General features: G+C 46.7%; 4 protein-coding genes and 1 long non-coding RNA gene across 22 annotated transcripts; 2 read left to right on the top strand and 3 right to left on the bottom strand.

The window, feature by feature from the left end:
• The first annotated feature begins 19076 nt into the window (after nucleotides 1–19076).
• On the top strand, nucleotides 19077–53249 carry STK26 (serine/threonine kinase 26). The gene is made up of 12 exons (XM_075106828.1): nucleotides 19077–19215; nucleotides 19322–19440; nucleotides 34758–34988; nucleotides 43689–43745; nucleotides 45399–45507; nucleotides 45601–45758; nucleotides 48308–48493; nucleotides 49118–49266; nucleotides 49927–50020; nucleotides 50506–50568; nucleotides 50661–50797; nucleotides 51330–53249. The coding sequence occupies exons 2-12, from the start codon at nucleotides 19399–19401 to the stop codon at nucleotides 51352–51354; spliced, it is 1251 nt and encodes a 416-aa protein (XP_074962929.1). The 5' UTR covers nucleotides 19077–19215; nucleotides 19322–19398; the 3' UTR covers nucleotides 51355–53249.
• Nucleotides 53250–57686: 4437 nt separating this feature from the next.
• On the bottom strand, nucleotides 57687–69024 carry FRMD7 (FERM domain containing 7). 2 transcript variants are annotated; one of them, XM_075106489.1, is made up of 12 exons: nucleotides 68953–69024; nucleotides 64373–64477; nucleotides 63948–63990; nucleotides 62545–62578; nucleotides 61713–61810; nucleotides 61453–61567; nucleotides 61106–61253; nucleotides 59840–59935; nucleotides 59394–59557; nucleotides 59092–59160; nucleotides 58923–58998; nucleotides 57687–58727 (listed from the first exon to the last, which is right to left on the bottom strand). In XM_075106489.1, the coding sequence occupies exons 1-12, from the start codon at nucleotides 69007–69009 to the stop codon at nucleotides 57687–57689; spliced, it is 2046 nt and encodes a 681-aa protein (XP_074962590.1). In that variant the 5' UTR covers nucleotides 69010–69024. The 2 variants fall into 2 exon arrangements, with proteins under 2 accessions (XP_074962590.1, XP_074962591.1); XM_075106490.1 differs by having other exon boundaries at nucleotides 62545–62623; nucleotides 68953–69009.
• A 10982-nt stretch (nucleotides 69025–80006) lies between these two features.
• Nucleotides 80007–90099, bottom strand: RAP2C (RAP2C, member of RAS oncogene family). The gene is made up of 3 exons (XM_075106827.1): nucleotides 89581–90099; nucleotides 87459–87778; nucleotides 80007–82501 (listed from the first exon to the last, which is right to left on the bottom strand). The coding sequence occupies exons 1-2, from the start codon at nucleotides 89851–89853 to the stop codon at nucleotides 87500–87502; spliced, it is 552 nt and encodes a 183-aa protein (XP_074962928.1). The 5' UTR covers nucleotides 89854–90099; the 3' UTR covers nucleotides 80007–82501; nucleotides 87459–87499.
• Nucleotides 90100–90122: 23 nt separating this feature from the next.
• On the top strand, nucleotides 90123–91354 carry LOC142063276 (uncharacterized). The gene is made up of 2 exons (XR_012662720.1): nucleotides 90123–90527; nucleotides 90883–91354. It is a non-coding gene; the product is annotated as an uncharacterized LOC142063276 (long non-coding RNA).
• A 17411-nt stretch (nucleotides 91355–108765) lies between these two features.
• Nucleotides 108766–201873, bottom strand: MBNL3 (muscleblind like splicing regulator 3). Of its 17 annotated transcripts, none has more exons than XM_075106814.1 (10): nucleotides 201737–201873; nucleotides 167171–168158; nucleotides 139336–139500; nucleotides 130809–131009; nucleotides 129114–129350; nucleotides 120590–120740; nucleotides 118252–118287; nucleotides 116062–116156; nucleotides 114544–114617; nucleotides 108766–111999 (listed from the first exon to the last, which is right to left on the bottom strand). In XM_075106814.1, exons 2-9 carry the CDS (start codon nucleotides 167342–167344, stop codon nucleotides 114561–114563), a joined length of 1116 nt encoding a protein of 371 aa, XP_074962915.1. In that variant the 5' UTR covers nucleotides 167345–168158; nucleotides 201737–201873; the 3' UTR covers nucleotides 108766–111999; nucleotides 114544–114560. The 17 variants fall into 17 exon arrangements, 12 of the variants coding, with proteins under 12 accessions (XP_074962915.1, XP_074962916.1, XP_074962917.1 ...); XM_075106815.1 differs by lacking the exon at nucleotides 201737–201873 and adding an exon at nucleotides 201463–201597; XM_075106816.1 differs by lacking the exon at nucleotides 201737–201873 and adding an exon at nucleotides 200407–200502.
• Between the last annotated feature and the right edge of the window lie 7402 nt (nucleotides 201874–209275).

Here is a 209275-nt window from a genome sequence, read left to right as displayed (position 1 = left end):
ATCCCGGAACCAAACAAACGAACAAACAAAAAAAAACAGGAAAAACAACAAAACAAAAAACCAAACCAACTGAATATGTGCTTCGTGCTAGGAACAAATTGGTGTGTGCAGTGGGCATCCTTTCCTGTCGATCTAATGAAAGATCGATTAGATCCCATGCTATCAGCAGTTGCTGCCTCGGAGCTCTCTGCACATGTACAGTGGAATACAGTAAAGTCTGAAACACCAGAAATGAGGCATTTGTTAAGGCGCTTAGCTATGCCGTTTCCACTTCTCCTGAACATGTTTTAATGTAGCAAGTTGAAACAAAATCCATTGTTTCTTTGGTGTTTTTTTTTGACAATGGCAGTGACAGCACCAAAATTAGTGTGCGTCTGTCTGGTTTGCCTGTTGGAGCCTTTCTCCCTCCTGCACTTCAAAGCCTCTTAGCAGCACTAGTTTCCTTCCTTCACACAAAATGTCAATGTAGAAACTTCAGAAATGCCAGGTAGGTACTCTTAAAAGGTATGAAACTGCTCAGTCCTTCAAATGTCAAAGTCAGCTACACAGAAAGTTGTTCAGGGTATGGCTAGTTTTAACTTCACGTGCCATCATATTCTAGGCGAATACTCAACTGTAGCTAACCCTGACTAGATCGGCAGGTACTAAGGCAGAACCATTAGCTGACATTTTTCCACAGCTGATTTTCACAGAACTTTTATTGCCTACAAGACTTTGTCTCACGTTTTCCTAGGGGGAATAAAAGGTAGAAAGCTGGTAACACACCAGTCAGAGAGAAGGGTATCTGCCTTTCTGTATGCAGGACCTTAAGGGCTCTCTGAAGTTGGCTTGGAACAAAAATCCTGCAGCCTTGGAAACACTGGGCCATTTTTACTAGGTATGTAACAATTTTTTTGTTGTTTCTGGGATATATGTAAAATGGAATTGATCATTTGTTTATTAAAGCTTGGGTAGGGCTGGAAGAGTTGTCAGGGTGCCATCTGCCCTGTGCTCTTCTGCTGAGCAGTGCTAGGACAGAGCGCTCTCGGTGGAAGTTTGTCCAACTTGTAAAAAAAAAAAAAAAACCCTCTAGTGAAAGAGTCTCCCAAATGCTCCAGCCCACTGCTGTATGCTGCTTAATTAGAAAGCTCACCCAGCAACTGACCTAAATTGATTTTGCTACAAATTAAGTTGCCTTCTCGTCCTTCCTCCCCTCACCAAGGACCACAGTTGTTTCGCATCTGGTTTGAACTCTGATCATGCTACCTTGAGTTCTGTCTCTGCTCTTTTCTGCTTTGGAAAAAGAAAGCCTGAATCTTTCAACCTCATCTCCTAAGTTATGTTTTCCAAATCATTCATTGTTCCTGTTGGTCTTCACTAGAGCCGAGTGCGTTGCTAAGCCAGACTGCATCATCCCCAAACCAGCAGAACAATTACCTTATTTGTCTCTCAGTCCTCTTTCCCCAAGTTCATCCAGAATGAGTAGCTGCTTCTTTCTGTCACAACAGATTGTTGTATAGCTGCTCCTCAGTTGGTGGCTTCCTACAATTTCTGAGCTCTTCAGCAATGCTGCTGCCCTGTCAGTCACTCCTTACTGCAAAATCGATTCCTCCTGCTTAAGAGGAATGCTTTTAACGATTATATTGGATTGCATTTTTGTCGCTGGTGTTGCTGTGCCATTTAGAACACTGCTGTAATTTTTTAATACTCTGATTGTGTCCCTGAACATCTTTCTAACCATTCTTCCTTTGATATAATCCATGGAGTGCCTTCTTTCACATGATCAAATTGTTTAAAATGCAAATAAAGCTGCTAACCTTACAGATTCCTGCAAAATAGCAGCATTTCCTGTCCTGCTGGGCAGTCAAGTGCTCTTTAAGAGGGTTTTTTTCGGCCAGCTGCATATCCATCTCAGTGATTAACCATTGTATTTCCTCAAGCTGATTACAAGGATGTTGCCTCATATGTTAGGCCTATCAAAAAGGGAAAGCAGATTGGTTTGGCACCAACTGTTCTTGATGGTGGTAAACAATGCAAAGAAGGGATAAAAAAAATTGTTTACTTTGTTGCAGAATTATTCTAGGGATAAAAGTTGGACAAATGGACCAATAATTTCCTGGATGCTTCCTTTCTGAAGACAAACGTGTTTGTCTTTCAGTTTTTAAAGACTTCTCTTTTTCTATAGGCCTCAAAGAAAACTGCCTGCATTACAAGTTGCATCAGCGTTCAGACTGTTACATGCTGCATGTTTAATAAGGCCCTGCCCACCCGCAGATACCCACTTTATCTGAATGTTCTCCAGCTCGTTCATCTGGATGTATGTTTATTTGCTTGTTAAAGTTCATTTGCTCTGGTTATAGATAATTCTTTTTGTAAAGACTAAAACAAAAAATTGCACCAAGCTTCACCGCAGCTCATTCTGATCTTTCCCATCAGGTCATGAGCCTGCACTTTACCTTCCTTTAGCTTGTAGGGTATCCAAAGGCTCTTTCCTCATCTGTTTTGGCCCCTGGTAATCAGGACTCGTTTTAGCCTGTTGCTTTCATGCCCTCAGTGATGCTGGAGGCTGTGGTTCAGAGCCCCGTCCTCAGTGGGGCGAGGGCTGGAGGGCAGAGGAAGGCCATGCTCAGCGCAAATGAAAGGCATCAGTGCTCACTGAGACAGTGACCACAAATTACAGCATATACAAAACAGGCTTTATTGTCAGCTGCTTGCCAAGCCAGGCTTTTCCTTCTGGTCTTCCGTCCTCATTACTCTACCAAATATGGTACAAGTGCCTGGTGGGAATGCGGGGAGGCAGAGCCCTGCCAGCATGCATGTCAACCGGTTCTGACATGGAGCTTTCCCCTGCTCAGAGTGCTCTCAAAGGTGCTTCGATGTCACTCCTAAATAGTTCACTGGCTTGTTTTCTTAACATGCCATGTATTTTGGCACGCATGTTAATGGTAATTTTAAAAAGGTTTGAAAAAATATTTGAAAGTGCACGTAATGCACATTTTTTGCTCTGTTGCTGTGCTAGTGAAGTAAGACAAAAATGGGAAGTGTGCGCAAAAAAAACCCAGCATCCAGAGGGGTCAGGGCTCTATTGTGCTCATAAAAGATGCACTGTAAGTAGTAAGAGATTTTCAACTTGCCAGGGCCCACCTTCATGACACTGGTGTTAAAATGGTCTTATTTACACCTGCAACCTTGTATCTGTACGTGTATCTGTAAGCTGTATAGCAACATCTTCTTAATGCACACGGGTTTTGCAGGGTTCACTTTATTTACCCAGACTTCCAGAGCCACGAATTTACCATTACAAAGGGGTGGTCCATGCAGATTTGTAGATGTTAGTAATGCTGGGATTAGAGTGGATGTCTCTCCCTGAGTGATGGAGGTGTAGTTTACACAACCCAGAGCTGATTCAGCTGTTGTACAGCATTGCTTCCTCTTGAGGAAATGTAACACCCTGCCTGGGATTGGGAAACGTTATTTTTTAATTTTTTTTTTTTTTAAGTAACTAGGAAGAGGAAGGAGCCAGGAGCTTTGTTGCTGGTGCAGAACAGACCTTTGCTGAGCTATTTTGCCTTCCGCAAGTACGGGTAGGCAGCCCAGGAAGGGGCATGATGCTGGCCGGTTCAGAGCAGAAGGAGCTATGGTGTTCCCAGTCCCTTCCGCTGAGAAGTGGCCGGGGAGCCAGCACGCATCCTGCTCCGCTCAGCCTGCGGCGGGGGCCAGCCAGGGCGGGGAGCCGGAGACAGCTGGTCTCTGCTTGCTGCAGCCCTGCAATAACTCCCCAGGCGTCTCCCGGGGTGCTCTCCCCTGGGCACGGCTGCTTCCAGCCTTTTGGCTTTTCCTCCCAGCTGTACTGACCCGACTCTTGAACAGCAGTGTGCAAGGGAGAACCTTTCCACCTGTAATGGGCACAAAGTGTCTTTCTGGATGATCTGGAATATGACCATGATTCTTCATATTTAAATATAAACAGGCATGACAAAGCAAAAGCATTTTCTGAATTATTTTATAAATGTGCTTCTGCTTAAATTGTCCTTCTATTACATTTATCTCCTGACTTGTCGATTGCATTTCCACTTTTATTCCTTGCTAGGTCAGATAAGTGAAATAAGCTTGCAGAAGAAGCATTTTCTTCAGCATGCATAGCTCATGTTACAAGGATAGACTGGTGAGTAGATCGTCCTACCACAGCCCCTGCTGCTATTATAAATTAGTTGTGTGCGGCCTCTACAGGAATTGGTACACAATTAATGCTTTTATTATACTGCTTAACTGTTATGAGATGCCTCCGAATGAGTGATAGAGAAACAATTAAGGAAACTCACTGCTGTGTGTATACTGAAACAATACATTTTAATTTTGTAGTCCTGTTTTGAATCCTGAGTAGCTGGAGTAAACCTTCCACTTTGCCCGGGGGGTGTGTGTGTGTTTAAAACAAAAGGCTCTATTTTTAAAGACAAATCCGGATAAAATTGAAAACTTTAGCATGTTGTGTCTCCAGAAGCACAGAATCCAAGCTGATCAGGACTGATGCAACATAGATACAGATTGGACACATCATACTGATGCCGTGCACACACCCCCACACGCCCCCCCCGACTTATTTGCTTTTTTTTGGTGCAATCAAGTCAGTTTCTGGCTCTCCCTTAATAATAAGGAAGGTAAAAGCTTTGCTTTCGAGGTGGAAGCTGTAACCATTTGTCTCCAGGATGTGGAGCTCTGGGAAAACGTCAAACACTGTGAGATTCATGGCAGCTGTGGTATTACTTGCACCTCGTTTACAGATACTCTGAGGCAATGCTATTGCCAGATGCAACTTGGACATGTCTGTCTGTAGTTATTAATGCTGGAGGATAACTAGCTCCTCGGGAGAGCTTAGGCCCCTGTTACAGTTTATATTCATAGCTCAGAGGGTGGATGGAGGGAAAGGTGTCATACTTTCCATGCCAAAAAAAAAGGCTGTGAGCACTGAAGCAACTGAAGCCTTGACTCCCACAGGTTCATTCTGTGCATTCCCTGGCAGGTATATGTGCTGTCATCCCTTGCCTGGGATGCGTTCCCAGGGCTCATCCCTCTCCTGTCTTCACAAGCTGGTAGGAGCAGATCCATGGGGAAGCCCTTTCAGCCTTTAACAAAGTCAGCTGAAAGTAGCCAGGAGGTGCAAAAGTTACTCTGGAAAGAAGGGGGAGTACTCAGGCCCTCCCCAGCACCCTGAAAACTTAGGTTTACACAAGAAGTGGAAATGTAAAATTTGAGTGCAAAGGTGACTAAGAGTGGCAGAACAGGCCAGGAGGTGCCGCTGTCACCAGCCGTGGGACCAGAAGGCACGGCCAGCATGGGGAGATGGAGCTAATGTCATCCAAGGGGAGCTTGTCCCTGTCATGCACGGGTTCGGGATGCTTCTATGGCTGTGGGGTTGGCGTTTGAGGTTTTTTGGGGTGGGGGTGTTTATTTTGTTTTGGGGTTTGTTTTTTTTTTGTGGGGTTTGTTGGTTTTGGGTTTTTTTTTTTGCGGGGGTGGGCTTCTTGGAGGTTTGTTTTGTGGTGGTGGTGGGGGGGGTGGTGGGTGGTTTTTGGTTTTGTCTTCGTTTTGTTAAACCGATGTTTAAGAAGACGCGTGGCCGCGCAGCCAGCGCCAGCCCGGCGGGAGCCGAGGGCGGCCGGGGCTGGCCCCGGGAGCGCGGCGCTGTCTGGAGCCGGCACTGGGGGGCAGGAGTCTCCCGCCAACGGGGCCTCCCTGGGCGGCCCCGGCCCTTCCCGGCCCCTCACCGGCGGCACAGGCCGCGCTGCGCGCCCGGCCGCCCCCGACGTGCCCACGCCGCCTCCCCCGGGCGTGCCCAAGCGCGCCCTGTGCATGTCCGGGACCCCCCCGCACACCAGCCCGGCCACCCTTGTGCGTGCCAGGACCCCCCATGGGCGTGCGAGAGCACTGAGGTGTGCTCCATGCGGATTCCAGGACATGGCCAGCAGTGTGGCCGCCACTGGGCGCCTGGCGTGGTGGGTGAGCAGAAGGAGAGCATCCTTCCAGAGTTTGAATAAACTGGGGGATGTCTGGCCGTGAGGGATTAACAGCTCCAAGAACTTCTCAGGGCAGAGGGACCTTCCATCCAGGAATGTCCCAGGTCTTATAGTCTCCTGCTACCCCCTTGCTCATGTGTGAGTCCTCCTGCTCTTCCCGCGTCACTCACCCGAGGCCCTTGTCCCAGGCACTGAGCAGGGCCCAGAGAGACTAGAAGGGGCTTTGGTTGAGGTGCAAAATACAGCCCAAAGGTGAGAGGGGAGCAGATGGGTGGATGGGGCCCTCATGGTGTGCCCCTGCCAGGAGCGGCAGATGGATCTGTATCCATCTGAAATTTAATCTTTTTAATAAGTGAGTAACAGTGGGTAAGAGCTGCCCATGGCTGCATTACCCAAGAGTTACCCAGTATCAGCAGCAGGTTCCTCATGTTCCCTTTTTCAGAGAGGGCTCTTGCAGCTGCCTTTGACCCCCTACATGATGCTTCAACAAAATCTGTTTTCTTTGCTTTAACTGATCCGTGCTTTCTAACAAGCAGGACCGAGCAGCCTGTGACCTGTGACCAGCCACTCCTGGATGTTTGACAATGTGCTAAGCCCTGCTTTAGGGCTCCCAGTAGCAGAGGATAGGTGCTGTGGTCATGCAGCATGTGGCACTGATGAAGCCACCTCTGCCTCTACACACCCCTTGGCAGTTGGCAGATTGCCTCTGCACCACATGCTTCCCGCGGGATTGTGAATGTCCAGCACTGGCACCTGGAGGAACATCTGTCAACACAATACAAACATGGTTTCCGCTCCTGCCAGATCAAGAGAAATTGGTGCAATGGGACAAATAAATTGGAAAGGACTGGGGGCTGCTCCGCCAGGATGGCCTGAAGTAGTAAAGTACGCTTAGGAAGTCCCTCGGGCAGAGGGCAGAGCAGGGTGCCCAGGCCCAGCTCGAAAGGCTGAGATGAGAGATGATGGGAAGGGTGACATTTTATTAATAAGCCACTAATGACCATCTCTTTGGCATTTCCTGAAAACTTTGGCTGTTGGCTTTGCCTTGTTCTCTGTTGAGGAGCGCTCTGATGTCAGCAGCCAGAAATCCTGTTGAACCGGCCTGACTTGCAAATGAATGAAAGTCAGCTAATCTGCTGTTTTATCTCTCCTCCCTCCCAAATCGCCATCCACTTCAGGCATCAGAGGGAAGCTAATTGACTATTGAGCTTCCTTTTCGTCCTCAGACACCTCGGGTGACTTAGTTATTTTCTCTCATTTTTGTTTCCTAAACAAATCGGCTTCAAAGGTGGTGCTGGTGCAGGTGTCAGTGTTATGTGATAAATATCTGCCAAATAACTGGGGAGAGGCCTTACTTCACCAGGTGTTCGCTGCCTTTTCAAGACATCTGGTTGCAGTTTTGCTGCCTCTCCCAGCTAACCAGGGTGAGAGTTAACACTGGGGAAGGACATCGGTTGCTGCTTGCCTTCCCTCTTTTCCCTTATCACCCAGAGCAGAGGAAAGTGGGGACTGTTGGGTGGAAAGTACTGCAGTGTGGAGCGACTTTCCAGGGAGTGGAGCCTTTGCAGGGACACAGCACCATTCCTCAGAGTGGCTTTTGTAACGAGAAGGGCAGATGTCTGTGGGAATGGTCCCCTGGTTGGGGGCTGGCCTGGAGGGCTCAGGCTCCCATCTCCACCTCACCTGACCCAGTAAGGTATGACTGACCCTTGTCCTCCTCCACCCTGCAGAGTGCTGGGCCAGGCATGCTGCCAGCCTGTGTTTTCCTTTCCCAGGCTGGAGACACAGTAGAAACTTGGAGGGAGGTTGCAGCTCTTGCCCTGACATCAACTGGGGCAAACTACTCCCCCATCCCTGCCATCTTGCTGGCATGAGAAAATAGGAGCAGGGTGCAGAGAGCTCCTCACAAGGGTTCTCCTGTCCTTAATGCCCAGGGAGCTTCCGGGAGCACTGCGGGGAAGGAAGCCATAGCCCTCCCCGTTGGAATGCACCAGGGGCATGCACCAAGCTTCACCGCTGTCCCCGGCAGGGAGAGGTGCACCCAGGTCTGCACCAGCCGCCTGTGGAGGCAGGTCTCAAAAGCCAGCCCAGGACAAAGGGTCATCTATGTTGGACCCCAGGGAACCACATGGAGTCTTTCTGTGCCATGGCCCACTCTTCAGGTCCCATCCTGGGAGCAAAGTCAAGGCTGGGGGAATACCTGGGACAAAACCAAAAATGCTGAGGAAGCTGCGCTGTAGGATGCATCAGGGTTTTATTGTGGTGATGGAAAACAGGGACTGCAGGCCATGCATACAAATATTTGCATACCTGTGTGTGAGCTTTGGTGTTTCATTTTGACAGAGTACCAGCAGTGACGTCCAGCTGGCATGAATTGCTACAAAATGCAGACACTTGTATGCCACAGGAGTATCAGCATGGGCACGCTGCGGGTGGAGGGAGGCAAGGTGCTAGGGCTGATAGCAGAAACATGTTAATCTAAGTGGGTTAAATGGAATCCACCTATACAGGCACCTCTGGAGCACAGCAAAGCATCGACAGAAACCACCGTGCAGAGTGCTGGGGAAATCCAGGGGAAGCGCTGCAGCCGCAGGTGAGGTTCAGCACAGTCCCTGCTGCGGTGTGGCAGCACTGGATGGTCAGGGCTGTGCAGAGCCATGGTGGGGACAGGGAGGTGCGTGGGAAGCAGGGTATGCTGCCAGGCCCTTACCTGCCCTGGTTGGGGGCTGGCCTGGAGCTGGAGGCTCCCATCTCCAACTTACCTGACCCAATCGTGACTAAATTGTGCCACACCAGATGGGGAAGCACCAGGAGGGGCTTCAGTCTACCCCAGCTGTAATTATCTCAGCAGTGAATGCAACCATGCAGGCAAGGCTGCAGGAGCATCACGGCTGTCTAGCTTGGACATGACAAGTTCTTGGTGATGCTGCCTGCGCCAGGAGCAGAAGGGACACAGGCACGGCGCCACTGGGACTTGGCATGAGGAATCTAGTGTTCTGGTGAGTGCAAACCCACAGCTCCTGCAGTACTGCATCCTGGTGTGCGTCTATGCCAGAGGTGATCCACTAGTGCTGGCCACGTCCCTGCTACCTCTGCAAACCCTTTCAAGAGGCTGGCTCATTCCTCTTGTCTGTAAGTTGATGTTTACCCAAGTCAAGCATTATTTTGTTATAATCTTTCTGCATCAGCACTGTTACCCTTGAGCCTTCCCTCTTCTCCTCCCCTGATGTTTTCAGTCTGTCAGCATCTTCCTTGACTTGCCCTGCCATGACCACAGGCTTTTCAAGGTGATGCTGTGCTTCGCGTCTGTCCTGTTTGGCTTGCACAAACTCCCAGACCATCTCTGGTCTTCTGTCCACATTGTGGTATGGGCAGAAAGTGGAAGGTTCTGCTAGAGAAGGCTTCTGTACATTTTCCATGTGATCCATAAGTTTCCACTGAAACTGTAGAACAGTACACTCTTGCTTTCCTTTGAGTGCAAAGAGGAGAGGACAGTGCAGGAGAAGGGGAATGGAAAGAGAAGAGATGCCCTGTTGTGCTGCAGGGGAACAATCAGACCGACACAGCACAAAAGTACAGCAAGTCAAATTTTCTTTCTTTAAACTGCAAAAAGAACAGTTCTTTTTGCAAGAACACACAGCTCTGCTGGGTTCGTTTCCTCCCTGGGGTTACAAAACCTGCTCCCAGGCTCCCGCACGACAGTCTCAGCTGAAAAGGCAAAGCCTTGCTCTTGTGGGCCACTCTCATGGCAGGGGAGCTTTCAGGGAGTGCGCTATAACCTTATGAAGGAAGGATGAGCCCACCTTTTCACAGCTTTGTTGTGCGTTTTGCCCTGCATGCCATAAATACAATTTTGGTCCATAAAATCGGGGTGTGAAATAAGGTTAGTCACAGGACTTCCTGGCAAAGCAGCTCATAAACAAGCTTTCCTCACTTCCCTCTTATGAAAGTTCAGCTCTTCTCTGCAGCACTGACTTCTTTGCTTCCCTCTTCTCCCACCTATCCCCTGACTCCCATTAGTACGTGAGTCAGTCTAGTAAACATTTTGCCCCGTGGCAGCCTCTCCAAACATAGCAGGAAGATCAGGCTCTGGAGTGCACTCTTGACACATCTCCCAGGGATCATTTTGCTGCCGTTCCTCATTCACACATTGAGAAAGGGGGAACCAATGGCCCATGTATTCAGCAGCTTGTTAGCAGTGAATGGTAATAGGGTCTGTGATGCTTCCTCTTGCCTTCTTCCCTTTCTCACTCATATCCTCCCAGTACTTTAACCTTTGTAGTGGCAGTTTCCTGGACTGAGTGTGCTGTTCAACATCTGCTGGTAGAAGGTGGTACTTAACTAGGTCTCACCATTATTTATGTTTTACTGAAAAATATGCCCGCTTTCCTGGATGCAAAGGTGGTCAAGCACTAGCACACACGAAGGACACACCAACCACTGGGATTTTTATAGATGCAGCCTTCTAGCACACAGGTCACACTGTCACTGCCACAGCATTTACAGTCTCACCAGTAGCCTTGCTGGCCTTGATCCATGCATTTATGTGTGACTTCCTCATCAGCACAAGGGATAAGTGTACATAGCAGTTGGACCAGAGAGAGGAGCGCTCCCAAAGCTGCCAGGAGAGATGTGTACTTATGAGTCATCTGCTCTTTGGTTGCTCCTAGTTGGCATAAAAATGACTCCATACGCACAGGGTTGTACTGGAAATTTCCCTTCCTTGCTGCAGCCTCTGTCACTGAGCCCACTCAGACCCACACAGCTCACAATGCTAGTGCCTTGGCCTTACCCATTCACCCAGAGAGACCCTGGCCCTTGCGTGGAGTTATGTTTTACCTGCCAGGCTCTGTACACTCATCTGCCTGTACCAGTCTGATTGCAGAACTGGGGCTGCGAATTGTCAACCCTGTTGTCACCCCATTTGTCCCCCAGCTAGTCGCAGCGGTGCTGGTAGCTGGGTTGGATTGCAGCATTGCTTGAGGGCTCATTTCCTGGAAACAAGACTCATGAAGGCAGGAAATTTTCCAGATCACCCTATTTACATATTCAAATGGAGGTGAAAACCTAGCAGGATTTTCTGGTAGCCTTGTGCTTCCTTTTCATTTCTGTTATCCTTTTACTCTGTCTTGCTGTAAAACTAGCAAAACTCCAAACTGTCCTCACCTCAGCTTCTCAGTGCCCTCCCTTTCCCTTTTACTGTCCTTTTTGACGTCTTGAGCATCTTCTGATTTTCTCTACACAGGAGCCACCATCTGTGATGTCTAGCAGTGCACCCAAAGCTGGGCGCGTACTGTTCTTGTCAAGTGACAGCCCAACTGGGACACAGATGTTGAGCCTCATTTCCCGCAATCCAGTGGATTTTGGACATTTTTCCAAGAGATTTGTTCCATTCTCTCCTCTTGCTCAAGTTCCCTTTTAACAACCAACTCAACTTAGTATGTCTTTTATGCAAGCAGGAATTTTCTTTTGAAGTTCTCAGTGAAGGCTATGTTTGTCAGTGCTCTGGGAGGAATTTGGGTAAATTGGCCCAGAGACAAAAATATCTCTGTTCCCTCTCCCGGGAAGGTATCAGACTCCTGCACTTCATGAGCTTTTCTGCTCTGAGAAGGAGCTCAGTAACAGTGGTGTTATCAGGCTGTCCCTTCACATTGGTTCCCGGCTCAACCACATCCAATTCACTCATTAAAAAGACTTGTTGCCATTGTTCCTGAGCTAGAGGCTCAGGTGGGTGTCCATGAGCCGAGCTGTAGTCCTCCCCCTACTAGGGCATTGTTGATAGCAGAGGGTATACGTGACAAGTACAGCGCTTGGGTCTACTGCCTGTGACAGTAATACTGTCCTGACAGTTAGAGCCCACTGCCCTGTTTGGACAGACTCAACGTTTTGTCACAGTGCTGCCTCTGCAGGGATATGGGAATGCAAAGCTAGAAACGGAGCCAAGAGGTTTGCATTTAATGTCCCGGTTTGGCCTTGCAGAAGCTGTAGGCAGAGGCAAAGACAACAGGTTTCTGCCTACCCTGACCATTCCTCAGGTAATTCCCTGTTAACTGAGAGCTGCCAAACACACGTCTCCTTGCATGGGCTTCAGGGGCAAGTGCTTTTCCACAGCTGCGTCCTACTGCTTTCTTCCTCTGCCTGCATTAGGGCAACTGGGAAGAAACTGTCCATGGGCTGGGTGATGAGCACATGACCCACCCGCATGGAAGGAGCTGCGGTGCCACTGTCTCTTCCTATCTGCCAGCATCGCTGCAGGGGTGGTAGATTTCTAAGCTGTATTCCTCCAAGGGAACTATGAAGTTATTTCTAGCTTTGACCAAAGTTTTCTCTTCTTAGCGTCCCCGTCTGCGCTCCCCACCGTGCCATGACCGCTCCGCCAGCCTGTTTTCAGCAGGTACTGATAGCTGTGATGTGCCAGGAGCCCTTGGAGGGTTGCCCGTGCATTTTGTGAGCCCTGTTGCCATGATACTGAACGCAGAGCAGATGTTTATTTCAACAGAGATGGCTTTGATTCCTTTTCAACTTTTCTCTCAAGCTGCCATCGTGTGTGAATACTTCTTCCCAGGAGCCAAGCGCTGTCAGGGCCCAACAGGCAGGCGTTGTATCTGCAGCCAGCACGGAGGGGAACAGGGTTGAGAGGCATGTGGCAGAGTGGCACAAAGCAAGCTGATGGCCCTGGCCTCTCAGGAGGGATGGTTGAGGCTCTGGGGAGACCGGCTGAAAATGAATGTGCGTGTGCCTGCGTGTGGCTATGCACACGCACGTGTGTGCGTGCATGGACATGTGTTTGTGTAGCTTCGTTTATGGTGCTGAAAGCCTGGAAAGACTGGGGAAAAGCTGTCTCCTGCTCACAGCAAGTGCTCCCAACATTTAATTTTTCTGTTTCTTCCCAGTTGCCTTCATCAAATCATCACTGCCTTGCTGCAGACTTGGACCAGCGTGGCTGGGGGCTGAGCTGATGAGACCATCCTCTTCCTCAGAGTGTGAGAAGCCAGGCACCAAAAAATACTGAAGCAGTAGCAGAAAAGGTAAGAAGATCCCTTACTTTAGGACAGTAATTCCAGGTGAGAACTACTGAGAAGAGTTACTTCTTCCTTGATTTATTTCTTCCCTTTTCCTTTCTCATTTCCTTTCATTTCCTCCCTAGTTTTCCTGTTGAAATCTTATCAAAATTATCTTTCTTTTCTCTTTCCTCTCTCCTTTAACCCATCTTGTCCCTTTCTTTCTCCCCACCCTTTTCTTGGTGCTGCCAGAAGAGGGTGCTAGGAGAAGTCTGCCCCTACAAGCACCCTGCGCAGACCCACCTGCTTCATGCCCCTTTGGAGTGGGTGCTTTGTTAGTATAGGAATTCCACCAGAACCAGCTTCTTGTTGATGTTCCCTTATATAGAAATGTTTTAAATTCCATAAATACTGTATGTATTTTACCAAAAAACCCCAAACAGTTAGACTGGCTATGCAAAGACACTGTGCTGATGGGGCTGGCATTTTGTCTGCCCACTGGCAGGGCCTCTCACTCACTTCCTTCACCCCTTACACTGTTGTGGCCAAACTATTTTTGGTATTCCAGGAGCACAAGCTTTGCTGAAATTCTGGTTTCCTGCTAAGGGGGAAATCAGAGCAAGGAAGAGTTACTTAAAAGAATAAAATATATTTGCAAGCAGGGAAGAGAATATCTGAGAACATTAATTTGAGAAGATAAATGTTCTGTGATGTTAAACTACTGAATTGGATATAATTACCTATAAATATATGTGTGTGTATGGTTTATTTTACAGATGGAAGTGTAAGTAGAGTATATTTTTAATAAAGAGGTCAGAAACAAAACGCTAACCCCATCTCACTTACATTGCAATCTTGGAAGCACAGGACTACTCTGCAGAAGACTGGCTTCTTTAAGCCAAATACTACATTGAAACAAAAAGTTCACCAGTACAAGGATCTTTTTGAGACAAAGGTGGAAAATTTGCCCTTGAACTTGTGAACAGTCCATTCAATGTACTGTAATCCTTAGTCACGTAGTGACTCACCAGTCACCACACCGGTACAATACACATTCACTGTTAGCTTAGTACCTGCGTAAAGACAACTTACTGATTCCCCCCCGTTATGGAAACATAAAGATTATGTCAACAGAGAACTCCCAGGAAAAAAAATGAAACAGTGCTACAGACTCACCTAGTACCATGGGCACCACATCTACTTGTTCTGTTAGCAAGTAGCTTTGCCTACCGATCACAGGACAGTCCCTCCTGTCTCAGCTGGGTACTGTTTGGCCAAACTTTAACCTGCCAGGTTGAAACTTCAACATGGGAACAGGCCGATTTTGCCAGAACAAAGCCCATCTGCCATAGCAGCTCATGTCTGGCTAGAGCCAGCGGCAGGGCTTAGGGAAGTGCATGAGAAGGGAGTGAGCAGGGGCAATGCTTGCACTCACCTGCAGGGCTTTGCAGCTCACGTACTTCCTCAACCAGAGGTGCTAGTTTTATGAACAGTATTTCCCAATGTGTTTTTTTTTTTTCTTCCATTAAATTGTCCAGTCACTTTTGGCCTGTAGCAAGGAGTTTGCCAGCTTAAATATACCCTGTGTGAAGAAGTGCCTGCTTTTGTTTGTTTTGAACTTGGCACCTGCTTGTTTGATTTAATGATCCTTAGTCCTTGCATCGAAGGAGATGGTGAACCAGCATCCCTCACCCACCTTTTCCATCCTAGGTATTTAGCTCAGCCTGATTATTTTCCTTAAAAGTACAGGAAGCATCAATTAAAAAATAGTTCAGCCATTTCTAAGAAGAAGATTGCAGGAAGATGTATCATTTTGCCCTGCTAGGAAATATCATTTTGACCCCTTGCTTTTAAGGAAGGACGTGGAATGTGGTAAAGCCATCATCCTTGTGTCAAGGATGTGTCATTGTTGTCTCCTGGAGAAAATGCACAAGTTGGCCATATTATGTGAAAATTTCAATTTATGAACACTTAGTGGACACTGGCAGACTTTGGTAGCTGAATTCTCTAAATAATTCATTTGTGCGGAAGGAGCAACTTGCACCCACTGTCCCGCAGAATGACTGAGCTGTCTTCTCTGGGGAACCAAGAGCTGGAGAAGGCTTTTGCCAGCCAGTTCTCCTGGTGGTGTGGGGCTGCTGTCACTGTGCTGGGAACAAGGGGAACCTCTGCTTTATGTCCTGGCACTCACCCTCGTGCATGCAGGCTGCAGAATGCTGGAAACAGCTGTGCCAGGTCACAGAGACAACAGGGAAGGTCATGCTGCAGGAGCTGGAGAGTGAGGGGAGGCAAAGAGGATGGATACAGGGTGTGAGAAGAAAAGCAGTGGGTAGAAGTGGATGTACTATGGTACTGTTTCTAGTCCAGCTGTAAGGCTTTATAATTTTAAATTATTAACTTGATACAGAAATATCAAGGTTGTAATATAGGATTGAAGAGAGCTACATCTGCCACATTAGTATCAGCAGTTTCTAGCAGCAGTGCTGGAAACTCTGCAGCTGCTGAATAACTTGCCTCTAAGACAAAGTGATTTCTCTAACGCCCCTGAATCAGAGACTGATCTATGTTGAAGAACAGAGGAATTACATCCTTGAAAAACATTTTCATTCTTTCTTTTACATCTCTGGTGTTCTCATTAATAAAATAAATATGCAGCCCTTTTTTTTCTAATCCCAGTCAACTATTAACCTCCATAACATCTTTGGCAGGGTGTTTCAAAGGCAAAAACATGAAAGGCATTGAATTTTACCAGTTTGGGATGCCATATTCCATTTTTATGTGATGACCCATTAGCTATGCTGCTTGATTGAGAGGAAGGCATGAGGAAGATGCATCATATGGGGTCATCAGCACAGTCTGGGTCAGCGCTGCACTGGCCAGCTGAACTTTGCAAAGGCACTAAAGGGTTTCAAATACCCAAATCCACCCTGACACAGAGAAACTGGGCATCACATTTCCTAGACAGATGTGCAAGTCTGATGGGGTCTTTCCTAATGGTGAGTTTGCATTAGCTTTGCAAACTCTGTCCCTCTCCCCAGCAAACCACTGTGAGGAGTCCCTGGAGTCCACAGCTGTAAGATGCAGCATTTTTTCTATTTAGCAGTGTAAGTAATTTCATTGTGTTCATTTACATTTGGAAGTTTGAGAGACATTTCTACCACTTTTTGTGGTCGGTCTAAACCAGCTAACATTGTGCAGGTACTCTCAAAGAGCCCAGTGTTTTTACTAGCTCCCTGCAGTCTTCTGATGTAAAAATAATTATATTTTCACACCAACAACACAAAAATAGTAGTTAACCACACCAACAGTAGACAGTCTGACTTGGGTCACATTGCTACTGCAAGGCCCTGTGAGCTGTCCTAAGTGAATTACAGACACATTTTAAGTCTTGGAAAACAGCAGCAACAGGTATTTACAGGGCTGGCTGGGAGGGCGCAGGAAGGTCTTTCATGCAGCAATATCAGCAACTGACCATCTGACTTTCTTAATGCATAAATTAGAACTTGTTAATTACAGAGTGGCATACAACATTAAAGCCCTTTTCTTAGATGTTATGGTGCCAGCCTACCTCACTTCACAGCCTGGCTCGATGATTCAGTCATTACGTGACCAGCTGATTACTTAAGATTCCCTGACAGATTTTCCTCCCTGGCTTCACTCACTGTATCATCCCAGGGCTTTCTGAGCAAGTATGGCATAAACAAGTGTTGCTGTTTCGCTGAGCATTTTGCTTTGTGTTGTCACTGCAGTTCTCTTGGCCAATCTGCCATGGCTGGGAGATAACCACAGATACAATCAATTACTGGAGAGAATGCCTTATCACATGCATAGCAATTGTCCTGCTCGTGCTCTATTAAATACATTTGTTACAGTCCCTTTCATGTTATATTAAGCTGCATGCAAGTCAGAAATGCATAAAAGGCCAAAAATCGCAGCATATGGCCCCAAAACAGGAAGCGTGGATTGGCAATTACCATTCTCTCTAATACAAAGTAAACAGGTGCCTCCTTCAAGAGGAAATATGTGAGGGAGAGGACAAAATCCAGACAAGGCTGAGAATAACTAGTTAGCAGGATTCTATGGAGAAAAATCAAGGTAACGAATGGATAGGAAAAAAAAAGTGGAGCCTCATAGCCAGAAGAGGAACAAAGGGATGATAATGCATTAGCAGTGTGAAACAAAAATCCTCATACTTCATTTGTCAGGATTTTTTCAGGGGTCATGTTCTAAACATCATTAAAAGGTAAGAGGAGAAGTGATTTAAGTAAGTTTGAACCCGGCAGGATTCAGAAGTTCCAGGGGTGGATAGTAATTCTTTTACTTACTGAACCACTGTACATAATTAAGAAAGCTTTTTCAGTAGGAATCCCCCTTTCTTCCCAAAGGTTTTTTTAATAAAAAATATTTTTAAATTTAAGTATACGGTATAAACTTGCAGAAAATACTTACCTTTTCTACCCATTAAAATGAACTTCTTATAGGCTTCTAGGTAACTTACATGTATAACTTTCACATAGAAGCCTTTTAAAGCCATGTTATATTTGTAAAAGGTGCAGAAGAGAGTAAATATCTTAAGAACGGTAAAGGCTTAACAAACTGCAAGTTGGAAAAAAAAATATTGCAGCCTGAGCTACCAGCCTGTCCTTAACTAACATCACTGTGAGTTTGTTTTTTGGTTCAAACCACAGCGAGTTAAGGATGGAAAGACTGCCTAACTTTGAAATTCTTGGCTTTAGCCTGTTTTAACACAACCTTACCTTAAACAGAGGTGTTTTGTGTTCCTTGCCACAGTGCGATATTTCTCCAAGTCGTAAGGGAGGGAGGTTGCCTCCCGTCACATCCTTTCTGAAGGGTCCCACCCTCTGAACAGGGTAGCTCCAGTATGGCCAACAATCCAACATCTCCAGCTTACCTTACATTTTCTTGGCTTTGCAACCCACAAACCTGTGACTGTGGGGGATGTTGTCGCATTCCCACAAGTATATTTGTTGCCAGCCCATATGATTTCTATATTCTTGCTCAGAGGAGTGAGGGGAAGACCAGTGTCATAAAATATGTCATTTTTAGCTTTGCTTGAGTAACTGGCAAAACTTTCATGTATAGGAATGTGAATCACACACACGAATAGGTGACTCATGTATGGATGGGGAAAATGTCACCCGAAAACACTGTTATTTTACCTCCTTGCCAGGCCCTGACAGAACGCGGGGGGCAGCCGGGGAAGAAGGCGGCGGTGACGGGCACAAGGGTTCTGCAGCAGCAGCGGCAGGGCTGGCCCAGAGCCGGCCTGGGCGGGCGGGAAATCCTCCTGGGGAGGCAAGGACACCGACCACCCCAAACTGGGACCGGGACCTCCACAGCTGCAGCGGGCTTGCCCACCCTGCCTTCGCCGTGGCTGGCTGCCCGGAGCAGCCCCGAGGCCAGACCACACCGACTCTTTGTGCCACAAAAGCAAGTAAGATCCATAAAATATCCGGATACTCAATCATCTATTTGTACCTGTATGCCTCTGGGGCGCGGGAGCCAGGGGCACAGGCGCAGTGGTGACAGGGTGTTTGGGGGGTGGAAGGGGCTGAGGCCCTGTGTCCGCGGCTCCAGGGGCTGTGACAGCGTTTGTGTCAGGACAGGACCCTGCGACAGCACCTGCGGGGTCCAGGCCGGTGCGACAGTGCCCGAGGGGCCCAGTGCAACGGGCGGCCCCGTCCCCGAGCCGGGCCCGGGCCAGCGCGGCGGGTAGCCGGAGTTGACGAGGTGCCGGAGCTGAGGTAGGGTCGGTGCCGGTGCTACCGCCCGTCCCTCCCTCAGCGCGGCCGCCGGTCCCTGCCCGCCCGGCGCGGGCGGCCCGAGGCGGTCGGGGAGGCGGGGGCAGCTGACGCGGGGGCCCGTGTGGCGGCGGCGGCGGCGGCTCCGCCCCGCGAGGCTGGAGCTGAGACGGAAGAAGCCGCCGCCGCCGCACAGCAGCCGCCGCCGCTTCTTGCCGGAGGCCGACATGGCGTCCTGAGCCCAGCCTGGGCCGTGCTGAGAGCCGCCACCCCGCACGCCTCTCCGGGAGGCCCCGAGCAGCCGCCCCCGCGCCGGGACCGGGGAGGGGGGCATGGGCAGGGCGAGCGGCGCCAGCCGGCAGGGCCGCTGCTAGGAGCCCGGCGGGCATGGGAGAGCGGCGCTAGGGACCCCCTTCCCGCCCGCGTCGCGCAGCTCGGCCCCAGCCTCGCGGCCGCTAGGTGAGCCGGCGGCAGGCGGGGGCTGCCGGGCAGGGCGGGCCGCGGGGAGGGAAGGAGGGAGCGCGGCCCGCGCTAAAGCCGCCTCCCCGCCGCTTTGTCCTTCCAGGCCCCGCCGCCGCCGCCCAGGAGCAGGGAGGCCGAGAGAGGGGAGCAGCGGGCGGCGCCCGGCCGCCGCAGCCCGCCATGGCCCACTCGCCCGTGGCGGTGCAAGTGCCCGGCATGCAGGTGAGCTCCGCGCCGCGCCGGCCCCAAAATGGAGGCGACGGGCCCGGGCTCGGCCCCGGCTCCGGAAGCGGCGCTTGCGGCCCCACCGGGTGGAGGCCGCGGCTGGGGCGGCGGGTGGGCGAAGCGGGGCCGGCCTGGGCGCGGAGGGGTCGCGGGAAGGCCTGCCTGGGCCTCGGGGGAGCGCGGGCCGGACCTCGGGCCGAGGGAGCGAGCGGGGGGGGGGGTGTGCTCTGAGGTAACGGCGGGCGCCGGGGGGGCCCCGCTCCGCCCGGGGCCGCGTACCTGCAGCCAGCCCCGCGGGGGCGAGGGGCTCCCCCTCCCTCCCTTCCCCCTTTGTTCGGTGCTGCATCCAGGAGCACGCATAAGAGCTTCTAAAACTGATTAAAGGCGAAATGAAGTTAATCGCAGGGCGTGTGAGTGTGCAGTAAATGACATATCGGGCTCGCTGGCGAGCGCACCTCCTGCAGGACTTCCCCACCGACGTGCGCTTGGCGCTGGGCCTGCAGCGCAGCGTCTCCGAGGACCCTGCAGTTAATGGGGGGGTGTAACGGCGAGGGAGCCGTCGTCTGTCGGGAGCTTATCCCTCTCTCCGCCTAGCAAGGGGACCTGGTGCCGTTTCTCTGTGCTTCTGATACCCGCTTAGAAAGCAAACACGCTCCTGTGTAACTCATTTTTCATAGGAAAGGTGGGATAGCTCTGACTCTTTGTTCCGCTCTGGTGAGCGATCTAACTTGTGTTTGGTCAGAGATCTTTATCAAACGTAAAGGAGCTGAGGACCAAACTCGTTTCAGTGCTGACTTTTGCTTGTCAGGCACCCGCAGCCAGGTCAGTGTTTTGAACATTCTCTTCACTTGTGGGGTAGTCGTGCCTATACAATACTGGTTTTCAGTTCAAATAACAGAAGTCTTTATGATACGACTCTGAGTATGTGAGAGATACAGTTGAAAGTTCAGGAGGTTTCAGAACAGAAAGTTAAAATTTCTCTTACTCAAATATCCTCATCCATTTTTAGAAAGTGTAGAATTGATGTAAAAACAGTATTTACATATTACTTTAGGTCTGTTACAATACCAAGGTCTGGTTTACCTTTCTGATTTCTAACAATCTGCTGGCTTTCTGAAGTCAGTTAAATTTGGGTCATCCACTGACTTTCTGTTCATTGCAGAGCATGTAAACCACCTCAGCCTCCCTGTTCCGTTGATGTGTCGAGGTTACTGTTGTATTGGGACATCCTTAACAATAGGAACCTAAAGAAAATTTTGATAAAGATTTAGAGGCTTTAGCCTGAGCTGCTTTATTGATATCCTCTGTCATTTTTAGTGTGTTTGTATTTGAGAGACTTCTATTTCAGAATCAGAGTTTATCAATTCCTCATTTTTATATCTGCTTAATGTATTGCTGTCCTATTTTCCATAGCTGCCTTGTCATCACAAAAAGACCTTGAAATTATTTAACTATTTTCCATTGTTAAACGAATAAACTTTATGTAATAGCACACTGAGTTCCACTAGTATTGTTAGTTTAACCCAGACCCCTTAACGTATATCTGTAGGTTTAAAACATTTAACTCTAAGATATTTACAGCTGCATAGAATTAAAATATATTTTTCCCTTGGTGACTTTTTTTTATGAAGGCTATTACACAAGTCCTGAAGGTCTTAGAATACAAAGAAATACAATTTGGTGCAAAATTATTCTATTCACCTGCTCATTTTTCTTTTAGAATAAGAGTCATCATAAAGTTGGCTTGGGTTTTTGGTTTTTTTTTTTTAGTGTTCTAGACAGGGCGAGGTAGTCTGAGGTGTAAGAGTTGCTTCGTTTGTGTTTTTAACCTATTTGAAATCTTCAGTCAGGATCATCCCAGCGATGATATAAGGCTCCCTGCTTCTGTTCAGTGTTAAAGTAAATGTGTGGTGTTTGACTGAAGAAGGAATAAAGTTTCTTCTCTAATGGAAGAAGGTCTAATAGTTAAAACTATCACTGTGGGAAAGTGCTTGTAATGTCAAACCCCTTGTTTTGTAGCCTGTGTTGAGAGAAGCATTTTATTGAATGTAACAGTTGGAAACTGAATTTGCCAGAGAATGTGTTACAGGTTTGAAGTTTTCAACCTAACGGTAATCTTATACTTTCAATCCCATCTCATTATACAAAAAGACAGTATCAATAAAATTCCAGAAATAATTTATTATGTAATACCCATACTCAGAAGACTTTGACAGTTTATCGCCAAAGTATAGCAGAAGCTCTTCAGACTGTTTTAAGATCTTTCATCTTATGAAGAGTCAGGTTCCCTTTAAAATAATAATCCAAGCATGGCAAATGACAGAAAGTCACAGTTATTTTTGTGAACTCAGAGTCTGACTTTCTGTACCCTGGCAACAATGGAAGACCCACAGGTAGTATTATCTGTTGCCCTTATGAGTAGTTACAGAACCTTTTGTTTATGTAGCAGTTGCGTTCTGTTTAACCTGTCTTGTGTCCCTAACAAAACCAAATTTTATGCCTAACAATTCCTGCCTGTGCAAACAACTTCCTAAACACGTTCATTTTCCTTGCTCCTTTGGAAGGGCTCCATTTGATCCGATTGTATGATGTTAACTTACCACTGCCAAACTTCTAAGCCCATTCAATAAAATCAGAGTACTCGGTGAATGTATAAAATAAGTGCTCTGAAGCTGAGTATGATACCCCAAATTATTGCATTTTATACAGAATCCAAGACAAGAGGGAAAAATGAAAGATTGATGGAACTATATGAACACAATTAAGGTGTCCTGGTTACATGAAGCACAGTCTGCAGTGAGTTTGAATGTCAGGTTGGAGCTTTTATTCAGTAATGTCACTGTAACTTTGTTCCTTGGGATAAAGATATTCAAACTAGTTCTTAGTCTGGAATGCTTTGAGATCTCACAGTGAGAAACTTGTCCACTGGCACTATCTTCAAGGAATCCAGTTGAACTCATACAGAGCATCTCTGGATATGGCTTGCAAGAGAGATGTTAGAGCCTACATGTGTCTCTTACCAATCCAGGGCCTGTTCTGAAAACGGAGCTGGAGTGGAGGTGTTGGACCCCTTTACGAGTAGTCATACACTACTGGTTTTCTCTTGCTTAGCAGGCAGGATGGATGTTCAGAGGGTTATGTTCACTTCAGATGACCAGGAAGTTTAGATTACGTCAGTCATTTCAGAATGATGCATTTCTGATGAACTTACATTATTGGCAGCATCTCTTACAGTGCTCCAATCCTGAATGCTTCCCAGCCTCTCTTACTTGTAAGTTTGCAAATGAGCAGCAATTAACGTTTCTAAGGTGGACGGTGAGGAAATCTTGCTCTCTGTTAACTCCCTAATTTTCCAAAATAGTCAGTAAACTTCAGCAATGGAACATCACTCAAGTAATAAATGCCTTTTTTACCTGGTAGAATTTTTATCTATAAACTTTCCCTTTTCTTATTGTAATTTGTAGTGGAAAATTTTAAGTCTGTAAAATATTTGTTCATTAACTGATGGAAATGTTGATTCTTTTCATTTGCATTTCTTCTTGTCAGTATGTGCATCTTTGGAACCTGGTTTGGGTCTTTATTTCCCTTTATGTCTGCTATCCTACTCATCTAAATGCTCTTTATTTCCTTTCTCATGGCTTTGTTGATATCTCCTGATCCTGTATGGCAGTAGTCCTGAGTGCAGCCAGAAAGGTTGTTTAGACCTGATCTCCATCTGTTTTTATTGGCGTTCAGACTATCTTGCAATAAAGAACCTAACTTCCTCTAAAAGCAGAGCAGCCAGAAGCATGTGACCCGTCAGCCAGTGTACTCTGATTCACAATTGAAGGATTGCTTGATTAAATACAAAGTTGGATGTAAAGGTGAGCTTTGCTCTCTGTGCTGCCAGTTAATAGACTGGCTGTAGGGCGCTGCTCACTGAATAACCTGAGCCTGGCAGCTGGAGAGTTTCTCCCTGCAGGATGCTCAGAGGCAGATTGGTTAACATCTAGTTATTGGGTGGGTATAGAAAGATGAAAGGAGAGGTAGCACTTAATTTTGGAGGTGGTCTTTTTCATAGACCAAAGAAAAAAATATATTTTCTCTTAAATTAGTGCACCTGTAGAAATGGGCTCTTTGTGTGGTGCTGAAAGGTAGTCTGGAAATGTGTCACATTTCTGGTAAACCTTATGCATTTGTAGTTACAAGCATATGACTTCTGTTAAGAGCAAGCAGTCTGTTACTGTCAAGTGCTTAAATGTTTAGAGGGTGGTCATTAGAGGAACTTAAACCTTTGAGGAAATATCCATTGAAGGATCTGTTAATTTATTCCTCTCCTAGGAACTGAGATATATCCAGATGCTTCTACAGTGACTTTGAAAAGGCTTTACATTTTTCTTATTTAGAGACATGACTGACTTAAAGGAAACTGGGAAGTCTAGCACTTGCAGGATGCCAGAAGAATTCCACAGTGCCTCGAAAACAGGGATTTCTTGTGATTAAGCTATGATCCAGTGGTTTGGTGATGAATACATTGTCCAATTTCAGTTCTGTGATTTGTACTTTGAGCCACAGTGCAGGCAGAGTGCAGGAAGATAGTATTTTAAGACCTGTGGAGAACGTGCCTGTTTGCTACTTGAGGGAGATATGCATTAAAATATTTGTGGAATTCAACACTGCAGTTGTTCCTTTCCTGGTTGTGCTTGATATACAAGCTGTATCATAGCTAACAGTAGTCTGCTAACTCAGCTCAGGCTTTATTAGCTGAACTTGGTTATTCCATCTTGTGCATTGTGATAAGTTATTCTGATGACAAGGAAAAGTAGAGCTCAGTCATGCTGTCTTACTGTTATCAAAGGAGGAGGAGAGCGTGAGCTCTGGAAAGCATTTGATACATGGGAGCTGTGTAGGTATATAATCAGCTGGAATTCAGCAGATGCTTTCATAAGGCTTAGAAGAAAAAATCCACAGCAGTCTTTTACTAGTATTTTTTGTGCAGATTTTACAGTTTTATACATGTGTTAAGTGCACTGACCCTGGAATTCAGAGGCAAGTCTGCGGAAGCTGCAGAGAGCATGTAAAACAAACTCAACTCGTCTCGCCTTAATCTCTCTGCTGTTCTGTACCGTCATATACTCTCAGTTTTGGGCAGAGGATCATTTCCCCCAAAAGGTAAAAACACTACATCTGAAACCAGACTTTTAACTTTTAAAACTATATAATCGTTACTTCAGTGTTTTTTTTTCTGTTGAAAAGATTCACACTGGCTGTTTTTGAACATCAGTGTTTTATTGTCATGCTTTACAAATCCTGATGAAAGTTTTCTTTTTCTTTTTATGCTCTTCTTTTCCTCAAAAAGGAGAATTTGTAGCAAGTAGTAGCTCAGTAATATATTTCAATATGTTGTTAAACAAAAAAAAGAGAGAAACAAAATTCTTTAGATGCTTATTTTGAGGGGAGGGTTGTTTATATATAGTAACTTTGTGGCACACCATGAAGCATATATATGACTGAAAGTGGCTCTGCAGCAGTATTTGTGATGAGACCTATGAAACATCTCAGTAAAGATAGGCAAGTGTATTATCCTCAGTGTTCATTGTTTTCAGTCAACTCCAAAAGTGAAAGGATGAATTTTAAGCCTGTTAGTAAAAGTACTATTCGTTTGCTCTTTGGTGATTACCTTCAGACTTAAGAAAGAGTCACCAACTCTGAGAAGTGATAACGGTCTATTGTTTTGTCTTTCATTTATTCTTAGGGACTGAGTTTAATAATTGACAGACACTTGAAGAGTTCAGGGATGGGGTTGGGGATGAACAGTACAAAGTTGGTTTTGAAATTCTTCTGTAACAAGTAATTTTCTGACATGCTGTAATTAGTGGCTACATGTATGTTGTCTTTGCAGACATAAAGATTGGTGAGGAACTACTGTTCCAAATCCTGCTATTTCGTTCTAACTTACAATAAATGAAAATCAAATTCCTTTCTAATACTGCCTCACCAGTTTTTACTCTTATTTAAAGAATTGACATTTGTTCTTTAAATTTAAACTTCTAACAGTTCTTCTAGAATGAGTCTGTTCTGCTCATTAGATGAGGATCACTGAGGACACTCCTTAGCTCTGAAGGAGAGACTTAAATCTCATAGGAAGGGTGCCCATCTAGTGATATTCACTGAAATCCATCCTGCCAGAGGGATTGCTAGCCAAGTAAATCTGGCAAAAAGAGCTCAGTCAGAGAAACAATTAATAAAGAGACCAACAAGGTAGCAGTAGCTCGCCAGTCTCATTCTTCCTCAAATCTTGTGCGTGTGGTTTTGCAGAGAGAGGCTATATTGATTAGGTCCATAGCTTGGGAGAGAGCATGCCTTCGGCTTAGGTCTTTATGAAGAAAGCTTTGAAGAACTGCATACTTGACTCTTAGAAGTGTGAAACCAAGTTTGTCTTGCCAAAATCTGTATTTGAATGGTCTTGATTGAGGCAGTGTATCTGGAAATGTTTTGTGGTGTGATCTGTCCTGGATCTGCATGAATTCTGTATGCATTGATGAAGGAGAAGAAGGAATGAGAAGTGTTACTTGAGCTGTGTGTTGGAAGGGGGAGTCTGAGAGCCCAGGGTGGCTTCACTGTTTTCATGAACCAGAATTCAAGAACCATCTGTTCAGTCTTGAAGAATGTGGGTTTTTTCAGTTTTTTTCCCCTGCTCCCCGATTTTTTGCAGGCTTTCCTTTCAGCTGGGTACTGTTGTATGTTCTGAATATTTGAATAATATTGACTGGGGGGGGGAATCAGAGGGTGTCTATGCTCTGCATTGAAATATAACTTGACATCTAGCAGGTTTCTGTGTTGGGAGCTGAATGCAGAATAATAAGAACACTGTACAGCTTGAAATGGCCATGAGTGTTGTAAAGCACCTAAATGTAAAACACCGAATGAAAAAGATTGAATTTATACTGACATAAATCAATTAAAAGCATATAGAGAATTACAAGTGGAGCAAGATGAGCTTGCTGTTGATCTCTCACCTAGGAAGGTGTCATCTGGCAACCGGTCATAGCAAGAACATTTTTACATTCCTGCACAGCTTTATTCCAGCCTAGTTGGCAAGAAGAATCTGAATTTTTTTTCAGGGTGTTTCTTTTCCTCCCCTCCCCCTTCCCCATGCCTTTTATGTAATGAGATGCTTTGCCGTGCCATGAATGAGCTGCAAAGTAATTGAAAAAGGAGTTTCCTGAAACGGGCAGGTTGGTTCTGGCAGGGTAGGTTTCTTGCTTCCTTTGTAGCACATTTTGGAGTTGTATTTCTGGTTTTTCATTGTGTGCTTCTTGTAGCTTCAGGTCCAGTATGATTGATATGATCAAGGACCAGTATTCAAAAGGAGACTACCGCTTTCAAGCTTGTGGTCATCTAGCCTTGGGGAGAGGACAGAAACCTAGGATGTTAGTGTTTGCCTCCCTTTCTCAAAATGGTCCCTAGCAAAGCTAAAGGAATGGTGTGATATCCTCTAACCATGGGTTCCCACTTGGGGTTCATTGCAGGCAGTGATTATGCCTGGAGAGTTATCTGTGGTAAATAAAGTTGTGGCCTGCTCTTTAACCCACGCTGTGTTTTGGAGCCATCCTTTTCAACCAGTGTTTTTCTTCCTTGCTTTAATTTTGTTTAGCCTGGAAATAAGTAATGGCTACTTCAGTAGAGAGATTTAACAAAGATACGTGTGTGTTAAACTTGAGGTCTAGTTGCTGCGTTCTAGTTTATGAACTGGCAAGTTACAAAGCTGGATTTTGTTATTTTTGTTCTCTCCGGATTGTAGTACAAGTTTAATCTTATTTACAGGAGGAAAATCTGTGTATCAAGTTCTGACTTGCACAGAAAAAATGCTAAAATGGTTTCTAAGATAGAGCCATGAGGAGGCCAGTAAAATTTATGTAGCCCTTGCCATTTAGGTGTAGATACTGAACCTCTAAATATTAGGAAAATGGCCCAAATGCTGTAATGATATAGTTTATTGCTGGCAGAGTTTTGACGTAGTTGTTCCTTCAAATGGGTGTGGCAAAAATAAAAAAAAAAAACAACCCCAACTGTTTACTGATAAGCGGGCCGCTTGCTGAAAGGGAAGGCATACTGCTGAAAGTAGGCTGCAGCCCATAAATGGTTATTTTTTCCATGTTCCAATTAGACATGGCTTTTGTAATCTCTTTGCAGATTAGGTTTTTCACAGCGGTTTGTAAAATGGACCAATCACGAATGCTCTTCAGCAATGACAAATGGCAGGATTTCTCTATCTTCTGATTTCTAGTTCAGGTGTACAGGCAGTTAGTTCGTTGAGGTGGGTTAATTACCCATCCAGTGGTCACTTGTTCTGCACTGTTCAGCAAAGGAGATTATATTTGTTTTGAAAGATCAGCTTGTTGAACTCTAATAAATGCAGAACGGAAGTTCGACACTTTGGGACACCACAACCTGTTGATTTCTTGAACTGACTTCTGTCTCCATCTAAGGATGTCCACCCTTCCTAGCTGTAGAGCATTCAGTCACTTAGTCTTTTTCAAATCATAGTAAAGACCTAGCCACATAGTGGTGCCCCCTCCCTCTCTAATTCCTCTGACTCATTTGGTAGGCCCTGCTCCTCAGAGATGTGAGCAGACTGAAGGATATGCAGCTGTATGCAGTAGTTTGATTATTTTTTTTTTTTAAAGATGCTAGGTGATTAAAAGGAATTGATACATAGAATGGAAGCTAAGTGGGACTCCATATGAAATGTAAGGATATTCAATTACAGAGAAGCTCACTGGCATGAGAAATTTCTCTTTGTTTCCTCAGTGCAGAATACTCTTCATAAATAATTGGTGTAAATTTTTTTAATTGCCTGTGTCAAAGAGCTAATCTTTGGGAGATGTGGTGTTGTTCTTTCTTTTTGCTTATTTATGCTGTTTCCTAAGCTGCTTCATGTTGTGTTACCAAAGTGAAAGAATAGCTAAGAATAGAGGAAGTGAGTTCAGTGGTTTCCATTTTCAGCACAACGTACGATTGACAGCTTGCATCTGTCACAGGTCAGAGACAGTTTGAAGACAAAGGTGATTCCTTAAAAATCTGAGAATGGGTGGGTCTGAATGCTGATTTTATAGTTTTGATAGTCACAGAAATTTTCAAGCAGCTCGCCTCACGGCTGGCTTGATGAAACCAAAGCCACCTGGGGGTTTTGCTTGCTTATTTTTGCTCCTGTTTTATATTGAAGTTCTCCAGGTTCTCACTAGAAGTTGCAATGAGTCTTCACCTTGTCAGATACAGGAGATATTTCATAAAGGGTGTAAGAGAGGTCAGGGTCCCATTTAAAGACAACAAAGCTCAGATCTAGTTTTGCTACCTACTGTGTAGAAAAGCTCAATAATGTAGAAGTTTGATACTTCACAAAATCAAATTGTTTTGTTGTTAAAATAATTTTCTTCTTCAGTATGTATCATACAGTTCCAGTAAATATAATGAATTATCTACTATACTGATGTTTGAGTCTTGGACAGGGCTGCAGGGTAGCATCAGAGTTCAGTTACATGCGGAAGTCTTTAAGGAGCAAGAGTGTGTGTGCAAGATGGAGAAAAAAGGTATCTACAGGTTTTGCCCTTGTTTTGAATGGTTCATTGTTTTCTGATTCTTTAAAAGTAATAATGGATCTGTGTCTTCATTAACTTCAAACTATTTAAATTCATATATATATATATAAGTACATGCACATGCCTATGGCACCGTTGGTTTGGGTAACTTTAACTGTAATAGGATTTTAAAATAAAGGGGGGGGGGAGGTGGGGAGGAGCTCCAGGAGTTAAAAATCTGTCACTACCTGCGGTGGCTTTATTTTAAAGAAATAGGACATTCCTTATGCAGGTAAAATATGGAAATATATAGAATATATGTGAATATGTATTGTTACATAACAGACTATGTATGGTGTATAATGTATGTATAAAATACCTGAAACTACATGCAGATAGTATATGGAAAGAAATTTAATTAAGGTGAATGTATCTGTTGATCAAGATATTACTCTAAGAAGTTCCATAGCATGTCAGGTTTACTGATCTTATTCCTTCTTAATTTCAATTTTTTGGGGGGTCTGAACAGAAAAAAAACTTAGAGGTGCTTTATTATCTGAGACTAGATAAATGTCTATGAATGGACTGATTACCTATGATGTCCATGTGCTCAACCCAGATGCAGCGTTTTGTAAGAGTCAGGTAAATGCTGAGTCTAGATTAAATGTCTTAACTTTTAATCTGTTTTTCTTATATTGACTTTCAAGTGTCTTTTTTACTCCTGTATTTCAGGTATTCATTCTTAAGACAATAAAAGGTATCTTTTAGATTTTACAGATAATAAACTAGGCCTCATAATTGCTATTTCATTTTATTGTTAGCCATAATTCAGACAGTGCAGGCAGTGGGACTTAAGAGAAGTGGTGCAGTGCATGCTGGCTTCAGCAACAAAGTTGGTGTACATTTCTGATCTGGCATTTTAAAAATGTAGCTGTGAGGCTGCACAACAAATTAATTACTGGGGTGGTTTCTTGATGGTGGGTTGATTTTGGATTGGTTTGGTTTTAAATATTTTGCCGTAACATAATCACCTCTTTGTCTTCAACCTTTCTATAAGATAGCTCTTTTTCTTATAGTTTACCTTTGACTTCACCCTGGCTGTGAAGATCAGGGTCTTATTTTAGTGAGCAGTTGCTAAAAATGGCAGTCTTTTAAACACACAGGTAATTCTAATGGCTTTCAAAGATACCAGTTTGAGTTAGGATGCCATAGTAGCGGATACTTGAAAAACATACGAGTAGACACTCTAGTCTTCTCTTACCAAACTTTTATTAAATCTTTTGAGGCAATTATTGTCTCTTTATCTAATGTGTATTTGAGTTATGTCTCCCAATGTAGGTGAGCTATTCTGTAGTATTGCTGCAATGTCTGGAACAGAAGTTCCCTTGAAAAAGCCTGGGAGATGTTTGAAAATTGACATAGTATAACAGCACTCTTGGGTCCAGTTTTAGAAATACTGTTAAGACAACAGGATGTATGTTTTCACATTGACAGACTACTTATAAGAAATCTCACAAGACTATGTTAAATTATTTGCTTTGGGAGACCTAGAGGATCCTGGTTTTGATTTCATTAGATGAAGGCATTAGCTCAGTCTCTGTCCAGGATTCTTTGAAGCTTTGGTTTTTTTCATCCAGTTGTACTCAGTACCCTGTAACGAAATTCATTAATGAACCTTCTTAGAAGACCTGTTTCTGTAAAAGAGCTGTCCTGCACTGACAGATCTTGACGCAGTCTAACATAGATACTGTTTCTTCTAATTTTGTGTATGTCAGTAGGTGTCTGTATAACCTTGGAAGTTAGATATTCAGTGTGCTTTAACTGTGTTTCAAAGGAAGAACACAGAATTTGGAGAACAGGTACATGAAAGGGTCAGCGGTGGGAAGGTGAGTCAGCCAGTCATTCTTGTAGCAGAATGCAGCCAAGACATTGCTGCATAGCTGTGTTTATTGGAATAAAAATAAAATGCTTATATAAGCTGTATTGGCAGAATACTGGATGCAGCTAATGCAGGTGTCCTGGCAAAAGTTATGCTATAGTGGTTTTTATTTGGGGCTTCTGAGCAGGCAGTTGGACTAGCTGACCTCCTGAGGTCCCTTCCAAGCTGAATTACACCATGATCCTGTGACTCTGTATGTGTTTATAAACATATGTATATGTTTATAAACATATACAGTAATGGCACGTGGCTGGGTAAGAGGAGGAGAGATTTTGCTGAACACTCTTGCAGGCCTTTTGGTTGTGCCAGACTGGTGAAATGGTGGACTTCCTAAGCTGTGCAGAGGGCTTGTATTGTCACGCTTGTGCTGGCGGGATTGAGGTTGGCATGCAAATGGGCCTGTGCTTGTCATACTTGTTGCTGCTTTTGTTGGTGGAAACCGGCTTAGCGGAGGGGGAGAGCCATAGATTCTCTTCCTGATTTGCCCAATTATAGGTGTTACCCCTGCAGAGGTGACGATGGAGTCCCTACACTGTCTATGGCAGTGTTACCATCTGCTGCCCAACAGACATGACTCCCCATAGAAACTGGTATTTATTTAAAAAAAAACAAACCCAACAATTATTCGTGCAGTCACCTTTCAAAACTTCTAAACCTTTTTCCTGTTCAATGAAAGATGTCTGAAAGAACAGGGAATAACATTTGGCTCAGGAGTGTTAATAGTGTGAGAGATCTTAAGTTCTACCATATTAGAAGCTTAGCTGGCAGTTGTACTGCAAAAATATATTGGTATATGTTTGGGGGGTGTATACACACATACACACTTCTATTTATATAAAATATATCTCCATCCTTTTCTATACTAAGAGAAGGAGGATAGGCATTACTGCACTATATAAATTTACATTTGTTTAAAGAGTAGTCTTTTAAAGTTTTGATGTTTTGGGGCTTTTTTTATTTGTTGTAGAAAAACCTTCCTGTAGAACATAGTCTTGAAAGATAAGGAAATTAGGAAAGGTAAAAGCAAATCTGTTTCAAGATGCGGTCTTTGTTCAAAGGCCATATTTTAAGTTATGTAGTGTTCTAAGTTTGAAGCCTTTCCAAAGGACATTATCTCAATATTAGCCATAGTTGGTCAGAAATATTTGCCCTTATCCTGGAGTGTCCTACAGTTCCTTGTCAGCCTTGGTGAATAACAGAAGCTGTAAAGCTGACTTGGCTTGCTGTGAAAGGATCCTCTCAGAATAGGATGTGACTTTCTCCTCTAGTAGCCCCACACAGTTTGTTCTCCTCTGATGCCCGTCTGTTGCACCTCTCCCTCCCATGGGATTCTACTATGTCAGGAAGTCCAGCCATGCCCATCTCTCCCTTCACACCAGCACTCCCACTTAATGGGGTGAGGAGTTGTAGGAAGTTAAAATAGCCTTTAGAGCTCTGATTCAGCTGAAGTAGCTTGGGGAGAGAGTTTGGAGGCCGGGTTTGTTGATGACCATTAAGTGGGTGTTTAGGATGGAGTGATGTGCATTTCCACTGAGGAGCCTAGAGGAATTTTCTGTGTAAGGTTTCTCCACAAGCAAAACCCAAGTGTCACCCTTCGACTTCATCAAACATTTGTGAAAGGTTGAATTAGCTGACTGTATCTGTGATTGAATTGTTCTTTTATCTGTTTGGAAGTGTTCAACAGGTTTCATCTCAAATCAACAACAGCTATTAGTTAGCCTGAATGATTCATGGTATCCCAGGCTCCAAGCGTGTCTCAAAATGAGAATGAAGGTATTTTTTCTGGAGATTAGTACTTTAATGGCAAGTTCTGCCAATCTTCTCTCTTAACTCTTTTGTTTCTTGGAGGGGATGTGTGTGTGTTTACTGCAAACAGAGAACTATCAGTTACTAATTCCTTATTGCAACTAATGTTGTAGTTTAGGAACACATTAGGTTGCTAGCTAAGTTACAGTTCTGCAGCTTTTCTAGCAGCAGGGAAAGGCTGAGTAGAAGTTGCTGCTACTTTTGCCACATGTGTCCCTACAATATTTTTTGAAACACATATGAAGATAGATTTAAATGTCTCTGAAGGTGGTGTGGGTATTTTTTTTTAATGGAGCAGAGTAACAGTGAGCTCATTGTAGACAAAGGGGAAATATCTCTTCTTGCTTTAATGTGCTGCTCAGGAACAGCAGTGTGTCTTGTATATTTGCAAAATCTAAAAATCTGACTCCACAGATCAGCATGAATCTGCCATGCTATTTCATGTTCCCTTCTCTTGTGATAGCACAAATGACAGCTTGGTATAGATGAGCAGTGAACTGATTCCTCTGAAAATAAACCTGACAGAGTTAATCTCAGCTAAATCTGTTTCCTGATTCATCTCACCATATTGTGGAATAAATTCTGGTTCTGGTAGAAGGGAAGAAATGACAATAAGGGCCCAGTAAGGAAATGAGATTGTTCATTTTGTACTAGGTTAAAGTAGTAATGTACCTTTTTCCCAGTAAAGATTTTCACATCAATTTTCAAGAACACCAGTGTAAAGATGTTTTCTGGAGTTTCATGTTGATATTTGAGTATTTTGTTGTGTAGGGTAATCTGTACCTTGGGTTGAATGTCTGCTTTTGCCAAAACTGTCACTTGTTTTGCTGGTTCTGAGTTCTGGAGTGCAAGAAACATCTAAAGCAAAGCATCTCTCTCATATTTTCAAACGCTGCTATTGAATCAGAGGGCTTTTTTTGGCAGATATTTCTTGTTCAAAGATCTGTGCAATGACTTGCCCAGTTCTGATAGTATTTAATTCTGTTTTTCTGCAAAGTGTGGGCTGTTCTGTTAATATGTCTGTCTTGCCTCCTGAAAACACCTTTCTGCAAACTTTCTTACTGTGATCTAAAGATTTGTGTTCTTAAACTGTGGAGCAAGTCAACCATATCTTTCAGAATTCACTGCTGTGGGTTTTGGATACACAGAGTTCTCTAAGCAGCCATGTAGCTTGCTTTATCTTGAAGGGAAAATGAGAATTTGCTTCCTTTTTGTTTTCTTCTGGACCTGAGAAATTTAAAATCTTTGTGTGATAATCAGTCTGCTGAACTTAAAGTAGTGAGTAAACAGAGACTTTAAGCCAAGTCCCCTCACCCAGGGGTATGGTGCCTGGTGCTCTGCTCCCCTTTTTAAGGCATGCTTGGGTGATACCCACCAGTTCTGATCAGTACCCCAGTTTCAGTACTCTGCTCCAGCCTTCTTATTCCTTCTTTGAACATCTCTCAGTCCCTTTTGCTCTACTTTCTGTCAGTAGTTTTAGCTGCCCTGGAGATGCCTGATCTTATCAGATCTTGGAATCTATCAGTGAACACCGGGTAGTTCAGTCCCCTCACAACTAGCTCCACACTGTATTACTTGGTAGGATGCTTTGTCTGCCCAAGGCTGTTGGCCAGGTAGAAAGCCCAGCCTTTTCTGCCTGGGTGATGATGTTAGTGCTTCTGTGCCAGTAATTCCCCAGCCTTCAGAATTACTGCACAAGTAGGATTAATGTTAAGAACGGCTCTATTCTTACATTTTAAAGGGTTGTTTTGTGGGGAAGTGAAATGAGGTTTGTACCTGACTCCCTTTTTGGTGAAGCTCATTTAACTTTGACATAATTGCATAATGTATGTTCTGTAACTAATAGTTGAATTAGAAGTTAGTGTGCAGGATATAAATTTATCTGATGTGAGCCTTCTAGTGATGATAAATCTGGATGGTGTCCTTCTTGGGAAGTAATGAGGGCTGGTAACTTGGAAGTAAATTAAGTAACTTGTGGGTTTTTTTCTTTTTTTCGTTCTTTTTTCTAGAACCACAGAGCAGACCCAGAAGAACTATTCACAAAACTGGAACGCATTGGGAAAGGCTCCTTTGGTGAAGTCTTTAAAGGAATTGATAATCGGACACAGCAAGTAGTTGCTATAAAAATCATAGACCTTGAGGAAGCAGAAGACGAAATAGAAGATATACAGCAAGAGATAACTGTTTTAAGTCAGTGTGATAGTCCTTATGTAACAAAATACTACGGATCGTATTTAAAGGTAATGTATAGCACAGCTAGATTTGCTAGCACCCAGTTGTTTTGAATGCTGCTAGGAAAAAATTGTAAAATTGAGGAAGAGTTATCATGCCAGCTTGACCTTTTTTTGATAGGTTTTTTTCTTTGAACAGAGCTTTTCACTTTGTTTCCCTCCTTTTGTGGCTCTCTCTTTGAGGCTGGAATTTTTACAAAACAGCTAGAGAATGAACAGAGTTGATAGAGGATTGCTGTTGTCTTGCTGTTGCTATTGCTTTTGGACCTTGATTTTTTTCTCCTCCCTCCACAATCCCTAGCAAAATTTTGTGGCCTTTCTGGAGAATTAAAAAAAAAAAACCTTTGTAGCTATATAAACAAGAACCTTTCTCTGATATGGAAAGAAACCTTGCACCATGTAAAGAAGTGTTGGTAATTATGCAGCAGAGTAGGCCTGAGACAAAGCAAACTGACATCAGCAGTTACGTAACCAGGGAGTGAAGTGTTATCTAAGGCATAACTTACAAACAAACAAAAAAGAAAACCTACAGAAATCCAAAATGTTGAGTCAGTCTTCTCAACTTGGAGAACTGTCTAGATATAATCACCTAAAATGTTGCTTAAATGATGTGCCGTATATACATGTTTTAGATGATTAAAAAAATAAAACTAAATCCATTTAATAAAAGCTGAAGAGTTAACTATAGTTAGAGCTATCTTAAATGTCTGGGTTTTTTTGCTTGCGGGTTTTCTTGTTGTTGGGTTTTGTTTGTTTTGGTCTGTTTGCTTGGGTTTGGTGGGTTTTTTGTTGTTTTGGCAGGTTTGACTCTTTGTGGGATTGGTTGGTTGTTTTTTCTGGCTCCTTGACGTATAGTGGCTTTTTGACATTATTCTGAAAATGGATCTCTAAGAAATGTTCCTGTGTCACATTTGTGTTGTGACTTTCAGTGATACTATAAAAATATTTGCAGTATTTATTTAGTAGTGTTCTTTGTAGATTTGTAGAAATTGCCAAAGTATTCAATTTTTAAGATTTTAATGCTAAGTGGGTGGTTTAATTTGCTGTACTCCAAATACTAAATTCTCATTTTGGCCAAGATAAGACAGCTAACGGTGGCTTTGTTGTTTACTTAGTTACTCAGTATTCTGTGAGTTCTTCATGATGAAGTAAACATACAAGTTGTCACTGGTTTCCCATCTTTCCTTCTCTTTACTGGACTTAATAAGTGGGATTTTTGTTTTGTTTCTTATTAAGTGGTAGAGCTCTGAGATGTAGTAGAATTTACTTCCCTGCATCATAGTATATTAGAACAAGCTGGTTCTTCTCAAGATAACTTTGAATTCAGCTAGCAGTGTTCCCCTGGAGCACTGCACAAACGGTACTGCAGATCCAGACATGGTCAGTCATTTTTTTTATAGTCCTTTGTTTTCTGTGATGAGTCCTAAACATTATCATCCTGGGTATCCATCATTTTAACTTCGTGTTGTAAAAGCGCAGTTGTTTGCCCTGCAGTACAAACGGGTCAAGGCACATCTTGGAAAGTGTTTTTGCTTGGAAAAGTGTGTGTTAAATTTCAGAATTAAACAGCAATTTCAGCAGCTGTAAATGGGGAAATGAAACCTTGATTTGGTGGGGGTTTGTTTTTTGGTTTTTGTTTGTTTGGAGGGTGGTGAGTGGAAAACGCTGTGTTAAGTCATGGATTAAATAGAGAAAGAAAACAGTCTTTTCATTATTTATGGCAACGTAAGTACTGAAAGCAAAAAGGGTATTGCAAATCTGCCCAAGTACCTGTGCATCACAGCAGTTGTCTTTGGCCTTGTTATGCAGGTCTTTCAGTTTTTACCCCTTTTCTTAGATAGAATAGCTATACTTACTTATCAGTGCTATAAAACTTTCATTTCTGGGTAGGGTTTCTTACTTTTTAAAAATTCCTGGCAGATATAGAATCATGTTAATGCTGCAGTACTTTCCCTGCCACTGTTTGAATTCTTTTTTTCCATTTCTATTCTAAATGGATAAATTCTGAAAGATTAATGCTGATCTCCTGGTTACTTGTCACACTTCTAATATTTTTGGGAAAGGAAAATTTCTGTATGTAGAGCTTGGAGTTGTTTGTGGAATTTTGGTTATTTTCACATTCCTTTAAGAAATTTCTCTTTAAAAAAAGCAAAATGCAACAACAACAAAAACACAAACTAAAAAAATGGTTCACAGGAGTGTTTTTCATCCCAGACTAGCGTGATAGGTAATTCTACTTCGTGCTATTCCTCAAGTAAAGGAATAAAAATGTCCACAAATGGATGAGTACTTTTAGGTCTCAAACAATCATTTCATTTATTTCTCTTTAATTAAAGTAGCATCTTGGCTCTAAATTTTTCTTTGGCTAGATTTATTCTTCTTTACTAATACTAGATCTTTCAGCTTGAGATTTCTCAGGGGAAAGAGTGTATTAGCTTTAAATGTGCAAAGAATCTTTTATGCTGCCTTTTTATTGTAGTAACAACAGGTATTTTAAGAGTTGTAGTACCCTCTTTTTTGTTTTATTTAATTTCTGTAGCTTTTAACTTTCTCTTAGCTATTACTCTGAGAATGGCTGCCAGGCTAAGTGTTTAATTTCTCTATATCCTGTAGACATATCTTGGAAATGGTGAAATAGGTATAGTTGTGTACCAAATGAATTCATAATTAAAGGTTAAAGAACATTGAGGCTAAATTCTGAAAATTAATACATCTTATTTATTACAAAGTGAAATCCTAGGCTGCAGAGATTAATAGTGGTTTACTATGGATATGACTAGTATGAAGATCACATTCAAAGTGGCTCCATAGGTTTGTTGGTGAATACCTTATATAAGATCACTGAAAATATTCCTCGAAATACCTTTTAAAGTAGTGGTTAAAAAGAGCATAAACATAGAGTAAATAGAAGGTATTTCAAAATTTAAGAGTTTGTTTTCCCATAAATAAAGACGAAAAGGGAAAAAAGAAAAACAGTTGAGCCAGTGCGCCCTCTTTCAGATCATGCTTATGGAATAGAAATAGTTTACTAAAATGTATTAATCATACATGTAGCTTTCTCTGAAGCTCTAGGAATGGCATTAGAAATGTTTTTAAGTTTTGCACTGCTTAAATCAGAGATATAGTATTTTCCTGACTATACCAAAACAAACCCTCAGTGCAAAGGCACTCAAGCTGCCTACAACACGTATTGATATTTTAGTTGAGTAACCTAGATCTGGCAGGGATCTTCTTCTAGAAATACAGCAAAAAAAGAAAGTATATGGGCAGTGGAAGCAAGGTCAGGCAACGTGGTAGGACTACAGAGATGCTGGTCACCACTGCAGGGAGGAAATTCGTGTGGCCAAAGCTCAACTGGAGTTGAAGCTGGCCAGTACTGTAAGAGACAATAAAAAGGGCACTTTTTTTTTAATATGTTAATGGCAAAAGGTGGGCCAGAAATAACACTGGCCTGTTACTTGATGAGCATGGTCACCTCACAAACAGGGACACAGACAGAGCAGAAACATTTAATGTTTTCTTTACCTCGGTCTTTAACACTGATGATGGGCTCTGGGACCCCTGGAGCCCTGGGCTAGAGAACCATGACCGTGGGAATGATAAACTCCCAATCAACCCCCAACTAGTGCGGGACTTGCTGCTCCAGGTGGATCCATATAAGTTAATAGGACCTGATGAGATTCATCCAAGGGTACTTAAAGAGCTGGCTGATGTCATAGCGAGACCTCTCTCAATGATTTCCCAGTGCTCTTGGGAATCTGGAGAGGGCCCAGTTGACTGGAAGCTGGCAAACGTTGTCCCAATCTCCAAGAAGGGCAACAGGGATGACCCTGCTAACTACAGGCCCATCAGTCTCACTTCTGTGCCTGGCAAAACTATGGAGGAGGTTATTCTGGGAGTTACTGACAAACATCTGAAAGACAGCGCAGCCAGCATGGGTTCAGGAGGGGCAAGTCCTGCTTAACAAACTTAAATTTCTTTCTATGAAAAGGTTACCCACCTAGTTGACCAAGGGGAAGACAGCTGATGTAATCTTTTTGGATTAAGCTCATGGTATCCTCCTGGACAAAATGCCCAGCACACACCTGGATAAACACATAATACAGTGGGTGAGCAATTGGCTGAGGGGTCGGGCTCAAAGGGTCACAGTAAATGGGGTTACATCGGGCTGGTGGCCAGTCACTAGCAGGTTTCCGCAGGGATCCATCTTGGGGCCAGTGCTCTGTAATGCCTTCATAAATTACTTGGGTGCAGGACTGGAAGGAAAACTAAGTTTTCTGACAACACCAAATTGGGAGGAGCTGTTGACACTCTCAAGGGCAGAGAGGCCCCGCAGAGAGATCTAGACAAATCAGAGAGCTGGGCAATCACCAACCATATGAAGTTGAACAAGGGCAAGTGCCAGATCTTGCCCCGGGGCTCGGCAAGCCTGGATGTACAGACAGGCTGGGGAACGAGAGGCTGGGGAGCAGCTCTGCAGGGAGGGACCCGGGGGTTCTGGTCGACAGCAAGTTGAACATGAGCCAACAGTGTGCCCTGGCAGCCGAGAGGGCCAACCGTGCCCTGGGGGGCATCAAGCCCTGCATCGCAGCTGGGCGAGGGAGGGGATTGTCCCGCTCCGCTCCGCGCTGGGACGGCCTCACCTCGAGTGCTGGGGGCAGGTTTGGGCCCCACAGTACATTAAGGATATAAAGCTACTAGAGAGGAGGGTCGCAAAGTTGGGGAAGGGTTTAGAGGGGAAAACGTACAAGGAGCAGCTAAAGTCACTTGGTTTGTTCAGCCTGGAGCGGAGGAGGCTGAGGGCAGCCCTCATCATGGTCTGCAGCTTCCTCACAAGGGGAGGCGGAGGGGCAGGCGCTGATCTCTTCTCTCTGGTGACCAACGCCAGGACCCGAGGGAATGGCAGGGAGATGTGCCAGGGGAGGGTTAGGCTGGGCATTAGGAGAAGGTTCTTCCCCCAGAGGGTGGTGGAGCACTGGAACAGGCTCCCCAGGGAGACAGTCATGGCACTAAGCCTGAAAATATTCAAGAAGTGTTTGGACAAGGCCCTCAGGCACATGATGTGAATTTTGGGGTTGTCCCATGCAGGGACGGGAGTTGAACTTGATGATCCTTGCGGGTCCCTTCTCACTCAGGACATTCTATGAACTTATTCTTGGGTGTTTTAGACAATTTTAAGTAAGCTTTGAATAAGCAGATCATTCTTGGCATCAATTTATAGCCAGTTTCAGTTTTTTCTCTGGTAAGAGTGCATATCTGATAATTAAAAATTGTTCATGACTGAAACATGGAAAAAGACATGTTAACTATGAGGGTTTTCTAATTGCAAGCATTTCAGGTGAGAGATTTTATTTTTGTACTGTCCGTTCTATGTATTCTGCAGCTTTACTGTTTCCTCGCATGCTAGGGTCAGTCAGTGTTGTGGCTGACTGTGGCAAGGTGGCCCAGGCTTAGGGAGCCTGGGGCTTACCACTGCATGCAGGCTCTGCCAGATGCTTCTGCTGCTGACGGGGAAGGGAAAGGTGTCTTTATTTCAATTGACTTACTAATTTGTAACTTAGCTCAGCTGATGCCATGTAAGATACCTCTTAGGTTGTGCAGCCTAGCTGCTCGTTACCTGCAGCTTGTACATCTGACTTGTAAATGTGATTTTAAAAATGTGGACAGTCTCTTAATATTTTTACCTAACAGTGCAGTGTTATTTGTCTGTTATCAGTTATTTTACTCTTTAAAAACCTTATCATTGGTACAAGATGGCAGGGTCTACTTCCTTGAGGTTGTTGGGATAAAGCTGACTCTGGTTTTCAGTTACTGTGACACAAAAAGGTGCAAACCCCCCATATCTTTGTAATTTGGGGTACCAGTGTATCTTCAATTTTGGAGTTTGAATGGGAGTTTCCCATTTAATTAATCTTAGAGCTAGGTATTAGTAATTTTTTTCTTAAATCTTCATTGGGTATCTGGCAAGATCAGTAGTAATTTTAACCATACTGGTAGGTGATGTACAAGCATGTAGTTAAAGAATGCACTGTAATAAACACATTTGTGTAGGGTAGTAAAATGTTATACCCTTATATCATGTCTTTCACAAATGCATGTAAAATTGTACAAGCTTACAGTTGTATTAATGCAGTTTTGTAGCTGTAAGATAACTTAAATCCTGGTGTAGGTGTCTGTAGATGTTCATATATGTGGCAGGTCAGGATCTAAATTTGTCTTCTCATCTCATTGCACTTTGATTGCAATTAACATCACATCTCAATAAATAAAACATTGGTTATAGGGGGTACCCTTGAAAGTGATAGTGCAGTGCAAATTAAGTTAGATAGCTAAAACGAGTGTTTTCCTCAAGCCTAATGCCTCATCAAAATGTGTTACTAGCTTATCAGTTAATCAGAAAAAGATGAAAGGTATTAAAGTTACCCTAGTTCTGGCATGTTTTGGCTACAGAAATTTGTGAAGCTTGATAAAATACTTTCCATCTGATACCGTAGAGAGAGATCTTCTCTTGATCCCTGAAATGTCAGTATTGTTTTCCCTATTTGTGCCATCTAGCTGAGGGGTTTCAATATCTATCCTTGTAACTGTTACAGCCACCTGGGCTTGCTCTTTTCTTTTGCAATTAAAGCAAGCCTGAAGTTATCAGATTTTCAGCTTTGAATATGGGGAACTCCCTTAGTAGCATCCAGAGACTTCCATGAAAATTGTACAGCGCCTTGTGCAGCAAACCTTTGAGACAATCTAAAGATACTGTTTGTTCTACATTGTCTATTTATACTTGGTTGACCTAAAATAGCTAGGAAAAAGGTTGTTCATGCCTGGCTAGAAAATTTCCACACCCTGTTACAGTGGATAGTAGCAATTTCTTTGAGACATTATTTCAGAAACACAGTACTTATTCATTTCTCACCCTATACTGTTTTTAAGTAAGAGTCAAATCCTCCAAACATGTCTGGTAACCACAATGTTTGCCTTAAACCGGAGTTCCTTGCAGGTCTTCTCAGCTGACAAAGTTGCGCTTTATGAAAACTGCTAAAATTAGCCAGCCCTTCCCTGCTGATCTCATAATATTGGAATAGACTCTCATAAATGGTGTGGTTTTTAAATTCAGTATAAATCTAATAGAGCACACTTTGTTAAGATAATTGGATGTGGTACTTTCAGAAACTGCACCTTTATTTGCTTGTTGAGTTTTCTTTAGATTTCTGTCACTATTCAGGCAACAGGGTGGGAAAACATAGTGTAGAATGCAAGAGGCTCTAAAAAGTACTTCTCCTTTAAGCCTGTGCTCTGTTATAAGAAACTAGCACTAGTAAACATTTGCTGGAGGCTTAACCAGCATGCATGGTACTTCGCCAGGTCTGGTTCAGTTGAGTGTTTTTAATAACTGGTTTTTATTTTGAATAAAGAAATGTTTTTATTTGCAGAATTTCTTAGAGTAGTAGCCCATAGATTAGTATTTGGGTTTCTTCTGAAATGTGAGGAGACTCTGGCAAGCAAATAGCAGAAGATCCCAGTTTTGAAATATACAACCTGTAGATCTGATACCAAATCTTTCCGGTTTTGTTTATATGAACCAGCCACCTTTTGTAGCTACATACCAAGGGCAGAGTCAGCATCTAGAAATCAGTGTTAGAAGAATTTGTCGGTTCTAGTATTCTAGTAGTTGAGACATAGCCACAAAGAAAGTGCAAACACTCATGTATTCACAGGGGTAGAGATTCAAATAGCATATAGTGAAGGAGTACATGAACTTTGCAATATTGCTAGAAATATTTAAGAAAAAAAATATCCCTAAGTCATACTTTTTGTTGAACTATATTGCTGTTATCTTTGACCTTTTAATGGCTGATTTCGAACCTCTGATCCAAAAACTTCAGAAACCTGAATGTTTTTGTGAGGTTCCAGGTCTGGCAATCAGTTTCTCCTGGCTAGTGATTGTAGTGCTGTATCTCAAAATTGGAGCTGCCTCTATGGTAGTAGGCATGTTTTGTGGTAAGGTGTAAATCCTTAGGTACAAGCATATTCAAGGGATGTCAGTTCTCACTTCTTGCTGGATCTGACAACTTAAGTTGGAGCTTGTGGGCATGTTAGATACACACGTGCAGTTACCACGTAGGTGAAGAGGCACCTAGCAGCTTACCTGTGTTAGGCTTTAAATCTCTGTTGTCTTTGAAGTGTGCTTATGCTCACTCTCCTGCTCAAAAGCGATTTTAAGTTCTGAGTATTTTCCTCAGGTGAGAGGTGTGGTGATGTTACGAGAAAGTTTTCTATTAAAACTTTAATGCATCTATATCACAAATGGCTGGAGTTAATAATTGTAATGCAAAGACTGTGTTTTCCAAGTATGGCATTCTTACATTAAAACACTTAGTTTAAACTTAAACCACTACCAAATAAGTTTTTTCTCTAAGTTCCATTCCTTTAGATGGAATCATTTTAGATACCAGTTAGCGGAAAATGTTTGGGGGGAGGGAGGCAGGGGTGGGGGTGGTTTGTTGCTTTTTTTAAATACGGAAGTCAAACTTTAATATCTAGACATCTTGCACAGGAGCTGTGTGATCATTCTACAAGAAGTAATTCATATAACTTGGTGATTAATTGGACTCTGCATTTGCATTCCTCTAACAGTATGCTGGTAGTCTTTGGTCTGGGTTTTTTTTTTTAAGTCAGCCTTGGACCTCTAACAACTCATGCCTTCTTTTACAGGGCACAAAACTATGGATAATAATGGAATACTTGGGTGGAGGATCAGCTTTGGATCTTGTAAGTGTATGATTTTTGCATTATAAGTACCAGTGAACCTTACTTCATTGTGCTTTCATACCTCTTGACAAAATATAGTACATCACTGTGACATTGAAACGCTCAAAAAAGTGTGAATTTGAATGGTAGTTCTGTTGCATTGCGTTGATGTTGATTTTTTTGTGTTTTGGTTTTTTTTCTGTTTGTCTCTAAGCATTAGGAAGCATCCATTTGTTATCAGTCAAATACGAGATAATATTTTTTTCAGTATGAGAAGTACTGTTCTTGCCATATGTGGTGGGTTTTTGTGTCATCTCTCCCAGTGTCACCCCCCCACAAATGAAATACTCACTACACTTGAACAAAAAATGTTTCCTTTGGGATTGGGTCTCGGGAATGAACAAAGTGTGTGCCTACAGAGCACAGTTAACTTCAACTGGTTAAAAGGTGTTGGGTTTCCCATTTTCAGTTAAGCATGAAAGTGCCTTTTACTTAAGATAGAGTAGCATTCATGAAGGATGTAGCTTAGAGAATACAAGAGCACAGTCCTGTATGTGGATGTGGTTTCCCCGTACTTTCAGTACAGCTCTGTCTCAGCTGTAAAGTTTAGACCCACCCTTTCCTGTAAGATAATATAACTCAGTCTTTGTTCGTGTGATTCTGAAGGAAAAATGTCATGTCTTCAGTGTTACAGGATGGTGTTAATTATATATTTGCCAATGGTGGTCCTGTCTGCAAGAGTTGAAGCGTGTGCTTAACTTCACAAATCGGTTTAAACTTCTTTATGAAATTACATCAACTCAGCTACAGGAATGCAAAAGCATAGTAATTATGTGTAGCATGTAGTAGTTTGTGGCTCTGGAACTTAGTCTTTTTGAGGAAGGGTCTGTGAGAAACTTAATTTTTAAGACTTTTGAGTAATTTATAGTCTTCTGTAGAGTGTCAGAAATAACTAAATAGCTTTCACTAGTGACAATTGAAACCACTGAACCACTTAGAAGAATAAAACTTTTAAGTTCTGCCTCATTTGTCTCACTTTGCCATACCGTAATTTCATGGTGTTCTCTGTTTCAGTGCTGTGTTGTTGGTATTTTTTATAGCAGAATCCCCCACATTAATTGCTTCTGCTTTATTTACGTAGCTTTCTAATGTACAGAGTTTACATTTATTCCATACTAGCAGCTTTATAATAGTGTGTTATATTCCTCATGCTAAAGCAAGCATGGAATCAAAAATGCTGGAACAAGAAAAAAAAATGCATAATTCAATTTAAAAACCACAGTCAATAGACTAATTTATTTTGAAATAAACTGAATTTCTTAATTTACTTAACCTAAAATGCAAAATTCAGCCCGCTGTGTTTGCGGTCTATAGGAAACTATAACTTTGTGGAAAATTAGTTCTAGCTTTTCACGTGCACTGCGTGCTGAGGGGAGTGCATACTGTATAAGAAAAGTAACAGCATTTGCAATGTATTATCAGTAGAAGAGATGTGAAGATGATCATTCCCATGGGACCTATTTCTGATAGAATGTTGATGTGCTTCATTGAATGTTTATGAATTCTGTTAGTTCTTTACTTTAAAGTCTTCCAAGTTTAAGATCTAATTATATCAATAACAAGGCAGAAATTAAACCAAGACTAAAGTTATTTTAATGTGTCTTTTCTCTAAAGCTGCGTGCTGGCCCATTTGATGAATTCCAGATTGCTACCATGCTAAAGGAAATTTTGAAAGGTCTTGACTACCTACATTCAGAGAAGAAAATTCACAGAGATATAAAAGGTGCATAACATTTTACGTGTTACTTTGTTAAAGCCCTTAAAAATCAGAAGATCAGTATTCTAAATCAGGTATTATATTATTTCCCCTTGACAGCTGCCAATGTCTTGTTATCAGAACAAGGCGATGTCAAGCTTGCTGATTTTGGAGTTGCTGGGCAGCTGACAGACACGCAAATTAAGAGGAATACCTTTGTTGGAACTCCGTTTTGGATGGCCCCTGAAGTTATTCAGCAGTCAGCATATGATTCAAAAGTAAGTATGAGAGTAGAACACCTTTTCTTTGTATGTGCAGATCCAACAGAAATTACTTTGTTTTTTTGTCTTTTTAGCTCTGTCAGTATGGAGAAGAAAAAAATTTGCAAATTACAGGGTTTCAATAGTAAAGTTGAAAATACAGTTACATTGTTTTTGTACAGGAGTTGCGTGTCACTGTACTCACATGCAAGACCCATGCAAACTCACTGAGTAAACTGATACTTCATGTTAAAGTTCTTTCATGAAAGTTCTTTCAGAGAAACTGCCTCAATGCTTTCAGTGTGTTAGGTTGGTTGGTTGATTTGATTTCAGTTTCAATTCAGTGTTTCCCATTTCAAACAGTAATAAAGCTCTCACAAATTAGAATGCCACCAGAACGTAGCGCCCTATTTAAAACCAAGATGATGGCTGAAATTTTACTCTCTCCTCAGATTTTTATAAAAAACTCTGGATATAATTTATTTAATGGTATTCCTGAGGACCTGTGTAATACTGAAGATTTTAATACAGGTGACTGATCTTGAGAGGAAAACAGTAACTTGAACTACAGGCTGGGAAGCTGTGGTAGTATGGTGGTAGCATTATGGAACCTTGTACATTTCTTCATGGCAGCTGTTGATGGATGACTAATTGCCAAGGGGAGTTTCCCTATGTGAACTAGCAGTAGAAAAGCAGACCTCCTTCAGGTTTTTCTGAGGGTTGGGAACTGTGGCTGGAAATGACAATAAGGAGGGAACAGTCCCCTCTTCTTCCATGTGTATGCCCACAAGATGACCTAGAGCGTGTAGGTAATGAAGTGGCAGTGTACCTTTGGTGCTAGCATTGGACTTCCTACACTCTGTAGGCGCAACCTTAAATAGGAGCAAGAAATGTAAAAAACTTGGTGTATGCAAAGTAATACTTTTATACTGGTTTTTCTCAAATAGTAAACGTGTAACTGTACTTGTGATGTGCATATAAAGAAAGACTGTTGAGTGTCTGAAATATCCTGAAGATACTCACACTCCAGGAGACCTTCCCAGGATCATTCAGACTTGAAGGAATTTGTGTACATTTCACAAGGGTTCTTGCTGATAAGACGGAGCATGTGCGTGCAGTTGTACTTAGCACGTTTAGGGTTTCAGTGGTGCAAATGTAATGTGCCGCCTAGAGGATTTTGGAAAAGCACTCTACCCCGCTTTAAAAATATATATTGTCCAGTCAAAGTGAGGAAGATTCCTCTAGTGCTTTCCCTGTGAAAAATCAGCTGTACCACCCCTTCATATACTTTCTGCCAGCAACCTAATCTTGCCTTCCATATCTCCTCAATAGGTTGCAAAAGCAATGCCCTCTCCCTTTTCTTTCTACGCCAAGTCTGGTCGGAAAGCACAGAAAATGCAAGCCTTCAGTAGGACAGATAAAGGGTTTTGGACAGGATACAATTCAATTTTTAGATTAATACTGATGAATATTTTGGCACCTGGATGGAATTTTAACCTATCTCCATCTCTCCCTACTTGAAAATGACAGAAAATAAACTAGAAATTAATGTATTTTCATAGTGGCAGAGATTTACAAGCCCCATCTCTTCTTTCAAAACATTTTGCTCCAATAGACAATTGTTGGTTATGTTTCAGTAATAAACAATGAGCTAGTTTAATTCTTCAGGATTAAATACAGATATTTTGGTTCTTGTGAATAGGAAGGGAATACTGGAGAGATGTAAATTGTAATCCTTGTTTAGTCTATAGGCAACTTTAGTTTATGACTCCTGTGCAGGGATAGTCAAATCATTGCCAGCCACTTCTTAATGGGAAACATCTTTAATGACCTTAATAGCTATCGTAGCTCATCTAAAAAGATGCAAGTAATGTATATTTCACTTGGGAAAAAAATCTCTAAATCAGAAAATAATTTTATAGTTCATAAAATATTTTGATACAAAGACAAAATTTGTTCATAATGCTTACCCTCAGCTAAAATAAATACTACTTCATTGTTCTTCAGAAACTTACCCTGTGAACTTGGTGTTTCAGGTCTAACTGGTTGCTGATAATTTTGTAGCTAAATTCACCAAAGCAGTTTGTTAGGAAAGAAATTAGGTGATCACCTGCTGTTTTGATTCAACTGTGCTTTGTTCCTTTAGAGTGCAGTGTCAAACAGGGTTGTATTCCTCAGTGCACCTCCGGTTTAAAAAGTAACATCAGCATGCAGCTTTGCTATCTAAGCAAAAACTGAACTAGACGTAGGAAATTTGTGGCAGTTTGTAGTTCATTATATAGAAAAGAAAATCAAAGGAAGGTTAATGTTTCTGAAGGTTTTTCCAAAAACATGTCCTTAGGGGCATGTTTAACTTGCTGACAGTGTAACAAAAGTGGTGTTGTAGATGCCAAGTTTTTAGGAATTATAGTCTTTAAGAAAATTAAAAAAGAATCTTTGTGCATTATCTGCTTAGACCAAAATTAGTTTTATTATATAGATGCAGTATATGTGAAGATTTCAGTTATTAAATGCTTAGTCACGATAGCCCTTAATTTTGTACTAAAAGCAACTTCTCCCTTTCTCAGGCTGACATCTGGTCACTGGGAATCACTGCTATTGAACTGGCCAAAGGGGAACCTCCCAACTCTGATATGCATCCGATGAGAGTTCTGTTTCTCATTCCAAAAAACAATCCACCGACTTTATTAGGAGAATTCAGTAAACCTTTTAAAGAATTCATTGATGCATGTCTGAATAAGGACCCAACGTTTGTGAGTAGCTGTGTGTGTGTGTATGTAGAGATGCTTTATTTTTCACTCTGTCATGTTTGCAAAGCATTTTGCTGGTGTAGTGCATCATAACTGATGGAAATAATTTTAGAGACTATACTTTCCACTATTAATAGTAGTGGTAGTTTTTTTAATAGCTGCGTCTGCATCCTGGTCTCTTCTGTTTAAAGTACTGAAAGGGAGAGGAGGAATGCTGAAAGAAATGATGGTGACAGAGGCAGCTTCCTAAAATGCACTCAAACGTAGGATAATGTCAGAAGAGAAACTTTAACAGAGGAGAGAACTTAAATCTTTTTCTCCAGCAGAACTTCTGCCGTCTGGCTGAATTGTGCTTACAAGGAAATGTTGCATTGGAGATTTTTGATTAGTCATTTTCCTGGGTGTGTACCTTCTAGCATGGAAGGATAAGCAGTATAGTCTGTGTGCGAGTTAATCATATTTTTAGAGTGCTTGTAAATGTGGATTACTGGCTTTTCTTGACTTCCTGTTTCACTAATTTCCTGATACTATATGAGTTAGCTATACAAGTCTTACTAAATCTCCCCTATTAACATTTAAAATCATTAAATATTAGCATAACATTAAATATTTAAGTGTTTCTTACAGCGTCCTACTGCAAAAGAACTTCTGAAGCACAAATTCATTATGAAAAACGCCAAGAAGACTTCATATCTGACAGAACTGATTGATAGGTTTAAGAGATGGAAAGCAGAGGGACATAGTAGTGATGAAAGTGATTCCGATGGTTCTGATTCGTAAGTTTATTTTCAGTTTAGTTTCTTTTGTGTTTGTTTTTTTTTTTTTAATGTTACTCAAGTAGGTTTATTGCAGTTTCTCTGTGTAATTATCTCCTCTTGTGTACATCTGTCTTTCTTCCATATGTTTTTCTTTGGCTTCTTTCAAGAAAACCTCTTGCATGAACCTAAAGACTAATCCATAAGTCAGGCTATGTGCTCAAAACCTCTTTAAACTTTCTCTCTGAACTCAGTTTCAGTTCTGTTTAAGAATTCCTAGTCTAGGGCTAGTGGTTATACAAAAAACAATGAATCACAATTAGAAATATTGCAGAGCAAGGTTGAGGGGTATGAAGAGGTTTGCACAATGCCAGTGGAACAACATACATTCTGTAAGTCTCTTGCTTTTGTGGATATCAGATAACTGTTCTAAATGGGATGTCATGGGAGAAGGTAAGCTTTATGGGTAGATAACATCACCTACATCTTGATGTACTTCAATTTACTCAGCCTCAGAAGTTGTTTTTTTGAAGTTCAGTTAACATTTCAGTACATATTTTTCTTCTTATTTTACGGAATACAGAACTAATCTGTATAGATTTATTACGTATTTGGGTTACCTGCGCTTGCTTAGCGTTATGTTGTGGCTAGTATTCTGTACGGTGTATCCTTTGTCTTCAGGGAGTCCAGTAACAAAGAAAATAACTCTCATCCTGAGTGGAGCTTTACTACAGTTCGAAAGAAGCCAGATGCAAAGAAGCTGCAGAATGGGACGGTATGTGCAGTCTGAAGAGTTCTTCTTTAAGTGCTGGTTTTGAGGCCAATTTAAGGAAGATAGTGATAAAACATAGTAATTACTCACTTTTCGTAAGAGCTGTCTTTCTGTAGTTCAAGAGGTGATGAGTGTTAGCGATGATTCCTCTGTCCCTGTCAGCTTTAAAGGCAAAAGATATCACATACTAACAGATCGGTATCTGTTCATTGAGATGGGAATTAAAGGTTTATATACTGTTACAGAGGAAGAACTGAACTGCTTTTCTGAAGATACGTGACATTGTTTCAGATGTGTCATAAGGCATCTGTTTCCACATCACGTAACATTTGTTGATGTACTGTGCCTTCATTGTTTTTGTAATGTATTTTGAACGTTTTGTTGAATCTAACTGAACTTTCAAAGCCACATTTGCGGTGTTAAATGCAGCGTATGTGTATATGTTGTATAGGAATATGCTAATGTAAACCTTATCTGTTAACTTTTAGGATCAGGATCTTGTTAAAACCCTGAGTTGTTTAACTATGATAATCACCCCTGTGTTTGCTGAGGTAAGAGTTGACTTAAAAAAAACTTATTTGAAAGTATTACCCAAGTGTTTGATAATTATTGTAAGTTTCCTCTGTTTTGCTTTGCTGCTCAGCTGAAACAGCAGGACACAAATAACGCTAGCAGAAAGAAAGCAATTGAGGAACTTGAGAAAAGCATCAACATGGCAGAAGCAACGTGTCCAGGGATCACAGATAAGATGGTGAAGAAACTTATGGAGAAATTTCAGAAGTAAGTTAAGGAATTCTTCTGTATGCATAAAAAAAAAAAGAGCTTTATTTTAAGAGGAAAAAATTAAGTACTTGTGCACTGGAAAGGTTAGTTGACACTGAACTTCGTATGTTGGGGAAATATGAGTAGTTTAGTGGTAAGTGAAAGATCTGCAATTTTCAGGGGTTTCAACTTTTGTCTTCAGTAGTTTACGTATAACGCTTCTGTTTGAGACTAAAACTAATAGTAACGATTACTGTATCTGTTTGGTCTTCTAGCGCTGCAGTTTTACTGTAGCTGTTATACCTTTCTTCCTTTAACAGCCTCCATTTTTATCTAAATGTATTTATAGCAAGTAAGGGAGCAAGAGAACCTTTAACTTATATTCTCAAGAAAATATTCTCTAAAGATCACTTCTGGTTTTTTAACCTATGATCTGTTGAGATGAAGGCATGTGCTAGTTCAGTGATGCAAAAATAGCTGTGTGCCGTTTGCTAAGCTGAAACAACAAAATCAACAAAACTCTTGATTGCTTTTTTTTTTTAATCCATAGATTTTCTGTTAATGACTCATCCTAAGAAACTTCACATAATTGACTGATGTTTCGTATGGACCCAGTGAAACCCACCAAAACTACTTCAAGCTTGGCAGTGCTTAGCTCATGAGCTCCTTGTGCCTTTTGGATCTTTGCAACATATTGATGGTGATTGAGGATTTGAAAGAACCTACTCAACTATTTTGTGGCAGTGCACATGGTTTTATATTTTCAGGAAATTATTTTGTAAAGAACAACTTTTAATATTGTAGTTTCACCTGTTTAATCTGATAAATGTTGAGGTGCAGTTTTGCTTTTAGAAATAACCATTACTTTAGTTAATAGAAAGTGCAAGTACAGTATGTTTTGATGCTGTTTTGTTCCTGTACATAGGGATGTACAGGTCTTTTGTATTCATGAGTTAAACTTTTGTAAATCACTAACAAGCTTCAGAGAAATTAGCTTTTTCACAAGTGTATTCAAGACAAGTAACGTAGTGGCAAGGGTATTGCTGTAGCACCTGCTTCAACCAGCATATAGTTATCGTGCCCTGAAAAATAAACCTGCAACAGTATCTATTATAATTCTAAATTGGTACAGTATTCTAGGCAGCTCTATGATTAACTATATTTGAGAGCAATATGTCAATAGGTTGCAGGTGATATGTAGCAACAGGTGTATCCTGATGTACAGTATATGTATTACCTTTTAGAACAGGTTCTGAAGTAGTAATTCAATCTTACATCATCATGGTAGGAAAATTTAAAGCAATACAGTTGAGGGGGTGGGGCTTTTGGCAATAATGGACAAAACCTGAAGTCCAATTTAACTTGTTTCTTCTGAGTATATGTGCGGGGGTGGAAGGGAGCCAGAGAAGCCGAGCGTCACATGATACATACCTCACGAGCAGGTATACGTGTAACACCAGCGTTCTGTGAGGTGGTGTTGTTTCTCCTGTAAGATATTTATACGCATTTGTTCTTCGATACATTAAATACAGTACATCAACATAACTTGTTTATAATTTTCTGGAAGTGTATTTTAAAGATGTATTTACCAGTTAATATGCAAATAACGGAGTTATAGATATTCTTTCACAAAAAGGTAGTAGTGTGCAGTACGGAGTGACTTTTTTATTTTATTTTTTTTTTCCGTAAAAAGTAGGTAAGACTATAAAGTTGCTTTCAGTTATATATTTATGGTACTGCTAGATGGGTAATTTCTTCTCTTCAGGAATATTTTCCAATTTCAACCCAGTATGTATATTATGTTGAGGTTTTGAACTGCGATTGTTTTTCCGTACTTTGTTGTGGAACTGTTGGTGTAAATTTATTTTTGATAAAGGTTAGGTGCATTTATTTTATGGCTCAGACCTGCACATTTTGTTTTTGCACAAAAGTCATTTTAAAGAATCTGAATTATATCTGCCAAATATTGAAAAAGTAATGGTGTGCAAGTAAATACTGCATCTTCAGGCCAATGTTGCCATTACATCATTTTTATATAAAGGACACTTGTGAGAGATGGTGGTTAGATATGCCAAGGACAATTATTTTCAATGGTGCCTACACTGTAAAAAAATTACTTTTAAACTCCTTGTTTTAAAGTTAAAAAAATTTTCTGTTGAAAACTTTCATCTGCTATATAACTGAAATTCGATTAGAATTTATATCTGAGAAAAAAGTCTGGAAATAGTTTTTGAAAACAATAATGTTATGGATTAAATAAATATTTTTATAAATGTAAAAGCAGAAAAAGTTGTAAATACGGTTGACCTGAAGCTTTACAAAATAACTGCATCACAGAAACAAATTGTAGTGCTCCTTTAGCTTCTGTAGTTGCTAGTCTTGTAAATCTGTTTATAGATGAAGCTTATTTCAGTGTTTTGGGGGGTTTTAAATGGTTTAAAAATAAATATTTAAGTTCTGTAAACTTTCATGAGCTTGTTCTGTTGTGCATTTTATTCTGGATTTTAGTAGGTGTGCAGGGGTGTGAACATACCTCCTACAAACTTGTGTTCTAGTTCAGGAAAGGTGTTCCTTGCACAGAGTTGCATGGTTGCTTTGAAAAGGTTTGGGTCCCGCCCATGCTGTTCTTGTCCAGAGGACACCTGCCAGCTGCTACGCCACAGGGAATGCTATAGACAGATGGAGCAGCCCCAGGGTTCAGTTTGATTCCCTTGCTAAAGAGGAGTCTTCAGCATCTGTGTGCTCAGACGAACGTGCACGGCCTGTGACAACGTGGTAGAGATGACAGAACACTGACGTCGTGGTGGACTCGGCATTGTGGAGCGAAGGTACAAAAAGGCCTGTGCCAGTTACCTCGGCTCCCACTCCACCAGTCTCGACCCAGATCTTGTTTTAAAGAGCTCCATACAAGTTTCTCAGAATAAAAATGGTTTTACTTCCGTGGCACTTCCCTTAAGGTGTTCTTTTTATGTGGGAGACCGAGGGACGAGGTGATGGGAATTCCTCATGAATTTTGTAACTGGTGGCTCTACCCTGTTGACACAGGGGCTTTAATCTATGCAACTCTGTAAATGGTTCTGGGTAGGTAGGGTTAGCGTGTTACGTGGGGAACTGGAACCTGTCCTGTTTGTGCTATGACTGTAACAAGTTGCTGAACTATGGTGCCTCTTCTTTTCCTGTGAAATGGGTGGGATGTATACCTACCTCATAGGACAGTGTGGGGAAAAACTCATCCATGCGTGTACAATACAGCCTCGTTCTCTTCAAGTCCATTCAAGATGTTTTTTTTTTATTGTGCCGCGTATGGCATTTCTGCACCTAAAGTCTCTGTGCGTCATAAGACTATAATCTAACTCTGAAGAATGGATGCCTGTATTCCTGGTTTCCAGAGAGCAGTTGTCTTTTTCCCCACCACGAGTCAGTCATTGATGAACTGTATAACTTTATCGGCAGTATTCTGTTGCTGGCAGATAGCTAATGGAAACATATATCAAAATATTCATGCAGGAACCATCTTCTTGCTTGTTTGGTTTGCTAGGCTTCCCACTGTAGACTGAGAAGAATTGATATTGAAGTAGTCGTATCAAAGTAGTCTGAATCGCAGAATAGAGAAATGTATTTGTTCTTGGGTAGATGAGTCCTTTATCAATGTAACCATTCTCAAAACCCTTGGTCTCTGACTCCTCTAGTACGCTCCTGTACAGTAAGCATGTAGTATCGTGAACACCTGTTCTTGCATTCGGTTGAATGTCTATAGCCGAATAGGAAAGTGTGTAGGTTCTTAATGTGTTTGCACAAAGTTTAGCAATTGTTAAAGAGTTGATTTTTATCACACTGTTTTATGACTTAACACTGGAATAAAATTATTTTCCTCTTTGCAAAGTTTTAGTGGTACGTATGTTGGCTTGCCGTATTCCACATTTTTTCAGTAAATGAAGCAACATGCACTACAGAGGTGAGGTAAATACACTGAAACCTGTCTTAGTGCTCGTCCAGACTGAAGTTCTTGGTATACTGTGTACGTTTTGCTTCTTTTTGTATCTGAACATAAGCACCTATGCCTAACAAGTTGCTGACCATCGTGCATAGGAATTTCAAGATTGGCTTTATCTATAAGTAATATATTTTACATGAACCCCACTTGCTTCTGTCCAAATGCATTGAGTAGCTTAATGTTTTGACCCTGTGATGCTGCTGTGCCTCCTTTTAATAATCCTTGCCTCTGTAAGGGCGATAAAAGCTTACATTTTCCAGGTACTGCTGCCTGTCTTTCACTGTCAGCAGACCAAAGCCCAAACCATTCCCTGTCCTCTCTCCATCCTTTTCTTCCCTAGTGAAATGCAATCACTTAAACAGATGTCCTTACCTCTTTTGGGAGAATAGGGCTGAGCGGGGACCATGGGGAAGGACTTAGTCAAGGGTTATTTCAAGTGTTACTTGACACATGAGCCACTGCTAACTGGGATTGTTCCTTTAGTTTAGTCAGTCCTGAGAAAGCTAGTTTATGCAATGGATTTAGCTTGAAGATGTTAATTTTCTGTCATGAGCGGCTTTGTTCCTCTGCTATTGTTGACCATCACGTAGGATGTGCCAAGGCACAACGCACGTGCTGGGCCGCAGCGCGCTCTCATCAACGGAAAAATCCATAAACAGTTCCCAAGTCCTTGCTTCTCCCTCTTGGTGCTGTTTTCCCAGCAGCATCCTGAATGCCAGAGCTGGCAGCTCCTGGAGACTGGGGCAGTGTGGCTGTACATTGATCCCTTGGTGGGACTGCGTGTCTGTTCTGGGACGTGCTGAAGGTAAAGCTGACCTGGGCCATCCTTTGCCTGTGTCTCCACATGCTTTCAGGAGCTAACAGTGATTGTAGGTTTGCCTAGGTGCCTAAGGTATAACCCTTTAAGGGACACTCTCCGAGGGCTCTGTGTTTGTAACACAGTCTGTATTTGAAACACTGCTGCTTTTTTTTTCCCCCCTCTACCAAATCATGCATATAGAGTGCCATGCTTAAATGCTGTATTGAGTGGTGGCTCCTGCTCTCTCCAAGGTGCAGAGCTTTGGGAAAGGGAAGAAACAACTCTGTAACAAGAAAGATTATCCCTTTTCTTAATAGAACATGTGCCAGAACAGCATGTGGGGTCCCTGTAGTTCACAGCTTCCTCAGCACAGGGTAACCAGGAACAAAGTCAAACCTTACAGTGTGCCCTCTTGTTGATCTAATGCATTTCCTTGGGCAACCAACCAAGGACGTGGTTGTTTTCAGCAGCCTTCAGATTGAAGCAGAGACAGAGAAGGCACAGAGGGAGACAGCAAGCAGCTGCGGGAGAGGGAAGCCAGCCTGGCAGCTCTGTGGAGCGACGGGGGGCACAGGGGAAGGTGGGCTGGGGGCGCAGATTTGACAGGGCAGAAGGAGGAACCCAAAACTCTGGTGTAAACAACTGATCTTTATTGTCCAGCTTCTAAAACAAATAACAGGTGAGCAGTACCCATAAGCCCAGTTCTTTTTACATTTTAACCTATTTTCCGTCTTTGCCTCAGCTTTCTTGTTTCTGAACTTTCTAGCAGGTTGCGGTAGTTTCGCAACCGTGGATGTACTAGGCTGTCCTTCCCCTTACAGTCGCATCGTACAGAGCCTTACAGGGTTCTTAAAGAAAAGTAAAAAGATCCTCCCCTAAAAAGCTTACAGAGCTGTCATCATTCTCCAGTTTTCCAAGTAGACTGCATGTAGGTTCAGGGTAATAAGTTTTTGTAAGAAAAGTACTTCCAAGAAGCATCTATACCTTTTCTAGCAATGGCTAAACTGGGAATCCCCCTCCTGCTACCCTATGGATAGTGAGCAGTCCCTCCTGCTCCTTTATAGCTAGAAACAGCCCTGGTAAAAACTACATTGCACTCATGTAGCAAACAGGAAAGTTTCGAAGCACCCTGGTTACAGCAGACTTCCTAACGCCACGGGTGAGCACCAGCTGTTTCTTTCCTAACCCCTCCTGAGATCTTTCTCCCCATGCTGCTTAACTGAGGCCTGATTTGGGGGAGCAAAATACCCCCACATGCCTCACTCCCCCTAATATAAGCAGGGCACTGAGGTGCCAGGGCTGTAGAGCTGCTGCCAAAAAAAAATGACAGCTAATGGGCCTAAGAAAAGCAGAGCTATATGATATCATTTATTAACCCACTTCCCAGAGCACACTGTTGGATACTGCTAAATGATTTACAAGTACCAACAGGCTCTTTCTGGGGGGAGGAGAGTGCTGTAAACTGGCTGGGGAGAAGACAGAGCTGTTTGCTTCTTCTGTGGCTCCAAGCACCAGAAGCAGCACCCGACACGAGCAGCCCTGTCCCCAAGGGCCAGGCACTCCCTGCAGCATTAGAGGGAGGAGGGGCAGGATGCCGGTTCCATCCATTGCCCATGTCCATGGGATGTCACGTCCTGGAGCAGCCTCCCCATCCATCCTGCACCTTGGCAAAAGGGCCTCAGACACCCTTTCCACCAGTGTGCTTCCCTGCAGCTGTGGCAAACAGATGTTTAACCTCTTCCATGAGATGTCACTTGTCTTTTTCTCCCTCCCGCCGATGAAGACTCCAGTGGCTGAGCAACAAGCATGGCCAGTGGCTGCCCAGTTGGGGAGGACACAAGGTTTTTTTGAGGAGAGCCCTAGCACCTCTGCCTGGAGCAGGACCCCACATGTGGTGGCAGAGACACTCCAGCATGCAAGCATGGTGCAGGGCATGGGTACTTCTTCTGAACACTCCCGGTTTCCATTAACACAACTTCTATAGCTAAGAGCACTCACACAATACAAGCCCATCAATGTTGCGCAAGCAGTAAGAAGCCCTGCAAGCAAGAGTGTCACCCTTCTGCGGCCCCTGACCTGGGCCACCTCTGCTCCCTCCAGCCGGTGTCAGGCACCTAGGTGAAGTACCTGGAGGCCCCCTTGGAATTCCTATCTTCAGCAGCGCTGGTGGCAAAGGACACCTCCTCATCCTCTTCATCCAGCTGGAGGCTGCCAGAAGACAGCCGCACGCGGGCCATGGACGACCGCAGCACCCGGCCATACAGGGAGCAGTAGTCAGCAGCCAGGAGGTCAGAGTCAGAGTCACTGGACTCAGTGCTGCTGCCCACATAGCGCTCGGCGGAGCGCCGCGGCCCCAGAGCCAGCCCTTGCTGGGCCGGCACATGCTGAAAGATGCCTGTTTTCCGGCTGCTCAGCACAGGGCACGGCCCCAGGGGCCTGAACTCGGAGCCATAGGGGAAGCGGATGGTTTTCATGTCTGACTGGCTCCAAGACCGCTTGGGAGGCTGCTCCTGAAGCCCATAATTTAAGGAGCAAGCCAGCAACCTGCTCTCCCCGACCAGGCCAATGCTTGTGTCCATTGCCATGCACGGAGCCTCACGATGAAACTCCCCAGCCTGGGTCCCACTCGGGCTCCACCTGGGGGGTTTTGCTTCCATGGGGCCGCATCCACCAGCTGGTCCTGCTGAATCCTCGCCAGGCACTGGTGCATGGCATGAGGGCTGTGGGGGCCTGTCTAGGTAGAAGGGGACCTGGGGGGCTGGGGTGGCCATGGGCACAGGGCACGGCACATCCATGTACACCAGTGGCCGGGCGCTCACCTCCCGCATGTTGCCCACTGAGGTGCTTTTACTGTTCCCAGCAAATTGATGGTGGGGCCGAAAGGACGTCAAGGGGTTCCTGGCACTGAATGGGTCAGCAGGCTCCCATGCCCGCTCCAGCTCCAGCTCAGCATAGAGCAGGGGGAAGGCAGACGAGCTTTTGGAGTGGGGCAGGAAGGCAGGGGTCGCTTCAGGCTTGGAGCGCTCCAGCTCAGCAGCAAATGTCACCTCCACGGCGGACCTCCGGCGCCGGCTGTCCAGCGTGGGCTCGGAGGTGTGCACCCCATTGGCATGGTAGGAGCCCCGGCCACCGTAGGCCAGGCGCAGCTCCTCCACCTGAGTAGGGGCAGAGAGCAGGTGGGTGTCCAGACCCCCGGCTGGGCAGGGAGGGCAGAGCGGGGCTGTCAGTGAGCCCCAGAGGCAAGGCTCTGGCTTGGCCTCCAGCTGAGCTCCACCAGCCAGGGCTGCGACGTCAGGACACCCCCCACCCCAGGCATGGTTCTACCTATTATTGATGCCACAGGGACATACCTGCTTGGAGACGTCTGTCAGGAGGTCCGGAGAGGAGCGGCACTGCCTCTCATCGTAGCGGGACGTGTAGTGCTTCCTGCAAGGCCAAAAGCATGGGTGGGTGTATGGCCAGGAGGGTCCTGTCACCACCCCCCACGCAGGCACTGCACCCGTCCATGGCCCCCAGTACCTCTCAAAGGGCAGGCTTTTCATCTTCGCCTTCCTCCCATGCTCCAACAGCTGCCTCTGCGTCCTTCCGCTGCAGCAAGAGGGGAAAGGCATGAGCAGCACCGTCACCCCGGCCCTGGGCATCCCCACATCCCAGGGAGGCAAGGGGATGCAGCAGGACCGAGGCAGCAGTCTCTCCAGGAAAAGCAGCTGTCAGGCATCACCCCCTCAGATCCATCCAGGGCCAACATAAAGGGGAGGCTCAGAGCTGTCCCCACGCCCTTCCTGGCCCAGAGGTTTGGTTTTTTTCCCCTGGGACTTTACCTGTAGCGGAAACTGGAGCCCTTGCTGCACAGAAGGGTTTTGGGCTTTGACTTGGGCTCTTCGGACAGCCTGAAGAAGGCATGGTACTCCACGCATGTCTTCCAGAAAGCCTTGCAGGCATCCCGGCTCGCCATGGTGAACTCCAGCGTGTCCTTGCACAGTGCCTGTGTGGCCGGAGACAAGTGAGCCACTATCAGGGCCAGGCTCTGCCATTTGCCCTCCCGACACCCTCCCAAAGACCTGGACTGCCAGCAGCTCTGGTAAGTGCAGCATGACCCTGCTGGGGACACAGGGATGGCACATGCCATTCTCATGGGGGGAAAGGAGAATCACCCATGAGCAGCAGAAAAGGATTTTATTGAAAACTCAGGGACTTCGCATGGCTGACCCTCAGTCCACAGCTGCCTGCTCCTGAGCCTGGCAGCTGCCTGCAGCACAGTACTTACAGAGATGTTTGCATGGAGCTTGATGAGAAAATGCTTCCTCTTGAAACTAAGTTTGCGAATTTTGGACCAGTTGAATGTGTTGATCTTTGTATTACCCTGAAAGGAAAGACACAGCAGTTAAAGCAGAACATGGCAAGCCAGAATTGCAGAAGTGTGATGGGCCAAGTCCTCAGCTTGCAGGGCACTGCACAAGACCCCAGCGCAGCTCTCACTGCTGCTGGGGGTCTAAGGAAGGGGCACCAGGATGTGGTGGTTGACCCTCCTCTCCATCAGTTGGTCCCAAAAAAGAGAATTGCGACTCAGGGCTTAACTCTGCCCACTGAAGCTATTTGTAAAGCTCCAGGATCCCAAGACAACCCTCACAGAGGTGAAGGCAGAGCATCCCATCCACCCCAGCTCACAGGTCAGGTGAGTTAATGCAACATCAGCCCTCCCCAAAAAATAAATAATTGGTTTGCTTCTCCTTTGCTGGGAAGCATAGCGCAGCTCAGCTCACTCCCATGCCCTTAGAGCCAACTTAAGCAGTCTGCAAACATACCTTAACCCTCATTATCATTATGCATCAGTTTAGACGCAGCCACACAACACTGGTGTCACAGCAGGGCCAGGTAAAACTGCATTACGCCGTGCTGCGGCACCGAGACCCTCTCAGCTTTCTCAGCGAGCCCAGAATTTAATGGGCTCACAGATGCTCTAATCACACGTGAGGGGTGTTTATGGCGCTGAATAAATAACTGGGTCTGGCAGTGCTAGTTAGGAACAGCAGACCCACAGTCAGGATTTTTTTATTTTACTGCTCCAGCAAGATGTTCCCAGGTTGAAATTAGCCGGTGTGGAAGCGGGAGGCAAGTGCTGCTTCACGCCGGCTGCGAGGAAGTCTGTATTTATTCTGCAGCTACGCTGTGATTACAGTGTTATGTAATTGCACAGACGTGAGGTAGCTATTTTCGCTGGAAGATTATATGGTGAAGGCATGTGACGCAGCCATGTAACCTGTGGTGCTGACATGGCTGCGCTCATTGTGACAAGGGCCAACAGAGCCGAGGCAGGCGCAGCGGTGAGCAGCCAGCGCTGATGGGGATGGTGGGGCCAAGCCCCGCAGCGATGCCCCAGAGCATCACCTCCGCACCCAAGGTCTGCTGGGGCATGCTCCCTCTGGTAGGATTTGGGAGGGTCTGGAGCATGCACCTCCCAACTGGAGGTAATGTCCCTGGGAAAGGCCACCCCACCTGGGTGCTGGCAGCCCGCCCCAAGCCCTGGGCTCACCCGCAGGACCAGCACTCCCATGTGCGTCACAGCCAGGTTGATCTGCGTCCCCTCGCCGTCGCTGGCGGGGTGCAGGCGAATCCCGTACATCTCCAGCTTCCTGGCCACATCCAGCAGCTGAACGTCTGACTCAGCTGGCGTCTTCCCGCTGGGGACACAAACACACCAGGAAGCAGCATGAGTGAGAAGGCAGCCACTGAAACAGGCTAAAAAAATGCCATTTTGGGTGTGCACATGGTGGCATCACATGCACCCCACTCCGGACCTGCCTGCTGATGGGAATGGCCCCACTGGCAGGTGCCCACCGGTGCTTTGGGTGGGCGGCCATGGTGCAGAGCAGCCCATACCCATGTCTCCGGTGGTAGTGCATGATCTTGTTGTCCAGGTACTCCTGGTTGGGCAGGTACCGGTGGGTCGCCAGGTGCTGCTGGTCCGTCTCCTCATGGAAGTCGCCCAGCTCGGCTGTTGGGGACGTGGGGAGAGCGGGGCTAGGTTACAAGGGGCCACTGTAAGGGAAACCCCTGGCTACACAGCCAAAGCAAAGCTCCGCTGGGCCCCCATCACCGGGGAAGGGGCACCGGCCCTGCAGGCACTCGCCTGCCCTTACACTGCAGCAGGTGGGAGACGAGCAGCGCCGCGCTCTTGTCGCTGCAGGGCAGCCGCCCCAGTGCCAGGTCCTTCTTAATCTGGAGGGTGAAGAGGTACCTGTGGAGGCCGACAGGAGCATGCCCTGAGGTGGGGACGGGTTCAGCAAAGAGCTTGTGGCTGGGCTGAGCTGCAGGGGCTCTGCTGCAGGGGGGCTGTCTGCCCCCGTGCCTCTCCCTGCGCTCGCCCATGTTTCAGCCCAAGGGACGCAGGTCCACAGGGTCATGGGAGGAGCACACAGCCCCCACAGAAGGCTGCAGCTGGGCACCACCATGTCCAGTATGTCCCTGCCATTGAAATGCCCATTAGTGGGTTTCAGAGTTAACATTCCTTTAGGCTTTGGAGGGCATTTGCATCTTTCAGAGCTAATGTTCTGCAGAAGCACTGCCTTAGTTTTATTCTTAGTTCCTGTTCACAACACTTTCTCTAAAACCTAAGAGCTAACAATGTAATTTTAAAAAATAAAATTAAAGCTCTTCTTTCTGAACACATCTTGAGGCAGGAGCTAGACTGAGCAAAGTCAGACTTGGAGCCCAGCTGCTAAAGCATTTGGCAGTAAACAAATTGCAGCCTTTTAAGACGGCTGATCCTTCAAGTGGATCTTGTTTGAAAACAGAAGATCAAGATAAGATACTCTCTTGGGTTTTGTTTTGTAAAGTATAGAACTCTTCCAATACTTAGGATAACCACTGCTCACAGGCAGGTCTGGGTGGATAATGAGTTAAATGCATGCTTTGCAATTGCAAATATATATAGGACCATGCGGTAAAAAAGTAATAGAACAAGTACTGTACCTGGTCAGCTCTTCTCTCAGATGGCCGGGGTCCACTGGGAAAAATTTCACCATAAATTTGAAAAGAACCTCCTTAGGATCTTAAAACACAACACCTTCATAAGTTTTCTTTTACGTGTCTATTGAGAACATTTACAACCCTCTTCACACATGCTATCTCCTTACAGAGTAAATTACTCTGGGCCCTTGCAAACCAGGGCTGGAAGCCCTTACCAGCAGGGGCTCTGGCCTCCCCCCAAAGGTCAGTCTGCCCAGACCCCAGCATTACCAATGGAAGTGAACAGGGAGTTGGGCACCTAAATAATACTAAAGAGAAAACACCCCAGCAATTCTTTAAATTGCAAAGACCCCTGTCAGGAGGGGGGTTTCCGTGGAGTGGTGCCATGGGTGCTTGTCTAGCACGTGGCCATCAGTGGGCCTGTGCATTAAATCCAGCCCTCCAAGCACCTGGAATGCAACAGCTCCATAGGAGATTGTTTGGGCAAAGCTTTTTTGCGGGATGAGCGCAAGCAAGAAGCCAAGCCCAAAGCAAAGAGGCTGGAGGGAGGGAGGCAATTTTGTAGGCACCAACTGTCCCAGGACTCCATGGGGCAGCTCGGGGGCTCCTGGAGGGACAGTGTCCTGGAAGAGCAGGCCAGAAGGGACATGGAAAAATAAATTAGTGCTTGAAATAATCCCAATTCTGGTGCATGCAGAAAGCAGAGGCTTTTTGTCAGGCTTTCCCCTTACAGGGAAATTAATGCAACACTGTACTGCAGCCTCCCTGCGGCAAATTCTGGGGTCATGCCTTTGTGCTCTTGACCACCTCCTGGTCATCACATATTTGGGGAAAATATTTGGTTCACTGCAGGAGTAGAAACAGGCGTAGGTTGAAAGGGGCACTGTGTTAACGTTGTGGTGATGGCAGGGGATGCTGAGCCTGAATTCAGGTCAGGCTCCACAGGGGTTCTGGGGGCTGGAGAGGAGCGGCAGAGCCTGCAGGGCACCCGGCTAACACTGCTTCACGCAGGGCTCTCACCGCACAGGCACCTGGGCTGCTAAGAGCTGCAAAAGGGACAGGAGGGCATGCAGGGAGCAATGCCTGCCACTCTGCCAGCCCAGCGACCTGCGCACATGCACACACGCAGCCACCCCTGCTCCTCCGCCAAGCTGTCAAGTTAGTAACAGCTCAAGCCTAAAATGGTGCAGATATCAAATTGCAAAAGCAGTGGTATTTCTACAGGATTTTATATGGACTGTGGTGTCTTTGCAAGCAATCCTGCCCAGCCTCGCGCTATAGAATCAGCTCAGGTAAGTGCTGAAAAACCAGAGACCCTGTCCCCAAGCAATAACGCTGCACGAACGTGTCTGCACTAGTCTGCCACTGGCAGTGATTTAGAATAATTTTATTCTTGAAATACTTACTTTTGACTTGCTTTGTTATGGGTTTCAGCGGTTCCAACCAGACCTGAAATAAGGCAATGAAGACCTGGGTGAATAAACAGCACAAGAGACAGGGAATAAAAGCAGCATCATCACGCTAGAATGCAACATAAAAGTGTTGGCCAGCTCGGCTGCTGCTGCAAGCTGTCCCGCCGGGCAGCCCTGCACGGATGGCTATGGATGAACCCCATGGGCCGTGGCTTTCACCAGGGCGTTGCCAACTGGCTTGCGGGTCCCCTTGTAACTATCATTCTGGAGGGGTTTTTGGCATTGTAGCAGAGCTTTCAGTTGAAATTTTCGATCCGGTTTTTCAGGGAGGTGCTAGCAAGGCCCCAGTCATGCAGGCGGTTGCTGTGAGGATGCGGCACAGTGCAGCGCCGGGGCCCCGCACCGCGAGCTGCACTCACGTGGTTCCCAGCCTGGCTGCGAAACTCCAGCCCAAAGTACTCCTTCTCCACAAGGTTGAGGTGGCTGCAGGTGAGGTTGAACAGGCCTTTTCCACAGGATTTTTGCTAGCAAACAAACACACCATGGAAGCAGCGGGTTAGACAATGCTGACAGCAGCAGTGACGGGATTTCAGTGAGACGGGGAAGAAGTTTTAGCTCCCTGCCTTCACCCCGAGAGGAGTTGTGGGACTTTTCCTGAACATGCTGCATCAAAACCTTACTCTAAATGTTGGCATCAGCATGTGGGACAAGACAACTGCACACTGCATGCCCCTTACCTCTGCTCTTGGAAAGCAGATTCCTTCTCATCACTTCTCTCTTTTATTGAGGAGTGTAAAGCAGAAAGGAAAGAAAATCTTGCTTTTGGCTGATCCTTTGCAAGTGTCACTCTCTGGGCAGTTCTATCGCTGGGAAACCAGCGAGCGATCCCCAGGACGAGCGCCCACCTGAACCAGGCATGGCCGTGACAAATGTGCTTGAATAAAAGCAAACGGGAGCACAGCTCAAACCTGTGCAGCGAGCCTGTGTGCCCTGACAGCCAGTGACTGGATTACCGGGGACGAACTACTATTATGGTTAATGGTAATTAACAGCAACAGAACCCTGTGGAGATCCTGCACCTTGGGCTCTGGGTCATCCGTGCACTTCAGCAATATTAATTAAGTGGCACTACCTGCTGATGAGGGAGGCTGGGCTGTAGTTATTCCCAGTAAACAGAAACACTTGTAGGGTGTTTTTCTTGACTTGTTGCTGTGCTGTGTGACACGGCTGGGGAACAACCCAGGAGGCCCCTGACTTTGGAAAATGCTCCAGAAATCACCAGGAATGAACCTGGCAGTGACTCACCCCAGCAAAAACCCTGCTACTCTTTCACCAACTCATGAAAAGCAGACCAAAAATGAGCGTGGGTTAGTGCAAAAGCAAACTGGAGCAGATAAGCTGCCTTAGATAGCTGCTAAACTGCGGCATTTTGGGTGATGGAGGTGAAGGCAAGCTGCAGCTCCCTGTGCCAGTGGCTGCTCCCGGCAGGGACAGGAGGGACCTCGGCTGCTGGCAGTGATGCACACTAATAACCGCCTTCCATGGCTTCTCCTGGGATGAAATTGCTGGCTCCATGCTGAAAGGCTGCTGAAAAGTGATAGCGTAATAACAGCATTTGCTCTGCAGCACTCCCAGTTCTCCTCGAAATTACTAGATCACAAGGGTAATTAAAACAATTATAAATGTTTATTTCCAAGCTAGAATTTTCTAGCATGAAAGGCCTTGGTCTTTGTCAGGCATCCAGGAAAGACAAGCATTTCTTACCGGGTTATTACCCACCACATGTCTGCTGGGAGCGACCCGCTCTCCTCCAAGCCCAGTGCTGCCCAGGGCAGTGGAGGCAAGCGGCTCCATCCCTGGGAGAAACTGCTTGCTGGGCAGACACAGCCCTGTGATGCAGGGGATGGTTTAAAAGCAGGGGCTTTCCTCTTGCAGATTGGTGCTTGCAGGTGCCCCATCCTGTGTTTGTGGGGTACCGAGGCTCCAACCCACGCTGCTGCAAGCACTGGGCTGCAGTGGTACTCAGGAGAGCATCAGGCAAGAGCAGGGGCCTGTGCAGGAGGAGCACAGTGCGAGGCAGGACACATGGGGCTGGGCACCCCACGCCTGAGCCTAAATGTGCCTTCGATGACGTTGCAGTGCCAGGTTTAGCACCCATAGGCAGAAAACCCTGTGTAGAAGACAGTGGAAAGCAGAGACTGCGCTCGCCCCTCCTCTCCACAGTGGAAGCAGCTGGGACTGTAAGCAGGACAAGAAAACAAGCAGCACATCCAGAGGAAGACAGCAACGTGTGACACACGGGAATGCACACCCCTCACACACCCCCAAGGACACCCTGGCAGCACTTGTGCTCCAACAGCAAAGCCATGTTTCTGCAGCAATCCCCATAGCACAGGCTGCTGCACCCAAGTCTGTGGTTTAGTGGGGAGCAACAGCTTGTGGGATTTGGTGTGAACTTCCCCCACCACCTCGGGACATGTTCCCTGGTCAGTGTCTTCTGCATGGCCACAGCTGGCATGCAGTGCCACGCACCAAAGCCACCAGCCTCGACACTCCCTGTGCCCTTGCAGGACCAGCTTGCATGCAGCCAGCTCTGCACACCTCCTGAATTCCCACCTTTACTCATTATAAGGGACACCAGATCACAGGAAAATTTGTCCTTCATTCAGCTCCAACAATTAGTTCTTCTGGACTTGTTTGGTTTGCCTTTTCTTTCTTTTTTTCCTTCCATTGAATCTTGCCCTGTAGCAAATTCCACTAGCAGAGATGCCCAGGCTTTGTCTGCCTGGCTGCAAAGTAGTTCGCCCTTTCTGTGATGCTTTGGGAGGGCTCCGGGGGCTGCCCAGGCTCAGGACTGCTCTGTTTAAACCCTTTCTAGAGGTAAGAGGCGTGACTTTATGGGCAAGACATGCCAAGTCACAGCACTAGGTATCCAGGGGTAGAAAGAAGAGGGGAGGCAGCTTTGCAATATCTCCTCACAATACCAGAAACACATTAAAGGCTGGCCTGTGACGGGCCCTGCACCCAGGCACTGGAGCAGGGTATCCTGGTGCCCTCCCAGTGCAAGGTGCAGGGCTCACTGGTATGGCTGGCAGCATCCCAGCAAGATCCCATCCATGCCGTGGCTCAGCCCTGGAGTGTTCAGCAGGGAGGCCACAACAGAGGACATTTAGAGATGTGCCAGGCCCCCATCTTCCCCTGCCCTGGGGACTCAGACCAGGCTCATCGGTGCCATCCCAGGAACCACCTCCAGTGCCCAGCCAAAGGAAATCCTGGGAGCTCTGCCACTGCAGAGAGGGTGCCATGTCCCAGCTGCCAGCGAGGATGTGGATGGGGGCAGAAACCTTCCCGGGCCCAGGAGAGGAGCTCACTGCCATGCAAAGCTGGACTGGAAATGAGACCTCGCTGCACGTGCTGGCAGCTGTGATACCCATGTGAGGCAGGTATAGATGCATACGCCGAGCGCAAGGCAGAGGGGGAATCAGGTCCGCTCTGTTTTCTCTCTTTTGTCCTTTTCCCTCCCATTATTCTGAAGTACCGCACATTCAAAAGAGCTTTCCAAAGTCAGGAGGGGTTTAAGAAGACTTGCTTTAAATATCTGCTCAAAACTTAGCCCAAAGCGGTCCTTTTACAATGGAGAAGTCACTAATTCAACTACTCACTTACTGTACCCATACAGCATCAAATGCATGAAATGCCTAAAAGGGGTTTCCAATACCATTCCATGCTAAAAAAGGAAATGACCAGGAGTTCCTCTAATGGAAGCTGTTTGCGACAATAACATGTTGTGCAGAGCTACAGTGCTGTGTTTTGGGCATATAAGAAAGCAGAGATGGAAAAAATAATGCAGGAACATTGTACAAGCAGCATGTTTTAAATTGTCTCTTACTATGCCCTGATTGAATCAATATGAAACAAAAAAAAGACATTTAAAAATGACTAGTCTCATTTTTAAGCTGACTGCAGGTCTAGGATACATTAATTAAACTAAATAAAAAACTCCCATACTGTGCCAAAGGATGGAATTGCTTTACAATGCTCTTTTGTGCAAAATGCTATCACAGAGAAACGGAGCAGTGCATCTGAGACCGAGCAGTTCTCAGGCTATGCTATAAAACCAGAGGACAGGACAGTCTGAGAAATGTAACAGAACTTGAAAAAACACAATTTAATTTTAAACTCTCCAGCCCTATAGGAGATGCAGGTAAGTGCTAGACAAGGTCTACTTGAATTAACTAATTCAATTAGATGCTGTGATTATCAAATTCTAAGCAACAGTAAATGTTCAATCACACTTGTAAAAAGATGTGTTTCTAATGCACAGTGAAGATACATCTACTTTCTGTTATCTATATACATATATATGTATAAATCTAACACCATAGATACTAATACCTAACATGTAAAACCTATTTCAGAGCTAGCATTTATTAAATGTGGATTATTACTGACAGTGTGTTATGGGACACTGTCATGCAGAAAATAAGATACAGTGAGTTTTTTCCACAGCTATTTCAGAACCACTGTTTTCTTTTTCAGATGAATGCCCAGGAAACGATGCATGCAGATGTTTCTCACCAGGGGTAATTTGATTAAAAATGCTACTTTTCTTCTGTTCCCAGATTTTTCTTCGTTGTTGAACTCTTATACTGATAGTCAGACAAATAAGAGAAGAACTCAACACTTATCAAGAACATCACTTTGCCTTACCTGATTTCCAAAAGTTGACACCAGATAAGTAAAAGCCATTCCGCCTTCTTTATAAATAATGCCAATAAGAGAGAAGAGCAAGAGTGTGTCGGTGCTGAAAGACACTTAGCAATCAGCACTACAATCTTTTTTGGGGGGTTGGGGGTTTTTGCTTTGGGGCTATTTTGTTGTTTTGGTTTGGTTTTTTAAGCTGAAAACCAGAAGCTATCAAAGACCATGCAATCCTTCAGAGCAGCAATGACTTCATTAACTAGCACAAAAACCCGGTAAGAATACAATACCCACTTACATCAACTACAAAGATCTTCTGGGAGTCATCCAGAAACTGGACTTTCAGGTGCAGCATCCTCGAGCATGTGGCTGAGCGTGCGGCAGGCGCAGGAGTCCTAGCAATGTGAGCGGTGTGCGGGGAAGGGAGCCCTGACTCCTCTTGCACACATAATTTCCCTCTCAGCTGGATGGAGAAGGCTGCAGTTGCAGATGTGGAGCAGAGACTGGAGCAAAGGAACTGAATGCCTAAAAACAAGTTTAAAAAAACCAATACTGATACCTCCCCTGGTTTAAATATCACCACTGCGTTAAAGGATATTTTTTCCCGTGAATTATGGGTGTATTAATACAGGAAAGGCTGTGCAGCGGCTCTGCAAGAATGGAACCAATGGGGCTGAGATAAACACTGAGCTTTTACAGCTGGTGGCGAGCAATGTGGGGGCAAAGCAAGCCCACGCTTCATACCATGGGGTCAGGGAAGAAGAGCTGAACAGCTCTCCTGCGAAAGTCACCAAGCAGCGAGCATTGCCTTTCCTCTGGTCTGGCTGAGGTGCAGCAAGTCTCACACTTGCTCCATGAGGTGGGCAGATAAGGTCCTGCCTGCTGAGCAGATGTGTGCAGACCCGGCCAATAGGCTGATGTACTTCGCCAGAGACTGGGAAATGTTTCCATCTGAGCTTGAAAACAGCTGGGAGTCCTTCCCAGGGAGGCAGAGGAGGACCTGCTGCTAATTCCTGGCTTGCACCCTGGTTTGGCAGTTTAGTGAAGCCTCACAAGACAACCTGGTTCCTGTTTCACACCTGGAAAGCCCATGTCCCCCCCCCACTAGCTCATCCTCCAAGTGCCAGAGCCAGCTGCCCACCTTCGAAACCCCCAGGGCTCAGCCAGGCTGCCGGGTGCAGCCTCCCCACAGCATAGTGGGCACCTGGGGCTTGTACTTGTGCTGTTTCTCTGCCCCAGCTACTGTGGGGCTGTGGTGAACTGCCTGACCTCTCTGGCCACTCTCGTCCGGCAGAGCCCCCCCCTCACTGAGCATTTGGATGAAGGCAACGTTTGGGCAGGAGCCCCTGTTTGCAGAAATAAATGCACCGAGTAGTGCCAAAAGGCAGGCGCTGGACTGTCATAGGGGATTGTCATTGCTGCTGCTGCTGGAAAAAGCCACAATGATGCACGATCCTGTGGGACCCAGAGTGATGGAAACGCATCCCAGCAAACCAAAAAAGCCACATTAAGTGCTGCGGAGATTTTGCTTGTTGCTTCCTTCCCAGTTTCCAATGAAACATCCACTGTAAGGCACACCACGCCATTTGCTGCGGTCCCTCTTATGCTTCCCAAATATTCCTGGGGTTGTCAGGACAGAGCCTGGCAGGGTACACACTTAGCTTGCTGTCTGGGCTGCAGAGAGGAAAACTGTAGAGCTTTTTAGCTATAGAAAAACTTAGTAGCCTTCTGCTGACCAGAATAAAAAAACAGCATAAAAATTGAAGCAAATCTTCCTTTCCATGTGATGCTGCTCCACAAAGCAGCTGAGCTCATCTTCTGCCAGTGGCCAGGAGGGGCTGGCTGCACCAAGCGTGCAAGCACTGCATCTGAGGACCAAATTTTCAGTGCTTCCCTCGGCCTGGGGAATGAGGTCTTTGTGTCACGGGAGAAGGGTGGTATCAGCTGAGGGGGGGGCGAATGCACTTTCTCTCTGCAGTTTTAAATGTTCATGTCAACATATATTGATGGGTATCGAGGAGAAGAGCAGCACTCTCGTGAGCGGCTCACGTATCGCAGGCACGGCTCTGCCACAGCAGCACAGCAGGACCGGCAGGAAGGAGGCATGGGGGTGCAATGAAGGAGACCCTAAGCTCCAGAAGAAGCCAAACCTTCCTGCTACAGGCTTTCCTGGCATGCTGGGGGCACTGACCCTGGTCTCCATGGATGCTACTAGAAGCTGAGCACCAGCCAGCTGGGTTGTGGGTGGAAGAAAAGGGGGTTTTTTTCTTCACTACTGTGGCACGAAGGAAGGGGACTGTGTTGGGTTTATCAAGGCCTCCAGCCACCCTACAGAAGCATTCATGCAGGCAGTGTGGAGCCAACAGAGGCAAGCAAGGTAAATGAGGGCTTCTTTGGAGTAGGAGAGTAACGGATGGCCAGAAGACATGTGACCTGGGATGTGGGGATTGTCGCTGAGAACAAAGGAGTTCCACCACCTCAGTAGACAAGAGACCCATTTTACCCCCACCCACCTCTTTCCTTCTTCTGGAGGTGACTTTTGGGCTGGCCAGAGCAGGCCATGTGGGGAGCACCACTGCTCCAGGAGGAGCAATCCCAGCTCCCAGCCTGAGTCAGCGCTGATCTCCAGCCAGGCACATATGTCCTCCTTATCCACAGGGGCAGGGAATAATGCGAAAATGATGCAGGAAAGCACAGAAAAGGTGACGAGTGAGCACAGCTGTACCAGCAGGTACGGAGGGGGCCCCGAAGAGCAGCAGCAGAACACAGAAAGGTCTGGTGTAGCAGCAGCATGTCAGAGTACTGCTTCAGGGCTTTTTGCTCAGCCAGCTCAGCCCTTGATTTTTAATAATCTGGACCCCACTGCCACCATTCTGCATTGCACCAGTTCTCCCAGGGATGACTTCAGTCCACTGAGTGCATCTGACCCCATATTAGGCTGGCTGGTATTGCCTTGAGGCAGGGTCTTCTTTATCCTCTCCAACACCCTGGTGTTTGCCAGGATCGACTGAGGAGAGCAAGAAACAAGGAATCTTCCTTCCAAACGCCATTGCCCCTTTTCCAAGGAGAATTTTCACACCAGTCTTCAGGGTTTGCTCATTCATTCCCCTGTTGGCCCCGGAAGCAGAGCAGCCTGCAGGACATCTGACGGAGAGCTGAGTCACTGTGGTTATGTTCCACGGAGCCTCCGAAGTGGTGAGCCGCTGGCACCAGGCAGCAAGTGAGTTCAGCAGTCTTCCTCCAAAAGGGCTTGCTTTGGTCCCTGGGGATGGACAAGGAAATGCCCCAAATCTTCCCAGTCCCCCCTCAAGTCACTCCTGAGAGAGAAGGTGGCTCTAAGAGAGCAAACTCTGGCAGAGAAAATGCGTAACGTGCGTGAGTACCCAGGGCTGCAAGGGCAGGCTCCCAGCAGAGGCAGGGCAGAAGTGGCTGGCCACCGAGAGAGTGCAGCCTGCTCCCCGTGCATCACTGCGGTCACGGCTCTAGCGCGGCTGCACCATGTGCTTTGTCATGCTTATCTTCAAATTCAGTTTAGAGGAGAGAAAAAGCAGGCAGCTAGATAAAGTTATGGAATCTGCCAGGGGATTTTAAACACCATAGTCCAGAAGGCAAGAACCCATTCCCGGGTCATTGCTGAGAAGCAGAAACACTCATCCTGTTTTTCACACTCAAAGCATTTGCTATTGGCAGCTGCCAGAGACACGGACTAACCTAGGTGGACTTTGGTCTGTGGAGGCCTTTCATACATTTAACATTATACCTCCTCTTCCTCAGCTGGAGCTGCTGGGAGAACATTTACATCCAGCTCTCGCCCAGCCTCAACTGCAGGGCCAGCGAGTGACACGGCTGCTTGCCTGCCATCGCTGGGAGCAGGCTCAGGCACAGCCACGGCCCTTCTGAACAGCACTGGGCACACGAGAGGAACATCGGCTGGTTAATAAATCTGAGACAAGGCACCAATACTGCAAAACAGGGAAATTCCCTTCCAGAGTAGGGTACCTACAACATTCCTGCTGCCATGCCAAAAGGAATGGTTTCACTCTCAGCTGGGGTCCCAGATTAGGTACTAGTTGCTTTAAATTTTTTTAGAAAATATTCCCCAAGAAAGGTATTTTCAAAAAACAAGGCCTGAAAGAACTGAGTTTGTTTGGCTTAAAAAGAGAAGAAAGCAGGAATAACAAAGGTCTCCTGACACATGCGGGCCCATTCCAGGAGGGATCGGATGTGCTCCCAAGCTATGGGGAAAACAAAGAAATGGCAAGAAAGATCTGAGTTACGTCCTAGGAAAGACCCTTAAACTGTGAGGCAGGAGAGCTACCGGAGCAGGCTGGAAAAGCCAGGGATGACTCAGACAGAAGTCTGTTAGGACAGTCCAGGCACACAGCCCTGCCTTTAAACCTTTAACAATGACTCTCAGTTTTCATTCACTTCACAGCCCATATTATATCTTGAGCATATCTCAACGGCTACAGGTGACTCACCAAGCCCTGTCCTTCTAAAAAATTCTGCCCCATTTATTGAATATAGTAAACAATGACACGTTTACATTTCCATAAAATTTTGCTTTCCAAACATGAGCTAAATAGCCTGACATAGCTGTGCTCTAACTTATTACTCGTAAGCCATTGCTGAGAAAATAATTGCATTTTCAATTTTGTGGTTTAGGTGAGTTTTGCCCATTAGCTTCCAACTGCGGGATCAGGCTTCTCTGAGCAGCACTTTGTTTTGATACCAGAAGGTGACATTATGCAGCAGCATTTTTTCTCCTGTTTGCCCCGATCGTACCCAAGAACACCCTACCGTGGTGCCTTTTCATCTCACTAATGTTCCCACCGAGAGCTGTACATACAGCAATGCAACGCCACAGATATTATTCACTGAAAGCAGCTCCACAGAACCCCTGGTGTTCTTCAGCATTAATAACTTGTCTACAAAACTGGATGAGACCGACAGGAGGGAATCAGCTTCTGTGCATGAACACTGACAGAAGTGCAGAGGAACACGCCTAGCGTTAGACTGGAAATTAAGACAAGTTTAAAGAATTGCACCTTCTGACAGTCTCACACTGGGTGGTAGTTCCAGCACAGGTGATGACACGATTACACGCTAGGTATACCAATTATTTGCATCGGTGTTCAGCTGGTAAAGGCTACAAGATAAACAGGGCCAGGGGCTTTGGGAGCAGTTCGGTTGCTGTGCGGGCAGCTCTCCTGCAGGCAGGCATCCCAGCAAAACCAGCAGCCCCAACTTCACTACAGCCTGTAGGCACGTGGGTGGGAGCTGAGCGTGGCCCTGACGTGGTGAGAAGCATGGTTCTGGTTCAGCTGCTGGACCTGGTTGCAATAATAATAAAAAATGAAATAGGTTTAGCTGAGTTTAAGCAGTAACCCAAATTAACAGTCGATCGCCCTATCCCCCTGCTTTTTTTTTTTTTCCTAGTAATAATTTCTGATGCTCAAGGAAGCAGAGTCCTATCAAATCTTATTCTTGTGATTATATTTTTATTTCAGCTTCAGCAGCTGAAGTTAATGGCTCTTTTTGCTAGCTATAATAACAGAGTAGGAAATCTTAAATAACCTTGATTATGCACGAAAGATTCCAAATACGATTGTGATTCCAGACACCTGATAGACAAATTAACTCTAAGTGCAAAACTTCCTTTGCAGTCCTATTAAGATGTACTCACAGCATGCTACCAAAGTCCTGAAACATAAATTTATTTCCATTTCTCTTCTGTTTTCCAGCTGTGCGGAACTGTGTCTGATTTCCAGGGACAGAGACAGTCCCCCTCTGAGGGCTATTGCCAGGACGAGCCAGATCCTTGCTTCCAAGCTCCCTCTCGTGGTGGTTGTGCCCAGCGACAAATACAGGTGACAACTCAGTGCTCAGGGATGAGCAGTACAGCAACACCACGCTCTATCGTGCATCGATGTATATTGCTTTTTCTTTCTTTTTTGGTTTTTATATGCTACCTAAAAACTATTGCCAGGCACTGAAGAAGGCAGTTTCCTGTAAGAAAATGCAAATGAATGCTGTACAAGAAACGAAATAATAGCCTGACTCTGGTATTATCCAGAGCACATGATCTCATTTTAATATGCCAGTTGCACTATGTTGTTGGCACAGCTACCTAAAAAGCACTTAGTGATGTTTAATTCAAACAAATCACTTAAAAGACACTGGAAAGTAATTTATACAGAAAAAGAAAGCCTCATCACTGTACTGAGTTAAAGGAGCACTGATGCCTCCACAGACTCAGGCATCTCTTTAGCATTCAGTCATTTCTAGCTAGGGAGATTCATCTCACTACATCTATGTAGCAGTATGAAGCACAGGACTTGCATATGCTGTCCTTAATTTGTTTCAAGCATGACCTCTTCGTGGTCCACTCGCACATCCCCACACCGACAAGATAAAAGCAGTGTAAACTCACCTGTAATCCAGCAGTCCTGCGATGAGGTCGCTGGCTGCCCAGGCTCTCTGTCCGTGTGAGCACTGTCCGGAAGCCAAACCGATCAACCTCCTCCCTAAGGCTCTCCATGGGTCACGTGCAGATCTTTCCTAGGTTGTGCCCCGAGGCAAAAAATCACAGTCCCTATGTACCACACCACAGAAATTGGAATGACAGGTGAGCAGCATCTGCTCGTCTGCTCAGGCAGCTCTGGCAACAGAGGGTTATAAGACCAGAAGCAGCAATCTTCAGAAGGGAATTAAAAGCCAGGATGGTGAAAACCTTTGCTGAGCATCATGAGGAAGGATCCTATGACCAAAGGCTTCATATGAGGAAGCTGACAAATTTAAGCCTGCAATGCTAGGTGAAGAGACTGAATCCCAGTGGAAAGGATGGAATTCTAAGGAACTATATTGCTTATTTTCATGACAGATGTGGTTTCCCTCTTGGCTCAAGACAACTAGTTCTGGTTGAGTAAGCTTTGATTACATCTAGGCAATGAAATGCACATGCTCTCCAGGTGCCCCCAGGGCAATGGATCAGCCCCATCTCACTATATGGATCTAGATCCTGACTTCTGTTAACGTGTTTCCCTCCCAGGTACCCTCTCTTCCCCTATTCCCTTCTTTTCCTTCCATTCTTCCTCAGAAGACCCTTATCACACTTCAGTCCTACCAAGGACTGCCAAATTCCAGGTATATAGCTCAAAGCAGAGCTAAAGTTGTATCAAAGCCATTCTTCAGAGCAGGCAGTGGAGGACAATAGAGCAGCATCCATCTGAAGCTGGGAGCTTGGTACTTTTGTAGTGATCAAAGGCAATCCCTGTCTCACGGTTCTTCTCCCAGGGCCTTCTGGCAGGTGGTGGTAGCTACGAGACAGACATGTTTCAAAGAACAGGGATCATTCCTACATCATGACTGACCCAAATTTTCAGGGGTACATTAATAAAACCTTTCTAAATTATTTATTTTGGCCATGAGATTAAACAATTCGGATGGCCCAAGATACTGTGCTGACGGCTATTGAGAAACAGCTCAGTTAAAAGGAAAGGAAGACAGCTGGACTCCAAAGTACTTGTAAGCACAGTCTGACACTGGACAGGCCCTGAAGCTAAAATATTTCTTCAAACCTATTAAAAAGTACATCTACACTACTGAGGTTAGACACAGGGCATTTGGCAAATCCATGCAAATTCCTGGAACATTGAATAGAAACCAATCCCAGGGTCAGGAAGGTGGTGGGGTCACAGAGACACGGGGCTGCATGGGGCTTCAGGAGATCACATGTGACAACCCAGTGTACGGAGGCAGGAACTACATACGCCACATGCTCCCTCCTCCAGCAGTGGTCATCCAGTGCTGTCTCTGAAAATTCTCCACCACCTCCACATAACTGCAGCTTGCTCCTGCACATCAGCCATGCTCTGCGAGAAGCTTTCTCTCTTTTCCATCATAAATTGGCTTTGCTGGAAATTCAGTGTATTTCTTCTTGTTCTGCCACACCAGCCATGCTGTTGCTGATTACATGATCATCATTAATTTGCTTTTAAGAAAAAGGGTCTAAGGTCTGTTACAGTGGTAGGATGAATCCCAAGCTGATGATTAATCATCCTATCTGCCAGTTCCCAAAAGGACAAGTAGCCCTTAAGGAATGTCACAAACCGCAAATATTTTCCCTTTTCTGGGTTGACTCGATAACTTAAGTCTAATGTCAAGGCAGACCTCTTGAGGACATAAAACTGGATGAACTAGTCAGCCTAGAGGCAGGAAAAAAAATTTACCTTGAAGAGCCAGAAATTTCCCAGAAAGCTGACTGTCTGTTTGGTTCACTCAGCTGCAGTCATTTATCAGTTATACCTTTTAGTAGAAGCACAAGAAGTCTAAGTCTGAATCAGTTACATTACAGTATCACAAATGTATGAAAGATGCTAATGCTTTTCATAAATCTGAGAAATTTTAAACTTTGTTTTTTAGGCTCTAGTCCACTTATTTGTTTACATACAAGAAGTCCAATTTCAAAATTATTCTACAATGCTGGTGCGTCTGATTCCAAGTAAGCCCAAGCGCCTCCCTGTCTTTAACACGGCCCCCACATTACGCCCCCAGGACAGAAGTGCTACAATTACCATTTTTCTTCGGAGGCAAGAACAACTGAGGTCACCCAGTAACCGGCAGCGCCTCAGAGTCTCAGATCCCACGCAAGCCGAATCACTAGAAATACGATTTGGAGGAAGTAAGTCGCTGTTAGAAAGCTGTCACAGCCCACTCGGACAGAACCGGCAGCACACCAAGGAGCACTGGCGTGTCACACACTGAACAGAAACAGCAACGCCTGCCCAGCAGTGAATGTTTTGCAGGTTCCTGCAGCGTGACAGACGCTCCAGTTGTTGCAATTATTGCTCCAGACTTTTTGGAGGGACTTGAAGAGAACCTCAGCTTTGAAGTAGAGCACCAGAGGCAAGTGAGGTGACTCCATACTAAATACACTGTTTCCATGGAGAACAACAAATTCCATCACCTGCGATCTTGTAATCGAACCGTATCACTGCTGCCAGCCAAGCTCTCGTAAGCTCAACGCTGCCCTCAGCAGAGCTAGCAAACTACTACAGGTAGGATCTGACCTTTGAACTGAACGCTGTTGCTGATTTACACCTGAAAGTCTGTCTTCTCTCCTCGCAGCTGTATTGACCAGGCGGAGATAAAAGTGGCTGCTTAAAAGCCACATTATTTCACTTTCACAGAGTGCAGAGCTCGCCCACAGCTACGGTAGCTATTTGCACACTTCCTCCAGCTGCCGAGTAAGTGAGCGGTGACTCACCGAACGACCCAAGCGCTACCAGCAAACCAAGCTACCAGGACTGCTGACTTTTCAGCAGAGATACCTTAAACAGGCCAACGTATATTGTTTTAGAACCCATATCTCATTTTAATTGAGACTAGACTCTTCCACCTAGTTTCAAACTGTAATTACAGCCGAGCCTATTAGGGCAGATAACAGCGTACTGCTCAACACGAGGTGTGGCCGGTGGTTCACCCTCCACCCACACAGGGTATCTCGTGTACTTCCTCCCAGGGCTGTTCCCACTGCAGGGTTCACGCGTTGGTGGTTTATACCCAGGCCCAGCCAGGCTGCGCGGCCCAGCTCTGCCCTCGTTAGCAATTCATTTACATGGCACCTGTGCTACCCAGGAGCAGGACGGGGAGGAGCCCTCTAAGTCTGTGCCGCGGTTAGCTCTGGCTCTCCAAACACACTGGGGGGCCATGCCTGTCCCCAGACTGCGCAGGGGAAGTGGGACACTGGGGAGCTTTCGGAACAGCCTGTGCACTTTTATAGCAGGAGCTGCTAAACCAAAGGAAAAGCTGCCTATGAAACTTTCGCTAGACAGCCCCCAGAAACAGCCAGCCCTCGTTTAAAGCAACATGACACCATCACACCTACTTTATGAAGGACACTACTCAACCGTTGGGTACAGCAGCAAGCAGCTGAGTTCACTCTCAGGAGCGAGACTTTTGAAAGGCAACAGCATTAAACATAGATCTTGTGTGCTTCCTTAAAATCCCCAACCCAGACTACCCTGTACTGTCACTTTGAAACAAACCAGTGGTGTAGAGTCACAGGGCCTCCGTGGCTGTATTTGCATCCACTTCCCAGCCTCCCAGGGGGAACAGGAAGCAGCTTGCTTAGTTATGCTGACTGCCACAAGGAATCGGGAGCGTTATTGCTCAATTACAACTTCTTTTAAACCGCATGAGAAATCAGACTTAGACAGTGATCAACCCACTTGTTACATCTCAGAGCAGACCGGTCCTATGTGTCAGTTACCACGCTCGCTGACACAAGCCAGAACAGAGCATGCTTCACCCCCAGCCTCCCGGCAAGGAGATGAAGGGAAGCATCCATTTTGTTCAAGATCACTTAGATGGGCAGTCTGTTCTTCTCTGCCAGTTTCCTCTCAATATGGAAACCAGTCCTCCGTCTCAGCAAAGGAAGTATGAACAGGAAGAAGAAACGGCAGAGAAACCTACCTTTAAGATAACGGTAATGCTCTCTTAGCTGGAGGAGGGGGTAGTAAGCATGCTAGGCAGTTTTGCCTGTTGACACATCACTGAGGACTGAAGGTAGCAAGTTTTTCTAAAGTTTAAATAACATTAAAATAATACATGGCTTTAATTCCAAATGCAATATTAAAGGTCAGTACCAAGACTAAGTTCTGAGGAAGGTGCACTTTTTGTTACTGGGCCCAGCTGACAATCATTGACTTGGCAAACTCCAGGCTTTTACTGAGCATTTAAGAGAACTGTTATCAAGTTATCAGCTGAAAGGTTTTCTAGAAAAATCTTCTCCTCCTGAGGCAGAGTCCAAGAGTGCTTGCTTTGCTAGCGTGGTGGAAAGGTGCCAGTTCTGGATTACTATGGTGGAGAGCAGCTACAGAGACACGGTAGGATGATGTCAGACCCACAGCCATCTTCACACACTCAAAAGCCTATACAAAAAATACAAACATGAAAGACTTGGACAAGACAAACACAGATACTTCTTTTGAACACAGCTTAATCACACTGGCCTATGAGGAGAGGCACCATCGCTGCCTTGACAGGCTCCCCAGGGCACAGAGGAGTCCCTGCCTCACACAGGAAGGTAACGCATGGCTCTTGCTCCTCCTCCTCCTCTCTACTCAGAGCACCTGAGACCATGAGCATTACGCCCAGTCTGGACACAGCTGTATGCCCTGTTTACCTGAGCCTGAAGGAGTCATTCGTGACAATTCAGATGAGGTTACTAGGCTTAGAATAACCAGCACCTCAAACCAACCAAACAAAAAAAAACCCCAAAGCAAAAAGGCAGCTTGTCAGTTAAGCCCACTTCAGAAGAAGAAATTGAACACAGACTAGTCACCCCAGTTTGGTAATACAGGTATCTATTTTATTAAAAAAGTTACAAACAGGTGGACTGTAGGGTTGTCTTACAAAATGACAAGAATGAATTCTACTGGAAAAAACTTTTTACAAAGCATTATAGGTAATTGTTCCATTTTTGCACTTGTTATTCCAGATTTCACCTATCACTGATAAAGATACAGTACATTAGATACATGATGTTAGGTTACATTTTTATTTGTAGAGCCCTACTGCAGTGATTTGAACAACTCCTAAACAGATGCCATAGTAAAGACAATACATATTGCATTTATTATTAGCCTCTTACTCTAATAAGCAACTTCACATGCAATCTATTGAGGAAGCCTAAAATAACTTTTGGTCCCTTTTTCCCCCCCAAAGTGTGCTGAAGAAACCATCTCTCGTCTTCCCAGTCCTGTCACTCTAAGCTAGTTCAAGTTTTTAAAGTTTTTCTTTCTTTTTCTTTTTTTTTTTTTTGTGCTGAGGTCAATGAAAATGAACACTGGTTTGATAACTACCCATAGGAATGAACCACTGATTCATATTAACCAACCTTTTCCCCCTTAGACAAAGGAAAACTAAGATCTTTATGAATTACTTTTATTTCCTATTACTTCCTTACAACCTACAAAAAAGATCAACAACGACCACTTTAAAAAAAAAAAAATCTATTTCGAATACAAGGTTTGGTATAATTCTGATATTAAAGTGCAAACCTAAGTAATAGCCTCAGCCTGTTTATAAAGTTTGTACAAACAGGGGGGAAAAAAAAAATTCAAGTAACCCCACAGGAAAACAAAAACCAAAAAAAGGGTGTTTCAATACCCAAGCAGAAAACCTGGTGTCCGCTTCTTTTAAGGATTCAAATTCAACACTGAATGTAGACTCAGAATCTTTACGTCTGCTAACACTGTAAAGTCAGCCTGCATTATTACCAATAAAACACATTAATGTTGAGATACTGTACCAGTGATCTTTTATTGTTTTTAAATGCCATCATCCACAATACAATTTGTGAGTTTTAAACTGCTTAACCTCATATATCCATCACTGCTTTTACTGGAGCTTTTCTCAAAGTTATTAAGCTATTACAGGGAAAGAATGTACATTTCTAGAAGCATGTTCAAATGACTAAAGCTGGGCTCCTAAAAACCTAGAACTTTGGTGCAGTAGGTGAGCTGCAGTTAAGTTTCTGCAAAAAAAAATACACGTTTTAAACCACTGCTAGAAAAAGCTCTCATGTATGCAACATGTTAATAAAACCGAACAAAAAGATTTCATCTGTTCTTTGTACATTTCCATTCTGCTCTTTATACCTGTGTTATTGTTAAAATTTTCAAGTATTCAGAGAAAATGTTGATCAGGTAAACAATAAGGAAGGCAATGGCTGTTTAAAGCACGCTTGCAGTTAGTATCACTGAAACCTGGTGCTTTTCCCCTTGTTACACCAACTTGTCTCTAATATTAAACTTGTTTATTGGGAAAAAAACAACACAAACTAAAAGCAATTTGTGACAGTGCAAGAAAAACTTTAACAAATATTGCTTTAAAATATTATTCAGAAAGACAAATATTAGGGACTATAAAATGTAAAGTGATCTTATTTGCATTAGATTTACATGTGCAGAGGTCTACTAGATGTCTCTTAACATGCCAGGCAAAGCTGAGCTGACTGACTAGGCATACAGCCCATTCTGAAGGATACATTATCCCTTTTCAAAGGCATAAAGAAGCTATTTGTAAACAAGTAAGTTTAGAAACTCAGTAGAAGGAAGTGTGCTGCCATTTTTCAATGCTACAATTGTCATTTTTGATTAAATGAGTTTAAGAAACCCATGATTGCAAGAAGAGAAACATCAGCTGGAGACTTTACATGCCATTCCAAGTAATCCCTATTGTCAAATCAGACCAGTTACAAATACACTATCACAGCTGCATTTGCCAAGAAAAGGGATACTACATCCACACAACAGAGGTGCCTTCAGTATCTTTCCATGACACTGTCACACATAAACGAAGTCTCAAAGAATGACCAACTACATCATAGAAGAAAACTTTGCAAAAAGAAATAAGCACTGATGCGAGGTAATATACAGAAGTAACCATTTGTTTAAGGCTCAATTTATTCTCCATTAAAACTCTCTTCTTTTAAAAGGCATTGAGTAGGTAATACTGAGTTTAAGTATTTAATAAATACAAGTTCAGAAATTGATTAAAGAAATCAATTAAAATATTAAAAATGAACTCTTGCATATTAGCCATTATATGAACTTAGAAAGCTATAAAAGGACTGATAGATAAAGAACAGATTTTTAAACTTATGGTAAACATGCTAAGCATTCTGATTAAGGTGCGTGGATCCTGGAGGCCACCAACCTTATGCACTTAGATGTATGGCAATGTGCTGTAATAGAGACAGGTTTACCAAGGCTCAGCTCTGCAACCTGGGCTGAAAGTTCTCCAAAGCAGCATCTGTGCAAGTTTCCTCTGAGTTTTATCTGCAATTTAAACAAAATAACTAATGAAAGCATATTCATTACACATTCAAAGCAAACTCAGCTTCTCCCACAGTGCAGAACAGCTAGTTTTCCATACTGAGCTCCAAAGAACTGCTTTACACAGTGGCATTCTTGAGGTTCTCCTCCTCTAATTCTGGTAACACAAGCAGGTAATAACTTATGAACTTACGAACTTCGTAACAGCTGCCCCTATGGGATACTAAATTGCTTGTAGAGATCTGAATCAGCTAGGAAATTTAAGGTCTCCTGTACAGAGACACAAGCACTAGGCTTTGCGTTGGTGGTGAGGAGGCACCACCTCACCCGGTAACATGGAGCAATGGCATTTTGCACAAGTTCTGGGAACAGGTAGATGAGCCAACCAACCTGGTTTTGACATCCAGGTTCTCAGCATTCAGATCCTCTAAGTTGCTACTAAAAAAAACCCTTAGCATTCAGACAGCCTCAGCAGGGACAGAACTGTATGCAGCTGTTCTCAATCAAGCACACAAATGGAAGGAGTGTTACCAATGTGACCAATATACCTTTGTATTTCTGATAAATCTTGTGAAGTTCAAGCAAGTTATCTGCAGAGATATCCTAAAAGCCTCAGCTGACGCTCAAAGTCCATAGAAACCTGTCCTTCATGTGCATGTGGATGCACTTCACTGAAGCCTGATGCTTGGCTTTTCAGGAATTTTGAGGAGTCTTCTCTATTTCTGAAGCCATTCCTTCCCAGGAGTCAGGACCTTACATTTCCTACTGTACTGTTTGTTTTCAGCTCTTGATTTGCTCTCCATTAACAGTTTGTCAGACAGCACACTGACACAGTTAGGGTTCCCCTTACCACCTAACAACTGGTCACCCCCAACATTCAGGAGCAGTACTCCTGTACTGACAGGAGCAAACAGCCAGGTTTTGCTTGCTTGTTTGTATGTTTTCCAGCTAACAGTAATGCTCACCCGGTCTGGCGAGCAGGTATCCCCACCCACACTGTTGCTGGTCCACCAGTTCTAGATGGGGAGGGTCCCTGTACTGTCAAAACAGCAAACAAACATTTAGCTTTGAATGGGGAAGGATGAGACCTACTTAATAGGTGTTTTATCTTTGCTTAGAGCATGGGAGAGGCAAACCATTTACAGTGCAGCTCCTCATCCTACCAGAGTTAGCTCCATCCCAAAACTTCACCTAAATCCAGCACCCAGTGCCGTGGCCAGCAAAGAATTGCTGGCGATAGTAAGAACAGAGAAAGCAAGTAACGGTATTTTCCTCCGCATGCCCTTTCAGCATCTTTGTATTTGCAGGTTAGGGACCTCCCAGTTGAGATCTGTTATTTTTCCAGTTAACTTGTGCTTAGTTACTACAATTAGCACCATACAGTACCTCATCTGGCTTCACTTGCCCATGAAATTCTACAGCGCTGTCTAGTGTCTCTGTGAGCAGGCAATAAAGAGGGAATGCTGGACAATCTAGTAGGATAAATTTGTCTGTGTTACACAGCCACACAGACCAGAAGACAATATACTTTCAGTTTTTATCCCTAGAGCAGAGTACTCTTCTTTCAGCACTTGCTAATATCAGTTACTCATGAATGGAGGGGACAGAAATGACTAACCAGCATCAGCCTTTCACTGCAATATTAAGATGATTAGTACCTCTACAGAAAGCCTTTAACATACCAGCACTGTAACAGGTGCCATATTTTAAAGCAGATTTTAAATATGAAACACTGTCATACTGAAAATTCAAGAGAAATACTAGAGTAAGGAACAGAGAGCAGCTACTGGAAATCTCACATCTCTGAATGCAATAATGAGATGACAGAAGACCACTGCAGAAGCAGGAAAGGGGAGGGGGGAAAACAGGATGCAAGAACAACACACATTTTTAAAAGGAACTATGGGTTATCCTGATTATGTAGCTATGTTCCATCCTTCGTTTCACCCAAGGTGGCTTTACTGGAACAGTAATTTAGGCAAGTGCTACTCAAAAATGTTGTGAGAAAACCTACACAACATCGTATGTGACAGATAGACTTTTTGGTACTGATGCCTCAACCTAAGTGGTAACTGCTAGTTAAAACTGACACTGAAACAGCCTTAGATAAAACAAGGTCCAGCATATAATCCACCCCACCCCTCCCACTGGTTTCTCCATCAGAGCTGTAGAGACACAAACTGCTTCTACATACTTCATTCTGAACTAACTATTCCAGATGTAAAACTCCTCCTGGACACAGACAGGTCACGGAACTCAGAGACAATGAAGATTATGCTAGGACAGAGCTACTGTTAAAGCCTACTTCCAACACGCAGGTTTTCAGACAGCTGGTTCCACTTCCTCAGTTTCACTTTACCTAGGAGGGACCACTGCTAAAGCAGATGTTTGAGAAACGGCAATTGTTCCCTGGATCACAGGTAAGCAGAAGAATTACAAAGCTGATTACAGCTATCACAAGACACCATCAGCAGCTCTCCTACACTAGGGCACATCAGACAGAAATTATCAGGCAGCAAAGGCTTATCATAAAGTTAATGAGATCCTACACCTACTCAATCAAAGAACAAGGATAGAGTTGGAGCCAGGAAGAAGAAAATATCCCGAGAAAGTGTGAGGCTGAAATGAAAGACACAAAGCCTGTGAAGAGCCAGGACCAGTAAGAAGAAAAGAAGTTCCAGACACGGTGAGATCTGGACTGAATAGGAAGCTGCTTAGGAAGGAAAAACTTACTTGTTTAGCACAGGTGACAAGACTACATTGGGCAGAAGCAGCATTCCCTAGAAGCAAGGAAGTATTTTGCTGCTAGAGGCTTGCTGTGACACTATGAGCTAGGCAGAATGAAGGAGAGGAAATCTGTATTACAAAAGCATAGGATCCTCCATCTCAAAGAGATCACAAAGATATAAGAATACAGATGTGTCTTCTGAAGCACGAGCATGCTTAGGAAACTCATCAAATTTAGACCTAAGTTTTAATTCAAATGAATAACACATGGCCCTGCCCCCCACCTCAATTTCACCCTTAAGATTAACCTCGGTATTTAATGCTAAATCCAGAAGCAGCCAGGTTACAAAGAAGCCTCCCTTAGAAGTAACCACTCCTGGAAGTCTAAATTTAATGGATAAAGGGCCCGAGTTTGTCAGAGTTGAAGGCAGCAACCTGCACAAGATGAACCACTAGTAACCAAGGGGGTGGCCATAACCTTTGGCATGATACTTCAAGCCTACATACTCTTATTTGTGAAGCTGCCTTAGAAATAGCTGAAACATTGCATTACTATACATGATTCAAGATATTAAACCTGCAGAACTCTGCTAAAAAAAGCAGCAATTCCTTTGATTTACTCCTTTCTATAACCCTATAAGGCTCTGCATGTGTTAGGTATCAGTGTACAAGGAAAGACTTTCCTTGTATTTTTCTCTGCTCCAACACAAGCAGTTTGTTCACCTTTCAGCAAGCAAATCTTGAACTTACACACACCTCTTACATGGTGACAGCAACCTTCCTTTATTTCACAGTACTGGAGATAAAAATACTGTGTATTATCTTTAGTATGACCGTGCTAGGGTCATGAGTGTCTAAAATTTTACATTCACAAAGCACTTGATAACAATCTCACAGACAAGCTTTGAGACTTCACTCTCTGACCCTGCACTCAAGATTAAAGATGAAACATGGTCCAAAGCTTCCACTAATAACCTCTTTCCCTCTTGTCACTCAGACACAAAAAGCTCTTTTGACTCAAGCAAGAGTTACTAACATGGTAGTCGGAGCCTAAGCCTCAATCAGAGCAGCTGTCAAGAGGAGCAGTTCATTCCCCTGAATTTTCATGTCCTCCCGCATCCCTGCACTTGTCCTCAGAGATCACATTGAGTTGTTTGCCAAGATAGGTCCAACACACAACTGAAGGTCTGATGGACCAGCTGGCTGCACGCAGAGCGTACCAATGATGTAGAAGAGCCCTTTTCTCTAACATGGATTCAAGCTGACAGTGAAACGAGACCTGCAAGGGCTATGAAGGAAAACAAGAGCAGGGGGAGTCCAGAACCACCTTGCACAGGAACGATGACGCTGCTGCGTGCAGGGGAGGAGCAGATCCATTTACACCATCAGGTGAAAAAGGTACTGAAAAAGACCACCACTGTGTGAAGGGCCAAGAGCAGCTATCCTTGCACAAAAAAAAAAGTAAAAATCAAAGCCCAAGACGGGGGAAACTCCTGAGGCCCCTCTGGACACTGCACTCTTGCCACACCTCTTATGAGTCACTGGAGAAGGAAAGAGTTGTGCACCAGAAAGCCATTTTATAGTGTGTTCTCCACTCTAGAGATTTTTAGATGAAGAACACTTTGCATGTGTCCTTGACCAGTACCTGTGGGCTTCAAAAGACTCCTCATAACTCCAGGTGGTTCTCTTTTAAGCTTACTCCACTGATAAGGCAGAAACATACTCCAAGTACATTTGTTTTCTGTACTTTCTTTCCCCCCTTTAAAAACAAGCTCAAAGTCTTCTCAGCAAAACTATTAGGAAACTTGGTCACAACGATCCCATTGAACTTCAAGGCAATTCCCATTACTTGAAAATAATTCAGATACCAGGTACAACCAATAATGAAAGCCACTGCAACATCACAAAACATTAACAAGGTATATAATAATGATAATGATAATGTAACGTCAAATACAGCACTGACAGTCAAAATAGGTGCAGATGAGATGACACACTGTCTCACTGTAAAATTACTGCAAATGCGATGTTCCCTGACTAACCCTACTGAAGTAACGCAGAAGTCCATTTGACTCAAGTAATCATGTGCAAGCAAATGCACACGCTTCCATCAGTGTCGAAGGAAGGCTGCCTCCAGGTTGGACTACTTAATTTCAGACTCCCTGTCACGCTTTATCTGCTTACTTAAACAACATGCTTATGCACCTCAATTAGTTATGACTGTTCCACCAACCTGCTCTGTATGGCCATGATTGAGGTTTTTCTTAATTTCTCTCACTGGACGATGCAAGTTGTACAACACTGATCTTGTTTTTCAGGCAGGGAGGCATAGTTCATTTGCCTGACGATCTCAGCAAACAGTTCATCCACCATTGTTTTGCTCTTCGCTGATGTCTCCATGAAGGGACAGCCCCACTCCTGAGCCAGGGCTCTGCCTTCTGCAGATAACACCTCCCTCTCCGACTCCAGATCCACTTTATTCCCCACTAGGATCAGAGGAACTTTCTCGTATCTCTTCACCCGGACAATCTGGTCCCTCATAGGCTTGATGTCCTGATCAAACAATCCAGCTGGTTAGTACGTGTAAGTGATCACATGAAATTGCCATACAAACACTACAGAAGCACATTTTGATAACCCTCACGTGCAACTGAACATTCCAAATACAGCAGAAGACTTCTTAAATTCATATTCATGCGGATCTAGAACTCAAAGTTTACTCTCCATCTTTAATAAAAGTTACTTTTTATTTTATATAAATGCATACACACTTTATAAAATGGGTGCATACATACAAACAGAAAGCAACTACTGTACTCTAAGAGAGACTTTCAGTTCAGGTAGAGGAAGATACAGCATGGCTGCTTTGAAAGTTGATTTCAGTTTTCTGAAAAAATCGTCTCACGTCTAACAACCTGTAACATCAGCAGTAGCATGCCATTACACAATCACTTAGGAAGCTCGTGCTTAGGTTACAGCCTGAGAAAGCTGGTAATTTAAATTAAAGTCTTCTCACTTCTGGAACGCTTAGAATAATTCATTGTGAACACATTTAATCACATGTAAGTAACCAAATTAGATGCTGTAAAGAGATTTTATTACCTAGAGATGCATTTATTCAAGTCTGAGCTAACATCAGGGGTTTACACTTGAAAGTCTGAGTCAGCCTCCTCTGCTCCCTGAGTGTTTTAAGTTACTATCAGTACTACTAAGTTCTACAAATTCTTGCATAGTTCCAAGACAAAGCAATTTAAGCGTTTGAAGTTACCACTGTGTAAAAGAACTGCAGAGAGTGGTTTACACCTACAGGCTTCAGAGTAAACATGCTATAGACAGACAAGAATAAATAAATATTAACAGGGTGGATTACTAACTCTACATCCATTCCTCGAATAATGGGGACTCGCTGGTCCCCAAAGTAAGTGAAACCGAGGGAAGAAGCATCCCAATGTCACTGCTGTTGTTTTCCAAAGAAAGTATGTCTTCAGCTTATACTTGGGCTATTTCGAGGCCTCTGCTCAGATAAAGTTTAGCCTTCAGCAGAGGCAAACATTCTGCTTCAGTGGGAGTGTGCAAGGTTTTGCCAAGCAGCTGGAATACACCCAACTCGGCAACCAAAGCCAACACAGCAGTTGCAAATCCTTGTGCTGCATGCAGTGCTGCTAAAGCCACTTATTCCCCACAAATAAAGCCTCATTTCTAGAGGCAGCTTAGACCAGTTACTGGCCGAGATATTTCCATTTTTTTGGAGAGTTTTAATAGTAGAAATGAAATCCAGGCCCGCAAATTGTGGCATTTGGCTTGCTTCTCCTCTCCCGTACACCACCTACGCTGTAAAACCTTAGGCTGGACAGGAATATATTTTGGGGGGAGGGGGCGGAAAATAGCAGCTTGCTTAACAAGTCACAACTGCAGAACAATAAGACTCTCTTCAAGACCAACCGAAGAAATGGGCCTTTTGAGAAGGTGGGTGGGGGGCGGGGTGGGAAAAGGGAAGTCTCGAATTTAATATCGAGTGATTTCTTCATAAAAGGGGATTGCCAAAAGATTTCTGTTGGGGAAGTGGGAGCGGGTCATTGTTCTCCAACGCTGCGTGGGATTTAACAATGGTGGCACCCTGATAAGTACCTGCAAAGCAAGCAGTTTTCCACCAGGAAGCAGGGCGGGTAAATGCACTTTCGAGCGGGGCACTGTCACTTTTGCCCCTTGGGAGACCAAGGGCTTGTACGTGCGCACACAGGGCTGACCCTAAAGCTCCCTCCTCGGCCGGGCGCCCTCCCCGCGGCGGGAGCGGCCGCGTCCGAAGGGGGGGCGCGGGGCCGCCGCCCGCCCGCCCCGGGCCCGGGCGAGGTTACCTGGAAGGACTGCTGGTTGACCAGGCTGTAGACGAGGATGAAGCCCTGCCCGTTCTTGATGTAGAGATCGCGCATGGAGGCGAACTGCTCGGTGCCCGCCGTGTCCAGGATCTCCAACACCGAGGGGGACGAGTCCACCTCGATCTCCTTGCGGTAGAAGTCCTCGATGGTGGGGTCGTACTTCTCGATGAAGGTCCCGGTGACGAACTGCACCGTCAGGGCGGACTTCCCCACCCCCCCGCTGCCCAGCACCACCACCTTGTACTCCCGCATCGGGCCCCGCAGCCGCTCGCCGCTCCCCCGCCGGGCCGGGCCCGCCGCCGCCGCGGCCCGGGCCTAGGGCAGGCGGCAGCGCGGCCCTCGCATAGCCCCGGCCCGCCTGAGGAGAGGGCGAGGCCCCACTGCTCCCGCGCCGGCCTGAGGGGGAGAGATAGCCGTTAGGGCCCGGCCCCGCCGCCGCCCCGCTCCGCACCGCAGCGCCGCGCCTCACTCCATCCCGCCACGGGAACCGCCCGGTAGCGGCCGCCCCCGCCCGGAAGGGTTATGCTGCGGCACCCGGCGGCGCGCCCCTCCCCGCCGCTCTCCCCGGCCACTTCCGGCAGCGCAGGCCGGGCACACCCCGCGGCGTGCTGCGGCACCGCCCGCGCAAACGGCGCCCGGACGCCTAATGCGGTGACACCCTCTGCGGGGGGACGGGTTTGCATGTGACACCGAGGCAGCCCAGCCTCTTCCTGCGGCGGGGGAACGGCTTTGTGTGTGGCACCGAGGCGTCGTCCTTGCCGGGCCTAGGCGCGGGGGCTCCGCACCAAGATGGCGGCCGGCAGCAGCGCCCGGGCCGGGTCGGAGGAAGGCGGCACACGGGCGGGCGGTCCCCGAGCTGTGCGGCCGCACGCGCCTCCTCGCTGTCCCCTCACGCCAGGCCCGGGAGGGCCGGGCGACCCCGCGGGGTGAGCGCAGACCCCGGGGCTGGTCGGGCCCGGTTCCGCCGCCGGCCGCCTGCTGTGAGGCCGCGCTGCGGTGGCGCCGGAGCCTTACCGGGGCTTTCCTGCATATAAACCATGCTTAATCACGGCAAAAGTCCCAGATTAAAAAAAAAAAAGACAATTTTAGGGAGCGTGTTGTTGGGCTCGTGCTCAGCCGTTGGCGTGGGCAGAACCCGCCTCCGAGCGGGAAGAGGAGCGGGCCCGTGGCGCGGACAGCGGCTGGGGGGGGGGGGGCGTGCACCGGCATCTCGATTTTACATGTCTGAAGGCGTCCTACAGATAAAGCGGGCTTGTAAAGGGCGTTTTCTCTGCTCACAAGCTTTGCCCGGTGTCCTTGGACCTTCCCGGCTGCAGCAAAACGCACCAGGTCTCACACTTTGGCTGTCATCCACTTTCGCAGTTTTGTTGCTCCTTCGTCCCGTTTTCTTCCCCTGGGGACCCCTTTGCATGAAAAGCCTCGCCAGGGCCGGCACGGACCCTCCCAGCCGACCCCCGCCGGGGTGCGGCGGCCGCGGCGTGCTCGGTAGCGGGGGCGGCCGCACCGCTCCCGCCGCCCGACGGCAGGTGTCAGCAGGGGACCGGGCACGGGGCGGGAGCCGCCGGGGTGATCGTCGGGCGGGGGCGCCCACGGCGGGCTCGGGTCGCAGCCCGCCCAGCTGCATCCCCCGCCACCTTCGGAATTCGCCCTGGCGTTTCCCCCACCAATGAATTTGCCCGTCGTTAAGAGGAAGTAACTGAAAAGCATAAAGGGCTGTTTTCTTTCTAAAATAAAATCCCTCGGCCTGACTCGATCGTTCGCACTGACTCGATTGTTTGCACAAAGCGGTCTCACCCGTAGCAGCTGCCACTCTGCTAGAACCATATTTGTTTCTGGGCACCTGACTGCTCCTCACGGTCTGCAGAACGTCAGCGGAGACGTGTAAGATGCAGGATTTCTCCCCTTCCTCTGTACATCACCTGTTTGATTGTGAGTCTGAGGCAGACACTGGGTCCGTACTGGGACCAGTGCTGTTTAATATCTTCATCAATGACACAGACAGTGGGATCGAGTGCACCCTCAGCAAGTTTGCAGATGACACCAAGCTGTGTGGTGTGGTTGACATGCCTGAGGGACAGGATGTTACCCAAAGAGACCTGGACAAGCTGGAGAGGTGGGCCTGTGAGAACCTCGTGGGGTTCAACAAGGCCAAGTGCAAGGTCCTGCACCTGGGTTGGGGCAACCCCTGGCATCAATACAGGCTGGGGGATGAAGGGATCGAGAGCAGCCCTGCGGAGAAGGACTTGAGGGTACCGGTGAACGAAAAGCTGGACATGAGCCAACAATGTGCACTCGCAGCCCAGAAAGCCAACCGTATCCTGGGCAGCCAGCAGGTCAGGGGAGGTGATTCTGCCCCTCTGCTCCGCTCTGGTGAGGCCCCACCTGGGGTGCTGCGTCCAGCTCTGGAGCCCTCAGCACAGGAGGGACATGGACCTGTTGGAGCGGGTCCAGAGGAGGCCACAAAAATGACCCGAGGGCTGGAGCAGCTCTGCTGCGAGGACAGGCTGGGAGAGTTGGGGTTGTTCAGCCTGGAGAAGGGAAGGCTTCAGGGAGACCTGATTGCGGCCTTCCAGTACTCAAAGGGGGACTATAGGAAAGATGGGGACAATCTCTTTAGCAAGTCCTGTTGTGACAGGACAAGGGGTGATGGTTTTAAACTAAAGGAGGGTAGATTTAGACTGGATATAAGGAAAAAAATTTTTACAGTGAGGGTGGTGAAGCACTGGAATGGGTTGCCCAGAGAGGTGGTCAATGCCCCATCCCTAGAAACATTCAAGGTCAGGCTGGATGGGGCTCTGAGCAACCTGATCTAGTTGCAGATGTCCCTGCTCATTGCAGGGGGGTTGCACTAGATGACCTCTAAAGGTTCCTTCCAACCCAAACCATTCTGTGATTCTATGATGTAGCCGTGTTGTGTCCGCCCTGTGCTTCCAGCAGGCCCTAGAGAGGCGCCTAGTCAAGGCTAAGCACCACCCAAAGATGCAGAAAAGGTACTGCAGAGGTGGCTCTGCTTGTGACTGTTTTCACAAGTAGGATTATTTTATTCACTTCCTTTCCATAAAGACAATATGTCCATTATGGGGAAAGCTCAGTGAGGTCTTCTACCCACCAGAAAAATCTTACAGAAGTTACACCAAATTTGAGTCACTGGTCTTTATTACATGTAAGTCATAACCCGTCTCCTTCCTTTGCCATTGCCTCCAAAATTGTTTTGTGAAGAGTTGCTGGCATGAGGTAGACCTGCCTGGATGGAAGATATTCATGTGGCTGGTGAATCAGCTCAAAAATGTAAAAAGGTGAGCATTAAAACAGTCTGCCTCCTACTTCAACCCTATTATAAATCATAAGTGGTTGCAAAGTACCTAATGCACTCAAGGTGCTCAGGATAAAGGAAAGGTGCAGTTGCTGGCAGAGGAGCTTCCCATCTAATTTTAACCATGACACAATCAGCGACAGTGACAAATGGGGGGAGGGAGAAAAGGGGCAAGGGAGGATGAGGGTGACAATAATGAGATTACACGGTCACTTAGTTTCATTATGTGCATGTCTTTGTGGCACTGCTGGTCCATTATGTTTGTGATGGGTGGAGGAATGACTAAGGGAGAGGAATGGGGCAAAGAGCACAGCGATGGGGCAAGCGGGAGAAAAACCACATACGTTTTGGTGCAGTTTGACTTAACCAGCGATGCGTCACTCCTGGGCTGAGTGGCCAGCCCAAGGGGGTGGGTGCGGGACGGGAAACTGGATTTTTTTTTTTCCTCTGGGTGTGTGGTGTATAATCAGTATCAGTTTGGATTTCTGGAGTTTTTCTTCCCAACTCACAGCACTTTATACCAGCCTTACACGTCTGCAGCTGAAAAAAAAAAAAAAAAAAGCTGATCTCAAAGTGCACCCGATTGTTCATTATCCTTAAGGTGAATCGTTCCCTTCATTAAACAGTTTGCACAGCTATTTCACTGCCTTGTACACGTATTTGGAGTCACAGAAATAGCTGTTGATGTAAAAGGTTTTGAAACTCTGGATGGGAATAACTGCTTCTGCCATAAATGGCCAAGCCCTGAGCCAGCCACGCAGGGCACCTCCGGCCGATACCACCGCTCTGCCGCTCCCTCGCTATCACCACCTCCGTACCAGTGAGGTGCGGCACATCCCGGGTCAAAGGCCTGATTTAATCTCTGCTGCCACTTTGTTCCTGGCTCCTGCCAAGGAGAAAGGTGCAGGGGGGCTCAGCCCTCGGCGCTGCCCCAGGAGGGTTTGCCCACTCTCAGCAAAACAAACCTCCCAAATGAGCATCTGGGCGGGATTTGATTGCTGCCAGAGAAGCTATGTGCTTTTGATGGACTCAGCTGCTCTGTGCCATGCCCACAGCCAGCAACAATAAAGCAGGCTCTTATTAAATTAACCTGCTAAGACACAGATCCTGCAGGGATGTTTGGGGAATGGACAGATGGCACAAACAGGGGCCAGCAATAATTGCAATACCCATCTCACCAACGTGAGAGATGGATCCTGCCTGGTGCTGTGTTTGGCAGGGAGGCAGGAGGGAGGGCAGGCAGCGCCCTGTCCTGCAAACCAGCCCCGAGAGGTGGGAGAGGAGCATCCCCGAGCTCTGGAGGGAGTGAGGAGTCTGGAGCATCTCCTACGGATGCCAGCGTGGGCCTGCACCACCCCCCCGCCCCAAGCACAGTGCGGATGCTGCCGGCCTGCTGCCGCTGCCTCTTGCAGGCCGTCCACGCCGTAATTATCGACCGGCTCGCTGGTGTGACTCACTGTGTCTGCCTGAGCTATAAACCAGGCTATTCTCTGCCAGGAAGCCTGCAGCAGACTGCCGAGCAAAGGTGGCCGGGTAGCTATGCAGCAGGGATAGCCTGGATTTCACCTAAGTTACCGTCTAGCTGGGCACATAATTTGCATAAATACATGCAAAACCAGCTTAAGACCTAGTGTCATTTCTTCTCCGCCTCTTCCAGCGGTTTTGCTAATCCACTTATTGTACCTTATGGTGTTCAGCATGTAAGCTGCAGCGTAGGGACCGGCTCCTTGGGGCTCGGATGGCTGCCGGGGCACTGGGGGCTGCTCTCACATGCAGCTCTTTCAAGGAGGTCCTGTCATACCAGTCGTGTAACCATAATGACAGCTTTCGATTTCAGCTCCATCAGAATACAGTGAAATATGTCTTAGGGTTTGGATACGTTCACCTGGCCCAGGCTCTAATTCTGGGGCTGTTTCAGGCAGTACGACCTGCAGAGATACTTTCCTTCTTCGCCAGCTTTTCCTGCTAACACAGAGATGACTCAGAGGCAAATTCTGAGGACCTTTCTCAGAAATGTCTTATTTTGTACCATCCGTCAGCTTTTAGCTGTTACTTTAGTAGCAACAAAAGGCATGCTGGCACTCAAAAAAAGGTAAAGGATATTTTCCAAAGCAATTACTGATTCTGGGGCAGAAGTGGGGCTGCACTGAATTATAATTGATACAAGGAGATTATTGGGATTTCTGGAAAGAGAAATATGTCTCTTTGGTCCCCAGGCATGGTACCAGATCACAACTGTTTAGAAAAGCTTGGCCCAGGAGCTGGTTGTTGCTGATGAGCAGCACTGCGGGGGAAGATGCTGTTGCTATACCCCGCCGCGCTCACAGCCTGCAGCCCCTCACCTCCACACCGGACCTCTCTCCTGGTTATCCCCTCTGATGCTGCGTCTCCTGCCTGCAAGAGCAGCATCCTGTGCCAGAGCCAGCAGGTGCATCTCCGGGTCACCACTCCGTGCGAGGGCGTGCAGCAGCAAGCCAGCTGGTTTCATGGGTCGCTCCTCACTATTTTCTCCAGAAGTCAAGATAGCTCCTCGTTGCCCTTCATGGTCTGAGCTAATATAATCTGTACCACAATGCCTGGGAAGCGCCTCCAGGTATCGCTCACTGTATCTGTGCCGGGCCGGTGCCGGGCCGCAGCTCCATGGCTCACAGAAGCTGCCTGTCCTCCATGCGTAGGACACGATGCCGGTGCAGCATGCTCTCCTTGGGTACCGGCTTCCATGAATTTCTGCAAAGCTGAGGGGCCGGGGCTGTCCTCAAGCTTTGTCAAATCACCAACATGTGTGGCATCTTCTCTCTAGAAATATATATACATGACGTATTTTAAAGTTTCTAGCCAACATTGTAGTAGAGTAAAACTGAAAATACAGCTCCTTAAGCCTCAAAAGACAGAAGACAACAGTGAACACACAAACCAAACCTGTTGCCTTAAACCCGAAGTGAAAAGAAAGGAGGGAGGAAGGTAAACACACCGTCAAAAAACATTTTTAAAATCTGTGAAAATAAAGCAATTTTAAACTGACACCTGACAGAATAGTTCCCATTCGCTTTTAAAATTTCATGGGTTTTCCTTTTTTTATTATATTCCTGCAGTATTTGCAATTCAAACGCTACAGAAATGTGCAAACTTGAGCATGAAATGTGCTAGCAAAATGAAGCAGCCAACAATTAATTACAGTGAGACACTCTGTTTTATTCCCATTGCAGAGAGAGAAAGAGAAAGTAAATCTTGGCCCAAATGGGGTATTGAGAAAATACTTTAATATGATGTTGATCTTAATAAGCAAAACCATTTCTTTGTACTTTTAAATAAATTACTTTGTGCTGGACAATTTCCTTGTAGCAAAGCGATAAGCATTACCTTGAATCATTAATTCCTCCGTGCAGAATCCAGCGCTGAGCTCATTAAAGCGTGCTGAATCCCTGGGCGGGAGCTGCCAGGTTGTGCTCCTGACCAGCGCGGGATGACCGGAGGCCATTAAAACTGCTGTGCAGTCTCGTCTCCAGCCCTGGGACAGGCGGTGCCACTGAGACAGCCGAGAGCCTCGCCCTGCTGGCAGGACCTGAGTGCCTCAGTTTGGTGGCACAGGGATGTTTCTGCTGAAATACTGGTGCTTCTCTCCCAGGGCAACCCGGAGCATTGCTCCTGGTAGGGACGGGATGCACACACACATGAAAACTGGGTCCTGGCAGGTCCACTCATGGCACGCAGGAGCTGCATTTCCCAGGTGGGCAATGCCACTGTCACCGACTGCTGCGGGGCGGCGCATCCGCATGGCATGGCCTTGCTTGCCCACTGACAGCACTCGCTTTCCCACAGCCACAGATGAGGGCACACACGCACGGCAAAGTCACCGGAGAGTCTGTGTGCCAGGCACGCATCCCGAGATGGCGCGCTGCACGTGCCTCTCGGGGCGGTGGAGGCAGGTCACGGGCTGTGATGCTTCTGGAGGAGATCGGAGGAAAAGGCTTTCCAGACAAGTGCATCAGCAGAGCTGCAAGCGATGGCCAGCCAGGCAGAGCTTCTCCCCAGACTGCATTTGTGAAAAGCTAACAAAACTGTCTGCGAAACGAGAACACGGCGAGCTCATTATGAGACACTTCACGAGCTTTCCTGGCAAGGGAGGCCAGCGGTGCAAAGCTGCAAGTCCTCCATGCCAGAGCCTGTCAGCTCCCCTGGAAATGACACCTGGCTGCTTGGAGGCGATCCAGGCACCAGCGAGGGTCTTCGCAATACCCTGGAAAGCTGCAGCCTGGAAAACTTGTGGCATCCATCATCACCATCCAAGGCAGCTGAATGAGCAGACCTCAGAGGCCAGCTGCTCCAGGAGCCTGGCACGGGAGCCGAGGGGTTAAAGTGCTCCACCGGGGAAGGCCCTTGGAGGAGAAAAGCACCAGAACTGCTTAATTAGAGTATTCACATTGGATGGAGCTGCAAAGCAGTTAATTTCTCAACTTGAAAAAAACCAGAATTAATATTTACCAGCCAGGACCAGAAGCAGTGAGGGCCATCAACAGCCTTGCTGGGGCTCCCCGTGCCGGGGAGGACTCCAGAGGTCTCTGCCATAACTGCCCATGGTCTTTCATATTTTGTTCCACAGTTTAAGAACTTGCCTGAGTTCCTTTTGTGAACAAAAGCTGGTGAGCCAAACCCCAGGTGTATCTCTGCCTTCAGCAGCAAGGGGCTGCTGGCTGGTTTGTTTTTGCAGAGTGGTGCTTCGGTGTTTCAAAGGATTTCCTGATTTGCACAGTCTGGAGAGGGTCAAATCTGTGGCTGGTGAAAGCAAGCATGGCTCTGACAGGGCCGGGACTCCCTCCTGGCCCCAGAGGCAGCCAGCCGCCTCACCGTCCCTGCACAGTCGGACAAACAAACCGAGCCCTGCACGAGTGGAACCGCTGCTCCCGCCAGGGGTCCGCTGCCTTGTTATCCACAGCCACGGGCGTCTCGGCATCAGCAGCCCCTAGGCGAGCCCAGCTATGCTGATGCTGAGGAGAGGATGCTCTCACCTCTGCCTTGTGCCATGGCAGACCCGGAGGCAGGTTCAGTGTGGGGGATGTGGGCTCAGGATTCTGGGGGAGAGTGCCGAGGCGCACCCTCGGGCTAGTCCTCGTCCACAGGCTGGCAGCTCCCCTTGAGCTGGTCCATCTGCCTCATCCCTCAGGCTTTTCTCATTTCCTGCTTTCGCTTTTCTAATCTTTTCCCCAATATTTAATCCCACGCCAAATTCTTCCCCATCCTCTTAAAGTTCTGCAAGTTTTAATTTTTTTTTTTTTTTTTTTTTTTTTAGCTTGGCTGCGTAATTGCAAAGCACTTGGGATCCCTCTGTGTTTAGTCCTCATACCTTGTGCCACCACTATGTTCTGGTCACTTACACATGACATCTTTGCACCTTACACCTGCTTGATGCAAGTTTTTGCATGTTCCCCAGAAAGAAAATGATCCTCTATTAGCCAGTGCTTTGCGGTGAATGAGAGGGGGCGGCACAGCAGGAGCAAAGGCAGCATCTGAGGGTCCCCACCCTGTGCTGTGCCTTGAAGTGATGCTGATGTCTGAGCTGAGCTGGGGTTTCTTTACTGGCAGTATCTAGTTGCTCTTCGATGGCCGTGAGTGAAAGGCTTTGACGCCCTCCGTAAGCACTGCACCTGGCGAGGGCTGGTGCACGGCCATGCTGCACGGCTCTGTGGGGTTCCCTGCCACCTTCCCACCATCGAGGTGGCTGCCACCATCCCTGGTGTCACCCGCCAAGCCTCAGGACAATGGGAAGGGGGAGAAAAAAGCCGCTTCCTTGTGCAGAGGCATTGTGCCAAGAGCAGATAAAATTGATCTCTGGCTGCCGAGCCTCTATAGCACTTCATGTTGCTGAAGGAATAATCAAGCCCAGCCCTGGAGAAGACAAAGATGGGAAGAAAATAAAAGCTTTCTCCATTAAGCTGATTTTTGCCTGGGGTTGGGGCCCTCCCCGGGGACCCCAGTGGTGGTTCTGGGAGAGGATGCACTGGGGCTGCTCTTGCTCCCAGAGCTGGTTCAGCAGCAGATCTGTGAGGATCCCACAAAATTTTGCTTTTCTGGCTCATTCACACAGTGCTGGAGGGAAGGGGAAGGGGTGGGCAGCTGCTGGGGCTCCCAACCAAGCCCCTGGACACAGGGCTGCCGTGTGCACTCGCACTGGCCTTGCCCAGGGAAACTCACTTGAGCCACAATCACAGCTTGTCTCTTGTCGTCCTTGCAAAAGCAACGTCTGGGGTAAAAGCCTGGCTTTCACCGTGCCAGGGCCCTCACACAGTTGCATGGGTCGGAGTTAGGAGATGAGAAGTAAAGTGCCAACATGCCACTTGGGGGGCAGAATGGGGTATGAACACGCTCGAAGTCTCCTCGCCCACCAACACCAGCCAAGGGCAGAGCTTTGCCCTCTGCAAGAGCGTGGGACATCTGCCACAGACACCACCACCAGCAGCTCAAAATCTGGATCTAATACTTCATTGCCTCAATGATTACCAGACTACAGAAAAAAACCATACCAAAAAGCGGAGTCTGGAGGCTCCTCTTGCTCCCGGCAGCACAGTCTGAGCTGGCCCAGCCCCAGTTTCAGCTACTTGCAGTCCGGGGGACACACGTTCCGGCAGGCAGCTCCCCGGCCCCATTCTTGCCAAGCTGTCTGACAGCGGTGGGCAGAGCTGTGGCAGCGCTGGCGCCTGCGAGCAGGGGTGCGGGGGGACCACCATGTCCCCGCGCTGTACGAGGAGACCAGTGCTGTCACCCCAGCCCCAGGCAAGCACTGCTGGAGGCATGCTGCATCGTTTGGTGTCTGGTGGAAGACACAGGTTGATGAGGCTGGAGGTATGGAGAGGGAGAGGAGGAGCAAAACAGCTTGGGCTGGAGCAGCTCTTCTCTCCCCACTCCTGCCTGCGTGCTGCAGCCCTGCACCAGGACCAGCCGGGTTGGCTGGCTGGTGGTGGGCGTTCATGACTCATTATCCCTGATCGCCATCCGATGACACATTTACTGCCAGCAGAATGGGCCTCCTGCCAGCACGGCAGCCCCGGAGCCTCGTGGGAGGGCGGCTGGGCTCTGCCAGCAGCTGTGCTGATGCACACAGGCTGGGAGGTCACCAGCTGCAGCCCTGGGATGCACAACCCCATGTTCACCCTGGCTGGGTGGGCAATCAGGACAGACCAGGTCCCTCTGTCCTGGCAGCATGTGCCCCAACGCTTGGCATGTGAGCGCAGGATGGGCTGCGGGTGTTGGAGCTGCACGGGCAGCACGTGGCAAGGTACAGGCAGGCCAGGGCTGAGTGCGGCGTGTCGTGGAACCGGCCCAGCATCCTCACCCTCCACAGCACCCCTCCCACTCACCCCAGCATCCTGGCTTGCAGCACCAGGCCCATGATGACAAATGCCTTTAAAACACTCTTTATTAAGTGAGAAATCTGACTCTGCTCCCCATGCTAAGCCCTAATACAGTGCAGACCTAAATACAGCACTAATGCGAAAGCTTAAAGGATTTCCCATAATTGAGCAAAGCTGGCAGAGGGGCAGGAGCCTGGCTTGGGAACAGCAGCCCACCTCCCTCCCCAGCACAGTCCACCCTCTACCCAACCCCGCTGGTCCAAATCTGGCCACAGCCCCCATCCTTGGACTGTGCGACACAGGGAATTAAAGAGACTTCCAGGGCCTCAACCTGTCCAGCCCAGAGCCCCGAGTTGCCCTCATTACCTTCTCCAAAATCCCCTTGATTTATGGAATAGAACAAGTAGCATCTCCACATGCGAATTCCTGCCTCCCTGTGTCACCCCCATCCTCCCACTGCAGGCGCTGCTGGGGCCCTGCCTGCCCCAACCCCCTGCTGCAGGGCACGACAGGGCTGGGGGAGCAGGACCAGACACACCAGCTCCCCCAGCCCAGAGGATGCTCGGAGCAGGGAGCGGCCGAGCCAGCACCTGCTCCTCCCACACACCCCGACATCACGGGGCTGGGATGGCTGCCAGCACCCTCCAGCCCAGCAAAGGCACGGACTTACCTTTGCGTTGTCCCTGCCCTGGCACTGCTGCACGCTGGCTCTGAGAACAGTGACGGTTTAATGGGCAACATCATGTGTCTACTTACCGGTGTAGCAGAATGTGACCCTCAGGGAGGCTCACCCAGCAGGGCAAGAAGGCTGACAGCTTTTATTCAGGCTTATATTTCTGCAGGGGAAAGCAAATGGTATTTTTCTTCCAAAGGAGTTTTCCAGAAGCCTTGCAAAGTACCTGCGAGCACCTTTGCTTTGGTGCAGACATGCACAGCCCAAAACACCACCCAGTGCCCCTTGACACCCTGGTGTGATCACCAGGAGCTGCTTGCTGACGGGAGCCCTTCCAGGCATCTGGATGCTGCTGCACTGCATGCATGGGGGCAGGAACAGAGGGCTGGTAGGGCTGCAGGGCGAGTGGGGCCACCGGCAGGGACACGGCCACCAAGCCCTCCGCCGGCTGCCACGGCACGTGCAGGGCATGCAGGAGCTGCAGCAGAAACGCTGCCACAGAGATCAGCTGAATTACAGTGGCATAAAGCATTAAATCAGAAGCTGCATTGATTATGAATACAGGCTTCGAGCACACGATGGCTGCAGAGGGGAGGAAGGCAGCAGAATGGGAAAGCACAGATAATGTTTGTGAGCAAATAATTTACATGCACCATGGTGCGAAGCAGAAATACCTCTGTGCAACCCAGCTGCAGCTGTGAAGAGAGAAACAGTGCGGCAGCATCGTGCCACGGCCTCTCGCCTGGCTGCGGTGATCCTCGCTGCAGCAGCCGGCGTGGGTGTCGTGTCGCAGTGCCATCGCCTCGGGGCTGGATTTACACCTTCAGATCCAGGGCAAGGCTGTGGGAACAGCCAGGGAGAGGACGGAGCATGCTGCTGCTAAATGGACTGGCAGAGCCACCCTGAAAAAGGCAAAATGAGGAGGAAAGGGCAAAGGCATTTGCAGCAAACATCTTCCATCTGAGCCAGCCCAGCTGGGACCCTGTCAGAGCCAGCTTGCTGGGCGCCTGCTCCTCCGAGCCCATCCCTGTGGCCTTCAGGCTGTGGCTCTTTCCACCTCTGTGCAGGTGCCTCTGCCTGCAGACACCCCCGAGGACTTCCAGATCCTTCACAGGATTTGCTTTTTGGGATGTGCTGCCATTTCAGAGGTGTACTCGAGGCAGGGTCCCACCTGGGCTGCAAGGGGCACATTGGTCCATCAACTGCCATAACAGCTCAGAGGACAAGAAAGAGGGGAGGGGCTATTCCTTGTGCTGCAACGTGCTCTGAGATGACCCCTCCTGGGAAGGGTTAACCAGCTGCTTGTGTTGGAGAGGATATTTTAGATCCACAACTCAGCAGGGACTAGCCAAACATTTATTTCTCCAGTCTCCTTTTGCTCATAATAAATAGATCAAAGTGATCTATTTATCCAGCACCAAGTCCAGACTGAATAAAAACGGGCTTTGGACCACAGAGGCCCATCTGAATATGGGGCAAGGCTTTAAAAATAGATTTTTTTTCCCCCCATGTTTCCCACTGAAGCTTCCACAGCTGAAGACCTAAATGGAGATTTTTATTAAACTTAATTTTTCCTGCACAAATGTGCCCCAGAGAGGAAGACGGATAGGCTAGGTGCTGTAATATTTCCAAATAACACATGCTGTAAATAACAGTATCATGTATAGTTTGCTCAGATCCTTTAATCTAACTTAATCTATAAAGCGGTTTGTAGCAGCTCCTCCTGTAACTTTTGCAAATGGGCCCTGGGTAAAATCCCACAGCCCTGGCCCAGGGACGCTGTGCAGCCCTGAAACACATTTTAAAGTCTCTTGTTAATGGGCCACCCTTGAATTTCAGTGCTAGTGCGGGACTCCCATCCCCATCCCCATTCCCATTCCCTCAGGGGGCTCTTCTCCCAAGTGGAGCTGGCGCCTCCAAGCAGCCCTTTCCCCTGCTCCAACGAAAACATCCCGTGTGAGCCCCTGTCCCCTTCCCGCAGAGAAAGCAAATCAGAGGAAAGCTGGCAAGAAAAACTCCCAAGCAACCATTCAGGAAGGATCCCATCCTTCCACAACATCCATTCATTGGAAAAGTTTCGGTTCTCCCTTTTTTTTTGGCTTTAGAAACAATTCAGACATTTAATTGTGCCGTCAGATGAGGCAGGAGTCATTTATAGAAAAAAGCCGTAAGTGGCCTTGACACACAAATGGAGCCAATTAACCTGCAAGGAGAAGTCAGGGAAACAGGCTGAGGAAAAAGAAACAATTATATAATTTGTTCTGGGCTCAATCTGTCTTTTCTCAAAGTCAACAGCTCGTCCTACTAAAGCTGATGGGGAGGAGCAGTGTCTGCACAGCCTCCTGCCGCGGCGTGCCTCCGCCGCACCGCTCCTGCCCCGAGCAGCTCGAGCAGACCTGCATCCCCTGAAATACTTATTTTCAAACTCCTGTTTTTTCCCCGGAGTCAGATTCTTGAACTCCTTTGGGGAAATGGCCAACGATCCCTCCTATGCTGCGCTCCCCTCCCTCGTGTTGGCATCAAACCCCTCTTGTCGCACGATCCGGGCTCGCCCGTCCCCTTGGTGTCCCCTGCGCCGCAGCAGCCGGGGTGCCGAGGCCAGACCACCGCTCAGGCGTTAGCAGAATTAAGTTACTCACAGCTTCAGGGGCTTCCCGATGCCATCCGCTGCTGCTGCCCATGAGATGAGTGATGCTGCAGCCTGGCGTGGCCACGCTCCCCGGCCTGGTGCTTCCAGCTAGGCCCAACGTGGGTTGAGACCAGCCAGTAAAAGCTAAAGCTTTTAGGCAACAAGCAGTGACCTCAAGCCAATTTAAGGGTAAAAGCCCCCTTTTACAACAATGCTTTTGGCACGCAGGTAGCGACCAAGGCGGCAACGCCACTGAGCAGTTTCCTTACCTTTAAATCTATGCAACATTACAGAAGGGACAAACAAACTTGGCAATAAGCAATTTTCTCTTGCAGAAGTCTAGACCAAGCTTAGGCGCGGTTGCTCTGGGCCACAGCGAGAGGCTTCCCCAGGGTGCACCGCCCGGAGGCGTCAGCCTGGCAAAGCAGCCCGGGGGTGAGCTGGGCACCTGGAGGAGAGCTGGGGAATCCAGGCCAGAGGGAGCATACTGTTGTATTATTGCACTGGGACGTTCAAAACGATATCTGACACAAATGCTGAAAGAGAAAAATTAATACACACATCACTGTGCTACAAAAGCTGCAGGCCTTTGAATGATAGTCAATTTATTCTTCATGGTTATCTTCAAATGCACAGCTCTGATCTCCTCTCTAATCACATCACAGATAGGGTCAGAAAGGAAGCATGGAAAAATACAAACCAAGCATAGCACATCACGTGTGTCTCAGAAGGTCTAAGGCACAAGAGAAACCAAAAGGCAGCATCTGGAAAGTTTTACTTTTTATTTTTCTAAAATACAAATGTCTTTCTTGTGTTAGTAACTCTAATATGATAGGCCGAATGCATCCAGTAAAAAGGAGGCACTGGCTACAGAATTCAAAATACTGAAGGTATTTTCTGGAAAGAAATTTATTCTGTTGTTCTACACTTTAGATATAACATTGAATCAAATTCATTAGTTACTATTTTTACATCAGAACCCTTAAAGTTTGGGACTAATAAACTGGAACTTGAAAAGTTTTTAAAGTAAACTCCTATTAATGTGTAGATATGGATCCATAAAAAAACATAACCAAGAATTTTATACACTTTATTAAAAGATCAAAAAATAAACAATAACAATATAGAAGTAACATACTAAAATGAGTAGCATTATGCACATTTCTAAAGCACGTACAAGCACTACAGCAATATAACGTGGCAAAAAGAAAAATAAATTCAAAGCGTACACCCTGTTGGTAGCAGTTGAGGGAATGAACTATCGTGTTATGGAACTGAAATACTACATTAGCCTACGCCTGTCTGGATCCAATGATACTTTAATTTCTTAGAATTCCACAGGGCTAACCGTAATCGTTTGTATGTATTTTCTAAACTATACCATTAAATTGTTATCTAATGTTTCCCTTACTTTGTTTTGCCAGAAATGCCTATGAAAAGAATGTGCTTCAAAGATCTACTTTACACAGTACAGTATAAATGTTTTTATATATTTAAATTAAAGATTTACAATTTAGGAGAACATTCTCTCTTTGATTTTAGTGATTGCCTAAAATACAAGTCTCTATTTATAAAAAAAAAAATAGTGATCTGTTGTCAGGTGATACAATAGAGTGTGGGGAGTCTCAGTTTGTTTTAATGATTTAAAAAAAAAAATATATAATTAAAACAAAGCTAACTGGAAAGAAAAAAAAATCCCATAATCCAATCTAAGAATGGTCTTATCATCCCCTCATCTGCTAGGATACAAAAGCCATGGCAACAAAATCATTTGGCTTCCACCACTATCAAATAGCATCTGTGTACAGTAATAAAGAACTGGAACCTTGTAATTCGGTGTCAGGTAATTCTCTCTGTTGTGTGTTTGGAAAAATAACTTCGTTTTATTTAGTAGTTGTGTTATTTTTGCATGTTTAAATATCTCATTTGAGAGGCATACGGAGTTATTTTTGATGATAGAGGATGTCAGTAAAGATCACTAGCAAAGATTTCAGCAGTGTTGTCACGATCATGCTCGTACCCCAAGGAAAAGAAGTTTGACCAGCTACGATTCATTTCACATAGTGCAAAATATTTTTCTCTCATAATCCTAGAAATGAGAAGAAGCTTGATTACCAAAATTGATTACGGCAAAGGGAAGCCTTAATAGCACGGTGGCTAGGGTTAGCTGGTTATTTTGTATTAAAATCTAGGTGGTTACAACACCCATGTAAAGAGGCAGCACCTGATTTTTTCCCCGTTTCGAAGGCCCCGGGACGGCACGACGCTGCGGCTCTGATTCAGCAAGCCACCTGCTTGAACACACCCCGTGGTGCAACGCGGGCCGCTGGGCATCGCTGCCGTCGCGAGGAGTGGGAAACCTCCGAGACGCCAGCGGTGGCGGCCGAAGAGCAGATCTCGTGCTTGGCAGTGACGCCACAGCCCCCAACCCTGGAACGGGCAGGAACGGGAGGCGGCATCGGGTGCCACCACCCACCGGTTCTGCTCTGGGGTGCTCGACTCATCACTTGAGCCAGGACCAGCCTCACGGCAAAACAAGCGACCTTTCTGAAGCAAATCTGGGGCTTGACTTTCGCAAAAAGAATACTTGTTTTAATCAGAAATAAATGGGTCAACACAGGCGCTTCAGTGTCTCCAAAATCTCCGCGGCGTGCGGGGGCCTGGCAGCACCACCACCGCAGTGCGAAGGGAGCCAAGAGGCTGCTCGGCGGGCCGGGGGCCACGGCTGCGCCCTCCTTCGGTGGCCACTCTACGGGGCCTGTTAACCCCTAGCAGGAGCCCCAGGACAGCCACGCGGCCACGTGGCGCTCTCAAACGAACGCCGCGGCTGTTGTACAGCGGAGGAAACAGCCCAAGACAACCTGAAACCACCCCCATCCATCCACAGCTCAGCAGTCCCTTCCATTTTGTTACTTTGCCCCAAAACGGTTTAAAAAAAAATAAAATTTAAAACTCAGCAAGCTGTGACATTTTGATTTCCCTCTGGGATTTAAAACACTCACTGCAATGACAGTCACCTCCACCAGACAAACGCTTCCAGCTAGAAATAGGATTAGGTGGTAGGAAAAATGTGTGTACGCCACCACAGACCTATCAGTCCCAACAGGATTCAACGAGAACACAGCCTATCAGAAACGCAACCTAGGGGGTATGTTTAAAAATGTAGGCCGATTAAAAAAGCAAAAAAGTAATTCAAATCTTTGCTAGTGACCTTACTATTTAATTAAGCACTGTTTCCCATTTCTCTGTGCTGCAGGTTGGAGCTGACCTGTTATCAGTCTGCTGTATAATAAGCTATGGCAAACTACAAAGCTTTTACAACAGCAAAGCAACATCATGCTTTCAGATAAGTTTTATAGCAAAAAACTCCTCCTTTTCAAAGCCTTAGTAATACCTATCTCTTTTACAAACTTTTCCTGTATTATTACAGACTTTTTATATTCAAAATAAGTTCCAAGGATTTCTTTCGTGGACTATGTACATAAGTGCAAAAAAGGTGTGTCTCACACATTCGTACACTAACTGAATCAGTTTAACTGCAGCATATTTGTATCTTCAACACTGTTACGGGGTCATTCCACAATATTTTTTTTCTTATGTACAGTTTTTGCTAATATAAATTAGTATTAAAATAGTTATATGCTTAATTATTTAGCCCTGATCGTAACGTAATCGCGTGAGTACTCAACTTCTGGAGAAAACAAAATTGCAGGCAGAGCTACAGTACTGAAATGGATTAATTCTGAATTCCCACCGTGTGAATGAACGTGAAACGAAAGCAAGACCGGTCACTACGTCGTAAATACAGGCTGTTGTGTTTTCGAAGTGAAAATACTGTGGAATAACCCTTGCCACACAACAATTTCTACAAGCTATAAAACCTGACTCTAAATCCATGTGTTGTAAACTTCTTGACTGAAAAAGTGACCTTAAAGACACAAATTCAGCGTTCACATGGGACTTTGGGATTTTAAAAATATTCAATCATATCTTTATCTGACAGTATCGAACTGTACCTTTAACAAGCTCATACTGTTACACATCACTTTTAATTTACATGTGAAAATTTCACAAATAATGTATACAAAGGTAGCCATGTTGTAGTTTTGTTGCCATAGCAACAACAACTTAATATAATTAGTTAACAATGAATCTATCATTGTAGGAGTTACATACAAAGTTAATTTTGTTCTTAAACTGTAAACTATACAAACTAGTTATGGACTGTATTCTATACCTTACCATGCTTCAGTGTTGGTTTAGAATATAACTAAATGGGCTGAATACATGTATTAAAAATTTTAAACTTTCTCTAACTCTCCTTCAAAATTAAATTCATTAGTTACTAAAGATATCAAAAAAGCAATAATGAAAACCTTAAAAACTAATGGTAGAGAAATGAAAATATATGACATGAATTAATGCGTTGTAGCCTAGTAACAATGTGTGGTAGCTCTATTTACATTTGGATTAGGCTATCAACTATTTTTTTTTTTTTTTTAAAGTTATTACAGTCTTTAACATACAGTATATACTCTAAGGCCTTCAACAGGCACATGGTAAAATCAGGTCAATATCAAACTAAATCCATTCAACAGGAATGGGAAATTAGATTTTCCTCATAAATTTCACCTTTTTCAATTTTCATGTCTGTGAAATGTACAAGGGATAAACAAAACAAGGACTCCAGTTTCTCAATCATTGTGTACCCGCGTGTCCTAGAGCTACTCTACCGTGCCAGCCAGCGGCCCGCGAGGTGGGGGAGCAGACGTCTCGCCCGGCGCACGCGTCTCCTCCTCCGGCCAGCTGCGCCCACGGGACACGCGCCACCTCCATCGCCGCCTCGATGGTAGCGGCCCAGCTCCGGCGCGACGTCCGCCGCCACCGGCGCGCCAGGAGCACCCCACCGCGGGAACCCGGAGCGCCGGCGTGGCTGCGGCTGCCGGCCAGCCCGGCGGTGCCGCCGTTCGGGAACGCTCCGAGGGTGGTGCAAGACGGCAAGGATGGAGGGCGGAGAGGAAAAGCGCTTCGGGGGGTTTGGGAAGGGGGCCGGCGCAGGCTGGCCAGGGAGGTAACAGTTTCTAGAACATCGCGATGCAAAAATACACAGTCAAAAATCATCAGCTAGAAATTTCCAACTAAAAAACACGGCTGATTGTGAAATCATGTTCCAAATTACTAAAAACACTGTATTTAACAAAAATAATCTTAATAGTTTTATGAATCCATTTTATTTTAAATCCCTCTTTTATTGTCTGCTTATGTTACAGTTTAGTAGTAGTACTTTTTATTGAAACTACTAACAACCTTTTTTCGTGAAAATGATCAATCTCAGCTTTCATTTTCCTTCTGCATGACCCGTTTTATCCAAGTTTCAGCATTTCTTGCATATTGTTTGCATAAGGCTGAGAGAAATGGACAAAGAGAAATAACTTTGGATAAATAAAAAATATAGGTTCATGGAAAGTGGGAAGCTTATAAAAATGTCACTAAAATTATATTGATTTAAACAAACTTACATACATCTCTTGTCAAATAAAGGATGATATTCATGCTTTTATGACATTTGTTTAGAGTCACTAACTAGCTCGGTGACTTTGTAATAGTCTATTTAGGAAATTTATAGTCTGGCGACTGTTTTTTTCTTTTCTTTCTTGAACAAAGAAAATTAGAGCAAGTCATTGCACAACTAGTTTAAATAGTGCTACCTCAAAATGGCATTTTTGCCGAGATTGTTTTGAATTTGGTGAAGTTTAGTGCTTCAAGCTTTCTTTCCTTAAACTCATTTACAAATTAACTCTAAATTTGCCAGCAATATAAAAACTGTTGTGGCACCTAATATAACTACCCTGAACATCCCTCATTGGACCTCTTTAATAAAAATAATCCTTAAACGCTTTTTTTTTTCAGTGCTTTAAGTGACATGAAAACAGCTGTATTCTACGTTTACATTCTATGCACATCTATGCCAGACGTTTAAGTCGATAAATAAAACAGGAGGTTACATCAAAGTGTCAAGATATACAAAAATCCATTTAGCACTGAAAAAATTCCAACCTCCTTGAACTCATAAAGCCATACAAGCTTGAATGCATCCTTTCTGGCTTAAGAAGATCAGCTCTGTTCTTTGTTGAGGCACTGGCACAGGTTGTGCAAAACCCATTTTTGATACACAAATAATTTCAAACAGGAAGTACTCAAATCCACTTTTTCCACTAACAATGTTATGGTTTTGGGAAACAGAAACTCAGTGGTGAAAAGAACAGGTATGCGGTCGCCAATATAAATGAGAGTCACTGATTTCAGGCAACGCTGCTGCTTGTGAACGCCGACGGCGGGGGAGCGTCTCTGGACACAAGCGACTGTCAAAACACGGGGTTCATAAAGGAGGGTCTTGGGAGGGTGGGGATGTTTTTTCCCCTCTCTCAGGGTTTGGTTCAAAGCCTGCCGAAATGAATGGAGAGATTCCTTCTGGCTCAAGGCCTTTTTCAGCTGGGCTCTTCAAACATTCTTGCTGTGAATGAGTCTCCACGGGCAGGCGGTCAGAGCCTGCTCTGGGATGCACCGGCTGTGCCCTAGATGTCCCTCCATCACTTGTGGTCCCTGGAGACACGCATCTAGCAAACTATCTATGCTCACACTGGTGGGAGAGGGGGCAAGAAAAGTCTCTAATCAAGGCCAAGGAACTTGGAAAAGAAAAGAAAACCTGGTTGTCAGAATTTGGCACCCTACAGGACCACTGTGAGCTCAGAGCGGCCAGTCCTCTGGGCGCTGGGAGCTGGCTTCTTGCTTGATTTCAGTAATGACTCTTCCTCTTTGTATGGAGTTTGTGGATTTACAGCAGCAAATCCATCTCTTCCATAATGCCAATGATACTGTAGAGCTATGACAGGGATGAATTTGCTGTATCCTCAACCAAAACGCATTCTGCAGCCAGATTGTTCAGCAACGCAGCATAACGACAGGCTGGGCTGTCCAGGGTGCATGGGCTGGAAATTGTTTTATTCGTGCGTATGAAAAGGAGGTATTGAGAACTAGCCCTTGTTGTACGGCAAACATTGCTCTTGATCAAGTAGAAGGTGCCAAAATAAATCCACTGACCTACAGGTGCTCTGGTAAGATGAATGTTCATCTGTGGTGGAAAGCTTATGCTGAGCTTTCTCCTGCGTTGTTACGGCTGTGTTTGCTTTAAAGGGCCAGAGATCACGGGGTAAAAAAATAACACAGTTATGGAAAATGGTGATTAAATAATTGGTGCACGCTGACAAAATTTCAAGAAGAATCACGTAAGATTTCAGGCCAAAATGTTTCAGCATGCTTAGTGGAGACAAGCCCCTGGGCACGGTATTGCCCAGCTTGGGCTAAGTCATGGCTATGGGCCCACTCCAGCTAATGGTTGGCATTCGCTCCTCTCCAATGCAGTGAGGGTCTTTGCCCAGCTGAAGCTGTCTCACTCTCACTTCACCACCCTTTCTTTTCCTGTTTTGACTGCACCATGAGAACAGCAAGAGAGATTGTGCGCCATTTGCAGCTGAGAATGCACTTCAATGGACAACAGAGCTGCAGAAGTCCCTTGATGCTTACAACTGTCTGAGCAAATCGTTCCTGTCCCCGTACTGAGCCTGGGCTTTTTGGGTTTTTTTTTTTCCCCAAAAGTTTCCAGAATTAGCTAATTGTGTTGAAAGAAATACCCTGAACTGGATTAAAATGACAGCTGTCCTTTCATATCACTTGTACTAAAAATTTGGAGACTATCTGAAGGCAAATTTTAAATGATAACAGAAGCATTTAACACAAGCAACTTTAGCTGACGTTAACAGCAAAATCCCGCAAAGGGCAGAACATTCCTGTGTCGTGTTCTTCAAGCACATAATTCCTGTTTCCCACAATAACATTTTTAGTAAAAAACAAACAAAAACCCATAAAACCTACAGTATATGAAAACTTAAGACATAACAATAATGAAAAAATGGTATTGAGTATACTTGATAATGATGTACACTTTAAAACAAATCAATAGACTATGATGTAAACAAAACAGTAAGATAACACTTTAAAAACAAGACGAACATTTATCCATCGATAGTATACAGTAAACCAACAGTCCGCTGTGCAGATGCACTTATCAGGATGGTAGTCATAAAATGATTAAGTGTGTTAAAGTAATGTGTTATAAAAGTCTATTATAATTTTCTACTTGTATATCTCATATAACAGAGCGCTGTTTGTTAATTGTTTCTATAGTGCTTTTTTTTTTTTTTTTGACATTCCCATTGATCAGTTTTTGGTTAACATGTAGGCTGCAACAGGCTTACTGTAGAGGTGGTAGAGAATGATAGAGGGAAGAGGGGGTATATACAGAAAGGCCATGCGCAGCTTCCCACCAAGAAGTCCTGGTGCTCCATAATTTTACTGTTCAGAATTTCAACATGGTCTGCTGCAGAGGAAAAAAAAAAACAACAAAGAAACAGTGAGAAGTTAGAAAGAGATACATCTATAGTTTAATAAAAGTCATTCTAATAAGATACATTTACATCCTCATTGTGTTGCCCAAGAGGTTGCCACTAGTAAGTTGCAGAGAGAAAACACTTTATTCCCTTAATTTTCTGACCTAGGGTGAAATTGCTAATAACACACTTTGCATTCTCTTTAATCTGCACTTAGGGCTTTCAGTTTCCAGTGTGTTTCACACACACTGACACGACCATTAGTGAAAGAGGGAAGTGGGCGAATAATGGTCTTATTTTTGGACAGGATGGCAGGTAGAGAGTGACTAAGGAGAGGGCCAAAGGAATCCCTGACCCCTGTTAGCTCCTCTTTCCTTCGGAGAGCACCACAGATAGTCACATTAAAATCCGATCCTACAGAGCCACAAACAAAAGGCAAATTGGGCCCAGAGACAAAACACAGACACAGAAACGCTGTGCTCAGGGAACCCTATTCTGGGAAAAAAATGCTTCTCTTGGGATGTTATCGTGAAAATCCTCCCCTGAAGGACAAGGACAACACTCGTCTCCTGCAGAGCTAGGCTAGACAGCCTGGCTACCCGGACCTCATCAACCATGGAGGAAAGGAAAAACACCTGCCAGAGCAGCAAGCGTTTCAATTACCCAACTCCCACTCCAGCCAGCTTTGGGAATTGCCCCTCAGCACTGCAGAGTGCCAACCAAGGTCCTTGTCTGGCAAAACACTTGAGCACATGCACAATTTCACATGCTTGGGTGGCAGCATGAAACGATGTGTCCTCAAGAGGTTTGCTCGCCTTTAGTTTATGCACAGACACTGTGGGTAACAACCCAGGAATGGGATCAAAACATGCATGCTGCTGCATGAAAATGGTCACTGGTGGGTCTGTGAGCACTGGGCATGCTGTGGGGCATAGCCCTTTACTACCAGCCTCCGAAGGTGGTTTATGTCCTGCCGCTGCGAGGTGTTAAGAGGGCAAGTGCTTCTGGCAGAGTGCTGGCTCATGCACATGCTCACACTGCCCTCGTGAAGAACAGGCTCCTTGTTCGCTACTGACCTAAGCCTGATCCCCAAGAAATCCCATCAAATTCAATATGTTGACCCTACTATTTTCAAGCCAAGTTTTTTCATGGTCCTTAACAGCACTGCCGATGCTTTGTCTAGCAGACTGTGCCGCGCTCCCTACTTAATAAAGAAATATATCCCATGGAAGTTCATCACCTAGTCTGAAATCACTAACGATCGACAGTGTTAAGTGAATAATGCTCTTCCAATGTAAATTATCTCCTTATCAGGTGGAACAGGCTGTTTTGCATGTGTTATGGAAATGGGTTAACATGTCACGTGTCACGTCTGTCTGTCTGTCGTTTGGGAGAGCAGTACACTGTGTAACACAGAACACTTTCACTAAAGGGGACAGCTTGGTGTTCACCCCTACACGAACAGGGGTCCATGGCCACACAGTTAGCGGGTCATTTATACATACATATACATACGGTACTTTACTGAGGTCAGCAGAGATGAGTAACTTCTGACAATTGCTAAAGACATCACTAGAGAATTGCTTGCCAAATTAATTTCCAACATTTAAGTACTCGCCTGTAATACGGGACCTAAGGAAGAAATGGGTTGCATATCTGTGTATACTAAACAGCCTGCATTGGGAAAATATGGTGACCTCTTGTTGAATTGGATGAACTGCTCTCTACCCTCTTGGGGTGAAAAAAAATACGGTGATGAACTGAAACCCTCAAGGGATTTTCTCTCATGAACACCAGGTAACGCTCACAAAGAAAAGCAATGGAAAAATGACACTGCTGCTACAGCTGTAAAATCTGTACGTCAAAGAAAAGGACAAACTCCTCCATCATTCCCACTCAGAGAAACCTGGCAGCTTAGGCAAGCCCAGGATCTGCAGGTAGGGTGAAGTATATGCTGCCTGTGGCGTTCATCCTGGTCTTAAATATATACAAGGACCTCTGAAGAAACCCACCATGAGCCAGGTCCCCACTGCAGCTGAATAGCAGATCTCTGCTCGGACCAAGCCAGCCTTGCAGATGCACAGCAGCTGATGATGACCCAATCCTGCTTACCCCAGGAAAGGAAATATGCCACTAACAGCGAAAGAGAAGCTACACCTTTTCAGCTGACTCATCACCAGAGCAGTCTTTGCCATCAATAGTGCAAATCCCTGAGGCATCTGCAGGCAGCTGGGAGCCGTGCAGAGCAAGAGTAACCTGTAAACACAGCTGTCAAGACTCAGGGGGATGCAAGAAGGGAGGCTGCAAACACCGTAAAACAGGTATTTGACACAACAAAACATTGCTTGTTATAAACCATAGGGCTGGTCCATATCTGCGCTGCGGCTGCTGAATTTCTGTTGAGTTGGCAAAGCGTGAAGGCACTGGCATCCCGCAGGCTCGGCCCCTCTGCCCGAGCCAGCCCCCTCTTGGGGGATGCAGTGCCCTTGTACAAAGCAATCCACCGTAAAGAGAAATACCGAAAAGGAACTTACTGTTCTACTGGGAACTTCTACATCTGTGAAACAAACATGCTGCTACTCAGTTCATCTACTGATAACTGGGATATCTACAGCAAAAAAAACAAAGAACACAACACATTAAAACATTGTCTTGAGATTGGGCTGCTCATTCTGTCTTCAGTATCAGGTTAGTAAGTACATCAGTGTCTAATAAAACAGGATCCACTTCCAAGATGTCTTTGTTTTGCTACACATCAAGTACACGTAGCTGCATCACTACTGATGCCTCGTGGAGTACGTGGTGGATGTACTGGGATTTTAACTCCGCAGACTACAAGTAAGACAGAAATGCCCTGAAGCTATCTGGCTGAAACAGGACTCATACAGCCACAGAACAACGCTGCACAGGAGTTTCTGCTTTCTTCTCATGACCAATACCAGTATGAGTAAGACCTGCTCTACCTGAAAATAACAACAAAGCACAGAAAAAAAGACTAGCAATCCCTACTGCGAGCAGTAAAACACTGCCTAGGACTTATGCAGGCAAAACTTCTACTGAAAGCCTCGTGACCCCGGACTAGCAAAAGACTAGAGGATACCCCCTGAGATATTACTGACATTCGGCATGGCTAACAGTCTCCTACCGAACAAAGTGACACCCTGTTTTCTTAGCAATAGCTCTAAACCTGAGAGCATGATAAAAAAAAACCTCTAAAATTACTACTCTGTGTGTGTGAACCTGTTTGAAATGTCCCTGGTCTAACTGGGAGAAGTTGTGGCACACCAAATTATCAGGAAGCATCACTAGGACAGGTTGTGCATATACAGTTCAGGACTGGTGCAGAAGCAGCCATCACAACTCAGTATCTTCAGAAGAAAGTTTTGGAGAGAATTATGGCTCGGCAGACATGCATGAAATCCTGTACACTTATGGCAGTGCTACAATGGCACGTACTGCACATCCAGAGTCATTTCTGTAGGGATGGGTGACATTACTGGTGTAAATAAGCTTCAGACTTCAAGGCCTCACCCCTGATTTTCAGGGTTTTGGTTGGTTTGGGGTCTTTTTGGTTGTTTTTAGAATCCAATCTTGTGGTGGCGGGAGACCACTTTGTGTTTTCACTTCCACTTTCCAGCCAGGAGAGGACATGCCAAAATACCACGGGGAAGGACACTCAAGGTGGTATTTCTGCTTGAGACTGAAAGCAGAAGTGCTGCAGGTCTTGTACGACAGCATGGTCAGGAGTTTTACAGCCCAGTTTTTCAGAATCCAGGGGAGGGTGTTGTTTTTGGAGAAGCGCCTGCACCCCTGCCAATCGCCCATCCCTACGCTCCGGCCGGGCTCGCCGCCCATCCCGCACACGGCAGGACTGGCCGGTGCCCCCTCACCGATCCCCGACACACACACACGCACGCACACGCTGCCTCTGCGCACCCGAGCCTGCGCCGAGCCGAGCGGGTTGGGAAGGCGCTCGGCCCCGCGCAGGATCTGGCCCTCGCCCGGTCCTCGAGATCTGAACACGTGAAAGAAAGCCATTGAAAGGGCCAAACCTGATTGGCGGTAGCTGTTGCAGCGAAGGGGACGCTGGTGGCAGGAGTTGTTGCTGCAGACACAGTGGTGGGCGTAGCACCGTGCATCATGGGCACTTTCGGAAGGGAACCATGGAAGCGACATACGGGAGGGTGGAGCGTATATATATATATATATTTTTTTTTTTTTTTAATGTAACCATGGCAACATGTGGTGGATTTGGGGGCGTGGCAGGAATCACAGCAACAAGCCATGTGACATCGTCATGAAGGACACATCGGGGCGCAGCATGCAATCACAGTGCAAAGCAAGACAGCGTTGGGAAAAAAAATAAACAAGAGAGAAGGGGAAAAGCCAATTACAATTATAATTAAGGAAAAAACCAAAACATTCTCAACACTTAGTACATTTATAAGCAGAACAATGATGTATTAGACTCCGAGGGCCAAATTTCCAAAGGGGGGAGAGGGCGGGTGTGCTAGCAAAAGCCCACGTCAGCTCGCACCCGTGGGGAGTTAGACACAGCCAGTGCACGTTCCTTTGGGTGGGGACATTTTGGCAAGCGCACCCTCCCACCCGCCTGGGAAAGCTTGTCCCCTTCCCTCCCCACCCCGTCCCCGCCAGCAACCAGAGGTACATGATGCACTTTGCAGCGGCTGCCGCAGCCCTTTCACCGGGTTTTCTTGCGTCTTTCTAGCGGGGACGATGTTTCGGCACGGGACAGAGCCAGAGGCGTGGCAAACGAGTGGCTGGCAGCCCGAGCTCTCTCTGTACAAATTCAGTGTGCTTCCTTTCCACCCTAATTCTAGAGGATTTGGCAAAACTCCCCTCTTGCAGGGTTGGGGGGTTGGAGAGGGGAGTGGGCCAAGAGGGAAAAATACACGAATGCATCTGAACAGCTACAATTCGCAGAAAGAGCATCCAAAAGGACAACACGGCAGCAGGGAGCTCGGCAGCCTCCTGCAGCTGTGTGTCCCGCAGAACATGGTGCTGGAAAGGATGCTCTGGGGTGCACATGGGCATCCCCCAAACCCCAGGGCAGGGGTTTGCAGGGCCAGGGAGCCCGCAGGAAGGCCCAGCCATCCCTGCAAACATGCGGCAGGGAAGCAGACTTGCCTTCCCCTCCACCCCAGCAGACATGGCCGGCCCTGGCGAGGAGCATGCGTGCCTGCAGGCTGGGCACACTCCAGCCACGGGACATTGAAGCGTGTGGGTTGGGGTTTCCTACAGGCAGAGGTGTGTTTGAAAGGCTCAGCTCCCCATCATGCAAGCGGTGTGTCCTCTCTGCGCTATAGGGATGGGTAGGCTCGAGAGCAGAGTGCTTAGCCATTCCTGCCAAAGCTTTCAGACCTGCTCCCTGAAAGCCTCGCACTCTCCCCAGGGCTCCTGCTCCCGCCTTTCTCCCTCTGTCTGAAGCAGGCACACACCTGGATGCTGGTAGTCTTGTATAACCTTGGCTGGAGGATGAAAGCTCAGCTTTCACCCACCCTGCTGTGCCCAGCAGCTGCAGACAGTGTGGAAGGTCCCTCAAAGACCTGCACAGGTTCCCAGTAAGACCCAGATGCTGAGCCTGAACATACTGGATCCCTGCAGCAGCAACGAGCATGTACCCAGCCCTGCCGCCTCACTGCATCCCACGTGCACCAGCAGCAGTACCTCCCTACGGTCCCTTGTACCTGTACAGCGGACACTTCACTAAAGAGATGAATCTTCAGACAGTCCACGGTCTAAGCCCTGCTTCTCTCGCTGTAAAAGCAGAGCCCTGCTCTGGCAGAGGGGCTGACCCCAGATGTGTTCCTCCTTACCGCCTTTATTAAACCAGTCTCCTAAAATGTCCTCAGAAAGACAACCGAAAATCCAAACTCTAATCCACCTGATGCCTGATACAAAAAAATAAAACAACAGGATCCTCCCATTGCTATTTCCTTTTGTTGGATGAGTTAAATGGGTTGTAGAGACATTTAAGTGACAAATTTTTATCTCTGCAGTGGAACTAAATAGGGGTGGGAACACATCACCTTGGGTTCTCTTATTAGTCACACAAAACACTGCACTGCACAGAAATTAAAAGGGATACAACCATTTAAGCCTCAAAGAAGACAGCGGATAGACAGTCACACCACTCAGCCACCCAGGTTCTCACTGATGCATACTAACTGCTGTCTTTTTCAGATTAGGAAAAGTTGAGAAGTTTGTGTAGAAAAACCTACCAACGCTTGCAGTGGGTGTCATGCACAGAACTGACCCTGCACACCATGCATTGAAGCGTGGAAAGATGAACAAAAGGGATATTTCATTAGTGAAGCTTCAGTGTTAGAAATCACTTTAACTAAAGAAGCAGGTATTCTCTTTGCAGCATTCAGTATTTAAGCACATGCAAACAGATTCTGCATATTGGTACATAAATAGTTTAAACTCAGTTTTAATAGATCATAGCAAACCAAATTAATTCTTCAGTTCTTGGGTAGTAGAGAATATACTCCGTCTCCCACCCTGGTATTAAATTATATGAACTATCCTAGAAATTAGGGTTGTTTGGGTGTTTTTTAGTATTGGGTACGTTGATTTCTTTCTGATCATTTCAGCAGAAAACAAATTACCCGTAGAGGAACATCACACTCATGTTAAAATCGACTCTCCAAAAGCAATTTACTCCTGCAAGCAGGGACGGGGATTCAAAGTCTCTAGTTTAAGCTGAAAGAGGCAGGTTTTTTTCTGGACTTGAAACAACTGTAGTGATGATGCCATTTTCAGCAGACACCCTGACTTTCCCCCCCCATGGCAACCCATGATCTCTCAATAATTGAACGGGAGAAACTAAGAAAAGCAACAGCTTGCTTCCCTTCCCCACAGCGTGAGCTGCTACGTGCCACTTCTCTGCTTCGCTTTCCAGAGAGCTGCAAAGGCTGAGACCAGATCTGCAGTCTGATGCATAAGGGAAAATGGGGATGCGTAATGTAAATTCACCAGAGATACGTCCTCTGACTGGAAATCTGCTGCTCTGTCCAGCATTAATGTCCTCAGATGAGAGCAGGTGCCAGCAAATAGACCTGTTACGCATCAGCCCTGTGCGTAATTTCATTGCCATGAGACAGGGCACAACAGCACAGTGAGAGTGCTGGGTAAAAGCTGATTTGTGGTACTCGCATCAGAAATGCGTGTCCTTATGTCAACTTTGGCAACTGCAACCTCGAGGAAGAGGAGCATGTAGCCAGCTGGGGGACTTGGCAGTCTCAAAGGTGTCAGTGTTTCCTGAAGTAGTATTTCGCTTGGCACCTAAGAGAGTTGCGGTAAGGTCAGCTCAGCCCATCCCCTCCAAGAGCACTTCGCAGAGCATAAGGCAAGAGGCTACTACTCGAGTCCCTCCCTCCACCTCTCCGTACAAGACTCCACTTCCCTGGAAAAATGTCTTGGCAGCTGCTGAGCTCTGAGTGTCTCCAAGTGCTCTCATAACAGAAGGGTCACACAAGCACAGGGTTTAGGTCCCAGCTCTCTGGACCCACGCTTGCACTTCAGACAGTTTGGCCTCAGTATAGGACTGTCTCTAAAGATCTTCCCGACCCCAAGGAATGGCAAGGCCAAAGTCCAGGTCCACTGCGCATTCACCTTGAGAGGCCAGTCCAGAGAAATACTTTGTATGTTTTCTATGAGTATCATCTGGCAAGTGAATACAGCTTTAAATGTTAAAAACATTGGGCATTCCATTTTCTTATGATGCTCTGCAATGATGATAATGATCCTAAAAAGTGAGCTATCAACTCTGGAATATTCCTAATTCAGCCGCTTATAATACTCACTACTCTCAGCAGGTGAGAGTGCATGTGGCTGCAGTGAATAGAGGTTAATTGGCTAGTCAGCAGTCACATCTCTGCCACATCAGTATTTCGAGTCATATATAAATTACTAAACTGCATCTTTCAATTTTACTCTGAGACCTTAAAGGTAAAATAAAAGCTAGGCATTAAATTGCTTTTAAAAAGCTTAGGCTATCATATTGGTCAAAAGACAAGCAAGAGGGAAATATATGCCTTTAAAGAGGATTATATAATTTTTATTTACTAAAGACAAACCGTTCCCTCTATAAACACCATGGCTGCTGGAATATGTAGGTCACTGAGACAGAAGCTCAGAAAGATACCTGCAGCTTCAAGTGAGCAGGCACTGAGGTCCACAAGACATTTTAACATGAGTCTGTAAGAGCACTACGCAAGAGTCAAAGAATTAATTTGGGATTAACCAGTTGAACCATAAGGAGAAACAGAAAGTATGAATTCAAGAAACATGCAGACATTTTTCTTAGTTTGACCACTTAAAAAACCCAAAACCAAACAAAAAAGGCTAAGAAGGGATCTTTACAAGTGAACAGCTCTGAACTGTAGTAGGTGAAGGGAAAAAAAAGTCAAACAAACAATGTTAACTTTTCATCCACTTTTAACACAAAACTACACACTGATACTCTTTTGCTAAGGAATCTTACGAATCCGCTCATTAGCTCAATGCCTAGGTCATAAAAAACTATGATGCTGGGGAAAGCAAGGAGACGCTTACCTGTAGGGATGAATGTAGGCTGTTGCAACTGCATGTTGGCTAGAGCCTGTTGGTAGTGGAAAACGCTTGGGTTAAAGACTGTGGTGGCACCATTGTTTTTTTCAAGTGCTGGCCTCTTTGGTAAAGGTTGAAGTGCACCAGGCGGCAGGGCCTGTGGATAAGGGAGTCATTAAAGACAAGTGGAGTAAAAAAAGGGGCCCAGATGTAGATGAAGCATGCAATAAATAATAGGGGGTTTTGGCTGCAAACCACCTGCAACTGTATCAACTTAGAAAGACAGGAAAGAAAAGAGCAGCTATACCACAGTAGAAGTAGTATGTGGAATCACAACTTCACTAGGTAAACAGTTAGTAAATGCACTGGGAGAAGGAGCAGAGCCCAGGAGGAGGAATGCTAGGAGAGGTTTCCGCAGGACTGACTTGGGCACACAGGAAGAAAAAGCATGAGGAGAAAGAAGGGGAGAGGTGATCACCTGGACAGGGTACTACGAGGAGCAGTTGCAGGCAACAAGCATTAAAAACCAAAATACCAGGTAACAGAAATATAGTAGCTGGCTATCTAAAAACAAGAAGATAAGCATAAGCAACAAACGCCATGGAAAAAAAGGGATGCTTGCCTCCGCCTGTTTCAACACCTGCCTACACGTACGTGCACACGTGTGGAAGTGTGCACACTTGGGTGCAGCCGACCTGTGTGTCCAGGTGGTAAAGTGGCAGCTGTTGCCAGTTACAGGCATAACATTACATCCATAGTAAAATGCTTTTCCACTTGCTAGTAGAGAGGCTGAGCAACATGGTCAAGAATAGGCCTGATTCTTCACTGCCCGCACCCGTGGCACAACTCACCACCAGCAGGTTTGGACTTGCTCCCAATTTCTAGAAGGAGGCCTCCAACCGTTTAACACTGCTCGCTCATTACTAACAGTGGAAAAAGCCATTGACAAATCTGGTGTTTGAACAAGATTTGGGTGGGCCCTGCTATCAGGCAAATCCTCTCTTCTTGTTCTATCACACCACCGGGCTTCTTCCAGCCTGTCAAACCTGTTTCATGATCAGACTTGGTAAAAAGCATTAACCCAACTCAGGAACTTTTCTCAGTGAGTTACTCATCATTCATCCAGGCATGTCTCAACAGCAAAGTAGTATGTCAGGTTCTTAGGAGACAGGAATGTTTCTAATGATTTACAGCTTTTCACTGTACCCAAGTAGAAACCACATTTTTTCCTCCACATTGTGATAGAAAAGGGTCCCTTTTAATTATGCCCCGCAGTCCTTTTGCACGTAACGCTCCCATTGACGTCAATGAGATTTACGCACGTGGAAGTCATGCAGAATCAGGTCATTTCTCCCTAGTTGTGTTAGTCTACATCATGTAGCAAAGCAATGGCTGAAAAATAGAGTTATCACTGCTATTTTTTTAATAGTAGTGAAGGGTAGGTAATGGAGGAGGGTTTAGCTAATGAAGGGTTAAGGCTACAGATACACAGTACTCGGAAGAAAGGATACAAGTGAGGGAGTTTAAACCTTTATGAAGACCAACACACAACAGAATATAAGTGAAAGCTTGCAACAGTTTGTCACCATCTAGAAACAGGTTTCACTTTAGATTTAACTTGCTACAGGAGACTGCTCATCTGAGAAATGTTAAGCAAGATACTTCCAGGCAAAACATTACTCCATCCTATCTGTATTCATATGGTGGCTTTTGGGTCATTTTAATTTTAAAAAAAGAAAACTAGAAGAAATTGCATTTTCAAACCTGCCCTCAGACATGCACGCATCCTCTGCTAATGCTAGCAGGCATCCAGTGCAAGCATTAGCACTTAATCTTTCCAGATTTCTTCTGGCTAGTACCAAAAGACAGCAGTCAAACACGGGACAACATTCTCAGACACAGACACCAAATCTTTTGCTGAAGATCTGTATTTTAGGATGAGATCTTTTAGGCAAAGATCTAAGAGTTTCCATTTCTAAAGAAGCCCTCATTGATATCAATGTTAAATCTGACTATCTTCATCTTGCCTGTTTAATCACAGAATCCCAGGTTGGAAGGGACCTCAGGGATCATATAGTCCAACCTTTCTAGGAAGGGCACAGCCTAGACAAGATGGCCCAGCACCCTGTCCAGCTGGATCTTAAAAGCGTCCAATGTGGCTGAGTCAACCACTTCCCTGGGGAGATTATTCCAATGGTGACTGTCCTCACTGCGAAAAATTTCCCTCTTGTGTCCAATTGGAATCTCCCCAAGAGCAACTAACTTGGGTCCATTCCCCCTTGTCCTCTCCATGTGACTCTGTGTAAAAAGGGAGTCTCCACCTTCTTTGTAGCTACCCCTTAAGTACTGGTACGTGGTGATGAGATCCCCTCTGAGCCTCCTTTTCTCAAGGCTGAACAAACCCAGCTCTCCCAGCCTATCCTCGTACGGCAGCTTCCCAGTCCTCTGATCATCTTGGTGGCCCTTCTCTGGACCCCTTCCAGCCTGCCCACAACCTTTTTGTACAGCGGGGACCAGAACCGTACACAGTACTCCAGGTGTGGCCTGACAAGCCCTGAGTAGAGCAGGATAATGACTTCTTTATCTCTGCTGGTGATGCCCTTTTTGATGCAACCCAGCATCGTGTTGGCCTGGCCGCAGCAGAACGTTCCTCCAGGCACGGGACAGATTTCAGCTTGTAGACTAGAGTAGCTCCTTATGGCAGAGGTGCTTTACAGATTTACACTGACTGAAGAACTTCCTGCTTAAATTCATGCTCCTTACTGTGCATGACTGCAAAACATTCTTTTTCACATGCTTCCAAAATCTGCCTCAGAAAAAAAAATTACTAATTATAGCAAAGCAACTGTGCCAGGCACATAATGGACTTTTGACTCCTTGCTTCTTGGCCAAAGCATGTCTCCACCCCGAAATGCCCATCATCCCATAATGGCAGTGCCAAAAGCAGAACAGCTGAAGGCTTTGAGACCTCACTGTGATGCCCTGGCTCTTTACAGGACAATTCCTGAGCCCAGTGTTACAGTCAGAGGGAGCATACAAACACTAACAGGCCATACAGATATCAAGGCACAATGGTCTACCCCACCGTCTCTGTAATGTCACCCTCCCTCCTGCCCTGCTACAGCCCCTTGGGAGCAAGAGAGAAGGGAGCTATGGCAGTCCCACTACTGCTCCCTGAACAGCAGCTGGGTGGAGAAATCCAAATAAATGCAACGTTTCCAGAGTCTTCTAAAGAAACAAGCACACTGCAGCAGCTGCTGCGCAACCTGAAGGCCAGCTCTGCCATGGGAGCTCTGTGGGCACAAGAGCCAGGAGCCCGTCTCAGTCTGCTTCTGGTTTGACAAAGTTTTCTGGGTCACCTCTCCCATCCCAGCATCTGGGGAAGCTTCTGTACAGGAGCATGCCCTGAAGATGCCCTGCTGCCAACCTGTCTAACTTCAGATATCGAGGTGCAAGAAGGTCCAGGGGCACAGAAGGATCTGGCTTCACCACTTCTTCACCTTTGCGTTGAGGTAAGAGCCCCAAGTCAGGAACACTCACTGAAAGGTCAAATGCCCAGAAGAGGTGTCTAAAATTGCACATGATGAAGTTGGGCCAGTAGAGCTCCTGCACAGGCATCTGGCAGGGGTACTGAAGCAAACAAGCATGTCTCATTTGAGACAGGCCAGCATTTCTGTAACGGTCTCAGGACCTGCAGGAATTTTAACAGCTCATGGGAAGACATTTCTGTCTTGCACCATATCCTGGTTCAGAAGGAATCCCCCAAGTGCGTCCTGCAGCACCTACCAAAGGCAACAGGAGGACTCCTCACCACATTTTGACTGTACTGAATTCTGTATCAAGTGCCTCCCCACTGCAGGAGCTAGACTAAATCCTTGTAGCAAAGAACTTACTTGGCGAGTGTACCTCCTGCTGCTGCTTCTGATTTCCCTCTGGACAGGCTCTGACCATCACAAATGTAGCAGTAACCTTTGACTGTAATCTTTTGCGACTTTCTTTTTTGCCTGTGTTTGTGTGCGCACATGGGTATGCAACCTATGCAACATGACCAGACCATCTGCACTGGTGAAAGGGTTAATTCATTTCAGTATCCACGTGATAGCCTGCACTGATCCCAATGAACAATTCCCACTACAAAAATGCCAGGCACTCTCCCATTTTTTGGGCTGGGAAAGCCACATTCCTGCTGGAACACAAGCATCTGAACAAAACGGTTTGTGCCACTTCTCTCTGTGGCACGGAAAGCCATCTTTCAGCGTGACTGACAGATAAAAATGGCACCGCATGCCAAAGTCAAAATATCCCACGTGCTGGGTAACAACCCTCTCTTGTTACTTTTTGCAAGAACTGGATCAAATCTTTGCAACAAACAATTTAATTGTACCTCAGAAGTTCCCCTCAGACTGCTATCTCCTGGTAGCTGATCACACTTTCACCCCTTTCCATTTGGCAAAGAGGGGCTGGGTCTGCATCTCGCTTAGTGCTTCAGTCCAAGGCATGACTAATAAAAAATGATCTGAGGGAGGGCAGAGGTAGTGCCCATTCCCTGCCAAGAAGCAGAAGCAATCTGAGCAGTCTCCTCTGAAGATTATACATGCTCTTATCACCACTGTGAATCCTTCTCTGGTGCAGCCTTCCCAAACTGTTCAGAGGAGGTGACATATTCCAACAACGTGGTTGCAAACTTTCAGATGTTTCAGAGCATGAAGACTATTAAAAATCACTTCTCTGATGGCATTTTGTTAAGCAGGGCAGGTCAGGACGGTAGGGGAGTTAAAGGGTTTGCCCATCCTCGGTCAAACCGCATCTCCTCAGAGAGGTGGCTCTCGGAGGGGACAGCGAGGCACCGCGCAGGTCGCTGCCTACGCTGGCTTTGGGGATGCGGCTGTGGCAGCTGTGAGCACCGAGGAGTGAGAGGCTGTCATGTCATTTACAGCGTAATTCCATGACTGCTGGAGGAAGCTCATCCCTAGCAAGATTTCCTACTGCTGTTGTCTAAAGCTCCAATGGGGAAGCCTCTTGACTACTTAAAAAACCCCAAAACAGGTTTTCAGAGGGGAAGGGGAACAGATCAGCTTCTGCTTCCCAGCTCTGGGAATGGGGAGCAACACCAGCTTGAAGGCTTCAGGGCTCCCCTGTGTCCACTTTTCCCTTTCCCCGTTATAGCTGGGCAACAGGAGATGTTTTTTGTAGGTTGTATTGGATCCCTCATTATCTGGGGTGAACAGCTGTCTTCTATGGAGCCAGGATGGACAGCAGACTGGGAGGATGGCTTTTGCCTCACTGTGAGCGTCACAAAGACAGGTAAAACATATTTGAGACCCAGAAAATAATCAAAGGTAGCTTATATGAAGACGGTTTGCAGACAGAAGCCTGGGGAGCAGATCCTGTGCCTGAAGCAAAAGGCACCCACAGCGAGGTCCCTCTGCTGACACTGCAGTATGGGGGGAGGAACCAGAGACAAAGCCAGCTGCAGCAGCCATCTCCCCAGCTTACCAAACACTCGACTAAACACGCGTTACACCCACTTCAGTTCCCAGCACAGATCTCCATGGGTGCTGCTTAGCTCTCTCCCTCTGCTTCTTTTAATGTCAGGAACTGCCAGGACTGGAGAGGTCCTAAATTTGTGCTGCGCCCATTGCACCATTTGCAGGGCAGTACCAGCCTGACACTGCCAGGCGAGGCTGTGCTGTTGGGCATACCACAAGAAGTTGCTGGATCTGTCCTGCACCACCCAGTCCTCTGGCATATCCAGCACACTGCAGACCTAATGTGTTCAATTCTCACCGAAACATTGCGCCTCATGACTCCAAAGCTGCTGCTGTTCGGAAAAACACCTCAAACCCCAGCACTGCCTCCCTCCAAGATTATTCACTGCCTCCAAAACGCATCCGGGTTTCAAGAGGCAAAGCTCAGACAGTTAACAGATGGTGTGCAGGGTGCAGGATCGGCATGTCTGAGCAGACACTGCAACATTTCTGGCCGGGATGGGCAGTCTCCCCAGGCACTAGCACAACAGACCAAGTGCAGAAGGCTTTCATGCAGACTAAGATGGTTACGTGCAAAGCGAGAAGGTGAAAGGTCCAAGTACCAGGTCAAAGGTTGCCTCGAGCGGTCGCTTCAGTGATCTGACAGCTGGCTGAGTCTTAATTAGCAGGCAGCGAGCACATGATGGCAATGGGCCAGGGAGGGGGGTCAAGCACAGTAACAAAAACAGCAAGCAGAGGTGCGTCAAGAGAAAGCAACATTTGGGGGGAGGGGGAGGAGAGGGCGAAGAGAAAAAAATCTTTTAAAAATGAATGCATTATACAATATATTAAAAAGACGAAGCATGCACAACACGGGGCGGCTGAGCAGTTACCTGGCCTAGTGGCTAGTCAGTTACTTTGCCTCAGTAAATTTTAAAAGTAAAGAAATATCATAATGGGACAAGTGCTCTAGAGCATCTTCACTGCAGCTGGCACAGCAGGTGAGGTGCGCTCGGGGATTACCACCTGCAGGTGGACTTGCACTGGGCTTCAGCCCTAATTCTGCAGCTACACACCATGCAGAGGTCAGCAGGAGCACTCATGGCAAGGGAAGGACCACCAGTAAACAAGGGAGGTTCAAGCACATGCTTAAGTGCCATCCTGAACTGGGGACTGAGCCTGACCCAGTTCATCTGACTGTGCTGCACAGACCTCAGCCAAGTAGGAGTGAGTAAAGCTACTACTTGTGCACGTCAAGTAACTGCAAGATTGGGTCCCTCAGAAATGTTGTCTGAATTTAGATTTGAAGTCATTCCAAATCTATTTTAGAAGGTACACCCATTTGTCTGGCGTATGTTTTTTTGATCCAAGAAGATTGGGCACCATTCTTCACTCTATAAAAGTCTTATTTTTCAACAGGTACAGTAAATGCATCAAACCTTGAAAAGTTAATGAATAATGTAAGCTATTTTAGTAGCAGGGGTGATGCAACAAGCCATTAATAAATATTTTAAAGGTTCTCGTTAACAGCATACAAATAAGGTTAATTACATTTTTAAGAGAAGACAGCAGCATGAATAAAACACGCACTGGCTTTGGTTAAGTAGCAGTGTCCTAGATAATTACTGAAAAAGTAAAGATTCAATTGTAAAAAACACAGGGTTTTCATTTTAGAAGGATCTTTTTCAACAGACCTGGGCTGTTGTTTCAACAATAATAAAAATAGTAAGAAATCTAATAAACAAACTGTGCAGGACAACTAAATACTGCAGTATAAACTGGTTCTTCAAATTAAATTTCAGGTAATACTAATGCTACAAGGAGGGCAGCTGTTCAATTTCTAGAATCTTCTCATTTTTGCGTTATATTTCACCATGAATGAAAAGCAACCCCTCTTACTGTCTTTAAAAAAAAGGGTATTTAAGAAAATTTAGTAGCCTTACTTGTAAATCAAAAAGGAAACAAGAACCTTTTTAATATTAGTTATAAAAAAATAAATCACAGAATGGATGAGGTTGGAAGGGATCTCTGGAAATCACCTACTCCAACACCCTGCTCAAAGCAGTGCCAACTAGAGAGCTTGCTCAGGACTGTGTCCAGGAAGGTTTTGAATATCTCCAAGGACAGAAGAACCTGTTGCAGTGTTTCATCACCCTCACATAAAGAAGTTTTTTCTTATGATTAAATGGAATTTCCTACATTTCATTTTGTGCCCATTGCCTCTTGTCTTTCACTGGGGACCCCAGAGAACAGTCTGCCTCCATCTTCTTTACCTCCCCCATCAGAAGTTTATACGTATGGGTAAGATCCTCTTGAGCCGCCTCTTCCCTCCCCAGGTTCAATGGCCCCAGCTCCCTCATCTCTGGAATAGACAGGTGCCATCAAGTTGAATTCAACAGAATGGCAAACATTTACTCCAGCTAGGAATTTGATCTGGTAAGTCTGTCTTGACTCGTTTTTAGAATTGTACGTAGTAGAAATCACAATTCAAATTAAAATGCAGGAACATCTCTACCAGGTCCTAAGTATCAAACCGGTCAGGAAGTCACCTTTGGTTTGAGTCTTGTCATTTCACTAAGCCTTGGCAAAGGTATAAGGCACAAGGCTGCCCAGTTTGCTAAGCCTGAAGATACCTTGTCTGCTTTGAAGTCAGTGGAAATTTTGCTACTGACCTCAACAGGCCAGGATCTCCCTGCAAAGGATGTATGATGGGACGGGCGTTCTTTGCTTTCATTGTATACTGAGGAAGCTAAACTGACACCTATGACTTAGCCAGGAAGGCGTTTGCTGCTGTACTTGCATTCGTGTCACCTCATGAAGTCATGGCAGAAAATCACAGGGTTCGCCACCATGTCCCTAGCTGGCGGGATGTACTGTGCCACTTGGGGCTTCATGCTATGGTGAGCACATAGAGGGGATGAAGAGATGGGATTCATATTGCACATGCTCTCAGCCCTCTAGTCAGCCATTTACAAAGCACTCTATTTTTCCACAAATGACACATGTGGCACAAATGAAATCTCTCAGCAATAGAAATATAGCTTGAGAAGAGCTCTACTTACCATTGCAGCTGCAGCTGTCTGGTTCACCTGGTGTTGAGCTGCCTTGATTTTGGCTTGCAGGTGTGCAGGGGGATGAAAGTACTTGCATTTCTCCCTAGAGCATCGACCTTTGATGTAATCCATGCAAACTGTAACAGTATTTTCATTTGTGTCTATCATTGCAATATCTATAGGGTGAGCATAGCGGCAATCATTCTCACCACGTGTGCAATTTCCACGCTGAAACTCTCGACAAACCTTAAAAGAAAGTCACATTGTTGAGCAGGCCATCAAGTTACTGTTCATTCAGTATTTTCAACAGAGAATATCAGTTCAGTTGGCCACATTTAACTACATGTGTATTTAAATCCATGCTCATCTCGGGTAGCACATACACCAACAATCACAGAGATGAATGGTGCTACTCACAACCTGTTCAGGGTATGAAAAAGCCTCACAATGTTACCCAGGGCAAATACAAGTGAAGCACAGAATTTGCGCAGAATGGAAAGCGACCCCAGGAAGTCAATGTCATTTTGCCAAAACTTCTGGAGCTCAGGATTCCTCCCTGCCTCTGAAGCCTGAACATTAATAACTCTGCCATTTGTGTTTCAGCTGGATTATGGATTTGTTACAGAGCACACTCTTGGGTAGGGCATCTAATTCTAAATGTTACATGCTGCTGTTATTTGCAACAAGTACCTTTTCTTAAGTATGAGGAGCCTCTTTCACATAGCCTCACTGCCCTCCACAATAAAACTCTTGATCCTTGGGTTACAGGACAATGTGTTTGATTACACTGGAACGTGTTCATAAGGTGTTACCAAAATTGCTAGCTTTATGAAGATCTTAGAGATCCTCCTAAGTTATGAGCACTGAAGCATCAAAGGCAGAGAAAAAGGTTTCACAAAATGGATCTGCAAGGTTTCCTTGTCTGAGGAACTAAAAGAAATTGTGGAGGACTATAGCTGGTGGTGTAGATCACGTAGCAGTGCACTATCAGACTGAGCATGGGGAAAAGGTGAGACGTCATGTGAGAACAGAAGCAATCAGCAAGGCAATATAAAGTATACTACACATAACAACGTGTTTTGAAATTACACCCTTCTCCACTACCTTCCTGTGTTATAATTTACACCTGCAGGGGCCTCTGAACTCAGGGCCTCAGCCCTTATCACCTGCAGAGCCTCTGCTTAGGGTTTGAAAGACATTTACAACTCCTCCAACACTAAGTCCCAGCATGCCCAGCCAACTGGGATGACAGTGGGACGACATCTTTCCAATGCACTGTACCCAGCACTCCCAACACTGTATTGCTTAAAACTTTCTGTAAAAGCTCAGTAAGCCCATCTCAATGAAAGGGAAGTGTGTATTACTTCCAAAACATCTCCCACTCAACTCAGGGAAATGGAAGAATGGCCACTTGCATTTTTCAAGTGTGGCAGATCACACATAGAAAACAACAATCCCAGCCCTGTTCTAACACCCACTGAAATCAGAAGAGTGAGCGCTCCCAAATTCCCAGTGACTTCCAAGGATATGGGATCAGGCCCCACATGAGAATCTGCTCAAGCAGAAAACAGCAACCCTGTGTTAGGAAAGCTGCAGGTTAAACTCTGCACTGTGCTGCATCAGGTCATTTTAGCAGAGAGCAACACCTGGGCACACGTGCCCTGTTCATTCCCATCCGCAGTATCATATCAGATGTCCAAATACCTCCAGTTTATCCGTACGCATCAGTTTCTGCCCAGCAGAGCCTCCTGGTACTGTAACAGTAGGATTTCCAGAAACCAAGACAGGAGTATTTGGTAAAAGCTCTGCAGGAACCAAGCCCATCCCAGGAGAAACATGACTCAGGTAGGGACTAAAAGCCATTGTGGGGCTTGTTGCAAGCGATGGAGTCACAGGAAACGTTGTCTGTGTACAGAAAAAGGAAAAACAAAATATTTGTTAAAAAGCTCTGTCATAGATTACCCATCAAAGCCTTGCAGCACTTCAATCCTTTTAGACAATTTGATCAGCAACATGAAAATGCTGTGCTCTTCAATCTGTTCATTTATCGCCATTTTCTTGCGATCCATTCGCTTCTCCTGACTCACAGATTTGTGACTCACCCTGAACACAAGGCATCTTTATTTGCCAGATCAAAGCATATTGATGATCTTTATAATGACACAATTAAGGATTTCATGCCAGCAATTAGTGCAGGCCCAAATTAAAGTCTTTCCATTCCCAAATAAATGTCTCGGCTTCTGTATGCCTACGCCACAACGCGGTACAGAGACCACAAGGTAAGCTGCAGCTTCAGGACCTGGAAGCACATAACTCCATTAGCTACATGGTTATGATGGCTAGCATGGCTCAGGTGGACAACATTTAGAGTCAGACGAGGCATCTCTGCTACAGTATGCTTGGAGGTCTAGCATTCTGCACATCTGGCGTTTGTTTAAGACTGCCAACATCCTCTAGGCAAAAGCAATTTTGCAAGAGTATACTGAGCCTACGCTTCACATGAATGGCAGCAAGAGGACACCAAACTGACTAGTGATACAACATGCAAGACCTCATGGCTTTGGCAAGAGCAGGTGGGTCACGGGCTTGGAAGAGCCATGGACAGTCTACCAATGAGATGGCCCAGGTGAGCCAGCATGAGGTCCAGAACACCAGCTATGCTGTGAGCAGCAATGACCCCATGAGGAGACAGAACAATGAGCCATAAAGATCTCAACTGCTTCTGATCCCTAAATCGCCTCTGGCAGGCCGTGCAGACATGTAGGGCTTCTGCGCCGCTGGCCAGAGCAGCTCCCTAGCCTGAACTGCTCCAGCAGCGCTGGTCTGGGAAAGGAGCTGCCGTTCTGCCAGGCAGGAGAGATCGCACAAAGCTCCTAAGCAGGTGCTCGGTTTAAAGTCTGTGAATGACCCCTATAGCCAAGGAGTTTGAGAGACTTCAAAGCACCAGATCCGAGGTGGGTTTGGGAACGAAACCAATTCTAGCTGATGAAAAATTCCCCCTGCCCATGCCAAAGACCAGAGGCCTGCAAGGCAGTACTCCTGCTCCTGTAGCAGGGGCTCAAGCAGCCCCCAGGGAAACCAGCCTGTGACCTGCAACTATTTTTATTTTTCCCATGTCACCTTCTCCACTGTGAACTCTGGGTTACGGTTAAAGCTGCTCACAGTTGCAGGTGTACATGAAGCCGTCCTCAGTAACTAGAGCCTCTACTTGGCAATAAATGCAAGCATGCTTACAAAAATGGCCTGGGGCATCTTTTTGGCCACACATCATCCCCTCCTTGCTTTTATTTTTGTACCTCTAGTCCTGTGAGTTTCTAAAAGAAGTCACACATGGGACAGCATGTTTCTTAACAGCATCTTCATCCCAGTACTTTCATATGCTAGGGGACACTTTTTTGTTGTGATCTGGAAGAAGCTAGCCCACAGTAACACCAGCCAAGCTGTCCTAACCTATATTTAGCTTAATGATGCCTCCTTCCTAAGGTCAGAATGACAGCAAGCAGCTCCTGAGCTGATGAGGAAGGGGATGACAGGTCACTGCCAGCGTATGTCCCACTTTCTCTTCCACAGCAAGGAGACACGGCTTCCTGAATCAGCAGCGCTGGGTGCTTTAAGTGTAGCAGAACCAAATAATCCTCTCTGGGAGGGATTTCCAATTTTCCTTCTTTCAAGTCTATGTCAAACCCCGCTTTAGCTGATGGGAGACTTAAACCATTAAACCCAGAGATCCTCCAGTCCACGGCCCTTTATTAAATCATTTTCTTCTCTCTTTCAATTCTCTGTGGCTCCCAGACATTTTACACCTTTTGCTGCTAGAAAAGCTCTTTAAGGATCTTCAAACACTGTGACTCCCTGAACACTTTAGTGAGAAGACAGCATCCATTAGACTGTTTTCTCTTGTGCAAGCACCAGTAATTACAGCAGCATCTGCTGAACTTCTGCCACCATTCGCACTATAAATGCTATTTTAAGGAGTTTCTGCAGCCTGGCCAGCCTGCACAGGGTTATGCTGGGGCCCAGCACACATTGTCAGCACTTGTTTTGTGTACCCATAGTAGCCCAAACCTTACAGCACATGTGGCTTGCATAAATGTGTCGGCAAATCTACCCTATGTATTTCCGGCACCCAATACAGCAGGAGTCCTGGGTATTCTGACAGAGCAGGTGTGGCACAGATATTACTCCAAAATTTCATGAGATCCTTTGAGGCAGGCTTCCCCTGTCTGGTCTTGAACACAACCAGGAGCCAGCCTGAGGACCTAGTTGGTTTCTGAGATGGAGGAGAGATGTTCCTCCTGCTGCTCAAGCAGAGGATGCCAGGGTATTCGTGCAGCCAGGGAGGAAGGCTGGGGGCTTGCAATGCCTCACACTGACCGAATTCACCAGAGAACAGTGGGAAGGGGTGCAAAACTTTTGCAAAGAGATTATATACCAGCCCCTCCACCAAAGCCACTACAAACTGGGAGGCAGGTCCTGTTCCCTGAAACACAGTCACTATCCCCCAAGGCTGTTCCCTCAAGAGCAGCCCTTCTCCTCACTGGGAACAACTGGCAAGGGCTAAGCGACCTGAACCCAAGCTAAAGACATCCATGAAGAGCAACTGAGAATCTACCCATAATCCTGGAGACTCACAGAGGGGTCCATGAAAGAGGAGGACGTGTTTTTAATTGCTGCTGCTGGTTGTTCACCCATTTCCATGCCCTGGCATCCGCTGCTGCGTTCCCAAGGTTTCACAACCACTCCTTCTACCCACCTGAACAGTATGCCAGTGATGCTGACTGAAAGCGACAGCCCTGCTCCACACCCTGCCTGGGGGCAGGGGACTGACCCTCCGCAGGCATGCAGGCATTTTCAGCGGACGCAGAGCCAGAGAACGAGCAGACCTTGCTCAACACGTTAAACCTAGAAGCACTAGGGTTTTTAAGTCTGAAGTGTGCTAAGCACACTGAAAACTGCTCCTTTGTAAGCTGGCATCAGGGAGCTCTGTATTTATTGTGGCTGATGAGGGGGAAAGATGGGCTGCGCTCACTGCCAGCCCCGACTGCCTGTCTTGGATTGGGAAATCCAGTCTGGCTCATGCATCAGTACCAGTAATAAAGATGCTGCCAGCCAAATCTCTCCTTCCTTGACGTCTGTGCAGGTCCCCCGTGCCAGGCCTGTCCTGAGGGAATTCAAGCGAGTTTCTTCCTTGCAGCCAGAACCCAACTGTAATTTTTACTCCAAGCAGCACTGCTTTCTTCAACATGCCTCCCAACCACCCCATCCAGCCAGGAGACCTGACAGATCAATATTATGACTGTACACTAAAAAAAAAAAGTCTCAACTTAGTTGCTGGTGTGCTCTAGGGCAAAACAGCCAGATTGAAAGTATCAACACTTACCCCTGCTGCCCCCCTTAAAACTCTTGCAAATTCAGGAAATACAGGGGCCGATTTCCTTGCAAACCACCTTTTATTAACCATAGCACATGCAGACACTACCAGTAACTCCTGAGCAGAGGGGAACAGGTTTTGGTGCAGCAGCAGAGGGGTTCAGACTAGTAGCAGCTCACCAGACTGGCTTACTGAGTATTAAAATGCTCATAAGAATAAAAAAAGAAGCTGAAATGGCTGTTGTGAGAACACATCTCGTGGGGAGGGCTGCCAAGGACTCTGACAGCTCTGAGCTCCTCACAGACCCTGAGCACAGGAGCCATTGGGTCGGAGCTGTGAGCAGCAAGAAGGGACTGTCCCAGGGAAGGGCATTTGTCACCACTGGTGGTGACAGAACCTGGAACAGCTGATTTTGTTAACAAACTAGAAGTTGCATTCAGTTTGCCTACCAGAAATTGTGCTAAAGCTAGAGAAGAAACACAGAGTGAGTGTGAAGAGGAAGGCAGAGGAGCGGCTGGTGTTCTGTCGAATACAAGCACTGTCTCAGCCAGGAAATGCTGATTCTGAGTTATCTCAGACCCCAAAAAGGGAAAGCCTGAAAATGAGAGACCCAGAATAAATACAGAGGTGTTGATGGCCTGAAGGAGGGGAGACAGGTCCCTGCTAAGTGGCTACACATGGAAAGCACACAAAAAACAGCAGCAGCTTTTATTACAGTCTGGTGATAGAAACGTATAAGATAAAGATCTCATACTGACAAGACCAAAGACCCTGATATTGAAAACATAAATGATGCTGTTCAGGAAAAGCAAAAACCTGTGTCCCCCTCCAGTACAACTGCACGGGGCTGGCTGTAAAACCACCATCTAACATGAAGGCTGAGCGTGCTGGAGTGAATCGAGCCGGCCAAAGCACCCAGCTACCTATCATGACAGATGCTCATTTCCCCAATCAGATCACAAAGACACACTCGTAAGTCAAAGGATCTCTCATCTTTGGGCTGCTGTAGTGTAAAACTCAGGTGTTAACGCCCCACGGTGCTGTCTCTTGGCAGACACCAGCTCCTGGGTGGGCCAGGGTATGTGTGTTTATTCCTTGCTAGCATGCCTTTCACTAGAGGCCGAGATAGAGATAATTTTTCTTCTGCATGAAACAAATGCATGCCCAAAACACCTGTTGAAATCTACTCCAGCACTCGTTCCAAGCATCACTGGTCAAGCAAGTTGGTCACCCTGTGCTTTAACCCCTCCATCAGCACCAAGGGGCATCAGCAGGGTCCTGCTGCCCCAGAAAGGGACGCAGGGCTGGGTTAAAGTCTGAGTTGTCTTCAGGGCCACGGGTGACTCAGAGCTGTCAAGATAGTCCTGGCTACAGAGACCTTGACAGGAAGAAAAGAAGAAGCACTTGAAAACAAAGAGAGTTCAGAGAGGGGAAACGACTTCCCAGGGCAGCAGCAGAGGCAGCTGCAGGGCAGGAGTCGGGAGGCAGGTGTGTCAACACTGCTGTGCTCTATCCAACTGCCTGATCAGACACAGCTAACGGCAGCAGCATGCAAGCCACCGCCCTGCTCCACCAAGTCAACTCAGAGCTGGTGCTGACGCACCTCCACGGCTAGCTGCAAAAGTCTGTCTTGCACTGCTGCAAAGGGAAGAGCAGAATGGAGAGTGTAGGGATCAGGCCCAGGTTGCAGCACTTTTTGGGTGGTCTTACTTTGGTGTACACATGGCTTAAAGTTACTGCACCTGAGAAACTAGACACAGCATCGACCAAAATGGCTCTCCGTATCGATGCCAGAGGCCAGCTCTATCCACCTCCAACCCGACTTTTACACAGTCTAACAGACAAAGGCACAAAAACAGCCCAGAGAGCTTCCAGCACAGCTCAATCAAAGCCAGCAGTCAAGGTGAATTTGGACATTCAAAAGTCAACACTTTACTAAGCCTTGCTACTTGGCACCTACGTGGTCTCTCCAAGGTCTCTCCCAGACAAATAAGCCATGCTGAGCAAACAGTCTGCTCCATGTCCTTGCCTGACTTGTTTTAAAGTGCTGTACGAAACAGTCTGTTTAAAACTGCATCACGGGCGCTGAACATTCATGTGATTCTCGGTTTTGCATGAGCAGTTAGCAGCAACATCAGAGAGCAACCAGAGACTTCAGAGAAATCAGCTCGCACTAGCAACCATTAATTCACACCTAGTAGGCTTTGTGAGCACCGTGCAGCAGGCAGCCTTCCTGGGACATGGTTCTTCTGCAAGCAGCACCTTCACTGAACAGCCATCATCATGGTCCTGGCTCTTGGTTCAATGGGAAGACTAGCTCTTGCTGGATGTCAGTGGTAGTGCAAGAAGGTCTGGTGGTGAACATTTAGATGCAAGCTCATAGACACATTCAATGCCATTTCAAGAACTGTAGTGAAAAGCTGCTATGTCAAGCGCTGGTCTTTGTTTTTTGTGTGTGCGTTTTTTTTCTGTGTTTTCTTTTAATTTTTTTAAAAAAAAAAACACGGTAGCTTTTCTGGTGAAAATACACTTTAAAAATGTCTAAGCATTCAGCTGTTGTTTAGAGCTATTAAGCACGCTGTTCCAAATCTTTTCTCTGGCAAGTATCCCAATTAAGCAGGCATCCCGTTGATCAGCTTTCTGATCACATGGGATTTGTTCTGCTGCTGCATCTGATATAATACTTTCTGCTTTGAAGAATTTCATGTGTAGCCAGAAGGAGGCCCCACCCTTCTCATTTAGAGAGAAAAAAGATTCTCAAAGACTGCTTCCACTGGCAGCATCTTCAGGAAATCAAAGGCAGGTGAAAGAGCAATCTCTTGTTTGTCCTGAAATTGGTGTGGAGCAAGTCAGGCAGCAGGAATTAGACCAAGAGCTCATTTACTCTGAGCAAACATGTGGGAAAGCAGGAAGGGAACAGTCATTGCAGAACAATTTTTTATTTTTCTTCTTTGCCCATGTCTCTCCCATGGCACAATTGAGAAACCAGGGACCTTTCTCATCAGATAAAGTTACCTCTGAAATGAGAGCACTAATCAGACAAACCAACAGATTCAGCCTCAGAGGCAATTTAAAAGGCAGGAGTGAAATTGCAGGAGGTGTGAGCTGGACCTGCAAGACTGCAAAATGGGAAGATGGGAACTTTCCAGAGAGGAAATCCCAAAGATGTTTTCAATAGCCAGCCAAAGAACGTCCACTGTGAATTCCCTACAGAGGAAAACCCCAAACAGGAAAGGTTTGCTTTTGGTACAGGGCTGGGAAACCAGTGCTACCCTTTTGTGGGAATCAGGATTTCCTTCTCATGCGCACGTATGTTTGTGGAAAGTGAACTCCACAATAAGAGGTGCAAAGACTACAGCAGATTAGAGCTTAAGGCGCTGAGCAACTACAGACTTCCTGTGGCCCATTTTCTCTTCTGCCTCACTTTTCCATCTTCAAAATGGGAACGCTTACACAGCAGGGTGAAGATAAAGCTGCTAACACACATGCAGGATGACCAGAGTAAGGGTGAACACGAAGATCCTTCACAAGACAGGAGGAACATGCCAAACTGGGGAAATGCCCCAGTACAGTGGCAGAGCACCATGATGGAGGGACACTGGCCAACTCTCCCTCCTGAAACATAGCACCATTGCAAGCTCTTACACCAAACAGCGCACAACAGCATCCAGTAAGGAAGAACACCCCACCGGTCTCTTGTGAGGATAAACCAGAGACACTCCACCTTGTCAAAGCTGGGGTGACAATTGCTGAGTCTGAAGCCTCATTTGGGCAGAGAAGCCAGGTGCTGTGGGTTGGGACACCAAGAGGCCAAGCACAGGTCAGTTCACAGAATCACACATCTTCAGCCTGGAACAGTCTTGTCCTAGGGATCCAGCTGGACCTCCCATGTGGCACAGCACAGGGAACCTCACCCAACAACTGCACACCAAGTGCACGTTGCTCCAGGAAAGACATTCAGCCCAGCTTTAAATGGAGAATTCCTAACTAGGTTCTTGGTTAAAAACGTGTAGCTTGCTTATGTCAGCCACAAAGAGCTGCTTCAAGACCTCTGATATTTCTTAAAATATACACAGCGACAGACTCCAACTCAGCTGACAAATGCCACCCCATCACAGATACACCAGCCAGCAGACACAAGCCATCCTCTCCCTGGCGTGACAGGGTTGTCCAGCCTAAAAATCTGTTTAACCGATAGGCTAGAGCAGGGACAGGCAGCGAAGGCTTCTCTGAACTACCTGCTCTGCAAACATCCATCTCCCAGAGGCTTCTCTCCCTACCTGAAAAGAAGCAAATCTTTCCTGCTGCTAGTACAAAACAGCATTACTGTGAAAAACAAGTGACAGGGCGGTGACATTAGCACAGCGCTCTCTGCTCGGACAACTGCAGTGAAATGGATCTCACGCCCAGACATAAGAATGTATTAATATCTGGGTAGGATTTTCTTCCCCAGTTTTAGCCCACAAGTACAGCATATCTAGTCCAAGGGAGTCAACTGTCCCCTTCCCTTGTCACAGTGTGGAAGAACTCCAGCATCCTCACCCCAGCGTAAAACAGCTATCCAAAACAGGATCCATTGGAATTGAGCCACTCACAGGACTTCTAGGATGTACGTGAATTAACCGGTCTAATATCCACCTGGTGGCAAGACCCTTCTACTTGATGCCCTGAATCTCATAGCTCCTTAGTTATCAGAGGAAATAAGATGCAGAGGTAGCATCAGGCATCCCTCTGGAAGATGCTGCCCAACCTCATGCAGCACAAACAACTGCCTGAGCAAAAGCACAGGACTAGGGCCTCCGTGAGCAAACAGGAAGGAAACGTGGAGCAGTGTGAACCCGATTCATTGCTGTAACTTACAATTGGCTGTAGCTGCGCGCCTGGTAGCATGAACTGCATCTGCTGAGCAAACATGGCTGCGGCTGTCTTCTGCTGGATCAGGTTGTTGCGTCCATTTATTTCAAGTTGCGTTTTTAAGTGCGGGGGAGGGTGAAGGTATTTGCAGTTCTCTCGGGTACACCGGCCCTAAAAAACATAATGAAACAGCATTTCAGTGAGTGTAATGCTCAGGGCAGCCAGAGAATTTAATTAAGGATTGTTTGGGCTACTGTAACAGCACAATCACTAGGTGGTAGCTACTGTGACTCTTTTGCGATTTTTCTACAGAAGTGCAATACTTAGGTGAAGAGAAAAGCAACATGACTTCTGCCATAACACTAACTGAATACTATCAAGCTAAACGCAAAAGTTAGGCTTCCTGATGTTAAAATGATTGTTGTAAAAAAAAAAAATTCTATCACAAATACTAGTATTTCTAGGAGTTAGTGGCAACAGCTTCAAAAACAACAACAAAAGTTCCCCATTTTCTTGTGTGGGTTGTTTTTCCCCTTCCTCCCAACACCAGACCACTTAATTGGCCCTGACAACCAGGCAGCGTGAGACAAAACTGTCTCTACCACTTCCCCAGCTGTACTGGGTAAAACATTAAGATGACAGCTCTGTAAATCAGCACCTCTGATCTGCAACGCGCATGTACTGAGATGTTGAGAACTGGTAGACACGGGGGAGAATTGAAACAATCTCCCCTCCGTGCTTTCATCTGTTAAAAGCCGCAGTACACTGCATTACTGACTAGCCCGTCCAGCCCCCGCTTAATAAACATAAGCTCTAGAGAAGCCAGTAGGTCCTAAAAGGCAAAGGATCACTAATGATACAGATCACCTCAAATCAACTGAGAGCATCACCTTTAAAAAAATATCTATACACTGTGTCTTGCTTCAATACTGTTTGCAAGTAGACAGAGGAAGATAAATACCAATAGTTCACTGAACACAGAAAACTAGTAACAAATTTTGTCATTAAGATTCAATAATTCTTGAAAAATAGGGGGTTTTCCTCTCTTTCTCTGTGTATTCCCTCCTCAAGAAACAGGGGCATACAGAATACAAGAAACATTTTATGCAACTTAATGCATAAATTTTATAACTAACTTACGGTGAATTTTTTGATGAAGTAGTTCTTCTGTAGCTATTCAGAACCTAATAAAACTAGGCCAGGCCTGGGGACCAGAGCTGTTGCATGACAGGTAACTAATAATTGTTCCTGCAGCCAGAAAACCATCCATGACCCAGCCTGTCCCTGGTACTCTTGTCAAGGCTGGACACTTGAGTTCTCAGCCTCAATGTAATTAAGTTTGCTTTCAAAAAAGGGGCACATGGGGTGACCCCACACACCTGCTCCTGTCAGCAGGATCACACACAGCAGAGCCGTAACCTGTAACCAGGTCCACATGGGTACACCCATTACACACCACTGCACCCAGGGCACAGACTGGTGGAAACCCCCTGGGATGGGCCCCTGCCTGTATCCAGGATGCTCCCCATGGGACTTTTAAGACCTGTCTCTGCCTGTACAAACGTACAGTTAGAATCACTGGACAGCCTGGGTACCACTGCACAAAGCTGTGACCCACTGCAGGGGCTGCTTTTTAACCCCCAGCCAGGCTCCTCAGCAAGCTGAGAGAGGGGCAGGTCACTGGACAGCAGCCCAAGACCTGCAAGCTTTATGTGTGCTTTCCTCTGCCCTCTTTCCTGGTAGGGATAACAGCTTCACTGGGGAAAGGGCTGCAGAGCCCATTCACAACACTGAAAGGGGCTGTACGATGGAACATCATGAGAAACAGGCTCCTCTCATACAGGCCCCAAGGAGGTCAGAGTTAAACAAAGCTCCTGGCTCCTATCATTATTTAGAGGCAAATAATTAAATGCAAGAAGTGATGGGCTAAACCTACTGGGACAGGAGAAATTGCTCCCGAACTTCAGCAGCCTGCCTTTGTGGAGTGAAACTCTCTACCCTGCTCCTAGAAGTGCTCAGTGGCTCCTGAAAAACCAACTAAAAAAAGAGAGAAGCTTTTTAATGCTATTGTTTTGGCTTCTCAGCAATCCAACAGCCCCAGATCCCCAGCAGCTAGTTAATTGCTCACAGGCCCTGAGGACATGAATCTTCATCACCAGACACTTTCTTACATCTGTGTAAAGTGAGAGTAAAATGGCACCACACAGCTGTCTGGTGCTCAGACAACCCAGCACTATTAAAAGGTAACTGCATTAATCTGGAAGGATAAGGAGGTTTATCAGCACTAGGTAGTTTTGGGTCATCCTTCTCATGGCATCTTACCAGCTGCACAGGACCAGGTCCCTCCACAGCCCTTCCCATCACCTGGGACTCAGCAAGAGTCCAGCATTCAAGACTCAGAGCGTATCTGCAGCACCCCACCATCACAACTTCTGCGGTGCTGCTCAGGTTGCTGCAGACCAGGAGCAGACCCCGCAGAGCAGCAGGCTGTCGATGGCCAGGCAGCTGCTCTATTCTCAGCTCCAGCTTTTCAGGGCTTACACATCAGCCTTAGAAATTCCTCCTGGTTGAAACTTGGCATAAATACTTTGGGTTGGGAAAACACTAAATTCTACCAAATTTGGAATAAATCTCTGTAGATGTTTCTACACTGCAGGAATGGAGAAGATAAAAAAGAGCTACTATTTTTTGTAAACAATCCTTACAGGCCTTCTTCAACTTGAAAAGGACTTTGTTATTCCAACTGAAATTTTGCATGTCATTGATACCCGCCACCCCAGCTTGGTGTGAAGCTTTGTTCTACTTCTTTGTCAAAACAGAGTTTGTTTAATTCCAACAGGGGGTTCCACAAACAGAACGTTTTTATTACCAAGAAAAAAACACCCATACAGCACGAGGCCTTCATCCTGCAGACAGAGCTGTGCACAGAAACCAGTGCCCACGCAGAGCGCTACCAGATTCAATGAGGACATGCATTTGCAAGGAACCGAGAGCTGTGGAGAGGCTGCTGCAGAGCAAAGGCTGAAGTGCATCATGGCAGTCAGTCAGGCCTTGTAGGGCTCCAGGAAGACTAAATGAATCACTGCTGCACCTGGCTTCAAAACCACACCTTCAGTCTAGCTCCTCCTTGCCATCATTTTGATCCTCAGCATCATCAACCACTGCGTTTCACCAGGACAGGTTAGAAGCCACAGCTGAATTGGGCTCGGGTTGTCCACACTAGGTTCTTCATCTCTCAGACAATGAATTTTAGGACCTGACAATGTGACTGACAGTGACACAAAACAGTCCCAGTTTAGACATCCAGCTATGAACAAATTTCAAGATGTCTCGCTCTAAAGCGATGGGCACCTCTAGTATCACTGAACTCCAGCACTGGTGGGTGATGCCGCCTTCTACACTTCCACGACAATGCCCAAAATTCTCAGTACTTCTCAGCAACACACAGACTCTTCAAGACCAATTTCAACTCTATAAAAGCTGCCAGAAGGACAAAGGAACTTCCATTATTCACTTCTCACTACCAGCTGCAACACAGCAGGAAAAACAACAGGGAACTGGTAGCAAATCCGCCGTGTGGATACTGGGCTGGGGACAAATAAGGACAACTCCATTTTATACCTGGATGGCCTTGGAATACAATATGAGAAAATACAACAGGAGTCAGGCCCCTAAGTTTCAGCTGAGTAGCCTGATGCTAAAAGGTGCAGTTTTGCTGCAGTGACTAGTTGTGGCCCCACCACATCAAATGCTCAGCACATGGCATAGGACAATCCCAGTGCCCTACACAGAGACCTGCTGAGACACACTCCAAGCTGAGCATTACACCAAAAAGCACCATCCTAACACCTGGAGTGGGTCACTGCAGGGGTCAGGAAGGGGCACAGTGCTCAGAGACTGACCCGTGTCAGCAATTGGCATGCCGAGCCTGCTGGGACCAGAGCAGCCATCCTGTTGTAACTGGAGGAGCTTGTTGCTGTTAATTTAGCTCGAATATTGACTTCAGGGAGGGCACACTCCCACCCTGTCCTGGGTGGCACACGAGCCTGCAGCCAGGGAATCACCACCCAGCAACAGACTCTGCTGCTGGCCTTGGTAACATGCTAAATATAGCTGCATTTTCTGGCTCCTTGCAAAATGGAAGGAGTCTGAAGGACCATATTCATCAGCTGCTTTGCCAACTACAGCCAGGAGGGAAAAGCATATGGACTACACTTCCCAAGGCTTGAAAAATGGATATTAAAAATAAATCATTAGAAGATTTCAAGAGTATCTTCTCCCCCTTTCTTCCCACACACTCCCCCACCCTTACAGTAGGCTGCTGGCATGTGATTGACTCTGTGTTGCCAACTTAAGTCATGCTGTGATGGCGCATACTGTAAATGGCTGGCATCTGACACCAGCTAATGTGACAGCAGCTTGCAGTGCAACAAAGCCAGCTGTTTTGAGTGCAGCAGTGATAGCAGCACACTTAAATCCAGTAGAAAAACCTGCATTACACCTGGCTGTTTGGAGGCAGCTGGGCTGCACCTTGTCATCTGCATCCTAGCTTAGAGGGATGCAAATAAGAGCATGCCGAGTACTGCACCAGGCTGGATGAACCTACCCTAGGCATGCTGCACAAATTCTCTTCTCGCTGGCTGCTGAAGCAAGCTGAACTGTGCTGCAGAAACAAGGCTTCTAACACAATCCCAAGGCTTGCTCATGTCTGCACCAGTAAGGCAGTTTGTTATGGTCTCTTTAATCCTGAAACAAGCAAGGGGTTCCAGAGCAGAGAGCAGACACACGTTTCTGGTTTTAATGACTGCATTGTATGTCCCATCAACCACCAGCAGTTCTCATGTGAAAGTCTTTAAGCTGATGTTGTTTTTCACACACTGAAGGCTGCAGTAGGCTTATGCCCTGACTGTGCTGTCTCTTCCAGAGACACTGATGACATGTGCAATGACTGACAGCAAAAAGAATAAAAAGAGACCAGGCAGGAAAGGATTTCCATGTTCTGTAAAAAACCAGGCACCAAAACACATCTTTCCCTGCATGAAGCAGCAGATTTACATCCCCTCCACCCCCAAGGAGGACTCAGTGGGGAGGCAGATTCAGAGATGTGCTGGCCCTGCTTACTCAGTGCCTGCCGCTCCAGTGCTGAGGCACAAAGTGCTCTCTGCTTTCCATCCCACTCTACACATGCACACACAGGCCTTCTCCTGGCTGGGGATCCTCACTCCTGCCAGGGCCTTGCATGGCTTTCACATATGCTATACAACCTCAGCCACCATAGTGTCTGCCCCCACACGCGGAGGGCAGGCAGAGACCAGGCTGCAGAACTGCCCGCAAAGCATGGGTGGGAGGCAAAAAGGGGGGAGCTCTGGGCCTCATCCCTGTGTCCATGCAGCACAGCTAAGAACGTGTACTGAGCAGCACATGCTGCTCCAGATTACCCCTACTGCCATCTGCTCTCCAAGAGAAGAGAGATACTGGTAGGCAGACTTGGTATCTGGTAACACCCAAGCTCCAAGTCCCTCACCTACCCTACACAGGGACTTGCAGCTTCAAAGTCACCCTTCCAGGAAAGCAAACCACCAGGGTGTTGGGAACATTGTCCATGCACCACCCCAACTCAAGTGCTTTGCGCTCGCTTCCATTTGCTCCTAAGGAGTGTGCTCCAGGGCTGAGCAACTGGCATGCTGGGTGGATAGTGCGGCTCACCCTGCCATCTCCAATGCTGCATCATGCTCCTCTTTCAACACAGGTAGAGAGCCATGCTGGAGGGAGGGAGGGAGGGAGGGACCTGTCCATCTCACTGCTGGAGGAAGCACCTTCCCATCAGCAATCATCATCAAATAGCATGTTTTCAACTGGAAAACAAAGGAGGCTGGAGCCGACAAGTCAGCCTGATCATTAGCAACTGTTATGTGTCACAGATAGGTGCTCATGCAGCCAAGCTGTCACTCTACAGTTCTATGCCCACCTCTGTACATACCTTATCTGCAATTCCTTTTTACGGGCTAATGAAATGTTAAAAGTTATGCTGCCAACTGAGTCAGTGAGAAGTACAAACCTTGCAGCCTCCCTTGGACGTTGACCCTGGCACAGCACATCAGATAACTTCTGCTTAATAGCGATGCTTTTCTCCTCCCAGTGTTGGAGCAGTTCACTTTTACGGGAAGGTTTTAAAGTGTAATTATGTACAAAGCACTCCTCGAATGTGTTCTCATGGAAGGCTGTTAGTCCACCTACAAGGATCCTAAAAAGCAGGTCTAAAAGGATGTAGAGAAGTGACACCATCACCCCTAGGCCTACGCAGATCAACTTCACCTATTTTCTTTGTACCTATTACTTGTGTGATTCCCAGACAAGGGACTCCAACACATCACTCTCCCTGCAGCTGTAAAGCTCGTCCTGATTCTCAGCTGCAGTTTTTCCCCTCCCGCAACCAAAGCCTAAAACTTGTCTTACCCCAGAGGGCCAGAACAGGAATTATTCCCTTCTTTGAGGAAGGGCTCATACTTAAAGGCTGCAGTCACATCTATTCCCCTTCCTCAAACCTCTCTGCTCTCTAGACTATGCAAACCATGCTCTTTCAACTTCTTAAGCACAGTCTCCAAGCCTTTCATTAGGCTGCTCCCCCCATCAGCCTGCACCCCTGCTGATATGTGTGTGCATACATGGGGCACTGCACTCCAGCTAATCCCTTACCAGAGCTGTGCAGGTATGAAGGGTTTTTTTTCACGTGTTCTGCAGATGACATTGCTGCTTATACATCCCTGCGTGACAGTTTCTTTCCTTCTAACAGCATAACATTTTTTATTCACTCTCAACAAGCCTCTTCCAGAACTTCCAGCTACCCAGCTATGCTGCATCCTGTATCATGCAGCTGATTAACTTAAATGCAATGTTTTGTACTGCTTTTATTGAACTCACACCCCTTTTTATGGACTATTTTTCCAACCTGTCAAGATTATCTGCAACTCCACATCTAGTTCTCTAAAGTGTCTGTAGTTCCTCACAGCTCAGAGGACCCTACCAATTTAACAGGCATACTCTCTCTATTCCATCATTCAAGTCATCAGAACAAAACAAAACAAAACCGAACAGCCTTGCCAGGCACAACCTTCCAGACTGCCAACGTATGCAGTTTTCCAAGCTGTTGTGGGCTGTCACATAAAAGTTTCTCCTATGCTCTGTTCTCTGTCTTGTTTGGAGGCTGATTTGTGCCATGTCAAAGACTTCCAAATATAATGCCAGCACTCCATCCTTCCTCTCTCTCTCTCTGAAATAACCCATCTCAAAGGCTTTCCTGTTCTACTGCTTTTTCTACTCCTCTCTGGACACCTGTAGGGATGCTGGAAAGTTAGTGCTCTGCAGCCCTCCTGTGCCAGCACTCCTACTTGCCATCAAGCATGCCTTTGTACACACGTTGGGTACAAAGAAGCTGGCGGTCTGAAGTTACTTGTAACAGCAATAAAATACAGCACAGCTAGTTGCTGACATTTTTCAAGTGCAGGTGTAACACCCATTTACAGAGAGCCCAAAGACTGCTGTATGGTGTGGATCCTGCTGTGAAAGACCATAGCTGAAAAAAAAGAAAGCAAAACATATCTTCTAGTTAGCATTACCAGATGGCAATCAGCCTCTAAGGGAAGGCAAGCAGTGTAGACTTCCCAGCATAAAGAATTTTCAATTTCAATGTATGTGGATAAAAATGCAAGAGTTAATCTGGTAGCTTCCAGGTATGGATGATATAGACCCTGTGAAATGCACGTTCTAGTTAGGAACAAGCACAGTTCATGAATACATAATTTGCTGGAAACAGGATTCAAACAGCCCATAAAAAGCACAAACAAAAGTTTTGCAGTGTCTCTAGGATAAGCTTTGCTTAACTTCTTTGAACTTTCCACCTCTGAGTCCAAAGAGCCACCTCCCTGGGCCTGCGCAGACAGATGAGAAGAAAACAGCTAAAAACACCCCAGGTGTTATTTTGGCCCAACTCAGCTCCCCTGCAGTCGCGTGAGAAACCTCTTCAGATTTTATGCTGTTCTGAGTTGCGGAAGCAGCGTGTCAGCTCCAACCCAGGGCTGCTCAGGCGAACAGGGACATGCCTTTTGTCAGGGTACAGAGGACAAGAGTCAGAATTGCCTTTCCACACAGCTGCAGTGGAAAAACCTGAGTATCTATCGCAAGCTCCCAGGGCTAACAATGCTCCCAGCACTCTCAAGGCAGCTCCAGGTCATTGCTGAAACAGTGACTGAATTTCATGGCTTCAATGAATGTCAGGTCAAGCCCTTTCTGAGCAAGCCTAGACCTGATTTTGACTGAAATGAGCGAACCCTGATGTTTTGCATGATTTCAGATGAAAACAGGTGACATTTGCCAGCTACAACAAGAGTTCTGGGTCCTTTTGAACTGAAAGCTCAAAGCAAAGCTTGGTGGCGTGTGCAAGTACAAGGCAGCTAGAAAGCCCTCAGAGCAAGCCAAGCAGGCGTGCTGCGTTCACCTCGCTGAAGTGAGGCTGGTACATTCTGCAGTCCCAGTCTGCCCATTCTCTCCCCTCCCTACAGCTGTAGGGCTGAACCCTGGGAGGATAACCAGGAGGTAAATAAATAACTGTAGGGGTTTGGGCTTAAAAAAATTTGCATTCCTCTGCAACCTTAAAAAAGCAAGTTGGGCAAACACAGCCACTTCAGTCCAGTAAGTTAGAAAAATGCAGAAGGAATGGGAAGCTGGGACAAAAATCCCTGGCTAGCACACCGGTGCTGCTCTCCAGCCATCTTACTTGTGTGGCTGCCTTGCTAAGTTATTTTTGCTTTGCAGGGAGATGGAAGGAAGGACAGGAGGAAGAAAAACGTCAGCATCATTTTTGCAAATGTATTTGAGTCCAGACAAAAGCTGCCAACAGCCAGCTGAGAGGACTGCTGAACAAACACTGCTAGAGACCTGTCATACCTCCATCTCTCGGTCATTCTGGTCTTTGCCTGTGAAAGCCAATCTCCATCACAGACACAAGCCAGGGCTGAAAAGGCTGTGCCCCTGCGTGCCACTGGCTCAGGGGCACACGCTGCGCTGAAGTCCTCTCCTCCATCACAGGGCTAGAAAGCAAGATGCCCCTTGCCACCAGACGCACACCCGCTGTGGCACGTGTCCAAGCTGTTGGGGCTTTTGTCACCTACATCTGTATGACCAGACAGGTCTCCAATCAATGGGCATTATGTGAGGAACAGCAGTACTTTGCCCAAGTAGGGGACAAGCTTCCCATCATGTGGGAGAAAACGGTTTAGCAGCTGAACCATTTCACCAATATGAAAAAAAAAGGAGCATACTGAGCACATAACGTTGCTTTACTCGCACCAGGGGAAAAGACAGTCGTCAGATGCAAAATTCTAGGAACAAATAGGTGCACAGCGTGGATGAATCCTACTGCAGATGCCGGTCCTTTCAAATAGTGTGTATAAAACTGCAAAGAGCTTGGACAGGGGGTTTCTCCATATCAGATGCACTCTGCATGCTTATCTAGGACTCTCTTACAAGAAAGTCTGCAGCCTCAAACAGTTGTCAAGCGTTGTGTTCTGGGGTGCTTTTTTTTTGGTCGTTGATTTTTGTGTGGCTGGTGGGTTTTTTTGGGGGGGGGGGTTTTTTCTTTTTTTTTGTTTTTGTTACACAGCTCAAACCAGAGCAGGAGAGAAAAACAAAGCAAAGACAGCAGCGCTTCTACACCCTTGTCTCCCTTTTTGGTATCACCTTAACCAGTCAGTTATTCACAGCTGTTGCCAAGAACTTCAAACCACTGAACTCAGCAGGCAAATCCAGCTCTGTACAGAAAGGATGGCTTGTTAGCATGGAGCTCAAGTATTTAAACAAGTACCATCACCCCACTATTTTTTAAATTTTAATTAGAAATGGGAAGGGGACATGAAAACACTGTATTCCAGCAGACTCTAAGCTGCCATAGGCACCAGCCTGGACTCCCAAATCCTCATTCACCTGGCAATTAGGGAAGCTGAGAGCTGCTGTGAGTGAAGTTTTACTTTTGCCCATTGCTGAATACAGCAATGTTCTGCTGAATTTCCCCAGGACAGCACAAAGAGGTCGTGGCTGTCCTCCTGCTTTCACGCAGGATTTTCATTCCAAGCTGTTTGTTATACTTGAAGGTTCTTACTAACTCAGAGCAGTTATTTTGTTGGGGAAAAGCCCTGTAGCTCCTTCATTATATTTTTACATCTTGACAACTCTTTCCAGCTCTGTTCTCCTGCCAAGCTCTCTTCATTCAGGCCAATGGTATGCTCTGTTATGCTCAATGAAAAACGTGTATTGATTTTAACGTTGTTAGTTTGTGGAACACTTTTGATTGCTCCGAGCAATGGACGATGTTTACCAAGTTTAAGAAATATATATTAAAAAAAGAGTATGGCACTATCCAACTATATTTTTTTTTTTATGAGCTCTACAACCACTGAGCAGAAAAACATGTTTATCTGAAAGATTACTACTTGTAATGAACAGCAATCTCATTCCACAAAAGAGAGGAAAAAAAAGACTTCAAGTTCTTTTCTTTTGTGTCCACTGATACATTTTGATTAGGCTACATTTTGTGAACCGTATCAGTCTGTTACCACCACATATCTGAGATTAGGTTAAAACAGAGTACAACTATCATCAGTTTATAGTTCTGAACTGATCATTTCTAATGTCTTCCAAGTATTATTCCACTACTGTTGCCGGTTGTGGAATGTTAAAAGCGCAATAAAATAAGGTTTCTTTAATACAGTATCAAACACAGTCTCTCTCCAAGTGAAATAACCTTTTACAGACATGCCTGGCCACAGACCAGCTCAAGCAACTGATCAATAACAGTTACAAAAGAAGGCGTTTAGCGCACGGTAACGAGAGCACCTTTAAAAGCATGTTTAGCCCTGGGATCACTGCATGTGTTCATAGCAGGAGGCAAAGCAAGTGACATCCTGCAATGTTAATACACCTGCCCGTGAATGTTTTGGTGTGGGACTATCTGTAAGTAAGGAAATCAATTCTGCCTGGAAGATAGAAACACTGGTATGTCACTGATTTTCATTCTGTAGTAAATTACAAAAACCCACGCCAGTCTTTGGAAGAATATTGCACATGTACTGTATCAAAAAAACACCACAAAACCCCACAGAAAAACAAACAAAAGAAAACCCCTAATATGTCTTCCACTTTTCAACTGTCAGTTCTGACCCTCCTGACTGCTATTACACCAGGCCAGCTTTTGAAAATACCAAGTGTAGTTTCTCTTGTCCCTTAAACCACTTTTTCATCGCAAATCCCATAATCCAATGCTACAACTTTCACTGGCTGATTGAATCTGTCAAGGTCATATGGAAAGTTGATGCTTCTGACCTTCCTCTACCTACAGTGTCTGTTGAATATTACAGTTGCAGCAGGCAAACCACACGTAGACAGAACCAAGCAAAGTACATTAAAGCCCAGGAGAATAAATGTTAAAGCACAGTGTTCATGAATACGAATATTGGACACGTGACCACCTCTGGTGGCCTCGCTCCTTCAGTTTACACAAGGGAGAAGGCAAACAGGGAAGCGCAGAGATTGATAACCAAGTGTCTGACCCAAACCCTCCCTCCTGTCCTGCTGAAGGCAAAGCCATGCTTGGAAAACCTCATTCTCACTGCATTTTGGAGAGCAAAATGAAACTGCAAATGAAAGACTTGTGGGTGGCTGCGGTTTTTATGTTTTGGTGTTGGTTTTGGTGGTTGGTTTGTTTTTTTTTTTTTGGTTAGAACGTGGCAGAATATAACAATTTACCAGCTGAGGATTAGCCCAATTTTTGTTTGTGTGGCTGCTTTGCTCAGAAAGCAACAGCTTAATGGGCATAAACAGATTCCTGGTTTTCAAAAAATAATGAAAAAACTTTAAAAAAATTAATTCCATCTGGGCTGACAATTCCCAGGGAGAACCTTCAGTCTGGAAAAAATAACTCTGCAGGATGTGCTTCAGCCTCAGCTACTGAGGGGCTGCCGGGGGGTAACGCAGCAGCATCCTGAGCAGGGAAGGATGCTGGCTGGGCTCTAAGCATGCTGATGACTCCTGCTGGGGCACACCATGGCACTGCCACCCCGGCTTTCCACCCTTTGGCTGGAAACACCAGGAGATGTCAGAACAGGACACCACAGTCCCTCTGTGCATTAGCTTAAGCTACTGGAGAAGGTGATGGCAGGGGAGCAGGCAGGTACAGCAGAGGGTGATGCCCTCAGTGGCCACTGCAAGCCAACATTTGCTCCCAGACATCCATCAAAGCCCGAGGATCTGATGCTCCAAGGCAGAGGATACCTTTCTGCTCTTGGCTGAGATCTGCCCAACAGCAGAGAGGCAAAGAGCAAAGCCAGGTCCCCCTGCCCCTCACCCTGATGGCTGTCCACTGATGTCCCCAGCTCCTCTCGTTCCTCTCTGTCCCTTTCCTGGGCACCCTTCACTGCTTTCCATTCATGTCTTCCCTGCTGCACATTGAAGCCCACCCCTCCAGCCACCTTCTCCCACAGCAGTGCCTCTCTGCCTACAGTTAGGTCCACCAAAGACCAAGATGTGGCCTCGTGCTCCTGTTTCAGCCAGATGCGCTGGGCAGGTTTGTGCACAGCACCCCACCTCCCCTTCGCTCCAGCTTAGCAGAGAAGCTACCAGACCACCAGGAGACGTGCTGTGTGCCACCCACTCCACATGCTCTCACTCATCTCCAAGCAAGTACCCCAAACCTTTCTGGTCCATGCCAGGCCTCAGATTTCATGCCCATGGTATAACGAACTCGCTGCTGGTCAGAGGACCAAAGATGCAGATACAAAAAGCACCTTCAGGAGAGCTCTTTCAGCCTACTAAGCACAGCAGGCCAGGACCACACATCTCACACAGGCCCTGGCTTCCAAAGAGGGCATACAGGCCAAGCAACATTGAATCACAGCCTTCCTTCATCTACAAGGCAGCAAGGCTTGAAGAGAAAGGAAGGAACAAAGAAGAAAACCAAACAAAAAGAAAAAGAAAGCCAGCCTTGCCCTAGGCAAATATTCCACCTCGGTTAGCTTTTGCAGACTGATCTATTTTAGTGCGCTGTTTATTATGGCCAGTATTGTATGCACATTTAAGTCACAGAGGGGATTTTTCTTTTAAGTAAACACTTTTAGAAGTGCTCTTTAAGAAGTTCCTGGGAGTAGAAAGCAGATATGTGACCGATCTTTGCTACCATCTTGAGTGAAAGGGAAGTTAAGGCAGTGTAAATATATGTTAGGACTGGAGCCCATGGAGCAGCACAGTAAGCTGCGGCAGCAACTGGACAGGCCTTTTTCCACGGAGGTAAACACGATGGGCTTGCAATGCCAAAGATAATGCACTGCCATCTCTGTGGGCAAAAGGAGAATTCTGCAGTAACACAGTTCTGGGCTAAAACGGCAAGCAGTGGGACATATTTAACTGCACTAGTCACAAGTACCACGCAGGCAGCCAGCCTTAAGGGACAGATGCCAAATTCTGTGCCAGTATATGAAAACCTGTTAATTTATGATGGATTTATTAAAATAGCCTCAGCCAGAGCAAAATTTCTACCTGCCCTAATTACAACATTCCTTGTAGACCCTTGTTCTCCCTGTCTGTTATCGAGTCTCATGAGGGTCTGTGCAGATTCACACTCCGTACCTCGCTCAGCCGAAGCTTGCTCTTGTTCCCACCTGCGCAGTCAAGTAATAAATCCTCCCCAGGACATAAGTCAACATGGAGGCTGCAAGGCAGCCTGCTCAAGGAGGTGTTCTGCTCAGCCTGTACTCCAGGCTGACCTACAGACCCAGAATTCAGAGTCACTACATCATATAGAGCCCAAAGAGCCCCAAATCTAGAAACAGAGTTCTGTTTTCTCCATGCAATGCCAGGAATGGTGATCAACAGATAACGCATTTTGTAGAAACCATGATTTCAGATGCTGAAAGGTTAATGCCAAGTAGCTGCTGATTAGATCTGTTCCCTCCCCTGTAACAAGAGCTGTAGGACAGGACACTGGAAAGGTTGTACAGCCTTAACGGGTGGATGTATCCACTTTCTCCTGCAGGATGCAACTTTTGCCCCACCAGAAATTCTGACCTAAATACTCCTCTGAGTGGCACTGGTGTAAGTGCCAGAACAGCTAAGAAAGGAATGTGTCGTATGCGTACATGCATGCATGTCCATTTGTCCATCTGTCCCAGCTGGCCAACATGAATGGAACTGATCAGGGCTTTCACGTCATTTGCCTGGGGTTTTGGAGTTTGTGTTTTTAATAACTGCCAGGTTCTCTTATTTAGGTTTGAAAGCAGAAGAGAAAAGCTAGGGGAGGTAGAAGCAGCTAAACCATATCCACGTGGACACACTTGCTTATTCAGGCTTCAGTCACAAAAAGCAAACTGATCAAATTACTGGGAAATTTTTCTACCCTTTGCATATTATTGCTCTGCTTTCCAAACTCCTGCCCTCAGCTTCTAACCCTGATCCTTGTCCAGGTCACTGGTGCAGTACAGACCACCTGATGCTTAACCTTTTGTGGACAAGGAGGAATGCAAGGATTAGCCTTTAAAGGCTATTTTCTACTAGAAAGCAATCTCGACAACATTACTTCCTTAGGCAGGCAGGCAGACACCTGACCTCATGGATTCTGCTTCTGCCACTGACAAGAGATACCTTCAGACACAGCACAATCCCCTCCTAAAAGGGCAACAAGAAAGAGACCTTTCGCTGCCCTGATCGGGTACAGCCAGGATGAGTCAGCTGCGACGCAAGCATTCATATGCTTTCAGGTGAGATGGGTCGACGAGAGACTTTTTTTCTGCAAGGAAGAGTAACCTTTCCTGAGGACATCTGCAGCCTCTCCAGCCACGTGAGAGGAGTAGCTGCAAAGAAGCTCCAGTGTCATTAGCAAGTCTGGAATGCAGCACGACCGGTGCCAACGTCAGCGATCGCCTGAACACACCCGGCTGGAAAAAATGCTCTCACTTGCTTAAACCGAGATAGATGGTCTTCTGATATGGCCCCGGCAGAAATCCCTGGGCAAACTCTTGTGCAAGTACCTCTGATGCAAAGAAAGGAGTAGTATTAAGGAAAGTGCTAACACTTTTCCTCTGGCTGGGCTAAACTCTGAAAGGATGCTTAGAATCATTCTCTAAGAATTAGCGTAATCAAAACAACAAAAAAAATTTCCATGGTGTTTCTGTCCTAGCTAATGTAAGCTCTATTCTGAGTAGACTTCTAAGGATTTTGAACTACCGTGGACTTTTCAAAAAACCCATGCAGAGAAACACAAAACAGCAACAATGAAAATCCTCTTAATTCAATCTATGCTTTATCACACAAGGCCACAGCAGGGGATTTTTGGCTGTGGGAATACAAATACTCATCGATGCTACAGCTCAGGGTCCTGCTCTGATTACTACCCAGAGAATGAGATGGTCCCAGTTTTCAGTCTAAATACACCAGACTTGGTGGAAAACCCCAGGTGGCCAGGGGAAGCCTCAGCAACACCAAAACTGCATGCCAGCTGCTCCATGTTGCACTGCTGCAGCTGCAGAGCTGCGGCTGCAATGCCCTTGATGCTTTCTGATCTGCTGCCTCCCGGCAGCAGGCAGCCTGCCCTTCACACTTCTGCATCACTAGCTAAAAGTGATCCTGCCCATTTGCTTCTCAGCCCCTAAGGGACTGTTTTCCCCCTCAACTCTCCCAGCTGTGGTGCAGGACCAGTCTGAGTGGGCCCCGGTGACAGAAGCATGACGCAGAGCTCACAGGGAGGCTGTGCTGGCGCTGTGGGGTAATCCACACCTTGCTGCGCTGCGCCAGCAGATACTGATAAGCAGACAGTGAAGGGTGGCAGTGGTCCTTGCTGCATCCCCAAGCTCCCCCATCCCACAGGAGAATGCTCTGGGGAGCCTCTCTGCTCCTCTCCGGAGTCACCCCACCTCCTTCCCTTGGTCAGTCTCTTGCAGCTTGGTGAAGGTTTCCCTGTCTTGTGTTTATCAAGCCTGACGGCTCTCCTGCTCCGAGCACCTCTGAGTCACTCGGTCTGCTTGCCTTGCTCCAGCTCCCACCCTGCCACACACCGCGGAGGCTTTACAAGCAACATGACTGACACAGCAGGGAGCCAAAATCTGTGGGGAGGTAACTGTGATGATTACTTCTTCATGTGCAAGTGCACCAGATGCACTGAGAAATGAAAATGACTGCTGAAGCAACAGGAGAGGTGGAGGGCAAGAGACTGCCTGGTTGCCTCCTTCAGTCCCCTAACAACGGGGACGGAGAGTACAGGAGAGCTGCAGGAGGGCTTGGGGACAAATAAGCCCAAAGGGGAGGAGGAAACAGAGCAGAAAGGAGAAACCGGGCATAAGGCTGCAAGTCTTGTGCCATGGGAGCAAAATTTGGGAAGGCTCCTGCAGAAAGCACCAGGTGCACCTTTAACGCTTTCCCCTACAGCATTTGGGAAGAAGCAACATCTACTCCAAAAGCAACTCTGTCTTGGAGATCTGCTGGTTTATGAATCAAGATTCCCTCATGGAGAGGAAAGCACTTTCCTCCCTAGAGCTGACCTCAAACACCATCACCTCTGCCATATCTGGATGACCTTCCAAGCCCTCCTTGAAGGCTCATCTACATGCCTGGCTTTCAACACCCTGCTGCCCTGGCTACTCAAGTGCTACTTCATGGGCTGAACGTCCAACCCTGCAAGGCTCTCGCTTTCTCCTGCCAACCCCATCCAGTGCTTGGTATCTGCAGCACCACGCGGAAGGGACCCTGGGAGCAGAGCCCAAGCACTCACTGCATACAGCACAACACTGCACGAACCGACAAACCGGGATCAAGCATCTCTTAATGTCGAGACAGCAAGCTTTACTCACGTTCTGATCCTTCAGGAACTGACAGCAAGAGGAAGAAACACCGGTCAGCGGGATCAGCCAGCACAGTTGGGATTATAGCTGAGGTTTTGTCTTCAAACTTTACTTGGTTGTGTGGGGCTCTTTAAGGACCTAATCTCTGTGTGACTGTTCCCAGCACCAGCCGAGCCCCTGCGGATAATAAGGACTTAAGGAAGCACCATCTAATGACGGCTGTGCTCTCAGGCAGGCTGGCTGGAGCTCTGCCATGTCTGTGCTGCCCCGGCCATCTCCTCCACACCAGCTAGATACCCCATGTTTTCCCAGCTGCCCCTCTGAAAGCTGTTTTCTCTCAATAAGCACCCAGAGCTGCTCACAGCACCCCAGAGCTGCTCACTCAAAGCAGAACTAAGGAGACAAATAGGGTTAAAGCAGCACAGTTTGGGCTAATGGCTTAAAACCTCACCGGAACTTGGTGTGGGCACTGCTGGGCAGAGATGTGGGCATCACTAACGCAACTCAGCTGATCCCAACACTCCTGTCTGTAGTGGTTGTTTTGGGGCTTTTTTTGATATCTGTGGAGGAGAGACCAGCTAAAAGCAACTCCTGTGTTAATGCAGAGTATGTTCAGAGGTGTGATAAAACTCAGTGCACACCACTAACCAGTCATCTGACCGGGTAATGCCTTGTGATACCATACCCAGTCTGTAGGACTAGTTAAACTGCTGCTGGTTCCCATTCTTGGGATTGTTAATTAAAGCAGAATTTGTCTCCGCTTTTCAATAGTGTTCTGCATATCCACATCAGTGAGGAGTGGGGGCCAGCAGCATCCCCACAGCAGGAGCACTGGGCTGGGCGGTGGGTCCTTCTCTCTACTGTGCAGCCAGATTAGTTTTAAGCATTCACATTCCAGTACAGTGAGAGAAAACTTCTCCCCCAGAGCACAGCCTGCCACCTTTCAAACAAGGTCAGGCACTGACCTCCTCCCCCACTGCCAATGACCTTATTAGCACTGATCATGATTCTAATAATATCCCGCATTGTAAGCGGGCCATCTGCCATAACATTTCACTATAAACTTGGGGAATTGCTTGGTTTGAGGACGCTCGTGTCCAAGCAAGCCAACTGCCCCCCCCCAGGAACACACACCTTCCCCACAGCTTTAAGCTAAATGTTGCAGAAGGGCACCTCCAGCTCAGAGCTCAAGCATGCAGAGAACAGCACAAATCCGTGCCCAGGTGCTGGCTTCAGACAGAGGACAAAGAGAGTGTAAAAATCCATCACTCCAGCATCAACAGCCTCCAACCCCTTTTACAGTGGGGACACCAAGTAACTGCGTCGCTGAAACCCAAAACCAAGGCCAAACACTAACCAGATGTTCAGAGTCAGAAGTAAAGTGCCAAGACTGCCGAGAGCAGAGATCAGCCTTACTTTTGTGCCGTGTACTCCCTGCTGCATGGGCAGCAGAAAGATTTTATTATCTTAACACATTAGTTATTGTTAAGCTGAATATTTTCACTGCCATTACAGGAGCTCTCATAACAGACAGATAAACTTGTGAAAGAACTAACTGTGTTTGATAGCTATTCATTTAGAAGAAGCCAGAGTTTGAAATGCTTACTCAGTTAGGACATCAGTCTAGTAACAAGACTCTGGGTGTTTTACAGTAGCTCATCTCCACTCAGCCTTCAAAGGCATTTTCAATGTACTACTCCTGTGAGGTCAAAAAGTGCAATTAGGCACAGAGACTGACAGGGCAACACTTTAAAGCAGCCTGCATCATCGCAAGGCTTTGAAAGTGGCTTTCCAAATCCTTGGCCTTTCCTCTAATCAAAAGGCCATCATCCGATGTGGCACAAGAGGCTACATGGGGCAAAGGGTGTCAGTGCCTGGTTCTCTGCTGTTTTATGAACAGCAATAAAACGACATTAATAAGCCATATGTAAAACTGTGCCTGTGTGGGGCAACATTCACCCAAGTACCTCAAAGCATTTATTTTAATGCCAGCCAAACAATATTTATAAGGGCACGTTTTCAAAGAGCTCAGCTCCTAACTTGGAAATCTAACCACTTATTTAAACGCTCTGCGGAAGATGTCAGATGATAGGCTCTCCAGAAAGCCTGGCACATCTTGTTTATATTTGTTTTAAAGCTTCCGAACAGCTCAATTACATAAATGCATGTTACTACACCCTCCAGATGGGTGAACCAAGTGGCAGAAAGCTATTGTCAGCAAAGGGATTACCTCAAACTGATGCTATGCCACTAAAGAAATCCACCAGCTCCACATGCTTGTTCAGAGTCATTCTCCTTGGAGGCATCTTCCACCACCTTTCCCTCAGCTGGCTTTGCTGGGCTAATGCAATCATGAGCAAGAGAAGGAGCTAGGTAGCTTCACTGACACAGAAGCAAGACAGGACACCATGGCCGAGTATAGCTCCATATTTTTAAGGATCATCTTTGCCTCAAACTCTCTCTGGGGGTAGGGACTTGCAGGTTTGGGTGTGTATTTGAATCCCAGTGTTAGCTACTGCTATAGATCAGGGCTGGAAGATGTAAAGCTTGAACTTCCTTCCCCACGTGGATCTGGCAGTGCCACAGCTTGTAGCACAGCACCTGCTAAGGTGCCAGAGCTTACTGTACAAACACACAACCCTCTGCACTCCCTTGTTCAACCTCTGACTCACAGCCACGCAAGAGTAAATGTAAGAGCTGCCGCAGCTTGCTAGCTGGGCCTCAGCACCCCATCTTCCTCCTTCCAGTGCGGAGGAAACCCCTGAGGCTTGTAGAGCACAGCATTGCATTGGCACTGGGTCACCGGCACAGAGCCTGCGCTTGCAGATCCAAGCAGACTTGGCAGGACTGCAAGCTCCAGGTGCGTGCACTGAGCACGTGCAAAGAAACTCTCCCAAACTGGAAAGCCAAAAGGTGGCAGAAGAGACGGCCACAGGCAGTTCTCTCCCTTCAGAGAATGGCTAAGGACCATTTCCCTCTCTCAAAACCTGATACAACAGCTCACTTCAGCGGAGGGAGCTCTTTGCTGCCCACAGGAATTCTACAGTGCTTAAAATCAGGCTTAAGTATTCTGCAGAACTGGAACCTCAATCTGGAGGGCTTTGCCCTTAAAAAAGGAAAGTAAGCCTCAGAAGCAGGAGGTGGCATGCCATGGCCTGTACAACATTGCAATATGCCCATAAAAGGTTTCAAAATGTATCTGCTTAAGTGCATGCAGCAGCTCAGAAGGGTTTAGAGTCACATCCCAAAAGAATTTCTCTCCTGCTTTTTTAGGCAAGTGTGAGCAGCAGTCAGCACTTTACCATCATCTTCCCAACCAGAAAACCAAGGTTACTCTTGGCTGATATTAATAATGTAAATGCTGCTGGCTTTACCCTTTGGGGATGGTGGTTTGCTCACGCCACAGGGAGAAGATCGGGGCAACGTGAGCTGCAGACAGGAGCGGAGGCCCTGCATTGCCAGGGCTGGCTGGTGAGGAGAGGAGAGGCTGGCAGAAGAATATCTCTGCTGAATTTGCTTGGCCTGCCTCCCGAAGAAGCTGGCCTCCAAAGTGCGGTCTCAGGACAAATTTGTAGCCGCTGCTCTGCTTTCCAACACGTTCAAGGAAAATACACACAAGTCTGAGGCCCAAGAAAAAGCTGTAATAGATTAATTCATTAGCTGCAGGAAGAAAGAAAAGGGAGGAGAGCGGTCCTGTGCCTGCCCCTTGCACCACGAGTGCCTCCCGACTTGCCACCCTGCACCTGCACCTCTGCCAGCCTCTTGACCCAGGGACCCCTCGCATGAGACTGGCACCCCCAAACACCAGGAAACAGCAAAGGCATCTTCCCCTTTGTGGGCAAGCCCTCAGGAGACACGTGGGGTCAGCAGGTCTGGGGCACAGACAATGCTCTCCGTGTTCAGAAATGTAAGACCTTTAGAGGACATTTCTACAAACACAAGTCTGGACCTAGTGTTCCCCTGTGACCATGCACTGCCACAGAAAGGAGATCTGTTCAGTGCTGCCCTGATGAGTCAAACCCCAACCTTGCCCCAGCGAGGGCTGCCAAGACACTCCACTTACAGGTTCCCATGAGAGGGCAGAAGAAGAGTCCCAATGAATTCACCTTGCAGCACAAGATGGGCACCAAAGACCCACCAGGGTCCACCCCTCCCCCCTACTGATGCTTTGATACTCATCAGTCCAGAGCCACCCCAAGGGCAAGACCACCACCTTGGAGACTCTCGCTCCCAGGCCTGGCTTAGCAAGGCCACGCACCAGGCAGGGGAAGAATCACATTGCTTTGTGCCAACAAAGCAGTCAGATGGGGGACAATGCAAAAGACCTACCAGAGGTAGGAGAGGATGGCAGGAAGAGACTTACTCCTCTCCACAGAAAAACATGGTGGCCAGGGAAAAAAGTCTTCAGAAGTGACTTTCACTGTTATTGATATTAGCTGATGAACATCTTCACTTTGACCAAGCCTGTGCAACAGTTCTACAGCTTTACATGAGGAAAGCAACACAGATGCTTAGGTGTTCCAAGCACTCACTGCAAAGCAAATACCCAAATTTGTCTAAAATGGACCCTCCACATGAGTAAGTCTGAGGTCTGTCAGGTAGGCCAAATCTGGAATATGATGGACCAACACTTTCGGGAGAAAATTGCCTAATCAATTAAGAAAATGTGAACTCTTAAATATTTAACTACTGCTGCTACAACAAGTGTCACACTGATAGCTTTAGAGGGTATTTCCTTTCAGGCAATTCCCTGCAAGCTTCCTCACAGGCTCTTAACATCCACCTCTGTACTGATGGCAGCAACCTCTGTACTGACTGATGGCAGTTAACTGTGTGGCCCCTCCAGCTCATACCTCCAGGAGCCCCCAGGAAGCCCTCTATGCTGGCATGGGTCTCACTTCTCAGTTTCCATCAGAGCTACACAGTACTCCAGGACTTCCTCCACACTTCCAGCAATGAGCTGAAAAGGGACCATACCTCCAGGGTAGCACCAGAATTAGACTACACACCAGGAAACCTATGACATCCAGCCTTTCTTGCCATGTTACCGCTGGACAACACTGGGTTTTACAAAGCACACAACCTTGGAAATGTAAAGCCCAAGATAAAGTGTTCCCTGCTGAGGCTGCTCAGTTGCAGAAAGACCCAGTAGAGGTAAGGACAGGGCCAATCTCTTCTCCCTCCATAGTACACCTCAAAAATCAACTGTTTCTTTAAAGCACAGACAAGGAATTCTCGCCAAGGACTCTGCCTTACATCTTTGCAAATGGCTGGCAATGAATAAGACCCTCCTGCCCCTTGCTGTCTATTGGTGTCCCTGCAGCAGAGTCACCAGGTAACACCAGCCTGTTTCCAGGTACATGCGTTCATCACCCAGCATGTCTGCACAGAGCTAGAACCAAGGGGATTTCAGCTCAGACACTGGACTTCAGGTTCAGCATCTACAGCGCTCCGTCCTCCTGCTAACCCTGCTGTAGAGGCAGTAACCTGCAATGGAGAAGCAAAGGGACAGATCAGGGCAGCAACCTTTTAAACCATGATAGCAAGATTCACCAGTGCTTGTCTGTCACGGTTCAGCTGTTGAAACTGCTGGGACAGCGAACCTATGGATAATGCTCAATATATCAAACATGCCCTGCACAGACATCTGTCCTACAGAAATATCAGTTAGGCTGATTAAATCAACAAGGTGTATGTTTCCCTGGGAAGCTGAACATGCCTAGGGAGGTCACACACCAGCCTAGTTACCAGCCTGACCCCAACAGAGAGCGTCTGCAGTCCAGACACCGCGGCGGGGTTGGGAGATGCTCAGCCACCAGCACCACCAGGTGAGCTTCTCTGTCAGCAGTCTCCAACCCACAGCTGTGCCAAAAGCCTGCACAGAGGCACTGCAGAAGAGTACACACAGCACGTGTGCCAATTAAATTACGCTGCGAAAACACAGAGCTTATTGTAACCCATACACAAGAAGGGATCAGACCTAAATACTGTTTTTTATTTAAGCTACTTTAAGAGAAATATAATAGCAACAGTTATTATAAATAAGTCTAAATAAATTTTTCCCTGCTTTTAGATGTTTGATTCAGTAGTTATAAAAAGCACTTACGATGTGCCGTAAGACAAATGAGCATTCAGACAAGACAGAAAGCTGCTGCAAATCTACTCATCACCAAATGCCCTTGCTATGCAAGTAAGTGCCTTAATGACCGATAGAAAGAAAAGCTTTCTCACAAAAGTGATTTGGCTCAACATTGTTCACCTCATTTATTTGCATCTCCATTACACTGAGCTGAGACATGCAGTCAGAGTGTCTCCAAAAATATCTCTATGGCTTTGTTTGCTTTCTTCTTCCTCTGTTAGAGCATAACCATATGCTAAGTTTGGTGGGTGTTTTTAGTTGTTTCCTAGTTTGGAGTTTATTTAAATTTTTAAAAAATAGATTTGATTGCAAACCAGTAACATTCAGAAAAAATTCTAGTGAAGTCAGCATAAAACAGCTACAAATTAGCATGGAAACTATAAAGAACAGCCTCAGGTACACTGGTTTCAAGATCATATGGTACGTACACTGCCCAAGCACAGCGACCTTTTTAGATTGCCATGGGACTTTGCATACTATTACCAGATAATAGCTTTTCTTCTAGAAAACAGACAATTTAAACAAAACTGTACTTTTAACTGTTGATTTTATGCCTGTTCAGACAATTAGCTTGCTTTTTTTAATATAGAGCTGCTTTGAAACATGCAATAGCTGAACGATGTTTTTTAAATTAGACCTCACAAAGTCAAAATTCATACCCCTGAAGTTTTCACCACACTATTTTCTGTCTTTCAAAATGCTCTTCAAAAACTTTGATTTGCATATGGGAACATTTACATTCATAAAGCAAATTTAAAGAAACAGCAACACACCCCACAAAGCTGGGCTTGTAATTTTTTTTTTTTAAGCCATGAGTCCATAGTGCAGATACCTAAACTGTGAACAGTGTAAACCAAAGCCGCTGTGAACACCTGGTGTGCTTTACCTTCATGTATTTTTATATAATATATCACTATCTCCTAATACTCATCCTTCAGCCTACTGCTCAATTAGTGTTTCTAGTGACCGCTTTTTTTTTTCCTTCCTGACATCTTCAGAAACCCAAGACACAACTAAGGATTTGCTGGCCAGGGAATTAAGAATCAGCCAGGCTCATACCACGCCCGCCTGATCCAGCCTGAATAGGAAGGTTAATGACTTCATGAGCGCTTGCAGACAGCCCACCACAGTGCTACAACAAGCCTTTGTACGAATCGCCACGAGCCAGCAAACCGTGTCCTGACCCTTGCAAAAAGCACCAGCTATGCACGGGACGGTGCACACCAAGCTGGGGATAGAAGCCGATGAATGAACCCAAAAGACCATCCGGCTTTACAGCGATGACAATACACTCCTCTCCTTTGCTCACAAGGTCTCAGAGGTACCATGGGACCTGCCTAGGAGGCAACCGCAGACCATCGGCCGCTGCCCAGCAGCCCTCGTGGTCCTTCTGGAAGGAGGGGGGGCAGTGGTGGCTGGCTCTCATACCTCTGGGCTGCCCCCCAACAAGCAGTGCGGCTTGCCCGTCCATTCACACAAATTCAGACAACACTGTTCTTCCAGAATAACGAGGGGGGAAACACGAGTACAGTGAGAGCTTTCTTGGCATCCGATTCAAATCTGTGAACAGCTTCTCACAAGGAACTATTTTTAAGTTTCATATCAATCTGCTTGAGAAAGGTTCCTTCTGCTGCCTACAAATGTGCAAACTCCCCCTTCTAAGAACCACAGCTCAGGACAGCAAGATCCAGCCCCGCACTTGCAACCTAATCAAGACTCAGTACTTCATGACCAAAGCACTGCGCAACGACACGACGCTCCTGCAGATCACGCCCTGGTGAGCCCCACCCGAGCAGCAGCGGAGTCCCCTCCATTACCTTCAGGAGTCCTGTGTGTTCTTCACAAGCTTACAGGTAGCACACATTCACCCAAGAAACAACCCACGTTGAGGCAGGCTGACTGCTTCTGGAAGCATTGCTACTCTTACCTCTGCAACGGGGGCAAGACCGGTATATGTGATTGAAGGGGAAAAAAAAGAAAAAAGTGAGACACAGTAAGGGTACAGATGCTGTGCATGACCTGATCAGTGAGGTGAAACTATTGTATGCTGGGTTACCAGAAGTTCCTGTACGAAGGCATTGTTCAGGCTAAGAGGTCTGTGAGAAAAAATACCACAAGGAACAGCACTACACAATGGATGCAGATAAGCAACCTCTGAACAAAGCCCTGAGCGACTGCAAGACAAGGGGAAAACTTACTAGCTGCAAGCATCCGATATCCTGCCTCCAATAAAGCAACACAGATGTTCTGCTAATGCAGGGCGTGAAAAGATGAAAAGAGCACTAAGCAGCTCTTGAGCCCTCCACAGGAGAGAGGGTCAGTGTTCAACAGCTGTCAGAGGGAAACAGCAGCTGAGTGCACAAAGATGTCCACAGGACGGGCAAGAAAAGCCTCTTTTTAAAAGGTCTAGGAATGCAACATCTCTCTAGTTAGCAGTAAGGGAGGCCACCGTTGTGACCATGAGCCCCTCGATACCATTCCACACAGGCCTTTGCAAGCCCAGCTCTAGCCCAAGAACAGAAAGACCATTGTTCAAGAGTTTAGTCACCAGGGCAGTTATCTCCACTGGGAAATGCATGGTGTGTACACACACAAACACACGCACGCACAGAGGCTGCGGCGTTGGGGACTGCACCTCTCCATGGCACAGCAGAACCGGGGCTCTGCTCAGCAAGAGCAACTGGAGCCCTGGGGCTGGAGGAAGAAAGGGCTTCAAGACCCAATTCTTGTTTGAGAAGTGGGGTGCAGAAATAGCCCCACCATCAGCCCTTGGCCATGTGCTCTGCATAGCCTGACCTCTCCTCTCAGTGCATTTTCCAAAGGCAGAGCTGCTGGCCCTCCATAAGGCTTTCCTAAGCCTGAAAAATCTGGAAAATCTGTTCCCTGGAAAATTCAGGCCACTTAACTAGTACATACTGGGCATCTGCTACTGTGTCAAGAGGAAACTGCAATGAGAACATTAGTTAGCAGGCAGCTACACAGGAAACACGCTGAGCTGTAGAAGATCATATTCTACTCCTTTGGCATTTTTTGCTTTCTCAACATGATGTTCCCCATCCTGTTCCCCACCGCTGAAGTGGGAGAAGAGCTTGCTTGTGCCAGCGGGTGGGATGTGAACCCCAGCTGCCCATACACTGAGGGCCGGCACAGAGAGCCTGGGGGTGCTGCAGACACTGCACCCCAACCAGCACACATGGAGACCCACTGGGTGACAGTGGACTACAGTGCAGCTCTGAGCCAAGCCAAGCTGGATGGCTGCACAGGGGACAGACGCTTCCCCAGGATGCTGCAAACATCAGGCAGGTTCTGCAAGGGGCATTGTACTACCCTACACAGCATGACAGCACTCCTTTCAGTACACAAACAAACGCTATAAAATGTAGACATATTAATCTCTTCATTCAAAGTATCTGCACTGCCACTGGCTACAATTCAAAAGTTTCAAGGGCATAAAGAACATAACTTTTCTTCCCTCTGATAAAAATATTTTTGTCTCTTGCTGTCAGCAAATCAGCAATGTAAATGAACATTTGAAAGTCACCGTATAACTAAGAGTCATTGCATATAATCAGATTAACAAGAGCAAAACCAAACGCCAATAGGAAGCTTGAACTTCTTGGTAAAAGGAAACAGAAGCAAAAATATGACAAGCCACAAACAGTAATAAAATAGGTAAACCCGTGTTAGACCGGATCCAGCCCCAGTCTGAACCTGTGCATACATAATTCCACCAGTTCTGTTACTCATTATGTACATTAAAATAAACCCAAATCTTTTCAAGCAACCGTTGAAGTTCAAGGGAAAACTTTTAAGCTTGTAAATTTTACCCGATTCCTTCTAGAAACTCGAACAGGTTAATTACCCTGATCAAAACAAACACAATGTCAAGAGTTCTCAAAAGCAACCAGTTACCCATATTGTCTCAGGGTCTTTACCATCCTATTTAAAACACCTTTGAGGAGCCACACTTCTGTGAAAAAGAAAAAGTGGATGCTCCTTTCCCCAGAACTGGGGTGAAGCAACCCTACAGAGATGCCCACCCCTGCTTCTGCGAGCCCCCCGTCCCCTGCCCTGACTCAGACCCTGGGTATTTGGTGAATTCTGGAAGCAACCCCTGGAGCTCCAACAGTGGCAAGCAACCAAGAGCCATTTCTGCCTGCAAAATGACTCCACAAAGATAAGGACTAGTAAAAAGGCTAGTGCTGTAAGTCAGACAGGCCTAGCAGAGCCATCGTGTTTGCATGTCCCTTGCAGAAAGCATTTTCCCAACGCCCATTTTTCTGGGAGCGCTGCTCTCTACTAAATATTTTGGCTGTTCCTCATCTACAGGACAGCATTAGAGTCCATCTGCAACTCTGTCTCCAGGAAATACACAAAAGCTGATTCATTATCTTAAAATACCACTTTCATTTCTGCTCATTAAAAGCACATTTCAGATCCCTGTGCCGAATGCGCAGCCAATGTGCTCTGGACACAAATTAAAGCACTGGGTTTCAGTTCTCTACTTTTCTCATTTCAGTTTCATTTGTTGCCCGCAACGTACATTCTCCATTTTAAGGACAGTTATATCGGACCTGAGCTACCATCAGAAAATGCTCTGGATAAAATCCTCCCTCTCCCTGCAATGCCTGGCATTCCAGGCAATTGCATTTGATGTCAGACCCAACCTAGATTTCGGGAGCTACGTCCTGCACCAGCAGCATCCTCCCTGCAGAAACAGAGCAATAAACAGCTGTTCTGCGCATCCCACACCCCAGCATGCCGAGCCATTCGGCAGAGAAGGAAAAGCAAGTGAGCTTAGGTAATGCACGCGTTAGACAGTCCTCACCTTTAGGGAGTCAAAGCAGGCAATAACTCGACCATTTTCCACATGGCAACTCCGTGACGGATGGGCGAACTTGCACTCTGCATCAGACCGAGAACAAGTACCTCTCTGAAACTCTCGACACACTTCCAACGTCAGCCATTTTGTATCACGAACCAGGGAAACGTTTACAGCCATATTAAAAAACAAAAATTAAAATGCAAGCAATCGCACCCTTCTTCAGGGCAGTATTTACTGCTGATCTTTTTTTTTCTTCTTTTTTTTTTAAAAAAAGGGTAAAAAAGTGAATTCAAGTTAAATGTGAAGAAATAACTAACTTGTTGCTTTGGTAGAACTCCTATTCATCAGCACTTAGGTTTTCATTTAAGTCAAATCGTGTTTGTTTAAACAAGAATTAAACATAAAGCCAATCATAAAATAGAAATCTTATCAGAACAACTGAAAATCAAATTAGAGGCCAGCTCCTAAAAGTGCAATTGTAGAAGTTAAAATATAAGTGTTATATTTTGTGCCACTGCCGAAGTTACTTGCAAATAACTGGCAGACTTTCAAAAGAATTCTGTGCTCTCCAGTTAATGGTTTCAATTATTCTTGCAAAAAGCATATGCTGCTGGCAGCACTTCAGTTTGTGGAATGGTCTCGGTCCTTGGGGAGAAAACTTCGGTTTTTTTTTTTCCTTCTATTTCTTGCTTCTAAAAATTACGGTTCGCGAGCATCAAAACAGGCAAAAGGACGTCTCTTTTTTTCGCTCTTTCTTTTCTTTTAAATATTTGCTACATACTCGGGGGAAGGAAATAAAAAAATAAAATGGCTGAGCAAACTGCGTGTAAATGGGGAGCAAAAAAAAAGGGCAAGGCTGGAGGAGTTGCCGTCAGGGCACGAACCGCAAGCAACGCCGAATTAAAAAGAGAGGGGGGCGAGGGGCAGAGAGAGGCAGCCCTAGACAGAAATCCAAGCAGCGGTGGCTTCAGGAAAGGCACTTTTCAGCAACCTGCAGGAAAAAGAGAAATAGAATCAGCCAGGAGCCGAGGGCCGCCCCCGCTCAGGCGGGCGCGGGGCTGCCCGCCCCACGGCGCTGCGGCGCGGCCCCGGCAGCCATTGTCGGTACCGGGGGCATTTCCCGCACCAAGCTGCGCATGGGAGGAGGAAGCGACCAATGGCGTCTACCGTTGCAGCAGCGCGCCCGGGCAACCGACCAATAAAAGAGGCCGTTTCATAGCGGCCCGGGCTAGTAGAGGCCGGGTTTTGTGCCCGCCGCACGGAGAAGCGCCTCGGCCCGGCCTGTGGGGCGGCCCGAGCCGGGGGACCCACACCGCACACCGGCGGGGACGGGACGGGCGAGCCCAGCCTCCGGCCGGCCTCGGCGCGACGCGGTGCCCCCGCCGCCCAGGCCGCCCCGGCAAGGCGTCCCGCAGGGCCAGCGGCGCAGGATGGGCTGCATCCACCAAGCAGCTCCCCCTGACTAAGGAAGGGTATTTTGCTCTTTAGTATTTTTCAATATTTTTTTTTTCTTTCCCCATTAACTGCTGCCCCCCACACCCCTTTTCTATAGGAAACACTCAGGCAGGAAGAGCAGCCGGTAGCTTCCTTGTATACAAAGCAGAAGGAGCTGCTACAGCTCAGCCCCATAACCACATTTTTAAGGTGTTACATTTAACCGATCACTAGCAGCAGAGCTGTTCCAGCAGTAGTCTGGGACAGCACATGAAGACAAACGACTGGTTCACAGTCACTCCTCTAAAGACTCAGAGCCTACAAAACTAAAAGCAAACCCAACAGGGAAACCTAAGCCACACACACACGGAAAAAATTAACTCATTGCTCACAGCTGTAGTTTTCCACCAGACTAAAGGCAACTCGAATTACTCTGACTCCAGCAACTCATGTTATACAATAAGCAACTTTCAGTGCATTCCTATTCAAGGCTTCTTTGGCATCCACTAAAATGTTAAGCCGTCCCTAGAGTTTCCCATTCTAATAATAGCTGTACCAATGCTGCCTGATAGGATTGGGCTGTTTCCAAGTTCCCAAAATCCAGGCCTTTATCTTCCTGAAGTACTGTTGCCCAGAGTTTTGCAAACACTTGACAGGCACGGGATGTTGCTCGTGTGACTGCTATTAAGACTTTAAGTTTTTGCAGGAGAAGAGCCTTCAAGTACAAGAAAAGGAAACTTAAATTCCTCTTTCATTATTGGTGTGTTATTGCAATTACAGCGATCAGTAACTGAAACCTACTGGAGCTGGAACAGTCAAACAATGCTACTAAGGAAGAAGTGTGGGAAGAGGCTGTCATCAGCAGCAGGGGGTGGGGCACAGAGGTTGTTTGATTCACAGATCGTATTATTTCACATTAAAAAAAACCAACACATTTGTTAAACCTACATTGCAAGTATTTTCTAGACAAGGTTCATAACAAAAACTGCCCAGATCTTGCAGTCTGGATTGTAGCATTAGCACAAAAATTAATCTGACCCATGCTTCTGAAAGGACCTTTGCATTTTTGCACATCAGGTGGAGAACAGAGGCTGCAAACATCAGATTTGCTAGGCGTGTTTTAAACTTCAAAGGGAAGGAAAAAAGCACATCTAGCCAGGCTCATGTCTTCTGGGTTTCGTAAGGAACAGAGATCCTCTAAATCAACTCCGATTTTGCAAACAGGGCAAATTTATACAGGAATCTCATTCACTGATGCACGGGCTCCCAGTCCAAATGAGCTCAGCAAGAAGGAAGAGATGTGCAGAAACCCTTCTGCAGGGAGCTAGGGACTGGCTGGGTGCAGCTCTTAAAAACGAGCTAGAACAGGTCAGATATGGGTGGGGATTAGAAAGAATGCTCTCAGAAGCTGGTCTGAGCACACTGAAATACAACCATCTTGTGGATTGAGCGTCTATTGCACAGCTGGGGAAGTGAGGGTCTGTTAACACTGCAGTCTCAACACGGTGGGTCTGAACTTAACACAATTAAAGCAAGACGCACAGTGTAGTAACACCTGCCACTTCCCAGCCCTTCCACCTTGAGGAATCCTGAAGAACATAATAAACCAAACATTCGCCCTCTCACCGGTGTAGCTCAGGAGCACACACATGCACATACACACAGGTATGTGCCTGCACTAAGCTGCTCGGAGTCCTCAAGAAGGCAGCAATCATGTCAATGGAAGTTAAGTCACACGAATCCTACAAAATGTTAAATTACAAATATTGAGACGTTCATATATATGTAACATGGTTGATATTATTCTTTCACAATGCTTAAGGAAAAGAGAAAAAAACAAACCCAAAACTCTGAAGAAATACTTGCTCATGTCCTGCTGATGGAAACTGAGAAGAGACGCCCTGCTCCACACCCAGCAGAAGGGCACGCTTGTCTGTTCAATGCACATGAGCAGGACACAAGGAATATTCGGTGCTATGGAAACAACCCAACCTTCTGCAGGAAGTGCAGAAGGACAGACTACCACCTCAGACCCCGGGACCAGGGCTCCTGTACTGGGTGGGGAGCCAAATAAATGAATAAAATATTCATACCAGGGGCCTCAATTCTGCAGCCTGCATGCCAACCGGTGGAGCACAGCAGCAGCACACACTGCCCCCACCACTTGCCCGCTGTGCGCTCAGGAGAGCACTTAAGCACATGCTTAACTTTCAGCATGCCGACAGTCTGACTGGAAAGAAGAAAACCTGAAGCACGTACTTCAGTGCTTTGCTGAATCAGGACCTAAATAAATGAATCTGGTTTGCAGGTTTATCAAGGCTGGGAGACCAGCAAGCACAAGCAGCAGTCATCGCATTTCAGCTTATGCGATTGCAGCCCAGAGGAGCACAAGCTAGGCTTTTCTGCAAGTCAACAAATATAGTTCTGTCAATGTTTGGATTGCTGCAAATTCCCTCTCCATGTGGCCATGGAGAAAGCCTAAAACACGCACATGCAGGGCTGACATCACACCCAGTGCTGTGTACTGCTGCAGTGAGGCTCCTGCGCACGCTGCCAGAGGATAACACACATCAGACAGGAACCTGCTACTGACACTATCAAGCTTCAGTTCTCCATGTTTCAACTCCTGGCAGCAAATGATTGCGGCCATTCTCACCACGATGCATCCTTACAATTCCCTTGTATTACACCTTTTTTTTTTTTTTTTGAGGGGTGGAATTGGCGTATTATTCACTTTGTTCTCCTGCTTATTTCAAATGGGAGGAATAAAAGCATCCATGCCAAAACCAACACACAACAAGGATAAAAAGTAGCTCCATGAAACACGGGCTTCGTTAGCGTGCAGGAAATACAACAAAGGGTAGGTGCTGCCTTTTGAACCCTTCCCAGCACTGCAAGCCAGATCTGTCTGGCAGAGCTCATCTCCTCTGCTACCAGATGGGCCAATCTTGTTTCAACGGCAGCAGCATCAAAGCTGGAGAAAGCAGCAGAGCAGAGAGAAAAGCCCGTGGCCTTATCCCTGTAAGGAAACTATAATACCTCTGAAGCCCCTGCTCCAGGGCCGCTTGCTGGGCCAGGCTCTAATTGCCTGAAATGCAGGAGGACAGGGCTTGCTCCAGATGTCAGACCCAGCCTTGCAGCTACCAAAGTGAAGGGGAACAAGGGCAGTCTGAGGAGCAAAGGTCACGCTGGAGCTGCCTGACAGGCCTGAGATGCCCCCACTGCCTGAGGTAATGCAAGGACGAGCTTATTCACTTGACGCTTGAATTCCTCCTGCTTTCCATGAAACCGATCCCCTTCCACTGACACCCCCCATGGATGTCACCTCCTGAGGACGCATACTGACAGCAAAGTTCAGAGATGGTAATTTATGTGACAGGGTGGATTCAAGCAGCTCCCAAGTGTAAATGATGGTATTTAAAAGAGGTTGGGGTTTGGTGTTTTGGTTCTTTTTTTTTTTTTTTGGGGGGGGGGGGAGGGGGGGAGAAAAAAAAAAAGACTAAGTAGAAGTGGCAGGGTGGGTTCCTTATTTATTGTTCCTCAAGGATTTCCAGGTCACGACTTCTCAGATGAGAAGCAAAAGTGCTGTTGCCCTAACTGCTATTCCTGCTGAGTGAGAACAGCAGCTATTCCCCTTTACCTGAAGTAGAATAGGGACAGTGCAGACAGTGAGGGGACACTGGAGCTTTCCCAAAGCCAAGTTCCACCATGCCCTTTCTTTAGTATATGTGATAGTGTCCATGCTCCTCTCCTCAACATGAACCACCAGCACGTGACAGAGGAACTGAGCACCTGCTCTCCTGAGTTCAAGCTCAGCACCAGGCCACAGCATTCTTTACCCAGTTTTGCAAGTTATGGCTGATGAAAGCCCAGACCCAGCCAGCCTGGATGGACAGACTCCCTGGAGGCCTAGGTATGGTCCATATGCTCTGGAGTATGGAGATAAACTGTGCTCTTAAGCTTGTGAAATTCAGACCTCCAATCTTTCACGAATTCCACTACAACTTACAGCCCAACCCTCAACTATTAACGTTCTCCGAGTGTCTAGATATTACTGGAGCCGAAACACACTTTTTTTAATGGCCTTTCCTCAATGCACTAAATTCAGCTGGAAGCACAGATGACACACTCACTCATCAGACCTTGCACCTTTGAGGCTATTCTGTAATCTTGGCTTTTCATTGCACCTTAATGGGTACAGAAGAGCGTGGTGCATCTACCGCCACTTCCTCAATAAGCCAGGATGGGGGAACTCCTCACTCAAACAGCAGTGAGCTGATCCACTATCAAAAAATCTTCCAGATAAATGCTGTGTTCCTGGAACCACTGCATGGTGAAGAGAAATGGGAACAATGAAAATAGCACATTGAACTGTTTTGTTCTGAAAGAGAAACAAAAGTCTTTAGGAGAATACCACCCCCTATGCAAGAGCATTTTCACATTCCCATGGAAAACCAAGTCTGAACATCTTCCCCAATCCTTTCTTTTTCTTCCACTTTCACAGCAGTAATAAAGAACACATGAAGGTGCACCCTTGCTCTTCAAAGAAACCTAGAAGGTATAGTGAAGGGCAAGATTTTACTGGGGAGTGTTATACTCGTACATTTATCGGCAGCAAAGCATGAGAAAAGATAACCTACATTTGCGGGGACCTTTCAATCAGTGGCAGGGGGAAAGATATCTAGGAAGCCAGGAACACAATGACATTAGTTCAGCTGGCTGACATTAGAGCAGCTCATTTCGGGCCTCACAAAAGCCCATGGCAAGTTAGGTGCTACCATGACCAGATCACAGGGCAGCTCTGCTTTGCTTGGGATTGGTTCAAAAGCAGAACTAGCAGGACTGTACAACAGCAAAATAAACCACAAAAATAACAACCGTAAGGTGTTATTGGATGGATCCTCCACTACTGAAGTCCTGATTAGTTCTTACCCTATATCACATAAAACGCAGCAGCGCTCAGGTTCCTATAGACTGCAATTCCTCTGCTGCTGCAACGCTGACAGTTTGCACACAGTAGGGCTGCCTCCAACGTGGGCCGGCTCCCACCCCCTGCGCTCACACGGGCTGTGCACTTGGGACTGGAGCCATCTCTGCAAATGGTGGCTTCTCATCCCCTGTGCACTTAATGGGCTGCAGTATCAAGCCCAAAGAAGGTCAACTTATTTTCTGCTGCCTGCAAGAGGTATTTTTTGCTTTCAGATTAAAAAATAATATTCTATTTTTTCCACTATGGCCCTTATAGTTTAAAGCAAACACTTTCGGGACATGGTAGACACTTTGAATATTTCCTTTGTGAACATTCTGTACCTGGACACTTTCTCCCTCAGGGAACAGTTTACTTAATTTAAGGTAGACCTTTACAGCTAGAAGAAAATAAACCTTCTTTTGGTCTTCTACCAGTTACTCAGAAAAGGAGCACGTTTCCTCTACCATGTCCAGGCATGAAAAGTTTCTGTTCAAGGTCTAATCACAGACATTGGGGGCCAGGGATCACACCATGTGCCAAAGAGTCAACTCAGCCCCGAGTGCCATCTGTTCAGAAGAGGACAGCAGAACCCAGAAGCCACACACACTAATAAAACAACCCCTCAATGCTGCTGCAATGGAGAAGCCTCGCTGGCAGGACACAAACCCACTACAGAAGTGGCTGCATGCACAAGGTGGGATGTTTGGGCATGCAAATACCGCACATCTCTGTGCTGAAGGAGCCACATTAGTGGCTTGTTCTTCTTCCCCCACGCTTGCTCATGCTTAGAGCAACTTTGCAGAGTGTGGGTTACTGGTTGTGACCTCTATGGAAAGAGCAGCACACGAAAAATCCTCCCACTCCTCAGTGGGGAAGGCTGAAGCTGCACATACTGCGTCCCACCTCTTAGGAAGCTTGCCAGCCTTGCTAAAGCTCCTGGATTTATGGCACCCGGAAGATAGCTGCGGTGCTCTGTGGGGACAGCAGCGCTGCCATCCTCAGGAAAACAGATTGTCCATCACTCGCCCCTGGGTGGTTCCCCACTGCTCTTATCTGCCCTGGCACAACCTAGGCACCTCTCTTACCTGGAGAGGTGGCAGCTGAGGAACCAAGGGAGGGGGGGTGTTGTTGGGGGGAGAAAGAGAGAAAAAAGATAAAATAAAGCACTGTGAGGGGAGGAAGCCCTTCACTGCAGAGTTAAAAAAAAAAAGTACAAATTAACTTGGGGAACTTTATCCTCCCTTGCGTACATGCAATTCACCATATTTACACCCTGCAGCAAACAATCACAGGGAAAATACATGCCGAGTTTAAGGAAATATTTGAAAAAAATCCCTTTGTTTCTGAAATCTACCATTCTTCACTGTGGACTACAGCGCTCCTATTCCCTCAGCTGCCTGAAATCTTCACAATCTGTTCTCCTTCATCAACCTCCACCACCTCTTGTCCACCAAAGTTTGAAGAACTCCTCTCCCCTTCACTCCTGTGGGATTAGCTCTTCTCCAAAATGCTTCCATAGGCAAACAGCTGGGAGCTATTTGCCACTATCTATCTGCTGGGGATTTGTAAGCCAAAAATACATTACAGAAACCAATGCATTTTAAGGAGCTTTTTTGTTTATTTGTTTGTCTTTGAACAAAGTCACAGAAGCTGCTGTGCTGGACCAACACGCATGCCTCAGCAGAACAAATACCTTTCCATAGGGTGTTCCAGGGCAGCACACAGTGCAGTGCTTCAAAGGGAACTTCCTCATTTCACTGAATAGATTTGTTGTTAGAGTAACTACACATGCACATTTTTGTTCTCTGGGCTTTTGATTTCCTGCCATCAGCTTATTTGGGACCAGTTAGAGGAGAAAACCCCTTTCCTACTCCAGCTCTCTGCTAGGAGTGATGGAGACCCACTGTGATCCCACACCTGGGTGCTCCTGAGGGATGCCCTGTGATCAGGCAGTCAAGAGGGAGTTTTGCTTCCGCCAGGCTCCAGCACGGCACCCATTGCTCCCCAGCCACAGACACACGGAGAAGGATGCTCCCCTCTATTGGGACTCGCCTGGCAAATCCCTTCCAGCCTCCGATGGGAGGCAGCTTCCCAGTGCTGAGGGCCAGGGAGCTGTGCTAGAGCAGGGTGGCTAGCCCAAAAGAAGCATTTCGTCTGCAGCACAGAGGCAGCTACTGCACTGCTGTGAAAAATCCCCTCCAGTGCCAGCACCACTTGGGAGGGGTTAGGACCACAATTACACCAGCTGCAAACACAAAAGAAAGAAAAAAAAAGAGTTGGCAGGGATCTCTGGAGGTCAGCTAATCCAAACCGCATCTCAAAGCACAGCTAGCTTCAGAGGTGGATGCTTCCATCTCCAAACACAAAGAGAGCTGTCTCACACAAAGAGAGCTCAATTGAGTCAAACAAATTTACAGAGGAGACAGGAAAGGCCAAGGCTCATTAAGGCTTGTTCCCCACCACGTAATCGTAATCGTAAGAAATAGGATCAAGCAGATGTATCCCACAATCTATCTGATTATCCTACTCTGTGTTCAAGAAACCCCCAAGGTCCTTGCCAATCAGATAAGTGTCCGCACGTGTTTGGGCAGGCCGATGGGGACAGCTGAGGGGCAAGAATGCCTTTACCCAACTGCCCTTCGTGGGGTTCTGCCGGCAGGAATGATCTGCGGGCCTCTCCTAGGCTCCAAGCATGGCTCTAGCCCTCAACCCAGGCAACATACTCTGTTAAACAGGAGAAATACCAAAATAGGAGCCATTCACCATGCTGCAGAGGCAGCCTGAGACTTTTGGGAGATATCAGACTTGCTGCATACTCAGAGGAAACCTGCCCAGGTCTAGTGCTTCATAGGTGCCTTTGCCCACACGCACACCCTTATGGCTGGAAAAGTCTCACCCCAGACTTCTCAGAGAGGCTACTGCTCAAGCACACAGATTTTCTCCAACAGGAAGGCATTTTCCATTCAGGTCCCACAATGCACCTCCTCAAAGCACACGTGATCCTACACACACACTATAGTTCCACACACTCACGTGTGAGCTGTCCTACCTAGTGACTACAGGCCTGCAGAGAGAGGAGACCGCATTTGGACAGTGGTTTGAGTTCTTTCTCAGCTGGAAGAATTCACAGAAAACAAAAATAGTTTTTCTTTTAACATTCTTTGTATTGAGCACTTGGATAAGCCATAAGTAACTTGGCAGCAAACCAGTTTGGTACAAACACAGAACACCAGAACACAATACAGTCATCACAAAGCCACCGCGCTGGGCCAGACAGTAATTTTCCCCTTCACACAGGGCAGGCCTCCAAAGTCTTTATGCTACTACAGTCGAGCCCATCTGAATTCCATGATGTGTTAAAAATGAGTCCTCGTGCACCATAACAGAAACACCTAGCATTTACGGGCTACGCGGAAGGGCATACCATGCACAAGGGTGCTCAAGAAACATTTGTGAAACAATTCAGGACTCGGGGAAAAAGGAAGCCATGTCTTATTCCTCATCTCAGAGGTCTAAGAGCATCCTCAGGTTGCAAATCAAATACGTGATGACAGAAGGAGACAAAGACCAGTAACAAAAGCATCCAATGTATTTAGGATAATTACTTTCAGGATTAAAAGAAAGAAGTTAGACCATGCAGGAAATCAGGAAAAGCAAACACAATGACAACTGAGAGCGTATTTTCCACTTCCCTATGTCACTGCAAATCCAGAGCAGCCTAGTCCTAAACCCCAAAAGCATTATTGTCACACAGGTAGTCACTGCAGGTCACCACTTAGGAATGATGCACTAGTCTGTAAGTGCCAGACTGGGAACCAGGAGACAGGGGCTCAAACCCTGCTGCAGCCACGGGTGCCACAAGCAACAAGCCGCTTAATCCCTCTGCAAATGGGGGCCATTACATCCCTGTCTCTCAGCAATGTTTGGCAGATAAAACCCAGGAACAGCAATCAGGCATTAAGAAACTACTATGGTAGAGGTTGTATAAGCACTAGATGAATAGATCTGTCTCAGACCCCAGTCATTACATTATGAAATAGGATACAGGAGGGAGAGCAGAAAGCATGCACACACACACACACATATCTGCCCCATTAATCCAGCAGGCTGCAAGAGGATGAAAGGCATGTCCAACAACTCCAATCTTGCTTCTGCAGCAATAAGCACCCTCCCAGCACAGAAGGGAGGCACTGCTGTAGTACCTGCAGGGGAACAGCCAAGCCAAGAGGCACCTGGAAGATGTAAGGGACAGTTTTGGCAGTGTACTTTGGCACCAAGTGCCACCCGCTCAGCCAGTGGCCGGGGCTGTCTGCCTGGTGCCCTTGTGGGAGACAGAGGGGTTGGGGATCCACACGAAGAGGAGCCAACAAAGCTAAGCTCTGAAAATGGCAAGGGGAAGTCAAAGTCACCCTTGAGGCACTTCCCAAGCCGTTCAGAGTCAGTGTTTGCCTCTCCTACCTTCCACACACCCCAAAATCCGTTATTCATTGCTCTTCATCTCACTGCCAGGTGAATGAATCAACTTTTCAGGGACTGAACATCCTCTGTTCTCCCTGAGTTGCCTGAGTCACAGGCACCAACTGAAGTCCTCAGATCTTCAATTCCCTCCTTACCTTCCTGCATCTGTAACATGACAGCCTCCAGCTTCTCTCCCCTGTGGAAGTCTTAGTGACCTGAATTACTTCCAATTTCCCACTTAAGGCCCATGCACGCTTTTCTTCCAGAACGCATCTGAGTCAGCATGAAACTACTGAATCAAAACCAGGAGCCTGAGATGGTAGGCCCTAGCTAGCCAGGGCAGATGTACAGACGAGCAGTGCCTTCCATGTGCCCCATCCTTCCCGCCACCACCCCACAGCCCCCAGCCACTCATGGCCAGCAACATGCAAACACACAAGCACCCACCCTTGCCTGGTTGGGTGTCTGTCCCAGCTGACTTCTAAAGCAGCAGGCAAAAAAACCCAGAGGGATATATTCCCTCAAACCTTGATTGTGCAACTCTGAACCACCATCCATCAATGCACTCATTTCCGCCCACCCAAGAGAAGGAACTTGGGTGATGGCAGAGGGAAGAGCTGATAGATGGCAAGTGGAGTCTTTGTTTTAATTGGCTGCTGTTATGAACATTAGAAGGATGTTTGAAGGAGAGCGATTACAGGCAGAGTGCAGAGGAGGTAATCAAAGGTGTCCGATGAACCAAATTTATGATGTGGCTTAGCAATCCATCACCTGGCTATAATTCTTATGTACATGCACATACATAAGCCTCAAAATATATTTAGCTCAGGGGGTCTGGAAAAAAGCGGCTGCTCTTGCAACCCCAGCTAGCAGCTCCTTATAACATTACAGAAGCAATTTATTTCAAATCGGGGAGGGAAATCAGTTCAGATATAAAGGCAAAATTGTTTTAAATTCTTCTGAGTGTGAACACAACTTTGTTTACTAAATGCGTACAAGGGAACATATGCATACAGCACTAACTCAGCAGTGGAAATTTGGCTCCCTGCAATTCCTTGTGATATAGATACATTTTTTCCAGAGGAAGTCCAATGGTCTTGTTTGTTTTCACCACTAATAGAGGAGTTCAATGAAATTTTCTATTGGGAAAGTCTAACGAGGTCAGAATAACAGAACAGAGTAACTAGGAAGGAATGTCCTTGCATTTTATTTTTAGAATAAGGATAAAGGTGGGGCCTTGCAAGAGGCAGGGGACAGGCCTGTTTTGGCACACATGGCCAGGCTGGAATGCTTGGTCCTGTGAGCTTGAAGGGGTTTTGAGCTTATTTTTGCAACAGCGAATCCCTTGCTGAAATCAGCAACCAGAGAGTGGAAGGGTCTGGCTGGGAGAAGAGCGGAAAGAGATGGCTGGGGGTGCACAGCCAGCCAGAGCAGCAGCAGCCCCAGGGACTGATTGTAGCTGGGCAGCTCTTAGCCATGCCCCCCTCCTCAACCTGTTTTCCTTTCTTTCCTGGGAAGATGAGTGCCTTCAGCAGTGCCGCTGAACTGGAGATCTACTTCTGCACATTAAAGGGAATCCAAGTTAAAACCGGGTAAGCGTTGTGGAGGGAATCAAGAACAAGAAAAGCCTGGTGCAGCAGTGCAGGGGGACACACAGCGCTGCAAAGGGAGCAGCTGGCAGTACCAAATAGAACAGGATTTACTCTGTTCTTAAGGCTGGATGTCAAAACCCAGTGAGACAGCCTCGGGGAGGGAAGAGATGGGCCAGAGTAAGGCTGTGAAAATGAAAAGGAAGGAACAGAGCTAAATAAAAGAACTGAGGCTGAGGGGGAAGTGGCTTGAGTGGGATAAACAGGTAAGGAGGAAAAGGGGTGCATTCAAGAGCAAGCAGGCCATGGTCTGTTTCCTGGCACCAGCTAATCTGATTGGCACGGAGATACAAGAAACAGAGGCCTAAATAGCTCACGGGAGCAGATCTTCAGCTCGGGAGAACCATCATCACTCAGCAATTAACTCCCTCACAGGCTCTGCCCCACTCCCGAAGCACCACAGAGCTGACCCTGCTGAGCACAGCCAATGCAGAACAAAGAAAACAAGACTAAGTGTCTTTGTAAGGGTTAACAAACAGCAGAGAACAAGCTGTTCCATGCATTCAGGTCAGGAAAAACAGGACTGGGACTTGACACAGGCACCATGCGCACATTGCTCTGCCAGGATCACCGGAGCTCAAGTAGAGGAGCAGCCAACTCTGCCTGCTAGGAATGAGACAGCAAGGAGCTTCACCTTAAAATCTGCAAGGACAGCGTTAACTCAGGGGAATATCTGGTGCAGATATAGCTTAGGGAGCATTAAGGCATCCAAAAAAACCAGAAGCTAGCATCTCCACTCAGCTTCTTGATATTCTCTCTAGGAAAGGGAGTAAGGGAAGGGCAAAGTGTGTAGGACAAGGTGCAAAGCACCCTTTCACCCCTCCTGCGCTGCCCAGAGCTGCAGGTCTCCTACTTGTGCTGAAGATGTAGATGGAAACAACCCAGCAGACTGGAACCTCAATGACAAGAAAGGTTCAGGAAGGGCAACAAAATGCTCCTTGACAAGCAGCGACAGGAGGCTGGACTTGCCCTCCAGTATGCAAGTCCTCAAACACCATGTTCTAGAATGTATGTTGTCTGCGAGTTCGTCCTCTGCTCCTGTCTGCAGGCAGGTGTGGGCAGAGAGGGCAAGCCGGTCAAGCAGTAGGAGAGGGGAGGAATGACCCTCCTTCCACTTGAAGCTCTGCTGGAGACAAAGAGCTGGCAGCACCCACAGATGCCCAAGAGTAACAGCAAGGCAGACATACGCGCTCTCCCACCCCGATGCTCTCCAGCGCTCCACTATTTCTGAGAACCCCCTGAGCCTGCTGCTGTTTGCCTCCTTACTGTTTCCCAACCAACTCCTCACTTAGTACTTGCCCGCTCTCCCAGCACTTGCGCAAGCTTCATGTACCCACACACCCTTTGGCAAGGACCTCCACAACTCCACGATGCCTCGTGTGAAGGAGGAAGATCTCCTTTGGAGTCCTTGGCCACTATCACGCCTTTATCTCCCTGCCTTCCCCCTGGTTGGTTTTATGATATGCTGCAGACTGAGCATCAGTCTCTTCCCAGACACATGTCATTTTAGGGACTTCTGCTATCAGCAATGAAGTTAAAAATCTATGTACAGTTTACAAAACTTATTTTCCTCTTAGATAATGGGGAGGGTCAGGGTGACACAGAGTAATCACAGGATGAAATACCACAATTTCCAACCCTTTCTGGGAGCTTGGTGCAGCAAGTCTCATTTGTAACCCCAGACTTGGGACAAAGCTTGCAATTAAAAAATATTAACAGTCACCTTGAATACAAGGGCTACAATTTAACTAGCCCTCGTTCAGGCTTTGTTAATAATGAAATTCTTCTGTAGACTACAGCACAAAGGCACTTTTCCAAAGATCACGTTACTTCTGCCCAGCTACACCACAGCAGAAATTTTAGAGACCTTTATATAAAAGCTCCAAGAGAGTGCTCCTTTGTGGACACCTCCCTGCCTGCTCTTCCCCCTCCACTCTGCAAGGAGCAAGGTAAACTCAAGCCTGGCTCAGTCCATGGGTAAGGCAGGGCTTGCAATTAAGCAATAATGATCACAATCAAAAGGCATCTTCAAGGGACTGATGACCAACTGGGTGGGGTTACATTACAATCCATTAACCTAATCAGCATTTAAACCTCAGGAGCTACACAGCAGAGGCTGCCACTGGGATTACAGAACAAAATGAGAACATACTCTTAAAAACATATATCTTTCAAGGCTCTGGAAAGCCTTACAGCTATGTCTTCACAGATAATCATATCACATGAACAGGACAAGGTTAGCAAATAAGTGCCCAGAGCTAATGAGCTAGTTTATTCATGTTATCTAGCAGAGAGTGTTTTTTACCCTCCGTCCCATGGTAATGTTACCTTGACAGGTGCAATGCTGCAGTAAATACTGTGTCTGTTCCATATTCAGAATTATCCCTTTAGAGATGAGAGCCAAGATACATATTCGGGGAATAGATGCTTTCTACGGCCCCCTGCACAGCTCGCAGCATCAGAAAATTAAGTTGACTGGAAGAGCAAAGCCTGATGCTGCCCCTAAAGCAGAACTTGTTTGTATCACTACTCATAGGCCAGTTAAACTAGGGAGAGGGAGCAGCTACTCTGGAGGCTTTTCTGCTTATTTCTTTATGCATTACAGGGCAAGGGAAAAACACAAACTTCAAATACGTGTCCTGGAAATGGCACATGCCCTAGAACACTCCATATATCCCACTGGCAGTAGCACTGAGCCTAACTTTATCCCTCTCCTTAATTGCTACTCTACCTCTTAACAAAACATCAATTTTGCCTTTGCTCTTATTGACTATCACTGAAACATGGTGGCAGTTGGTAATTATTATTTTTAATGCTTGGGAAGTCTTTTGCACAGCAGTACTTCCTGTTCAGGTGGGTTTTAACATGCTGTCCTCACTCCTCTGGAAGCCTGACTCACCAACAAGAGGATCTTAGGTAGAGATGTCTGCACACATGGATGGACTGAGGTCTTAGAAGCACTATCAGACTACAAGGGCTATCAGATCCAAATGCTCTCATCTCCATCTAGGCAAATGTTCAGCACTGCAGCATGGATTTTTCCAGTTTTCCCATCATTCTCCCCCTTTTTAGCCACTAGTTCAGTACATCCCCAGGCTCCGCACCATTTCTGCCCAGCCAGGGGCTCTGCCTGCAGACAGGAGGGCTCTTTGTCTGGATCTTTGTTCTTTCAACATCATCCAAAGATCACTCCCTTAACACCTGATTTAATATTTCAACCCCTTTAATTACACACAGTGCAGATTTTATCGGAAATCTGATTATTGTTTCAAAGTCTGAGCATTTCATCCCAGCCTCAGAATTGATCTATCGACTGCTTTTAAATCCCCCATTTTAACTTAACATTTAACACTTTATACCCACATTAATTACATTTCCCATGATCAATATCAACAAACACCATCTCTGGCCCTCTCCTGATAGAGAGACCTCAGAGACCTTGCTTTGCCAAAACTCTCAAGATGGCTTTGCTCTTGAACATGTGCATTTATAGGGCTGATCTCTCCAGTAGGAGAGGAAGAGAAAGAAAAACCCACGACAAACAGCAGTACTGAGTAAGTAGCAAGGTTTAGTAAGCAACACCACTGGCAGAGATGCGCAGGCACAGACATGGTGGCACAGGGACTGGCCCGGCCCCAGGACGTGGGGAGTGGAGACTCCAGCCAGCTCACCATCCATCTGTCCTACCTCCATCTCAGATGGAAGGGGACCAGGCTCTGATGCGGGGAGCCACCACGTATAGGTCTCTGTCATAACTGCTGCCCACGCTGAGCAGTGGGTGAGCTGGGCTTGGCCTGTCCAAGAGCTGCACACAAGCACTGGGGCATAGGAAATGCTGATGGGTCTATCAGGGAAAGCAAAGCTTCACCAGCTCAGGATCTCCCAGCATTTAACCAGCCTGCAGGTCTAGGTCCTTCTGCTTGCCTCATCGCAGCACAACATGGAAAACAAAGCACTTCTCTGATCTCCAAGTAGCAGATCTCTTATTAGCAGATACAAACTGCACAGACTAATGAAGGAAGACACCCATCATGCTGCCTTTATATCCAGCCACTGCAAGCTCTCAAAGGTGGCTGCTATAAGGCGCTGGAAGGGTCCAGCTTCACCAGGAGGACAGTATGAGATTTCCTTCTCCAGGCCATGAGAAACTGAACTGAAGTGCTTGAGTGGGGTCGGGTGTTCCTCCTACCTCATCTGCAATGCATTTGTGTTTCTGTGTTGCAACTGGAGATAGAAGGTAGTGTCCCCACCGCTGCAGAAAAAAGGAATATTTGTCCCTGAATAATTTCTCTAGTATATTAAGCACAAGTCATTCTTATGCAAAGGCTGCCCTGTACAGCTGCCAAGGTCAGTAAGACCTTGCTTTATTTGCTGCATAAGGGCCGGCTGCGCAAGTTTTACCTTGTACGTATTTTTCCCTGTGCATTCTTGTCTTAGATTTCCCTGCTGCTATTGCCTATGCATCTTTCTGTCTGTTCATTAGGTCACGCTACCTTCTCCAACTGTTGATAATGACTACCCAATATCCAATCCTCCAGAACAGTCAAAATTCCAGCGAACCGACTCTTACAGTATGTTTAATTCAAAAGACACCAAGGACAATATTGAATAACAATTTTCAAGGAAAACATGCTCCACAGCTTTTGCTAACAACATCAATATGTTTCTATTTTCAGGGGGTCTTGACCTGCTATCCACTCACACAGCCACCACTGTTCACATTCTAGTATCTACATACAGATGATTTCTGTGCAACGATTGCATTCAACCAAATGGCACTGCCTGAACACACAAGCTCTGGATTACAATACCAGCAAGTGTAGATTTCAGGAAGCAGCCAAGGACTGAACAGCCTGGATCTAAATAGATGACAGGGTCTGAAAATAAGGTCCTACACTTTTTAAAATGCAGGCACATTCTTACAGACTACAGCCTAGGTACAACCATTGGCTAAGGACTGTCCGTCTCCCCAGTTTACTAAATCCTATGACACTGCAGGGGCAACAGTCAGTTTTCGATATTCGCACAAGGAAGAAAAATAATATTTTGAAACCATACAACATCATGATACTGCAAAGGACTCAAATGTCAAGAAACTTTAACCCAAGCAGTCCCTTTGCAGAAGAACAGAGTTTAGTGACCTACCTGATACCTGAGGTCAGTGGCCAGGTCGGAAAACTTCTCAACAGCATGCCCTGCTCAGGAAACATGCTGCCTTGCCCCAGCCTCTGAGCCCAAATCGATGGAGACATGGCAAGCAAAAATGTCCAACACCTCCCTTGATCTGCCAGCAGCAGTGCAGTGGAGTCCTCCAGTGACAGCAGTTCTTTCTTGCTGGTTTATTTCAAGCTACACCTCACCACACCTGATCCACCACAGCAGCATTCAGTGCCGAGCTCTTGCTTAGCACTGTCTGATGCAAACAAGCTTCCAGCCAGCAAGGATATCTGGTTTGGTGGGAACCGCAAGCCAGGACTCCAGACGAGGGCCCACACATCCTTCTTCCAGCCCAGAAATCGAACTGTTTCGGCCATCTCACTTTGCCCCTCTGATGTTCCTTTAACACTTCACAATTTACAGTTAATAAGACTAATGCCCCGTTGTCCGGGGTATTTGCCCTGAGGGCTACAAGGTCCTCAGGGTAGAACCCCCCTCCCTCTTTATTCTGCAACAGTCTCTGACCTTGATAGGACTCCACAGCCATTGCCGTAACACAAACCACCATTCAAGCTTAAAACACATACTGGTGCCAGAAGTCTCTCAACTGGAGACAAGCAGCATTACAATGGGGCTGCACAGAGGGGTTAAGAAGCATTGCTGAAAAGGGACGCAAACAAGGACTTCAGGCTCTGAGCAAGCACACTCTGCCATACACGCAGCTCAAAAGGCTAGCATCACTTGTGAGCAAGAACTGTCTGGCTGAACGTACTGCCTTTGTTAACTGCGAACGGCTACATGATGGAGTGGGCTAATTAACCGCATTTTACTTTTGGGGACCCAGGCTTAAATCTTGGCTCTTGTCACAGCTGAAAACGTATTTAGGGACTACAATGAGAGCCAGGATAATTTATTTTCTACAAAATCATCAAATAATTGCCAGTCTGACACAGAGGCCCAGCACTCTATGCAAGGGCACTAGTGCTTATGCTGTTATTTCCCTGAGTAGAAAAGTTATTAATGGATTGATGTGAGCGGTCATCACAGCTATGAGTGCTGCTTAGCTGGACTGAGCACCTGAACATGAAGAACCTTGACATGCAACATGGTGTGTGCTTCATGATGCAGTGCCATGCAGGTTGCAGGTCCTACAGGGTGGGAAGCCGTGCCTGGCATGAATTCAAATTAAATTTTCATCTGGATTCATATATCCCTTAAATTTAGAGGCCCAAAGTACAGCCCTGGTGTAACTCTAGTTACTCCACTGGAAAACCACCAGGGCTGGTTGTGGTCCAAGGAAGCTGAGGGTAATTTCCCCACTTCCTCGAGGCTGAAGGCCACCCAGCAGAGCTGGTAGGGAAGTGACTACTTTCCTCATAAAGTAATTATCTATTTTTATCTTACTAAGAAAGTTTTTCATTTAGAAACTAAAACTCCAGCTTCAGGAAGATGCCAAGCAACCATTTCCTTTCAGATTTTTACTACAGAAGTTTGCATCTAATCAAATAAGCCATTTTTCCACTGAAAGGAATTAGCGTGGAAAAAAATCAGAAGAACAGACCAGCCCCTGACGGCCTCCAAGCAAGAAGTACAGATAAATCGCATTCCTGACTCTGGCGGCAGCATGCTCCTCCATACTACTGTTTGTAGTGTCACCTCACCCCTCTGTGACTCAGGTCACCCATCCCAAACGATGAGGATCCTCAGTGTCAAAGCACTTCTGAGAGCAACATGCTCAATGTATAAGTTAAGCAGCAGCTAGTGATCATGAACCACAGTTTTGGACACAATACGCTGCTGTATTAAAGCACAGGGGTTATTGCTTCTGAAGTGCCATCATCCTTCTCTTTACACCTCTCTCAGCAAAGAGAGAGTTTCCAGCATCCTCAGCCACCAGCACAACTGAAGGTGGGCAGAAAGACGCAACAGAAGTCAAAAGGAGCACAGAAACGTTCTCTGAAGCAGCTTTCGGCACATAACACTCAGCAACACAGCACAGCTCAGCAATACAGCACCTTTCATCTGCACCAAGCAAGAGACCCGGACGCTTAACCCTGTAACAACAAAGTGAGGGGTGGATGTTGTCTTCACAGTAGGGTTTTACAGCAAGCCAAAGGCTTGTGTGGAAGGCTTCCCTTGAACAGCAGAAGATGAAAGCTTAAGTCAGACTTCTATCCAAAAAGTCAGACTTGAGGGGAAGTGATCGGTCAGAAGATATCCATGAACGGGGGAAGGGAACAGCAGCCACAGTGCTCTGGGGGCTAAACGAAGAACCTGGGGACCCAGTTCTCTCTGCTCCCAGGCAGGGCAAGATTCCCAAGGCCAAACCAAATTCTGCAAGTAAGGACCACATGTCTCCCCCCACCGTTACCTTTAAATCCTCTTTACTCCATGGAGCTATTCTCTAGCCTCCTTCCCTTTTAATCAGGCCTGACCTACAGATGTCAGCCTCATTTCGGCTAAGTCAACACAACTGCCACATCTAGGATGCTGTTACAGGAAAAAGCCTTACTTACACTCTTGGCTAGATTCCAGAGTCTACTTCTTGGTCTAGACCTGACCTCATTCCTCTTCTGCAAGCTTAATCCTTTACCTTAAGGGCACAGTGAACACACAGGGACTCCAACTCAGTCTCCCCTTCAGCCTGCAGAGCCAGGATACTCTTTTGATCATGCTGCACAAACACTAACAATTATTGATTGGAAGCTCCCTCAGAATTGCATGGTCTTCAAACACACATGTATGTTCGAAAGCTAAAAAGCAAGTGTGAAACATGCTTTATGTTCTGCAATGTAAACCCCTACTCTAAAGCTCACCCAACAGGACGCAAATCTTCAATCAACAGTCCCCAAAGTTTTCTCAGATGTAGCCCTGGCCTTGCACTGAAACCACAGCCACGTCTGATACATCCAGCTTCATATATAAAGACTAGAATAGAATAGTTAGGGTTGGAAGGGACGTTAAAAATAATCTAGTTCCAGCCCCTCTGCCAGGGGCAGGGACACCTTCCACTAGACCAGGTTGCTCAAAGCCCCGTCCAGCCTGGCCATAAGCACTTATTCATCCTTCAGCAGAAACACAAAAGAGGACACTAACTGAAGACAACTTCAACCAGCTGCCATGCCACCCTCCAACAGTACCTTACCAGGCAGAGCTGAGCGACTTGCTGCAATGGTACGGTCAAAGTAAGAGCTGGCTTACTGCTCTTCCAGTATGTCACACTTGGCACGTTCCTGGCTGCCCCCACCCCGTGAAGTCACAGGCCAGAGGTGGATGGACAACAGCTTGTCCTGTCTTGCCCAAGCACATAATATAAGCAGGGTATCAAGAGCAGCATCTGGCACATGCAGTCCACCTCGTGACCCAAAAATCTTGACCCCGGTAACGTATCAACAGCAGCAGTGGAAATATCAACCTATGAATGAGATATTAGCAACTACTCTGTTATCGCTTTATTCCAAGAAGGCAGCTAGCTGCAGATTCAAACTTCAGGCAACACCACAGGTGTCTCTTGGCTCTCAAAGACCTCTACATAGTGTTTTCTTTAAGTGTTGGGGGGGGTTTCAAAACCCCAATTATCTGTATCTGACATAATGCTCAAACAATGCTCTTCCTGCTTCACACAAGCTGTAAAGACAAAACCCCACCAAGGCTAGGAGGAGACTCCGCATCAAATTCTCTGAGCTCCAAAACAGTCCTTGAACATATGCTGCAAGGAATCTTCCCTACAGATGCACCTTTCATATCGTGGGAGGATGGAGGGAGGGGAAGAGAGATTAAAAACAAGATAAAAGCCAGATCCTCAGGTAACAGAAAAATCAGAGATGCTTCCTCAGTATACACTACTGCAAATTTGAGCCAAAGGTGCTTTTAAAGTCCTTTTATGAAATATTTTAATCTGCCTTTCTATCGGCTATGATTGCAAGGTAGGCAGTGCTTTTCAGAGAAATTATTTATTCAGTTTTACAGTGACTAACCTGAATTTCCAGACTGCTTCAAAAGAAAAACTGAAGCAGCTCTTTATAAAAGGCAAGGAGCATTGGGCTTCTTCCCTCCTTGTTTTTCTTCTTTTTGTCTCCACCCCTCAGCTGAAACATTTCTACCTCTCATCTAATAAATAAACAAACTATGTATCTTTCCACCAAAAAAAGCTCTTCCCTTCACTTACATGCCAAAAAAGGGATGACAATTTTTCAGTTATTTTGATGAAGCCACTCAAAGTGGAATAATTTTTTTTTTTAATTTATTTTTTTCAGTTTAGTCACCTACTTGAAGAAAACAGGTAGCCTTACATCGTTGGCTGACGTCTTACAACCCGGAATAAATTGAACACGAAGCTCAAAGTGTGGGATTACCACTGGCTTGGCGTTAGTGGAGCTCCCTGCAAAAGCGATGCAGGGTCAAAAGCAAATTACAGGGTCAGTGAAAGTGGCCACAGTGGCATGAACCACCATAATGTTACTTGCCAGATTAAAGAACAGAAGGTAGCAGCACAAAGCTTGAATTAAATACAACTAAGGCTCTAATCCAAGTCCATCAATTAAGGACCAGTTCCAGAAGACATGGACTCACCAGGATGGGCTTCTGGCACCCAGAGGCTTCCTGGGGATGGGGAGCTCAGGTAGCACACACCTATCTTCACCAAGGCGCCTACTACATGCCTGCTGCAGGGGAAACAATGTCACACACAGTGGGTCCAGTTTAAGGCAAGGTTTAAGGCCCTTAAAACTATATTGCATCATGAATAAACTCTAATTCTGGGAGGCAGAAGGCAGATGTACATTGTCTTGTGTGGAGATGCCCTCTACTCAACCCAGCCTAAGACCTTCACTTACACGAGGCTGTGATTAGGGGATTCAGGTCATGAGCAAGCAGATCTCATGCTTTAATTCTCTCCCTCGTTTCAGTTGCCTGAATCTCCAGGATGAGCAACATCCTTCTTGAAGAACCCTAAGCAAACTCTCATGCACCAGCTCTCTCTCTCAGAACAGGCAGATACACAAAGTTGATCGTGATAACCTCCCACTTGAAGGTGTCAGATGCTGCCGCTGTGCCACGGCACACTCTCCCCACATTAAAGGCTCAAAATAACAATTCTAAGGCCTGTCTCAATTCTTAGCCACCACAATCCAACTAACAATACTGCATCAAGTACATCAATACTGTTGCATCTGTGTCTCCCCTCCGGTACACCCCCCAGAAAGATATACAACCAAAAAACCAGCAGCCTGCACCCCCTCTCGCTCTCCCTGCTCAGCGAGGTTCCTCCCAAGACCACCCTGCTGAGAACCACTTTGGCAATGTACAGGTTTAAGACCATCCTAAAAACACCCACACACTCGATATCGAACTAGCCCCAAATCCACCCGCCTGTAAGAATCATGCAGGATTAGACCTTTACTAGGTGATCTATCTGGGACTGCAGTAACAGGCTCCCAGCACTGCTATTTATTTGTGGCAGCTTTCACAACCTGCAGATGCTGCCCAAAAATACAGAAGAAAAATTTGTGCTCTTGGGAGCTCATAGTCTAAAGGCAGAGGTCAGGAGAAACACTCTGTTCTTATTAATGCAGTTCTATGGAGAGGAGGGAAAAAAAAAAGTGTCAAGCCTGTATGCTTCTCAGAAGCAGATTATGGCTAATAATACAAAGATTACTGACATTAAATGAATTTAAATTCATTCTTCTATCATTCAGAATATTAAGGATTTTTACCTTCTTCTCAGTATCACTCCCATTTGCAGTCAGCTTCACTTATGCCTATCACAAAGATGTTATATTTGGACCATAATGAACTTCTCCCCCATGGCAGTTCTGTTGTACTAGGTGGCTTAAAAAAAAAGCAGCATTCGTAGTGTTAATTTAACAAGCATTCTATCTTCTTTTTTTTTTTTTTTTTGCAATTGCTGCATAACTCTGTGAACAAGTTCTGCAGTCCTAATGGCTTTTTTGTCTACCAACAGGCAAGGGGAAAGCCTCACCAGCACAGCAGCAGTGTTACTCCTGCAGGAGCAAGTGATGCTCAGCCCAGGGCTCTGCTGGGGAGTGGGAGCCACCAGCACTGGCCAACCTGGCCATGCCATAACGTCAGCGCGCATCGCAGGCAAAGGGGACCAGCAAAAAGTGCCTGTCACTGGTGACCAAAATTTGATTTTAAATTTGGGTTGCTCCTGATGAATGTTCAGACTTGAACTGAAGACAGTGCTCTGTGCTACCCCTCTAGGAATTAAACGTTTTTAAAGCCAGCACCAGCAAATGGAAGATGGAGCGCAGTAATAGAAGCAAAGTCAGCCACAGGTTTACTTTCAGGAGGAAAAACTCATTTTGAAAGTTAAAAGTTCCAGTTCAGCTGTAGAATCCCTCTCCCCAAACTTCCTAATGACAAACAAGTATCTAAGGATGCTTAAAAGAAAGCCATCAGTCAAGCAAATCACCAGCCACCAGTTTGCTACTTGAACATCATGATAAAAAGCTTCTCACACATTTGCACCTACTTTTTAATGAAAGAAAGGGAACTCCACAGCAAACAAACTGCTAATTCCTACCTGTCAGCCCCAAACCTGAAGTGCTTGGTTGGGCTGCAGCTGCAGCCCTGAGCTCCAGCCTTCCCCACTTGCTCTCCTGGTCCCCATATCAGGAAGGCAGGCCAGCACATCCCCAAGCCTACAGAGCAGGAATCAGCAGGCAGTTATTTGAAGTGTAGTTTGCAGTGAATTACTGTAGCATGGGATCAGTCCATCTCAACCATCCAGTCCTTTCGTTTCAAAAAGGGAGTTACTGCTGGTAAATGGCACCTGCCTTAGCTCATGGCCTTATGCAACAACTATATTAAGCACTACTCTTATTAATCAGTACATAACTGTAATAGCTAGCATTTTATTGAATTAAAAAAAAAAAACAGCACCTTGCAAACAGCCATTATTGACCAGCTCAGCCCCACCCATGCAGATGCTCTCCTGCAGGCCTGGGCATCCTCCAGCACTGCTTTCACCGCCATTTCCAGCTGACCCAAGCACAGGCTGCATCAGCCAGGGCAGGTCTGCCCTCCCGTAGGGCCCAGGCCTTGTTCCTGCCCTGCCCTCTCCGTTGGCCAGGACAAGAGTTCACGAGATCAAGCACACATCAGAGGAATGAAGACAGCAGGAGGGAAGAAAGAGAGTGCACCTTTCAGTGCCAAACCCCATTTGAAGGGCATGAAATGGCAGGCTCAGCTCCTCGTGGCACCCATGGAGCCGAGGGCACTCAGCACAGCCCAGAAGCTTGAGCAGCCAATGGCTCTGCCTCAGCAATGCCACTCTCTCAAGAGGTTTCCACAATTTCCCTTCTCTTTGTGTGCACTGGAAGTTACATACGTTACAAACAGGCAAGCGAAACTGGGTGCAGACCCTACAATAGGGATGCATCCCGTAGCATTATGCAACCAAACACTATTCCCATCCAGAACTTGCCAGGTACTGCATCCCCAAGGTTGCCTGAGCCGGCGGAGATGCTCCAAGACCCAGGGGAGAAACTGTTTCTCATGTAAGCTGACATCCAAAATGCTGTCATCGCCCAGCGAAGGGCATCTAGGACACACTCTACAGCTGGGCTGAATTTACACATCCTGAAGTCTCTAGAGGAACAAGATGGTGGCATGGTACAGAAAATAAATAAATCTGTTGTTAGACACACCAGAAACTTCCCTGTACCTTAGGAATGGATCTCAGGGTCTTGTCAGAAGGAGAGCCTTCCACCTAACATCAGACACAGAATGAATTTGCCTTTCAGCAGCAGTATCCTCATTCCAACCTTGGTATCTGGGCATCAGCCACAGAATGCGTCATATTACAACAGAGTCACCAGGGCTGGAAAGTCCCCAAACCAGCAGGTCTCTCCTTTCAGCAAGGCTGATATAACCTCATACAGAATCTGCCCCACATGCCCTACTAATTTCCTCAGTCTCACAGGAAATGTGGATCACAGCTACTCAACCAACTCCTCTTGGAGACCCTGGAAATCATAGTGAAGGTAGTCAGTCCTGGGTGAGAGCTGCCCAGGACAGCTGTCCTGGTCCAAAGGGGTGCACAGGGCAGGCAGAGGAGGAGCAGGCACAACCTACCTGCAATTCTGAGCAAGGTGGAGGAGGCTGGTTGCACCCAGAAGCAGCAGGGGAGGTGTCACCTCACTGCAGATACGCAGGAGGGAAGGGGCTCGACATTCCTCTTGCAGTAACAGTTCACTCTGGTTGGCCTCATTTCCATGACCTGTGGCGTAGCTTCCTTAAGCACCACATGAAGGATGCTGCTGCATTAGCCAGGCCACGCCTGGGCACTCAGGCACAGCCGACATTAGCTTGTTACCAAGGCGGTGTTCAAAGGGCAACAGGGTTGTCACACTGAGCGCTTCACTGGGTTAATCAGGTCAAGCCAAATTCACAGGTGGTGGACTTGGTCTGGAGAAAAGCCAAGGACCTAGGACAGAGGCATTTGGTTGCGGATCCGGGAGTCAAGTGCGGCAAAGGCAAGGTGGAGGTGCCAGCGCAAAAACCTGGGCAGCCTGTCCGAGGGCACGGACGCACTTCACGAGGCACCTCTTCACCGTGGCTCCCTCAGTCAGATGCAACACCAGCATCTGGAGGCTTCAGAGAATGAAGGATAGACCACCTGTAAGCCTACTGATGGCTCCATGCTACTGTTTCTTTTTTGTACCTCAAAAATAACTTCACTGAAATGTATCTCAAGATGCAACACAAGCCCCCTGGGCCAGCACTGCTCATCACCATTTATTTAAAAACGTTCAGGCACTATTTTTAAAAGGCTCCCACTGTTACCTGGTGTGGCTATAAGACCTATCCATCCTGACTGGCTGGCTCTGCACAGGGTAGGAGATCCTACAAGAGGAGCGAACAGCACTGATGAAGAGTTTTCACCAGATTTTGGGGAGAGAAACACAATGCCCTTTTGCTGCCCAGCCCAGCCACGGAAGGACCCAACCCCCCATCCATCAGTTCTGTACTTCACGGCCTGTGGTAACGCTTTGCACGCTGCAGACTAACCCAGCGCCCTGGAGAAGAACTCCCAGCAGCAGCCCGGCTGCCAGCCACGGCTCAGAGCAGGCAATGCTCTTTTGCAGAAGCCAGTTTTCCTTTACAGGGCAGGTTTCCCCATCAGCGAGCCAGGGACTTTGGCAGCTTGCCATTCCAGCCTTTAGGACCGCTTTGATGACCTGTCCATCAATCCACACGCATCCCTCCTGGCATCACAGCCCTGCACAGCACAACCACCACCCCTCCACCCCACAATCCCAGGACCTCCCACCAAAAGATCAAACACTTCACAAACATTAGTGAATTAAATCCCAAATAACTCCAGCAGCATCATCCCCTCGCAACCAAGGAGTGCAGAAGGAGGCTGAGGCATCCCCATCTCCCCATGAGCCTGCCATGGCAGCCAGACCTGCCGGCTCCCTCCTTCTGCTCAGCTACAGACCTGCAAGCTATTTCAAAGGCTCTTTCCAAAAGAGAAAGAAAGGAAAGAAAAAAAAAAGGAAAGAAAAAAGCTTTCTGTTTTCCTTGAAAAGCAGGTCTATGCAACAAAAAAGGTACTAATAAAGGTTTCACCATCCAAATTAAAAGTCAAAGGCAGCAATAAAGAGTCTCTGAAATATAAGAAACATGTTGTGCGCGGTGTGAAATTTATTGCTGCCTTGCAAAATGAAGCCAAACCTCTTAATATGGAAAAACACCGCTACTTTTGACCCAAACAGATTGGGAACAGGAAGTAAAACCAAATTACCCAGCTGCGGCCTCCCTGCGTTACGAGCAGCAGCAGAGAAACCAGCGTTTCCTGCCCACGCACGCGCCATCCGCGGCTGCCCAGGTCTGCACACCGTTTGCCATGGGGCCTATCCCACCTAAACCGGTCAGAGTTTTGTTATTAAAGCTCTCGCAGGCAAGATCAGGCCTTTATCGAAGGGGAATCAGCTGGGGAGAGCCAGGGAAACAGGGGCTGCAGGTATCACTCCAAATGCACCACACAAGGCCAGGCTCCCCTGTGAGGGGATTCCCTGTCTTTCAGTGGCTCTCTCGATTTTTACCAGCCAAATTTCTGACTCAGGACGGGCATATTTCGGGAGTTAATTTGGGTTTTACTGCATCATCACCAGCAAACCCTGAGAAATTAATTCAAGCCTCAATTGGCTCAACACATAATTGCATTTCTTTTAAATAATAGCTTTGCATTACTTTGTTTTTTGTCAGGTTTTTTTTTTTTGAGCTTGTCCATGTTACATCCTAATTATATTTTCAAGCTTTCATTTGCAGCTACAGGAATAACCCAGAAAGACATACAGATGAGCTAATTTTCAAATCATCGCTTGAGTAAGGAGCTGGATCTTTAAATAAAAGTGACAGGTAGACCAAGGGAAAAAGAGAAAAAGAAACATGCAAAACACAGTCCAGCATCTCTTTTGTTAAAACTGGTAACTCAATGCCAAGGAGAATGGCCTTAAGACCTTAGCAGAGCGAACGCTGAACATCACACATGTAACGCAACCAAAAATGCCATTTACACAAAAGCTATACACTAAACGGCAGCTCAGAACCTGGTATTTTGATTAAAACTCCTGCTTTCACAAAAACCTTACATGCATCATTTCATTTTTACTAGTTCAAGCAGATTTTTCCTACAAGATTTTAAAAGATTACATGCCAGGTGTAGAATACTTCATAAAGCAGAATAACATTTTTGACTCGTGAATTTTTTAAAAAAATAATAGCAGCCAGCAAATTACAGCCGTTAGTACAACACTGCCTTCGCAGCATATTTATGCCAGCATGACCGAAAGCAGAATTTCACCCAACAACGCTCCTGGGTAAATACAGACATCTGCAAAACAGAAGGAAAAAAACCCAGCACATAAACGTGCACAACCACATATTTTGTGCATTACCATCCAAGACTTTTACAAGGACAGGCATTTTGTGCCCCCGTTTTGCAAGAAAGCACCTTGCCAGTGACCACGAGAATGCTCCCCTGCATGCAGCAACCTCCAGTCCTACCTCATATTCTTTTAAATCCATCACCTTAATGCTCCTAAATGCTGATTTGGTGGAAGGGTTGCACTGCAAGGAAGGAAACTGCCCTCGCACCCCCACTACTGTGCTGCATGAAGTCTTCCCTCTGCCCCAGCAACCTCCCAGCGAAAAAACCCAAGTTTATCATGCCAAGGAAAGGACAATAAGTGGGAGTCCAAAAAGGCAGTCAGAAGTGCCGCCAAAAAATCAGAGGTCTTTCTCAAAAAAAAAAAAAAGGCCCTCCCTTAGGAAGCCTGCCAGTCAAACCCGATCACGAGGCTGTTTTCTGAGGGTGAATAGAGTTCTTATTGACACAGCTTATGTCTGCAGCATGCAGCCCTCCGCAAGGCTTTCAAGAGCAGATCGGATTACACAGACACATTCTCTCTGATTTTATGCATTCAGAAGCCCTCAGACATAAAATACCCAGCTCCGAAGGCCACCGGTTTTTCAGCTTGCCGTGGGCCTATGTTGTTTTAAAAAAAAAAAAGGCAGGCGAAGAGATGCCGGCACCTTTACTTGGGCTCCAGAGGACCTCACCCTTGCTGAGCAGGGCCATGTAATTTGGAGACCAAGCCACAGATTTGCTCCACATGAGTAATACAAGACGACTCATTCCCATGGTGGGTACTTAGCATCAGGCGGGAGAAGGGAAAAAATAAATATCTGCTGACACCATTTAAAATGAGGGAAGATAACATCGCTCTGGGTAGGCAATGCTTCCTGGAAGATGGCATGGAAAAAGGGGAGGATACACACCTTTTAAAAGAACACCACACACTGCCAGAGCTTAGCAGGCAAGAGGTGCCCAACTGCAAAAGCATCGCAAGCACAAATTCAGACAAACCATCCATCCCAGAGCAGCGATTTGCACGCACACAGGAACCTACAGAAAACAAACTAAAAAGATCAATCTATACCATTTCTGCACCTGGGGGGGCACAGCAAGGAACTCTACTGCAGGAGCAGGCATGCACATGAAGTCTGGGGTACCTGTGATGCTGCATTAAAGGTGAACAGAGAATTACAAAATGTTTTATTATAAATGCTCCAGCTTAAAGACTGCACTTCAGCAAGAGTGACAAGTCTGTGCTTAAATCATATGACAAATTATGACCTGAGCATTGCCCTAGAGAAGGACGCATTCACTGCCCAAAGGTCTGGAATACACTGATTAAAAAGAAACTGACAAAAACAGTCTAACAAGCAAACCAGTGCCTTACACATGAGTAACTGGTTCCCCATCACCTAAAAAGAACTCCTGCGTCACCTCATCCACATGAACTGAAACTTCTCACTGAAATATTACATATGGTAAACACAGCAAATAAAGCAGGCTTGAGCTTCAGAGCTTTTAAGGGATTTTAAGAGCAAACACACACTGTTCACTAAAGACATCCCCTCCCCCCCGCTTCCACACTGCGATCACTCCCCAACTAAGTGTTTCTATCATGTTGCAAAATATTTTTCTTACTTTTTTTCTGCCGGGTGCTTGGAACCTGGACCTGGGTAACCCAAATGTGGGATGCCATGTCTGTCTGAGGAGGCAGTTCTTCTTTGGTTGGATGTTTGCACTCTGTTTTCAGAGCACTGCAAGAGCACCACAGCTCTTGTGACTACCTTTGGAAACCGAGATCTAAGCAAACTCTGCTTTTTGGTGCACAGCCTCCCTCTCACTGAGCAGCCTCGTGTTTCTAGTACTGTTTCCACACGTGACTTCTCGTATGTTCACGGTCAGAAAAGCCTGCTCCTACAAAGGCTGCATACTCTTTCCCAACACATCTGAGTCACACAATGCTTTGCTCCACTGCCAAAGCCAAGCTCTCACCGCTGGCATGGCCGGGGTGTCCTGCTGCAGGCATCAGTCACCAAATCCTGACTGCAGATTCATCATCACCACCTGTGCCTGCATTAGCCACAAAGAAAATCTTCATTTGCTTTCAGACTCCTGACTAAGCTGCAGGCACTGGTGACTAGGAAAGCCATGGTTTGACGTGTGCATGAAGAAAGATATATTTGCAAGAAACCAGCAGTGCAGTTTGCCATTGGTTTAACTCAGCATGGGCCAGTCCTGCTAACAAAAGCAGGGCTGCCTCATCCCGTCCTGCCCGTACACCCCAGGTCCTTGTGCCAACACAACTGTTTCTGTGGCCACATGGAGAAGCAAACTAAGGAAGCAGTGATGGCTAAAATGAGCATCACTTTCTTTCTCATTCTTCTGCAAGGTTATTCTTAATCCACAGGGATGGTGAGCAGACTGGAGCAAAGGGCTGGAAGCAGGACCACTTTTTCCACCACAGCACCAGCTTCAAAACTGATTTGCCAGCTATAATGCAAAAGGCAAGAAAGCCAACCTCCCCCCTCCTTGCAGTCACAAGTTTTTAAGTCCCACTTTGAGATTCCCTTAAACGCACAGAACAGCCTCTCAAAACTTCACTTCTAGTGGCAGCGTGAGTGCAAAACTCCAAGTTTCAATATTCATCTTGCTAAGATGGGACAAGCCCAGGAGAAAATCCTGGGTCTGCAAAAATCTAAGAATACCATTTAAGCCTCATGCCAGCCATTCCCCAACAGAGAAGGGGGAGGCAGAGCAAGCGACCACTCCTCATGAAGTGGAACTGGGCCCAGAAACCACTAGAAAATCCTGTATGTGAATGGAACTCCCCAACACCTCAGATGGGCAACAGCCCAGCATCCCTAGTTATCAGTAACCTTCCTGCAGCATGTGGGCCAGCACGGGGAGAGAGGAATGGCAGCCCCAGATCTGCTCCTTCTTTCTCCATGGGGATTCCTCAATCCCCCACGGCGGTGGGAAGGATGCGGCCCCCTGACTCCTCCTGACCTGGCCAGATGCTGCAGGAGGCTGAGCAGCACAAAGGGTACAGCACCAAGGGCCTAACTCCCTCACTGATCACCAGGTCTGCTTTGGGGCCCTACTGGTAAATCCCAAACCACCTGGAAGATAGCACCAGGTGCGCTACAGACATGGCTGTATACGGGCTGAACCCGATGCGTACTTAAAACTCAGCCGCTTCTGGGAAGACTGACTGCACCCGAGAGCAGAATGCACCTTCCCCTACTGCAAAGCAACCCGTAATACCCAGAAGCTTCTGCACAGTCCATTGTCTTTCAAAGAGAAACACTCAAACACTGAAATAGCTCTCAAAACTTTTCTGGGCCATCACTACTTTAAAATGACTTCATTTAAATATGTACCATGTCTATATATATACACACGCACACACCAAGGGAAATTAGCATCCGTGAGAAGGGCTGGTGCCCACACGTCGTAACTCTGCACAGCCTCCCAGGTCTGCCTGTGCATGACTGTACCGCCACAGCTCCCTGCTAGTACAACCCTACAGCAAACCAGCGTGGCTCGAGAGCCCCACGAGGATCCTGCCCCACTGCAGGAGCACTGGAAAGACCACAGCTTGCAGGCTCTCCCCCAGACCACTTGCTAAGACACATCTTTTTGGGGGTTTAGAGAGCAGTGGGGGCAGGGAAGTTTTAAGACCAAATTACAGAGTCCTTTAAAGCCTCAGTTCTGGACAAAGCTGAACCCCCAAGTCCTTCATTCAGGATTTTTTCCCCCTCCGAGGGCTGAGGTGCACAATTTGGACCTTCATGTGTAAATAAAGCTCCAAGGAGCAGGACTGTGCCTCATAAGGCGTTTCTCTACCCTGGAGAACAGCACCATTGCAGCCTCCATGTACTACCTTAAAAGCAAAATACCCGCAAGGAGGACCCGTAGGGGGAAAACCATCTCTGCAAACCCATGGAAGCTACTGTATGGAAACTTTAACTGCATTACTTCTGTTTCTGCATAATCGCAGAAGAACTAGCTTAATTCATACTGCTCCAACTCAGACACTCAATAGTTTCAACATGGTACAGACTATTACCTCGCTCTAATTACAGGATGACATTACATGTCCAACAACTGCTGCAATTTAGTCTTGCCTGATACACCCAAGCTCAAAATTGCTCACCCCACCTCTCACTCCTATACTTTTTGGCATCCTTTGAATAAAGGCAGGGATACCTAGCAACAACTCAGCACCTGACACACGCACCCCCCAAGCCCCCCAAAGGTAAAGTCGTTATTTCCTGACGCTAACAAAGGCGATGACTTTCACTAGTGCAGAACAAACTAGTTTTAAGCGAACAGCACGGACACGACACTACCGCTTACGCACTTATCTGTGCAAACGCATTACGGCATAACTGCTAATAACCACCGCAGCGCAATACCATGAATTCGCACGTCGCTCCCTGACCAGGTGTTGCTCTCACACGGAGCCAACTGTGCAAAACAGGAGTTTTCAGAGAAGCAAAAGCTGCAGGATCAGGCCCTCGGAGTTTCACTACCTCAAAGGCAGGGGATGTTCCTTAGAGCAGCGCACGTCTTGCCTTTGAGCTCAAAACCGCATCCGCAGCTCCCGCTGCCATGAAAGGGAAAGGTTTTCTCCCTGCAACCATTCGCCCGCGCCTGAGCCGAATGCTAACAGGTCTCTTACTTGCGTCTCGCCTCGCCGCCACCTCATGCTCTACAGGGGAATATTTTGTTCCCCAAGCGGACAAGCTGTCCGGCCATCGCGCCGCGATGATTCAGCAAGGGGGTGGCTCCCCGTCGGAAGGCACACCTACCGTGAACTGTCATACCACGGGGCTGGGTGAAAATGGGAGAAGTTGCTCTAGCTATCATGGCTGCACTTTCCGAAATGCGTAGACCTGGGCTGGTAGGGTCGAGGGGGGCGGGGGGGGGGGCCTCAACAGGCACATGGAAATAATTCAAGGAAATATCCCGAGGCTTTTAACTATGGCACAAGTAAATGGGGGGGGGGGGGGGGGACGGGGAAAAAAAAAAAAAAAAAAGCCAGACACTTTCGGAGCCAGCATCAACTTCGCCAGGCTGTGTTCTTTGTTTCTAGGCAGACTCCAGTGCGGTGGCAAGAACGAACAAATGCGCATGTCTTCATAAGAGTCCAAAAAAAAAAAAACCAGAAAAAAAAAAGAAAAACTCCCCCCTCCCCTCAGGCCCCTCTCCGATGGCTGTAGCAGCAGGGGAGTCAGGGGAGTCCTCCAGATAGTTGGTGCTGCTTTTTCAGAAGTAAAAGTCCGCCGCAGCCCTGTCTGAGTCGAGTCCATTTCGCTACGCTACGAGGCGGTCGTGGGTAAGACGGCGCCTGGAACACTTTGGGCTGCAAAAATCAGTTTTGCTGCGGGTCTCCTTTTAGGTTTTTTTGGAGGGTTGGGGGTGGGTTTTTTTGTTTGTTTGTTTTAAAAAACGAAACGCCACCCTGGCAATGCACGGCGACGCGCCGGCCCCCCGCCGCCGGCGGAGCGGGGCCGGTGCCGGCGGCCAGCCCGCCGCCAGCAGACAAAGGAGCGATGCGCCGCCACGGAGCCGCACCGGCACCCCCCGGGCCGGGCCGCCCGCCGCCGCTCCCGGGACAACGACCCCCACCTCCGCGCCCCCCCCGCCCGCCCCTCCCCGGAGCGCGCCAGACCCGTCCCCGGGCGCCCCGCGGCGCGGCGGGGGGCAGCGGGCCCCGCGGCCGGGGCCACCTTACCTCAGCGGCGGCGGCGCTAGCAGGCAGCGGGCGGCCGCACCGTGCCACGCGCGGCGGCACGGGGCGAGCCACGGGGGCCGGTTTAGCGCGGGGGCCGGCTGCGCGCCGCCATTTTAACGCCTCCCGCCCGCCCCCCTCCTCCTCCTCCTCCTCCTCCCCCCCCCCCCCCCCCCCCTTCCCCGCGGCTGGCGGCCACGCGCGGCGTGGAAATGCCACTCAGCGGCGTCCCCCCGCCACAGACGCACCCTCCCCTCCACCCTGCCGCCGCCGTTACATTGACGCAGCGGCTCCTGGTCGCCGGGCCCGCCGTGGCGGAGCTAGCAGGGCAGCAGCAGCCGCCGCCGTCGTGGCCCCTCCGCCGCCTCCCGCCGCCGGGCGCACATGGTACGCTCCGGGGCCGCGCCGCGCCGCGCCCCGCCGGCCGCGCGCGCCGCCGCGCCGCCTGGCTGCTGCCATGGCAACCGGCTGCGCCGCGCCGAGCAGGCCCGGCCCGGCGCCCGCCCGCCCCGCCGTGCCCACCCGTGCGGGACGCTCCCGGGCCCCGCGGCGGGGGGACTCCTCATCCGTGTCGCCCCGCCGCGGGCTCCCGGACAGCTTCTCCCGCAGCTGCGGGCTTGCCGCTGCCGCCCGCGCCGGCGTGGCACGGGCACCGGCCGGCGCGCCGCGGGGGGAGCGGGGCCCAGCACCCGCACCTCTTCCCGGCCGCAGGACCCCAGAGCCACCGCCGCACCCCAGCCGCCGTGTCCCCGCTGTCCCCAAAGCCACTATCGCACCCCCACCCTGACCCAAAGCCACCATTGCGCCTCCTCGCTGTCTCCCAGTTGTCCCCAAAGCCACCATCACTCCTCCACCCTGCCCCCAAAGCCACCATCACATCCCCCCACTGTGTCCGCCCTGCCCCCAGAGCCACCATCACATCCCCCCACTGTGTCCGCCCTGTCCCCAAAGCCAACATCACACTTCCGCACTGGCCCCAAAGCCACCATCACATCCCCTCACTGCGCCCACACTTATCTCCAAAGTCAACATTGCATCCCCTCGCTGAGAGGCTGTTTCCCTTCTGTCCCCAACCAACCATCCCATCCCCCCAACCACATCTCATCTGTCCCCAAAGCCACCATCACACCCCCCTGCTGTGTCCCTTCCATCCCCAAAGCTGTCCCCTCCCCTCCCAGCAGAGGGGCCATGTCCCTGCCAGGCTTGGCCACCCTCACCTGGGTAGTGGCACAGCTCTTCCACACTGCAGTGCTCATTTTCACTCCTGTTTTGCAACAGAAAATTGTGTACGCCAGGACAGTCGCGAGGGAAAATAGGCGCAATGTGAAGCAGATGAGCGAGTAAATCATAAAGCCGTCGTACATGTTCTGCATACTGCAAACGAGGAGCTAATTTCCTGGCAGCCGTCTTCAGGATGCTTCAAGTCAGCCTTTGCCAATGTGGCCCTTAAAAACCTCACAGACTTTGGCTTCAAGCAACCCCACTAATTTCTGACTTTAAGCATCTAATTCCCACAAGTACAGATAATTTAATTATGCATTTTGTTAGGGTTAGCAGAAACCAACCAGCAACTACCAGACACTGAAGAAAACAAAGTCAGTCACATTTATTTTTTTAAAATCAGTGTTTTATGGGATTCGATGACATTTGCTACGTTTTGTCAAGCGTGAGCTCAACCAGAAGCAGCAAGAAGCAGCTGAGGGTTGTTTATTGCGCGCAGAGTGGCCCTTCCCGACAGCAGCACTAATGGAAATGACTGTAATAAAACCACCAGTGTTCATGGACTGAGCAGCAAAGCGGGATTTCTGCACCTTGTTCTGACAACCACTTCCCCAGTGACCAGGAGCAGATCACCTCTCTTCCTAGTTACTGCCACTGATTCATAGTTGAGATCAATTAGTTAATGTTTGCAAAGTCAGTTGAAGATGAAAAAGCATTACATACTGCTAATAAAACCATAATGATCCCACTGTTAAACATTAAACACACAATGATGTGTAAAAAAAAATCACATTTATGGAAAATTCCTCATGCTGCGAGGACAAAGGATGAGCTCCTAAAAAAGGAAGGACAAGCTCAAATTTGCATCACAGGACTGTGTCTCAGGGGTCTGGCTTCTGTTTAGGTCTCTGCTACCGATTTTCTGTGTGGCCATGGGCACATCACTTGGGCCAGCAGGTGCTGAAGCAGCCGCTGGGCTGATCCACCTGGAAGTGGCAAGTTAATCCAGAGCTAGCCAAAAATCACCAGATGCTTTTGGAAAATGCCGGACCCAGTTATTTTGTGCCTCCTCTTCCCTGCTAAAGGGGATGAGGACTGCAGCTGCATAGCCTGATTTTTGCAGGCAAGATAATACAGCAGCAAGCAAACCTTGGCAACATGGTCTTTAAAAGCTAGGAGAGCTGTGCTACTCGCAAGACACTAGCATCACACTGCAGTGCGAGGAATAAAAGCGGGTGTGTGGGACTTTCTAGGAGATTTTTCTCCGCAATGAGTCTCGCTTTAGACGTAAAACCGGTAGCTGTGCCACTGGTAGGGCTCCAGGTCGCCATGCATACAGCAACGCATGTCTGATGCTCTGACCTACAGGCAAGAAGGCGGAGAGGAACCAGGAAAACCACGTTTGACTGTACCTTTGGGCCTGCACAGGGCCACATTCATGGTGATGAGGTGCCGGTGTTTCTGGCAGGGCAGAAGCCATGGGTGGGGATTTGCACAACAGGAGCTCCAGGCAGTTCAGGATTTGGCACAGCAATCTCAGAGAGGAGAACTCCTCTCCAAGAAGAGCAGCCCTTTGACAAGGTATCCCTCATTTCCTCAATCAAACTGCCCTTTGCAAGAGGCATCCCTGAGGTGCAACAGCCTATCGCATCTTCCTCCTGAAATCTGATGCTGCCCTGCTTTGATGGTGATCAGTTGTTGACTGCAGAAAAGCTGAATCATGAAACAGAGGTTATAAACAAGGTTATTTTAAACAAAGGAAACGAATCCCACATCATGCAGAAGTCGGAGCAAGGAACTGTCAGCTAGGGCTTGCAGGACTCACTCCTGCCCTGATATTCTCTATGTCCTGAAGCAAATTACAGTCTCTCTAACCTTTAATTTACCTGCTTGTAACATGGACAAAGCAGCAGACTCCAGTTGTGCTTTCTTTGTACAGGAAAGCTCCTGTTGTGACAGTCAAGCGGTGCTGGGAGCCACGCGATGCCAGGGGCTGACTTGCACTGTCACATGGCACCTTGCAGAGCTGTTTTCTGCCATGCAAAATGATCACACACCATATTTCAGCAATATTCATAGACGTTTTGAATGCAGAGAGAGACTACCCAGTCTGATCCCCCTCTCCCCTATTTCACAGTCTTACATTTCAATTCCCACATGCAGCCCAGTAACTTCTGATTTATCTTGCTCACTGAAAACTCAAAATGGACAAGCTTTGTAGCCCAGAGTCTCATGTTGTATCCATCAGGCACCAGCGTGCTGCAGGGTGTGTGTTGTAGATACCCAGCCCAGGGGGAGGGAAGAGGAGTCTGGTACACCTACAGCTAACCGGGAAATTTCCTGGTTATGCCACTTCTTATCTCTTTTTCACACTAGAATTCTTCCCAGAAAACAGTATTTCATTTTCCCTAGGAAAGATGCTTCAACTCTGGGAAGCAGGGGACTTAGGCTGGGACTGGCCAGGCTTCCACGTGCTGCCTGAGGAATACGAACGACCCCACATACAGACCCTTGAGAACCTGTCTTCTCTGCTCAATGCCCGAGTTAACAAGTGCTTTGGGTGTGTCTCCAAGTTTACATAGATAACTATTAAGGTTAAAGAACTCTAGCTTTTTTGGAAATATTTTGTAAATATATATTTTTTTTTTAATACACACAGGCATAAATTTATTAAAACTTTAGGAGATTGGAAACTTTCCTACAATACTGTATTTAAAACCCTGCTTGGGCTTTTAACTGCTGAAGGGGCTTACCTCCCTTGCTCAAGTTTTCTTCAGGCTAAATAGTGATTTCCACATAGAAAATATCAAATAAAAACTAAGGCATCGATAGATTTGATCCAGAGTGGGTTCTGCTCCCTCTGTCCATTCACTGGTACAAAGCCCTGGCCCATTTTCACCTGTCGGCTGTGGAAGCAGACACCAAACCTTCACACGCTCGGGACACACACCAGCATTTTGGCACAGGTGCCCGGGCACCTCCAGCACAGATGTGAGAAGTGGAACAGGACCAACCTTGCAAGCCAGTTCCCTCCTGCAGGTGCCTGCAAGGACAGGTGGCTGTGTGCCAGCAGATGGAATAACCATCGCCCCGTGCTAGTTATGGGGCAGGGATGCTGCAAGCCTGCGTTAATTAGTGCTTGAGACGCCTCTGTGATCTGTAGATGAAAGGTGATTTACAGCTGCAAATTATTGCTCTTCTTCATGTGAAGTCTATTATTTTCGGGTGTCCCTCATTTTGACTCATGTCACGTCCTGTATTTGGCGTGGGGCAGGCTCCTCTCTGTGGGCGGACGTATAGGTGCTTTACATCTCCAGCTGGCTGCATGCTGTAGAAGCGTGTGATCTGCTCGCAGCATCCATTCGAGGCAGCCTGGCCATACCCATGCTTGGGTAACTTGGGCTGGGATTTGCACAAACTGCAACACTTAGCAGACTGCTTAGCTCGTGGGTTTAGAGGGCTGGATACTCAGCTGCGTTGTGCACTCAACTTGGAGAGGACCAGCTAGGTGAACCTTAAATCCAGCTGCAGAGAGGGGAAACATGAATATCCCACGCCTCCGTGCTTCGGGCTGCCCCACAGAAAGGGAGGAAGACAGAGAGGACCAGACTGGGGCCCCTCAGTCTACAGCTTCTCATCTGCATCCCAAACCTCTTGGGCAGGAATTACAAAGAAGGAGAGGTTCATGTCTTTGGCAGGCATCTGAGAGAAGAGATATTAGGGTGGTTTTGTGAGCAGTCCATGGATAGCAGAAGGAGCAGGTAGATTCGATGTCCTTCCCGCATTATGCACCACGGCACGCTCATCCCATCAGCTGCAGAAAGCAAGCGACCTTTTGTTCTTTACTGCTAAATAAACCAGCAGAAGATAGCACGTGGTGTAAGGCAGCTGTAACAACGGGGGAAGGAATATCCCTGATACTCTGCACTGCACAGGGCTCCCAAGCACACATGTGTGGAAGGGCAGGACTGGCGACACCAGGCAGGCATGGCAGGCCGGCCAGGCCCGGGCGCTGGAGAAATTAGCATCTGCAAACACTGTGACCCAGAGCAATTCCAGCATGGAGCGAGATTTTCAGGACTTTCTTCCCCTGCACTCACTGTGCAGCTCTCCAGCTAGGAAGTAAATGACCACTCACTCACGCAAGCCAGCACAAGGCAGTCAAGGATTTTTACAGTTGGAAGAGATCTCCTACCTCCTGCCTAGCCCACACCAGATTGCCCCTTCTCCCCCAAGGTTCACAAGACTTTAAACCCCTTCAAGTGACGAGATCCCCAGGTAGCCTCACATACCAGTGAACAAGGAGGACTGGACAGAGCCTCCAGTCCCGTCGCAGCCCTCTCTCCATCACCCTGTCCCCCCAGCTCCACCAGACCCTCCTGGCAGCTGTTTGCCTACACAGTCAGTCAGTCCAGGGCTGCAGTTACCCTCCCCATGGACACAGCAGTCACGCTCTAATTCCAGCTTTGGCTTGCTCCCAGCAAACCCATTTGGGTCCCGTTTTCATGAGTGGTGGCTGCAGCACAGAAGGGCACCCGCTGCACCACCCGCACCAGCAGCCAGGCTCCCACGCTCCCCTGCCGCCGCTGCCGCCAACTCGTGCCTGTCCCTGCTGTCTCCTCGGGGGCCAGCCATGGCAGTGGCCCTGCTTGTCTCTGCAAAAGCCCAGCTAACGTGCACACAGGCTGCCTGTGGATGCATAACATGAACAAATCCGTGTGCAGAGCACAAACAAGGCTGCAGAGCTGTGGCCCAATGGCAACGTATATTCATACAGAAAGACTCTGTTTCAGAACTGTTTGGGCCAGGAGGGCTAATGAAGGCTGCAGTCATTCTCTGGGCCAGTGTCACCTTCACACCTACTTGTAGAGCCCTTTGCAGGTGGCCATGAGACCCATGGCCTCTGCATCCTGTGCTGGAGGGACCTGGTGTTTCAGGCTGATGCCATGACCCCTTCCCCTGTCCCATGTTCTTGCAGTACTGTGAATCCTCTGAGGTACTAAGAAAGCTACAACATCCTTTTCTTGCTGTTAAAGGCTGCAAGATGATCAACATGGCGAGCAAACACTGCTATGGGGAGCATGGGGGAGGTAACTCATTAGAGCTCCCATTCCTGCTGCAACAAGCCCCAAGGTAAACACAGAAAGAAAGCCCCTTACCATAAAGTCCTGCCCCCATCTCTAACCTGCTGTTGTGTTGCTTTCCCTTGCTGCAAAGTTTTCTTCAGAAGGTTTTGTCCTGAATCCCTCAGTGTGCCAGGGCAGACGGGCTCTGTGTCTGCCGTTGCTCCACACATTGCTCACCCTCACGGCAGCAAAAGCCAGCATTTGATGTGAGAGGGTCCTACACTGCATTCCTGCACTTCTCTACAGATTGTACTAGCTATGGCAAATGCTGAAAATAAGTCTTTACAACCTAACCTCACTCAAGCAGAAGCTTCTTTAGTGGCCACTGCGGAATATTAACCTTACATGTGTTATCGAGAGGCAAGCAGAGACACAGGCCATGAGCACCACTTAGAAAATGATATTTTACATAAAAGGCCAACAAACCAGGATCAGTTTGATACCTTCAGTAAGATAAATTCTGGTAGAGTATTAGAAATCTTTTCTTTTTAGCAGTTGAATGTTCGCAAGTAAGTTTGTAATAACCATGAACGACGATATCAAACTGCCACACCCCAAACTGAAATAATCACTCACTTCTTCTGGCAGGTGGGGAGGGATTTCTCAGCTTTCCCCCTCTTTTTAAACAACTGCTGCAGCAAAGAGACACTAAAAGATGGAAAAAACATACAGTCTTGCGTGGTGGTGACATTGACAGATGTGATGGTGCGGGCTGTACATGACGGTGTGATTTTTTATTAATAAATCTGCACTGCAGAGCTCAGGAAGAGAAGAAGCGCCTGAGTGCGTGGGGAGGACAGCTTTGTTCTTTGGACTTGCAAGAGAAGGAATGTAATATGGAAGGTAGAAACACTGGAGGGGAACAAGGGCTCACAAGGGAGGCAATGGGCTGTGGGTGGTTGCAAGCATCAGGTACATGCAAAAGATAGAAGACCCCAGCCATCAGGTAGTCAGGCTTTTAAATGAGATGACCTGGACCAGCAAAGAGAGGGCAGGAAAAGATGCTCTCAGTTTAATTTGTGGGAGCAGAAAAAGAAGGCCCAGATATGTTAAACGTAAGGGTTTGGGAGTTTTTCTTTGCTGATGGATGCGGTGCGATACCCAGAGGACAATGCGTGGTCCCTCCTCCTGGTGAAAGAGCGCTCCTGTCCCCCCACCCCTCACATGTCACCCTGTGCAGAGCCCGGCAAGATGGGGAGAGAGGACTCGCTCCTCCACGGCCTGCGATCAGCCGTGGCTGCGCCGTGCAGCCCTCTCCTAAGCAGCCATGGAGGAGCGGCTCTGCAGGGGAGGACGCGGGCGGCTGTGGAAGCAGTCGGACACAGCCATGACACAGTGCCAGCACGTGAGGGACATGCTGTCCCCAGTCACGTCGCTGCAACACTGAGGGGAAGGAAACCGAGCTTCAAAGGGAGGGGAGGCAGGAGGGGCCCGAGTTTCCGGGGGTGGCTGCTCCCCGGTGTTTGTCA

The sequence above is a fragment of the Phalacrocorax aristotelis genome, chromosome 11 (assembly GCF_949628215.1).
Source record: "Phalacrocorax aristotelis chromosome 11, bGulAri2.1, whole genome shotgun sequence".
NCBI lineage: Eukaryota > Metazoa > Chordata > Aves > Suliformes > Phalacrocoracidae > Phalacrocorax > Phalacrocorax aristotelis.
The sequence above is the reverse complement of the archived record's forward strand: the minus strand, read 5'-3'. Positions and strand labels throughout refer to the sequence as shown.

Coding starts and splice junctions, on each gene's coding strand:
- STK26 (XM_075106828.1), top strand. CDS start 19,399: ATGGCCCACTCGCCCGTGGCGGTGCAAGTGCCCGGCATGCAG. Junction 19,441..34,757: donor TGCAAGTGCCCGGCATGCAG/GTGAGCTCCGCG, acceptor TCTTTTTTCTAG/AACCACAGAGCAGACCCAGA. Junction 50,021..50,505: donor AGAAGCTGCAGAATGGGACG/GTATGTGCAGTC, acceptor GTTAACTTTTAG/GATCAGGATCTTGTTAAAAC.
- FRMD7 (XM_075106490.1), bottom strand. CDS start 69,009: ATGCTGCACCTGAAAGTCCAGTTTCTGGATGACTCCCAGAAGATCTTT. Junction 63,991..64,372: donor GCAGCCAGGCTGGGAACCAC/GTGAGTGCAGCT, acceptor GCCTTATTTCAG/GTCTGGTTGGAACCGCTGAA. Junction 61,811..62,544: donor CTGAGAGAAGAGCTGACCAG/GTACAGTACTTG, acceptor CGGCCTCCACAG/GTACCTCTTCACCCTCCAGA.
- RAP2C (XM_075106827.1), bottom strand. CDS start 89,853: ATGCGGGAGTACAAGGTGGTGGTGCTGGGCAGCGGGGGGGTGGGGAAG. Junction 87,779..89,580: donor TCAACCAGCAGTCCTTCCAG/GTAACCTCGCCC, acceptor TTGTTTGATCAG/GACATCAAGCCTATGAGGGA.
- MBNL3 (XM_075106814.1), bottom strand. CDS start 167,344: ATGGCTGTAAACGTTTCCCTGGTTCGTGATACAAAATGGCTGACGTTG. Junction 118,288..120,589: donor GCCTACATTCATCCCTACAG/GTAAGCGTCTCC, acceptor CATGGTGTGCAG/GGTCAGTTCTGTGCATGACA. Junction 114,618..116,061: donor CAACAGCTACCGCCAATCAG/GTTTGGCCCTTT, acceptor TTTTTGCTGTAG/ATATCCCAGTTATCAGTAGA.